This window comes from Mesoplodon bidens (genome assembly GCF_964165515.1).
Source record: "Mesoplodon bidens genome assembly, chromosome: 1".
Classification (NCBI taxonomy): Eukaryota; Metazoa; Chordata; class Mammalia; order Artiodactyla; family Ziphiidae; genus Mesoplodon; species Mesoplodon bidens.
This window is the reverse complement of record NC_138176.1, coordinates 171989746-172247485: the sequence shown is the minus strand read 5'-3', so window position 1 is coordinate 172247485 and position 257740 is coordinate 171989746. Positions and strand designations below refer to the sequence as shown.

The 257740-nt window shown below is 50.1% G+C and overlaps 2 protein-coding genes across 3 annotated transcripts; one reads left to right on the top strand and one right to left on the bottom strand.

Moving 5' to 3' along the window:
• Positions 1–34363: 34363 nt before the first annotated feature.
• Positions 34364–35011, bottom strand: NEUROG3 (neurogenin 3; the record flags this gene model as incomplete). Its single annotated transcript, XM_081242811.1, has 1 exon — positions 34364–35011. One exon carries the CDS (start codon positions 35009–35011, stop codon positions 34364–34366), a length of 648 nt encoding a protein of 215 aa, XP_081098937.1.
• A 37217-nt stretch (positions 35012–72228) lies between these two features.
• FAM241B (family with sequence similarity 241 member B) lies at positions 72229–233598 on the top strand. 2 transcript variants are annotated; one of them, XR_014016739.1, is made up of 5 exons: positions 72229–72301; positions 73448–73597; positions 74314–74605; positions 80104–80243; positions 233532–233598. XR_014016739.1 is itself a non-coding variant. In XM_081245001.1 (3 exons), exons 2-3 carry the CDS (start codon positions 73505–73507, stop codon positions 74581–74583), a joined length of 363 nt encoding a protein of 120 aa, XP_081101127.1. In that variant the 5' UTR covers positions 72229–72301; positions 73448–73504; the 3' UTR covers positions 74584–75082. The 2 variants fall into 2 exon arrangements, 1 of the variants encoding a protein (XP_081101127.1); XM_081245001.1 differs by lacking the exons at positions 80104–80243; positions 233532–233598 and having other exon boundaries at positions 74314–75082.
• Positions 233599–257740: the final 24142 nt, after the last annotated feature.

Below are 257740 nucleotides of genomic sequence, written 5' to 3'. Positions count from 1 at the left end.
GGATGATCTGTCCATTGGTGTAAGTGAGGTGTTAAAGTCCCCCACTATTATTGTGTTACTGGCGATTTCCTCTTTTATAGCTGTTAGCAGTTGCCTTATGTATTGAGGTGCTCTTATGTTGGCTGCATATATATTTATACTTGTTATATCTTCTTGGATTGATCCCTTGATCACTATGTAGTGTCCTTCCTTGTCTCTTGTAACATCCTTTATTTTAAAGTCTATTTTATCTGATATGAGTATTGCTACTCCAGCTTTCTTTTGATTTCCATTTGCATGGAATATCTTTTTCCATCCCCTCACTTTCCGTGTAATTGTCCCTAGGTCTGAAGTGGGTCTCTTGTAGACAGCATATAGATGGGTCTTGTTTTTGTATCCATTCAGCAAGCCTGTGTCTTTTGGTTGGAGCCTTTAATCCATTCACGTTTAAGGTAATTATCGATCAGGACAGGAACAATAGAGATGAAGTAAATTAGCTTGCTCAATAACCAAAATGCCTCCATCCGAAACCAGCCCTGGGTCCAAGGTACCAGAGCATTTGAAGGAGGCTGGCACATGCCCTGCAGAATCCACAGGCCTGGAGATACCCAGAATATGGCCCCCAGGAGAGAAAGTCTCAAATCTGGTGGATATGGTGGGCTGGGGTCAGTAAAGGAGCATACAACTGGAGAGGGGAGTTTGGGGCATCATGGTGGCCAATGAGGATGGGAGAGACCTTGAGACCAGCCTCCACCCCACTTCAGAAAAGGGTAAACCCCAGCTGCATGGTATGCAGCACCAAGGCATCAACCCACGAATCAAGCCTGTTCAAGAACTGCTTCCACCAGGGAGCCTTTCCTGATTCCAGATTTCCTCTCTCTGGCCTCCTGCCCCTACCCCAGAGAGCTGGGCATACGTGGGAGCCAGAAGGATTCTAGGACAATTGACAATGAACCAGCAATTGAGTGTTTACTGTGGTACAGTCCTAAGCATATTACTTGTTTAACTCTGCTTTAATTATTCTTTGCTGTATAACAGACCATCTGGAAATTTAGTAGCTTAATTACCTAATACACTTCCATAGGATGACTGAGTTGAGCTAGGCAGTTCTTCTGGTCTTCCTTGGAGTGTCTTGTGCAGTTGCAATCAAATAACAGGTGGACCTGGGGTCAATTGGTGGCTCGACTGGGACACTCATGTTGGGATGTCTGGTCCTTGTTCCCTCTCCATGTCATCTCAGGGCCTCTCTTCAAGTGACCTGTGCAGGTGGCCTCTCCTCCAGCAGGACAGCAGGACTTCTTCCATGGCAGCTCAGGGCCATGCCTTCCAAGAGGGGAAAGCAGAAGCTGCTGGTCCTCTTAAAGACTAGGATTGGGACCAGCACAGCAACCTCCTTCCACATCCTCTTAGTCCCAGGCCTGCCCAGGTTCAACACTGCGGGGGGGGGGGACTGTCCAGAACTGTGGATCGTTGGCAGCCGTCTTCGGATACCAGCTACCACCAATCCATTGGCTCCTCCAACAATGCCTTGGTGGTGATTGCGATTATTAGCCCACTTTACAGACAAGGAAACAGACATAGAGAAAAAGTAGAATACATGGAATAAAGGCATAGGCACACTGCAGTGGGGTCCAGAGAGGGAAGTCTTGGCAAGTTTCACAAAGGAGGGACACTAGACCAATGAGCAGGTGTCTTTCAGGAGAACAAGTGGCCACAGCAGTGGGGAGCTCTATAGCCTTGCAGACACTGATGTATGAAGAGCACCATAGCACATGCAGGATGTAGCTGGTGGCTGAGGCACAGCATGTGAGGAAGGGGCCAACAGTGGATGGTGCTGGAGCAGTAAGCCGGGCTAAATCATACTGCGGAATTTGGACTTGAGGGTGATGGGAACACCGATGAGTTTCCAAGCAGGAGGGTGACAATGTCGGGTCTATGTTGCTGCCTGTCCCTCTGGCAGCTGTGAGGAGATGGATTGTAAGAGCAAGGCGTGGGCAGGGGAACCAGTTAGGAAGTGTATTAGTTTGGCAGGGCTGCTGTAACAAAGTACCAAATATGGGTGGCTTAGAACATTAGAAGTTTATTGTCTCACTGTTATGGAGGCTAGAAGTCTGAGATCCAGGAGTCATGCTGCCTCTGAAGGCATTAGGAGAGGATCTATTCCAGGCCTCGCTCCCAGCTTCTAGTAGTTGCTGGCTTGTGGTAACATAATTCTAATCTTCACAATGCATTCTCCCTGTGTGCATGCCCTTTCGTAAGGATACCACTCATATTGGATGAGGGGCCCACTCTGCTCCAGTATAACCTCATCTTAATTGCATCTGCAACAACCCTATTTCCAAATAAAGTCACATTTTGAGGTACTGGGGGGTTAGGACTTCAACATATGATTTTTTTTTCTGTGTGTGGGGGGTGTGTTAACAATTCAACCCACTAGAGGAAACTCTGGCAGTAATCCTGGCATGATCTGATGAAGACCCAGAGTACGAAAGGGGTGTGTGGACCCTGGGAGTGGGGGAAGCAAATTGTCTTAGCTCAGGCTGCCATAACAACATCTCACACCTGGTGGCTTGAACAACAGACATTTATTTCTCACATTTCTGGAGGCTGGAACTCTGAGAGCAGGGTGTCAGTATGGTCCAGTTCTGGTGGGAACCCTCCTCCTGGCTTGCTACCACCCGTGCAAGCCATCTTTTCCCTGTGTCCTCACATGGCTGAGAGAGGAAGCACTGGCGTCCCTTTCTTTTCTTAAAAGGACATTAATCCCATCATGAGGGCTCACCCTCTTGACCGCATCTAAACCTGATTCCCTCCCAAAGGCCCCAGCTTCTAATACCATCCTATTGGGGGTTAGAACTTCAACATGAATTTCAGAGGGACATGAACATTCAGTCCATAACAAGAATGGATTTGAAAGGTACTGGGGTGGGGGTGGGGGCTTGACAGGGTTGGTGATGGCTGGATGTGGGCAGGAGGAGGAAGTGGGAGGTGAGGATGACTCCCAGGACCCCGGCTTTTCTGAGGGGGTGAATGGTGGCCTCTTTAATAGGCTCAGGGCTGACAGAGGAGCAGGAGGTCTGTTTTGAAGCCGTTGAGTGGTTTTGACCACAGGCTGTGCAGCCAGACTGCCTGGGTGTGAATCCTGACTCCCCCACTTACCAGCTGTGGTGACCTTGGGCAGGTCCCTTAACTTGTCTGTGCCTCCTGGGAAGTGACGATACCTCAGTCACAGGAGTGGAGATTCCATGGAGGGCAAGCGCCCACGCAGAGGGCCAGGACAGCCTGGACCACAGGAAGCACTCAGTCGTGTCAGTCATCATCATCATTACGATGATGCAGCAAGAGAGGCTCCATGGGCAGCTGGGAGGAAAGGAATTCTGCTTCTGGAGAGATTGGTCAGCCTGAGAGTTAAAGCCTCAGCAGTAGATGAACTCACCAGGAGGAGTGTGCAGTGGGAGGAAAAGAGAAATGAGTCACGGTGAGAAGATTGAGGCCGACTAGTCTGAGAAGGTAGAAGAACAAAGAAGAGAAGAGACTCCCAGAGAAGGGAGTGGGTAACGGCATCCAACATTGAAGAGACCTGGAGGAAAATGAGGACGGAAACCTGGTCCCCGAATTTAGCCAATAGAGGTTCTTGGTGACCTTGGTGAATTCAGCCTCCTGGAGGAGTTGTGAGCAAGAAATTCTTGTCACTGTGGATTGAAGAGGGCATGGCGGGGAGAGGATGCACGATGCTCTTTGAATCTAGGCTCTGAAAGGAAGGGAGCCAGAGGGCAAGTGGTAGAATGGGACATGGACTGGAGAGCTTGAAAGCCCCTGTAAGATGGATGAGACAAGGGCATCTGTTCCTAGAAGGAGCTGGGTGTAAGATACAGGAGAGAGAAGAAATGAGCAGCAGAAGAGGACCCTTGAGGAGGAAAATGTCCCAGAGCACACAGCTGTGAAGGAGGGGAAGGGCACAGCCACTACTGCAAGATCAAATAATAGAAAATCCAAAGCAACAGGGCTCAGCAAAACAGTCTCTCTCTCATGCTGAAGAAGTCCGGGGGAATCAATTTTGGGCTGGTTCAATGAGGTCAGGTACTCAGATTTCTTCTATCTACAGCATGACCTGACCTCCAGGCCCAAGTTTACCTCGTGACCAATATGGCTGCTTCTGTTCCAGCCATCATGTTCACATTCTGGCTAGTAAGAAAAAGGGGAAGGGATCAGAGGTCAAACGCCCAGGGAAGAGACCCAGAAACATATGGATTACTTTCACTTATCTCCCATTGGCCAGAACTTAGCATACAACCACACTTACTTGCATGGGAGGCTAGAAAATGCAGTCTTTATTCTGGTGGCCACATATATAGCTCACAATCCTCCTAAGATGGAAAAGGGGAGAATGGATTTGGGGGAGGATAGCTAGTCATCTTTGCCACTGGTTATAGGCATGGGAGCATAAAAGTGAGGAGATTTCAATCAGATGGCTTCTATTTCTTTCTCTCTCTCTGTGAATTATGAGGCAAGGTCCCCAGTTACGTAATGTGGTGGGAGAGTAGAACAAGGGACTTGAGGTTTTAAACTTTTCTAAGAGGAATGGGAAACAAGGCTGCTTTGAGACAGAGAGAGGCTTGCCAAGGGGCACTGGAGGCCTGGCTGAGACTGCGCTCTGTGCATCCACAGGGGTAGCACTCTGCCTGTGGAGAGTTTACCCCAACAGCGTTCACATGCTGGAGGGCATGGCTGGCTCAAGGTCAGGGCTGTCTGAGGTGGGCTGAGGACAAGTGTCTGGGGATCTGGGCATGTGGCAAAAGATGTTAAGTGATGGACCTTGGGATCCGGGATCTGCAGTTTCCCTGCTTTCTGCCCTGTGACTGGGAGGGAGGGAGGGAGTGGGGTGGGTCTTGGAGAAGACGAGAGGAGGTCAACGGGGCTGTGTCCCAACTTCAGGGGGAGCACTGGGAGGCCAGGAGCCAACAGCCAGCGGGTCGCCAACTTCATAGTCGGATGGCTCTGGAGATGCCAAGCTCCAGGGTGTGAGCAGCCAAAGCGATTCAAAGGTGACCATCCTGGGCTGAGGAACAGAGGTGCCAGGTGAAGATTCCAAGGGGTGCTGAAGTTCCCCAGAATAATGGCAGACCTTGAGTTGGGAGAGGAAGTGTGATCCAGATGCCGATGTCCTTGAAATTATGGGGTCATCAGAACATTCCATGATGGCCACGACGATGACCGTGTGCCTCAAAGGGAGATAAGGTTTCGTACAAAGGGGGAAGGGCAATGAGGGTTGGAAATCTCCTGAGGGCCCAGAGGAGCCAGTGCCCCCTTCCACCCAGCAGACTCCTCACTGGGGGCAGTTCAGGGTGGAGAGGCTATCCAGGAAGGCTTTGGAAGGAGGAGGGTAAATCGTGCAGGGAGATCATGGGAGAGGCCAAGTGGATGGAGAAGCTTGCAATTGTGTCTGGTGATGAGAGGACCAGGAGGGGGCATTAGCTGGCTCCAGAGTTCCAAATGGCACTTTGGACGAAAGTGGTTTTGAATCCCAGCTGGTGGTAGTCCAGCCTCCATTCACAACCCCTGCTCCCCACTAAAACCACCCGTTCCATCTTTTCTCAGAAAGTACTTCCTTGATCCAAGTCCTCACCTGTCTCCTGGTAACTTCTGTGCTATTCCTTGAGGCCCTGGGGGACTGGGCTCCAGCTGCCCAGTGTGGCCCCTCAGTGTCCCCAGATGGAGAGGAAGTGCCCTAGAGCCCTCCGTTCTGCAGACACGGGATTTGCATCCTTGCTGTTCAGCTGGGCTAATGCCGTTCTCAGTTGCGTTTGCTCTTTGAAGCAGTAAGCATAACAATCCAGACACACAAGAATCCCCTCTTGGTCACTTGTCAGCTGTGTCATTTTGAGCAAGTACTCACGCAGTCTTGAGTTCAGTGTCCACATCTGAATAGTGAGGGTAAGGATGGGGGGATTTATCTCTCTCCCTTTGGGGAAAGCCTTTCAAGGTTACAGATTCACGTGACTGCCTTTCCATCTCATTTCCCCCCATTTTTCACTTTGCTTGCATGGTGAGCATCTCATTTCCCCCCATTTTTCACTTTGCTCGCATGGTCCCAGGGAAGTATTCTGCTGGATATCCAAATGCATTGTGATCCATCCCCCCATCTCATCTTTCTAACTAGGAACCGTGAGGATGAGCAGTGTGCTTGTCTGTGGTTCCAGCTGAGGTTGGGTGGCTCTGAGACGCCACCATGGCTTCCGGTTTGGTTGGCTCCACCACATACACTGATCTCCTAGGGAAGGTCAAGGTATCCATCCTTCTGTCCCAGTATCTGCCCTTGGCAGTCTCTCTCAGTTTGCTTTTAAGGGCCCTAAAGCCTTAGAACTTACAGAACCTCCCCGCCAAGGTGAGGAGAATACTCTTAAAATCAAATTCCTGCAGTGCCTACTTGCTGGGGGTGGATGGTGGTGATCTTGGAGCCTCAGAATCCAGTCCCCCAGCCCTGGCCCTGTTGAGGCCGCTTCTGGCTGGGCACGCTGGTGGGGCAGAGGCGAAGGGGTGCATTGTCGGGGAACCGCAGCTGCCCGGCTGGAGGCTGGGAGGCCTGAATAGCTTCACAGCTCTGGGCTGGCTCGCTGAATGGAACTCGCCCCTCCCTGGCAGTGGCCCAGAATAGATGACATTTTCATTGCAAACTAACAAGGGGAGAAATCCAATTACCTTACAAAGGGGCTCCAAAGGGGCCTCATAGCTTAGAGAGAAGGGGAGGGGAAGAGGGGGAGAGGGAAGGGAAGGGAGAGGATGTGTGTGTGTGTGTGTGTGTGTGTGTGTGTGTGTGTGTGTGTAGGCTCCCACCCAAGCCAGGAGAAATAAAGCCCTAGGGGGCATGGGGGATAGGCCTGGAGGCAGGAGAGCTGGTACTGGGGGTTTTAATTCATTCCATTCTGCCAGAGGGTCTGCCAGAGGGTCTGCCAGGGAAGCTCCAGGTCCCTGGAGCCTCTGGGCAGCCAGACCTCCTTCTTTCAAGCCACGTGGGTGGTGCAGGAGAGAGCACCCCTCAGGCAAGCCCCAGCCTCTCTGAACCCCATTCTCTGCCTATCAGACCGGGTTTTGCCAGACTTGAATCATCAGGAATTCACTGCACACTTTGCCACATCCAGTTAAACTATTAATCCTTTTTCTTTAAATTTATTTAGAGTGTATTATTTTAAAGTTTAGATTTAAAAAGAAAAGTTTCTATCCTAAATGCAAATAGAAAAAGTAGAAGCTAACTCTAAAGTGAAATATGATTCAATAACTCAATGTTGTTAAACCTCAGCTAGGTATTGGGGTGGCCAAGGCCTTTGGAGCTGGAAGCTGAGAAAATCTAGGGGTGGGTGGGTGGGGTGGGAGTGGTAAGGCGGGGGTGGGGGTGGGGGGCGGGTGTTAGCAAGTGTTTGCAACAAACCCTGATTTCCCCTGGGCCTAATCCAGGAGGATTAAGAGGATTAAAAAAACCACCTCTCCTCTAGGCCCTCCCAGCCCTGGCCCTGGAGTGGTGGGTGTAGCGGCATCAGCCTGGCTGCCCTGAACCTTGGTTGCCCAACTGCTTAGTGGGGAATAGGGGCAAAGTGGGATCTACTGTATTATTGGACAGACCTGCTTTCTGTGCTTTGTGGGGTGGTCACTGAGGTCCCAGAAAGTGTGAGGGGCTTAAGGGAGGTGGAGGATGATGGTGGTCCCAGGACGGCAAGAAAGTCTAGTCTCCTGCTTTCCCCTTTGGACTTGGGAGGAAGAGCTGCAGACCCAGTTTGGGATGAAATTAGCGTTCGCTTCCTCCAGCTCAGCCAGAGCAAATCAGCCTTGAAAAGCTGGCCTGCCTTGAGGCCACACAGCGCGACCCTTTGTGGCTCATTCCCTGTCCCCTCTCTCTCTACACCGGCGAATTGAATTCTCCAGCCCAGAACACCTGAAAGGTAGCCTTCCGAGGCACAGGGACCTGGGAGCTTTGCGGGGGATTTGGGATTTTAGAGACACCCTTGCCAGTGACCTCTCCAAACTGGGGACATTGCCTGTTTCTTCTGTCAAATGGAGGCTTTTGGGGGGAGCTTTGGTCCCAGGGGAGTTTGTGCCCAAGGGTGGGACAACATTGGCTCCCACCTCTCACTCTCACTGCCACCCCAAACCCTGGGGAAATTAAAGCAAATTGGGAAAGTGGCAGTGCATGCTAGGGGACTGGCTCAGATTAAGCCCCACCCACTCACCACTGAACAGTCCCCACTTTGGGGACTTGATGCTCCCTCCTGCTCTCCCGGGCCATCCCTGCTTTCAGAATGCTGCAGGAGAGGAGATTAGGGAATGAAAGTCTGATCCAGAGACCCAGGGGCACCCCAAGTCTTCAGGGGGCTCTCCAGTCAGTCAGATGCTTGGGGAGGGAGGCAGAGGCAGGGAAGTCCAAGAGGGGGTTGGTCTGCACAGGCTGAAGCAGTCAAAGAAGCTTAGAGAAGGTGAAAAGAGAGTAATCAAAACTAATAAAGCTTTCCCTAAGCATTTACTCGGCATGGTGCCAGGCATTTCAATACTCTAGGAGGTATTGAGGCTGGGTGGCTGGCTTAAGAACATCAGGTAGTCAGTAGCAGAGTTCACCCTGTATATCCTTGCCATCTATCCATTTCTAGTCCCTAATTTTCACCTCCTATGGCATTTGACCCTTTTGAAAGCCCCTCCTTTTTATACTCAGGCTTTCCTGCTTTCAGGACTACACTCTCTCCCTGGCCTCTTCCTACTTCTCTGAGCATTCAATGTCCATCTTCCTATGAGTCCATCCTGGGCATCTGCTGCCAGGGTTGTGTGTGTGTGTGTGTGTATACATTTTAAAAATACATAGTCTCTAGCCTACTGCAGTACTGTAATTTGACAGGGCTGGTTCCATCCACTGAATGTACCTGGGGTTCATTTCTTCACTCCCAAATTTATTTCCATCGCTGACAAATCCCACAGCTTATAAGACACATCCACCTGGACATCTCAACTCAAAAACACAAGAGACCGTCAACTGAACTCGTGTTTCCTCCAAACTTTCTTCTCACCGTGAAATCTTCTGTCCCAGGCCCCCGAAGTGGAAACTCCTAGGTCCTCATTGATCTACCTCTGTCCTGACACCTCTCATCCCCCTTTGTGACCGAAACCTGCCCCAGGCCCCATTGTCATCCTACCCAGTGACCAAGGTAGTTCTGCCTCTTAAAACCTCTTGCGTCAGCACCTCCCTCACTCTCTACCGGCATCTCATACCGACTATTGAAGAAGACTCCTAACAAGCGGCCCTGCTCAGTCTTTCTCCTGCAAAGAGAACCCCTTTAGCATAGAAATCTCCCTGCTTAAGGATTCCTGTGCCCTTCCCTCACCAAAACGCATATTACTTGCTCTTCTGGATTCACTTGCCTGTGTACTCTACATTGCACTATAAGCACTTATCTATACACTCCTGTCTTTTCATCTTTATTCATTTGTTTATCCAACAAATCTTTGTTTATTTATTTTAGAAACTGTTTATTTTTCATCAATTTTAGTTTTATTTTCTGCTTAAGAGGATGGGGAAGAACAGCTTAAGGCCACTCAGTGGTTGTTCCTACCCATTCAGTGGCCTGAGCAGTGAGAGCTGCAGACCCATTTTGAGCAGCGGGCTGAGGGCTCTGTCTTCTGTCGGGAACTGAATAGGCACGGAGGGGCCCTGTGCCTTCAGACCAGCCTGCGACTTCAGAATGAGTAGCAGTTATTTTAGAAGCTGGAGCAGTCCATTCACTCTGAAATTCTGGTGGTCAGCCTAGCATCAGTAACCACTGGAAGTCACAGCTCCTGGAAGGCTGCCTGGATCTGAATAGTGAAGGTTCCAGGAGTGAAGCAGCCAGCAAAAGGAGTGGCCCCAGTGGCAGCAGCAAACTTCAGCACAGGCTGCTGGCCAGTATTCCTGGGGGATATGACACTGACATCAGCCAGGTTTCCAATGGCGACAATGGCATGAGCCACCAGTAGAAGCTTCTCTCAGGTTCTCTCCAGATTTATGATGTAGATGCCATCACTTTTCCCTTTGTAGATGTACTGTTTCATCTGGATGTCAAGGTTCATGCCACCTGGGGCTCCAGACATTGTGAAAGTTGTTCTTTAAAGTTATGACGGGAACCCAGAATGATGCTATAGGGACCCCTTTATAAGTAGCGCAGAAAAGCCAACAAACATTTATCTGATGTCAGCCATGAGTCAGGCCCTGGGCTCAGTGTTGGGGGAGAAAAGGACGAGGCAGATCCTGGCCCTGCCTTCATGGAGGCTGGAGTCTAGTCTTCATGCCATTGCACATACTATTCTGCCATGTAGATATATGCCTTTTCCATCTGGAAAATGCCCGCTCATAAATAGGAGATCTTATGTTTCCTTCCCACACACTGATGAATCATCTTGTGTCCCCTTGGAGTGTACACAGTGCACTGTAAAGACACCTGGATCAAGACGTAGAAATAGGACAGTTAGGCAGATTTTGTTCTTGTTGTTGCTGAAAGTGACAGAAAACCAACTCAAACCAGTAGAAAAGGGAATTTACTGCTTCATATAAATAGGAAGTGCAGAGGCGGAGCTGGCCTCTGGGACTGCAGGGATGTCACTCATGTTGCCAGGACTCCCTCTGCTCCTCTACTCGGGCCTCCTGCCCTGATCTTTTTTACTGCAGGAATGGGGAGAGGAGTGGGATGTAGCTGCAGAAAACTGTAGGCTTACCTCTATCCAGATTAGCGATGCCCCTAGAAAAAAGCTTTTCTCTCCTAGCATCCATGTAAAAATCTTAAGGAAGGGTTGTGATTGGCCCGACTTGGATCAGGTACTCATCCCTGAATGCATAACCAAGGCAGAGGGGTACAGAGCTCTGACTTGCTGCGTGTGGATCAGATACCCATCACTGTCACCTGGAGGGCAGGTAATGAATGTGATAGGCAGCCCAAGCAGAACTGTATGGAATTCTCCAAAAAAGATGGGTGCTGTGACCAGGAGGAGGAAAAGGATGTGGGGCAGACAAAAACTTTAAATTCTACTACAGACAGTGAGGGGGCAGAACGATATCCCTGTTCCATGATTCTCTCCATTGCACCACACGGCCTTGTAGCTAGATGATCAAATAGAACATCCCTGAGCACAGGTGTGACCCTAAAATGTTCCAGATCCTCATTCTTGCTCATCCTTGTACAGGAACTGTTAATGCTAGAAACATTTCCTCACTCCTAGTATTTCTTTCTAGATTTCTTCCAGCCATGAGGGAAAGGAAGACTTACCTAGAACACTGGACAAAACATAAGATACAACAGCTTTTAGACAATAAACAACAGCACAGGATTATCATCCGTGAGAGAAGGGAAACAAATGAGGTGAGCCCTGTCAGCACCCTGGCTTTTTGCCTAGAGGTGATTTCTGATCTGTGGTATAAAGATGAGGAAACTAAACAAAGCTTGGTGGTCTTGTGAGTTGATGAGACAGAGAACAGAGTTCAGGAAGTTGGTGTGGCTAAGATTTGCAGGGCAGACTAATGGAGAAGAGGGATCTTTGCAGAGAAAACCCCAGAAATGTGCATAGCATTCACTTGAGTCTTGGGCTGAATACAAATTTGTGCATGTGGAGAGTGAAATTCCACAAGGCTAGTCAAAAAACAACTTCCAGGGAAGCTGTAAGATAAAAAATTCTCAGAGCTCACACAGGATGGGGAATCATTTGATTTCCTACTAGGCAGGGTAGAAAGACATTGTTGAATATATGAGGCATCTATATATTTGATGACAGATGCCAGAAGGGTCATATTTCATAGTGGGACTAAACTACCTCTAGAAGAAAAGCTACTCTAGTCCTACCTTTTAAAAGCTTAAAAACAAGCCTGTAAAAGATCATCTTGTTCTTTTAATGACATGACAGAGCAGAGTCCAACCCTCTTTAATGGACTAAAACAAAATCCAGTACTCAAAAACAAACTTACATTGTGCAGCATTGAATCAAAAGTTAATAGAAATGCAAAGAAGCAGAAAAATGTTACTTGTAACTAGGAGAAAAATAAATTTTGCTCAGTGATTTAGAGGAAAACGTGAACATAATGAGGAAAGAAATAGTTGATAAAAAGACCCAAATGAATTCCTAGAAATGAAAAATATTTGAAATGAAAATTCACTGGGCAGGATAAACAATTATTTAGACATTGTAGAAGAGAAGATTGGTAAACTTGAAGACATAGCCTTAGAAACTGTCCAAATGAAGTGAAGAAAGAAAAAAAATTGAGAAAAAAATCAATAGAGTCTCAGTGACCTATGGGGCAACATCATGTAGTCTGACATACATGAAGCTGTAGTCCCAGAAGGAGAGAGTAGAGACAGAAAAAGCATTTGAAGTAATAATAGGAAAAATCTTTTCAAATTTGATGAAAACTATAAATCCACAGACCAAGGAAGCTCAATGAAACCCAAGCAGGATAAACACCAAAGAACACACCAAGGAACATTGCAATCAAATTGCTGAAAACCAGCAATAAAGACAAAATCTTGAAAACAGTCAGAGAAATAAAAAAAGACATTATGCACCCAGGAACAAAGATAACAACTACACAGACTTCTCATCAGAAACAGGTCAGAAGACAATTAAACAACATCTTTGAAGTGCTGAAAGGAAAAAAAAAAACCTGTTAATCTAGAATTCTCTTTCCAGGGAAAATATCTTTCAAAAATGAAGATGACTACCTCTTTATTCCTGCCCTGCAACTAGGTTCATCAGTACCATTTTTTTTTTTTTTTTTTTTTAGATTCCGCGTATATGTGTTAGCATACGGTATTTGGGGTGAAGTGAGAGGAGCATCGACATATATACACGACCGAATGTAAAATAGTTGGCTGGTGGGGAGCAGCAGTGTAGCACAGGGAGATCGGCTTGGTGCTTTGCGATGACCTGGAGGGGTGGGATAGGGAGCAGGGGAAGGAGGCTTAAGAGGGAGGGGATATGGGGACATATGTATGCATATGGCTGATTCGCTTTGTTGTGCAACAGAAACTAACACAGTATTGTGAAGCAATTATACTCCAATAAAGATCTATTAAAAAAATTTTTTTTAAATGAAGTTGAGGGCTTCCCGGGTGACGCAGCGGTTGAGAGTCCGCCTGCCGATGCAGGGGACACGGGTTCATGCCCCGGTCCGGGAAGATCCCACATGTCGCCGAGCGGCTGGGCCCGTGAGCCATGGCCGCTGAGCCTGCGTGTCCGGAGCCTGTGCTCCGCAACGGGAGAGGCCACAGCAGTGAGAGGCCCGTGTAACCGCAAAAAAAAAAAAAAAAAAAAAAGAAGTTGAAATGATTTTTTTCATGCACATGAAAGGTGATAGAATTTGTTGCCAAGCAGACCTATGTGAGAAATGTTATAGGAAATTCTCCAGGAGAAGGAAAATGATACCAGGTAGAAACTTGGATCTACATGAAGGAATGAAGAGAGCAAGAATGATAAACAGTTGGGTAAATAGAAAGTATTATTTAAAAAGATAACTGACTGTATAAAGCAAAAGTAATAATGCAATATTTGGAGGTTTATAATATTTGTAGAAAATGTTGAAATTGCTGTCTTGGGAATGTCTTCTGGGCTCTGCAACAAGTGTCAGTGTGGTAAACGGACCCAGGGGACCAGGTTCAGGCACTGGGAAGCCTCCTGGCTCCCATCTAAAAAAAAGAAAAAGAAAAAAGAAAATGTATGACCACAATGGCACAAAGGATGGAAGGGAGAATGGAAGTGTGCTGTTGGAAGGTTCTTACGTTATACATGATGGCAGACTGCGATATGTGATATGGAGTAAGCATATTGTAAACCATAGAGCAAGCACGAAGAGAATGACAAGTAGAGATACTAAGCCAAAAGCAGAGCTACAGTGGAATCTTGATGTTTTCTTCTGTGTGTAGGGAGCCCCATCAGCATAACGTACTTGGCGTCTCTGCTGTCTCTCCCTCATTCTGCTCCAGGAAATAGTGAGTGGCTTACTTGATCGGTGAGCTAGGCTTGGGTAGCCCAGCCCTTTTCTCTAGGTACAAGCTACCTGCAGGGAACACATGTTTCTGCTGTGCCCTAGTGGGTTGGAGAGGCTGGTGATGGTGCCCAGTTGCCTGTGACTTTGTCAGTAAGTCTAACTAGTTCTAGGTTTCCGCGAGGATGCCCACCTACCCACAGCCATGAGCCATGTTCTTCAGCATTTGCTTCATGTGTAGTAAATGTGCTACTTGGTCTCTATCTGCCTTGCTTCTTTGTCTGTTTTCTTAATTAGCTTAGAAATCAGTATTTATCAGTCAACTCCCTGAGGAAGCAAGGGTGCGCCATCCCTTCCCCACCCGCCTTGTGCAGTTGACCTGGAGCAGGCAGGGAGCAGTGGTGGAAAAGGTGATGAGGAACGCCCTGGTGCTGGACCCCTGGGCTCACAGAGGACTGGAGGGGCCTCAGGTGAGGCTGGCAGGGAGGAAAGGCCTCAGTTTTCCCATCCTCACTCCCTGCTCAGAGTCTCCAGTGTCTACCCAGGTCCCCCCAACTAGGCAATTTATGGCAGAAGCACAGACTGGGGGCAGAAGACCTGGATTCCTTGCCCAGGGGGCCACTAACTCACCATGCAACCTTAACTAAGTTATGCCTCTCTCCCCAGTCTGGCCTGAGTTTCCCCATCTGAAACAAAAAGGGTTATGCTAGACAGTATCTAATAGTGGCTCCTCTGGTCTTTTTAAAAATTAATTAATTAGTTAATTAATTAATTTGGCTGCCCTGGGTCTTAGTTGCAGCACGCGGGATCTTCATTGTGGCACGTGGGATCTTTTAGTTGCAGCATGCGGGATCTAGTTCCCTGACCAGGGATCAAACCTAGGCCCCCTGCATTGGGAGCACGGAGTCTTAATGACTGGACCACCAGGGAAGTCCCCCTCTGGCCTTTATGGTGTCTGTGTCCAGAGGACAGACTCCAGCCTAAGGCTACATTTAGATTTATTTCGTTTGGCCTATCATGTGTTTGATTTTTTTTTTTCTCCCTAGGTAGTTGCTAGCATTGGAGAGATTTCACATACAAATCTGAATTTCTAGCTTCTCTTGAAAAAGTCTGTCTTCATTGTTGCATAGAAATAATAAGCTGGACTTAAGCAGCAGTTGGCTCCTTTACAGGTACGTGGCCTCTCCAGGTGACTACAGTCCCCACTTGGCCACTACCATCATGATGCTGCCTGCTTGCCCTGAAGCACTTGTTCTGGGGCCTCTGCAGGGACAGTGGGGAAGCTGCGATGTGAACCCTGATCTCTGGATTCTTAAGCCAGGGTGATTTCTGCTATATTCTGTGGCCAGTTTGACTCTGCCCAGATGGGACAGGAGAGAGGAGTGACAGTATTTCAGAGCTGCCTGAGGTTACAGGGAATCTGGACTTAGGGTGGGGAAGGCACAGAACTTCACGGGCTCCATGGGTCCTGGTGTTCCACAGTAGACCCCAATGCAGGAAACACAGCGCAATCAGAAGTCCCTGGCCTCTCCCTAGGTCCTCTTCCTCCCACTCCCAACTAGTGGCTGAGCCAAGAGGCTGGAGTTAAAGCCCCTCCCCTACTGACAGCTTTATAGATCTCTCCCAACCCCCCACCAGTGTGGTTAAATCATTGTCAGAGGCACAAGGTCGGGTCACCAGGTGGCTGCCCCACGCCGAGGAGGCTAGTGGTGGTGTTGGGGCAGGAGCCTGTGGGAGTCCCTGCCTTCCATCTCCACAGCCCCGGATCCCACACTCCCCAGCCCTGCAAACCCTTGTTGTAATCCAAAGGGCTCCTGTCCCAAGTGATGCTGAGAAGTAATCCCAACTCTGGTGACAGCCTAGCCCAGGGAAGGCTCAAGAGCTATGGGAAGGTCAGACAGACCTGCAGTTGAATCCTTGCTGCCCACCAGCTGTGCCCACCGAGGTCAATTACTGAATGCTCTGAGCCTCAGTTTCTTCACCTGTCAACTGGGACAAATAATAACTCCTACTTCTCAGGGATGCTGTAAAGATGCAATGAATGACAGAAGGAGTGTGGACGTGGAGTGGCAGCACTTGGTAGGCTCTCAATAATTATTCATTTTCTCTCCCTTCTTTGAGTGCCATGGAACTGCTCCTGGGAGTTCTCTGCTAAGCTATTGGGGCTCTGTGTCCTATAGGCAGACAAGATAGCCTAGAAATGACAGCATGGAAATATGATATACTTTAGCTTTTAGGACAGAAAAGTAGAAAGCAGCTTCTACTAAAAAAAAAAAAATTAGGGCTTCCCTGGTGGCGCAGTGGTTGAGAGTCCGCCTGCCGATGCAGGGGACACGGATTCATGCCCCGGTCTTGGAAGATCCCACATGCCGCGGAGCGGCTGGGCCCGTGAGCCATGGCCGCTGAGCCTGCGCGTCCGGAGCCTGTGCTCTGCAACGGGAGAGGCCCGTGTACCGCTAAAAAAAAAAAAATTAATCTCTTAGACTAGTCACAATTTACAAAGGCCCACCCCCTGTCTCTCCCTCAGTCCCCATGGTCATTGTGAGAGTGATATAACTATCATCCCCGTTTGCAGATGGGAAAACTGAGAGGCAGAGTGGTTCTGTGAGTTGCTCAAGGTCACAAAGCTAAGTGTGGGAGGCAGCCCTTGTTGTCAGTTTAGGTCTGACCATGGGGCAAGGCTCTGCTCTCCCAAAGACTCAACTAACATGGTGGGGGACGGTTGCCACAGCTGAGGGCAGGCTCTGGCTGCCTCTATCTCCCACCTCCCCTAGAAAGGTGGGGCACTTCTTCCCCAACCCTTTGCCCCATGTGGAATACTGCTGCTGAGCAGCCACATCCTTCTCACCTTTCAAGGCCGGCAGAAGTGTCACCCCCTCTGACGTCATCTTCCCTGTAGATGTTCTCCTTCTCTACTCTGACTTCTATGGTGCTTCCAGTACTCACCTCCCAAACTCATGGGCTTCCTTACCTGCCTGCTCAAAAACTTCTCTTCCTGGGTGGAAGCCTGGATGACAACCCCCCTGGGGGGGTGGAGTCCATGCTAGATTGGCCTTATTTCCAACCTCTGTCCACAGGCCACCCTCCTCCTACCTCTGCCTCTCACCCCGGTGCCGGTTGGACAGTCCACAGGCTCCAATAAACACAGGTGTAACCCTTTAGCAGTATATATCAAAAGCCTTAAAAAGTACATATACTCTGACCTAAAGTTCCACTTCTAGGACATTTTCCTAAAGAAATAATTGAAATATATATGTGTAAAAATGTTCATCTAACTGTTATTTATAAAGGGCAAAAATTGGACAGAACTTAAATATCCAATAGGGGATTTGGTGTTAAATATATTTTGATACTATACCTGAATACTTAGAATATATGTAGCAATTAAAATGATGAGATAGATCTCTACTTCATTGGCATCATAATGTATTAAGTGTAAAAAAAAGATGGTAAGAAAAGTATACGATAGTGATCTCTTTCTCTTCACATATGTATGTGTGTGTTTGTGTGTGTGAGATGTCTGTGTGTGGATAGATAAAGATAGATATAATATCTACCAAATGTTAACAGAGTTATCTCTTGGTGGTGAGATTAATGGGTGATTTATAATATTTTGCTAATCTACACTTTTCTGCAGTGGGTTACTTGGGAGATTGAAGAAGCAGGAAAAACATTTATTTTAAAGCTGGGTGTCACGGGTTGGGCTCTAGGAGTCTCTGCAGGCTCCCCCCCATTAGAGACTGAATGAGGCCAGGTGAGGCCAGGTGGGATTGGGGACGGGGTGGGTAGCAGGGGCAGCAGAGCTGGCTCCAGCTCACCTCCAGTCAAGTACGAGCCCGGCCGAATGACATCAGGTTTGGTTCTTGGCCTGGGTGGGGCATTCAATCTCCAGGAGGCACCTTGTAGCCAGGTGATTGTCCCTCCCCAGCCTGCACCTGCTCCATTAATCTTCCCTGTCCCAACCTGGCCGACAGAGCCCACTCTGTCTGTTGACCTAAGCAGAGGGTGCCAAGGGCTCAGGGAGGGGCTCCTGTTCTATACCTGCCGTTGCTCAGCAGCTGAGTCTGGAGCCCTCACAGGGGGCCAGGTTTGTCAGCACTGATGGATGGGGAGCTGCAGGAAGGCCACTCTGTCCTGCCACCACTGCCCCACCTCCCCTGGCCCACGCTCTTCTTTGGAGTGTTAGTCCCCTAGACAGGATGGCTAATGAAATCCAACCAGCAGATGTCCATGACCCACACACAGACCCCTCCACAAGTACACTTCTGCAGTACCACAAGTTTTCTCATTTAAACCTCCCCTAAGCACGAGAACATAGCAAGTCAGATACTAGCTTTTCTATAGATGAGAAAATGGAAGCAATTAACATAGCAATTCAAATAACAAGGTAGATCTGTATTTCACTGAGATTGAAAGATATTTGTAATATATTAAGTGAAGTAAGCATAGTATGACAAAAGTAGAGTGTCATTTTTCCTGTGTAATATATATATGGAAGGATATCTACCAGTTGTTAAGAGTGACACAGCTGATGTTTGAACCAGGTGTGTAGGCTCACGTCCCATGCTCATTTCACTGTCTGCCATTGCCTCTTTGTCCTGAGGTTCTTCCCCCCTTCAAGCTCCACCTCCTCCAGGTGGCCTCATGGGACTCCTCCCCCAACCGGGGTTGGGTCACCTCAGCCTTCTAGAAACTCTCTCCTCTGACGAGCCCTTAGGCTGGACACTGCCAACCACAGCAAGTTTGTGTTCGGCCTGTTGTCTGTACTTCTGAGAGCCCCCAGCTGGTACCATGAGGTCTTTGCCCCCACCCCACTAGATGAGGCTGCCCTCCTTCCCATCTCCTCTGGCATCATCCTGATGGCACCAAGTCCAAGACTCAAAGCTCATGCACTCAAAAAGAAAAGTTCCTAACTTAGATCCCACTTATTCTTCTTTTGCACACAATCCCACTCAGCTTGGATAACTGGCCCCACAGGCCACAGGTTTCTAGATATTTTGTAGTAGTTTGCAAGTTGCCTTGCCTGCCGTCTTGCTTAGACTCCAGTTTTTCTCACTTAGCAATATATTGTAAACATTTCCCCTTTTAAGAAGCATTATTTTACAACACAATTTTCAATGGGGCATAGTAACCCCACTGAATATATATAAGAATCTAATATATATTAGAATATATAATAATCTAATCTGTCTTCTATGGTTGAACATTTCTTTTGTTTCTGATTTTTTAGACACATATCTAATAATCTAATATTTAAATGTAATGTGTAATTTAAAATATAATCTGCCTAATATATAGTAATATAATTTGTTCTCCATGATAGAATATTTCCTTTGCATCTTAATTTTTTGCCATTATAAAAGATGGTGTTATGAATGCCTTTGTTGACACATTTTCATGCAATTTCTTTTTAAAAATAAATAATTAATTAATTATTTTGGCTGTGTTGGGTCTTCATTGCTGCACGCGGGCTTTCTCTAGTTGCGGCGAGCGGGGGTTACTCTTTGTTGCAGTGCGCGGGCTTCTCACTGTGGTGGCTTCTCTTGTTGCGGAGCATGGGCTCTAGGTGCGCGGACTTCAGTAGTTGTGTCATGTAGGCTCAGTAGTTGTGGCTTGCGAGCTCTAGAGTGCAGGCTCAGTACCTGTGGCACGCAGGCTTAGTTGCTCCATGGCATGTGGGATCTTCCCAGACCAGGCCTCGAACCAGTGTCCCCTGCATTGGCAGGCGGATTCTTAACCACTGTGCCACCAGGGAAGTCCCTTATGCAATTTCTGATGATTTCTCTAGGAGGAATTACTGGGCCAAGAAGTTTGACCATTTTCAGGCATTTGATAATACTGTCAGCAAGAAACGATGGGTCAATTTTTAAAATAATTAAAGTAGTATATGGACATGATAAAAAAATTTTAATACAGAAGGACAATAATCATGACAGTAGCCATAGCTAACCTTCACTGATGGTCTCTTGCAGTCTCCTACTTTTGTGTGTTATTATATTGTATATAGTGTATATTTGTTGGATATTGTGTTATACTGTAGATACTATGAGAGAGGGACTGTCATTATTCCTATTTCACGAATGACATCGAGGCTTAAAGAGCTTGCCTGAGGTCACCAAGCTGTAGGTGGCAGATCTGTCATCCAAGTGCAGGCAGCCGACACCTAAGCCATGCTCTTGTCCACTACAACAGAGAGTTAAGCGGCTCTCTCGCCTCTGTGGAAAGCTCTGTGCAGAGGAACGACAGGAGCTGCAGTGGGAAGATAGGCTGTGGCATGCGGGCTGGACCAGAGGGAGAGGGGACAAGAAGTCTCCTGGCAGGGACCTCTGCCATAGTGTAGCCAAGAGTTGAAGGAGAGCCAGGGCGGCTCCGCGGACATTGCAGAGGCATAATCAACAGAGCCAGTGAGGCTGGCACCCAGGTTTCTAGCTTGGGAGGTGGGTGGCTCGTGGTGGTGCTGTTCGCAGGAGTGGAGCCTCAAGGAGGAGGTGTGGCCAGGTCACAGAGGGGAAGCCTCGCTCTGCTCTGCTGGGGCTATGCTTGTGAGTCTGACTGGCCCCTCCTGCTGAGGCCCATGTGGCTCTCTTTTCACACAACTCACACAGGGCCTGGCATGCACTGAGGACCAGTGGAGCCAGAGCCCCTGTAAACCTGCCTGCTTCTCTTTCCCCTCCTCCTTCTCTCTTACTCCCTCCTGTTTCATGTTGTCCCGGTGAGATGCCTGTTGCCACCTCCCCCCCCCCGCTTGAGGCTTGGAGGATTCCAACCTATTTGTCCTGCCCCTGGAGAAGGGTGGGAGCACCTCTCTCCTTTCCCCCAGTGTTGACTATTCCTAGAGGGGAAATGGCTAGAAGGGGTCTGACTGCTAAACATACACCTCTTTCTTATGTATCCTCCCTGTTCCCTGGGCCCAGGGAAGGGAACACCCTGGGCCTGGCAACAAAACCACAGCCCAGAAGGTGGCTGATAAGAGATCCAGAGAGTAGGGGGCAGCCTGGCCCCTGCTTTCATTCAGTTCAGTTTCATTAAAAACATTACCACTGAATGCCTACCACATGCTAAGCATTCAAGGGGCACTGTGATGAACTGGACACTGCGATGGCCCCTGCCTTCGAGCTATGACCCTCTCTCAGCCAGACAGCTGAGTCATAAAAGGAGAATAAACTCGGTGCCATAGGCATGGAGGGGTAGCCTCAATTCTGCGTAGCAAGTCTAGGCTGCGAAACTGGGACACTCAGCTCTGGACCCGGACCTGCCACTAACTCTGCATGTGACCTTGGGCCAGTCTCTTCCCCTTTCAGGGCTTCAGTTTCCACAGCTGTGAAGCCAAAGTTCAGGACTCAGGGGTCCATGAGGCCGTTGCCAGCCAGAGCAAGAGGCAGTTCTGTTCCTGGATCCCGAGTCCTTTTTCAGTTGCTGCTAGCTTTTGGCTCCCACTCTTTAAAAGCAATGAGAAGAGGCTGGGATGGGGGCAGGGGACATGGGGACTGTAAAGAAATTCCCAGACTGATCTGTTGCTTTTTTTGTGTGGATGGAGGAACTGGGAGTGCTGGGGGGGGGCGGAGGGGAAGGACAGGGATGGAGGGAGGAGGGGGAGAGGAGGGTGCACAGCGGAGACAGAAGAATGAAATAAAGGCGAATCCAACAAAAGGAAGTGAAAAGTGAGTGACAAGTTTGAGGCTGCAGGCCCGAGGCCGGCCAGGCCTTTAGGGCAAAGACTGGAGACAAACGAGCAGGATGTTCACGCTTGGTGGATAGTGAATGAAGAGCATCTTTTAAAACCCTATCAGGAACTCTTTGGATTGTCATTAGATCTGGAGAGGGGAAACAGACGGAGGGAGGAGACTGCTGAAGTTGGCCCCCTGGGTGTGAAACGATACTGATTCTCTGCTGGCGGCTGGGGGGGGCCTTGGGCCTTCTTCTTCCTGGAGCCAGGCACGCCTGGGCCCCTCAAAGCTTTCGGTAAATTATTTATTATTTCGAGGGCCCTTGAAATCCAGTGGCAGGCTCCCCTTCCTCTCAGTGGGTGACACCACACTGGAGCTAGGAGGGGGAGGGAGGGCTGGGGTGGACACAGGTTTCTGGCTCCGTGTAGGGTAACCAACCATCGGGGTTTGCTGGGGACAGGACTTGTAGTACTAAAACTGGGAAAGTCCTGGGCAAACCAGAAGGATTGGTCACCAAACTTTGGGGTGAGACTGGTGGGGCGGGGAGGAAACTGACTTGCCCAAGGCCAGTCTCACTAAGCCAGGGAGTCAAGGCTGGCCTGGTCTTGGTCTTGGCCTTGGTCTTGGCCTCCAGCTGGCCACCTGGCTCACCTGCTCAGCTGGGAGAGAGGAGATTCTAAGATGAAGGTTCTTTGCACATTTTACAAAAGATGGTTGGAAACATTTGAATATGACTAGCTATTAGATCATATTATAGAATTGTTAATTTTATTAAGTATAAAAAATGGCTTTTTTTTTAATGTTCTATCACTTAGAAATGGACACTGAAGTCTTTACAAGTGGGATGATCAATATCTGGGATGTGTTTTTAAAAATTCCACACAAATAAATATAGGAGTGTGTGTGCAGGATGGGGGCAGACGGGGTCGGGGTGAATAGATGAAACAAGGTTGACCATGACTTAATGGTTGCGGAAGCAGAGTGATGGTCCATGAGGACACGGGATTCTATTCTAGTTTATGCATGTTTGAAAATGTCCAAAACCAGAACTTAAAAAGAGGAGAAGTAGAGCATGGCAGTGGTACAGTGTGGCCATGGTTAGGTCTACTGCCTCCAGGGCAAAGGAGCCTGAGTTCAATCCACCTCCACCTCTCACTGGGTAACGTGTAACATGTTAAATGCTCTCAGCCTCAAGTTCATCATTTGTAAAATGGGAATAATAGTTCTGATCTCATAGATTAACAGAAAGCACTAGAACTCTGCTTAGACATAGTAAACACTCAATAAAAATTAGTTGCCATCCAGAAAAAGGGAAATTTGGGGGGCCCTTTCAGCCCAAGAGAACTCTTTGGAGCTGTGATCCTGGGGGTGTGGGTGATTTCCTGGAATAAACTTTTTTGGAGAGGTCAGCTATTAGGACCCGGGCCTCCTCTATACAACAAACCCCAGTAGGCTGGCTCCCTTCCCCCACGCTCGGCTTCCATGGAGCCCCCTCCCTGCCCCTCTCTTCTGTTCCCAATCTTATGTGTTTGGCAGACCTTAGTTTCTCCCTACTTCCTCCAGGAGGTCTCAGTACCATGCTTGTGCCGTCATGCCTTTGTTTGACCAGTTTGACTCTGGTCTCTGTCAGTCAAATGTGAACTGCAAGAGGGCAGGTTTTAGTCTCCATCTGGGGTCTCTCTCAAAGGCTGAGCACATGGAGGCATGAGAATATGCTAGTTCACACAGAGGGACAGCACACACTCAGACACACATGTACATGCACACACAGAAGCATGGGCACATGCATGCACACACATATACATGCAACCTTAAGGCAGGTATATTGACACCTGCTCACAAGTGGGACCATCAGGAAAGAGGTCAGAAGGCCTAAAGATGCAAGGAGAAGAGAAGGGGGTCCTGGTCTTGCTGATCTGGGGGTCCATAGTGCAGAGCTGAGCAGGGTTGTGAGTGGTAGAGGCTGGGGGCCGTCAGCACCTGACACCAAGCTCACTGCTGAGGTCTGTTCTCATAGTGCAGTGCCAGGCACAGAGTAGTAGTGACAAGCCACTTGCCTCTATGCCAGGAGATAGCACCAAGAGACCTGGATGTTAGAGGCCAAGAGCTGACTTCCTGCCAGACTACAGCCATTGCTGATGGTACAGCGGTAGCAAAAATGGAAACAATAAAAGCCTCCATTTACTCTGCCCCTGGCACAGATGCTGAGCACTTGTCTTGTAAAATTTCATTTAATTCTGACAGTTACCCTCTGAGGTATCATTGTATCCTTTTATAGTTGAGGAAACTGAGGCTCAGAGACATTAGGTTACTGGCTGAAGGTCACACCGCTGGGAAGGGGCAGATCTGGGATTTGAACCTAGAGTGTCTGTCTTCAGAGCAGCTCTCAGCTGCTACACTCTATTACGCAATTTTTGTTGAGCAAAAAACAAACAAACAAACAAACCCAAAAAACCCCTGAAACTGGGGAAGGATTTGTGGTTGAAATTGTATGATGTCTTGGATTTGCTTCAAAATAATCCACAGAGGTAGTGCTGGGGGAAGTGGGTAGGTATGTCGGTGAAAAACAATTGCCTCTGAGTTGATAATTGTTGAATTTGGGTGATGGATACATGAGAATTCATTATGCACCTCTATTTGTGATTTTTTTCAAAATAAATTTTACTGGTTCTGGGTTCCACCTTGGCTATACCATCACTAGGTGACCTTGAACATGTTGCTGAATCTCTGTATGCCTCCATTTTCCCACTGGGCCTTGCCCCATCTGTTTCCACCTCATTGCAGGACTGCAGCGCTGCTTAATTTGTGCCCATGGATTAAGGGGTGTGGAATCTGGATCTGCTGAGACACAAGCTCCCCTGTTTCTAAGGACAGCCATGGATCCCTTCTAACTGACCATCATTCTCTGCCTCTCACTTTCCAGAAAGAATTGTGGCAGAGCTGCCTGTGTGTTTGGTCTGTGTCCGGACTCCTAGAGTGGAAAATGTGTGTGTGTGTGTGTGTGTGTGTGTGTGGTGGGGAATGTGCAATGCCCTGCTCACTCCACCTGTGTGGGTCTTCTCTTCTCTTCCAAATCACCACATGTTCATTCCTCGTTCAAAAGGAGCATAGGGGCCCCAGGCAGAATGGTGGTGCTCAGACCCTGGGGGAGGCAAATGAGACTCTGGGCCTCCCAAACACTGGGGATGATAAATGGGGTCCAAGTCTTTCAGGCTTCATTATAGAGTCACCATGGGTTTGCCCAAACCATGGCAACCGATTCAAGCAATGATTAACCTAATAAAGCAGAGGCAAAGGGGAAAAAGATGCATTCAAGACCCCAAGTCAGGCTCTGGTTCTCTAGAGGCAGTAAATTTCCCTTCAGTGGGTACGGTGTCCAGGCTCCAGACGTCCTAAATCTCTGCCTCCGAGAGTGGGGGTGGGAAGGCCTGTGAAAGCAGTAAACGGATGTCAGAGATCAGCTGGGGTAGCTCCAGTGCTCACTTAATGGTGTCCCTCCTGGGCCCTTCTTGGAAACAGACCCAGCACAGGGGGACAGAGAGACATCTTTTTTTTTTTTTTTTTTGCTGTACGTGGGCCCCTCACTGTTGTGGCCTCTCCCGTTGCGGAGCACAGGCTCCGGACGCGCAGGCTCAGCGGCCATGGCTCACGGGCCCAGCCGCTCCGTGGCATGTGGGATCTTCCCGGACCGGGGCACGAACCCGTGTCCCCTGCATCGGCAGGCGGACTCTCAACCACTGCGCCACCAGGGAGGCCCGGCTTTCTTCTTTTGAACTTTGATATATTTGGTCCTAGGGAGGTATATGTGTGTGAGTGCACACATGTGCGTGCACTTGTGTGTTTGTCTGTCTGTCTCTAGGGTGTAGAAGGAAGGCAGCAAATATTCTGCTACTGCCGCTGTGATGGGCAGCCTCTAAGATGGACCCCAGTGATCCATGCCTCCTGGTATTCGTGCCCTTGTGCAATCTGCTCACCTTGGCTGTGGCCTGGATTTAGTCATTTCTAGTGAATAGAATGTGGCAGAGGGATGAGATGTCACTTGTGAGATTAGATTACAAAAAGACTGTGGCTTCCGTCTTGCGTGTCCCTCTACCTCTTGTTTGTTTGCGTTGAAGGAAGCCAATTTCCATGTTGTGAGCTGCCCTATGGAGAGGGCCACGTGGCAAGGAACTGAGGAAAGCTTCTGGCCTAAAGCCACTGAGGAACTGAGGCCCTCAGTCCAATGGCTCTCGAGGAATTGAGTCCTGCTAACAGCCACATGAGTGAGCTTGGAAGTGGATCTGGCCCCAGCGAATCCAACAGGTACGACTACCTTCTTGGCTGACACCCTGACTGCAGCCCCATGGGACACTTTGAGTCAGGGATGCCTACCTAAGCTATGCCTGGATTCCTCACCTACCGAAGACCGACAAAATAAATGTTTCTTGTTTTAAGTAATAGAGTTTGTTTGTAATTTGTTATGCAGCAATAGATAACTAGTAGGACAGAGGTACTATAGCTGGTGATGATGTTAGAATAGCAGGAGCATCAGTTTGTCTCCATAATTAACAGGCTTGGGCAAGTCATATAAACTCTCCCTGGTTAATGTGGGAAAGTCAGTCCTGGTCTCTGCCTTCTTAGCTAGCCTTCTGTAGGCTTAAGATGGAGTTGGGGTGGGAATTATAATGAGGTCTGCTTCAAATTGCAGGCAGGCACATGAAGTGTATGGACATATCTGTCATCTCATCTGAATCCTCATAAAACCCTATGAGGTAGGTGTGGTTTTCTTCATTTTGATATTTGGAGAAATTTTTATAGATGGAGGCTTGGAGAGGCTAAGTAACTTGCTCAAGTGATAGAATTAGGAAGTGCTGGAGTTGAGATAGGTGCCAAGATTCATGCTCTAATGGACTATCTTAGGGGGCATCACCCACACCTGACTATTGGAATTGTTACTGGTGATCTCAGAAACAATGATACTCTTCTGATAACCCAGTCTCACCAAATCAATTGGGGCATCTTCTAAAATAAACCCATTGGCAGCCAAAGACAGGTTATTTTGGTGCCAAGGAGGGTATGCTGCAGGAAGGGTAATGGGTCTCTGTATAATTTATTAATTTATTCATTCACTTATTCAACAGATATTCATTGACCTTTATATAGCAGCCAGTCGGGGGAAGGATAGAAATTTCTAACATATAATTGAAATACCTTTCATTCAGTCAGTCAATTCACTTACTCTAATTCATTCTAAAAACATGTGGCATATGGTTGAGAATGGGTACTCACTGAAGACAGGAAGGAACACTTCCTTTTGCCAGTGGAGGGCACACATAGCAAACAGATAATCACAAATGCTACCTGGAAAGTGCAAGGATATTCTTATGCATAGGATATTATGGAAGCAGGAGCAAGGAGGGAGGAATAGTTCAGAGAAAGATTCTGAGAAGAGGTGATATCCACGTTGGAGATTTGGGGAGGGGGAAATGAGGGTTTGGGCAGGGAGAGCAGTGTGGGAAAAAAGCATGGAAGTGGTACTGACTGTGTTTAAGGGTAAGACTTCAAGCAGGTCAGTATTTCTGAGGGTAAATGCCAAGGCAAGCAAGACATTATTAAAGAAGGGCTGTTGCAGCAGGACTCTGGTCATAAGCAGGAGTGATTCGCGATGATAAAAACAAATATTAGCTGGGCTTCCCTGGTGGCGCAGTGGTTGAGAGTCCGCCTGCCGATGCAGGGGACACGGGTTCATGCCCTGGTCTGGGAAGATCCCACATGCCGCAGAGCGGCTGGGCCCGTGAGCCATGGCCGCTGAGCCTGCGCTCCGCAACGGGAGAGGCCACAATAGTGAGGGGCCCGCGTACCGAAAACAAAAACAAAAACAAAAACAAATATTAGCACATATAATCCAGTGTAATCCTGACAACAGTCCTGTGGTGAAGACTACTCATTACCTGCCAGAACCCATTCTTCACTTCTTCCTAGGCACATAGCCCCTCTTCCAGTTAGGTTGAGGGGATATGATCATGTACTCCCAGTGGAGTGTGAGCAGAGGTGAAACATGCTACTTCTGAGTCTAAGCTTTAAGACTGTGGGTGAGGCTCCTCCATCATTTATTTCCCCTTCCCACTGGCTGGGACCCATGGCAATGAGCCTCAACCATGTGGATGGCAGGGACCTAGGAGCTGGGAGAGGAAGAAGATGGAAGGAATGTAGGTCCCTGAGTGATGCCACAGAGCAGAGCTATCCACTCACATGGAATGCTCACCTCAGAATGAATTATTGGTGAGTCTGTTATAGCAGCCTGGGCTTACTTTCATCTAAACTCCATAAAGTAATATTATTATCCCTGCTTTACAGATGAAGAGATTGAGAGAAAGGCTAAGGAACTTGTTCATGAGTCATACTGATAATTAGTGAACCAGATGGGAATCGAACCCAGATCCATATCACATCAAAGCTCACATTACAACATCCTTCTCTATTGGAACGTGAGCTTTTCCCCAGGGATGATTGGAACCACTGAAGATTTTAAACAGGAGAGTGACAATGTTATATTTGCATGTTTCTGTGGCTGCAGCATGGAGGGTATAGGGACAAGTATTGAGATTAAAGGTAGAGAAATCAGTTGGGCAGTCTCTCCATGTGAAAGTTGAGAGCCTGAACTAGAGACGTCATCACAAGGAGGTAAAGGAGAGGCCAGGTTCAAGAAATAGTGGGAAGGACAAATCAGCAGGACTTAAGGGTTAACTGGTTGTGGGTAGTAGGAGAGAAGAATCAAGATGAACCCTGGATTTCCAGTACGGATGACTGGATGATGCTAGTTAGTGAGATCAAGTACAAGAGGCAGCATTAGTTTGGAGTTAGGGGAGAGTAATTCCATTTTGAACATATCTCATTTGGGGTGTCCAACTGACATCTGGATGTATAATCCTGGAGCATGGGAAAGGTAGATCACAGCTGGGGAGGGTCACCGGGAAGGGGTGGGTGGCCCTTGGCCTTTGTGCCAGCTTGCACTGCACAGGAGATTCAAATTCATACAAAAGCAACCTCCTCCGCCCCCCAAAATCCTGGGAGAATGAGAAGAATTTGAGACAAATGAAGATGTTAATAATAATAATAATTACCATTTATGGCAGCTTAATGTGCACTAAAAGCAAGCACATTTAATCAGCCCAATTAAGTGGCTACTACTTATTGTCCCAACCCTACAGGTAAGGAAAAGGGGCCTTAGGGAGGCAAAGGGGTGTAATTGAAACCCACTAATTAGTGGCAGTACCAGGCTTTGAACTAATGTCTGTGTGATTCTGAAGTAACTGTTCTTAACCACTCTGCCATTTATGTATGTGTTTGGAGGACTTCCTTTTGTCTTTCTTCTTGGAATAACTAAAATTTCATTTTAACCCAAAGAATGAGACCCCCCTTTTAATATTTAAGAGATTTATTAAAGCATCTTGTCACAAAGATGGAAACACATACAAATTAGAAACATGCAACCATCATCGTCCACAGTCAAGTTAAAATGTTGTATATTTTTCCTGTTTTCATAGCTGAAAACTTCAGATCTTAGACCGAACTCACTTACCCTGAGTATTTAATTCATTCTTCCTGAAAGTATCCAGGGCAGCAAATAACCAAAATACAAACTATTATATAAGGAAGGTGCAAAGTTAAAAAAGAATATGTATGGAGAATGCCCCCTCCCCACCCCCCAATCAAAGGCAAACAATGGCACTTTGCTCTTGCTTAACCTAGATTGTCTTCAAAAATTATCGAGGGCAAGGTTCCAAACCAGTTTTCCAGTTAGGGCTGCTGCATCCTAAATTTCCAATATTGTTCCACTTCAGACCTTTCATATGCTGTCAGAAATTCCTCAGCTGGTAACTAACTCAATTCTAACTCTGTCATTTATAAGGGAATTTTTTTTGTCCTAGCTGAGAAAAGGGCCTTTCTGGGGTCGGTCATACAGTCAGTTATTAGCAACAGAGTCTGTGCTTTCACCACCACATCAAGGACACCGACAGCCTTCTGGGTCTACATATCCACAGGGGGCTCCCTAGGGACTCAGCACTGGAAAGGTGTGCAGAGGCGGTTGATAGGTGGTTTTCCTTACTGAGAACGCCAAGTTCCCAGGAGCGTCTCTCCTCTGAACCGACGCAGTCATTTCAGCACCATGGTCAGGGGCACGCCGCCGCTTTTCAGGACCTCGGTGCCCGACCGTGTTAGCCAGGCATACGCTCTCTCCCACCGCTTTGGTCCTCGGATCGCAGAAGCAGAGTGGGCACACAGCAGCCTGTGAATCTCACTAGGGTTCCGGAGAGCGGCCAAAGCGCAAGGGAGTCTCTTGGTCTTACAAGACCCAGAGGACACAGCTCAAGTCAGTACATAAACACCTAGAGACTGAGTTGGCACAGAGGGAGAGAGCTCTAAACTACCAGCCTAGAGCCAGGGTCATACTTTTAGCTTGCTCCAATAACTCACCGAGTGATTGAGTGCCTTGGGCAAGTCACCTACTTCCAAGACTTTGGGTCTCTATTTCCATGGGTGTCACCATCCTGCCCCTCTCACCGGCTGTAGGAGGGGACCTGAGATAAGAAGTCTCCCACAGTCTGTGCTCTTGGCCCTTTGAAGGTGGAGCAGGCAAGTAAGGTGAGTGAGTGTCCCTGCCGCCCCCCCTCCTTCTTTTTTTTTTTTTTTTTTTTTTTTTTTGCGGTATGCGGGCCTCTCACTGTTGTGGCCTCTCCCGTTGCGGAGCACAGGCTCCGGATGCGCAGGCCCAGCGGCCATGGCTCACGGGCCCAGCCGCTCCGCGGCATATGGGATCCTCCCAGACCGGGGCACGAACCCGTATCCCCTGCATCGGCAGGCGGACTCTCAACCACTGCGCCACCAGGGAGGCCCCCCCCTCCTTCTTGAGCACAGTCTGCAGAATTTAAAAGGGGAGGAGATGGAAAAGAAACATGGCAGAGAATCTTAATTACATATATATATATAATGTAATTATAATATACTCAGCATTTGTTCTGCACCACATTCTCAGCCGAATCTCCTCTCCCTCTCGCCCCCCCCCACACACCATACACACACTGTTCCCCTGGGTCTAAAGGCTCTTTCCCACTGTCTCTCTTCCGTGGTCGCCGGGGCCTATAATTCCGTCCATCATAAGCAAGGCCTTCTCTTAAAGCACCCAGAAATCCAGTGAAAGGGGTGTTAGGGACCCTCTCCAGCTTCTCATGTGAATTAGCTGAGGCTCAGAGACTTGTCCAAGGTCACACAGCCGGGCAGAGTGGCCCTTGGGTGAGAGGAGGGGCAGAGGGCGCCTGTGGGGTTGCATGCTCCCCCCGGGCCCCGCCTGCCTTTGTGCCAGCCCTGCGGCCAGGCTCCCAGACATTAGCATTCCAATAGCCCTGGGACGCTTTGTCCTCCGACTGCGGCCGGCTTCGGGATGGGGTGGGATGGGGGCAGGACACCATAAATCTACCTGCTTGTGTGTGCAGACGGGGTGGGATGGGGTGGCCGCAAGATTCATGTGCTGTTTTCCTGGAAGCCAGGGCTCAGACAAAGGCACAAGAGGGGGAAGAGTCCTTTGACCGGAGCATCCTTCCTGGACCCGCTTGGGACCCTGTCTAGGTTTTGGGGAGCTGGGGCGCAGGCGACGACCTCAGACCACGGGAGGCCCTGCAGCTGCTCTAGCCGAGGTGTAGTGGGTGGGCTTCCAGCTGAGACCCAGAGCAGCCTGACCAATTGTAAAAGCCGCCGAACGCAAAATGCCCGAGGACGGGTGGCACGGGGTGTGGTGGTGATGCCACTGGGCTAGTTGTAGGTGCCACCCAGAAATGTTTCCTCGCCCTTCTTGATGAGGGGCTCTTTGGAAAGAGGCGTGGATGAGGTTTCCCATCTCAGTAGGATTCCATGCGCCTTGATGGAACTCATCCTGGGCAAGGAGCCCTAAACCTTCCTCCACCTCCTCCTGACTTGGAGACTAGAGCTGACAGCTCTGGGGGATCAAATCCACCCCAACCCAAGGTGGCAGCCCAGCATTCGAGTTGGTTAAATAGTACTTTTTTTTTAAATTTGTGGGGTGAAGGACCAGTCTGCGTGTGTTGGGTGGCGAATAGCTCCTTAATGAGCACGCTCACAAGCAGGAGAGGGACTGGGCAGTGGGTGTCTCCACTTGGAACACACGGTCAACACTTTTTCTGCTTCTGGAAGTCGTTCACACCAAAGGAGTCCCCTGCCTATTTGAACGCTACTTCTCACAGCCTTTCACAGGAAGAATGATCTTCCTGCTTGAGGACTTCCTCTCCAAACCTTTAGTCCTGGCCCAGAATGCCACCTTCTCTGGCAAGCTTCCCAATCTGGCTGCAGATAACAGTCTCACTGTCCCTTCTGTGGCTCCTACCTCCACTCAGCACCAATGTTTTTTAGCCTTGAATGATTTTGTCTATATACTTGCTATTGTCCTAGGAGGACAGAGATGGACCTTCCTGATTTTTATGTCTGTCCACCCCTCCCCCCAATGCCCAGTAATTAGCAGACCCTGGCTTGGTCTGTGCAACTTGGAGCTGCCGACACCTGCCCCAGGGCGGTGCCCCAGGTGGAAAATTGGCTGCTGCAGAACTCACCAATAACCCATTAATCTTTTCCTTCCAGATTAAAGCCATGAAATAAAACAACAGCCTCATTCATTCGTTTGCAGCATCCCCCTTCCAGCCCCCCAAATCCAGCCCCTGATAACTAAGACTTATCTCCTCCGAGCTACCTTTAGGGACCTAGGAATAGAGGAGAAAGGAAAGGCTCAATTTGAAGCGGGGAGGGCATAAGAGGCAGACACAAGAGGCATTAACCCCTGCAAAGCCACCACCTTTGCACTCTAACACTGGAAAGCAACCTACCCTACCCAACCATTCCCAGTCCCTGACTGTGCCATGCATTCCCCACTGGGGTTGGCCCGCTTCTTCCCCTGGCACCCCGGGCCAATCCAAGGAGGCCTCTGGGGTTCAACTCGTAGGGTAGTGTGCCCACCCTCCATTTTCCTGTTCCTGAGAGTCAGGCCTGGGTTCTTAGAGCTCAAACCTGCTTCCCAGAGGTCCTGGGGGGGGGGTTTGGAAGCTAATGTAGGGCTGCTCCAGCAGTGCTCTGGGGACATGTCAGTGTCACTGTGCACCAGCCCTACTCTACCGTGGAAGTAATAGAGAACAGGGGGCTGGAAACCTTGAATAGTTCCTTGAAAAGAATAATAGTTTATTCAGTCAAGTTTGCTGGGTGTTGGGAGGTGTCAGAGACTGCAGCCGGACCCTCCACTTTCTCTACTCCCTGCTGCTTAGGTCCATGAGTCTAATGCCACAGCCTCAGCACCGGTGGCAGCGTAAAATGAGCTCGGAAGATGTGCTTGGGCTCTAAGCGCTTTGGGAAAATTCCTGGGATGCCCAGCCTACCAGCATTTCTGAGGGTTCTGACCCTGCTGCAGGGTTATTACTCCCTCCCGTCCCTAAATGCAACAGTCACTCTAAATCCAGGCTAGTGGCGTAGGGGAAAGGGCCAGCACCACCAGTGAGTAACCCTAGTTGGAGGCTTGTCTTTCTCCTAAACCACTGTTTGGAATAAGACAAGTCGCTGCCCCATAAATGAAACAAGGGGGCTGAGCCAATGATTTTTAAGAGCCTTCCAGCTCCTCCTTTCCAAGTGTGTATAGCTGACTTGCCCTGAGAATGCAGTCTGCCTGGCCTCCAGCCTAGCGCCATAGTTTCTCAGACCAGGCCTCAGGAGGGGCCCCAGATCCCCAGAAAAACTCTCAGCCCTCTCCTTGGACGGGGCCCTCCTCCCCCAACCCCAGCCGCAGAGGCTGGGCCCTCCCCTCTGCCCCGTCAAGTTACCTTGGTCAGGCTTCTCGAGAGTCCTTTTTTATTGGTTCAAAATCTCATTCACCAGTCCCTAAATCATCTTATGTACAAAATAAAAACTTTTCCCACTGTGAAATCTCATCAATAAATACAAACGTGTAAAACAGGGGAGGGGCCATATAATTTACCAGACAAAAATTCATTTCAAAAGATATCAGATAATTTACAAACTGATTTTTGTTTTTAAAGACAAGGGTGCTTCAGTTTGCAGGGTGGTGGTGGAGGCGCTCCCCCAGCCGAGCTGGCGCTTTCCCTGTTCATAGCCTCGTCTCCCGCCCCTGGGAGGGCAATGGCTCCGGGAAATTGCACAAGGAGAAGGCAGAGGATCGCCTTCGTGAATTAAGGCAGAGTAGAGAGGCCCAAACCCCGGGGCTTGATAGGGACTAGAGGAGGTCAGCGGCATCTTTGAAGAAGACACGCTGGGCAACAGGAGCAAGTGCTGAGAAACCAAATATTGGATTAAGCCGCATTGGGGGAGGAGTGGTAAGAGACAGACTGGCGGACAGACTTCAGTAGGGGTAGGGTGGCGGAGAGAGTGGGTGTCACCTGCTGTGTAGTGCTATCATTCTCATCTTTTCTGCACGAGATTTTGGGGTGGCCACAGGGAGAGGGCCTAAAACCCGCGGAGTCTGCAGTGCCCACTCGCGCGGGCAGCGGCAGAGGGTTGCAGTTGGCTCAGCGCAGAAGACCAAGGGATTGAACCCGGCCTGCCACCCTCTTGGGCGCCTGGGCCCGCCAGGGGTCAGCGAGCCAGAGGCAGCAGGAGCAAGTACGCCTGAGGGCCTCCACCGGGCGTCTCTGACGGCTTCCGCCCCTTCCCTTTCTACCATCACCCACTGCCCAGCAGCGGACAGGCCCCTTCATAGAAAGTCTGAAAAAGCCAGGGCGCCAGGGTGCAGGCAGGCAGGGGAAGCAGGCGCCTGCAGCCCGGGGCGCTCCTCCAGCGAGGCGGCGGGACTCAGGCTGCCCGCCTGGGAGACCGGGGAATAGAGCGAACCCCAGTCTCCCGGGGAGCCGCCGTCCGGGCTGGCCAGCTCCTCGCAGGGAGGCGCAAGCGACTCCAGCCCATAGAGGCTGTGGTCCGCTATGCGCAGCGTCTGCGTCAGCGCCCAGATGTAATTGTGAGCGAAACGGAGCGTCTCGATCTTGGTGAGCTTCGCATCGTCCGGGAAGGTGGGCAAGACGCCGCGCAGCGCGTCCAGAGCGGAGTTGAGGTTGTGCATCCGATTGCGCTCGCGGTCGTTGGCCTTCTTGCGCCGGCTCCGTCGCTGCTTGCTCAGAGCCAATTCACTCTTGGGGCGGCTGCGCCCTCCGCGTCGCGCACGGAGCTTCCTTGAGGACCCTCGGCAACCGCCCCCTTCGGTCTCGGCGCAGTTCCCCTGCAAGCGAGTGGGGCTGGGTGGAGCGGATGCGACGCAGGTTACTTCGTCGTCCGAGGCACCCGGGAAGGGCTGCTCCGTCTCGTGGGTCACTTGGACAGGTGGCGCACATGAGGGATGAGGCGTCATCCTGCGGCGGGGTAAGAGGTAAGGGTAAGAGTGGGTCAGTCACCCGGGCGCAGTTCCCAATCCTGGGGCCAGGTGGGAAAATTCGAGAGAAAGCCACCCCCCACCCCCGCCGGACCAGAGGACCCCCTTTCCCCTCTGCTCATCGCTCTGTGGCTCCAGGCGTTACCTTGTTGTAGGGCGCAAAGGGGTAGAGAGCCGTAGGCAGTGACAGCAGCGGTGAGCTGCGCTGGCTTTTTCGTCTGTAAGTTCAGCTGAGAAGCAGGCGCCGCCACTGGAAAGTTTCTTCGGCCCCAGAGAAGAAAAGTGTAAGGGGGGCCCAGGGCCTCTGTTGCTTTCTTTTGGCGCGGCTGCGAGGCTCTGCAGATTTTCTGAGCCGCCAGTCGTGTGCCCCTTGGCACGCTTTATCTGCTGCGCCCGGGCTAGGAGCGTGCCTGCCCCGCTGCTGCCCGCGCCGCCGTCCAATCAGCGCCCGGGCCAGGGGGCCGCGCCACGCGAGCCCGCTCCGCCCTTCGAGGGGCACAGCTGGATTCCGGACAAAGGGATGGATGGGGTCGGGGGAGGGGAATGCCGCTCTGTTTGCTTTCTCCCCGCGGGCTCTGTCCCAGCAACTCTCGGTTCCTCAAAGAGCCTCGCCCAGTGACAAGGGCCTTGTCTAGCTCGCGTCTGGCGGCCCCAAACCGCTTTGCTCCTATTCTGGCTTCCCTTGGCATCTGTCCAGACCCTTTCTTGGTACCCTGAAGGGGACTTTGAGAAGTCAGTAGGGTAGGTCAATCCCCGTGTGTTACACAAGGGGAAACTGAGGCTCAGAAAGGAGGCAGCTTGTTCCCAAACCACTCTGAAAGGACAAGGAGCCAGGTGTCCTATCAGCTTGGAGGAGCATCCACTAATTCCTAGTGCCATTCTGCTCTCCTCCTCTATGGGTCAGGTTAGGAAATACAGAGGGTGATGTTTCACTGACCCTTTCTATTTTGGGAGGAGGCACAGGGTGACCGCAGCCCATTTCTGGCCTATGTCCCTGCCACTTAGAGACCTTTGCCTGGGGATGAGGAGCCCCCCACCATGCCCTGAGATGATGCCCCACGCTCAGATGTAGGTGCCTAGAACCTCTCTCCTCATCCCACCACCCATCAGAAACCTAAGACATTTTTATCGTGCCTCAGAGTTGGAGGGTGGCTATGGTGGGACCTCCAAGGGCGTTCCACCACTACCAATTGTGGACAGTACCCTAGCAATCTGCCGGGGCCTGTGGGGGAAGAGCTCAGATGAGAAGGGGTCAGGAGAGGGCCAGGAGTTCACAGGGAGCCCCTGTGTATTTTAAATGCCCCTGGAGTGCTGGTGCTCCAAAAGAAGCACGTCAACTCTTTCTCCCCTTAGTCCTCCTGTCCAATCACAGGCCGGCAGGGGCTGCCTGCACTACATGGTGCAGCCCCCTAGGCAGGGGTCAGGCAGTGAGCACAAGGCGGGGTCTCTTCAAGACCCCCAATTAGCAATGTCTGGAAATAAAAGTGAGTCTGAACACACCATCTCTCCTTTCTTCCCCCGCCTGTCCCTTTGTCTCTGCTTTGGACACCCTGTGGTCTTCTGCTTCTGGTCAGTCAGGGTGAGTGTGCCCCCGGGGAGAAAGCCGAGTCTGGGAAGACCGGGGTCTGGATTAAGTCTCTGCAGGCCCTGAAGGCTTCACTTTCTAGCAGAACCAGATAACCTGAGCCTCTGGAAGCTGGTAGAGGGGGGCAGGACCCAGCAGGGAAACTGAGAGGATAGGGTGAGGGAATGAGGTAAGTAAGTCTGCATATCTGCCCTAGTGTCAGCCTCTTGACACTTGCCCAGTCTGCTTGGAGGGCGAAATTACCTTGAGGCAGAGAGAGGGTGGATATGCTTGGGAGCCAGGGAGCCAGGGCTCTAGGTCTGCGTGGAGGTGACGGTGCTGTCCTCAGGATCTCAGCTGGTGTGCTGTTGGCAGAGGCTCCTTCCCTTGTTGCTTGGGAACTGAAGCTAGGAGCTAGGCTCCAGACCAACAAAGGGACACTGCTGAGACTCCTGAGTTCCGTATTTTGCTGCTGCTCCTCCCTTAGGTCTCAACTTGCTCCAAACTTGTCCTCTAGTCATAAGAATGAGAACCTTAGGCCCATTTTTTTTTTTTTTTTTGGTATGCGGGCCTCTCACTGTTGTGGCCTCTCCCGTTGCGGAGCACAGGCTCCGGACGCGCAGGCTCAGCGGCCATGGCTCACGGGCCCAGCCACTCCGTGACATGTGGGATCTTCCCGGACTGGGGCACGAACCCGTGTCCCCTGCATCGGCAGGCGGACTCTCAACCACTGCGCCACCAGGGAAGCCTCTTAGGCCCATTTTACAGATGGAAAGTCAAGGCCCAGAAAGGGTAAGTGACTCAACGCAAGGTCACACAGCAAGTTCTAGCAGAATCACATAGAACTCAGGTCCTAAGACTCCTAGTCCTAGATTCTCCCTTGCAGCTGTTGTCTCTCTTTGATTGGGGGAATTTTTTTTTTCAAGGCAAAACCAGACATCCCCAAATGTAGAAGATAGAAGTCCTGGGTCTATGAGGAATGACAGGGTCAGAGGAGAAAAAGGATAGTGGCCCCATCTCCCAGTGCCAAGGGGAGCCAGTATCCACTCAGGCTCCATCTCTCTACTTTCTCACCCTATACACCTGCCTTGCTTGATTTCTATCCTGCAAATTAGGATCTGAGAGAGGAAACCCAAAGCGTGCTTCCCTAGGGCTGGGGGACCCAGCCTGGCTCTGAGGGGGGAGCCCTGGCCATAAGGGATCAAAGCACCCCTATGGGTCCCTGAAGGCTTGAAGAGCAGCCCACAACCAGGGCTCTCATCCTGCAGTGGCCCTCAGATGAGAACTGAAGGCGGGACTCGCCTTGGCTCAGTCTTGCCTCAGGTGGCCCGTGTGTACTGATGAGAGCCGCAGGGCAAGCTTTCTGCACCAGGGAAGAGTCTGGGGATATTTGGGAATCTTCTTGACTGGGAGAGAATTCTGGCACCTTCTGAGAATTCTTATCCAGCTTCCCCAGCGCCATTCCGGCTCAGGGCTCTCCAGGGCTTGCGGGCCGCCACCACTCCTGCTTTGCGTAAAACACAGGGCGAGGAGCGCGCAGCGGCCGGGGGCAGCGATCTCCTTGAGACACTCAAGAACTCTCTGCAGCCCTTCCTCTGGTCCGGAGGGCGGGGCCAGAGGTCGAGGAGTCCTGGGGGATTAGAGATCAAGGATCCACGTCTTCCCTTTCAGCTGTAGAGGATGCTCAGGCCCCTCTCCAAAGTTAATTCCTGTACTTTTGGCGGCGGAGGCGCAAGCTGTGACAACTCAGTGTGCGCTGGCGGTATTTGTGAAAGGGCTCTTCCAGCCGGGAGCAGAGCCTGTTCCTGAAGCCCCCGGCCGGCCACCGCCCCTAAGGCCTTTGGGAACCCTGCGCCCCTCGACTCTCTGAGACCTAGGCTTGCCTGGAGGCTGAGGGGGCCCAGGAGAGAGGCGACAGCCTGATGCCTGGAGACCGCGGGCAGATTGGAAAAGAAGGAAGGCAGCGGTCCGCCCTGCCGCCTTCCCGTCGGCGGGGGGAATCTTAGCAGTGCCTGGGGGCTCTTTGAGAAAATAGGGGAAGGGAGGGGGGCCACAGGAGGCTGAATTGCTAATGACTTGCCAGAGGAGGGGGCTTCTTTCTCTCGCCTTCGCCTCTGCGCTGAAAGAGGGCAAGACAAAAATCTGGCGAGCGAGCTGCCCAGGCCGAGACTAGCCACTTCAAACAGCCCTTCAAACAAAAGGAGACGACGAAAAGAAAGCCCCACCTGTCTCCAGTGTTTGCTAAAATAATAATAAATAGATTTCGTTTAATAAATAATTACAAGAGATTGTAAAGTGGAGTGCTTTGGAAAACATCTACTGCGGGAGTCCCGCAGCCAGCCGTCACCTGCTCCCAAGGCGGGCAACTTTATTGTTAAGCCACCCCCCAACTAGTTTGCCTCTGATAAACCCTCTCTCGTTTTCACAGTGACTGTTTACTCATAGTTAGCACAATATTACCTTTGCCGTGATAAACCCAGATGGGGGAGACCTGGCCCCTGGCCCCTGGGCACACCTGTCCCAGAAGCTGACACATGGATTTGGCACGGAGCAGGCCTTCCCCCGCCCCCCCCGGCCTTCCCCCGTGTACATTGGCCCAATTGCCACCCATTTATAACAGGTTGGCTGCAAGGCCTATCTCGGTCCTATTTGTCTTCTTTTATTGAAAGCATATGGTCTCCAGGGGCTCACCAGCCCCATATTTCATCTGCCGGGAGCTGGGGCGCTTCCGCAGGCTGGTGCTGCCCTGCCTGCGCTCAGCTCCCCACCCAACGGCTGCTGCGCCAGCTGAGAGGATGGCGGAGGTGGGGTGGGGAGAGATAAGGAGGGCTCCTCATTTGCTTTGGGAGAGAAGCTATTCCCCCCAGAGACTCCCCCTCCCCGACTCAGGGAGCTCGCGCGCTCCTGAATGGGTAGCCGGTTCTTTTTCTTGGGTAGGTGAGAGGGCGCCATATGCCACCCCCCAGGGCGCACGAGGGAGCTCCGGCCCGGGGAGCCCTCGAACAAAGGGAAGAGAGGGCCCCGGACCTCAGGAGCATCCGAGGTCTTTATTTGCAGATGCCCCTCCCTGCCTAGGGCCGCCTCCCCCCGGGCGTCCGTAGCTCGCACGCAGCGCCTGGAAACAAAGTGTCTACATTATCTCCGCCGCCGACGGAGACAGTGAATGCGTGAAAAGGTGCATTGCGCACCAAGACACCTGTTGAAGCGGCGCCTCTTCTCAGCGCCTCTCTCTGCTCTGCCTTCAGTTAGGAGGGAGTGGGGGGTGGGAGGAGGGAGAGATACTGTGATTTGTGGCGACATATGTTGAGCAGATCGGTGTGTATTCTTCACAGGGACACACGCACCCTCGCTCCCATACACACCCCGAGAGAAGGAGCAGCTGCTCTCCTCACCTTCTCCCGACATAATACCTGGGCCAGGCGCTTTGGTGTAGCCTTTTGAGACTCCAGCTCTCCCCACCCTCTCTGCCTTCCGCCCCCACCCGCTGACCCAGTCTTGGCAGCTTCGCTGTAGGACTTTATTGTCAAATTTAACAGATGCACGTTTGTTCCCAGCGCCCGGGCCTCAAACACACACACACACGCAGACATCCACAGAAAACGCGACAAATGACACAGATGCGGAGCGCGAAATGTCCATATGCCGGGCTCCGCGCCCGCGCGGACTGGGGAAACAAACAGGGCTGTGTGATTTTTCCCTCCCCAGAAAGGAAGAAACGGAAACCGCCGGGGGGCCGTGAGGCCCCTCCAGGCACCTCCAATTTCGCGCTTGCCCCTTGGCGCAGTGGCGCACTGCGAGGCGCGGCGCGGCGCGGCTCTGGGGGCCAGGAGAGCGCAAGGTGTGGACGCAGAGCGCAGAAGGAAATGCTGCAGGAAAGGGGCCCCTGGGAGAAGCGATGAGGGCTGGAAGCTCTGCAGGTGCGGGTTCGGCACTGCCTGACCTCTGGCCCTTGCTTGACCTCTGGGCTTCTAAACTCCTGAGTGGTGAAGACGCCTTGGTCCTTATGGGATTCCCTGGGTGGGCATCCACCTGAGGCGCACTAGGGCTGGAGGAGTCCGTTGGGCACGCTTCACCAGCCCACTTATCTCCTTGGCGGTTGCGCTAACAGAGCATGATGAGGAGAGCAGTGGACGGGGGAGAGGGGGCCTGGCTCTGCCAATATCCCTGTGCCACCTGAGCAAATTATTTTACACGGGCCTCGGTTTCCCCTCTGTTAAAGGAAAAAGTTGTGAAGGAAATACTTTGTAATTTTCTTTTCAAGTTTTGAAAAATTTGGAAGTCTTGGATAGCAATGGGCCTTAGGCTGTGAGTGGAGGAAACCCAGAGCCAGTGCAGCTATCCTCCGCTCCCCAACACCCATACTGGTTCCCAGATGTGAGCTTCTGGTTGGATGAGTCTTTCACCAACATTTGAGTGGCTGAAGGCGGTGTTGGTCATAGGGAAAGAGAGGCACTGAGGGGTTTAGGAAGCTATCTTCTGTCCCTCTGTCTTTCAACTCTCAGGGCACAGGCAACCTTTGGGCCACTGTGACATTCGGTGACAGTCAGGCATGCCTGATGATACCAGGCTTTCAGACCTTCATTTCTTCCAGTGCCAGGATGGAGCTGGGAAGCTGGGTGGTGGATGTATGGCTCTTAAGCCCTTTAGTCTCTCCAGGCCTGTTTTTGGAGAAGAACATGCCCCTCCCACCCTCATTGTGAGCTTGGATGAACTCTGCTCGTTCTGAAAGAGAGAGACAGCTTCCCTCAGCCTTTCACAAATTGTCTTATTTTCTGTGTGCATGTTTTTTTTTTTTTTTTTTTTTGACTGTAGGGGTTCTGACCTTTCTGAGGTCCACTGGCCCAGGGCAGTGGGCAGTCTCCTTTGGGAGAAATCTCCTTTGTAGAAGTCAGGGCTTGTGCTGGCAGGGGAGCCCTCTGCCTGGTGGTCTCTCTGTTCCCCTGTCCTGATGTCCCCTACCCAACCACCCCCAGCCCTGTGGGGATTCTGTATAGGCAACAGCACTCAGAACCAAAGGGTGTCAGAACTGCTGTGAGTTGGGGTGAAGGCACCTCACTTTTTGAGGTCACCATAGATGAGATACTCACCCCACCTCCAGTTATCAGATTGGGAAGGCAACCTAATAAAGGGACAGGGGTAGAGAAGGTGGGCAGGGTCAAGAGTTAATTCTGGAGTAACTCAGTGGAGAAGCCGCAGAATGTAATGCAGTGCAGCTTTCTACGAAGCACTTAATAGCATTCTATCCACATAGAACCTTGAAGGAGGCGGAGCACCCTCTCACACAACCTGTGCAGTCTCCAGGAAGGGATTTTTCTTGTTCCCGTTTTACTCCTGACCAGTCTGAAGCTCAAGGTCATAGAGCCGAGTCTGGAATTCCTCTTCCCTGTGTCCCCTCCAGCCAGCTGACAGGGAATCTTCATTTAGTCACCCTCCTGGCCCCCTACCCACTGCCCACACTCCAGGATCTTCATCCTGCCACCCCCTGGAGCCCTTTGGAGGTGGGCAGGTCTCAGCCAGGGCTTTGGGGGCACAGGAGTTGTGGGGTTTGGGAACAATAAACAAGGCAGACTTTTCCCTTCTCTCTTGTCTTTGTCTTCCTGTGGCTTCCAAGAGCCTCCCCTAGCTCCCCGGCAATGCTACGGAGGCAGGGCCAGGCTTGCAGGCCCTTGAGAGTGTGCACCTTCTTAATTTGTGTGCCCAAGGCACCTCACTTAACCTCACTGCAGCCCCAGCCCTGCTGTGAGGGCAATAAGCTTCCTGTCCCCCCTCGCTTAGACTTTAAAATAGGTGGGCCCAATTTTTTTTCATTATGTGGTACTATCAGAAAACTATTTTAGGCACACCCTTCAAAATATTTTAGCTACTTATAATTCTTCACATATTATGTACAATATAAAGCATATGCAAAATATGATTAATTGTAGATGATAGATGTCTTTATGTACCAGACAGGGCAAGTAGTGAAAAAGAGAATGTGATTTGAGCCAGACACCCTGGGTTCCATTTTTGGATTTCTGTGCCTAGCAGCTGTGTAACTTTGGCTAATTGACTCAACCTCTCTGAGCCACCTCCATTTTCTCACCTATAAAATGGGCATAATAAGAGCATACCTACCTCATGGGGCTTAAATGATCAGATCTGTTTAAAGTGATCACCATCAGCAGGTAGTGAGTGCTCAGCCTTTTTGAATACAATGTAATATGTACTTTATAAGACATACCTTCAAAGAAATTTGCACCCAGGAAATAAAAATAAATATAACTAGAAGTTCTCATACGTGACTCTCCTCATGCTCCCCCGTCCAGGCAATCCACTTTGAAGCCTGCTGTGTTACGCAGCCACCGTAGCAGTACCATCAACAGTTATGACACAGGTTTATATTTGATGGGCACTTTATCACCCATTATTATTTCTCAGCACACCAGTGAGGCCACATGGTCAGAGATCTTAATCCCATTTTACATATGAAGAAACTGAGGCTTTGCAGAGCTGATGTGACTCACCCAAGGGCAACCAATTTGTACTGTGGAGTGGGAATAAGAATCTAAGTCTTCTGACCCCACGTCTGTGCCTCGTCCACCCTGGCTCTATGTTACACTGTGCATCTCACTTATGAGCTGCTTGTAAACCCAACCCAGTTAGGCTCTTGCAGAACAACTACCAAGAAGGAGGGTGTGGGCTAATCAATGAGCTGGTGGTGTGTGCATATGGCTCATTCACTCTTGTCCAGCAGAAACCGTAGTGGGCTTGGAGGCCCCTGGCATGTGACCTTATTTGGTGGGTGGGGTACACTTTGCAGGTGTTAAGTGTAGAAGGGAGCACTTTTATGCAGAGCTTCAAGTCTGCACAGGAAACAGCAAATCAAATTCCTGTCAATGCAATTGCCCAGATACCAAGATGGCCTGGGTTAATTGGGCACACCTTACCTTTGTCCCATAAATGTTTATGAAGGGTCATCAGGAGACAGTGGTGGCCAGCTGTTCCCTACAGTCACAGAGATTAGACTCAGGGGAAATGGTTTGAGTTGAAAAGGCAGGGATTTAGGCTATTTATGACCATGTCTTCCCTAATAGATAAACATGGTGAGAGTCCTCTTCAGGTGAGGTGGAATCCTCTCTGTAAAGACCTCCCATTCCTGTCATAGAATGGTTATATAGTCTGCTTAGAGGCAGGGGGATGGACTGGATGACCCCAGGAGACCACATCCATCCCCCTGACTTTTCCACTGGGACTATTCAGTTTTATAGAACACACTTGGGGAGTCAAGTCACCTGCCACAGAAGTCCTTCAAGATCATGGGTGGAATTTATTACTATAGTTCTTAACCTGAGTGAATTGGAAGTAATACCAGTCCCCTTCTGAAGCATTACAGAACAATAGCACAAACCCATGATATGCTAGGTGTTGTGAGAAATATCAAGAACCAGAGGGTTGGGACTGAGAAATACCTTCACTAGTATGTGGTCCCCAACACTAAGTTGACACATGATTGGGAACAGAAAGGAAATTTGTCTTGTTCAGTGTCAAACTACAAGTGTGGCCAAGTCAGAACTCAGGTCTCTTTCCACTATTATTCCATGATCAAGTCCCAGAGCCCTTGCTCTGTGTTGTTCTCATTTGGTACCCATCCTTCTCTGCCTGGTGTGTGGAGGACCCTTGTCCTGTGTCTCCCTCAGTAGAGGATGAGCTCCCTGAGGACAGGGGCTGTGTCATGTTGAGAATTTAGCAAGGATGTTGTAAATGGTGGGTCTCCAATAGAGACTAGCTTGATGGGCCCAGGCAGGTGAAGGTTATGTGAGACCTGAGCATCTGGGCAGCCAGCCAGAGGTTGGCAGGATATGGAAGGAGTGGAAGGGGCTGATCAGACCCAGTCTGCTGTTGTAAACTCTGATGCAGGTGATGGAGCTGAGGCTGTGGGGATGATGGAAGCAGAAAAAGGGAGGCACATTCTTCCCTTTAAGGGCACAACCTGGAAGTGGTATACATTACTTCTGCTTATGTTCGGATCAACTAGTACTTAACCCCATGTTTCATTTAGCTGCACGGGAGGCTGGGAAATGTTGTCTGAAGTCTAGGTCACCATATGCCTAGTTATAAATTGGAAATCTATTAACAACAGTCTTTATCACACTTAGTTATTAGAAAAGATGAACTTTTCCTCCTTGGACTGCAGTAGAGATCCTTAATGTAGTGTCCATCCCCAAGCCTAGGGGCTCCCAAGGATTGTGAAACCCCAAAGTTAGTAGGCAATGTTCTGTGTATGCATGCATCTTTCTGAGAAGATTCGAGTTTCATTAGGTCATCAAGGGGTCCTTGGCTCTCTGCCCCAAACATTAAGACTTTACTATGGTCTGAAGGTTGCTGAGAAATTTTGTGCAAGTCATACAATGTCTCTGAATTTTTTTTTTTTTTTTTTTTTTTGCTGTACGCGGGCCTCTCAATGCTATGGCCTCTCCCGCTGTGGAGCACAGGCTCCGGACGTGCAGGCCCAGTGGCCATGGCTCACGAGTCCAGCCGCTCCGTGGTATGTGGGATCCTCCCGAACCGGGGCACGAACCCGCGTCCCCTGCGTCAGCAAGTGGACTCCCAACCACTGCGCCACCAGGGAAACCCCTGATTTTTGGTTTTTTGAGAATTCTTTTCTCTTCTATAGAGACATGCTGAGGCTCTGAGTGAATAAAGAGCTTTGAATAAAGTTCTGGCAAAAAAAATGAAGGTCTCTCAGTCATTTAGCATATATGTACTGAAATTTGAAGTGGGCCAAGCACTGTGGTCATCACTAGGAATAAATCCAGTCCCTGCCTCAAGAGCTCAGAGTCTAGTGGCGAGACAACAGGCACCTAGACTAGGAATTACAAAACTCTTCTGTGCCTACTATCACAGATCAGGCCCTCTGGTAGTCCAGAAGTCTGAAAGTTTAACAAGTACCCCAGGTGCTTTTGATATGAAGCCAGAGTTGGGGCCAGGCCACAGATGACTAGCTTATAAGCTTTTGAGGAGGTCACTGCAGGCAAAGATGCAGGAACCAAGGCTGGTAGGAAGAGTCCTGGGCTCTGGGTTCTAACTCCAGCTCTGTGGAACTGTAGACAGCTCCTCTGTAGACTGCTCACTCATTCATGAAGAGCAGTTACAGAGAGTGATCAAGAACAGACTGTGGACATTCACAGAAAGATAGACAAAATGAAAAGGCAGAGGACTTTGTACCAGATGAAGGAACAAGATAAAACCCCAGAAAAACAACTAAATGAAGTGGAGATAGGCAAACTTCCGGAAAAAGAATTCAGAATAATGATAGTGAAGATGATCCAGGACCTCGGAAAAAGAATGGAGGCAAAGATAGAGAAGGTGCAAGAAATGTTTAACAAAGACCTAGAAGAACTAAAGAAGAAACAAACAGAGATTAACAATACAATAACTGAAATGAAAACTACACTAGATGGAATCAATGGCAGAATAACTCAGGCAGAAGAATGGATAAGTGACCTGGAAGAGAGAATGGTGGAATTCACTGCAGTGGAACAGAATAAAGAAAAAAGAATGAAAAGAAATGAAGACAGCCTAAGAGACCTCTGGGACAACATTAAATGCAACAACATTCGCATTATAGGGGTCCCTGAAAGAGAAGAGAGAGAGAAAGGACCAGAGAAAATATTTGAAAAGATTGTAGTTGAAAACTTCGCCAACATGGGAAAGGATAGTCACCCAGTCCAGGAAGTGCAGCGAGTCCCATACAGGATAAACCCAACGAGAAACACACCAAGACACATAGTAATAAACTGGCAAAAATTAAAGACAAAGAAAAATTATTGAAAGCAGCAAGGGAAAAACGACAACATACAAGGGAACTCCCATAAGGTTAACAGATGATTTCTCAGCAGAAACTCTATAAGCAAGAAGGGAGTGGTACGATATATTTAAAGTGATGAAAGGGAAGAACCTACAACCAAGATTACTCTACCCGGCAAGGATCTCATTCAGATTCAATAGAGAAATCAAAAGCTTTACAGGCAAGCAAAAGCTAAGAGAATTCAGCACCACCAAACCAGCTCTACAACAAATGCTAAAGGAACTTCTCTAAGTGGGAAACACAAGAGAAGAAAAGGACCTACAAAAACAAACCCATAACAATTAAGAAAATGGTCATAGGAACATACATATCGATAATTACCTTAAACGTGAATGGATTAAATGCTCCAACCAAAAGACACAGGCTCCCTGAATGGATACAGGAACAAGACCCACATATATGCTGTCTACAAGAGACCCACTTCAGACCTAGGGACACATACCCACTGAAAGTGAGGGGATGGAAAAAGATATTCCATGCAAATGGAAATCAAAAGAAAGCTGGAGTAGCAATACTCATATCAGATAAAATAGACGTTAAAATAAAGAATGTTACAAGAGACAAGGAAGGACACTACATAGTGATCAAGGGATCAATCCGAGAAGAAGATATAACAATTATAAATATATATGCACCCAACATAAGAGCACCTCTATACATAAGGCAACTGTTAACAGCTATAAAAGAGGAAATCGCCAGTAACACAATAATAGTGGGGGACTTTAACACCTCACTTACACCAATGGACAGACCATCCAAACAGAAACTTAATAAGGAAACACAAGCTTTAAATGACACAATAGACCAGATAGATTTAATTGATATTTATAGGACATTCCATCCAAAACAGCAGATTACACTTTCTTCTCAAGTGCACATGGAACATTCTCCAGGATAGATCACGTCTTGGGTCACAAATCAAGCCTCAGCAAATTTAAGAAAATTGAAATCATATCAAGCATCTTTTCTGACCACAACGCTATGTGATTAGAAATCAATGACAGGGAAAAAACGTAAAAAACACAAACACATGGGGGCTAAACAATACGTTCCTAAATAACTAAGAGATCACTGAAGAAATGAAAGAGGAAATCAAAAAATACCTAGAGACAAATTATAACAAAAACATGACGATCCAAAACATATGGGATGCAGCAATAGCAGTTCTAAGAGGGAAGTTAATAGCATTACAAGCCTACCTCAAGAAACAAGAAAAATCTCAAATAAACAATCTAACCTTACACCTAAAGGAACTAGAGAAAGAAGAAAAAACAAAACCCAAAGTTAGTAAAAGGAGGGAAATCATAAAGATCAGAGCAGAAATAAATGAAATAGACACAAAGAAAACAGTAGCAAAGATCAATAAAACTAAAAGCTGGTTCTTTGAGAAGATAAACAAAATTGATAAATCTTTAGCCAGACTCATCAAGAAAGAGAGGGAGAGGATTCAAATCAATAAAATTAGAAATGAAAAAGGAGAAGTTACAATGGACCCACAGAAATACAAAGTATCATAAGAGACCACTACAAGCAACTCTATGCCAATAAACTGGACAACCTAGAAGAAATGGACAAGTTCTTAGAAAGGTATAACCTTCCAAGACTGAACCAGGAAGAAATAGAAAATAGGAAGAGATGAATCACAAGTAATGAAATTGAAACTGTGATTAAAAATTTTCCAACAGGGCTTCCCTGGTGGCGCAGTGGTTGAGAGTCCGCCTGCCGATGCAGGGGACACGGGTTCGTGCCCCGGTCTGGGAGGATCCCACGTGCCGCAGAGCGGCTGGGCCCGTGAGCCATGGCCGCTGAGCCTGCGTGTCTGGAGCCTGTGCTCCTCAGCAGGAGAGGCCATGGCAGTGAGAGGCCCACGTACCGCCAAAAAAAAAAAAAAATTTCCAACAAACAAAAGTCTAGGACCAGATGGCTTCACAGTTGAATTCTATCAAACATTTAGAGAAGAGCTAACACCCATCCTTCTCAAACTCTTCCAAAAAATTGCAGCGGAAGGAACACTTGCAAACTCGTTCTACGAGACCACCATCACCCTGACACCAAAACCAGACAGAGATACTGCAAAAAAGAAAATTACAGACCAATATCACTGATGAATATAGAGGCAAAAATCCTCAACAAAATACTAGCAAACAGAATCCAACAACACATTAAAAGGATCATACAGCATGATCAAATGGGATTTATCTCAGAAATGCAAGGATTCTTCAATATATGGAAATCAATCAATGTGATACACCATATTAACAAAATGAAGAATAAAAACCATATGATCATCTCAATAGATGCAGAAAAACTTTTGACAAAATTCAACACCCATTTATGATAAAAAAAAACTCTCCAGAAAGTGAGCATAGAGGGAAGCTACCTCAACATAATAAAGGCCATATATGACAAACCCACAGCAAACATCATTCTCAATGGTGAAAAACTGAAAGCATTTCCTCTAAGATCAGGAACGAGACAAGGATGTCCACTCTCACCACTATTATTCAGCATAGTTTTGGAAGCCATGTCAATCAGAGAAGAAAAAGAAATAAAATGAATATAGATTGGGAAAGAAGAAGTAAAACTGTCACTGTCTGCAGATGACATGATCTATAAATAGAGAATCCTAAAGATGCCACCAGAAAATGACTAGAGCTAATCAATGAATTTGGTAAAGTTGCAGGATACAAAATAAATGCACAGAAATCTCTTACGTTCCTATACACTAACAACGAAAGATCAGAAAGAGAAGTTAAGGAAACAATCCCATTCACCATTGCAACAAAAAGAATAAAGTACCTAGGAATAAACCTACCTAAGGAGGTAAAAGACCTGTACTCAGAAAACTATGACACTGATGAAAGAAATCAAAGATGACACAAACAGATGGAGAGATATACCATGGTCTTGGATTGGAAGAATCAATATTGTGAAAATGATTATGCTACCCAAAGCAATCTACAGATCCAATGCAGTCCCTGTCAAATTACCACTGGCATTTTTTACAGAACTAGAACAAAAAATCTTAAAATTTGTTTGGAGACACAAAAGACCCCGAATAGCCAAAGCAGTCTTGAGGGAAAAAAACGGAGCTGGAGGAATCAGACTCCCTGACTTCAGACTATACTGCAAAGCTACAGTAATCAAGACAATATGGTACTGGCACAAAAACAGAAATATAGCTCAATGGAACAGGATAGAAAGCCCAGAGATAAACCCACGCACCTATGGTCAACTAATCTATGAAAAAGGAGGCAAGGATATACAATGGAGAAAAGACAGTCTCTTCAGTAAGTGGTGCTGGGAAAACTGGGCAGCTACATGTCAAAGAATGAAATTAGAACACTCCGTAACATCAAACACAAAAATAAACTCAAAATGGATTCGAGACCTAAATGTAAGACCAGACACTATAAAAGTCTTAGAGGAAAACATAGGAAGAACACACTTTGACATAAATCACAGCAAGATCTTTTTTGATCCACCTCCTACAATAATGGAAATAAAAACAAAAATAAACAAATGGGACCTAATGAAACTTAAAAGCTTTTGCAAAGCAAAGGAAACTACAAACAAGACGAAAAGACAACCCTCATAATGGGAGAAAATATTTGCAAATGAATCAACAGACAAAGGATTAATCTCCAAAATATATAAACAGCTCATGCAGCTCAATATTAAAAAAACAAACAACCCAATCCAAAAATGGGCGGAAGACGTAAACAGAGATTTCTCCAAAGAAGACATAGAGATGGCCAAGAAGCACATGAAAAGCTGCTCAACATCACTAATTATTAGAGAAATGCAAATCAAAACTACAATGAGGTATCACCTCACACCAGTTAGAATGGGCATCATTAGAAACTCTACAAACAACAAATGCTGGAGAGAGTGTGGAGAAAAGGGAACCCTCTTGCACTGTTGGTGGGAATGTAAATTGATACAGCCACTATGGAGAATAGAATGGAGGTTCCTTAAAAAACTAAAAATAGAATTACCATATGACCCAGCAATCCCACTAATGGGCATATACCCAGAGAAAACCATAGGTCAAAAAGACACAGGCACCCCAATGTTCATTGCAGAACTATTTACAATAGCCAGGTCATGGAAACAACATAAATGCCTGTTGACAGACGAATGGATAAAGAAGATGTGGCACATATCTACAATGGAATATTACTCAGCCATAAAAAGGAATGAAATTGGGTCATTTGATGAGACATGGATGGATCTAGAGACTGTCATACAGAGTGAAGTAAGTCAGAAAGAGAAAAACAAATATTGTATATTAATGCATATATGTGGAACCTAGAGAAATGGTACAGATGAACTGGTTTGCAGAGCAGAAATAGAGAACCAGATGTAGAGAACAAATGTATGGACACCAAGGGGGGAAAGTGGCGAGGGGGGTGGTGATGGTGGGATGAACTGGGTGATTGGGATTGACATGTATACATTAATATGTATAAAATAGATAACTAATAAGAACCTGCTGTATAAAAAAATAAAATTCAGGGGCCTCCCTGGTGGCGCAGTGGTTGAGAGTCCGCCTGCCGATGCAGGGGATACGGGTTCGTGCCCCGGTCTGGGAGGATCCCATATGCCACGGAGCGGCTGGGCCCGTGAGCCATGGCCGCTGAGCCTGCGCGTCCGGAGCCTGTGCTCCGCAAGGGGAGAGGCCACAGCAGTGAGAGGCCCGCATACCGCAAAAAAAGAAAAAAATAAATAAAATTCAAAAATTCAAACAAAAAAAGTAAACTGTGGAGTCAGCTAGGTAGGTCTGAATACAGGCTATGGACGTGTCTTAATCTCTTTGTAATGTTGGACTAATTACTTAATTTCTCTGGCTTTGATTCTTTTATCTAAAAATGGATGCAACCATAGTGCTCACATCCAAGGTTGTTCTTGTTTTAAATGAGCTAATGGATGTCTAGCACTTAGAATAGTGCCCAGCTCATAGCAAGGGCAATGCTTTATTGAGGGTTGCTGGGCGCTGGCCACTGGGTCCATAATAGGGATGCACAGGAGAGCAAAACACACAGTCTCTTACAGGCTGACAGCCCGTCTACTTGGGGGAGGCAGATGTTAACAAAGCAGTCATACGAATAGATGATGACAAACTCTGGTGAAAGCTATGAGTGACAAGCTTTAGGGTGCAATGGAAGCTTGCAATCAGGGAAGGTGTTCTAGAGAGAGGACCAACATTTTTAAGGCCTGAAGCAGGAAAGAGCATGGGACATTTGATCTAGTGAAAGGGCCTTGTGGATGGGGCACAGAAAAGGAGGGAGAGTGGTTTGAGATGAAGCTGGAAGGCTGGCAGGGCTCCTTTTGGTAGGGCTGGGCCCTGCATAACTTCATGGGTATTTACCTTGAGAGCAGTAGGAGGCCACTGAGTGGTTTTGAAATGGGGACTGACATGTTCATCATGTACATTTATGGAGAGATCAGTGTGTATGTAAAGAGCAGATTCACAGATGGGAAGCCAAGGGGCCTGTCCGGGTGAGAGGACGGGGCTTGACTGGGGCCAGGGCATGGAGAGAAATGGCTGGATCTAGCTGAGAGAGGGAGAGTGGGCAGAGTCTGGCAATAGATCAAGTATGGGGCATTAGGGAAGGAATAATAGAAATAATGGGGCACTTGTCAGTGAGATGGAGATCACCAGAAGACATGTTGCATTTGGTGCCTTTGAGATGTCCAAGACGGGTCTTGGTGGAAGCGTGTGCTGGAGATGCACATTTGTTAAGCCATCTGGGTATAGCCAGTGTTTGGGTATAGATGAGACAGTTTAGGGAAAGAGCATGGAGTGAAAATAGGAGGGCCTGGGAGTCTAAGGAACTCCAGGCTTTAAAGGCATAAGAGAGGAGGAAGAGCTAAGGAGATTGAGGAGGAGTGGCCAGAAAGGAAGGAGGACCACCAGGAAGGTGTGTTATCCTGAAGGCAAGGGAAGGGTCTCTTAATTCTGCCTGGAGTAAGACACAAGGTATGAACCAGCTTGAGGGAGAGCTGAGTGTTCCATATGGATATAAGGAAGCATTGTCATTACAAATGTAGCGCTGTGAGTGAAAGTGTTCTACAAACAGCAGAGGGCTCTGCAAACGCATGAGACTAGCCACCTGAGGTGTGTGGTGAGAACTCAGATTACAGTGCAGGGAGACACTATGGAATTCATCCCTAATCTTGTTTCATTAGCCAGTCTTTGATGGTCCATATTTTACACCCCAGGAAATGCCATGAGGACATTAGAGAAAGTCTGGAGACAGAGGATGAGGGGAAAAGCCTAGGAGAAAGCAGGAGGTGATGGTTTTGAAATATTAAAATATGCAATTTTTTCAAACCCATGTCTTAGGGGAAAAAGTTGTTTCCACTTCTCCAGAGGCCTTTCCTGGCATTTCAGCTCCAACATAAATCTCCTGTCTTAGGATGCCCACATTGCATTGTGTATGATCAAGGGACTTATGTCTTAGAAAAGAAGGTGAGGGATTGGATACAGGATCATGGCATCCACTGGTTATTTCACGTATGGCATCTTTGAGAAGCTGCTGGCCTAACAGAGTGTTGGAATGGGCTGCTGAAGGCACCAATGAGTCAGAAAGGATAGGATACCATCCTCCAGAACATAACATACATTCTTTTGTTTGTTTGTTTATTGAAATGTAGTTGATTTACAATATTATGTTAGTTTCAGGTAACTACAGAGTGATTTGACATTTGCATATATTATGAAGTGATCACTATGATAAGTCTAGTAACCATCTGTTTCCATACAAAGTTATTACAGTATTACTGACCATATTCCTTATGCTGTATATGACATTACCATGGCTTATTTTATAACTGGAGGTTTTTACCTCTTAATCCCCTTCACCTATTTCAACCCTTCCCATCGCCCTCCCCTCTGGTAACCATCTATCTATTCTCTGTATCTATCAGTCTGTTTTTATTTTGTTTTGTTTTGTTTTTATAGGTTCTACATGTAAGTGAGATACTTGTCTTTCTGTCTGACTTATTTCACTTAGAATAATAGCCTCTACCCGGCCATGTTGTCACAAATTGCAAAATTTCATTTTTATGGCTGAGTAATATTCCATTGTGTATGTATGTGTGTGTATATATATATCTATATATATATATCTATATATATAGATATATATATCTTCTTGGTCCGTTCATCTATCAAAAAACACTTAGGTTACTTCCATATCTTGGCTATTATAAATAATGCTGCAGTGAACATTGGTGTGCATATGTCTTTTTGAATTAGTGTTTTGTCTTCTTTGGGTAAATATCCCAAAGTTAAATTGCTGGATCATATTGCAATTTGATTTTTAATTTTTTGAGGAACCTCCATACTGTTTTCATAGTGGCTGCACCAATTTACAATCCCCACCAATAGTGCATGGGGGTTTCCTTTTCTCCACATCCTTACCAACACTTGTTATTTGTTGTCTTTTTGATGATAGACATTCTGACAGGTCTGAGGTGATATTTCGTTGTGGTTTTGATTTGCATTTCCCTTATGATTAGTGTTGTGGAGCATCTTTCATGTGTCTGTTGGCCATCTGTATGTCTTCTTTGTCAGACATAGTGTACATTCTAAATCAACACTCTATATGGTGCTGTATGCTCAGTAGGGTAGAACACATGAGTCCCAGAACCAATAGAGTGGAGGCAGGAGTAGCCCCACTTTCTATCACACTCAATGACCCTTTTGGGGAATTTAGCTCCCTGCCTCCACCATTTTGGGTGTGCAGACCCTAGGAACCCAAAGGGAGAGTGCTCCAGCAGGAGATAGAACATGAGTGCATAGAACTACAAGTTTAGGTTGCAGCCTTGGCATATCAAGCTCCTTGAAGCAGGAAGATGAGTCATCATCTTGGCAGGAGTAGTTGATTTCAATCCCCAGAATGATGTAGGCAACTGATACAAAGTGGAGGCGGGGAGTAATATGTTCATTACCCAGATGATCTACTTGGATGAATCTTGGTGATAGATGAACAAGTGTAGCAGCCACAACCTGAGTAGGGCACGGTGATAGGGGCTCAGACCTCTCAGGGATGAGGGTCATGCCATCAGGTAAACCACTGAGTCCAGCAGAGATAATATCTATGGGGGAAGGAAATCTAGAATGGATTGAAAATGAGGGGGATTATGTGTGTCAGTTGTAGCCCGAGATCAGATACATAGCAGGTATTGTTTTCTTCTGGCTGATGCCTTCATTTTCTGAGTTATCCCCCAGTAAATAAAGCGTCCCATAATTCTAGAGAAGTTGCACCCTGAACTTATCTAAAGAAATTAATCTGAGCAGCACAAGGGGTGGATTGTAGTGGATGCTACAGTGATGCTCCATCCAGTTTGCTCTTTAGCAATAAAGGATTTACTCTTTTAGATGCTAGAAGTGCCTTTGGCTGTCAACCCTCCTCAGAGATTGCCTCAGGTTAATGTAGTTGCCATAGCCAAGGTCATGTTTCCTTCTTGCACAGCCTGCATCTGATGGCTGGTCAAAGTGGGGTATAGATATCCATCCCCATCACCCCAACTTGGGATAACCTTAAGGACCATCCCAGCTTCAGAGCTTTCTTGGGTAGAATGAGGCCTTTGTTGAGAACATATCTCAGCCCAACTTCACCCTCTTCCCAGTCAGGCTTTCTTCCTTTCCTGTCCCCTCCACAGGTTTGGTCCTAAGAGAACTCTCCCATAAACTCCCTGCACAGCAATCTCCACGTCAGAGTCTGTTGCCTGGGGAAGCTGACTTGAGACATCGCTTTGCAGAGTTAGTGTTTTGGAGATAATAACAGAACCACTGAACTTTTAGAGGTGGAAGGGATGTAAGGATAATCTAGTAATAGCTCAACCACTTCATCTTATAAATGAACACCCCAAAGTTCAAGAGTAGGCTTGCCCAGAGTTAGTTGCTGGATCTAGTCACTCCCAGGTTGTCTAAGGATTGGCTTCCTGACTTGACCTATTATGACTCCTTTGAAATCTTAGTTTGACACAAGGGCCAGCAAACTATAGCCAGCCACCTGTTTTTGTAAATAAAGTTTTGTTGAACACAGCTATGCTCATTGATTTAGGTGCTACAACAGCAGACTTCAATAGTCACAGCAGAGACTTTATGGCCCACAGTGCCTAAAACATTTACTAACTGGCCCTTTACAAGAAAGTTTGCTGACATGTTTTAACAGATGAATCACTCAAGGTCCAGTTAGAAAAAGAGAAAGTACTCTAGGTACTTCAGCTGAGGGAATTTAATATAGGAAATTGGTCAAGCAGGTGTTGGAAGCAAAAATTACCTGAAGGCGAAAAAGCAAAAAGTTTATGCCAAGGGAACACAGAGTAATAACTACAGGAAGCAGCTACTATCTCTAGGAATGGGGGTTAGAATCTACAAGTTCAGAGCAGGGTTTCCTTGAAGCCAGAGCTCAGAGCTCTAAGGCAGGGCGTTGGCTGGTGCTGATACTGCTAGCTAAGGAGGAGTGACGAGACTGGTGCTGAGATTGCCAAAGGAAGCTGGAAGTTTCTTGCTTAGAATCAGTTTCTACTGTCAGGGCCATTGTTGGGGCCATGCTGATAGGAAACTCTAGCAAATAGGAGAAGCAAGTCCCCTCTCACCTCTTCTTGTCTGCCAGTTTCCCTCTAGTGACCCCTGTGGTCAAACCTTACAGGAAGCTGGCAGGTAAAGTAGGTATGTGGTTTGCACAGTCAGTTCCAGCACAGCAGAGCAGAGTATAGAAGGAGCTGAGAAATAGAAACACAGTGACCTGCCCCATAGACCAGGATAATGTTAGAGCTGCTAGTTAGCTTCTGTCTCAAGCTCTCCCCAGGCCTGGCAGAAGGAGTAAGGTAGCAACAGAAATAGTCCTATGCCCCATAGACTTGCCCTGCTTGGGCCCTACAGGTCCTCTCCTATTTGTGGGCAAGTCACAGGGAAAATGGTCAGACTAATGGGTCTGAGTCAAAGATGTGCTCTAGGGACTGTTGGGATAAGCCTATGTCCCAATAAAGAAACATTCTTTTCCGTCCGAGGATAGGCCCTGCCAGATATATCTGCTTCCTTTGTAGCTCAAATTAGTATTATGAGTCTCATTAGCTCTGATTCATATCTGACTGGGGTTGTATGTCCATCTCTGACCCAGTTATTAGGACAAGAGAAATGAGATGCTCTGACTGGCTTAGCCTGGGCCACATGCTCCATCCCGGGAATACTGGGTATGAGGATGAGGAAGGGAAATGAGGGGTCCATTTCATCTGAATCAAATGGACTCAGAATGGGAAGGAAGAGTTCCCCCACAGTCAAGCCACTGTAGTGTTACCAGAGGGAATGGTCAGTGCCCTATTAGAGTGTGAACAGAGTGTGGTGAGAACACAGAGGGGCCAGAGATGATTTGTCTCCAGGCTGGGAAGACAGCTCAAATCATAAGTTCTATTGGCAACATGGGGGTTATTACAGGACTTGGCCAGAAAATCCAGATGAGCCTGGCTGACCCAGAGTTCAGGCAGACTCACATGGTAGCGTGGCTGATTGGGTGATCTCAGTGTCAGGCAAGAAGGAGGGGGCATGGGGTGGGGTGGGGCTAGGTTGCCAAGCGTATCAGACTTGGGGTCACTTGGTGACTCAATAGATGGCTCTGTGAAAAAGGGTTATAGGAGGAGGAAGAAGTCCATACTAGCAGCAGGAGGCCCTCCAGAGCCAAGATAGAAAGACGATATGGCTGGACTACCACGAGCTGCCCTAGCCGTGCAGGGCCAAGCCCTCCCTCTTCTGCCATGAGATACAGCGGGCGATTTCCCAGAAGGCGGCAGCATCTCTGGAATAGTCCCTGCTTTCCCTGAGATCCCCGCCTTGCCATTCCCTGGCTCTGCTCTAAGTTGCAAGGAGCTGACCTTGGGTTATGTTTCCTAGGCTCTCAGCAGAACTGGTTTCTGCCTGGGATCAGCCAGCAGGAGACACTGGTGGGAGATTAAAGGGTGGGAAGAAGAGAAACCAGGCTATTTCTCACCTTTCCTATCTATCTAAGGTGACATCTCCAGCAGCAAATTTACCAGTTAAGTTTTTTTTTTACTTCTCTTCCATGGCTCTGGTCTTTCACCACTATGTATGATGTTATTGGTAGGTTTTTCATAGATGGCCTTTATCAGGTTGAGGAAGTTCTTTTCTATTCCTAGCTCACTTAGACTTTAAATCATGAATGGCTGTTGAACTTTGTCAAATGCTTTTTGTGCATCTATCAAGGTGATTTTGTACTTTTTGTCTTTTATGCTTTAATGTGAATTTTATTGATTGATTTTTAAAAATGTTAAACCAGCCTTGCAGTGCTGAGATAAAATTTACTTGGTCATGATGTATTATCCTTTTTATACATTACTGTAATAGATTTGCTAATGTTTTGTTAAGGACTTTTACCTCTATGCTCAAGAAGGATATTGGTCTGTAATTTTCTTGTACAGTTTTTTCAGTTTTGTTATCAGAGTTTTTCTGGCCACATGAAAATGAATTGGCAGGCTGTGCCAGTTATCAGTCTATTGCCTATCAACTCCAAATCCATTCTTCTTTGCCTGCTCTGTGATCAAGGAGATGGTCATGTAAATATTTCACCTTGGTCAGCAGGCACCACGTTAAGCCTTGTCAGTAGAGGATGCTCGAGTGACACTGGAGGAGAGAAGGATTTTCTCTTCTTCCTGTAACATGAGCTCCCAGTGCTTAGGTAGATCAGCATGGTGGCTCCCCCACCTCCCTGTTCCTGCAGCACGTGGCAGCCAGCAGCCTTCCTGGGTACCTCCTCAGGTGGCAGTGGAGTGGTGCTGGTGAGGTACTTCCCCATAAATGGCCACCCCAGCAACTTTGTAGCAGGTTCCAAGGCACAGCACCTCACTGTGGATGACTTCCCTCTGCACCTCAGAGGACAGGTTTCCATCAAGTCACATGGTACCTCGGGCACCTTAGCCCTCTCCACTGTCCAATGTGTCGTGCCATGTCCTCTTCAGTGAAGTCTGGATCTCAGCCCAGGGAGGGGGATATTTATGATTGCCCTAGCTCAGCCCCTAGGAATAGCGGTTACTCATTATGTTTGCTATTCCAGTATTCTTTAGGGTTCTCTTTCACTCTTACTAGACAATTTCCCCCTTTTCCCCCCAATCTCCTGTTAATACTTCTTTATATTAAACTTCAGATTACCATTTGAATTACCATGTAGTTCCTGTCTCCTGATTGGACCCTGAATGATACAGAAGTGCTCCCTCCGCTTCTGTTTTCCAAAAGAGTGTTTAAGATTGATATTATTTCATTTTTAAAATTTGTTCACAATATTTTCTCATTATTCTTTTAAAGTCTGTAGGATCTGTAGTGATACCACCCATTTCATTCCCGATACTGGTATTTTGTACTCTCTCCTTCTTCTTGATAAGTCTAGCTAGGGGTTTATCAACTTTATTAATCTTTCCAAAGAACAGACTTTTGTCTTTACTTTCTCCTTTATTTATCTCTTTCCATTTCATTGAAGTCTGCCCTTAATTATTATTTTATCTTCTGTTTACTTAAGGTTGAATTTCTTCTATTTACTTCTTTTTCTAGCTTCTTAATGTGGAAACCTAGATAACTGATTATTTTATAATATAGATGGTATTTTATAATATAGATGGTAGAGATGGCATAAATGCATTTACCTCTAATGTAATTATTAATGTGGTTGGGTGTAAGTGTATCATCTTGCTACTTGTTTTTCATTTGTTCCTTCAACTTTTTGTTCCTCCATTTTTCCTTTTCTGCCTTCTTTTGGGTCGGTCAATCAAATGTTTTTTAGTGTTCTAACTCATTTGTTCTATTGGCCTCTTAATTCTATACCTTTGCACTACTTTTATTATTTCCTTCCAAAAGTATGATTCCATTTACCTGTCCTCTCCATCCTTTGTGCTATGTTTGTCATATATTTTCCTTCTACATATGTTATAAACCTATCTTACATGATCATCATTTTTGCTTTAAACAGTCTATTTTATTTTAAAGAAATCGCAAGAATAAAAAATAATATAGCCTTTTATATTTACCTACTTATTTACCATTTTTGGTGCTCTTCATTTCTTCCTGTAGATCTAGTTATCATTAGATATCATTTCCCTTCAGCTTGAAGAACCTCCATCAGCATTTCTCATAACCCAGGTCACTGGAGACAGATTATCTCTGATTTCATCTATCTGATAATGTCTTTATTTTACACTCAACTTGAAGGATGTTTTTGGTGGCTTTAGGATTTTTTGGTTGACATTTTATTTTTCTGTTTCAGCACTCTAATGATGTCATTTCATTGTCTTTTGGTGTCTGTTTTTTTTCTGATGAAAAGCCACATGACTTTTCATTCATATCATTGATTCTCTATACATAATGTGTCTTCTCTAATTGCTTTCAGGATTTTCACTTCACCTTTGGTTTTCACTTTATCTTTGGTTTGACTATGATGTGCCTAGGTGTGTTTTTCTTTGTATTTACCCTACTTGGAGTTTGCTGAGCTCCTTGGATCTGCAAGTCAATGTTCTTCATCAGATTTGGGAAATTTTTGGTTGTTATTTCCTCAAATTGTTTTTCTGTCTCTATTTTACTCTCTTCTTCTGGGACTTTAATTATATGCATGTTAAATGACTTGTTATTGTCTTGCAGGTCTCTGAGATTTTGTTTAAGTTTTTCCAGTATTTTTTCCCTCTGTTCTTTAGATTGACTTATTTCCCTGATATTTTCTGCTGCCGTCTCCATTCTTATCACATCATAGCAAAAGTACATGACATTAGCAGTATGGTTTATCACTGATAGTATTAATCATGATCATTTGGGTGAGATAGTGTTTGTCAGATTTCTCCACTGTAATTACTTTTTTCCTTTCCATACTATAATTTTTGGAAGCAAGTCACTAAGTGCTGTCCACACTTATGATATGGAGAATTAACCTCCCATTTCTGGAGGAGTAAATATTTACATAAATTATTTGGAGTTCTTCTGTGTGGGAAATTTGTCTTTTCTTACTATTCATTTATTTATTCAATCATTTATTTATATCAGTATGGACTCAGAGCTGGCAGGATAGGGTATACTGTCAGACCTGGTCTGGCCCACATGGTCACCTTTGGAGCTGGGAGTGAGATTAGCGCCAGCTGAACTAAATGGACCAACAGTGGAGAAGGGCCCATTCATTCAGGAGAAACTGGCCTGCTGATATCAGAAGAAGGGAGAACACATGCTGGGCAGGCTAAAGCAACAGGTGACCTTTCAAAGATCTTTTACAGGCAAAATAGCCAAAATGTCCAGGATACAATTGAAAATCACAACCCAGGGCTCTAAGAAAGCCCTAAACACAATTTATGTCAGACTCTGGAGAAGAACAGGACTATGGACTCATGGCATAAAGAGCTAGAAGCAAAGAATGTGTGTGTAGTAACTTTACACTGGTGATCTTAAGCTTTAAAGTACATCAATGTGATTATGACGGGTGACAAACACAGTAGCTTTCCCTGTGTGATCAATTGCCTAAAAGACAAAAAAATGGGCTCATAGAAACAGAACATTACATCATCCTCATATATTAACCTGAAACTGAAAATTCATCATTGCAATAAAGATATTGAGCTTCATCAAGTGTAATTTAGCAATTTTTAAGTTAAGCATCAGTCTTTTATAACAAAAACACCATAGATTGGATGGCTTAAAGAACAAACATTTATTTCTCACAGTTCTGGAGACTGGAAGTCTGAGATCAGGGTGCCAACATGGTTGGGTTTTACTTTCAGCAAAATCTAATTTCCAATCCTGTCTCCTTCTCCCATTATTGGAAACCATTTTTATTAGTTTTTGGTTTATCCTTCCAATGTTAAATATATAAGGAAATTTATGTATGTATGTATGTATGTATGATGTATTTAGTTGTTTGTGTTTGTATTTCCCTTTTCTTAGATAAAAGACACCACTCTATACATTGTTCTGTACCTTGCCTTTTTCACTTGGCAACTATCACTCCATAGTTGTGTATCTGTAATTGCATTTTGAATGAGCTAGACTTGCTAGGATGCAAATAGAAAGCAGCTATATATATCATTTCTCCCCAGCCCTTTTAAACTGGCTTACCCATCTTATTCTTCTTTGCCCCTTGGCGAGATCTCTGGCTGTTTTCAGGGCTTTCCCAATCACTAACAGGTAATGAATAGCATCTTTTTCCAAATCTTAGAATGTCCAGTCCAGTGTAGTATAAGAGCTCCAACTTTATTTAGGGCTTCTCGCCTCCCTCAGCCTAGACCTATAGCAGACTGGGAGCCCTGCAGGCAGACAAGTGAGCTTATGGGGGGTGTGATCAACTTCTCTCTTCCTTCTCCTGCCCACATCCCTAGCTGCTGGTTTCTACCCCAAAGTGGGAAGAATCAGGAAAGTTCTCGCCTGACTGCTATAGTTGTCACTGGTGCTGGTGCTCTGTGGCTGTGGTTCTTTCCAAATGCTGATCATCTCACTCTAGAAGTAGCTTCCTGGGTTCTTTGCAGACCATCCCTCTCACTAAGGATTTCTCACCTACAGCTCCCTTGGCACAGACATTGTCTCCATTTGCTGTTTCTGTATATGACCCCTCTCTGCCCCTTGGTTTCTGGGGGGTTACCTAGTCCCTTCACACTCTCAAGGTGACCCAGCCTGGCTTCCTTCTTCAGATTCCACATATGATCCAGAGGAACTCACGGATTCTTTGCCTGCCCACTTTCTGCTTTTCTCCCCTCAGCTATCCCAGGGCAGCCGCAACCCGGCTTTTTTCTTTAGACTTTTCAGATGTGAGTTGGACACCAGTTCCTGCATCCTTCAAACTCCAAGGAACACATGTCAAACTCTACATGGTTTTCCTGAGGTCCCTTAACTTGGCTTGACGTCCCAGAATGTAGAGGAAATGCTTAACATGCTTACAAGTCTCTTAAAAATTCTTCACAGCCCACTTCCATATCTTCAGAAATTTCTTTGTCTTCGTTTTTTACTGTCTGTTTCCTCCCTCTGCTCTGAGTGTCCTCCTGGGCTTGTGTCAGAGCTACAGGAGGGGAAGGTCACATGTGTGATGATGGGTTGTTGATAACAGTAAACATGCACAAGACACTATGTGCTAAGGACTTGACAAGGCTCATCCTCATTAATTCCCATTGCAAACATAGAGGATGGGAATTATCACCCCATTTTACAGATAAGAAAACAGGTTCAGAGAGCTTAAGTCACTCGCTCGAGGCGACCCAGTTGGCGAGCAGCAGAGTGAGCATTCAGATGGAAGCTTGACTCTGAGTTCAACCCTTCACCCTTGGGCTGTCTGGCTGCTGGGGCCAGGTCGGGGGAATGGGGATAGGTCGGGGGTGGGTGAGTGGGGTGGGTCCTGCTCATGGGCGTGGCAGGTACTGGTGACTGTCTGCTGTCCTAGACGGCCTCACCTGAATGGCACACTTTGGGAAACTGAGTCCCACAGAGGGTCACAGCCTGCTCGGGTGCCGTAGCTCCGTCCTACCCCATGGGCATTTCCCCACACTGGGGTGAGGGCTCTGCTACCCTTTCTGGTTGTTTTATTTCCTGCTCTGGAAATAGTGGAGGATGACTCTGGGAGACACTATCGGTTCTTGTAGGGCTTAGGGATGGTCCCCCTCAATTCCCCCCATCCTGGCTCCCCTCCCTGGCAGGCCATAGGGCCCAGCACCATTGAAATTTCAGCCCCAAACCTCAGCCAGGCCCTGAACATATGTTCTACCCTGAAAGGAACAATGGGCTTAATTAAGACCCCACGAAAAGCGCTTGGCTGGGCTGGCCTCATTCTCTGCTTTTGGTTCCTTTTCTGCTCACCCCACCCCCGCACTTCTGTTTCTGCTGCTCCCTCTGTGGAAGGGATGAAAGGCGTCCAGGACCCTCCCGGCTGCTCCACTCTCCCTGCTCGTCTTTTCTCACAGTCTGACCTCTCTCCACTCTTCTGAGCCCTGGAGTAGAAGAGGCCGCTGGTTCTGGTGCCAGACTGCCCGAAGCCCCCATGCCCAGCCCAGCTGCGGAAGCAGGAGGCCAGTGAGGGCCTGCCTGGCTTCCAGTCCCTGAAGGGGTGCCCCAAGCTGGGACCCTCTGGCTAACCCCTGGGCTCAGCCTGGCCTGGGCCAGCAATCTGGTCTGGATTTTAGTGGGAGGTGGCCTCATTGCCTCTAAGGTGGAGCTCCAGTTCTTGGGCCCAAGACCACGGGCCTGTGAAGGCTTATTGATGGCCCCAACACAGCACAGGTCCTCGAGGAATTTTTATGTTGAATGAATGTACAACTTTTTACTTATTTAACAAAGCTCATGCCCAGTTTACTGCATGCCTGAGAGCTATTAATCTTCACATTAGGTAGTATTATTATCCTTATTTTTACAGACGAGACAACTGAGGCACAGAGAGGTTAGGCAAATTGCACAAGGTCACACAGCAAGTAGGTAGCAGAGCCAGAGAATTCAAATCCAAGTCAACTGAACCCAGAGGCCATACACTTAATCCATACCTAGGCAGCCTCTAATGAAAGAATAGACCCATTTGACCACGACCTGGATAGACTGACTCCTTTCTCAGTTCTGTCCCCCACCCCTTCCCTGTGCAGTTTAACAAATTATTATAGAGTGAACGTTCATGAAACTACCAACCAGGTCAAGATGTTGAACACTGCCAGCCCCTGATAGCCTCCCCTGCCTACCATGTGCATACCCCTTGCCATGCACAATTCCTCTCTCTCCCCTAGAGCTAACCACTAAATTTTGGTCATGATTTATTTGCTTTTCTTTATACTTTTATCACCCAAGTATGCATCCCTAAATAGTATAATTCAATTTTACCTTCTTTTGATTTTTATATAAATGAAACCATGCACTAAGATTCATTTTGCTTCTGGCTTCTTTTGTTCAATATTGTATTTTTTTCTTTTAGCATGGTTTACTTAGTTTTAAAGATAGGGATACAGTGGTATAGTCAGATGACCTGGAAAGGCTCGTCAGCACTGTAGGAGGCTGTGGGGCAGTCGAGGCATTCTCCTCAGGCAGCCTGAGGAGTTTGTAAGTCAGGGTAGTCTGTCAAATCGGAGGAGCTGGAGAAGTATTATGGATCCCTTAGACCCAGGTGAGCAGCTCTTTTCTGGGTTGCACAGCCATTCTTTATCTTCCTTCTGGGTGTGTGATAAGTATCTTTTATGTACCTTTGCAAATTTTCTTGGTTTGATCCCTTTCTCCAGCTATTGCTTTAGTACCCATTCCATGCTGGCTTTGACCAGTTTTCTGCAGGTGAAACCTGAAGGTCTCTCCTCAGACTTGTGCTGCTGTGGGTCTTGATGTCAGCCCTTGATTTCACTCTTGATGGGTGCCTCTCTGACTCCCCAGCATGGATTGCCCATGCATATAACATGCTAAGCAAAAATATGGGTAAATAAAATAAGCTTTCCTTCTCCTCTTAAGTTTTCTAAATTATGTTTGACCCTTGAAACTAAAATGATAACACTGTCTGATGTGGTTCTAAATATATGTAGAATAAATGTTTAAGACAATTACATTATAATTGGGAGGGTAAATGGATATAAAAGAAAGTAGGTTCTTATATTTCACTCAAACTAGTAAAATGATGTCACCAGAAGACTGTGATGAGTTATGTATATGTAATACAATATTTAGAGTAACCACCAAATAAGATATATAAAGAGATATAATAAAAAGTACTATAGATAGGGACATCCTTGGCTGCCCATTGGTTAGGACGCCACCATTCCACTGCAGGGGGCACGGGTTCGATCCCTGGTTGGGGAACTAAGATCCTGCATGCTGTGTGGAGTGGCCCAAAAAAAAAAAAAAATACTATAGATAAATAAAAATGGAATTCTAAAAAAATGTTTAAATAGCCCACAGAAAGGCAGGAAAACAAAAACAGAAAAATGAAAAAACAGAACAGACAGAAAGTGAAAAATAAATCAGCAGACTTAAGGTCTAACATACCAATAATTACATTAAATTTAAATGGCCTAAATATACCAAATATAAGGCAGGTTGGCAAAGTGGATTAAAAAATATGCCATCGATAAGAAACTCACTTCAAATATAACAATATAGGCAAGTTGAAAGTAAAATTATGGAAGAGACGATGCCATGTTAATATTAATGAAAAGAAAACAGAGTAAAGTAGACCTCAGAAAGGAAAATTACCAGAGACAGACAAAGACATTATATATGATAAAATAGTCAATCTACCAAGAAGATAGAACAAACCTAGATTTGTATACACCAAATAACAGAGTTCCTAAATATGTGAAACAAAAACTGATAGAACTGAAAGGAGAAGTAGACAAATCCACAATTATATTTAGAGACTTCAACACCCCCTCTCAATAATTGATAGAGCAATTAGAGATGAAATTAGCAAGGATATAGAAGAACTCAACACCACCATCAACCAACAGTATATAATTGAGATTTGTAGACTATTCCACCTGAAAGCAGCAGAGTACATATTCATTTCAGTCACCTATGGAACATTCACCAAAATAGCTTCTCTGGCAGAGAAGTTGGGAGGCTGCATCATCATCTTCCTGGAGGGCAAGTCTTTGTGAGCCCCCTCCAGCCCCCAGCCTAGAGTATCTGGCAGCCCCAGACCTGCCCACGGGAGTTGCAGTCTGCCCTCTTCCTGCCAGACCAGAAGGACTGGAGGGATCCCAGCAGGGGGAGCCCAATCCCTTCACCCCAGTTGTCAAATAGCACCCCCCCAACCCCACCCCCTGGACCTGCCTCCTCTCTCCATCCCTCACAGTTCTGGCCTTCCCAAACCACTTTTGATCTGATTCCTCTTGGGTTGAAGCAGACCAAGTTCCCCCCAGGCACCCCAGTTTTGGGGGAATTGTATTCTTTAATGACACCGCAACTCCCCACTTGTTCCTCCCCTTTCCATTCCCTTCCCCTCCCCTTTCCCCTGATGCCAACTTCTAACTGCAGTGTTGAAAAAAAGAAAAGGTTTGTTTTGGACTACAAAATAAACCTCAAAAAAAGTTAAAGAACTGAACTCATACAGAGTATGTTCTCTGACCACAGTGGAATTAAACCTGAAATTAATAACAGAAAGATAATGGGAAAATCTCCAAATACCTGAAGGCTAAACAACATTCTTTCAAATAATCCATGGGTCAAAGGAGAAATAACAAAGGAATTAAAAAATTCATTGAACTAGAACTTCCCTGGCGGTCCAGTGGTTAAGACTCTGCACTTCCACTGCAGGGGGCACAGGTTTGATCCCTGGTTGGGGAACTAAGATCCCACATGCTGCGCAGCACAGCCAAAAATAAATACATAATAAAAATTTAAAAAAAATTCATTGAACTAAGTGAAAATGAAAACACAACGTATCAAAATTTGTGGTGCACAGATGAAAAGTGCTGACAGGGAAATTTATAGCAGTAAATGTTTACCATAGAAAATAGGAAAAGTCTCAAACAAATAATCTAAGCTTCTACCTCAAGAGCTTAGAAAAAGAAGAGCAAAATAAACCCAAAACAAGCAGAAGGAAAGAAATAATAAAGAGCAGAAATCAATGAGATGGAAAACAAAAAAAAAACAATAGAGAAAATCAATAAAACTAAAGCTGTTTCTTTGAACAGAACAATAAAATTGACAAATCTCTAGCAAGAATGAAAGAAAAAAAGAGAGATGACACAAATACCAGTATCAGGAAGGAAAAATGGGATATCACTGCAGACCCTGCAGACGCTAAAAAGATAATAAGGAAACACCACAAACAACTCTATAAACAAATTCGACAACTTCGACAAAATGGACCAGTTTCTCCAAAAGCACCTTACAGCTTCAGCCAACCTCAAGAGGAACTCTGGAGCTGAAATAGCTCATGGATACTTCCTACCTCCATCAGTCATTGAATGTGGGCAGCCTCTGGAGGGGCTTGACCTCGGGTGAAGTGTCTCTGGTGAAGCAATCTGTGAAGGGGCTGATGGCTGAAGGCTGCCCTGATGGTCTCCCAGAAATTAGGGCAACAAATCCTTCCTTGGAGGGGGTCTGGCCAGCAATCCTCATGTCTCCCACAGTCCACTCCTTGTACCACTCAGATCTCCTTTCTAAAGATTCTGGTGGGTCTTTCTGAGAAATACTAGTGGGACAAACTATAGTCCCCTCTGTTGTAGCTGCAAATGGTCCCTCCACTACCCCTCAGCTAGCACCACTTTTGGTTTTAGTGACTCACCTGGTGGCATGACCCAGACCCTTGTCCCTGAGGGCTCTGGGCTCCTGGTCACATGCCCTTCTCAGGACAGAGTTGCTGCACCTGCCCTTTACCATTACATTTGGGTAAAGAAGAACCCAGAGGCATCCAAGTGGATCACCTGGGTGCCAAACATGGTCTGCCTGTCCCCATTTTGTAAGAGCAGCCCTACCTCCCCTGGTGATCAGGACCAGTTTCTCCTGCCAAGACAGTGACTCCTCTTCAGGCCTGCGAGTCTCCAGAAATAGGAACTCAGAGTACTCAGGCTGCACTCTTAGCTTGACAGGACTCTTGCTGTGTTCTCTGGTACCAGTTACTGCTGCTTCCGCCCCTTGGTTCCTGAATCCATTTCTAATTAGAGACACAGCAGCTTGTAAAGGTCTTTGATTCAAGGTATTGAATGCATACTTGAGAATGACACCCCATCCTTGCAGAGTACTGCCTCTGAGCTGGCATTTGGCTGTGCCTTCAGTGGGCTGTTGTAGTGTTCTATCAGGCCAGTAGCCTCTTTTATTTAAATATTTTGTGTGTGTGTGTGTGTGTGGCCAATTTTAAAGTCTTTATTGAATTTGTTACAATATTGCTTCTGTTTTATGTTTTGGTTTTTTGGCCCCAAGGCATGTGGGATCTTAGCTCCCCGACCAGGGATCAAACCCTCACCCCCTGCATTGGAAGGCGAAGTCTTAAACACTGGACTGCCAGGGAAGTCCCTCAGGCCATTAGCTTCTCGCTGGTGACATATGTCATATAACCAGTGAATCCCATGGTCATGAGCATGATCCTGCACCTGTTTTGCTGTAAAATGGGACCCCTGGTCTAATGCAATGTTATATGGGATCCCATACTAGTAGATTAAACACTCTGTAAGATGTATGGTGCTAGTTGAGGCCCTCCAGGCAGGAAAGGCACACACACCTGGAGTGTGTGTCCATTCCTGCCAGAAGGAATCTCCGGCCCTGCCAGGCTGGGAGGGGCCCAGTGAAGGCAACTTGCCATCAAGTAGCCGGAGGGTCTCCTTAAGAATTGGTGCTATACTGGGGGCTCAGTGTTGGTCTTTATTGTTGGCATTTGGATATTCAAAGGAGGCAAGTGACTGTAATTATGATGATGTACCTTGGGCAATGTTCCCCGTTTGGGGCTTGGGCTATTATACAAGTTAATCTTTGTTAGCAAAGTGGAATTTGCTGCTTTGTATCCAAAGAGGCTTTAAGTTTGAGGGGCATCTACCACAGTGTTTTAAAAATGACTACACATCAGTGTTCACAACCTTGAGTGCCTATTCAGTCACCTGGAATGAAGATGCCTAGGCTTTACCTTCTAGAAGTTCTGATTCAATTGGTTCGGGCACCAATGGTTTATGAAAGTTCCCTTTGGTGATTCTAATGTGCAACCAGGGTTGAGAACCATTGTATTAGTGGATAGAGAAATCAAGTGAGGTCTCGACTGGCATTTTCTTTCCTTACAAAATAGAAAATGTCACCGTATAGCTAATAGAGAAAGGATAATATTGTTTTTGAAACTTCTTTTTCGTGTGTGTGTGGGGAGGGGCTACTAGGTTGTGATGTAAAATGTATTGCCATCCAAAGAGTTTGAAAAGCCACTGGTCCAAGGTAGTGCTTGTCAAACTTCAGTGTATGTAAGAGTAACCCTGCAAAGACCAGGAAAACCAAAAGCACATTTGTACCGGGCACCTTCTGGGAGTAAGACATGACCTGGGGCCAGTCCTGTGCCAATGGCATTGGATGGGAGAGCACAAAGTAAAGAGGCAGCAGAGATGGGACAACGCTGGGGGAGGCTGTTTGGTGGTGGCTAGATACAAAGAGCCTACAGTGCAGAGCTGGGGGGATCCTGGCTCTGCCACTGACCTCGGGATGGTCACCCAGAGTCCCTCTGGGTCTCAGTTTCTCTATTAGCAAAAGGGGAACAATAGCATACACCTTTCCTATTTCATAATCCAAAAAGGATGATGTGGTTTCTGGAAAAGCACGTTGGAAGTGGTAAGGACTCTGTACACTTAGAGGTTATCATTACTACATGGAACAATCAGAACTGAAGTTTATATTGTTGGCATTAAAATTTGGGGATGGGGTGGGATTTAGATTGGGTGGGGAGGGTCTTTGGGCAGAGAGCCAGGCCCAAGCAAAGCAGGACTTCGGGTGATGTACTTCAGGGAGAGTGAAGAGACCCTGGCGGGCAGAGCTGAGGGAGGGAGTTGGTAAGAGTGTACTGGGGCCAGATTTGGAGGGTTGTTGGAGCCTGCCAATGAGTGGGTCTTATTGGAGCAGACAACAGGGAACCATTGCAGGTTCCTGAGTAGGGGAGACATCTGAAGGAAGTGGAGAGGTAGGAAAAGTGATTCACAGCCTCCTGAAGTTGTTGGTTTTTTGTTTTTGGTTTTTTTTTTGCGGTACGCGGGCTTCTCACTGTTGTGGCCTCTCTCGTTGCGGAGCGCAGGCTCCGGACACGCAGGCACAGCGGCCATGGCTCACGGGCATGTGGGATCTTCCCGGACCGGGGCACGAACCCATGTCCCCTGCATCGGCAGGCGGACTCTCAACCACTGCGCCACCAGAGAAGCCCCTGAAGCTGTTTTAATTGGTAAAGATAGGACTTTTCTAAGTGCAGTCAAACACTACTGCCTCCTAAAGCTGTTCTTGACCCCCTCTGGAGAGACTTACTTCCTCCAATGGGCTCTCACGGCTATCTCTGGCTAGACTGTGTCTATTTGGCAGCTGTTGTACTGGCTCAAGCCTTCCTAGAAACATCTCATTTCCTCCCTGGTTTCCCCAGCCCACAGAGGTCTCTCCCTTCTTGGGGTTCCTGGGTTATGAGCCCCACGTATGGAGCTCAGTTCATGGAAGGTAGTGGTTCTCTGTCCTGGCTGTTCATTAGAATCACCTGGAATTTGTTTTTTAAAACCTCTTCATGCCCAGGTTGTATCCCACATCAATGGCACTGTCACCTCTGGGGTGGGACTCAGGCATTGGGATTGTTTTTAAACATCACAGGTAATTCCAATGTGCAGACAGTTTTGAGATCCACAGACCACCTCTGAAAATCGGGCATCCGGCCTTGGGATTACCCCTTCTATGTATGCACTATACCCACCTGCAGCAAGAGTGTAGGAAGAAAGTATTAGGATTTCAGTTTATATTTTTTTGAAATCCTATTCTTTTCTAATGTATATGCTTTACAATGTAGTACTTAATGTGGTGGAGCAGTAGCAATGACAGTGACTACTGAGAACATACTGTGGCCAGGCTTTCATCTAAACACTTTACACTAAGTACTTAGTGCTTCACAAAAACTTGATGAAGTGGGTACTGTTATTATCCGCATTTTACAGATGAAGGAACTGAGGCCAGAGAGGTTGAGTAACTGGCCCATCACACCACCAGAAGGCAGCTGTGCCAGATTCCAACCCAGGCTGGCTCTAGCATCCACCCTTTATCCACAATGCCAATCTGCTCTCATAGCACACATGTATAATTTATAAACAAACAAATAAATAATACACAAATAAGATACAGATATCAGGGGTCCTGCTCAACATTTTTTACTGATAAGTTTTCATAATCAAATAATTAAACCGTGGTGGCAGAAGATGAGCCCTTGAGGCAAGGTCTAAGTCTCAATCTTTCTGTTGCCCCACCCAGGGGCTAGTGAGCATCTAGGTCTATATATGCTTAATAAATATCTGCTCCTAGAAACATCTACTGCTTGATAATCATAACAAATGGTTATCAACACTTGCCATGTGCCAGAGACTCTTATTCTTAATCTTCACAGCAATCCTGAAGGAAACTGCTATGTGTGGCCCCATTTTGCAGATGAGGAGACTGAGCAGCTCTGAAACTTGCCAGAGTCTGACTCAAGTTGTGGGATTGCTGAGCTTATTCTCTTCCACTGGTGAACAGGCCCACAGGGAGAAGCTTATGAAGGTGGGCGGGGGTGGGGGGTGAAAACACGGGGAAAGAGGCAGAGGTTTATCGTTCACTCCTTTGCCAGGTGCCCTTCCTTATTTGCTGACAGGTAAACTCCTACCTACCCTTCTTGCCCCAGTTCAAAGGCCACCTCTCTAGGAAGCCTGCCTTCCTTCACGTTGCAGTTAGTTGCACTTGCCCTGTGGTTCATGTGTCGTCTTCCCCACTGGGAGGTTCCACACTGGAACAGGAGCTGGAGTTCCTTGAGGACAGGGCTGGGTCCTACTTAAGGGGCATCCGCTGAGCGGGCTCAGCAAACCCATACGGGTGGGCTGAGCCTGTGCCACCCAGGCCAGAGGGCCCCCCCACCCCCCCGTAGGTTTTTCCTCCTCCTCTTCTTCTCCCTTCTCTTTGCTTTCCTTCTTCCTCCGCACTAGTCTCCTCCCAACCTGCCCTGTGGTCCACCCGGTCCTATCTTCGTTCTTCTCCCACCCTCTTTCTCTCTCCCGCTCCCTGCGCCGCCCAGGGTCCGGCAGCTGCAATTCCCCCAGAGGCCTACAGAGGGAGCTGCTGAGCCACCTGCGGGGCCGTATGGCTGCTGCGCGCGCTTCCTCTGAGGTCAGGTGGGAGGAAGCGGCCTGGGAGCCGCGGGGACTGGACGCCGTCTAGGTCCGGGAGCCACGCCCGTAGGTGAGTGTCCGGGCCCTGGGCGCGGGAGAACGAGGGCGCATCCCTCCCCTACCCCGGGCCTGGTCTCGGAGTCGGGCTCCGCGGCCCGGGCAGCGGCCTCTCCTACCCCGGCAGCAAGCCCCGCCATCCCCATTCCCCACCCCCATCCCCACTTAGTGTCAGGTGCAGGGAGGGCCTGCCGCACCCTCAGCCCACCCAGCGGGGCGGGATAACAAAGCACAAAAGGACTGCGGAGGACCCTTTGGACCCGCTTGGCCTTCTGCAAGGGCCAGCAGGCTTCAAAATGGGGACCCGCCAGCTCAGGCCACCGGCGAGAGAACAAGGGCTCTTAACCTCTTTTGGCGTGTGTGTCACGAGTGCTCTTGAGAATTTAGACGAAAACTGGCTCATCTTCTGAGAAAAATGATGGCCTTTACCCAGATTCGGGAGAGGCGTGGAAAGGCCCCCATTTCCAGCCCATGGACCCCCTTGTGGTCTGTGAGTGGGACCTCAGCAGCATCCCTCATCCCATATTTCGGGAAAGCTGGCCGTGCCCGCCTGGTGTTACCTGAGAGGTGAGGGACAAGTGAGAGTGTGCCCTCTGCAGGAAAGTAGCTCTGAAGTGGGCCCTATCTCCTGCGGGGAGAAGGCCTGAGTCCTTAGCATCTCCCTGGACCATTTTTTAACGGAAGGGAAATGGAGACACTGGGGATCCTGGTGTCCTGGACTCCCTACTAGGGCCAGAGTTCCTGGCTTCATGCTCTTTCTCTGCTGCCCATGGATGAATGGTCCTGGGTGAGTGAGGTAAGCCCCTCTGGGTCCCTAGCTGTATCTGCCCTGGAGGAGTGTTGGGAGGTGTAAGTGAGCTGAGCCTGGGTGGACTTTCCACAGGGCCTGGGCCCCAGCAAGGGTTGTTACCCCTATTGTTGCTGGAGGTGGTGGTTAATAATAAAACTTCCTTCTCCAAGAATCTTTTTGATAGTTTTCCTAGTGGACTCAAAGTCTGAAAGATTTTTGCTTGGCAAACAACTTGTATTTATTTCTCTCCTTTTTATTAGTTAGACACACTGCCTACTCAGCATGGGTCACCAATGTGAGCACCCAGAATTGCAGTTTCTCCCACTGAAAGCAAGCATCTCTTTAACTTTGGTAAATTTTTTCCTTCAGGTGTTTTGAGATCTGGGGAAAGGTGCAGCCCAGCAGGAACCCATAGCTCCTGGAAGGATGGTTCGGATCTTGGCCAATGGGGAAATTGTGCAGGACGATGACCCCCGTGTGAGGAACACTACCCAGCCACGCAGCAGCACCCCTCGACAGGTAGTCGCCCGGCCCCTGTGGAGGGGAGCAGCTGGCCTCCCGTCCTCTGTACCAGTTACTCCTTAGCTCCCAGAAGCTGCCTTACTGGTGATTAACCTTCTCTAGCCCAAAGTCCTCTTTGCAGAGAGCCAGGCTGAGCAGCATGGGGGTTTAAGACTTGGGGAAAGCCCCAGTAGATTGGTTGCCCAGCTCCCTGCCTCCCCAGCTCTCCTTCCTCCAGGCAGCCTTCCCAGACTTCAAACCCAAGAGCTGTCTCTCCCTTAACCTGGGCAGCAACCCCCACTGGAGCCAGCATCTTTTAGAGTCTGTTGGATGAGAGGGAAGCTGGAGAGTAAGTGGAGAAGAGGAACGCACGGCCACACAATGATGGGTTTAAAGGAAGGAGTGAGGAGTGTTAAAAATGCCTGCCCAGATGCTGTGCCCTGGGTGTAGTCCCACCCTCCTTGCCCCCTTCCTCTTCTCTGTCCCGGGCATCTTCTCCCTGACGTGACATAGGGAACACGGACTGGCATTTTCTGTGCTCTGAGAGCTTGCGACTCAGTGGTTGGGCTCCCCATGGGTGGCATGTGAGGATTGCTGAGAAAGGAGGGCATGGCCCTGGGTGGCCGTAGGGGAGAGCAGGGCCCCACCCAGAGGGTGCCCTCCTGCCTCTGGTGCCTCCACTCCAGGGAAGCTCTCTCTGGATTCATTCGTCTCTCTCTGTCTTCACCTTCCAGAGCTTTCTCAATAGGGGCCATGGCGCCCCACTGGGGGGTCCTGGCCCTCGCCAGCAGCAGGCAGGCGCCAGGCTGGGTGCCGCTCAGTCCCCCTTCAGTGACCTCAACCGGCAGCTGATGAACATGGGCTTCCCCCAGTGGCATCTGGGCAACCACGCCGTGGAGCCAGTGACCTCCATCCTGCTCGTCTTCCTGCTCCTAATGCTCGGTGTGCGTGGACTCCTGCTGGTGGGCATCGTCTACCTGGTGTCCCACCTGAGCCAGCGGTGACCTCCGGGGGCTGCTGGAGCAGGTGTGTGGGAGAGGGAGCTGCTGGGCCTCGGTGTGAGAGCAGGCACCTGGGGAGGAGCTTCACTGGTGCCTTGAACGTGTGCTCAGAGAGCATGTTTCCATGTTGTGTTAAGCATGAGGCAGAGGGAGCCTCTAGTCCAACATTCCCAAAGGATCAGGTGATACGCTCATTCCCTGGAGATGCATTTTGGTAGTATCGGGCATTAAGCACAAAGTCAGAGCAAGAAAGGGATTCCCTCTCCAATTCTCACCCAACCCAAGAAGAAAGTCTCTGCTGTGTGCCAGTACATTCTCATGCGTCTGGAACGCAGGCTGACTTCCCCATTACTAGGAAGCAGGCCTTGAGCTTAGGGCAGGTGGGAAAGGTTTCCAGACTTTTATAGCTCTGTTTTGTCTTAATGGTATATTTTTATTGGCTACCTTTTATTTATGACAAGTGGTACTGGTATTCTACTTATTGTGGTGGCGTTTTCAATAAAGAAATTTAAGTCAAAGTGAGTCCATGTAAAGACATTCGTAAATAATTGTACAACTGCATGTAGATCTGGAAGACGTGGAGAAAGTGGTTTGAGAGGAATTGGGATTGGGGACCAGGTAGAGGGGGGCATTTGACCTTGGAGGGTGGTTTCTCACCTTTTCCTGATGGGCTCTGAGAGCAGGGGCAGGGGGCCAGGTGAAGCCTGGACTTGGGCCCCTTGACCGATGCCTGGATAACTCTGGCTTACCCTGAGATGTTGGCCTTGTCCGGGGTGGTGTGACACAGACCCAACAGAGCTGCGCTGGTTGCAGTGGCCCGGGGCGGGGGCCCAGGGGCCCACCTCTCGACCCTCCTTTCCTCAGCCAACCTTCCCTGTGCCCCTCGGGCTCTGGGCGGTTTGCTAACGAACACTCTGCCTCACTTCTCAAGGTTCAGGGTCCGAAAGTCTGCGTCGGCGGAAGCAGCGTGCTGAGGGAAGGCGCCCCCTGGGGTTGTGCAGCCCGTGGAGCTGCTATAAGCCGTCTGGGGGCCGCGTCTCCACCTCCTGTGTGAATGCCCTTCAGTGGGCTCTCGCCTGCCTGCAGTCAGAAATCATGGTGCAGGCATGTTCTGAGCAGGTAGAGGCTTGTTGCCTGGCTGGGTGGCCAGATGCAGAGCCCGATGGGCCCCTGAGAGAGGCCAAGGGCCACCTTGGCCTAGTGCGCATCCTAGCCGGAGGCTTGCTGAGGAGGGTGGGCCCTGCCTCCTCTGCCCCCACCACCGCCGCCCTGCGTGCTGCGTGACGGTATCCCCCAGACTGGGCCACCTTGGGGGCAGATTTCAAGGGAGGTTTCTGCTAATCTCTAGGGCTAATCCTTGGAGCCCTGTGTCTCTGTGTCAGGTTGGATTTGCGGCCTGGCTGCCTCGTGAGCCACAGCGGGGTTCACACCATGCCTCCGCTGCCTCCATGGGGCTGGAAATAACTCCCACCCCCCGTGGGGTTGCTTGACTCCCTGGTTGGGGCCACCTGGTGAGGAGCTGCTGGGGTCCCACTGTCTGTTGCTACTCCCATCTCCCAGGACGAGCGGCCTCCTGGGCCCTTCCTTCCACAAGTTCCAAGCCCTTTGCTCTGCACGCTGTACCCCTCCCCGCCCTCCAGCTAGCCTGCCGGTGGGGACCACAGTTCCATATTGCCAGAAGAGACACTGCGCCTGAGAGAGAGCTACGTGATTTGCTGCCTCCAGGGCTCTTCCTGGGCCTTTTGCCAGAGGCAGGGACTTGGGCTCCCTGACTGGGGACTCTGGCTCTGTGAGTTGAGGAAAAACCCTGGTGTGGTGGTCAAGAGCTTCTGCCCAAGGACACCTGACCTTGAGGGCAGAGAAGGCTCCCCAACCCTGGCCGGCTGGACCCTGGAGGAAGCTTGTAGGCCCTGCTCTGCTTTGTGGGTCCATGACCTTGGACAGCTCACTTAGTCTCTTGGGCCTTGTTCCTCATCTCTAAGGAGGGGTGATGGTCCCTCTGGGTCCCTCCTGCCACCTGGAGCCTCAGGGATCACCCTCAGTGCAGTGGGTGAGGGAGATGGGCAGAGGGCATGGGGAGGACTTCTCCAGCTCCAGCACCTCCTCCTCGGATGCTCCGCCTTGGACCACAGCTCCTGTGCTGTGGGCTCAGTCAGAGCAGCCACCATGTCCCAAGCTCCGAGGACCCCCAGCTGGGGTAGAGCTGGTCTTCTAAGACCAGTGTCACCATCCACCCACCTTCTCCTGTTGGAGAAGAAGTGCAGCTGCTTCTCTCGCTCCTGGAAGCTGAGGGGCTTGTTGCAGGTCTCGAGTGTCAGGACAGGAGGAATTTGCCAAGTGTGCTGTGTGCCTGACACTGTGCTAAGCACTCGGTGTCATTTAATTGTCACTAGAACTTTATGATCGAGGTACAATCACTGTCATCCTCATTTCACTGCTGAGCACACTGTAGAGCATTTATAACTCGCCCCCAGGACTCCCGCACCCCTCCCACCCCCAGGTGAGCAGGGGGTGGAGCTAGGATGCAGACTGAGGCCAAGCCCACACGCTCGACCACTCCTCTGTTCACCTTTGGTATATGTCAGCATCACCTCCAGACTTGTTTCAGGTGCAGATTCCCAGGCATCACCATAGACTTTCTCAGAAGCACTGAGGGATGTGGTCCAGAGCCTGCCTCTTACAAAGCCCTCCAGGTGATTCTGATGGAGGGTTGTGAGTGAGAGGTGGTTCATCTCCTGACTGTGCAGAGGGTGCCTGTGGCCCGGAGAGAGGAGAGAGGCAGGGCGGGAACAGGCCTCACTACCTGCGGGGACCCACTGTGACCACTAGATCAGCTCTGTGAGGGTGGAGGGCACAGGGTAGGTGTGAGGATGCTGGCTGCAGCTGCCCAGCTGGGTGGCCTCCGTAGCTTCCCAGCTGTGGGCCACAGCCATTCAATAGGGTGCAGCTCTCTTCCCTGCTTTCCTGAATGCATGACGTTTCACAGCAAAATGGCAAGGGGAGAAATCCAGTTACCTCATGTAGGGTCCCTGAAGGATGGTACAGGTGAGGGTGAGGGAGGCAGAGGGCTTTACCCCCAAAACCAGATGGAGAGAGAAGCCTGCAACCTGTCTAGCAGGGCACGACGGTGGGAGAAGCAGAGCTTAGCCCTCCTTGTGCTGCTGCCTGGGACCCCAAAGAGTGAGACAGTTCAGGAAGCAGATGGAGTGCTTCAGTGGAATTGCAGGTGTGTGTGTGTGTGTGTGTGTGTGTGTGTGTGTGTGTGTGTAATCCTTTGGTTAGGGGGTGGAGGCAGAGCTGAAACCATTTGGCTTTAGGGACCCAGAGCTTGGGAGGAGGAAGATAAAGCTGTTCAAATGAGGCTGAGCCTTTAGGGCAACTACCTAAAGTGCAGGCTGACAACGGCTGGAGCGGGGAGGGCTGGTCTGCATTCACTGGGCCACCAGCTTTTAGTCCCTCTGGTGTCGGGCCCTACAGGAGGCTGGATTCCTGGGTTCAAATTCCAGCTCCACCTCCAGTCAGCCAGTGACCTTAGGCAAGGTCCACATTCTCCCTGCCTCTCTGTGTCCTCATCTGCACCTCCCAGGGATGGGAGGATCAGTATATTAATTCATGGGAAGCACTTAGCAGTTTCTGGTGCAAGGTTAGCACTTGATAATACCATATTCACTGAGCAATGGCATTAGGGTTTATGTAATAGTTTTCTTTAGAGCAACATACAATTTGCTTAAAATATTTCAAAAAGGAAGACTCATATTGCTGTTGCAAATTGAAGACCAATGTTACTTGCCATTCCTAGTAGGTATTAGTACAAGTAAATTCAGTGTAGAGAAAATAACATGATTCCATTTTCACCCTTTAGGTAGCTGCCGCTGTCAACCAAGGCTCTAAGCCTGATGCCTTTTTTCTTTGTTAAAAAGGCAGTTTACCAGGATTTAGAAAGGTATTAAAGACCTACAAGCATCTCACTGAGACATTCCCCCTGACGGATTCAGAAGACTGAAGAGAAATGAAAAGGGAATGGCTTTCTCACTGAATGATTCAGTGCTGTGTTTGTGAATTGCTTACAGTCACCTTGTGCACCCCAGATCATTTCATGTAAAAGCATCCTACCTACAACTGTGGGAAACACTGTATGATCTTGGGCAAACTATTTTTAAAATGTAGTCTTTGGAACAGAATTCATTTGCATGGTTCAAAGATCAAGCGGGGCTTCCCTGGTGGCGCAGTGGTTGAGAGTCCGCCTGCTGATGCAGGGGACACGGGTTCGTGCCCCCGTCCGGGAAGATCCCACATGCCGCGGAGCGGCTGAGCCCGTGAGCCACGGCCGCTGAGCCTGCGCGTCCGGAGCCTGTGCTCCGCAATGGGAGAGGCCGCAACGGTGAGAGGCCCGTGTAATGCAAAAAAAAAAAAAAAACAAACAAACAAAGATCAAGCGATGTACAAATGCATACGGACAAAGTCTCCCTCCCTCCCCTGTCCCATCCATCCATCCATGCATCCCCCCCTCCAACCCTATAACTACTGTTCTTAGCATCTTTTAAATCCTTCCAGAACTTATTTATGCAATTATGTGCAAACATAAATATACTAATTTTGTCTTCTTTTTTAATATAAATAATGGAAAATTAGACACATTTTCTGCCCTCTCTTTTTTACGTAACAGTATCCTGGACACATTTCATATTAGTGCATAGAAAGCTGCCTCATTCTATAGAGTTTTGGTATTGAGGTGAGTTGTTGACCCTCTTTTGCTCTCAACGGAATCATCTGTACCACAGGGGGTTGACCCAGTTGACCCCCAAGGGCCTTGCAGCACTGACCTTGAACCACTCCATGGGGCTGTTTCTCTGAAATGAGGGGGTCCTGACAGAAATGTCCCCCTTCTTCAGGGCTGGAGGAGGAAGCTCCCTGGATGGTTTAAACTTGGTCCTAGGTCTGCAGTCTGTTCAGCAGACATTCAGGAAGAGTGTCCTGTGTCCCAGGACAGGGTGAGGCAGGAATAGCCTAGGAAGTCACACCCAGTTCATTTTCTCTGTTCCCTTTGCAGTCGGATGGGATGCCTTTCCTGTCTTCCCCTGGCTTTGTCTGGCTCAGCTCAGCAAGGAGGAGGGGAGGAGGTATGGTGGCCTCACCTGAAACCTGTCCTCCTGAGTCAGGCTGCACCCTAAGGTGAGCCTGGCGGGCCTCTCCACCACCTCTAACAGACAGGCGTGACCCTCCCCTGGCCTCCTTCCATTCTGGAAAAACAAAGGGGCAAGGGTGGATTTCCTTGAAGGCCCCTCTCAGCTCTAAAACTCGACAGTACCTACCAGAGGGCCTTGCCCATAGTAAGTGCTTGATGGACTTTGCTGCTGACATGGCCTGGCATTGCCACTGTCACTGTTCCTGTGCCCCCACCCCCTTCCCACGACACTTTTGATGAAGATCTAGATGAAGGAGATGGAGGGATGCTGTGAAGAATGACACAGCCTCAGGCTTGCTTTAGCTCTGACTGAATGAAGCCCTGTTCTCCTTGTACAGGAAGACCCTGGAGACCCCAGCGATCCTGGTGTGGCGGCCTGAAGGGCTGTGAATGTTGTACCATGGCGCCACCTGGTGGAATGTCTCTGCAGGAGCATGACCTCCATCTCTCCATCAAATCATCCTTCCTCCTGCCCCAGGTGAATGCTCCGCTCAGCCAGCCCAGGCTTACGATTGCCTTGCATTTCCGTGATAGCAGAACTCGGGTTTCTCGTGGAGAGTACATGCGATTCCACTGGAATTAATTTACTATGGTCTCATCCTGGGGTAAGACCCTTGTCTCGTTTCATCTTCCCACAAAGAAAAATAGATGTTTTTCCCTTTTTCACAGATGGTGACTCTGAGGCTTGGAGAGGTTAAAGCAACTCACACGTGGTTGCACAGAGGTGGCAGATCTGGGCTGGGACCCCTAGGGGAGGGGAGAGGAAGGGAGGGGAGGGGGGAAGGTGCAGGGTGGCTGAGGCCCCCAGGAAGAGACTCTGTCACCAAGGGCCTTGGGCCTGTTTTGAAGAAGAGCCCCTGGTACTTGAGCCTCCAGGGCAGGAGTTGGAATGAGAAGTCTCACACTGGGTGATTTTCGAGTCCAGGCTTGCTGTCATCACGGAGGTGGCCCCAGCGGGAGAGACTCGTTTGTTCTCTAAGGCTGGGCTCTCTCTAGATTGGGTCTGGGGGGAGCTGTGTGTAGGGCAGCCCGCCCACTGCAGTGCCCACCAGCACTTCCACACTCACCTGTCTTCACTCAGCCCAGTTTGCTTTGATAAATGTGATTTTGTGATCTGGTGTCATTCAGGACACAGTGTCCCTTGTCTAGTGCTTGTCTTTTTCATAGGAGGCAAGGAGTAAGGGAGTCAGATCTCCCACTTGCTAGTTGTGTGCCTCAGCTTCCTCATCTGTGAAATGGGGAGGTGTCATTGAGAGCTGTTGTGAGGTCCAGATGGTAGACGTATATAGTACCTGGTGTGTAGCAGCATGCCGTGGTGATGGTTTGTATTGGATCCCTTCTTGCAGTGCTCATTGGTGAAAACTGGCTGTACTTAGCCAACAGTGTTCAAAATGTAATTTGCTTTTGAAATTTCGGGAGAAAAAAAACTGAGAACATTTCCAATATGGCACTTACCAGTATACTGCAGCTACGAAGTTTGCCTCTGAGGCACTGGCCTGGGCTAGAGCCTGCTGCAGCCTAGGGGAGGTGTTTCTTTTGCAACTTTGAGCTCACCTAATCCTGAGAAACCATCTTCTTCTGATGAAGGGACTAAAATCCAGATGCTTTCAGCAAGGGAAGGGACAAGGCAACCACAGATGCCTGAGACAGAGTGTTCCCTTCCCTGACAGTGATTCTCAACCCCTGCCGCACAATAGATTCACCTGGGTGGGCAGCTTTAAAACTTGCAGTGTGGGATCCAGCCCTAGAAGCCGGGCTGGGCTGGCCAGACTTCCTCCTGGCAGAAGCCTCTCTCGCCGTGGGGAATGGGGTCTGTGGTGCCTGTCCTTTCACACACTACTTGGTTCTTTTTTGTGCTCCCAGCCCCTGATGAAGGCTGGGCCCTAATCAGAGCTTAGGGATCATTGAGTGAATTGCATGAGAAGGCACAAGCGACCAGCCAAAGTGAAAGGAGAAGGGCGACCCAAGGGCAGAGCTCACCCTTCCTGCCTTGGCTGGGTGGATCCTGTGACTTCCAGTGGATCGGGAAAAATAATATCACCTGGGCACTTGGCCTTAATTCTCAAGTTATAAATACAGACAGTCCCCCCTTGTCCACCCCCAGCACAAGTGGTTGAAAGAGAGGGAGGGAGGAAATAGGGAAGGAGGACAGGAGGGAGGGAAGAAGGAAGGAAGGAAGGAAAGAACCTATGTCAACAGTGTAAGTGCAGCCCTGAGTCAGGGCTCCTGGGGCTTGCTGTGCTGGCTGCCTGTGTCTCTGTGTTTCTCTAAATGAAGCAGTAACCCTTCCATGGAGACCACCAGATGAGGACTCCCCTAGTCCCGTGGCCCCTTCGCTGCCCCTGCCTCAGGAGCTGGAGGGTCCCCTCTAAGGCTGTAGTCTCCATGCATCCCTATCCTTCTGCTGCACTGCTCCCTGGGGTGGGGGTCCTTAAACCAGGCCCAGCCCTGGGGTGTGGAGGGTGCAGCGACCCTGACGTCACCATACACAGATGTCATGAAAATGATGCATTGTGGCCTCACAGCTCAGGAAGGGAATTGCCCTGGGGATGCTTGCTACCTTGTTTTCTCTGCTCCATTCCCCGGGTAGTTCGGCTCTTGCCCTTTGCTCCCAAACCCTTGAGGAAACAGGACCTACTCTATGTGGCCTCTAACTCCCAGTGCCCTAGTTATATGGGGTTGGAGACTCAAATGCCTTCAGGAGCCTGGCAGGTGGCTGAGAGAACCATGTGAAACAGCTGGGGACCAGGCCATAGGGAGGGGTGGGGTCTGTGGAGAACTGGGCAGAGAGCATTTGCCTAAAGGCCTTCACGTGGCTGCACAGCACTGTGCATGGTGAAGCTAATGTTGCTGCCGGCAGGCCAGTCACAGGGCTCTTCACTGTGTAGTCTCTAGAGCCTGTGTCACAGCTCCCTCTTCCCCAGTTGCCATGTGGCCTTGGGAAGTCAAGCCCCTTTCCTCAGCCTTAGTTTCCTCTCTATAAGTAGGGGTAATAATACCCCCTATTAGAGTTGATGTGCTGATGAAAGTGAAGTGATATATTCCTTAAATACTGCATAAAATACTCTTGATATAGCACCTGTATTCCCCTTCTCTGCATGTGACAAATTACCAAACACTTAGCACTTAAGCAACATGTTTATCACTTCAGTTTCTGGGTGTGGCTTAGCCAGGTCTTCTGCAAGGCTGCAAACAGGAACCCCAGGACTGGGCTCTCACCTAGAGGCTCGACTGGGAACAGTACGCTTTCAAGCTCTTCAGGGTATTTATTGGCAGACTGCACTTTCTTGCTGCTGTAGGACTCGTGGCAGCTCTTTCTTCAAAGCCAGCAATGGAGAGAGACTCTTGAGCAAGTCCACCAGCAAGACCGAGTCTTACATAACTTAATACAATCATGGGAGAGACATCCGGTCACCTTTGCCACACTCTGTTGGTTAGAAGCAAGTCCCAGGGCCCGCCTACACTTGAGGGGAAGGGATCCCAGGAAAACCTGAACATCAGGAGGCCAGATCATGTGGCCACCTGAAAGTCCATCCACCACAGCACCTGAAAGATTGTTGGACATTATTATGATTGATTGGGTGCCACAACATGCCAGGTAGTGACATGGGGGTCGGGGCAGGGGGAGTTCATACATATCATTCCATCTATTTTTACTGTTTTATGAGTAAACGGAAACTCAGAGAGGCCGAGCAAGTTATCTAAACTCATCCAGCTAGTAAGCGACACAGCAGGATTTAAACCCAGGTCTCTGCTGTCTTCCCTAGACATTACATTCAAGGTCAGGGTCAACTTCAAGCCATCCCTGAGGAGCCCTCTAACACCCCAAAAGTATTTTGTTCTGGAGGTCAGTTCTTTCCCTGGGTTCAAGTCCTTCGGCTCTTGTTCTGCTAGGTCCTGTCCTTGGCTGCTGAATTTCTCTGTACCACCTTCCTTTTGCTCTGTCCTCGGACACTGCTTGAAATGGTTTGGGTTTCTTGCCCCACATTTACATCCAACTTCAATTTATCTGTCCATGATTTTTGTCTCTTGTTAACTCCTTCCCACTCAACAAAACTCTACAAACACTCTCCTATGAGGAAAGTCCTGGGCTGGAGACTCCCTCTGCCCCCAACATTCTTACAGTTGAATGAAGAGGCAGCATGTTCATTACTAATCCCGGTCCAGTGGTTCAGAGCTTTTCGAGGATAAGGATAATTAAAAACTAAAACAATACTGTTCTTAAAGAAGATTAAAATCATTTTCTATCAAGAAACTGAATAAAAACATCAGAATTAGACAATACAGAGAGGGTTTGGACACCTTCACAAAGTCATCAGGCATGTAGGTCCCTCTTATCCAGCAGCCCTGCCTCATAGTCCAAGATGGTTGCTAAACTCCAGCCATCATGTCCTCATTCCAGTCAGCATGAAGGAGGGAGAGGCAAAGATTAATCATCCCTAACCACCCAGATCTGGTCATCTCTCCAGTTATATGCTCCCTTGGCACTTTTGCTTCCCTTTCAGAATGGAGAGTAATTTATTCTTTGTGTCATTATTTGTTTGATGACCATCTACCACTCTCCCTTGCCTCTCACCAGACTAGAAACTCCATGAAGTCTGGCATCATATCTGTCTTCTCTGTTGCTCTAGCCCTGTTGTCCAGCACTGTGCCTGGCACATAGTAGGTGCTCCACGAATAGTTATTAATAGGAGGAACACTTTATACATGTTGTTAATATTATGATGAGTCAGAGTTGGCCTGGTCCAAATCCAGAGTTTCTGAATTGAGTCTGTAATGGTGAGTGCTGCTATGGGCCAGGCCCTGTGCTAAGGGCTTCACATGCATTATCTCATTTTAATCCTCATCAGAACTCTGGGAGGTAGATACTGCTGTTATCTACAATTGGCAAATGGGAAAATGGCACCAGGTCATGGAACTACTAAATGTGAAAGCTGTGATTTGGACTTGGCTCTCCTGACGCAAGTCCTGTATTCACTCACGTCCTGCCTTTCTGGGCTAGCAGTGTGCCCACCACTGCCTCCAGACCTCCCCCACTGCAGCCCTGGCTCTCTTGGTTGCAGCAGACAGCTCAGCAGGCATTGATGCAATCACAGGGGCTCAGGAAGCCTTATGCATTTGGCACCATGTCCCAAAGTGGCATCTCTCCTGCAGATGTGGTAGGCACCAACATTGATTGGGAGAATGCTGGTTCCCCAGCTTTCCTTACCCTCTAACAGTTTTTTAGGAGCCTTTGTGGACCCGGGAGCTTTCTCAGACTACAGAGGAGGGGTAGGTGGGATTGCAGGGCCTGGGACATGTCTTGTAGTGGGTGCTGTGTGTTACGGTGCTTAAGCTTTTGCTTCCCTCTCAGCGGGGCCCACTTGGTGAAGGGAGGGTGACGGGGAAACTCTGGTGCCTTCCAGGCTGCCCTTGAACCACGTGGGGCTTACAGAGCCCCCAGTCCAAGGAACAGTACATTGGGGGAGGGGTTCTGGACTCAAAGAAATATTCCAGATAGGAGCTAAATTCTGGCTTGAGTCAAGGAATCAGACTATCCAAGCCATAAAGAGCCCTTCTAGACCTTCATTGCGCACAGATGGGACATGGGAGCCCAGAGAGGGAATTGACTTGCCAAGATCAGACACCAAATGCGACTGTGGCTCATTTGACTGAAGAGTTCATCTGGCCCACAGGCCGTCCGAGGGGGCGTGGAGGAGGGTACCAGTTTGACCCCCGGCTTGAAGAGGTTGCCGAGGCTCAGTGGTGGGGGCCACACTGGGCCCGGCCAATTCTAGTCACTGCTGTCTTGCTCCCAGTGGTCACCAGCAGGTGGCGCTAGGCACACAGTGGACACTTAACTCCCAGAAAAAGGGAACCACAGACCCGTGTCTGGGAGTAATTAGGGAAGAGGCTGGCTTTGGGGCCCACTTCCAATCACCTTCCCTCTGGAACCCCTGTGCTTGGGCGCCCTGGGGGAGGAGGGACCGGAGGCCCCAAGTGGGGTTCCTCTGGTTCCAGACCCTTTGGGGGGTTGTTCTGTGGTCAGTGAGCAGGCACCCCAGGGTGTGCTTCATTTACTCATTTTGAACAATGATGGAGTAAAAGCAATGAGGACAAGTGGGTGCCTCGGCTCCAACTGACGTGAGGTTCAGCCTGGGCTTCAGCTCAGTCCCCTTCCCCTCAACTCACTTGTACATGCCCATACTGAGTGCACAGGGCACTTCCTCCTCTTCTGGGCAAAGCCCAGAGAACTCAGGATCCCCCTGAGAGGCTCTCTGGTTCCTAGAACCTTCCTCTCCTCCCTCCTTCCTTCTATCACCCTCTCTCTCCTTCTCTCCATCTTCTCTCCCCTCTTGCCTCTCTTTCCTACCCCTCGTCTCTCTCCCCTCTTTTCTCCCTCTCTCCTCCATCCTGTTCCTCTGAGGGACCCTGCAGGTCTAGCCCCTGCCCCCAGCACCTTATCTGCAAATGCAAACAGGGACCAATACCAGTGGGTTTCTAGGATGTGGTTTCCATGGCAACAGTGCATCTCCTGCCTCTGTGGTTCTCAGCCCTGGGCAGGTTGCTGTGGAGACTCACCTCATTGAAGAGTGATTTGTGGAACTGTTTTTCTTAGCTTCATCTCCTTCCTCCTCTCCAGAAATTCTGCCAACCCAAATGGCCTTTTTCCCACTGATGGCAGACCTGGAAGACTTCTCCAGTGGGCTTCCCCGCCCAGGGCCACAAAGGCCTGGAAAGCATTCTGTTTACTCAGGGTTCCCCTGGTAACCTTCTCCCGTTCTAATGGGGAGAGTAAGACACGGCTAGAGGCTGGGCTGAGGGGTCTCCACAGAGAAACAGGGCAAAGCAGACCCGGTTCCCACCTTTCCTGCCCACAGTGCCCTTCAGGACCCTGGCCCCATTGCTTGCAGCAAACGATGTCAGCCCAAGAGCTTCCGCTCATCAGCCGTGCTCCCCAAGAGTCCTCAGCTTTGGCAAGAAGGCGAGAGGCAGCAAGAGGGGTGTGGTGGGGAAAAGAGGGATGTGACCACGGGAAAAAGAGGTGGATTAAGAGAGGGAAGAAGAGTATTAGGATAGGGGGAAAAGTGAGGCGAGGAGGCAGGGATCTTAAGGGGAGAGGAAGAGGGTGAGAGTGAGAGTTCAAGTCACCACAGAAAGCCAACCCATGAATCTGTAGCAGGAGAATGTCTCTGGTGTTAATGTTCCTTGTAAATCACTCCACATCCCCAAACCCCAAGCAGGCCTCTTTCTCTGCCAAGGAGAGAATGTGTTTGTCGACATAAAAACATATTAGGCGCGTTGTGACCCCTCCCTCCCCCAAGTTGAAAGCCATTACAATAATTAATGAAGGCAGGAGATTAATTAAAGTGTTGTTTTCCCCCATTCTCCCCAAATAGATCAGTTGGGGGGTGGGGAATATGTGCTACACTGCAGACAGGAGAAGCGGGGGCTAGAGGAGGGGGCGTGCAGAGAGGTGTTTACAGACACAGCTGTAGACAAAGGACCTGCTGGAGTGGGCAGAGGGGCTGGGGGCGGGGAGGAGGAGAGCTTGCTCTGCTTCCAGGAACCTGGGATCTGCTTCCCCTCCTGGTTTACAAGGCATGAGGGCTTCTGTCACCATGGAAACAGGTCTGGGGGACACGAAGGAATATCAGTCCTCCACTCCTGGAGGCCCCTGGATTGTCCTCTGAATGTGTGATGGCCAGACCTCCCTTAGTCCAGGTGAGTGCAGGCAGGAGCCCTTTCTGGGGTGTGGGGTGAGGGCTGGTGGCCAGCTCTGGTCCCCCTCCCTAAAAGCAACTCACTGCACGGCACATGTCCTGGTAGTGCAGCCTGAAGGTTCTGTAATCAGGTGTACTTCACTGCAGATGTGACAAGCCGGTTTTAGCTCAGGCTGAGAATCGTCACAGTCTTTTAGGTAACTTGTCTCATTTTGCCTAATTTTGAGGTCTTAATGATTCCTTCCTTCCTTCCCTCTTTTCCTCCATCCTTCCTCCTTCCTTCCTTTCCTCCCTCTCTCCATCCCTCAGTCTTTCTTCCTCTCATTTCTTTGGCCAGTCTATTTTCTAGCCTAATTTCATATTTCTAGGAAATATTCATATACAGATGGTCCCCAACTTACAATGGTTCAACTTAACAATTTTTCAACTTCACAGTGGTGCAAAAGCGATAACACATTTAGTCGAAACTGAACTTTGAATCTTGCATTTTGATCTTTTCCTGGGTTAGCGATATGTGACGCTGGGCAGCAGCGCTGCAGCTCCATCAGCCATATGCCGTCACGGGGGTAAGCAGCCGACACTCTTACAGCCATTCTGTACCCACGCAGCCATTCTGCTTTTCACTTTTAGCAGAGTATTCAATAAATTACACGAGAGATTCAACACGTTAAAATAGGCTTGGTATTAGATGATTCTGCCCAGCTGTAGGCTACTGTCAGTGTTCTGAGCATGTGTAAGGTGGGCTAGCTAAGCTATTGTATGATGTGCAGCAGGTGAGGTGTATTCAATGCATTTTCCACTTACAATGGGTTTATCTGGACGTAACTTCATTGTGTAAATCGAGGAGGATCTGTAATGTAATGTGTTTCGTGTGTGACAAAAAAGGTTTAACCCATTCCATCTTGTGTGTCTGTCTTGCTTCCTTTTGAGCCTTCCAGGATTTTCTGATTTTTTTCAAAACAAAACACACACAAGGGACACATAGTTTTCGACAGCAGGAGCCCGCTATGTCCCTCTTTGCCTGGCAAAGCAGTAAAGCTATCCTTCTCGAAAACAAAACAAAACAAAACAAAAAATCTCCCCAAAAAACGAAACAAAAAACCAACCCCCCCCACAAAAAACACAGTTTTTGTGTTTTCATATTTTGTGTGATATTTTTCATATCCTTAATAAACAGTATAAAAGGTGTGATACTCCGTGGATGATTCCCCATAACCTCCCCTGGTAACGTTTCCTCCTTTCTCTTGTTTTATTTTAGGCTTTGTGTACCTCTGAGCATTGCTTGGACTTAGCAGGTAGTTAGCCGTTGGGAAGGGGTAACTCAGCGGGCAGAGAGCAGAGGAAGGAGCTCATTAGCACCTTGGCGCTTGGCATTCTGACGCTACACAGTGTACCACGTGGCAGCACGCTGTTTACTCTCCTTGTCATTGTGGATAGTGGCCTAGTGGGTACTAGACTTTGGGGACACACAGTAGACAGGACAGATGTGGTCCCTGCCCTCTGGGACATGACATCTGCTGGGAGAGACAGACACCAATCAATAGACACACAAAAATATAGCTACAAATTATGAAAAATACTCAACAGGGAAAATACAGGGTTCTGTGAGAGAGAATAGCAAGGCCCTATTGTAGGTTGGGGTTCAGGAGGAAGTGACATTTATACTGTGACAAAGTCCACCAGACAAAGTGAAGGGTGAAGGTCTCTAGCAGAGGTGGTGCCACCAGAAGCTGATGAGGCTTCAAACCCAGGGTGCCCCAGTGCACCAGAGCCTTCCCAGGCCCAGCAGGGGCCCTTGCAATGTGTCCCCATGGTCACAGGTATTTGTAATAATTGCATAAATAAAATAATTTAACTGCAATCTGTTAAGACCACTGAGTTCTCCCTTCACTTTGCCTGACACTTGCAGGGGCCTGTCAGGGCATCACTGGGGTCTGGCTCAAGGGACACGGAGTTGGGGGGAGTCTGTTTGGCTTTAAGGAGACGTGTCACCATGGCTGTGGCATTTGTGGCTGGCCGTCCTGGGGTGGGAATGGCTCCTATGCATTCTTGCCGCCCCCTGTTCCTGGCACAGAGGTGCCTCCTGGGGTGATGTGAAGGGCCCCAGAGCAGGTGGAGGGGAGGGAAATGAGCTTTGAACTGTGCAAAGGCAGAAGCTGGTCTGGAATAGCGTTTTGGATTTTGTGATGTTTGTGGAATTTGTCAGCTTTTTAAAACTTGTAATTTGTTTTGATTTTCTCATTCTAAATAAGTTTTCACTTTTGTACCTATTTGTTGTTTTTGGATTTCTGCATTCTTTTCTTTAAGGAACCTCTGCCCTCCAGCTGTAGATCTGGGATCTGCCCTCATCTGTCTCCTCCTCTGAGGCCAGAGGAGCTTAATGGGTGCTCGAGGGGATGTCCCCCAGGCCAGAGCCGCTGGGTGCATCCTGTGCTGTGTGTTCAATGCTTAAAGCTCTGTGGACTTGCCTTTCCAGGCTTCTCGTGTCTCCCTCCACCCCTACCCTCAGACCACGATGCATGGCTTTCTGCACTTGTTCTCTTTTAAAGTAGCTGTGCTATCAAACAATGTTTATACATTGTTTATATGTCAAACAATGCTTATACTGTATGTGATGTATTAGGTAGACAGGGCAGAATAAAAATACATATATAATGTTTATACATAATGCATAAAATGATGGAATGTCTAAAAGGAATGTGTATACACTAGGAAGGAGGGAAGGGAACCCACAGAGGTTTAAAAAAGGCTTGTGTGTGTGTTTCATGATTATGTTTTATGAGAGTGTGTGTTTGTGTGTTGGGTGTTGGCAACCCATGAGGATAAACGCAAAGTGAACCAAGGAATTTTCCAAAGAAAAATGCAAGGCCCGACAGGCCCTGGCTGTGTGGGTTTCTGAAGGTGGTAGGGATGGGGTGTGCTTGGGCTGGGGGTGCTGAGCTGGAAGCCTGACCCCACTAGCCCCCGCTCCAGCTGCTGGCCTCCCGCAGACTCAGCACTTGCTTGCTTCCCCCCATCTTGGTGTTCACACCATGGTGCCCCTCCCTGTCTATACTTTCCAAGCAACAAAATGAAGATGTGTTGACTATTAGGTGGAGCCTTCAGCTTCCTTGAGGAAGAGCAGGAGTGTTGTTCGGGGCTGCACGCTGCTTGGTTCCTAACAGTTTCTTGTGCTCTGACCCAGTTTCCACCAAGCAGCCCCAGAGGGGCAGGTTTACACAGCTGGTTTACAGGAGGGAGGTCTGGGAAGTGGCTCTTCACAAGCTCCAGGTCCCCTTGGACACGTGACCAAGTGTCCTCGCTTGTATTTTGAGGCCTTGCTTGGTGGGCTGGCAGAGGCTGGGAGCTGGACCCTGGTCCTTTCTGCCCTCCTGGGCCTTGGGACAGGCCTGGCAAGGCTGGTGGGATGGGGGCGAAGATGCCACTCTCCCGTCACAACTGGAACCCCAGGGGTTAGACAAAGAACGTAACTAAGGAGACAGGGCAGTTTGGCCATCCAGCCTGCCTCCCATCTGGAGATCTGGAATCCTCCTGGGAGCAGCATGGGATGAGCTCATGTGCTGGGGGGTTTCCTCCAAAGCAGGAAGAACTCTTTGATCCACCATGGCTGGTCTTCCTGAGGCCGTTTTTAGCCCCCAGTCCAGGCCTGTGATGTGCAGAGCTCTGAGCTGTCCGGTTTCCTGTGACCGTCCCAGCGCCTCTGGTGCATGGATGTGGTGACTGGACCAGTGAGTGGGCACATTTATGTCCACCCGCCACCCCAAGGAGGGAACAGGCACCTGGAGGACCCGTGTACCACCCCCTCCCGTCTCTGCCTGAGCAGGAAGCACAGGCGGCATGGCACATACAAACCTGCTTCCTGGAATTACGGGCGCCATTCTTCTGGATGCAAGAGATCACATTAAGAAATCATGCAAGGAAAAGACTACACACACTTATTTTAAAACAAACAGGAAGTTGTTATGGCCTCTTTGGACAGAGGGACATCCGTTTCATGAGAGTTTTACTCTGGGCAGCTTTTTCACTGAACAAATGTAAACTGAGTACCTGTTGAGTATGCAGCCCTGAGTGAGGGCCTGAAACAGGCCACAGGGGTGGATATGATGTGGTGCCTGCTTTCAGCAAGTTCATGGTCTCATGTGGCAGACAAATGGGTAAACATGTACTTTACAGTCTAGTGTGATAAGTGTATAGATAAAGCAGGAAACAGGGTTCTTGGGAGCTCAGCATCAGGGTGAGCAGAGTTAGGGAAGGTGTAGTGGGATTTCGATGGTTGCCTCTACCTGCCCTTCTGCTTTCCTGACAGGACCCTGTCTTCAACTGGGCATCCACCACTCCTGCTCAGAGAATCTTTATGAGGTTCTCTGGACACAGTGGACTCCATTGTAGCTTCGGGAAGAAAGAGACCCTGTTGGGAGTAAGCCAGTCAGCATGTTCCATCCCCTGCCACATGATTTGTTGGTGGGTGGACATGTGGTCCATCCGAGTGAGTCTCAGGATTTTGCTTGGATTGCTGAGGCAGAGTGGCTTGCTTACTCCCTCTCTCTCTGGATATGAGAGAGAAGTCTGTGGTCTGGGGGAGATTCTGGGAGCTACCTTGAGACCACAAAGGAAGTCGGCCTTAGGGTAAAGATAGCATCATGAATGGCAGAGAGGCAAAAGAAAGAAACTAGGTCCTTGGAGACATTTTTGAGCCACTGGGTCAAACCAGTCCTGAGATCCACTCTATTTCTGAACTTGCCACCTTATGTGAACGATGCATTCTCTTTTTGTTTAATCCGTTTGAGAAAGCTTTCATTGTTGTTACTTTCCAACACAAAGTCCTAAATGATGGAGGCTCTTGCTCCTTGAAGAAGGTGACACTGGAGATGGATCTTGAAACATGTGCTCTAGGACACACTCCATAGCATTATTTTCTGGAGCCCTCTGACTTGAGTCCTCATCCAGCAAATATGTGCTGAGCAGCGACTGTGCCAGATCCTCGGCCGTGTGCTGGGACAGTCAGATGAATGAGGTGTGGTCCCCCGGAGAAGCTCTTGCCTTAGAGAGGATGCAGGTGGGCACATCTGCCGTGCTGCGATAGAGGGGTGCGTGGAGGGCTCTGTGCCCCCAGAGAGGAGGGGTGGCCCCTTTTGGGTGGTCAGTGAGGCTGTGTGGTGCAAATGTTGGTTGTCATGATGGCCTGAGCAGCTTTGACTCCCCTCCCCCTGACTTCTCTCTGAGAGCTATGCCTCCCGAACTGCCGGCTCACTCCTGGCCATTCAGGTGGAACCAGCCTGGTCAACCAGAGCATTCCTTCCCTCTGCCCATGGCGCTCACTCAAGAGTTGGCTTCTGACCCCAAGCAAGATGAATGAAGGTGTCATACGGGCCTTTGCTGGAGTCTTGGGGATGCTGAGATGATAGGATGTTAGTTGAGGCTGGGGATCATGTCAGAGTTGCTTCCCAATCAGAAGAATTCTGGTCTTAGTGGGCTGGCTTTAAAATATGTCCAGGGAAGTCCCTGGCGATCTAGTGGTTAGGACTCCACGCTTCCACTGCAGGGGACATGGGTTCAATCCCTGGTTGGGGAACTAAGAACCTGCATGCTGCGTGGCCAAAAAAAGAAAAAGAAGAAAGTCCATCTTCTTGAGTCCTCAAACTGTTGACTCTCAGAGCAAGGAGGGACCTCAAAGAAAGCCCCTCAGGTCCAATCTTCTAATGTGACTGACTAGAGAACAGAGGCCTGGAGGGTTGCCTGGCTTCCTCCCGTCCCCCTGCTATGCAGTGACAGAGCTGGATGGAACGCTGGTGTCCTGCCTGCCCCTGCCCTCTATCCACTGTACCCAGGGTCTCCTCTTGTCCCTGTCCAGCTTCTCAGCTTCAGCAGGAATGAAACTGGCCCAGGGTCTAACATTCAGGCATTAAAGCACAAGGAATCCTGCTCTCTGAGGGGAGAGGGCTCTGCCTGCTGGAACTGTGGAAACTGCAGCCTGGAATCCAGCCTCCCGGGGCCCTGGACCCTGGGGATCACTTCCCACAAGAGGGTGGGTGTTGGGAAAGAAAACACCTAGAAGGGGACCGAGCTTAGCCCACCACCTGGTTCTGAGCGTGTGGGGTTCTTGGGCTGAGCTCAGTGTTACAGCCGAGCAGCCTGCCCCAGGCTCAGGAGAGCTGTAGATACACATCCATCACCAGGAGGTGGAATGGAACAGAATAGCTCCAGAAGCCTCCCTTCCCAGCTGCCCTGGGGACCGGGGCCAGGTCACCTCGGCCCAGGCTGCTCCCTGCTCCAGCTTCTCTCTCCAGGGCTGGTCAGAGGTATGGAGTGTTTGGGGTCTCTCATGTTGGCACTGTTCAGGGAAAGACACAAACTGAGAGCTCACGTGGCCCCCAGCATATACCCAGAAGGAGCTAGAGAAAGTCCAAGCAAAGACCAGTGAACAAGAAGTGGAGAGGCAGAGCTCAGCGGCCAGCTTTCCCTTCAGAGAATGACCTCTGGGGGCATGGTTTCTGTTCCAAGGACCGGCTACATGATTTGCAGAGCCCAGTGCAAAATACAAATGCTGAGCCCTTTTTTCAAAGACTCAGAATTTCAAGATGGCAGCTGCAGAGCATTAAACCCAGCGTGGGCTGGGCCTGGTGTGACTGCGGTTGCACATCCCTGAGCATCTCAGTGTTGGAAAGAGCTTGGTCTGTTAGACTGTCCCTGAGCAGGCCCGGGGAGGTGCCCAGGAGCAGTCTTTGGAGCCAGCAGGGCTGGGGTCCTGGGATCTTGGCAAGTCATTTAACCCCTCCAGACTTTGGTTCCCTCATCTGTAAAATGGGGATAATAAAGGGCCATTGTGGAGATTAAACAAGCTAATGCACAAATTGCTTAGAACAGGTTACACAAGGGTTTGCTGTTGTTGTTTACACGCATGCTCTTCTAGAGTGAAAATTTGTCTCCAGCTTCCCAGCTCACATCAGGGCCTCCCCAGCTGCCCCGTCCAGGCTCTGGCTGCTCAGTGACACAAAGAGGACTGTTTGGAAGCCGGGAGGGGTTCCCAGGACCCACTCCGCCCAGCCTCCTCTCACCTCTTCCCCAGGAGCAGGCCAGGGTGAGCCAGCGCTGATGGAGCTGGGACCCACTGTGGTCAGGAGCACATAGCTGTGGTTGCTGGGAACTCAGCCTCATAAATCTGCTGGTCTGACCACTGAGCCATTTTCCCTGGAGTGCCAAGCTGGGGAAGGCTGCCAAGGTTGTCAGAGGGAGGGTCAGAGGGTAAACATGTAGGCCGATATCACCCCAGCTGAGGGAGGAGTGGGTGCTGGGAGTGGAGGGAAAAAACGGAGGGCGCTTCCCCTGCTCCCGTGGTAGGAAGGGGCAGTGCCACGGAGAGCTGTGGGGAAGGGAAGGAGGGGAGAATGGTGACTCACTAGGTGGTCTCCACAGCCTCCTCCGGGCCAACCCGCTTGGTGGGGAGGTGGAGTGCTCAAACCACTTGGGACACCCAAGCCCTGGATTTTTGGCCTGGTCCTGCCCCTGGCTGACCCCAAGCTGGTCTCTCAGGGATCCCTCGGGGCTCCTTTACCATCTGTCAAGTGGGATTAAGACTCATTAGTTCAACAGAGATTCTCTGAGGATTGAGAATATGAGAGTGAGAGCAAGAGAGAGAGAGGGAGAGAGAAAGAATGAGAGAGACAGAGATAGAAACAGACAGAGGGAGAGCAAGAGAGTTAGAGAGACAGAAGCAGAGAGAGTCAGGGGAGCAGAGAGAGAGAGAGACAGGGAGAGAACACAGAAGCGCGAGGACCCAGTGCACCCTTGGAGGGGCTTTGATGCCCCCTTGCTGCCCACTTGCTCCAGGAGAGGAGAACTCTGGGTCTTGAGCCCCGAAGTAGAGGTGCATCCCCCTTCCACCTCCAGGCCTGGTCACCCAGGCCAGCAAGCCTTGTTCTTGGCAGGTTGGGTCCCTAGAAGTGAGGCAGTGAGTAGGTCTCCCAGCATTAGGGCTCTGAGTCGGACTCATCTGCCAGTTTGCCCTTTGAGCCTCCCGTGGTGCCTACGAGCTGTCGGTCCAGGACGAGCTGCTTCTTAAGGACTTGAGTGTCCCACTGGGTGTATTTCTCAGCCATCTTCCAGGCGATGGCCCCCTGCTGACCCTTCCTTCTGGACCCCCAGACTCAGGCACCTTGAGGACGAATAGCAAACCAGCCGGATTCCAGGAGGCACAGGTCCAGTGTATGACCTTGGAGTGTTTGCTTTTTTAAACTTAGAAAATATACAATTTAAATTTTCATCACGAAAACAATTGTGTTCTTAGAACTTCCAGGCGGCCCCTGACTTGGCCAGTCCTCATTTAGGCTGCCTCTCAAGAGGGAAAACTGCAAAATACAATAACTGAGAAAACAATGGGCCGGGGTTATATTTAACGTGGGGCCAGGCTCAGGGGCCCGCGTGCCACAGCGCTGAGCGCTCACCTTCCTGTCCCCTGTCTGGGCTTCTCGTTCTCCCAGCCACCCCCACCTCGCTGTCTCCAGCTGTCTGCACCCTGAAGCCATTACTGATGGAAAGTCAGCCAGGCCTGTCCCAAGATGGGAACAAGCCCCTTCCTCCCCGCCACCCTCCGCAGACCCTCCGTGTGATCCCACGAACCTTGACTGAGGTCACAGTCCTGAGTCAGAGATATCCCTGAGTGGGACTGGCGCCTCTGAGGGTGGAGTTGTCTGAAAGAAAATCGTCCTGGCCTTTATCTGCTGCCTTCAGACCTCAGAAACACTTCATCCCCGATGCCCCCAGCCCACAGAGGACCGTCACTGCCCTTGTCCTGCTTAAACCTCGTAATCATCTAAGGCAGGGCCATTTTACAGATGAAAAAACTGAGGCATGCAGAAGTTAAGTGGGTTCATCACAGAGTTCCCATGATGCTAGGAGAGTCTGCATCACAGGCAGTGGGCTGCTAAGGCCTCTTCCAGTTGTGACATCTGACGAGCATGATGTCCAGGTGCTGGAGGGGGCCTTCAATTGTGGGCATCTCAAGAGCAGATGGTACCTGTAGGAGGGCCATGGAGCAGGGCATTCAGAAAAGGGCCAGGGCCGTGGGGACAGGAGAGGGGAGGCCTCAGGCAGGAAGCTCCGTCACTTCCTCAGAGAAGCCTTTCCAGACACCCAGTGAGGTCAGACCCCCTTCTCCCTGTCTCCTGCAGCACCCCAACCTTTCCTTCATTCAACTTTATACTTATTCCTGCCGTTATTATTTTTTTACTCTGTCTCTTCCGAGATATTACAAGCTCCTTGAGGAAAGGGCGCATCCTCGTGGGCACACCATGAATAATTCCACCCCTCTTCCTCTTGGAGGACAAAGGGCTGCTCGAAATCCAGGCACACTGTGAATGGGTATTCATTGATCCATCAGGCGGGCTTTTACCAACCTTCAGGCTGTGGGGGACGTGGAATAGGAGACATGGAATTCAGTCCTTTCACGGACAGGGCTGGCTGCCTGCTTGCACCCTTTGCAGATCTTGTTTGGACTCTAAATTTCTCAGGATCTTCTGCAATCTCTGGTTTCATTTGCTCCTCCGTGGAGTTTTCCTGACAAAGGTCTCTTTTTGACTTCATCAGCATCTTGACTATTCCTTGAGGGTGGGAGGTGGGAGGTGGTGGTGGGTGAGGTGAGGGTCGGTGGTGGAGGCAGTGATGGGGAGTTAAACAGGGGTGTGGCTGCATCTGTGGTGGTCAGCTGAGGAGGGACTCATCGGGAGATCTGCCAGGTCACACTAAGCTCTACCAGTGGATCTCAGTCAGCTGGCAGGACCTCCTAGTGTGCGCTTCTACCTGAAGACGAGGTGGGTTGAACGCCCAGCTTATGTCCTGCTCCCATGTGCTGTGTACCCCATAGTGGGGAACGAAACCAGCAAGAATAAAAAGCCATGCTGATGTTCAAAGGCTGGTAAGGAAAGAGAGGATTGATGAGGATTGTAGATCCCCTTACGTCCCAGGGAGATGTCATCGAAGGAGAGAATGGGAAGAGGAGTGTGCTTGAGAGCATTCAGCCAGAGACCCACGACTGCCCAGTGTTGGGGTCAGGTTCCAGCTTGTGGGGCCTTTTAGCCTCGGTCCAGCACATCACAGTCCCGTCTCAGAAGGGGTCTCAGAGAACAGTCTGAAAACAAGTGAGAACCTGGAGAACCCCCCAAACCCTTAAATTCATGTGGGCCGAAAAACGAATTTTAAAGTGTCTCAGCTGAACGTTCCCTGGGCTTACTCCAGCTGCAAATACTAGACAGATAGTCCGAAGCACTCAACATGCTCGAATCTCGGCCAACTCTGCCCTCCCTGGTTACTAGTAAGTCCGAGGAACCGGCAGCAGCCGTCAGTTTTGACTAATGGCATCTGGGCCACAAGAAACCCTATTCAGTTCAGCTGGCGCAGACTCCCCGGAGCCCCTGTCCTTTGCCCGCCTCCTCACAGCTTCCCTAACCTGGATCTAATAGAAATGCCTTGTATTTATAGCACACTTACCTCAGGGTGCTTTACAGACATAATCTAATTGAGGGGAGCAAAGGGGTGGGGTTGCAGGGAGAAGGGACCATCTTTTTAACTGGGAGAGATGCTGGGCAGGGGAGTTAGAGACCCCGGAAAGCCCATGCCAGATGGCCTGCTGAGAACCATGCAACCACAGCATCCGGTGACAATCTTTACTGGGCACCTCCTGGGTGCCCAGCCTGCCTTAGAGCTTAGAGGAGTTCAGAGGCATGGGGCATGGCCTCTGCTCCCAAGTTGCCCTTGACCTGGTATAGAAGATAAGGGTGCACCCATGGACCATAGGGTGAACAGGGTTTGGCTAAAGATCCGGGCGTGGGGTCCTGCCTGCTCTCTCCAAGGATCCATCCTGTACAGGCCTTGACTGACCTTCCTCAATGCTGCCTGCTTCCCTCTGGCTTGGGCTAAAAAGCCAGCTCTTTACTGGCATTGAAGCCACTTGATTCCCACCTACCTTTCCAGCCTCTAAAATGGGGTGTGTTCCTGTCTCTCATCATCAGCCACTGTCTTTAGGCCCCTGGCCTATGTCGGCTGCCCTGACATGTGTGGTCATGGGACTCCTTGGTGTAGGTGAGGGGCTGCCACTTGCTTAAGGCCAGCTGGGAGGTGAGAGAGCTGGATTCAAACCCAGCTCTCTTCATAACAACCTAAAAGAAAGCCAGCCATCCCATAAGCATGGGCAGAGGCGGGCTCTAGGAGGAGTTCTTACACCTTTGGAGGTGTCTAGGCTGGAAAGCATATCCTGGGCAGGAGGAAGAGCATGTGCAAAGACTCCACACTAGGCCAGAGCTGTTCCTTTACCAGACAGAAGGGAGGCCAGGGTGGCAAGGGCAGGGAGTGCCAGGGCCGGGAGAATGAACTGGGGCCTAGAGAAGGGATGGCCCCGGGGTGGATAGGGCAGGCCGTGTAGAGAAAGCTGGGTCGTGTCCCAGTCCACCCAGTGCCCTTGTGTTCCGAGGTGGCATGGGGGCCTGGGTCCTTATTACCTGCTTTCCAGTCCTTCTGTGAACCTGTTCTGGCTGTGCCAAGCCCCCCGTGTCACCGCTGTCCCGTGCCTAGCAAAACTCCCTGCACAGACGGGTCAACTGTAAGTGAATTTTGAATGACTGGAACTCTGAGGATACTGTGACACAGAGCTTTGGAAGCCTGGCCAGGCACTCGATGAGTGAGAGTTTGCTGATTTTAACCAAAGGATCGCTAAATGCACAGCAAAAACCTAACACTCCCTGCCTGTCCGTGTTGCTTTGTTTTATATGCCCAAGAACCAGGATGACAAAAGTCACTACTATTTATTAATCATTTTCTATGTACTAAACACTATGCTAGAAACTTTACAAACCACTACTTTAATTTTTTTTACTTCCATTTTCTTTTATTTTTAAACTTTTTTATTAGTTTTTATTGGAGTATAGTTGCTTTACAATGTTGTGTTAGTTTCAGCTGTACAGCAAAGTGATTCAGCTAGATGTATACCTATATCCCCTCTTTTTTGGATTTCCTTCCCATAACCACTACTTTAATTTGATGGGGTGGGATGTGAGGTAAAATTGGTGGTGAGGGATGGCAGTGCTGCTGAGTTTGGGCTTGGGGAGACTGGGACGCCATTGTAGGTTCTGGAGTGAGGGAAGATGAAACTGGTGTTGGAGGTTGGTTTTTAAGGCTGTGGGACCAGGGGGAGAGGGGAGGGACTAGAGGAAGAGAAGCCAAGAGAAGGTTAAGGCAGAGAAGGAAAAATAAACCAGACAGAGAAAAGAGAAGGAGGGGGAAGAGGCCCAGGGAGAGGAGGACAAACTGGTAAGTGGTAATTGCTACCATTTGTTCACTGTATTTCACCAAGCCTTTGCACACACATCATCTCTTTGGACTTAATCCTCAAAACAGGCCTATGACGTAATAATGATAACTCCTGCTTACTGAGCCCTGCTCTGTGCCAGGTACTTTATGTACATGTCCTCTAGCACTGTCAACAGCCACAGAGGGTGAGTGCTGTTATCCTTTCCCCTCTACAGATGATATATCTGTGGTTCGGATAGGTTAAGGAACTCACGCAAGATCGTGGCTCAAAACTGGGGTTTGAATCCAGGCCTGTCCGGCTGTACTGCCTAAGTCTACCCCACTGCTCCAGACTTCATCCCATTTAAAGATAAGGAAGCCAAGGCTCAGAGAGGGCTCAAGGTGTTGCAGGCCCAGTGAGCACCTCGGCTGCAGCTCTTCCATCTGGCTGTAGGCCAGCCATACTTGGCCTTAGGGCTTTGGGTACCAAGTGACCCCTCCCCTGATGAAGGCCCCTGAGTCTCTTCCTGTTGGTTCCTGTGATTCCTCAGATAGGTGTGCCCCTGCTAACCACCCCAGGAGGCAGCTCTTTCAGATGCCTAAAGTCTGGTCTGGAGGCCCGTAATAAAGCCTTGGGGAGTGGAGGCTGGTCCTCAGGAGCAGACAAACTCCAGATCGCCTCTTGCCTTTGCTAAATCAGCATCAGAGCTTGGCGCTGCAAGGGATGGGGGGCTCTTTAGTGTGTTTTAGGCCCAAATGGAAAGAAAGCTCCCGGGACATAAAGATGTGAGAGGGGCCAAGGCAGGGGGTGGGTGTGGGCCAGACCAGCCAAAAACGGCTGGTCAAGGGAGGAGGTGGCAGCCCTAGCCTCATCAGGGGCTGGGCCGGGGATCGAGTGGTGCCCGGCACCCGGATGGCCGCTCCCAGATGTCAGCCGCACAGCTATCAGGTTCTCATGAACCACTTGACCAGCCCTCCCAGCTGCCTCTCTTGGCTGGAGGGTTGGGATTCTGGAGCTTTCTGGGGCTGCAGAAGGGGGAGGCCTGCAGGCTCCAAAACTACATGTGTCTTCTCAGCAGGTGACTGGCAGGAAGTCTCTGCAAAGTAGGCTCCGGGCTAGGGGTGAGTAGGTCAACAAACCTCTCCCTGGTTGGCCATTTGGACAGGCTCCCGAAATCTTTGTTGAGTGACTAACAGAAAGGAAGGTCAGTCTGATTTAGAGAATGTCCTGTAGAAAAGAAAATACACTGAATGACATATTCAAGCAAGACACTCAGAGTCTCTGAAGGATGTGAGTCAGAAATAGAGAATGGCTGCCATTCTCATCTTAAAAATATCATCAGAAGGTAATTGAAGAAGACGTACATACATACAATGGAATATTACTCAACCATAGAAAGGAACAAAATTGGGTCATTTGTAGAGACGTGGATGGACCTAGAGACCGTTATACAGAGTGAAGTAAGTCAGAGAAAAACAAATATCGTACATTAATGCATATATGTGGAATCTAGAAAAATGGTACAGATGAACTGGTTTGCAAGGCAGAAATAGAGACACAGCTGTAGAGAACAAATGTATGGACACCAAGGGGGGAAGGGGGTGGGTGGGATGAAGTGGCATATTGGGATTGACATATATATACTAATATGTATAAAATAGATAACTAATGAGACCCTGCTGTATAGTACAGGGAACTCCACTTTGCTGTACAGTAGAAACGAACACAACATTGTAAAACAACTGTACCCCAATTAAAAAAAACAAGAAGGTGATTGAGCCTTTTTTTATTGGGTCAAAGTGCTTAAAATCTGTTTGTTCTCCATAGTATCTGTAAGTATCTTCCCTCTGAGGATCTTGTTTGTAAGGATCTGGACTCTGAGCAGAAAGTGTTTGCTTATCAGAGGCCAACTTTAGTCCTGCTTTCGCTGAAAAAGCTCTGTTTCCCAGTCTGCAGGTTTTCGGTTTATATAAGGAACTGCAGGACCCTGCCATGTGTTCACGTCACACCCAAGCTGCCAGGCTGCCTGGATATAGACAAGCATCCTTTGTGCCAGGACCCCAGTCCGCCTGCAAGGGGCTCTCCTGGGGCCTTAGATAGGCTGGGCCGGTGGTTAGTGCTTGACCCTTCTGACTGCTGTCCAGCCAGAGTGCGGTGTGGGGGTGATGACAGCCAGCTTGGGGACCCGTAGTGGCGGGGCTGGCCACCCAGCTTACGCTGGATGCACAGAATTCTATGTGTCAAGGGTGGGCTGGGCTGGATTCTAACCCCCACTTCTGCAATGTGGCTCCTTCTATGGCTCCCCAGCCTATGGGGATGCCTCTCCGGTACCTGACCAGGTCAGGGACTGATGTCCTGGCGGCCCTATGTGTCAGTGGGGAGACGGGTAGACCCAGAACCCCCAGCCATGGGTTCTCATCCCACCCTGGACTCTGTGGATGGACAAGGATGGTGGCAGGATCTGTTGCCCCCTAGCTGGTTCCCCTGGCAGGTGGGAAAGCAGCATGCCTTCCTTTTCTGCCAAGGGAAGCCATTGCTTCACAAGGGGTAAAGCACAGGGGTGTGTGGGGTGCATGGGAGAGGGATGGAGGAAGGCTAGGTCCCACTCCCAGAGTCCACTGAGCTTTCTGGAAGAGAAGTGGCTCAGGCCCCTTTGAGGGACAAAAGGCCCCTGCTAGTGCTTGGGTCAAGCTATGGGTTCAGGGGTATTGAGGGTCCCCCCCAGGTTCTCCACTGGTAAGTAGCCTGTGGCACAAAATTTATTTTTAATAGGCCCACCTGGTAATATTTTTGTTCATTTTGTTTTCATTTTGAGTTATCAGTTGGCACTTACATTGGAGAATCTTTTACAAACAAATCTAGATTTCTAGCTTCTCTTGAAAAATCAGAAGACCCGGCAACGGAGGGCTGGAGCGGAGTCACAGATGCCACTGGGGAGCTCCTCTGGCCGGCAGAGCTCCCTTCCAGCCCACTGCCTGGCCCTATGGCCTGTGAGGAACTGATCTGGGACTGGTGCTTTGCAGGGAGGGCTGGGAGCAGCCTGCATCGCGGTGCTGGGTAGGGCTGTCCTCTGTTCTCTGGGGAAGGCTGGCCTGGGCATGATGGGCAACGGGGGTGGGGGAGATGAGTGGCGGGAGGCGGGAGGGGTTGCAGCTGGGACAGGGACCTCAGCTCTGAAAGGCCTTAGGAGATCTCCCTCCCAGTTGAGCAGCAGTGTGGGTTGGGAGGGCCAAAGCCTTCTATGGGAGAGTTTGGTAGAAAAGGAGAGCGATTAGGGGATGGGAGAGGTTTCAGTTCCTCTTTATCTTCCTTCCCCCAGGCCTGGGAGGGCTTTGCCAAAGTACCAGCTCCTAAAGTCTGGCCTGATGAGAGGCTGGAGGCAGGGTCTTCTCACAGCTGTGGCCAGGGGCAGCTCCAGACTCCAGGTTCTCCGAGCACCCACGGTGGCCAGGAAGCCCTGTCAGGAGCACATGGGAGGCCAGCTGGGATGTCTGAGAGGGGTTGGTGGCAGTGCCCCTCTCCACCTCCCCAACCCCCAAGCCCCATTGCTGCCAAGTCTCCCCTGGTAGAGCCTGCCGCCTGATTATTCTGTAGTCACAGGTGGGTTGGGAGGGGGAGGAATGAGCCTCAGGTCAGTCTGCAAAGTGCCTAGGGCTCCGGACAGCTTGGGCGGGAGGATCCTCCCTTAGGCCTGAAGGGGACTCTCCCTGACACAGGGGACCAACAGTCCCATTTCCAAGGGTCTGTCCTTGCTGGAAGGCCACGGAAAGCAAAGGCTTCCAAAGAGGGAATCCCCTGCTGGGGGGTGTGGGATGTGGGGAGATGACCCTCCCTTACCCAGGGCTATTGAGGGGGGCAGCTTGGTGGCCTTATCACGGGGAAGGATGACCCCGAGTGGCTCCATCTTTGGGTGCTGCTTGGGGTGGTAGACACAGCTCCGCCAGGGAGCTAGGGGTTAGCGCAGCCATCCTGCCTGTGACCTGGGCGAGTAAGTTAACCTCTGTCAACAGAATGTCGGAATAGCTTTCTCACTAGGTTGTTGCGAGGCTCAAAGGAGATTACAAACAATGGTAGCCAATATTTGTCTTATTGATTACTGGCTGTGAACCAGGCAGGAAGTCCCAGTCAGATCAAACATCTGCTCCTTAAGAAAAATGATGTGTTAGTGCCTGTGGGCTGGGCTCTGAACCTCCCCCTCGGGACCTGCCAGACTCAGCAGGAGACCCAGACATCCTGCAGACCCTGCTCTTGCCGCCCGCACACCCCTGGGAAGCCTCAGGGAGGCAGGAGAGCAGGCGGCAGGCAGGAAGTATGGCCTTGGGGTTAGGGGCACCGGCCAGGCAAAGCATCAGGGTTTAGATGACCTTGGGCACATCCCCTACTTTTCTAAGCCTTGGTTTCCTCATCTGTTAAGTGGGCATAATGGTAGTCTTGATATCTACATCACAACGTTGTTGCGGTTTAATGACCTACCAGCCGCCACACAGCACTTTGAAAAATGGACTGGCACTTTTTCCCCACTGTATTCCCTCCCTTCCCCACCCCTCTCCCATTCCTGCAGCCAGGCTCTTCCGTGCTCATTGCCTCAGGGAAAGAATGTGACAGAAGGAGGCAAAGGGAAACAGAAAGAGTCTCTTCCCGACATTTGTGTGCAAACCCTTGGCTGTAGGGGAAACTGAAAAGATTTAGGAAAAAACGTCCTGAGTGAGTAAGAGCAACCCCACGGCACCAACTAGAAAACCACTCCCTGAGGGGGAGGAAAAGGAGCATGGCTGGGCGGGGTTGAGGAGATGGAGCTGTGAGTCGAGGCTGGGTCCTGGGGAAGAGCCACGGCTCCACTTGAGGTCTGGGATCTGGGAGCAGAGGGGACCTAGGCTCCCCTCCTGGGGAGAGCCCGGGGAGGCAACGAGGGCCACAGAGAAAGGAAGGGACTGTGCAGCGTGACAAGGTCACGGCCTTAAACAGCCCCGTGGTGAGTTCTTCTGCCCCATCAGGGTGTGGAAGCAGCACATGGGTCCCAGGTGTAACCGTGGCCCAGCAGAAGTGGAGAGACACCCCCCCCGCCAACCCTGCATCCCCTCCCAGATTGGAGGGATCATGCAGACAGGATCACAGGGCACCTCCGTGGTGACCAGCTGGACTCATGACATCGTGGTCTCACTTGATGTCTTCTTGTCTCTAACGACGACCCCACTCTCACCCATCGGAACTGGGACATCCTCTGGGCAAAATGGCATGAAATTTGAGTTGTCTGAGATCAAGAGTTGGCTGCCACTGGCGTGGGGATTCGAAATGAAAGTAAGGCTGAGTCAGAAAATAATGAAAGTATTTCTTACCCACTTGAATTATGGACTGTGTGAGATTGGTGCCTGCTACAAATTCACGCAAGGGGATTCGCAAGGTCCCTGGCATGTAGCAGGTCCTGGCCGCCAAGCCCAATGTGGATACACTGTGATCAGTGTGTTAGGTCCAGAGCCAGGTGGGATGCCGAGCCCAGCCCTGGCTGTCAGGCTCTTAGTCACCTTCCTTCCCTGCTGAGGGCACTCAGGTGGGCAGCTGTGACTCCGGGGAGTATGTGCCCACTCAGCTCGTGGTGCTCCCCAATCTCCCTGGGATCTGAATGTGACGTTGCTCCCCCACGTACTGTGAACATTTCTCTTGCTTTCCCCAAGCCCTTGCGGTTCTCTGCTGAACCCCTGGAGCCCTTGACCTGATGGCTGGCACCGCCTAGACTCGGTGAGCGTAGAGCATTCTCTGGGAAGATGGATCTCAGTGTGTCCTGCCCAACCCGGGACAACACAGAGATCTCCTAGGATGCCTCAGACAGCTCGCCAGAGCCATGGGGAGGACCAAGCCCGAGTGACTGACAGATCTACCTCTGGAAGAGGTACACCTCTCTTACTCTGGAGTCCAGGGAGGCAACAATGGCTGGGAGTGGTCCGTGTTGTCTGGGCAGGGGCAGCTTGATCAGGGTCAACAGAAGAATTTTGCAGAGCAGGACCCTGGTCAAAGCCTTTCAAAGGCAGCTTAAGGTTGAATGTGGGGTTTTCTACACACACCTGGACCTGAGGGTCCTCACCAGAGAGAGGGTCCAGGCTTTATTCTCATTCGTGGAGCTGATTTGCCTGAAATGTCCTTGTATCAGTCAGGATTCACCAGAGAAACAGAACCAGTTGGTTCACTCTATCCTTCATCATAGGGTTTCAGCAAAGCCCCAAGAGGGTCAATGTCTTCCTTTGTCACATGGCTAGAAGGTGGCAGAGAGCCCTGGCTCTCACTTCTGTGCTCCTTTGAAAGAAATCAGCAGGTATCTCTTTAGGCAAAGGACAATCAAGACAGATTTTAGAAGCAATGTCAACCCCACTCCTATTACTTTTCTGCTTCCCACTCATGAGTTCTTTGTAGCTCTTTGTTTTCACAGGACCCAGAGTTGCTGGGCTGAGCCTGATTTAGCATTATGAGTGGCAGATGATCACTGTTGTTATATGGGTTCAGGGCAACTAAAAAAGACAAACCACCCTGTCCTCATTAACAGTGATAGGCAGGTGAGGTGCTCAGCACAGAGGGTGCACTCAGCAAACGTCAGCTGTCATCGTCATCATCATCACTGTTGTCATCATAGTCGATCTTGCTCTAAGCTTGTCTCTGCCACTGATTCATGTTGTGACCACGAGCATTCTCATGTCAGTTCCTCACCTGCATCCTCTTGGGATTATTTTGAGGAGCAGATAAAATAATGGATATAAAAGTTCTTTGAAAAAAATAAAAGTAAGCCAGTAGTATTATTACTTGGCAAGTAGTTGAACTTACTTGTACTTACACATCAAGCCAAGCACGATTCACCTCTGAGGATTATGACTGTGACCATTCTTTTTTTTTTTTTTATTAAATCAGTTATACATATACATATGTTCCCATATCCCCTCCCTTTTGCGTCTCCCTCCCACCCTCCCTATCCCACCCCTCCAGGCGGTCACAAAGCACCGAGCTGATCTCCCTGTGCTATGCGGCTGTGTGACCATTCTTGATGGAAACTTGTATGTGAATTTAACAGCTCATACTTCAACCCAAGGAAGAACATTTAATTTACTTTCACAAGCTAACCCCTGCAATCAAGGCAGAAAACTGAATTTAAAGAAAATAAAGCTTAGGTTTGGAAATTGGAACATAAATAGAAGACTGTACCAACTTGTGATTGTTATGCAAAAGCTCACCAGAGTTAGGTAACATATAACTGAAATATAGGACTCTGTGGGTTTTAATACCAATTTTGTTCTTTGAAGACAATCTGATGGTAAATCATTGAAAAAAAAACAATGTGGTTTAAAACATGGACGATAGATATAAATGTAAAGTACAAAATTATAAAACTCCTAGAAGATAACAGCAGTGAAACTCTAGATGACCTTGGGTATGGCAATGACTTTTTAGGTAACCCTACAGGCCAGATCTGTGAAAGAAATAATGGGTAAGTTGAACTTCATTAAAATTATAAACTCCTTCTCTGTGAAAGACTGACAAGAGAGTTGGAAGACAATTCACAGACTAGAAGAAAATATTTGCAAAAGACCTATCTGATAAAGGACTGTTATCCAAAATATACAAAGAACTTTTAAAATTCAACAATAAGAAAATGAATAGTCCAATTAAAAAATGGGCAAAAGACTTGAACAGACACCTTGCCAAAGAAGATATATGGACAGCCAATAAGCATATGAAAAGATGCTCAATATCACAGAGAACTGCATTAGAGAATCACAAATTAAAACAACGAGGTAGGGCTTCCCTGGTGGCGCAGTGGTTGAGAGTCCGCCTGCCGATGCAGGGGACATGGGTTCGTGCCCGGGTCTGGGAAGATCCCACATGCCGTGGAGCGGCTGGGCCCGTGAGCCATGGCCGCTGAGCCTGCGTGTCCGGAGCACAACGGGAGAGGCCACAACAGTGAGAGGCCCGCGTCACGCAAAAAAACAAAAAACAAACAAAAAAAAAAAAACAACAACTGGGTACCACTGTACACCCATTAGAATGGCCAAAATCAAAAGCACTGACAACACTATGTGCTGATGAGGATGTGAGGCAACAGGAGCTCTCATTCATTGCTGGTGGGAATGCAAAACGGTGCAGCCACTTTAGAAGACAGTTTAGCAATTTCATACAAAACTAAACATACTCTTGACATATGACCAGCAATCACATTCCTCAGTATTTACCAAAATGAATTGAAAACTTATGTCCGCATGAAAACCTGCACACGGATGTTTATAGTTTATAGCAGCTTTATTTACAATTGCCAAAACTTGGAACAACCAAGATGCCCTTCTGTAGGTAGACAGATAAACTGTTGGTACATCCACACAGTGGAATATCATTTAGCAATAAAAAGAAATGTGCTATCAAGCCATGAACGACATGGAGGAAACGGAAATGCATGTTACTAAGTGAAAGAGGCCAAGCTGAAAATACTACTTTACTGTATGATTCCAACTGTATGACATTCTGGAAAAGGCAAAACTATGGAGACAGTAAAAGGGTCAGTGTTTTCTAGAGGTTGTGGGAGAGAGAAGGATGGATGGTGGGACACAGAGGATTTTTAAGGACTCTTCTGTTTGATACTTAATGGTGGCTACGTATCATTATACATTTGTCTAAACCCATAGGATGTACAACACCCAGAGTGAACCCTAATGTAAACCATGGACCCTGGGTGATAAGGATGTGTCCATGTAGGTTCAGTGGTTGTAGCAAATGTACCTCTGTGGTGCGGGAAATTGACAGTGGGTGGGGGAGGCTTGCATATTTAGGGGAATTTGGGAACTCTCTGTACGTTCTGCTCAATTTTGCTGTGAACGTAAAACTGCTCCAGGAAGTAAAGTCTATTTTTAAAAAGTCAACATGAGACAAATATTGTCTTCCAATACCATTCTGTCCTCCTCTTCAAAACTTCCTTTTGTTTTAAACTTTAGATTGTGGTTGAAGTCAACTGTCTCCTTGAGACTCAGCTTCTTTGGTGAAAACTGAAGGGATTTGAGCTCTAATTCTGTTTAAGCCACTAAGTGTCCTATCTTGCAAATCACGTCTTCAGGGCCCTCGTTCTTTCTTTCTATGCAGTGCGGGTGTTAGGAATGCTGGAGGTGATATGGTAGGGCTGAACATGGCGGTGGTGCTGGAGATGATGGTAGCTGTGGTCGACGGGGTGATGAAGGTGGTGGTGCTGGTGTTAGTTTGGGCGTAATGGTTGTGGAGGTGGTGTAGGGAGTGGTGGAGGTGTTGGTGGCGGGCAGGGTTTTGATGGTTGTGATGGTAGAGGTGGTGATGGCGGACAGGGAGGTGGTGGGGACAGTAGAGGTGGTGAGGGTGGAGATGGAAGGAGAGGTGGTGGTGAGGGAGGGGTTGGTCCAGATGGTCTCAAGTTTCCTTTCAGGGCTCCTCTTGTATGTTCTTTGATTTCTGTTGCCACTTATGTGGGCAGGGGTTGGCCCCTGAGGCTACCAGTGGAACAAAGGGGAAAGGAAGAAAAGATTCAAAATCAGCATGGCCGAGCGCTTTCACTCACTTGAATTCTCTTTGCAGGTTCTACTTTTGCATTTTGGGGTCCTCTTCTGTTCTGTAGTATTTGTGGAGTAGAAAAAAGGTTGAATTAGGGAGGTTATTCTTGGTCAAGAGTCCATCAGACACCTACATTGTCCACCAGACTGCTGGAATTGAGATGAAAAGGAGAGCACTGTATTGGAACTGCTGCAAGAAATTGAAATTTGGGAATTATGTCAGAGTCTCAAAAAGGAACAGATGGCACACAAATTAGGAGAATTCGAGGAGGTTTAATTTACAAAGAGATATTTACAGAGGTGTGGCCAAGGTGAAGGGGAACCACCATGGATGGTGTAGGAACCTGGGTTACCATCCCTAGGCTTGCTGATAAGAGGACGTGGTTGCCAGCGCCCAGGAGAGATCATGGTTTGTGTAATAGAGGAACTTCTGTGGAGGGCCCCAGCCAGCAGAGGGGATTCTGTAGCGATGTAGCCAAGTGCATGGATCTCATTGTCCTCCCTCCCTCCAGTCTCCTACCTGGGCTCCCCACTGGCCCAGAGGGCAGGGGAGCCCACTGAGGTGGTTCATGCCCATAAATCTCCTGGGCAGAGAGCAAGGTGGACACAGGGAGAGAGTGGACCTGGAAGGGCAAACAGATGTCACTGGCCAGGACATGATTCAATTACCATTAATTCCTCCATTCAGTACATATTTTTTGAGCATCTGTGATGTGCCAGCTAATGACCAGGCATGGCAGGCAAAGTCCTTGCCCTCATGAAACTAACATTCAATGGGTCATGGTATTAGGGGTGACATCAGGGCTGTTGGGCCCAAAGTTGGAAGGGCCATTTAGTTTGGAATGTCTGCCCCTCCTGACCTCCTCCTTCCCCCAGTGCACATTCTCATCAGTAGTCAAGTGGGCCAGGTCAAAGGTTGCCACCCTTCCGCCCCTTTCCTGACCCTGACCATGACGCATCCTGCCCCCCTGCACTGCAAGGCTTTACTTAACATAGAGGTCACTGTCCTGCAGTTTCCCGGGTGTGGTCGTGACCCCACTAGGGAGCTCTGTGTCCCCATGCCTCGAAGGCTACCTGGCGCTTACTAAGTACTCATAGCAGTAGATGCTCGATAGGCATTTGAGGCATGATGATCAATGGTTTTATGCTCTCACAAAACATTGTGCTCTTTCTTCCCACTTTTGGCCATGCTCCGCTTTTATCCTTTTCCCAGGTCTTGTTGTCCTCATGGGCTCCAGCCCACAGCAGCCCAGCCCTTCTGTACTGATGACAGTCCGTTCCAGCCCATGACCAAATTGTTTCCCCATTGTCCCCAGTGTGCCACAGGGCTCTCCTTCTCAGCCAGCCATGAGCTGGGCTTCAACCCAGGACGGTGAATTTCAGAGCCAAGTCTTCTACTTCTTTTGTGTTTGCAACCCGCCACTGCCCAGCCCCATTGTAGATTATATGAGAATAAAGATAATAATTACTGATTATAATAATGATCAGTCTCTGGGCCACCGACACAGGGAGCCCTTTGACTTGAATTATCTCATTTAATTCTCACGACAGCCCCATGAGGCCATAGCTTGGCATCCCCACGTAATGCATGTGTAAACGGGTTTGGAGAGGTTTTCAGTGACTCGTCAAACATCCCACAGCTGGTCAGCAGTGGAGGCTGGCCTTGAACCCAGGTTGTCCAGTTCCAGATCCTGCTCTCATAACCACACCTCTACTCTCTGGTATTCTCCTCCCTATGCTCTACCCTTTCCCTCTCCAACTCAGCATCGAGAACAGACCTGGGTATATAGAAAGTGCTTAATAAATGTATGTCGACTGATTGTTGGATGAGGTACCCCGTGACTGATCAATACGCAGGAGACGCTGGCATTTCTTGTGACACTGCAGCTACGGGAAAGCACTTGCAGCCAAGCCTCATCTCCAGGAGTCAGCATGTCTCCCTGCAATAGCCCGACAGTCCTTTGTCTCCCCAGACTGAGGCGCTGGCTGGGTTTCCAGCCATCCCAGGCATTGCACCTGACAAGTGGCCTTTGCTTCCAGAGCAGAAACAGGAGGCAGAAAACCCAGGTCCCTCTCTCAAGCCCTCTGAATCAGAGCGATGGGAGCCCATAAAAAATTCAGTTATGAAGTGCCACAGTGTCTGAAACAACTGCTTCTTTATTGCATAAGCACTCACCAGAAATTGGCTCATTTCTGGGCAGGGGCTAATGGAAAAAGAGAACAACTTTCTGTGTATTTATTATGTGAAACATGACACACAGGGGATATGCATGGCGATATGTAATTAGACATAAAACGAGCCAGACTTGAGGAATTGCCAAAAATATGCGGCAGCATAATGAAGCTGCTTTACAGGGTTTGAGTGGTATCTTTCCTTCCCAGTCCGTCATTGCACTCTGCTACCCTGCTTACCTGTTGAACAACAGGTTCTGTGACAACGCCACAGAAACCCAGAGCCGGGAGTTCATTCTCGGGATGCCTGGCTGGGCACCATCTTTGGTTAATTCCCATGTCTTTTCCAAGGCAAGGATCTTGATGCCCTGGATGCAAAGGAGCTGCGTAAAGAGAGGGTGGGTGTGGAGGGGACGAAGCCCATCGCAGGCAGAGGGTGATAGAAGTGCCCTGATTTCCCCAGTCCTCGTTGGACTGGGCTGACTCTTATCTTCTATGACACACCAGCTGGACAGGTGGTGGGGACCGATGCGGGGGTGGAGACTGTGGCAGCTTCTAATTTCAGCCCTGTGGCAGTCTTGCTTTGTGATCTTCTCCAAACCACTGGAATTTCCGGGGCCTCAGTTCCCTCCTCTGCAGAATGGGGATGGTAATTCACCCAAGAAGCCAAGGCACAGGGATATGTGCCAGGTGATTGTGACCACACGTGGAGGAGAGCCTGCTGTCCTGGCCCCTCCGTGATAACCATCACCATGGGTTGATTTCAAGTGTTTCATCAGCAACATGCCAGAACAGATCATTGTGTGTTTTTTCCCCCATTCATATAGAAGGTCGGCAGCATGTACACCTGGCATGTAGCAGGTGCCTAAGCTCTTCTTTGCCTTGCAGATAATTGCTCGCCAAATCCTGCCGGTCTTACTTCCTTCAACTCCCCTACATCTGTCCCCAACACTGCGTTTTTCTCTGTAACTGCCCTGGTTCAGTCTCTCAGTGTCTCTTTCCCAAACCATGACAACAGCTTCTAAATCTGATCTGGGCTGGTGAGTCTCCTCTCTTTGTCTCCCCCCACACCCCAATCTTCTCTCCATCCTTCTCTGTCCTGCTCCGTGTCCCCAGAAACCGACCCCTGCAGTCTCCTTCATGGGGACTGTCTTGCCAGCGGCTTTGGCTTCTGCCCATGGAGAGCCCCAGGAGGAGATCTGAGGATGGGTTCTTCTTGCTCCAGTCCTTCCTGGGGCCAAGTTTCTGGCCATGATTGCATTCCTAAGGTCTGCACCTCCGGCTCTTACCAGGGCCACTGATGCAGTTTCTTGCCCTCGCCTGGCAGACCTAGCTTAACGGTGGTAAAGGCTTCCCGCTGCTGCCCAACTCTGGGGGCCTTTTCATCCCTCATCGCTCCCACCCACCCCTCCCTGAGCAGTGGGCTCATTCACCCATGGATTGAGCCCCCTGAACTGCACTGTCTCCTGCCAGAGCCCTGAGTGTACATGCTGTTCCTGCTTCCAGGCTCTCCCCCTCCCGGCTTCTGTTGCCTGTACACCATTCCCAAAGCTCAGTCCTGACCAGGTCTCTCCCATCCCAAACACCTTTGCCTCTCATTGTCTTCATTCAGTGCAAGAGGGGCGTTTACAACCCACCGCAACCTGGCTGATGTTCTCTTCTCTGATCTGCGGCTTTCCTTGCTGTCTGTTGCTCCCCGGCAGAGCAGCTCTTCCTAAGCTCAAACCCTACTGCTCCCTCTCCCCAAATCTCCACGGTTCTAAATCCTACCTGTCCTTTAAGGCTCGACTAAAATGTCACCTCCTTCATAAAACCTCCCTCTCCTTCCAGCTGGAAGCAATGTTCCCCTTCTCTGAACTCCCAAGGGACATTTTCTGTTTCCCTCTGGTCACTTATCACTTCCCCAACTTGCATTAGAAAAATTTATGGACAAGCCCTATCTTCCCTTTGGGCTGGGCCTCTTTCATCTCGCTGTGACCATGTGGCACGGTCATTAAACATGAGTGCTCTGGAGACAGCCGCCCAGCTTCAAAGCCTGGCCTGCTGCTTTTTACCCACACGAACTTGGCACGTTGTGTTGCTTCTCTGAGCCTCATGTTCTTCATCTTTAAAATGGAGGGGGCATAACCATAACACCTGTCTTATAAGCTAGATGGAGGATTATGTGCGTTAGTACATAGAGAACACATTTAGAAGGGGGTCTGGCACATAGTAAGTGCTCCATAAATGGCAGATCTCTTCTTCATCTGATTGTTCCTCTAAGTAGCACATGGATAATTAATTCCATGTGTTATCAGAGATAATGTGAGGGTAGATGGAATTATAGAATAGTGCCTTGAAAACAAAAACTTTCTCATCAGAAGGATTTTCCTAGATTGGTCATGTTGAAGAATGTGACCATTTCCAAAGCTAGAATTATATTCAGAGTCCAAGTCCTGCCCTCTCATTAAAACAGTGGATAAACAGGTGCCCAGAGCCCATTTGATTAGTGGCTGTTTGTTTGGTAAAGCCCTATGTGACCCGTGAAGTAATCAAAATAATTATGGGCACAAATTGGGGGACAAAAACAAACTTGCCCAAAACCACACTATGAGTGGCCAGAGTTGGGGCTTGAACTCAAGTCTTACTGCAACTGTTTTTCTTCTGTACTTGTCAAGTTTCTGAATAGTTAGCGTTTTCAAACTTCCAGGCCCCAAGAGAAGGTGACCTCTATGGGACTAGGCTGGACGATGGGACCCCCCAGTGGACAAGGGGCAAGGGCCCATGGACTTGGGGGTTCCCTGGGACTCACCTGACCCTCTTATGATTTGGGGGTGGAATTCAGGGATCTGGAAGCCCTGCCTTGTGTTTGCCTCCTGGAACTTTGCACCCTGCTCTAGGGGGCAGTTTACCCCCTGAGCAGGTCTCAAAACACGGGGAGAGTCCTTAGCTCTGAGTGAGAGACACGAGCATTTTAGTGGGAACAGATGGATGAGAAGTAGGCCAGTTGGTGGCCAGTCTGAAAACTGAAAATAGATCTGATCTGATGATATTTGGGCAACTATTGACCTTGTCATGGAGCCCAAAGCCCTTGGCTGGGTGGGTGGGGATTAGGTAAGAACTTTCAGAAAGAGTTTCTGTGCCTCAGGCCCCAGGAAGGCTGGTCATTCCCACCCTGGAGGAGGGAGCCTGTGGGGAGAGGAGCCCACAGGGCCAGCACTTGGCGGGTGGCTGCTCTGGAGCCCATCTGGCCACCAATGCTGATGGCTCATGGGCCAGTCGTGGTGGGTGACATCCTCATTCCTGGGAGCCTGTCTCCTACCTGTCAAGGCATCCTGCACAGCAGGGTCTGGGAGGGAGACTGGGTGCAGGGCAAAGCCAGGCAGAGTGGACACTAGACGTGGGCTTGGACGTGAGGGCAGTGTTGGGATAAGTGTTCTCTTGCGGGCAGTGGGGACGTTGAAGCCAGGTTGGCGCTCCGGCCCAGCCTTCTGGGAGATCTCTGGAAAGTCCTGTAAGCCCACCAAGGGTCAGTTTTCTCATCTTTAAGATGGGACATTGATACCTGCTTCAGGTTGTCCAGTGTTACTGGGGGAAGGTGAAAAGGCTAGAGATGGGGGAGTGTGGAAGTGGGGGGGGCTCTGGGTCACCTGAGACAGGTGAATTCAAACCCTGGTTCTACTGTTTAGCACTGTATGTCCTTGAGAAATGGATAAACTGAGTCTCCTTGTCTTCATCTTTACAGAGGGGTCAGTGTGAGGACCAAACAGTGATACATGTGAAAGCCTTTAGCACAGCACCCATTCATGTTATTATTAGCAAAGCGCAATTCCGGGCACAAGGTAAAATCTCAACAAATATTAATCAGATGGACAATGTATGGAAGGTTCCTTGGAAATTACAAAGGCCCACATAGATGCGAGGACTGTTACCATCAGACCCAGGCAATGGGGTACTTTGGGCAGCCTGTGGGGTTTCTGTACCTGGGGGACCTTCTCCCTGCCTTCTGAGCCTGTCAGGTTGGGGCCCAGCTTGGACTAGACAGTTCATACAACTGACCTCTCCCCAGGTGGGGAAGGGCTCAGCTGGGATATGAGTTTCTACATGGGAGTTAACCTATGATCCAGCCTTAAGTCTCTGTTCAGAATGTTCAATGGTCAGGACACTAAGGCCCCTTGGGACCCTCCCACCAAGCTTCAGTTTTGGGTTGGAGCAGTGGAGACCTTTTCTGGGCACAGAGCGGTAGGAAGTCAAGTCCCTCCAGCTAAGGTGGGCCAGTTGTCTCTCTGTGTGCTCCCTGAGGCCTGGCTGCTGGCTGAGGAGGTTGGTGCATCCGTGTCTCCCAGTCCTAGCCCCCTCATCCTCCCCTGGGAATCAATCTTTCAACTTGTAAACACCAGGGGGGTGTTTACACCTCTTTCTTGTCCACATGGAGAGGAGGGGGTCATGGGGAGTAGCTGCGAGATCTTAATGAAGCAGATATGTTCAAGAATGAGACCCAAGGACTCCCCCCACCCCTGTGACTACCTTGCCCCGCTCTCAGATGTGTGGTCACATACACACATGCATACACTTGTGGATACAATACATGTAGATACACAGATTTACTCTGAACAAACATTTATTAAACTTCTGTAGGGCGCTGGCAATGCAAAAGCAAATCCAGTTCTGTCCTCAGGGAGTTTGTGGTCCAGGGCAGGGTGGGGAGAATTGGCATAAACAACGTGATGGTCACTGCTTTCTCTTTTATGTGCAAAGCCAAGGGAGTTTTGGAGAGAGAGACATTTATTCTGCTTGTGGGGATTTGGGAGCCCTTCAGACAAGAGGTGCTACTTGAGCAGCGTGTTGAAGGATGAGTAGGCAAGACAGAGTCTAGTTACACGCTCCCTCCCGCAGGAGGGAGGTCTTTCCTGATTCTCTCCCCTGTCCTGCCCCCATTGGCCTGCCCCGTTCAGGCCTGTGATCCCTTGATACTTTGCTTGTCTCTGCCACCGTGAGCCACTGAAGACTGGGCTTGTGTCTTTGTGCCTCTAGCTTCTGAATCATGTTGAACATATAGAAGATGGTCAATGAATGCTGAATGAGTGTATAAGGGAGGAGGAGGACACATGAGGAAGAGAGCAGCCCGTGCAAAGGCAAGGAAGAGTGGGAATGAAGGGGAGTAGAGGCATCTGTCTGGATGGAACACAAATAGAGGCACACAGGGACACAAGCCAGAAACTACTGAACAGGGCAGCCCACAGCACCTCTCACCCACTCTCCCCGTGAAAGAAGAACTTCCCTTAGAGTGAGGAATGAATATTATTGTCTGCGCATCTCCCCAAGCGCCTGCCTCCTCTCCCGCCCTGGAGAGACAAGAAAACCAGTGCTGCCACTGGCATCTCTCATGGTCACGAACAGGGCCCAGTTTCTCTACTGTCACTGTCCACACCTCACAGCCCACAGCCTGGCAATTACCGACACACCCTATGGACTGGGGGACGCTTTGCAAATCTAGTTCCCATTAAAGTGTCAGTAAAGAAACCCAGGAAGTTCTTATGGTAAAATCAGACCAGATGTGAGTAGATAGACAAAGGCCCCAAAAAGCAGAACTAGCCCTGTGGTTCTGACATGCCTGGAGGGTTTGAAAACGTCCACGGCTTGCTTGGTATTGGGCTGGGGGTTGGGGGCAGCTGGGAGGGCCTTGGCTATTCAGTGCTCCCCAAAGAATATAGAGCCACACCATAACAAATGACTGGCCAATTCCTTTGGGAGCTGAAGAAACCAAACTCCAGAAAAGGTTATGAACATGTCCCAGGATGGTACCACTAGAACCGGCAGAGCTGAGCCCTGAGCCCGGGCAGGCTGACCCGGAGCCCTTGGTTTTGAGCTCTGTTTTATATGACTTCTTAGTAGGACATGGGAGCTCAGATCAGACTGACTCCAGAGCATCATTTCCTAGAACTGCTGATGCCCAGTTCCAAGAGCTGGGGCAATGTCGGAAACAAGGAGAAGAAGGCAGAGAACAGTTGATGGAAGCATCAGTAAAGAAACAGGCGCTAGATTGTTAGAAGTTTCCAGAGGGGGGATAATGGACCAAGGGCACCTCTTGTCACGTCCCCTCTTCAGACGAGATGGGCTGGCTCCGGGTGCGACGTGGGTGTGAGGCGGGATGGGCTGCAGAAGGCTCAGCCAGCTCTCTGCACGATTTCCTGTTATTTAGTCTGGTTCTGAGAGTACCCCCATCATCTTGCCAGTTCAGGGTAAGAGAATCCCGAGAGCTCATTCAAATGCCGGAGAAGTTCAGCTTTTCAAATAACCGTCAGTAAAGTCGGTTAAAACTTTTCAGTCAAACCAGTCAGAAATCCAGTCAGGTGGGTTGAAAATTCAGGAAACTCAGAAATCCAGTCAGGTGCGTTGAAAACTTGGGAAGCTCAGGCCATGCTGCTTTAGGTCGGGTTTTGTCTCGACTTCTGCAAAATCAATCGGAAGCTTGATCGGTTCATCCTGAAGTCCTGGGAGTCTAGACAGAAGTTCAGGCAGGCTTCACGAGTACTGAGGTGGTGAGCTGGAAATCTGGTGAGGTCGGTCCCAAATCCAGCAAGGTCAGTCCCAAATCTGGATCAGCCCCGAGATCAGTGTGGTGAGGCTGAGGTCCAAGCAGTGTAGTCAAATACATATAATGTCCTCCCAGCCACTTGGCATCGCGTGGGCCCAACATCCGGTCGTGGGACTGGGTTTTCGCCGGGTAGACCAAGAGACAGAGGATTGGCTGTGGGCGCAGGCAGCAGAGCCAAAGTGGAGACGAAATGGTGCCGTCGGGGGTTTCCGGAAGCATCTCTACAAGGAGCTGGGCGGAGGAAATGGCAGGCTGAGCGGGGGTGACGTTCCCAGACGTGCCCCTGTGCCTGCCTCGAGGAGACCCGAAATGCCACTCTGCTGATCCCTGTGAACCTAGCATGTGGTCGAGCTTTCAGGCCTTCAAAAGCCAGCCCCCCCCATCCAGCCATGGGCAGCCAGCCAGGGTGTCATCACCTCCAGGGCACAGCCCTGGGAACACACGTAGCACGCCTGTCCCCTCATGGCCGGCCTGTCTGTTCTCCCACACTCCTTCCCCTCTCTGGCTGGAGCTGGGCAGGCAAAGCCAAGAGCTGGCCTGGTGCCCCAGAGCATGGAGGTGTAGCTGGGCTCTGACCCAGCTCCTCAAACAGGTTCCATATGGCCCTCTGGCCGCCCCTCATTCCTCTTCCCCACCTTGACTGTTTCTGAGATTAAAACCCTTTCCTGGTTGTCAGCACACAGCCATAGGGAGGGGCTGCCTTGCTGCTTTTGGGGGCTGAGCTGGTGTGGAATACTCATCAGAAGGCTGGCTGGAGGGGCCCGGAGCTCACGGGCTGATGGGTAAGGGGGTGTGGGGGGCAGGTGGCCCGAGTGTGGGAGACGCCTCTGTCTGCCCCTCAGCCCAGCTGCAGCCTCTGGAGCAGTTCCTGAGTGTCTGGCCTGGGCATTGGGACCCCAGGTCTCAAGGCGGGAACGCGCAGCTATCTGAGCCCTCTCTCCTAAACCCAGAGTTCCTACTGCAGCTAAGAGGGATGTGATGAAAGCAAAGAAGGGGACAGCTGAGATGAGAGGGGAGCCGGGGTGGGAGCGGGGAGGCTAATCCACATACGTGATCACCAGTGACAAACGGGCCGATCGGTCGGTGTGCCAGACGTGGCACTGGAGTGGGTTCCTGGCGTCCGTCCCTGCTGAGTCCGGTGCTCACCCTTTGGCTGAAGGCCTATGGGAAGTCTTTAGTCCCAGCACTGGAGTATTAGGTTGGGGTGGGAGTGGGGGACGCTCCAGGGGCTTGGGGCTGTGCCTATTTACCCTGGTATTAAAGTATTTTAATGATTTAGCAGCCAGTCTGGCGGTCCTGGAGGCCCCAGCTGAACCTTCACCTTGGGTTGGAGCCTGTCTCAACTCTGCCTCTGCCTTTCCTGGAAAGGCTTCTGTTGACTGTGAAACCTGAAGACACACATACACAGATGTGTGTGTGCGTGCGTGCGCATGTGTGTGTACGTGCCCTCCCTGGACACCCAGCACTTCTAGGTGCCCGCGAAATCCACAAGCACGTGCCGCCCAGGCTCTTTGCACTACTTGCACTCCCGCCCAGCCCCTCCCCCGCCACCTCCAGCCCAGAGGCTTGTCTGGTCTCAGAGGCACAGCTGATCCACTTCTGAGCCCTTGACTGAACCATGTCCTGGGGATTCTTAGCTTTTACCCCTCCTCCATCCTGTCACAGATCCGTGCCCAGGAGCTGGCGTGAACGTCTGGGGTGCCAGGCACCTGGAATGCTCCCATGTGCACGGTCTCCCCGCCAGCTTGTCTTCCTGGCTCCACCAAGCCACACCCTTGGCGTAGCTCTGAGAGCCTGTTCTGCCCCGCCTTGGAAGATCAAAGCAGGCTCCCTGTCTGCTTTCAGTGATGACATCTGGCTGCAGCAGGTGGTGATTTAGAATCTTGGTCCTGGAAGGGCTGTGGATCTCCATCCTGGCCATCTCATTTTCTACAGGGAGACTCAGAGAGGGGAAGGGCCACTGACCTGGTGGCTGAGCTGGGACTGGAACCCAGGGTTCCACAGCCCCTGGAACCTCTCCAAGAGCACCTTTGTGGGCAAAGGGAGTGAGTGGGTGACGATACTCAGCCAAGCCAGAGCTTCCCTTCTCCTCCAGAGCAAGTGTGGTCAGAGGGAAGGAAGGTCCTCCTTGGAGCTGGAAGTCTAATAGCCTTGTGATCTTGCCCTTTGCCCACACCTTCTGTCAATTCTCTGAATTCACCTGGGGTGCTGGGACAGCATGCTAGCGTGGGAGACCCACAAGATGTTGCAGGGCAATTTGAAGGGTGTAATGGGAGCACGAGCTGTAAAACATTTTGGAACAGTGGTGAGGGGGAGGGGTCCTGGATAGAGGAGCCCGATTGACCTCAATTCCATTTTCTTGTCCTTCTACTCCCTTCTTTTCGCCCTCTCTTCAGCCATCAAAGCAACTGCTGTGCACAGGGAGGGAATATGAACTTATTTTATTTCTCCTTTAGGGGTGCTGCTTGGAAGTCTGGGGCTGAAGAAAGACCAGTTGTGGCCCCAGGCAGCCCCAGAGGTCTGAGCACTTTGAGGCATGTGTATGTGTGTGTTTGGGGGGGCGGTGCTGTGCACCTAGTCGGGATTCCCTCTGCCTGCTCCTGTCCAGCCCCATCTCCCTCACAAAGCACCAGAAGCTCTTTCCAACAGTCCATACCCAGATATTCCAGGCACATTCACAGTGGGCAACTTTGAATCCCCCCAGCTCTCCTTCCATTTCCAGCATCTGGTCCCTGCTCACCAGTTTCTTCTTTAAGATGTTTTTCCGGAGACAGACAACCCATCCTTCCAGCCCTGCTCAAACTCTGCTGGGGCCACGTCCCCACAGCGTCACATTCCTCTGCGAGGGAATGGTCATGGTCTCAGCAAATGAGGCGGGATGCGCTTGTTTGAGACATCATTTTTTTCTCCCAGGAGTTCACTCTGTGCTCTGCATTCAAGACACTGGGCCTGTGTGGTTAGGATAAGGGATGGGACAGGTGGTGGGTGGAAACAAGGAGCTTGCCTGGCTTGGACCGCCCCCCACCCCCGCCACAACCCTGGACCTTAGAAGAAACGAGAGGATGCAGGGGCTTAGTGGAAATGGAGCAAGGTCTGGAGTGAGAGCAGGCATGGCCACTGAAGAGGGAGATTCCCTAGAGAGCTCCAGGAGACAGCAAGACCTGGGAGGGAAGAGCTGGTGGCAAGTCCAGGCTCTGCCTGGCTTCCATGCCCAGGTGAGGCCCAGACCTGAGAAATGGCCCCTGGGCCCTGGCACCTTGCAGGCAAGGGCAGGAAAAGGCAGGAATGAGGGTTGTCTTGGAGATGCTTCGTGGATTGATACCTATTCTGCGAGGGCTCCACTGAGAGATGTCCCAGAGGACCCCATGGGTCAAATGCTTCATAGACACACTAACTCCCCCAGTACCTGGGGTTATATGAGCTCCCATAACTCGAACTCATCCTGGGGGACACTAGCGGGTTGCCCCAATCTCACTGAGATTGCGTCCATCCCCACATCTGAGTCGGGGAGCTCAAGCCAAAGATTAAATCACTATGGAAAGGTGAATTATTTTGCCTTGCACAGCCTAGCTGCAGCCCAAGTGTGGTTCCTGCTGTGCTGACACTCACAGACAGGTCCCGGGTAATGTTTCCTTTGATCCTCATGATTAGCACCATGGGGCACACTCTGTGATTCCTCCCATTTTACATACGAGGAAATGGAGCCACAGAGGCACGGGGCCACTTGCCCAAGGTCACAGAGTTGGTACGTCTCAGGGGTCCAGTTGCAAACTGGCATCTGACTCCCAAGCCCACACTCTGCATGCCCTCCCTTCTTGGCAAGTTCCCTTCCCTTCCCTGGACTGCCCCACCTTGGGGGGACACAGGTGTATTTAACCATCTTAGCTTCAGTGTTGGTGTTTAGCCAGGGTCTACACATGCTTTTGTCAAAACCTTCTGTTCCAGCCTGTGTGTTCTCCATAATCTCAATGTTTGGATTCTTCATAAACCCAGCCCCAGCACATGCCTCCCCAGCTACCTTTTTGTTTTGCCCTTACCACAAGCTCAGGAGCAGCCCCAGCCCACAGCTGTGGCTTGGAAGGGACACATCATTGTTGATGTTGTGACAGTCCCTTACCTTGTAGAGCACGGTGCTGATTTTGTTGCACCTCATCGCAGCTCTAGGAAAGAGGCAGGGCAGGAATTGTGCCCATTTTACAGGCAAAGAACTGAGTCCCAAGGCTTGCCTTAGGCCCACTGAAGATGAGGAGGATCTGGAACCCAAAGGCAAGTCTCTCTTTTTTTTCCTCCAAATTTGTCCAAAGATGAGAATCACTTGATGTGTTTATTAAATGCTCATTTCTGAGTTCTAATTCAGACCTTTAAATAAGAGTTTCAGAGAAGAGAGGATAATTCTCCTGCCTCTTCAGACAAAGCTCACTTGCCAGTGATTTGCAAATCTGTTCAGAGCCTTGGAATCTTTTATTTTAAAAAATCTTTATGCTAGAGAGAAAACCAATGAAACAGATCCTCTGATCTGAGGGAACGGGTTGGAGGTAACCATCCTGCTGCCCTGAACGGGTTCCACAGAGCCCCAGAGGTGCCTCTGGGCCCGGGTTACAAACCATGAACTGCACTCTCATTCAAATCTCAGGTCTGCCACTTACCAACTATGACCCCAGGAACTTCTCTGTGCCTCAGTTTCCTCATCTATACAAAGGGGACAATAATGTTATCTGCCTGACAGAACTGTGAGGATCAAACGGGCGAAGGTCTATTAAGCACAGAGAACAATGTCTGGCATGTAAGAAGTGCTAAATAAATCAATGTCATTCGCTAGGCCACCCCGTCTTGGCTGATGATTTGTTGAGGACTGCACCATGCATTAGCTGATTTAAATGGTTGCCTTGGTTAAAGGAATGATTAAATGGCATCATCCTAATGAGTCAGAAAGAAACACAGTCAAAGCAATTGGTAGATCTAATTGAACTGTTTGGAATGTTTTTAAAAATACTAATCGGATTGTGGTGTACGCTGTCGTTTTTGCATGGGGTGGCCAGCCACCTCTGTGCACACGGGGAGGCGGGAGTGTGAGCAGATTTGTTTCAGCACCAACCCCCCATCCCCAACCAGGGCTTCCGGGAGAAGTTCCCACGGAGGTGAGAGACATCAGACGGAGGACTCGCCGCCAGTGTTTCCTTGATGGCTCAGGTGCCCTCAGAGTTGCCATGGGGTCAGATCCTGGAAACCCTGAGTGGTTTCCCAGATGGGACCTTTGAGCTCTGCTAATTCGTTCCGCCTTGTTTCCTCTGGGGGAGCTTGGCAAAGGGATTATTCACTCCCCCGCCAAGGCTTTTTTTAGAGGGAGCAGCTCTGTCTGCTCTGGACAGGAAGGGGTGTTGGGAGGAGGACAAGGACAGCCACTTCTTTCCAGGGCCTTGGGTAGCTCCAGGAGGGAGGCTGCTGGCTGCCACAGAGACCCTGGGGTTGTCTGGGGTAGGACCTCTCTGGAGAGGCTCAGAGGGAACTTAGGACAAACCACTTACATCCAGGTGACATTGGTTAGTCTAATCATCAAAGGGCAGCCTGAGGGGAGGGAAACGATCCCAGAGAGGAAATGAGAGATCTGATCATATTACCTCCCTGGTCAGTGGCTTCCATTGAGATAAGGTCCCGCATCCTCCCTGCACCCCTGCCCTGTTTGACCCAGGCTGCATGCCAGCCTCGATTTGTGATGGTCCCTCATGCCCCAACCTCAGCTAAAGGCTGTTCCTTCTGCCTCGGGACCTTTGCACATGCTGTCCGTTATTGCTTTCCCCAGCTCTACCTGTGCAACTCTTTAAGCTAAAGGCCTCAGTCTGAATGTCAGTCTTCCAAGAAAGTCTTCCTCGAAGCTGTGCACAACCTCCCACCCCCACGTTTCCAGATTAAGTTATTTGCTCTTCTCCCTTATTACACACACTCAACCTCTTTAGATTTCTCCTTCAAGGCACTTGGCACAGTTGTAACTTTTTTTTTTTTTTTTTTTTTTTTTTTTTTGCGGTACGCGGGCCCCTCACTATTGAGGCCTCTCTTGTTGTGGAGCACAGGCTCCAGACGCGCAGGCTCAGTAATTGTGGCTCACAGGCTTAGTTGCTCCGCGGCATGTGGGATCTTCCCAGACCAGGGCTCGAACCCGTGTCCCCTGCATTGGCAGGCAGATTCCCAACCACTGCGCCACCAGGGAAGCCCCAGTTGTAACTTTTTGTTTAGTGTCCATCTGCTGGGATTCTTAGCCACAAATGGCTCCCAGCTGCATCCCTCACTGTGCCCTGCCTGGTCTGCAGGGAGCTGCTCACTCCAGGTCACACGTCCTTCCAGGGGTGACCCGTAGACAGTGACTGGCTAATGCTGGGATACAAAGACACAGCCTGCTTGCCTCGACTTGAGACAACTCTGAAGGGCCACCTCAGCTCTAGAGTGCTCCATAGGTTGGCTGAGGCCTCAATTATAAACATCCTGCAGGCTGACTTCTCCCTTGCCCAGTCCTGCCTTCCTCAGTTCCTTGTATCTCCTGCAAACACTCCCTTAAATACTTTCTGCACACAGCTCTCTGAATCAGTCTTTCCAGGGAACCCCATCTGAGACACCCACCTTACCCACTTCTCTCAGAAACGTCTTTTTTCTTATCAAAACTTCTCTCAGGACAGGTTCTGAAAATCTCATTCACATGGAGGTACCAATGGTTGATAATAGCTCAGTGGCTTTCCTTTCCCAGAGTCACCTGCTATTTATGAGAATCTTATGTCAAAGCATAGATGAATTTTTAGGCATCAGCAAAGTGGGTAATGAGGTAAGGTTGGGGCACTTTGGATTTATCAGCAAATCAGGGACCACTCCATGCCAGCAGCCTAAGGCCCTGCCAGTGTTCACTGGTGAGGCTGGCACTTGTCAGAACCATAGAGGGCCACCATCTTGGGGGTCTCAGAGAGGCAAGCAGCAGGGTGTGACAAAGAGGGGCCTGGTTAGCTGTGTGACTGCTTCCCCTTTGGAGCTCAGCTTCTTCAACTATAAAATGATGGATTGTAGTACCCATTATACAACTGCGTATACATATGAGCTCAGTTATGAAGACAATATACACATTTGTTTATATACACCAAAATGCCAGAAGTAGATGCCCTAGAACAGCGGTTCCCAAACTTTCTCTGTTCATAGCACCCTTAGAGTCAATAATTTTCTATGGTGCACTTAGGCCAAAAGAAATACCAAAGAGATCCTTTGATTAAGTAGTTATGTCTATATAAGTCAAAGGCTATTTTGCAGTCATCTAAGAAAAGTACACATAAATTGAAAGAAAAAATTTATATTTCATTCTTAAATAACCACAGTTATTTACTAATGGATGTGCATGGGGCTCTGCACAACTTCTCAAACCTTGGAACCATGTTGGACACCATCACTCATGTCCTGCGCCACGATGATTTTCACATGGTATTTGCTTTTTATCACAGCAACCACCAAAAAACGAACTTCACAAAGATATGACATTGTTGGAAGGAATGCCTCATAATCTAATGTGGAAACTGGACTGCTAGAGCCAGCAGTTTGCTGAGCACCCGACAGATGGCACTGTGCTTCCCTCAAAACTTAAAATATCCCTGCAGTGTCTTAGTGGATCTGTTATTGTGCCCTGATGCCTCATTGCACTGTTTGGGAGCTGTCACCTTAGTATTATTCATAGTTATCCCCAGGGAGTGGAATTTTCTGTAATTTTTACTTCTTCCTTTATATTGATACTTTCCCCCCCATCTCTTTAATAATGAGCACATAATGCTTTTTTTTTTTTGCATTACATGGGCCTCTCACTGCTGCGGCCTCTCCCGCTGTGGAGCACAGGCTCCGGACGCACAGGCTCAACAGCCATGGCTCACAGGCCCAGCCGCTCCGCGGCACGCGGGATCCTCCCAGACCGGGGCACGAACCCGCGTCCCCTGCATCGGCAGGCGGACTCCCAACCACCGCGCCACCAGGGAAGCCCACATAATGCTTTAAAAGAGATCAGAACCAGGTAGAGGTGATGGACACGCAACCTCATGAATGTATTAAATGTTACTAATGGCAAATGTTATGTCCTGTGCATTTCACCGCACACACACACACACACACACACACACACACAATTTCCTAAAAAGAATTAGAGGTCAGAGAAAAAAAATAAGATTTGTATTTTTAAAAATCTCAAACCCCTCAGAAAAGGTGGATGAGATGACAGAAGGGAAGACTCTAAGCTGGGAAGCTGCAAGGCATCCATCACCCCCAACCTACTGCCAGCTTCCCAGGGAAGCATCCTCACAGAGTTTCCACCACGCTCACAGTCCACCTTTCCCTGGAAGGAAGACCATTCACTATTCCACTGACTGGCCTCCTTGCTGGCAGAGAGTAGGATAACAGGCTCCCAGGAAAACAGGGAATCTCCCCAGAAGATAACGCTGTCAGGAAGACTTCCCTGGGGGTAAGTGGCCAGCAGAGGCAGCGGCAGAACTGCGGTTGGTTTTAAATTTCCTACTTGACAGTGCTTGCAGTGACTCTCAAACATACCGTCTCTCCTATTGATGCTGTACCTGTCCTTTCAGCCACATGGCTTGGATCACCTGCTGCTCCAGCTGCCCAAGTAAATGCAGAGAAAGAAAGATGGGGGCAGTTTCCTGGCAGTCCAGTGGTTAAGACTCCGTGCTTCCACTGCAGGGGGCGCGGGGGCGTGGGTTTGATCCCTGGTTGGGGAACTAAGATCCTGCATGCTGCATGGCATGGCCAAAAAACAGAAACCAGAAAGATGGGGGGGCTGTGCTTCTGCCTGTGGTCGTGTGTGTGCACACCCGCCCCTCTGAGAACATCAGGCGACTGAGCCACGCACGACTTCCTTTGTTGGACTTCCAAGGGTAGCATCTTATGCTAACCTGTTTTATGCATGAGGAAATGGAGGCTCAGAGGGCCTCTGGGAGCGCTCAGAGGTGGTCATGGACTGAGCTGCTATTGCTGGAGGTTCAGATGGAGGCACAGTAAAGGAGAATGCCAAGAAAGAGATTATAACAGCACCAGGCCACCTCTTCTTGCATCTGCCTCCTTTCCAGTCTGGGACAGTCCCCTCCATCTTTCATGTCTCTCTCTTCCTTTTCTTATAAAGGCCACCTATCCTATCGGATTAGGGCCCCATCCGTATGACCTTAACCATTTAACCTTAATTACCCTCTAAAAGCCCCATCTCCAACTACAGTCACATTAGGGGTTAGGACTTCAGCATGAATTTGGGGGGACACAATTCAATCCATATAACAATGAAAATTAAAGTGATACTTTTAATACATGACACATGCAAGATTACATATCCCTTCTTGGTATGTAAGTATGGACCTAGAGCTACGATTAAAAATAATTAGATAAATAGGAGAAGGTACTAAAACTAAAACATAATCTCTAGGCATTGTGGAGTTTAAATCTATTTGGGAAAACAATATAAAACTCTGTAAGTTTGAAGAACAAAAGACTAAAGGACAATTTCAGATATAGATTTCCCCCACTATCTGAAAGTAGAGCTTTCCTGTGAAACCTTTTGTAAGCGGAAAGGGTGTAAAGCAAAGAAGCAACTCCCTTAAAATACATCTTGCCTAAGATGTACAAAACAAATCTAGATAAAGCACAGATGCTCAAAGGCAGTTCAAATCTCTGGCGACTTGATGCTGAGATGCTGAGTGTGGTTGCCGGGTAAGGAGCTTGGCAGTGCCACTCTCGCTGCTCTGGGTGCACACTGCCTCTGTCACGGCTCACTGCAAACCAAATGCTAAGCACTTTTTCACTTTTCGCTTTTTTTGTTTTTTTTTTATAAAAGCGAAAATCCTCTGCAGATTTCTTTCAGATAGTGAAACCAGGTACTAATGTAGGTCTTTCATAAAAGTGAAGTGATGTTGGGCTTCCCTGGTGGCGCAGTGGTTGAGAGTCCGCCTGCCGTTGCAGGGGACATGGGTTCGTGCCCTGGTCCGGGGGGATCCCACATGCCGCGGAGCGGCTGGGCCCGTGAGCCATGGCCGCTGAGCCTGCGCGTCCGGAGCCTGTGCTCCACAACGGGAGAGGCCACAATTGTGAGAGGCCCACATACCGCAAAAAAAAAAAAAAAAAAAAAAGTGAAGTGGTGTAAAGCCAAGTTTTGAAAAGTGGGGGATACTTGTATATGTAGAATAAATGCCACAGTGTACTCTAGCTTAAGGGTGAAGTAACAGTAGCTTTCACAGTATGATAAAGTATAAGCTATTGTATATCTCCCCATCTAGTCACTCTCCCCTATTACATTGGGAGCTGATAGAGAATGCTAGGAATCTATGTGATCATCTGCTTTTGCCTGAATACAGACTACCTGTATTCAGGTAGTGATTAATCTCACGCTGATGCCTCATTTATATATGTATTTAAAGAGTTACACATAATTTATAATGACTTTTTATCTTGAAATAATTTTTAGATTTAAGAGGAGTTGCAAAGATAGTACAGAGAATTTCCTGTACCCTTTCTCCAGCTTCCCCTAATGTTAATAGCTTACATAGCCATGGTACAGTTATTAAGACATTAACATCAGTACAATACTATTCACTAAACCATAGACATTATTTGGTTTTCTCAGTGTCCCACTGATGTCTTTTTTCTATTTCAAGATTCAATCAATGATACCACATGGTATTTAATTACCATGTCTCCTTAGACTCTAATCTGTGACAGTTCTACAGTCTTTCCTTGTCCTTTATGGTGTTGATACGTTTGAGGAATACTAGTCAGGCATATTGTAAAGTGTCCCTTATTTATATCACTATGGCTTCATGGGGATTTGTTTTGTTGCTCAAACTGTTGTAGCTTTGGCCATTGGAAGTTCTTTCAGTTTGACTCCTCTGACTTTTGACTTTTTTAAAAGCACTTTCTTACTTCCTGGCACCACAAGATGCTTTAGGTTCATTTTGCATTTTTCCTGCCCCAGGCGTAGAGTCAGGCATTTCATCAAGGAGCCTGGTTCCTTTTATTGGAGAATTGTATTTAGAAACCAAGATCTAGGCATGAAGTGTGCTTATTACTACTGAGTGTCAGTGCTTCTAGATTCTCTTAGTGGACAGAGCTAGGAAGTGTATGCATGTATACTAATCCATTGTATTCACACATCTATCTACATCTATATATCTTTGCATCCATCCATCTATATTATAATAAATGTGCATTTATACCAATATCTCAGATTCCAGCCCAGCAAAACAGGGTCCATACCCTGAGTTTTGAATTTGGACAATTATACATACTTTTTTTGTTTCCAAAATTTCAATCTGTTCATTTGCAGATCTGTCACCAATTTTAAGGGTGCCAGTTTTGAGTTTTTATACATGTATATACACCCATGTAACTACCTCCACAATCAAGATAGAGAACATTTCCATTGCCCCAGAAGGTTCCGTTATGGCTTTTTCCCATAAACCCCCATCCCAGCCCCAGACAACCGCTGATCTGTCTTCTATCACTATAGATTAGATTTGTCTTTTCTAGAGTTTCATAAAAATTGGAATTGTACAGTATGTGTTCTTTTGTATCTGGCTTCTTTGGCTCACTGTATTAGTTTCCTAGGGCTGCCATCACAAAGCACTACAAACTGGGTTGCTTCAAACAACAGAAGTTTATTCTCTCACAGTTCAGGAGGACAGAAGTCTGAAATTACGGTGCTGGCAGGGTTAGTTCCTTCTGGAGGCTCTGAGGGAGAATCTGTTTCATGCCTCTTGTCTGGTTACTGGTGGTTGCCGGCAGTCCTTGGGATTCCTTGGTTTGTGGCAGCATGACTCTAATTGCTTCCTCCTTCTTCACGTAGCATTCTTCCTTGTGTCTCCGTGTTTTTCTGTGTCTCTTTTCTTCTTATAAGGACACCAGTCATGTTGATTTAGGGCCCACCCTAATCCACTATGATCTCATCTTAACTTGATTACATCTGCAAAGACCCTATTTCCAAATAAGGTCACGTTTACAGGTACAAGGGGTTAGGACTTCTATGTATTCTATTGGAGGAACAATCCAACCCACTACTCTCAGCATGACAATAGGAAATTCATCCATGCTGCAGTGTGTATAAGCATTTGCTTCTTTTTTTTTTTTTTTTTGGCCATGTCGCACAGCATGTGGGATCTTAGTTCCCCAACCAGGGATGGAACCTGCACCCCCTGCAGTGGAAGCACAAAATCTTAACCACTGGGCCACCAGGGAAGTCCCTGTTTGCTACTTTTAATTGATGAATAGTATCCCATAGTATGGATATACCACAATTTGCTTATCCATTCTCTTGCTGTGGACACATGAGTTGTTTCCAGTTTGAGGCTGTTATGAAATAAAGCCTTCCGTAACATTCATGTGCAGATCACGAGAGCTCCTGCCACTTCGCATCCTCATCAGTGCTTGGTATTGTCAAGCGTTTAATTCTAACCATTTGAGCAAATCTGTAGTGGTAACTCAACTTGTGGTTTTCATTTTCATTTCTCTGATGACAAATGAAGTTAAACAGCTTTTCATGTACATGTTGACCATTGCATATTTTCTTTGGTGAAATGTTCGCTTGACTTTTTTACACATATTTTATTGGGTTGCTTATCTTATGAGTTTAGATAGTTCTTTATATATTCTGGATGTGAATCCTTTGTCAGGTATAATATATATTGTAACTATTTTCTCCCAGCCTATGGCTTGACTTTTCATTTTCTTAATGGGGTCCTTCCAAGAGTAGAATTTTTCAATTTATGAATTTTTTAATTTTATGGTTCATGATTTTTGTGTCCTACCTCAAAGTCACAATTCTTCTAGAAGTTTTAGTTTTTATGTTTAGGTCTTTGCCCATTTTGAGTATTTTTGTATATGGAATTTGAGAGGTTTTTTTGTTTTTTTGTTTGTTTGTTTGTTTGTTTCCATATAGCTATCCAATTGTTCTAGAACCATTTGTTGAAAAGACTAGTCTTTCTGCATTAAAATACCTTGTATCTTTGTCAAATCAAAGATACATACTTACTACCATATATGTGTCGATTTACTTCTGGAATTTCTAACATGTCTATCCTTATGCCAATATTACATGTTTTGATTACTATAGTTTAATAATAAGTCTTGAAATCAGGTAGTATAAGTTTCTAACTTTGCTCTTCCTTTCAATATAGTTTTGTCTATTCTAGGTTCTTTGCATTTCCATATGAATTTTAGAATCAGCTTGTTAATTTCTACCCCTAAGAAAAGCCTTTTGGGCTTTTTATTAGATTTGCATTAAATCTGTAGATCATTAATTGGGGGGTAATTGACATATGTTCAGTATCGACCTATGAGCATGATATAGTCAACATTTGTTTGGCAGTTTTCAGTGTACAGATCTTACACATACTTCACTAAATTTATTTCCAAGTATTTTGGGGTACTATTGTAAATGGTATTTTCCACTTCAATTTCTAGCTATTCATTGTTAGTATATGGAAATATAATTGATTTTAATATATTAACTTTGTATCCTGCAACTTTGCTCACTTCACTTATCATTCTGGTAACTTCTTTGTAGGTAACTTAAGATTTTCTATGTACACAATAGTACACAATAATGTACACAATGCCTAAAGATAAAGAGAGTTGTACTTTTTTTCCAGCCTGGATGGTTTTATGCCTTCTTAACTTATTGCAGTGGCTAGGACCTCCAGTAAAATCTTGAATAGAGATAATGATAGGAGACATCCTTTTCAATAAAAGATGCTAAAACAATTGGGTAGCTGTGTGAAAAACAAACAAACAACTCTAGTGATTCCTGTGCAGGCTCTGGGAATTTTTCATCATACAGCTCCCTGGTAATTGTTCTGTTCCCAGATGTTGTTCTTTTCTCAGCCTTGGGTATTTCCTCTGTGCTGCACAGGTTGAAATCCAGCCAGAGATTTAAGGGGACCATGCAGATTTTAGAAGCCCTTTCTCTTCATAACTCTCTTTTCTCTGGTATTCTGTCCTGCAAATTCTAGGCACCTTGGCCTCTCCAAACTCCAAATTCTATCTCTTCACCTCATTGAGGCTACTGAACTCTGCTTGGGTTCACCCACCCTGCTCTGCATCCCAGAAATTCCCTCCAGGCAGAAGATTGGAGTTTGATTTGATCTCATTTGTTTCTCGCCTCTCAGTCTTTTTTTTTTTTAATTTAATTTAATTTATTTTTTTATACAGCAGGTTCTTATTAGTTATCTATTTTATACATATTGGTGTATACATGTCAATCCCAATCTCCCAATTCGTCCCACCACCACCACCCACCCCGCCACTTTCCCCCCTCCCAGTCTTGAGTTGCATATTGTCCAGTGTCTGAAAACAGTTGTTTAATTGTCTATATTTGAGGATTCCAACATTTGTAGTCCTTAGGAATGTAAATCTGTGATGACTCATATCCTTGTGTGTTTGGTAATTTTTGATTGTGAGTTCACATTTTGTTAATCTTTGGGCATCAGTCCCAAAGGCCTCTGTTGGGAACACCTTTCTCCCGTGAGGATTTGTACTTGTCTGGAATCCAGACCCTTTCAAGGTCTGGTACCGACCTGGTAGACCCTTTCTAGAATGCCAGACTTAATTTAGGAGTACCAGTTTCAGCTCCCCCCAGCCTGCAGGTGGCTCCCTTTGGTGTTACCGATAAAGGCATTTACCCTCAGGTCTATATCACCTTTGGGTTTCAGCTTCTTGTGACTGTTTTTTCCTCCTTTGAATATTTCCTGATCATTCTGCAAGCTCAGAAATGTGTTCAAAAACACAAAAACACTGAATCCAGGATTCAGTTCTTTAGCAAGAAGGCCTTTCCAAGTATCTAGTTTGCCATAGTGTTGGAATCAGAAGTCCTGGTCATTCATTCTCCATTCGTCTTTTCATCTATCCACCCACTGATCTTTTCTGTATTCCGTACTCATTCTCTATTGACCACCATGCTGTTCCCAGCCCCCTGCAAGATGCTTCAGAGAGAACAAGAGAAGGTCCTTCCCTTTCAGGAGTGACGTAGTTGAGAAAACATCTCTAACTCACTGACCCTCTTTAAAAATGTCTCTTCTTCACCTGCCAGCCCTTCCTTCTGGCATGGCCGTGCTTGACCCCGGCTTCACAGAACCCAGTTTTGAGTGGCTCCCAGTGAGGGGAAGGCTCCTTTTTGGCTTTGCCCACGACCTGGACTTCAGTGGGCCCAGGGCCACTCTGGACCTTGGGCCTCTGTCTCTCCCTTTAGCCCACCCCTGCTCCCCTACATGGTCATGGATCTACCTGCAGCCTCAGCTCCAGTCCAGGCTTCCTTTCCTGAAACTCCAGAAGCTCGTGAGTTTGTGGGGAAAGGAGACAGAGGCAGGGGTGGGTAGAATTGGGGTGGGGACACATTGGGGGTGTTTAGGTCTTGAGAACAGAATCAGCAGGTGCAGCCCTGATCAGAACAGGCCTGGCAACATATGCTCACAGTCCCTGGAACAAGCCTCGCTTGTTAAAAGAGAAAAACAAAACAGCCCATCTTTTTCTGTGTAGACTTAATACATCTTTGAGGCTTGTGGCTCCTCAAGGGCCCAGGCGGCTGCTGCTGTTCGTGTATTTGGTCAGGCTGGCTGCCAGCCCTTGACCTGTCTCCCGGCGCCCCCCATCCGTGCATCCCAGTGTCTGAAGCAGTAAATCACCCACACACTCTCTCTGAGGGGGACGAGATCTCAGGACCTCCCCGGGCTGAGCAGAAAAAGGGCACTCCACACAAATATGCCCCTTCCCACCACAGACGAACCGCCTCTGTAGCTGAAAAGGATTTGGGGGGGGGAGGTGGGGCAGTCGGGGTGTTTCTGGGAGTGGTAAAGGGGTGAGAGAATGTGAAGTCTGCTCTGCTCAGCGGTCTCAGGAATAAGGCGAGAGCAAAGGCCTGTATTTCCTGTAAGTCCGAGCTTGCCCAACTTGAATGTGTCTGCGAATGACCTGGAGGTCTTGCTCAGGGCAGATTCTGATCAGGAGGGCTACGGTGGTGACTGAGGGCTGCAAGTCTAATATGCTTCCAGGGTTTGCCCACACTGCTGGTCCACGGGTCACGGGTGGGGAGGCTAAGGGCTTTGCTGGCCTTAAAGGGCCACTGTGTTGGAGGCTGGGTGGAGCTGCTCCCTGGAATCACCTGGAGAGCTTCAAAAGACACTTGGCCCTACCCTGTCATTGAATCAGCATCTCTGTGCAGTGGCTGGGTCCCTCACGCGCTTTCTTCTTTACTGCTCCCCCAGGAGGTTTGAATGTGCAGTCAGGATTGAGAACCACTGGGCTGGATTATGGAAAATGGTCCCCCACCTTCAAATGCTGGGCCATGACCAAATGACTTGCACTCAGGGAGGAATGGCTGGAAAACGGTTTAACATCATACTCTTCCCAGGAGTGTCTGCCTTTTCACCAGGGGTCTGTTTGGCCACAGAGGAATGGCAATGGCAGAACTCCGGGGAAGAATAAATGACCGGGTCATACCTTGTCCAAATAGCGATGCCTGTGATCTTGTTCCAGTGATTTCATGCCTTGGGCCTCATGTCTTGGCCCTGAGCAACAGAACTCCTGTTTTGGTCTGTCTGTTCAGCCCAGAATTCCCAGAGGTCCTGCAGCTTTCCACGGTTCAGGGGCGTTCTCTTCCCCCCATCTCATCTGAGTGAAAGAGGCACCTGGGGGTCCCCTCCACACAGAAGACCGTGCTCCCCTCTGGTGACCCCATGACATGGCCGAGGACAGTGGGAATGAGGTGCTAACGCCCCCGGTCTTGAGTAGATCCCCCCAAGGCCCACACATCTGGTTTCCATTTCCCTCTGCTGCAGGCCCAGCTGAGCAGAGCCTTTCTCTTTGCGTCTCTTGGAAGATCAGCTCCAAAGGCCAGGTTCAGGCCACCCCCTATCCTCAATCCCCTGGGGATCCTTCCTCAGAGAGAGAGACCCTCTGCCCTCTCTTCCCCACCACCTCCTGGGAGCATGTAGGCCCGTGCTAGAGGGGAGGGCAAAACAGTGGATTTGGCATGTGTTTTGTTTCCTTGGAGAATTAGGGAAGTGAGAAAGTTTGGGGCCATTTAAAAAGAAAGGGGAGGGCACATGAGCATCAGGGGACGTGAGAGTGTCTGCTCTACCTGAGTTGTGAGGACCACCCACGAGGTCATCCAGGGCAAGCGTTCAAAATGCCCAAGCCCCATCCTCATCCTCACTGTCAGACTGGTGAGAGGGGAGCTCAGCCACACCTCCAGGGTCCTCTTACTCTCACCCAGGCCCTTGGGCACAGAGAGAGAGCAAGGACCCTATGGAGTGGGGATGGGGCTCTTGGGATCAGGTTCTACTTTAAAGGATGTCAGGGTCATAAGGACAACAAACTTGTAGTGCTTGGTGACCAGAGGATCACCACTACACGCGTATATAATGTCCCCACGTCATGGGGGCAGCGCACGGTGGTGGCCAGGAGTCTGGCCCTGCATTCACCTTAGGTGGGTCGTGGAACCCCTTTGAGCTGGTTTCTTCTTCTGCAAAGTAGGGGCAATGAAGTAAAAATTGGATTGGGCAAACACAAGCAAAGCAACCAGCCTAGTATATAGCAAGCAGTTAATAAATGGTGGCAAACACCTGTTATCCATCCATCCATCCTTCCATCCATGCATACATATATATATCTATTCATGCATTTATCTATCTATCTATCTATCTATCTATCTAATCTATATGATGGAAGGGTCCAGTGGGTCTCAGACCTGGGGAGCTTATTAGCTGTGTTGATCCTGGACCCTCTAGAGAGACCCTAATTCATAGGTCTGTGGTGGGGCCCAGGAAACTGCATGTTAAGCAAGCTTTCTGGGTGATACTGATGTAGGTGGTCCTTAGACCCCTCTCAGGAAACACTGGCCTAGGACCTCACCCCATTTTACCGAGGAGGAAACAGAGGCAGAGAGGGGGACCGCCGATTGTGTGAGTTGGTGATCCAGGCAGGACTCGCCCTCCCCCACTGCCTCTGTGAGTGTTGTGTATGTGGGAGGGGTGAGTGTGACCAGAGGCCCCAGGGGGCAGCTGGCAGCCCACCATGCTGCCCTCTCTCCTGCACCCCTCCCCTGACCACCAGCACTGCCCCAACTCCCACACTGAGCCTGTCGAGGAGCAGGGATTTATTCCTTTGGGCCAGCTTTCCACCCTTTATTTCCTGTGTTATTTATGTCCCTTGCCTTTTATCTCCTGCCTGGCCAGCCCGCAGGGCCCATTATGTTGCTTTGGATGCAGCCACATCAATCTCCAGCCCCGGGGGTTCGAGCCCCCCAGCCCATCCTCATCATTTATTTCCCGGGTCTCCTTGAGGCCCAGCCAGCAGCTGTCCCGGTGCGCGGATGGCCCCGCTGGCGTTGTCCTCAGAGAGGACCATTGTGAAGGGGCTTTGGGCCTGTTGGGTCAGAGGAGCCACAGGAGGGTTGTCTGGGGCTGGGGAGTGAGGTGGTCTTTCAGGAATTAACACCGTAGTGGGGTGCGGCGGGCTGGCCGTCAGGACTTTCTGTCCTAGCCTAGAGATGGCCCCCCTTAGGTGAGGAGCAACCCCTCTCCAGGCTTCGCTGACTCCATCTGTACCACTGGGCTCGGCGCTGGCCAGGACGATCCAGATACCGGCTTCCAGGCCTCCCGGATACGTGACAGCACTTTCCAGACTGTGTATATTATAAATCAGCAAATGTTCATGAAAAACATGGAGTTGAGGTGGTGGCGGGGAGCAGTTCCGTAATCGGTTTGGGAAGTTCTGGCTTGGACAGAGGTGTAGAGAGTGGAATGGTGACCTCAAAAAGGTACGTCCACATCATAATCCCCAGAAACTTGAACGTGACCTTATTTGGAGAAAAGGTCTTTTCAGATGTCATTAAGCTAAGGATCTCGAGATGAGGTCATCTTGGTTTTAGTGAAGGCCCTAAGTCCAGTGACATGTGAAAGGCAGAGGGAGATTTGAGACTCAGGCACACACGTCCTGAAGCAGGGTGCCATCCTTGAGCAGAGGGGTCTGCTCAGCTGGCGCAAAGGGGATGGGGTGGGACTGGACCTGGAGCCTCTCCCACGGCCAGCTGGGGAGGCGGGCAGTGCACACAAGTCTGAACGGGGGTGCAGATTATACACCTAGTCTCCGGCCTCGAGCGTCCCCCCACACCTGGGTCTCCGTGCCAAGTGACAGTAGCTCCATTTATTGACCCTACTACGTGCCAGACATTCTGCTAAGCACTCCCCATAAACAGTCTCATCCAATCTTCACTAAAGCTCCATGCAGTGCGGTCACTGTCACTCCATCTAACACAAGAGAAACAGAGGCTCTAGGTGGCTGTGCCGCGTGACTGCGCTGTGGATTGCACCCTATCTGTCTGACAAAAGCCTGGATGTAACCAGCGATGACATCAGCGTGTTTGACAACCGGGGCTTTGGGGACTCTGCCCCTTCAGTTAAGACGCCACCCAGGAGCCTGCCCAGTGCAAACCAGCTGAACGTCCACTTTACTTGTAACCAAAGCAAGTGTATACTGGAATCATGCTGGGAAGACAGTAGGCACCAACAGATTTCAGCTATTCCTTTCCTCGTTCTTATTTTCATTATTAATCACTCCTCCTGGGACTATGGGGAGAGCAAGGCATTCTGTTCCACTTCATACTGCATGCTTTTCCAGGTTTTCTAAGCTGTTATTTACAGGTTATTTTGCTGCTCAAGAATCTGCAAGGGTTCCCATTTGCCTACAGGAAATACTCCACCTCCTCTGCTGGTCACAGTTCTCTAGGACTGGCTCCAAGCTACCTCTCCAGGTGGATTTTCCTCCTCATCTCCAAGGAGGCCCTCCTCCACCAGGCTGCTTCCTCACTGTGCCCGGGACAAGCCACGCGCCTCCCCCGTGGGCCTTTGCTGAGCCATTCACCCACCTCAAATGCCTCCCCTTCCTCCCCCTCCTCTCCACCAAACTGTCCTTCAAGGCTGCTGAAAGCCCACCTCCACCGAGAAGCCTTCAGAACACTCCGGCGCTCAGGGGGCACTTCACTTTTGAACATCCTACAACTATCCCTGTTCCGTTGGCCCTTTTTCACATGCCACGTGGCATCTGTTTTTGGCCTGCCTCCCAGCAGCCCAGTCACAAAATCAACCTCTCAATGTCAGGAAGCCATAGTTTTGCTTCTAAATCAGCACTCCCCAAACTTTAATGCATCTATGATTCACCTGGGGATCTTGTGAAACTGGGATCTGGATTCGTTGAGATGGGGTGGGGCCTGACCAGCCCCCCGGGTGATGCTGATGTCCTGGCCCTTGGACCACACTTGGAGCAGCGAGGACCAAGGCATCTGTCAGAGCCTCTAGCCCCTAGGCTCTCAACCCTGAGAGCTTACAACAAAATACTATGCCTGGGCCCCACCCTCAGAGTCTCTTTTTTATTGGCCGTGGGGGGCCAGGCACTGGTATTTTTATTTTTATTTATTTATTTTTTAAATTAATTTTTATTGGAGTATAGTTGATTTACAATGTTGTATTAGTTTCAGGTGTACAGCAAAGTGAATCAGTTATACATATACATATAGCTACTCTTTTAGATTCTATTCCCATATAAGCCATTACAGAGTATTGAGTAGAGTTCCCTGTGCTATACAGTAGGTTCATACTAGTTATCTATCTGATACAGAGTAGTGTGTATATGTCAATCCCAATCTCCCAATTTATGCCACCCGCCCCCCTTTCCCCGTTGGTAACCATGGATTTGTTTTCTACATCTGTGATTCTATTTCTGTATTGTAAATAGGTTCATTTGTACCTTTTTTTTTTAGATTCCACATATAAGCGATATCATATGCAAGCACTGGTATTTTAAAAAAGCTCTTCAGGTGATTCTGATGGACAGCCAGGGCTGAGAGTCACTGGGCCAGCACCATGTTCGAGGATGCTTAGACAAGAGCCTCAAGGGAGAGCACCCATGCCTGACAGCCCAGCCCAAAGGCATCTCTGAACCTGAAGGACTGGCTGCTGGGAGGGGATCCCAAGGAGCTGTTTGTCAGGAGCTCCCTCCTCCTGCCGGGCAGACCAGCTGCATCAGTTCGTGCCCAAGGGCTCCCGCCCTGGCACCCAGGAAACAGGCTACGGTGTGGAGTTAGAAGGCATGTGGTGCCCTCTGCTGGGAGGTTTGAGCTATTTCTCCCCGGGGGACTCCCAGGGTGAAGAGGAGACCCAAGATGGGAGGGTGCAGTGGGAAGGGGTGCTGAGACCCGCTTCCTCTAACCCCTCGAAACGGGGGAAGATCAAGGCAGGCCAGGCTGCTCTGTGCCTCTTCTCTGTCTCCCGATTCCAGGGTGGGAAATACTTGCTCACACAGAGAAATCATGCCAAGGCTCTTCCACCTTTTCATTCTTATCATCATAATCACCATCATCATCATCAGGTGACATGCAGTGGCTCATATTTAGAGGAAAGAGGACTGAAAACGTTGATTTTTGCTAGGTGTCCCCAAGAGGGGCTCGGCTCTGAGCACCCACAGCTCCTTGTCTGGACTCCTCTGTGGTTTATAACACACAGAGGTCAGTGTGGGGTCAGCGTCAGGATCAGCAGTGGTGGGAGTTAGAATTCAGTATGGAGCCAGGGGTCAGCCTATGGCTGGGGTCCAGGGTCATCCTGGCAGAGTAGGGGTCAGCCTGTGTCCAGGGCTGAGGCTTAGTAACCAGGGAGGCACCAGTGGCCGGGTCCATCTCATTATAGGCTATGGCCACACATCTGCCTGTGGTGAAGGAGCCCTGTGTCTGGATCCAGGCAGGAGAGGAAGACAGTGAAAGTGGAGCTGCCCAGTTTCCCCCAGCTCTCCCAGGATGGCTGCTCCAGCTCTTTGCCATACTTAGGGACTGAGGGTCCAGGCGTCAGTGCACAGTGCATCAGAGGCCAGCCCCCTGGGCGTGATCCATGGAGGGCCCCACCCCTTGGCTCCATCTCAGGGCCCAGTGCCTCCTTGTAATCTCTACTGGCTTTGTCACAAACACATGCTCGAGACCAGGCAAGGGTGGGCAATACTGAGGGAAAGGGGTCCATCCAGCATTATTTTGGGGTTGAGAATCAGCATGTGGACACATGTGGTAATCGATGCTGCTGTAGACTGGGGATATGAAAGCTGGGGTCTGAGGGTGGGCTTCACAGGTCTCTGGAGATCCACAAACCCACCCGGAATCACGTCCATTTTCTGCATGTGGGACTTCCTATGGATTTCATTGGATTCTCAGAGGGCTATAATCCAAAAAGTAGTTAAGAATCCTTGCCTAGGCCTGTCCTTAGCACTTTTTTTCCCCCAAAAAACCTATGTTAATTATAGCTTTATTGAGATATAACTGACAGACAATAAACTATACATTATGTATTTATAGTGTCCACTTTGATAAATTTCAACATGTGTATATACTGTGAAATGATCACCACAATCAAGATAATGAACATTTCCATCACCCTCAAAATAGATCTGCTATCTGTCACTATATATAGCATTCTAGAATTTTATATTAAGGGAATCATACAGTATGTACTTTTTGGGGGGGTCCAATTTCTTTCACTCAACCTAATTATTTTGATATTCATCCATGTTATTGTGTGTATCAGTAGTTCATTACTTTTTATTGCTGAGTAGTATTCCATTGTGTGGATGTACCACAGTTTGTATATCCATGCATCTGCTGATAGACGTTTGAGTTGTTTCTAGTTTTTGGCTATAACAAATGAAGCTGCTATGAACATTCATAACTACGTATTTGTGTGGAAATATGCTTCCATTTCTCTTGGATAAATACCTAGGAATGGAAAGAAACTGTCAAACTGTTTTTCAAAATGTTTGTACCATTTGCATTCCCACCGGCTGGGTATGAGTGTTACAGTTGCTCTACATCCTGGACAACACTTGGTATGATTAGTCTTTTTAGGTAATTTTTAGCCGTTCCAGTGGATGAGGTAGTAGTATCTCCTTATGCTTTTAATTTGCATTTCCCTAATGACCAGTGATGTTGAGCATTTTTTCACGTGCTTATCTGTCTTCCAGATCTTTGGTGAAGTCTGTTCAAATTTTTGCCCATTTAAAGAATTTTAGTTGTTTGTTGTCTTCTTACTGAGTTGTAAGAATTCTTTATACAGTTCTTACTGAGTTGTAGAATTCTTTATATAGTATATAGTTTAGATACAAAGCCTTTGTTGGACAACTGTTGCAAATAGTTTTCCCAGTATGTGACTTACCTTTTCATTTTCATAACCATATCTGTTGAAGAGAAAACATTTAAGATTTCGTTGACGCCCAATGTATTTATTTTTTTCTTTTATAGTTTGTACTTTTACATTCTATTTGTGAAATCTTTGACAGAACCAAAGTCACTAAGATTTCTTCTATGTTTTCTTCTAGAAGCTCAGTAAGTTTATTTCTTACTTTTAGGTTTATGATCCTTTGAGTTAATTTTTGTGTATAGTGCAAGTTAGGAATCCAAGTTTGTTTTTTAATATGGGTATCTAATTGCTCCAGCATTGTGTGGTGAAGAGATTATACTTTACTCACTGCCTGGCACCTCTGTCAAAATTCATTTGACCATATTTGGACTATTATTTTCGTTGATCTTTTACACCACTATATACTGCATTGATTATGATAGCTTTATAATACGTCATAAAACCAGAGTAAGTCTTTCAATTTTGTTCTTTTTCAAAGTTATTTGACTGTTCTCGATCATTTGTATTTCCGTAAAATTTTAGAATCAGTTTGTCAATTTCTCCAAAAAGCTTGCTGGGATTTTAATTGGGATTCCACTGAATTTATAAATCAGTTTAGCAGAAAATCAACGTCCTTACACTATTGAATTTTCCAATCCATAGCATACTTTTCTATTTATTTAGTTCTTTTGGTTAATTTTTCTTAGCAATGCTTTGTAGTTTTCAGTGCACAGGCCCTACACATCTTTTGTCAGATTTATCTCTAAGCATTTCATACTTTTTCATGCTCTTGTAAATGGCAATGTTTTAAATTTCAATTTCTTTCTTTTTTTTTAAGATTTTTTTGATGTGGACCATTTTTAAATTCTTCAGTGAATTTGTTACAGTATTGCTTCTGTTTTATGTTTTGGTTTTTTGGTCACGAGACATGTGGAATCTTAGCTCCCCAACCAGGGATCAAACTCACATGCCCTGCATTGGAAGGTGAAGTCTTAACCACTGGACCAACAGGGAAGTCCCTAAATTTCAATTTCTGATTACTCATTGCTAGTATATAGAAATACACTTGATTTTTGTATATTGATTGTGTTTATTTATTTTTTAATTGAAGCATAGTTGATTTATAGTGTTGTGTTAGTTGTAGGTGTATAGCAAAATGATTCAGTTATATGTATACATATACATATATGTGTATATATATATATTCTTTTTCAGATTCTTTTCCCTTATAGGTTATTACAAAATATTGAGTATAGTTCCCTGTGTGTATTTGATCTTGAATTCTATAACCTTCTGATTCACTTTTAATTCTAGTAGCTTCTTTGTAGGTTCTATAGGATTTTCTGTGTAAGTGATCATGTTATCTGCAAATAAAGACAGTTTTGCTTCTTCCTTTCCAATCTAGATGCTGTTTATTTATTTTTCTTGCTCGATTGCACTGGCTTCAACTCCAGTACCATGTTAAATAGGAATGGTAAGAGCGGGCTTCCTTGCCTTCTTTCCAATCATAGCAGGGAGGTATTCAGTCTTTCACTTATCCTTGGCTTTTATTTGCCCTGGGAGGTTTTGGATAAGCTCAAAGGACTGTTTGGAGGACCCTGGAATTAGCCTTGGGTGGTGTGCTTTTCTTTCCCCTGTTTTGGTCCATGCTTCATGGAGACTGCAAGTGCCTTGAGGGCAGAGATGGTATATTTGATTCTGGTTCCTCCTACTGTTCCTAGCATGGCTGGTCAGCTTGACAAATTCAGCTGCCAATCAAGTCAATGAATCTTGCAGAATCTTGCAGAAAGGGTCTGTATGTGTCCCTCTCTGTTCCATCCCCTTTGTTTTCCTCCTAACCCAAAGGCAGTCATACTTCCCTCCTTCCCTTCTCTTCCCCTCCAGAAACGTGGATGGAAGGAGACATGAAAGCAAAGGGCTCAGGTTTTGCCAGCATCAAGTTACTTTCACACAGCGTCCTCATTCAAAAATAAACCAGTGGAGAGGAGGGCAGGAGGGTGACAGAGACAGGAGGGAGCTGTTAGCATAGCTCTGCTTCCAGGCAGTATTTTTAGGGCTGGCATTTAGGCTTGGCCTGGGGACAAGCGGCTGGAAAATGCAAGGCATTTCCTCTTCCTGTCAGCTGAGACACTGTGTGTGTGTGAGTGTGTGTATAAGGCCCCTGCCACCTTCCCACTTAGCACCTCCAAATAACAAACAAAATACACTTCCTCCACCAGCCTGTTCCCTGCTCCGTTCTTGGTCCCGCTGACCACCAGCCTTTTCAGTCCTGTCTCATCTTGGGACACTCTTGAATTTCCTCTCCAGACCATAGCCCATGCTGATTCCTGCAGGGAGAGGAGCACCTTGCTCCCTTGGGGGTGGGCTTTGCACTCCCTGAGGTCCTGGGTGGGATGTTTTAGGAGGACTCAGTGGTGACATAACAGATTCATTTGTTCACTTATTTATTCATTACTAGCTGTGTACCATGTGTGAGTTACTTAACTGCTCTGTGCCTCAGTTTCCCCATTTGTAAATTGAGGGTAATAACAGAACCTGGTTAATAAGGGTGTTGAGAGGATTCAATGCATTGATATTTATAAAGTGCCTAAAGCAGCTCCCGGCAGGTAGTAAGGGCTTGGTAAAGGGTAGCTGTTATTATTTGAATGTCTGTTGCATTTCAGCCTTGAGCTTGGGAGGGGGCAGGGGCTGCAGTGGTGTACTAGGCAGATATGGGATCTGACCTTTTGTAGCTTATTCAGTTGGAGATTTGGTTGCTGCCCTAGAGAGTTTTAAATTCTCAGCCTCAGCTTTAGACCAGGGCCCTGCTTTCTCTCCATGGAGTTGAAAGGTCTCCTTTATCCACCACAAGGTGATGAAATATATAACCAGAGATGTGATGGTATTGATGTTATTGGCATTTTGTGGAACTCTGGGTGGCTTTGTTCCTTCTTTGCTTTGTAAAGTTATTTCACTTTTCATGGGCTCATTTCTCTTATTTTTAAAATGAAAGGGAGAACAGTTAAAGTGGATGATCACCCAGGTCTGTTGCAACGCTTTTTTCCATAAACTGAATCATCTCTTTGTCTCTCCCTTGCTATCATCTTCCTCTCTCCCATTCAGCTATCAGGGCTGCCCCCTCAGGTGCACAGGTTGCGTACTGCACAACCCCTGGGAATACTATTTCCCAAGACTTCACCGTGGATGGCATTCCCTGGAGTTGTGCAGTGCACAAGCTGTTCAGCTGTATAACCTAGCCTGCTTATGATCCACCTAAGCTCCATCTCCTGAGTTTATGCAAAGCAGGAAAAAAAAAAGTATAACATCAACCAGCTCAAACAAGAATGAAAAAGCAAAATAACACTTATCTCATTTTCCCCCTTTTGTCATTTCCTAAGTTTGGAAGGTTGTTCTACTGTTGGTTTCTTTTGCCTGAGACTTAATTCAACAAGGGCTTGTTGACATTCCCAGTCATTCATTTAACAAATATTTATTAAACGCTCACAATGGGCTAGGCACCATGGGACGTGCGGGGATACCGCTGAGCCGAGGTCCTTGCCCTCACGGAGTGTGCGTTAGAGTTCGAGGAGACAGATAAGAAAACAGGCAGAGAGAGAGGCAAGACCGTGTCCAAGAGGGTTAGGGTAGACAATTGCAGAGAGCCCTGGGCATGGGGAGGTAAGGGGGCCGCTGTAGACTGTGGTGAGGGAAGGCGTCTCTAGGGAGGTGACATTTGAGTTGAATGACATGGGTGTCCTCACACTGGGCGGGCCAGGAAGGGGTGAGCCACCTCCCACTCTTGGCCTCCCTTCATCACTCCTTGCCCTTTCCCTAGTCCATCACTCTACTTCCCTTCACCTGAGAGAAAAATCCCCAGAGGCCTTCTATCTGGAGAACGGAGGTGGAGGCTCAGAAGTCTCCATTCAGACTGAAGTGGTAGACCCAAGCAGAGGAAGGAGTCCTTCAGGTCTTTCTGTGAGTGGCTATCTGGAGTGGGTCTCCCCTCCAAGTCAGCTGTTACATGGATATGCGAGGGTCACCTTTAAGAGACGTTGCAAGTGCCTGCTCGGCTTACTCGAAGGCTGCCCTGGCTGGGATGATGGGAAAACCAGCATCACTAGGTTGGGCTGGTGAGGAAGAACAGAATCATCTCTACTCCCTAGAAGAACAGCGTGTAGGAGCACAGCTGCTGGAGCAATACAGCCATGGGTTCAAATCCCGTCTCAGCCTCTTGCTGGCTGGGTGACTTGGGGAAGGTACTTGACCTCTCTGTGTCTCAGTTACCTCGTTTCTTATAAGGGGCAAGAAGTAATTGTATCTACCCCCGAGGGTGCTGCAAGGATCCAGTGAGTTTGTACGCAGAGCTCTTAGAGCAGTGTTTGGAATGCAAGAGCACGTGTATTCAGCCTGATCTCATTTTTCAAGAGCATTATCTATGCACTGGTGAGTTTTTCTGTGTGTCAGAGACCTCTGTTCCAAATCTACAAATGCAGTCTTGGTTCACTCCTAAGAGGCTTGCTCTGGAGGAGACAGAACTATACACAGGTCAGGGGGGAATGTCTGAGTGTATGTTTTTAATATATGGAAGGAGAATGGGAACGGAGTGTGTAGGGCGATGTTTCCCTGGTTGTGTGCATCAGTGTTTTTAGCTTGAATATGTGGGTATCTACATTTGCATCTCTAAGAGGAAGTTCCTTATTGTGCTCTATTAGTGAAGATTTTTATCCATCCCTCTATCCGTCCATCCACCCCCTTATCCATCCATCTACCCACCCACCCACCCACCCACCCATCCATCCATCCATCCCTCCATCCCTCCACCCCTCCGTCCATCCAACATTCTATAGCACATATTTTTGCTAGGTGTTGTACTGGTTTTTATCAAGGTAAACACCTTAGCCTGGGTTCCCCAGAAAACAGAGCCGGCAGCAAAGCTTGTGTGCTAATGCTTGATTGTGGGGTGCAATCCCAGGAAGCAAGAGTGAGGGGAGGGAAGTAAGGCAGAGAGGAAGGAAAGCAAAACCAAGGTGATGTTTTACCGACCTGGCCTCAGCTTCTCAGAAAACACAGCGGGTTGCTCAGTCGTGCGGACTGTCCCTGGCGAGGTCCTATGGAACCACTGTGTCTCCGAACAAGCTTCTGCGGGGGGAGAAAGAACAGATGGTGTTTTGCTGGTCCTTCCCCATCCGCCATGTAATTGACTGCTGTGTAATTCTGGACTGTATTGCCTTGCCCCTCCTGGCAGCTGCTGGGGAAGCCAGAGCTTGGTGAGTCCTATGGGGTTGAACCTGGGCGCGGTGGCTGCCATAGTTTCGTTTGTGGCCGGCTTGATGCTGGCTATTCACCTACCATCAGCCTCCCTCTGGGAGGCTGAGCTGATGAGAGCTAAGAAGGAAACAAACTGGGGAGAGCCAGAGTGTCACTGGGAAAGACCACTTTAGATAGGGCATCTGAGAAGACCTCTGGGACAATATTATTTGAGCTGAGGCCTGAAGGATTAGATGGAGCCCTAAGGAAAGCTGGAGGAAGGGCATTCACAGCGGTGGAATCAGCAATGCAGAGAGAGGCCCTCAGGTGCTCACGTGTTGGGGCGGCTGGAGCAGGTGCTGGGGGTGAGGCTGGAGAGCCCCAGGGGCCAGCGCCTGAGGATCTTCTGGGTGGGATGGAGTTTGAATTTTATTCTAAGAGCCATTTGAGGGTTCGAAGCAGGAGTGACCTTAGTCGAGGTGCAGTTTTCAAGGTCAGAATGGTCACCGCGTGAATAGATTGCGGTAGTTGAGTGCCGCCTTTGAAAGGCTATCTCAGTGTCCAGGCCTGGCTCTGCCACCAACAGGTGTGGGACCCCAGGCTCGTCCCTCGAACCCCCTGCCTCCACCTAGGCAAGAGGCCCTGTGGGAGGGGTGCAAGAGGCAGGACTCCCAATCTCGGGTGGGGAAAATGGCAGTGCTGGAAGCTTCTGTTCTATGTCTGTGGAGAGGGAAGGAGGGAAGGTGTTCAACAGGAACAACAACAAACTCCACTGGCCCTAAAATGCAGAACAGAGAGGCTTTTAGCCTTTCTTTCCGTTGGTCTGCAGCGGGGGACCCAGCCGCTCACTTGACGTGGTTTGGAGGCTCTGGCCAGGAGTCTGCCCCAGTGACGTCCTCACTCGACTGCTGAAAGGAGTTTTGAGTTAATTATCTTTGAGTTAAGAATTGTCCTCTGTGGAACTTTCTTCTTTTTTTTAAACATTTTTTTAAAATGGTGATAAAACAATTTACCACTTTAACGATTTTTAGGTGTGTGGTTCAGTGGCATTAGTTACATTCACGTTGTTGTGCAAGCTTCACCGCCATCCATCTGCAGGAATTTTTCCTCCCCCCAAACTGAAACCTTGTACTCATTAAACCGTAACCCCTTCTCCCCACTTCCTTCAGCCCTGGCAACCAGCATTCCAGTTTCTGTCTCTACGAATCAGACTAGTCTGGGCACTTCCTAGAGGAGGCACTTATAAGTAGAACCACGCAGTACTTGTCCTTTCTGTGACTGGCTTACTTCACTCAGCATCATGTCCTCACGGCTCATCATGCTGTAGCATGGGTCAGAATTTTATTTCTTTTTAAGGCTGAATAATATTCCCTGTGTGTATATCCCACATTTTGTTTATGTGTCCCTCCATCCACAAACACTTGAATTGCTTCCACCTTTTGGCCATTGTGATTAATGCTGCTGTGAACATAGGTGTAAAAATATCTGAGTTCCTGCTTTCAATTCTTCGGGTGTGTACCCAGAAGTGGGATTTGTTGGATCATACAGTAATTCTATTTTTAATTTTTTCGGGAACTGCCATACTACTTTCCACAGCAGTTGTACCATATTACATTCTGTGGGTCTTTCTTTAGTAGGAGGTTGTGGTGTGAATGTCAGAGGGCCTCCAGATGAAAGGCCTACCACATGCACCTAGTTTCCTTCCTTCCTCTCTATGGTGGCTTAGGGTTGTCACGGTGCTCTGGTTTCCCACTGCCACACTGACTGTGAGGTGGGATCATAATTCCTCTTCTATAGAAGAGGAAGCTGAGCCTCTGATCCTATGGCAGGCAGCTGCTGCTCTTGCCTGCCCAGCCTCCATTCACCTCCTTCTGGTTTTTCCATTAAGAAGCCATCCTTACCTTACTCTCAGCGTGTGCTGATTCAGTGGGGGCCAACCCTGCCCCTTGGCTGCAGGGGCAAACAAGGATTCTGCTTCCTCTGGACATGGTGATTAACTCAGCAGGAGTTTCATGACCCAGACCTGGCCAACCAGAGCCTGTGAGCATCTTTTGGAAATGTGCTGTGTTTGGAGAAGTAGAGTTTGCTTTCAGCTGGGGTTGATAAGCAGATAGGATGGAGCCTCCAGCTTCTCTGGTGTCCATTTCTACCATCTCTTAGGGTGATTGCAATGGAGCACGAAGTCAACCCAGAAACACAGGGCCAAGAGGTAGAAAGAGACAGGCTTCAGAAAATGTTATTCAAGCACCTGGATCTAACTATACCTGAAGCTCTCATGTCTGCTCCTGGACTTTTCAATTACAGGAGCCAATGAATCTTCTTAGCTTAAGCAGTTGAGTCGAAATTCTCTCCTTTGCACCTGAAGGGAATCCCATTTAATTCAGAGAGTAAGAAACTTGCCCAACATCACTCAGCCAGGAAATGGTGGTGCTGAAAACTCAAATCCTTAAAGGAATTCCTGGCTTAGATCTGGATACCAGCTCAGGATCAGGAGTAACCATTTTCCAGCTCTCATTCAGAACTCTCGATCAGCTCGATGTCAGGATGCAGCGTCCCGGGACAGGAGCTCCAACCTGGCTGAAGAATTGCAGGAACCAACAGAGCCAACAGGGCCACAGAGCACAGCCCTTGTGAACTAAACCCAAATGGGAGTTGGCACATTACAGCCTGTGGGCCGAATCCAGCCCAACCCCTTTTTTTTTAAGGCCCACAAGCGAAGAATTCTTTTTACATTTTTAAATGGTTGGAAAAAAATAAGACTATTTTGTGATACGTGAAAATTACATATATTCAGATTTCATCATCCATAAATACTGTTTTATTGGCTCACAGTCACACTCGCTTACATGGTGTCTGTGGTTGCTTTGCACTGCAATGCCAGAGTTGAGTAGTTGCAACAGAGACCATATAAAATATTTACTGTCTAGCTCTTTGCAGAAAAAGTTTGCTGACTGCCGCCATATCCCGAGCTTCCCTCCTTAGCTCTCCACAGCCCTCTGCCCACGCTTTTCTTCGTGTCTTGCCTGCTTCCTCTTCCTCGAGCTCTGCTCCTTAAAGAAGCAGGACCCCCACAAAATCAGTGAATGCATGGAAAGTGCTCAGCACAGGCCTGGCACATTGTTATTGCTCAGGAATGAAAAAGGCGCTGTTAAGTAACCCGATTAAGCAGTGAAGGACTTACGTGGTGGCTCTGTATTCTATATCCATTGCTTACTTCCTGTGTGACCTTGGGCAAGTTGCTTCACCTCTCTGGCCTCAGTGGCTTCCTGCAAAATAGGAATAATAATAGTATTTACCTCTTACAGTCCTTGTGACATCAACTTAGCCATTACATGTAAAGTGCTTGGCACATAGGAAACGCTCAGTGAGATCCTAATTGTTATTCCTATTTGCTTAATCTCCATGGAGGCCGCTGGGATCTGCCTGCAACTGAACCTAGCCCTGCTCTGGCCCAGAATCCCCCAGCAATGCCAAGCCTGTGCTTGGGAGCAGACACCTGATCTCCTGACTCAGAGCAGTCGTGCCTTGTCAGGCTGGGGCTCCGTGATACCCCAGCAGGAGACAGCAGAAGGCTTACCAGCCAGGGGCTGAGAGGGGGGTCTGAAAACAGGAGATCCTGGGATTCCCCACCTGCAGAGGTATGTGTGTGTGTGTGTGTAGCTGGGTGAGACCGACTCATCTCAGGGAAAAGAAAGAGCAAATGGGTCCCGTACAGGATGAAGAAGAGGGCAAGATAGCAACAGCAACCTGGATATTGGAGGGGGTGTCCCTCAGTTCAGACCATTAGTAAGTTGAATGAAAACAGGTAGAATTGAAGGGTCCACGGGACTTCTGCCCAGGCTTAAGGCCACTCCGAAGTTCTGGAAGTCTTGTGGAGGGGGATCTCTGTGGATCTGCTGCCTCCCCAAGTCTCCAGCTTTGTCAAGGCCTTGGTGCAGGGTGAGCTGAATAGCTGGGCTTGGCTGTCCAGACTGCTTCTCGCCTGACCCAGCCCCTGCCCCCTCCTAGCCACTGACCGCAGTGCGTTCCAGGCCAGTGCCCAGCTCTGCAACTCCCCATGGGGACAGGCATCCACTCTCTCACCCAGAGGGCAGGTAAGGGGCAAGAGGACCTTCCTGGGCCATTTCGGCACCTGTCCGTCCCCAGAAACACAGAGGTGACAGGAGAGCAGTTCGCTATGCAGAACCCAGCCTTGGGTGCTGAGTGGACACACACACACACACACACACACACACTCTGATGACATGCACACGCAGCACACACTTCTAGACAGACACACTCTCACTCCCCACTCACACAGCCCTTTTCCACCACACACCCACATCCGTGTGCCTCATCTAGCACACACCCCCTGCTGACACTGCCCAGCCCGACCACAGGCTCTGCTTCTGTGCTTGTCTGAGGCCAGGGCAGGCTGACGTCAGCCTTCCAGAGTGACTGTGAGAACCAGGTCCAGGGGACATCACGCAGAGGCCACCAGAAGGTCAGTAGGTTCTTACACACTGTCTGGGCCAGTGGCTCCCATACCTGGAGGCACTTAGGGGCCTTTGTTAAAAATTCCCAGGAGTTCTTACCTGAGACCTGGTAAACCGGAATCTCGGTGGTGGGGGTGGTGACTGGGTGGGAGGGCTGGGATCTCACAGGCCTTCTGGGGGTTCCAATGCCAGCCAGACTTAGTAACCTGCTCTAGCCCAGGCCCCTGACTGTTCAGTGCAGGAACCAAGGCCGAGAGAGGGAGAGTGACTTGCCCAAGGTCACACAGCAATCATATAGGATAGCCAGGAGTAGAACCCAGGTCTCCTCACTCCTGGTCCCCAGGCTTCAGGTCTGCAGAGACCCTGTGCCCTTTCCTGCCCCCTGCCAGCCCTAAGCGCCCCTCCTGGCCTGCCTCCCAGCCTCCCAGCAAGGGGGCCATCTGGTTCTCACACTGGGCAGAGGGGTGGCCCACAGCAGGCAGACTGACCCCATCCCCACTTCCCATGTGAGGGCCTCGGTCGGTCGGGAGGCCCGGCTTAGGGCAGGGGAGGGCTGGGCTCCCTGCGGTCACAGATGTCCGCCACTACATGCTGAGCCCCCCACTCCACTCCTCGGGGAGGCCGGAAAGGGGAGTTCACATGCTGCCCAAACATCTGGACTTTGCAGAAAGAGCCAAAACACACCATCCAGATGTTTTCAAAGCTCAGTGCTGGGTGTCAACTGAGAGCAGACATGTGGGTGGAGGTTATGTTGATGTTGGAGGGGAGAGGGTGTATTTTCTTTGGAGATTCAGGGTAGTGTTCGCACAGCGCTGGGCATGGTAGTGTATATATGTCAATGCTACTCTCACTTTGCCCCAGTGGGAAGCAGCAGCATAGTACAGGGAGATCAGCTCGGTGCTTTGCGATGACCTGGAGCGGTGGGATAGGGAGGGTGAGAGAGAGACTCAAGAGAGAGGGGATATGGGGACGTATGTATGCATATGGCTGATTCACTTTGGTGTACAGCAGAAACTAACACAGTATTGTGAAGCAATTATACTCCAATAAAGATCTATTTAAAAAAAAAAGCTGGGCATGGGGGTGAGCCTGGGGTCTTCAGCCTCCCACCCCAGGGTGTGAAGTGGGCCAAACCTGGCTTCTTTGGGAAGGATTCAGATCCCAAGGGCAGCAGCCAGGTGGCATTAACAATCATAAAATAACAATAATAGCTACCATTTGTGGAGCACTCACTATGTACCAGCTGTGCTCTACACATATTATCTCATTTAACCCTGGCAACAACCTTGTGGGACAGGTACTATTACTGTCCCCATTCTCTAGGCAGCCTAGATGCAGGGAGGTCATGTCACTGGGCCAGGCTCACCCAATGAGCCAGCGGCAGTTCTGGGCTCACACGGAAGCCGGTGCAGGTCACCACTGCACCCCTATGCCATCTCATGTGCACTCCCAGTGATTTCTAGGGGCCAGTCCCAGTGTGCCCTTCTTTTCCCCAACATCATTTGTATATGTGGGATTTTTCATAGAGAGGATGGGAATCTGGGAAGTGCCCTTTTCCTTGTGGTTGGAACCTAGGGAGGGGGAGTAGTAGGAAGCCAAGCCAGGCCCTCCTCCCAGGCTGGTGGGTGGCTGGGGAGGGGGTGGGTGCCAAGTGTCCCAGAGCTTCCAAGGCAGAGACTGCTTCCCGAAGGAAAAGTGAGCTCCCTGGGGCCAAGGCCAGCTGTGGCCAGCAGGGCTATTTATTTTTCTGCCCCTAAGCCTTTAAGTCATCTGTTTACACAGGGAGGAAAGGAGCTGGGCTCCGTGTCCCTGCCCAGCACCCTCCCTCCCCCACAAGCTGGGCCTTGCAGGCTGAGCCAGGGACCCCCTAGAACCAGTGGAGGAGGCTCTGGAGCCAGAATCACAGGGCCACTGGGGGACACTGCACTCAAGGCTCTGGCCAGGATGCTGACCAGCCCTGGACAACACCCTCCACCCTCCCTCCCCAGCCCCCGGTTGAGTCCTCAGGCTTATAGGACCTGACAGGTTCTCAAGAGCAGCTGGATATCGGCCATTTACACCCTAGTGAGAATTTGCCTTCCTTCTCCCTGTGGCACAAAAGGTTGTGTTCCCTCCTTTTTTTTTTTTTAATAAATTTATTTATTTATTTATTTTTGGCTACGTTGGGTCTTCGTTGCTGTGAGCAGGCTTTCTCTAGCTGGGGCGAGTGGGGGCTATTCTTCATTGCGGTGCGTGGGCTTCTCATTGAGGTGGCTTTTCTTGTTGCGGAGCACGGGCTGTGGGCGCGAGGGCTTCAGCAGTTGTGGCTCACGGGCTCTAGAGCGCAGGCTTAGTGGTTATAGCACACGGGCTTCGTTGCTCCGCGGCATGTGGGATCCTCCTGGGCCAGGGCTTGAACCGCGTCTCCTGCATTTGACAGGCAGACTCTTAACCACTGCGGCACCAGGGAAGCCCTGTGTTCCCTCTTAAGACATCATCCAGGGAAGGGGGTGACAGGCCAGGAATGAAGTGGGGAGGCTTTCCTGGGCTCTGTAGTCCTGGGAGAGGCAGGCTCTGCTTCTAAAGGCTGCTCTGGGTTTTCCATTCCATAAACATGTCTCAAGATCTAGGACAGCGGCACTCTGGGGCAGGGCATGCACGAGAAGAAGAGGAGATTTCTGGCCTCAAGGAGCAGGGGAGCTGGAAGCACAGGCAGCAATCCATGGATGTCTTCACACAGCCGCCTGCCTCACATGCGGGAGGAAGGACTGGAGGCGTCTGAGGGCGGCCTTGCAGGAGAGGTCACACTTGAAGTGGCTGTAGAGAGAGAGTGGTTTCCCCAGCGGGAGAGCGGGAACTCTGGTGTGTGCAAGAATCCGGAGCCCGAAACTCAGGGCCCATATGAGGAAGAGCAGACAGAGCATCGGGGCACCAACTGGGAGGGCGAGGCCAGAAAGGTGGGCTGGAGCTAGGGCAGGGGCGGCCTTGGGTGTCCCCACAGAGTTACAGGCAGTAGGGAGTCATTGAGGGTTTGCAGCGAAGGAGCAACAGCATCAGAGTGCTGATTGAGAGAGAAATCCAGAGGGGTGAGACGAAAGGCAGGAAGACCCTGTGTGGCCCACGAGTGACACACGGTGAGCCGGACCCAGGGCGGGCAGAGGTGTGGGGAGGCGGGCAGACTGGACAGATATTCACGGGCCACATTTATCTCATTCCAGAAGGGACTTAGGGAGAGAGTGCGGAAGGAGCCTGGGAGATAGAGCTTCAGGGTCCTCCTTTCTCTGGATCCTGCAGGGGAGAGAGACAGAGGACCTGGAAGGAGGATATTGGCTCAGAGGAGGGAAAGGTCCCACTGCGTGGGCGTACAGGACAGCCTTGTAGCCAGGGAGGGGAGGCACTCAGGTTCGGCTCTCAGTTATGGGCCGGATTTGCAAGTAGACATAGGGTGGGGAGGGCATTCCAGGGAGAAACTGGCTGAGCAAAGGCTCAGAGGTGAGTGGCACAGCGAGTCCACATCCTTGTTTCTTCTCGAGACCCTTCACCAGCATCATCTTGTGGTCTGGGGTGACGGGCAAGGAGGACAGGATGTTGGACTTTAAACCAGGGCATCTGGCTGGAGCCCACCCTGCCGCTGACTGCTGTTTGACCCATGACTCTCTTTCCCCGGCTCCTGGGACTGCCCTCTCCAGTTCTCGCCCTTCTTGCTCTCCTTTGCTGCCTCCCCGTCCTTCCCATCTGATGTTGGAGCCCAGGGCTTGTCCTGAGCCTGTCTTCCCACTACACTCATCCATCAGGGACACCTGGGAGAAGAGGGCATAGTGCTGCAGGCAGAGGGACAGCACGGACAAAGGCTCTGCGGTGGCAGAAGCTTGGCCAGGCTAAGCAAAGACAGCATGGCTGGGGTGTAGCAGGGAGGGAGAGATCTCCAGGGCTCTGCAATGAATCATTTCCAGAACATACAGCCTCTCAGCCAGGGGAATGTCAAGAAAAATTGGCTCTATTTCCAGAGAGAGAAACTGAGGCACGGAAGGGCCTTGAGAGAAAGTGAACCCTAGAACTCTCTGAGTTCTGTCTCTCCTCGTGCCTGGGGCTCCTCCCTCCTTCTGGATGCTGTTTCTTGGGGGAAGGGATAGATAGCAGAAGGGACTGAGGATCAGGAGGCCTGGTTCCACCTAGACTCTCCTACTAACCATCTTTGGAACCCTAGAATGCCCCCCCCCACCTCAGCTTCCTATGGTTAAGAAGGTTCTGGGTTGTCCTGAGATGAATGAGGCCAGCACTGAGCCCCTTCCCCAGTGTGGGTTGACAGCTCCACATCAATGCAGGCGCCAGCAATTTTCCTGCCTCTGGAAGGGCCTCCTGTGAGGCTGTCCACATGGCTGTCTGGGCCAAGGCTGCAGCCTCTGCTCACCCACCCTGGTCCCCTGGCCAGTAGTATGGAGCAGCCAAGGGATGAAAGAGCTGGGACCTGTTCGACTTTGAAATTGCCCTCCTCTGCCTGGCAGTGCTGGAAACCTCCCTCCCTCTTTGGGACTCCTTCATCTTGGAGGAGTCAGCTGGCCTTGGCTGCTCCAGCCACGGAAGATGGCAGACGGCTGTGCACATCACCTCTCAGGCTGGTGTCCTGGACCCAGGAACGGCCCAGACCTACAGGCTCTATCCTCCAAAGCATACTGGGCAGCGGGGGTCTCATCTGTTATGGAAAGAAGAGGAGCACATCTCCTGGGTGCTCTGCCCTGGGGACTGTGGCTGGGCTGCCAGCGATATCAGCTGTCCCCTCCAGTGACCAGGTCACCCTCAGACCCTAGCTGGGTGCTGCAGTAGAAAGAGCACTGGTGTGGGAGCTGGGAAGCCGGGCTCTCCCATAATCCACTGGGTGATCTGGGGAAGGCCTCTCCCCCTCTCTGGACCCCATGTCCTTCTCTGTACGGTGAACAGTTTGCACGAGACCACCTGAAGGGGTCCCCTTGTTCTGTAGCTTGTGAACCAGTGACTGTAGGGTCTGGCCAGCCTGGGAGACACACCTGGGCCTTGAAGGAAGGTAGATGTTTCAGTTCGGGCCAGCGGTGACTAGAGGGGTCCACTGTCCCACAGTTTCCATCCACAGAACTCAGCCTGCCTGCTGCAGCCACAGTGTAGCCGGGACCAGCTGTCACTGCCTCCTGCATCCCTCCTTGCTGTCAGATGGGGATGAGCCCTCACATGCCCCCTCTGGGGGTTGGGGGCTGTCCTGCCCCTCACCTCGCCCCTTCATTTGCCCTGCTCTGGAAGTCAAGGCAAGACTCCTTGAGTGAGAAACTGATCATAAGCTCCATGAGGGAAGGGACTGGGTGGGTCTAGTTCATGGCTTTATTTCTGGCCTGCTCAGGAAGGCCAGGGCCTCGAGTGTTCCTGATCCGTGAAGTCCCACAGGGAAGGCCCATCGAGCAGGACATGGAGCCCACTGGCCAATGCCCTTCCTCCTGGGGCCCCTGAGGAGCAGACAGGAGGACACCCCTTGAGATGCCCCAGAAGTAGGAAGAGACACAAGGAGGCGGGCCAACAGCAGCCTTTGACCCTACCTCCTGTTGGGAACTGTCCAGTAAGGGATTCAGATTGACTTCCAGGCCTGGATTTAGTTCTCATTCACTGGGTTACCTTGGATAAGTCACTTAACTTCTCTGGGCCCGAGTTTCTTCTTGGGAAAATTGCAAGAAAATTCTTGGGTTGTTTTTTTTTTCCTCTTCACTCTCCCACTTCTAAGGGGAGGAGAAATGATGGGAGTTACAGTCAACTGTGTTGCAGATTTCAGGTGCTACAAGTGTACAGGATAGACAGATCAATCCAAAGCCCTATAATGTGGCTTTGAGACCCAGCACACACACCAAAGCACACACACGCACACACACCAAAGCACACACGCACACACACACACACACACACACCAGTCTGTATTCCCTTTAACTCCTCCAGTTTTGCCAATTTAGCTAGATTTTTCCATACCTGATACCCAAGAAGACACCCCAGGTTACTGGAGGAGTTGGGCGGACCTGTGCTGAGGCAGTGGTATGCTTGTGTTGGCCGTGGAGGTGGCTATGTGTGTGATAATAATAGAGGGAATGGAAGTTGTGGTTTTGTGGCTCCATAATCAGCTCATTTTTAAGCCCTGATTTCAGTTTTTGGAGACATTACTAGTATCTCCTCCTAGCCCACCATCCCAATGAAAGAAGTTCACCCATAACTTTAGAGCTTAGGGCAAGATGGCATGGAGAGGTGAATTCACTTGTCCAGGGTTCTGCATTGGTCTTCAAGAGGGGACAGTGCATCCCGCTGCCCTGCCCTCACTCAGCTTCCTTTGCCCCACACACGCCCCTGTTCCCCAAGCGTTTGAGAAGACTTGAGAGTCAGGTCATTAGGACCCAGGGTCTGTCCTTTGTCTGAGACCCAGCCAGGGACAGAAAAAGGGCCAAGACCAGAAGCAGGAAGTGGCTGGACGCAGAGCAAGACCCCAGAGTGAGCAGCTGGCTCCTAGCTGGGGTGACTGTGTACTTGCCAGTTCCCGGGGTGGGGATGAGCCAGTGGAGCAGCTGTGGCCTGAGAGCCGCCTTGGCCCCTGACCTGGAGCCTGGGGAGCCTGGCACGCTCTGGGCTTCCTCTCTGGCGGCCAGCCCCTTCCACTGAAGCCACTTCTGGCAGGACAGCTGATGCCCGGGCCTTTGCAGGGTGAGAGGGCCTGGCAATAAGGCCATCCACTGCCCTCACGCGCGCCCCTGCAGTCAATCCACAGCGGCGTGTGGTCTCCACACCTGTCCCCTGGCATGCCTGGGGACAGGGGCCTGGCAGGAGCCTGCTCTCTTCCTTAGTCTCCCCCAAACCAGGAAGTTCCTCCTCCATTAAGCACCATTCATTCTCATTCTGTCCCCCTCTGCCAATGCTCCTTGATTTGGGGTGGATACTGGGAATGAAGGGATCATTCCTGATGCCGAGGAGGACTCGATGACATATGCTCTGCCTGAAATACCTAAATTAGTAAATGCACTTTCATTACTCTCTAAAGTTCTTCAGCGGCTGACTCCATACTAACAAAGCTGCCAGGGCTGTCCCTGGGCCTCCCCTTGGAAAGATGAGCGTGGAGACAAGCCCAGGGAGCAGCTGGGTAATGAGAAGTGGTTGGCAAGTCTGTCTTCATAATACTAACAATAAAATAACAACAATAATAGCTAATTCATATACCACGTACCATTTGCCTGCCACTCTTTTTAGCACCTCTCACATGCTAACTCATTTAATCTTCAAAACCCTATGAGGTAGGTGTTATCATATTATCCCCATTTCATGGATGATGAAAGTGAGGATCAGAGAAGTTCAGTGCCTTGCCCGAGTCACACAGCCAGGAGGTAGCAGAGGTGGGGTTTGCGTATCTGCAGGTTAGCTGCATAGCCCCTGCTCTTGAGTGATTATGCAGACTGCCTCTGCATTCTTGGGTGGCTCAGTGGTCCCTCTGTCATCCTGTTAGTCCTAATTTAGCTCCACATACTCTTTCATCCTGGATGATACAAAAGCCCATGTGGGCCCAGATTCACATCTGAACTCTTTTGTAATGGATCTGCATGAGAGGATCTTTTTAGGCCCTTGTTGGCTTCCCCTGTAGCTGCCCCCTGCTCCTCACCCCTCCCTGGCATGCCCCCCAGGCCCCCAGCCCTGCCACTCCTTCGCGGGGATCATGGCACCCGTGGCCAGCCCGGCTCTGTGGGACTCATGATTACACCCTCCCTACGGAAAGCCGCCCCCTGCGTCCTCCCCCCACTCTGCATCCTCCCCAAACGGCTGAGCCTGTGCAATGTGAGAGGGGCGGCTACTTGCCAGAGGTTTCCAGAAAGCATCCAGAGGTCACTCTGGGCTGGCTCAAGTAGGGTGGGCCCTGACCACTGCTCTGAATAGCCACCGTCCCGCCCGGGTCCACTAATTGGTGGGTGGGGAGGTGTGGAGGGCTGGAAGCTGGTTTGCAGTTGAAGGAGCCACAGGGGAGCCAGGCATTTGGCTCAAATAGCAAATGCCAAGAGAAGATGGAGTGGAGCCTACAGATCTTCAGCCTAAAACTGCCTTCCCAAGCCCCATCCCCATCTGTATACCCAACCTCTTCCTAACCACTGGCTTACCCACCCACCCACCTAATGAGCCAACCCCTTACCTCCCATGCCACTACTGAGCCACCCAGCTAGTACCCAGCCCACCTAACATTCAGAATACACACTCCTGACCCCCATCTGGACCTACAATGCTGACCCTACTCGCTGCAGCCCAGACCCATGCCTCCCAGCTGGCCTGCCCTGAGTCCACACCCTACCTGGGTCATCTCTGGCCTGTATCTACTCACCTTTCACCAGGCCTGTTGATTTCTGACACCCAGCCTGCCAACCCAACTGCTGGGCAACCTGCTCTGCACCGTTACCTCCCCCAGACAATTTCACCTGCCCACATAGCCCCTCGCTGCCCATCCACGTTAACCGACCACCTGCCCACTTACCTAACGCCCAGCCCACACTTCATAAATCACAGCCACTACTTCTGGATCCAACTCCCTGCAAGCGCTAATAAATGTGATTCACCAGCTCTTCTGGGACTGTCCAAGAATTGTATTAGAGGCCTCATCTTGGACAGAGATATTTTCTACTCAGGTCTCAAAGGAGCACGGCAGGTAGGGCTGGGGCACTTGAAGAAACTGCTTCTTTCCCCCTTATAGTGCAAGTACTGCCCTACTGGGAGAGCATGAGATGGTTTCCATACCTCTTAACCCCTTCTACTGAAAAATCTCATTGGAAAGACAGTTTCAAAAACTAGGAGGCAGCTGAAGGTGTCACCAGCAAATGAAATTCAGGATAGATGGACAGAACTCTTTATCTCTCTAAGTTCCAAAGAAAGGAAAGCAGAGTGGAGTAATGAAAGGGCCATAGGCGAGGATCTGGGGCCTGGACCATGAGAGTCAGGGGTTCTGGGTTTAGACCCAACTATGTCACTCACCACGTGGTCTCGGGCAAGTCACCTGGCCCCTCTGGGCCTCTTCAGTAAAGTGAGAGTTGAAGGCGATGACATCTAACCTCCCCAGCCTCTGGCCCCACTGCTGTCTTGGGCTGGAGAGTCCCTGTCAGGAGCTTGGCCAGGCTCCTTGTCCACTCTATCCTTGGCACTCTGTTCCAACAGCAGGGATCCTGCTTCATCCACTGACCAAGCCCCACCAGGTGCATGGTTCCTGTATGATCCTCTGTGCTGAGCAGGGAAAAAGTAGGCAGGGAGACCTCTCCAAGGACTCCCTGAGAGGATGATATGTCAGCAACGTCCCCACGGCCTGATTCTGTAGCCCAGGGAGGGCAACTAGGCATCATTTCACAGGTCAGCACCTACTGACTGTTCGTGGCTGCCTGGAGCACGGTTCAGAGAAGGATCCTGTGCTCAGGGAGGAAGTGCCAAGATCAGCTAGTGATGTCTGCATAGGGAACAGGGAAAGGGGACATGAATGCCAGGAGCTGGGCCTCTGGGTTTATTTTCCTACTGTTATCCTCAAGCCTTTAGTAAAGTCTCATTTAAAAGAGCCTTCTCTCATTGCACTACAGGAAATTAAAAGGGAATAGTGAGTCCACCCCCTGGGTCAGATGCCAAGTGGGAGACAGCGCTCCCCCCTGCCCCCACCCCAGGTTAGTATGATGGTGGCAGGGGTGATTACCTGGAGATCTTCCCAAAAGGGTGACTCTCAGGATGCTGTGGAGTGTGGCCTTTTGTGGACCCTTTTTCCTTATGTACATTTTCCAAAAATTATCAGATTTCCCCGTGAAAATGCAAACTCTATGAGGACAGAGTCTAGTCTTGTGTCTGCTATTTCCAGTTGAATGAATTGTAAGCCCTGGAGGACCTGAATATGTTACTTATTCATTTACTCCTCTCTTCCTTCCTTCCCCCATTCATTCACTCCACTTATTCACCCATCCATCCATCCATTCATTCATTCCTCCATCCATCCATCCATTCACTCATTCATTCATTCATTCCTTCCTTCCCTGCACATTCACTCACTTCATCCATCCATCCATCTATTCATCCATTCACTCCTTTATCCATTCATCTCTTCTTTCATTCATTCATTCATTCATTCATTCACTCCTTCATTCAACAAACATTCACAGGGGCCCTGACTCACCCTCACTGCCAGGGAATCTGTTAATCCTTCTCAACTAGGCCAGGGAGGATCCCAAGCTAGAAAGTCTTAAAATATGGTTAAAGGAAGCATCCGGGTGGGCAGGGGCCTACCACAGACTCACTGTGGGGCCTCAGATAAGTTGCTCTTCCAGTGTGACCTCTGTTCTCTCAACTGCACGTGGCCAGTGGGCAGTGACACCAGAATGAGAAGGGACGATCTGTCAAAGTGGAGGGCAAGTGAGCAGCTTCCTGGGCCAGCATCTACGAGCTGCCTGTGGGAGAGCTGGTCCCACAGGTCTGCGTTCTTCAGGTCGATGGGTAAAGAATGTGTCCTAGGATGTGGTCTGGTCGGGCAGCCCCTGCCCTGCTGCAGTGGGGCTGATCTCTGTGTGAGTGAGCATGTGTGGGTGCTTACGAGCGGGTTGTGTGTGTGCTCACGTGCGTGCGTGTGGGTTTGCATGAATGTGTATACACACTGTGCAATATTCCCAGGACATGGATGGGGGTGGGTTTCCACCCTGTGGGCCCTTCTTTAGAAGGAAACTGCAACCCTGCTCTTGCCACACGTCTCCCCATATCCCCCACCTCCCTCCCCCTCCCTGTAGCCCGTTTTCATTTTAGGAGGCCCCCTTAGCATAGTGGCAAGCATTTAAACTCTAGATGGCCTAGGTTTGAATTCCAGAGATCTACCCGTTACTTGCCAGTCATGTGATCTTGGGCAAGTGAGTTTCTCCAGTGGCAAAATGGGGGTGTTGGGTGATTCTGGGGACACTGGGACCCAGTGTGTAGAGCACAGCCCTCCCTGCACGCCCTTTCTCCCTGCCCTTGGGCTATGCTAAACATCAGGGCCTCAGCTCTAGATGGAGGCAGAGGTAGAGGAAAGACCCATTTCCCAAAAATACTGATTTCATCCCTGAACCCAAGCAGCTGGTTGGAGCTGGTGGCCTCTTTCTGGGATTGTTTATGTAGCTTTCCTTATAAACACAAAGGTTGGAAAAACAAAACCAAAAAAAATGTTTAAAAATAAGTGAATGAATGAGAAATTTTTTGTGGGTAGCACGGACAGGGCCTGGGGCAGATGGGGTGGCCACAGGGCATTACCCTGGGGATTAAACGCTTGTGTGGGGTTGGGGCCTGACCCCAAGGCTCTCTCCAGCCGCCCTCCTTCTAGGCACATTTCCCAGTCCTTCCCACCTTCCCAGAGAGGCCTGACTCCTCAGCACTGTCACCTGGTCACAGCCATGAAAAACGCCTGGGAGCCCCTGCCAGGAATCGGCCCAGCTCTACCCACCTCTGTGTGACCTTGGGCAAGTCACTTTCCCTCACCGGGTCTCAGCTTCTGAGGATCCCTAAGGATCCTTTCAGTATTAACATCCTGTTATTCTCTTCTATCTAAGAGAGTGGTTATGAGAGCACTTTGAGAAGAATAAAGAACCCCATCAAGAGATGCCCGTTAACACAATGTTGGGGGATAAGGATCCACCCCTTAGCGGCTGAGAAGGATTCTTTAAAAAATTCTTGAATTCTAAAAATTCAGTTTTAGGATTATTTTGGCCAGATCTGGGCCTGGATACCCCCTGAAATACTTGTTGGTGATCTGTGCAAAGAAGAGAAGGTCTGCCCCCTTCCTGCTCAGGGGCAGATGGTGTCCTGGGATGGATTCCCCCCAACACACACCCAGGAGGATGGCCTACCCTTTCTCCAGGTTTCCTGGATGCAGAGCCCAGCACCGGGGCTGACCAGTCTGTGGTTTCTGGTCTCTCTCTGGCCCAGAGCTGACCCAATGTTTAATCCTGGTACCCTACCCTGAAAACATAGGACATAGTGACCCTCTCTTCTAGCCAGGTTCTACCCCAGCCTGGGCTACCTGCAGCTCTGGCTTTCAAAGACACGTGTTGAATGGGGTATGGAGGCTTTGAATCCTTGCCCTCAGATGGAAGTACAGATACATACCTTGGGAATGGGGAGAGCGTGGGGTTTGACAAGATAGCAGAGGATGGGTAATCAGGAGACCCAGACTCACTTTGTGTCCTTGGACAAGTCCCACCCCTCACTCTGGATCTCAGCATTTTCACTGTTCTTCGTTCTCTTACATACAATGCATAGTTATTAAGCATCTACCTTGTACCAGGCACCGTACCAGGTACTGTGGGACCATTAGTGAACAAGACTTGACCTATGCCCTTGAGGAAGGTACACTTTGGTACAGGGATGACCACTCCATTACACCAGTACTATTCCTCTCCTTTCCTGCACTCACTGCAGACATTGCTAATCAATCACAGCGCTCTATAACACTGAGCCCAAATGTAACCTCAGGATCTCTTTGAACACAGCACTCCAGTTTCCAATCAATGGGTACCAGGTGGGGATTATCCCCTGCCCTGCTTTTCTCACAGGGTCACTCAGGGAATAAAGCAAGATTGTAGCTGGGTGAAGGGAACATGCTCTAAAATCAAATCCAAGTACAGAGTCTGTTTTTACACTGTGCAAGCATGCAGAGCTGCTGATAGGTCAGGAGGGGGCTCCCTTCCTAAATATTCTTGAGAATTAAACCAAGGAGCCAGAGCAGTTTGTGTGCAGAGACCATGCCTGTCCCACAGCGCCCAACACATGGCCTGTTCCAGAAACGTCCGTTGCATAAGTGAACCATCCTCCCATCTCTGCCCAGCCCCCTCCACTTATCCAGGAAGGAGGCCATGCTTCCTTACTCCTCCTTTCTGAAATAAGTTAGCCCAGGCCTGAGGGCTCCAAGGAGGCTGGCTTTGGGACAGACAGCTCCTCAGAAGGCAGACCCAAGGCCCCTGGTGTGGAGAACTGCAGTCAAATGCCGCTCCCAGACCTTGTCCAAGTGTCTTCCTTCTGTTTTGGGCCGGAGCCTCGTGGGGTAAAGTTGTCCTTAGCAAGGTGGGGTGTGTCTGTTCAGCGCTGTCTCCCTCCCCACTCAGCAGCTAGCTAACCCAGCGTTTAGGCCGACTGTGGAAACCTCTGGGGTGTCTGGGGCCTGAGGCTGCTCCCAGAATGTGACAACACTTGTGCATTAACGGAGGGAGAGGAGGCTGGGGAGGGAGGCTGCTCGCCAGCCCCCGCTGGCTGGGCTTCACCACCTGCTTCTTTCCAAAGCAGGCAGGTGAGGAGTGGGGAGGTGGAGTCCCCCGAGGGGAAACAGAGTCTGGGCTTGGCGCCTCTGCTCTGTGTGTCCAGACTCTTCAAGGCCCTGTCTCATCCAGCATCTGATGTGAACCCAGTAAGGCTCTGGGAAAAAGGCCATGCAAGGTTGTTATTGCTGCTCTGCCTGTGGGGAAGCTGGACCAGAGAGTTTAAGTGGCTCACCCCAGGACACACAACCTTACAAGACTGGCTCCATATCATGCCTTCTGACACCGTCAGAGAAGCCTGGAGATGCCAGGGCTCCGGAGTCTACAAAAGGCTGCCCGTAGGAGCAATGGAGCACTCTGGGCAAGTGCTTAGGTCCTGGAGTCAAGCTGTCTGGACCCAAACCTTGCTGCCACCACTCTCAAGCTGTGGGGCCTTGGGCACATGACTTAACCCTCCTCAGACTCACTTCCTCATTTGGAAACTCGGGGAAATTTTACCCACTTCATGAGGATTTTAAAGAATTATATGTTTCTCTCTCTCTTTCTCTCTCTCCAACATGTATTGAGATTTATTCTGTTCCATACTCTTGAATGCACTGAGGTACAGAGATGGAAAAGTTGCCGTCTCTGGCCTTCAGCTTAACCTAGGCATATAGGTCAACAAATAATAAAATACAGTGTGATTAGGGCCAGGATTCTACACAGATGCTGAGGAAGGAAAGATTAACTGTTGGGGCTGGGGATATTGGGAATCAAAGTACTGACAGATGAGTAGGAGTTTACCAGGTAGACACGATGAGTTGGAAGGGTATTTGGGGAGAGGAAACAGTCTTGGAAAGACTTGAGGGTGTGAAAGAACATGGCGGGTCTGAACAACAGGACCGTTGGTGTGACTGGTGCCTGTGCTTCACCACACAGGTGAGCCTGAGGGGCGGTTGTGCCAGAGGGTCAGGAGCTTTGCAGCCCGGTAGGCCCCTCAGCAGATGGGGAACCATGGGAGGATTTCCTGCAGGGCAGGGGTGTGAGGCCTCTGACCTCAGCTGCTGCTTCTGGGACTGAGACCCAGGCCAGGGGCTGCTGCAGAGATGCCAGGGAGATCAACCAGGCCACCCAAGGGCACACAGCAGATCTGGGGCCAAGGAGAGACTGCATGGAAGGTTTCCAGAGCTAGGAATTCTGGAGCTTTTTTTGACCCTAATCTTGTGGGGGAGGACCGAGAGTAGGGCAGAGGAGGAAAAGCTATATAGGGGCCTAATGGGCAGAGCTGGCTGGAAGCCCATTTGGAAGCTTTTGTTTGCAAAGCGCGGGCTCTTAGAGGGTCCTTGTGCTGATTGCCCTGTGTGGGGAGAACACAGAGGATACCCTAGGGGAAGGTGGGAGCACTTATTGAGATAGAGGTTTAGAGAGACCCCTAGGCTGGGAAGAGAAGGATGTCTATGACACCTGAGGCTATGGAGACCAGAGCCCACTCCCATGCAGGGCCCCTGAGAGACCCCTAAGGATTGTTGATGGGGAGGCCCAGGGAGGCAGGAGGAGTGAACCTCAGGAACCGTGGTCCTGGGAGCTGCAGCCAAAGACCCCGGGAGCAAATGGAGCAGCCGACTTCACTGGACCATGGGGGGTGGGCAATGAGGCTACCCCCCAGATCCTTGTGACCCTAGAGAGAAAGGGGCTCCCCCATCCCCCCACATTAGGCCTTCACATGCTTTTTCCTCCTCTCCTGGGAAACTCAAGGTCATCTCTGGAAATGGTGCCTCTCCTTTGATGCCTAAGCCAGAGCAGTGACCCAAATGGTGGAACCTTCAGACAACGGAGAAGGAGAGGGGAGCACCCAGGGAGGTCGGAGAGGAGGAGAAGCAGCTCATTATTACAGAGCGCCAGGGGCAGAGGCAGCAGGACTGAGGGAAAGGGAATGAGCCTCTTCATGTTAGGTAACCTGGCCTCAGGTCCTTGCTCTACCACTGCGTGCTCTGTGCCCGTGGACGGGTGGCAGGTGTACTGCCCCAGGGCTGGGGTTAAGACAAGTAACTCACTGGGAGAAAAGACTTGAAACAGACACAACCCAGAAAGCATCAGCATCCATAACATATCAGGAATGGTTACAAATCAGTAATGTTTCATTTATACACAAATGTTTCTTATAACATGTTACAAACAGAATGCTTACAAATGACACAATGGAAAAGTGAGCAATTGTGAACAGACAATTTGCAAAAGAAACACAAGTGTCCAATACAGTCAAGCATGCTCACCCTCATTAGTAATCAGGGAAATTAAAACACAATCATAATTTTATCATAATATTGGCAAACCCTCAACCTGATTAATGATCAAACAAAGGTAGACAAGGATGTGAAGTAGGGACTCATCCACACCAGGGAAGAAGTGTAAATTGGTACAACCACTTCCTACAGCAATTCAGCTGTAATAATATATTAAACCTGAAAATGTGCATCATGTATGATCCAGCAATTTTACTTCTAGGAACCTATTGAAGAAATACTAGCACATGTATAGGATGTTCATTCCAGTATTAATGGTGAAATAAAAATGTGAAGCAGGGCTTCCCTGGTGGCGCACTAGTTAAGAGTCCACCTGCCGATGCAGGGGACACAGGTTCGTGCCCCAGTCCGGGAGGCTCCCACATGCTGCAGAGTGGCTGGGCCTGTGGGCCGTGGCCGCTGGGCCTGCACGTCTGGAGCCTGTGCTCCACAGCGGGAGAGGCCACGGCAGTGAGAGGCCCGTGTACTGCAAAAAAAAAAAAAAAAAAAAAAAAAAAAAAATGTGCAGCAGACTAAATTTCCAATCAGTAAAAGCTCACTGAAGTATGATTTATTCCACAACAGAACACAGTTTACTAGTTAAAAGATGATCCCTATATACTTATGCAGCTAGATCTCAGAATCATTGTTGAGTGGGGAAAAAGCAAGTCATAGATTGACATATGAGTCAGGATTCCTTTTTGCCCTAAGTAACCAAGCACCCAACCTTCTCTAGCTTAAAGGAAGAGGAGTTTATTTTTTCTCCAATAACAAGGAGTCTAAAAGTAGCAATTGCTGGAGTTGGATCAGCTGCTCAGTAATACATCTCAGGGATTCTCTTGGCCTTTCCTTTTTGCTCATTGCCTCATGTCATGAAATGGCTACTGTAGTTCCAGACATCACATTTGTATTCAAGGCAAGAAGAAGGAAGAAGTGAAAGGGTTTTCTCTTCATAAAATTGTGGCTTTTTCTTTGGTAGGGGAAGCCCTCCCCAGTAGAATTCCCCTGATATCTCATTATGAAGAACGGGGTCATCCACTAACCTTTAGACCTTTCTGCTTAAAGGGATGAGATTGTCAAAAATCGTTTAGAGCAGATTTTTTGATAATGGCCATTTTGACTGTTGTGAGGTGATAACTCATTGTAGTTTTGATTTGCATTTCTCTAATAATTCGCAATGTTGAGCATCTTTTCACGTGCCTCTTGGGCATCAGTATGTCTTCTTTGGAGAAATGTCTATTTACATCTTCTGTCCATTTTTTGATCGCGTTGTTTGTTTGTTTGTTTGATATTGAGTTGCATGAGCTGTTTGTAAATTTTGGAGGCTAATCCCTTGTCGGTCGCATCATTGGCAAATATTTTCTCCCATTCAGTGGGTTGTCTTTTTATTTCGTCTATGGTTTCCTTTGCTGTGCAAAAGCTTTTGAGTTTAATTAGGTCCCATTTGTTTATTTTCATTTTTATTTCCATTACTCTAGGAGATGGCTCAAAAAAGATAGTGCTGCGATTTATGTCAGGGTGTTCTGCCTCTGTTTTCCTCTAAGAGTTTTGTAGTATCCGGTCTTACATTTAGGTCTTTAATCCAGTTCAAGTTTATTTTTGTTTATGGTGTTAAAGAAAGTTCTAATCTCATTTCTTTTACATGTCACTGTCTAGTTTTCCCAGCACCATATATTGAAGAGACTCTCTTTCCTCCATGGTATAGTCTTGCCTCCTTTGTCATTGATTAATTGACCATAGGTGCATAGGTTTGTTTCTGGGCTTTTTGTCTTGTTCCATTGATCTATATGTCTGTTTCTGTGCCAGGACCATACTGCTTTGATGACTATAGTAGCTTTGTAGTGTCGTGTGAAGTCAGGGAGCCTATCATGATTCATTCTTATCTATTCTCCCTGATATCAGGAGATTTTTGCTGACCACTTGAGTACATCCAGGTTTCATTAGCAGGGAGGAAATGGGTGCCGTCACCTGCTGGGTGGGTGGTGGACAGTGTTGGCTGCAGGTAAAATTTATATGGAAAAGAAAACCCACCCATGTTTCTGTTTTTGTACCAAACACACACAGGGGTTATGGGGCAGGGGTGTGGGAGTAAGGAATGGATTTGGGTGTGACACTCAAAGGGGCCTTGGGCTTTACCTGCAATTTTTTAATTTTTCAAAGGAAGGCTGAAAAAAAGAGACTGTATTCATGTACCACTTTTGTAATAAAAGTTAGTTTTTAAAAGTCCTATCAGAGGCCAGCTTCAGCACACCTAAATTTGGCCCAATCCCAACCCAGCCCAACACTGCAGAAGCAAAGGCAGTCACCTGGCCTGTTACTCCAAAAAGTTCAACTCGGGGGCCCCTGGGAGAAGAGGGAGGAAATTGCCTGAGTGACTCTTGGCTCCAAGAAAAAAGCTGGGAGCTGATCACTTAAGGCTTTGCAGCCCTTTCAGCAGGGCTGTCTTTGACAGACAGAAAGTCAACCCGTCGGTATTTCCTTGCAAATTCGCTGGGCCTCCCTCTGGAGTCCTCCCTCATTCTTCAAACAGAAACTGCAGTCTGATTAAACCGCCTGTCAAATATCGGCAGTGCAGCTGCTGTCCTTAAAACCACTTACGAGACGCTCAGGGGCACATGAGGCAGGATGGACAGGAGCAACGAGGGAGCCAGGAGGCGAGCCAGAGGAGCTCAGAGTCGCTGTGATGACCAGAATGTCATCATTCACAGTGCAGAGCCGCCTGTGCTCCTGGCCACGATCCGGCCTTATACTTTCTACTAGCCCATTTTACAGGTCAAGAAATGGAGCTCCAAGGAAGGGAACTGTCCAGGTTCAAAGCGTCTTAGACTCGCCTCTGATTCACAGCCTCCCTGGAAAGCTGGAAGAGCAAAGAGAGAACTGGAGGGGGCATGGGGGGGGATGGTTCTTAAGCATCAGCTCCTCCAACGCCCACCTCTGTCTCCTCCCTGTGCCCTGCAGTGCCTAACAGATATTGCAGCACCAAAAGCCCTGCCAAAAAGACTTGGCCTCTAAGAAGGTCCTTGGAGATCATCTAGTCCAGTGTCGTTTTCCAAGAGTGGGCAGATAAAATCCAGCTTTAAAAAAAAAATGTAGTACATGAACTAGAAAATATCAGAGCATACTGCTTGTAGTAAGGATCAATATTGTTTTGTGAAATTTGTCTGTGGGTGTTTTTGAATCAGTGGCAAAGGTGTTTCTTACTTTGGATTGCAGCGAAAGGAAAGAAAGAAGGAAAGGGGGAGACAGAGAGAGAGGGAAAAGAAGGCAGGAAGGAAGGGAGGGAGGCATTGATTTGGTCTGTATGCTTCATTTTACAGATGAGAAGACTGAGGCCCAGGAGAGGGGGTGATTTGTCAGGGTCGTACAATGGATGGGGGTGGGACAGATCCTCAGGTCTCCCTGGCCTGTTGGTGCAGCTCAGGCCGCTTCCCTGGTGATGGGGCTCCAGGTCTTGTGGGTCCTCCCAGGGCTGCAAGAGTTACAGGAAGCTCTTCCTAGCTGTTCCCACATTTGAGCTGCTTATTTACCCAGCCCTGCTCCTTGGGTCCCCAGCTAGGGGGGCCCGTTCCTTTGCTGTTCCTGGTAAACATTCCTGCTATTGTAAATACCCAGCGGTAGTCACCCCATTTCTCTCTGAGGCCTCTAACTTGCTCTCCTGACCCCTTTCCACACGCACATGGCTTGTGCTGAGAAGTTCTCGTTCCTTTACCTGGAACTTGGAAGCGGTCTTCTCACAGTGGCTGGGTGTGGTCTGGCACTAGTGGGTGAAGCCCTTGGAGGGTAGGGACCAGGCCTCACGTTTCCACTGGGAGGGCATCTGGCTAGGTTGGCTACGTTGGTGTGGCCATGTCAGGACCCAGGAACCTGAGTTTGAATCTTGTTATGCCTCCGCCTTGCTGTATGATATTGGACAAGTCACAGTCTCTGAGCCTCAGTTTCATTCTCTGTAAAATAAGCTAATAATTCCCACCCAGCACCCTCACTGCAAGGATCAGGTGAAATCAGCATTGATATATAAGCTCACTGGCTTGGACGTTGGTGATTTTTACCTGAGTAGCATCCCTTCCTTACTGATCACCCTTTCTGCTAAGTGCATCCAATTTCCCTTTGAGGGACCACGTCTCTCACAGTCAGCCCCAGAGATGAGCGTGGCTGACCTCCCCAGCCCGCCCCCAGGCCCTCACCCTTGACCCAAGCCTGGCAAATCAGTGTGTCCTCTCCTCTTGGCCTAACGATGGTTCAGGAATGAGTGCGTGATGCAAGCCAGACCAAGGGACTGAGCCCAGGGGCTGTTGTCCGCACACTGCTGGGGCTTCTGAGCTGATAGAAGAGCCCAGAGCCATAGGGAATCAGCATCTGATGAGCCAACACACTGAAAAAGAGATCCAGGAGACAAGAGAGTGAGAGACAGCCTGCTGACACTGCTTGGGCTTCTCAATCCAGATCGACGTAAGGCAGACTCTCCTTCCAGCCTCTTCAAGCCAATGAATTCTCCTTGTGGTTTAAGCCAGCTTGGCTTGAGTTTCTTTCACTGGCAGCTGAGAATGCTAATTCAGTAGCCAAAACATATAAAGTGTTAAAAAAAAGACACAACCCCCCCCGCCCACATTTTCTCTCTTTGGGGCCTCAGAGGGCCCCTCCTCCTTCTGCCTTTACTGCTCCACCAGCAGCGTCCCTGCCTTTCCTGGCAGCGCCCTGCACATGCAGTGCCTCCTGAGACCCTCTGTACTCACTGGCTGGCGAAGGGCCAACCTCACCTCTCCTGAGAACCCATCCTGGACAGACTGGCAGGAAAGAGGACTAGTAACTGACCATATTTGGTTCGGACATTTATCTCCAAGGAGTAGGGCTCCAGCCCACCCAGCTCTGTGCCAGCAGACCCCACTCCTCCTCTGGGAAGCCTGCAAGGCCTGCGGCCCACTTGGACCTTTTCAACTGTAGAGCATCTGCCTGGGAAATCCCGGCCACTCACCAAGCTGCCCAAGTCTGGGCTCTGCTCTGGTTCTGCCCCCTCCTCTCCACCGCTCCTCCCACCTCTCTGCACCCTTTCCCTCTTCCCTATTTGGGATCTGGCCCTCGGCTACTGCTTCCCGCCTAGCCCCTTCTTGGCAGCCTCTGCTCTGGCTTTCCCAGGCCTGTCAGTGCACCCTGTGGGGCATCTCGTCACCAGTGCAGGTGAGAAGGGCCATGCCTCATGTCCGATTCTGGCTGCCAGGACCTGCCCAGCTGATGGGGGCACCCTCACTCATCCCTCCTGACAGGTGATAGCCATCAGTCACCAGGGAGCATGGCCTTTCACACTGAATTCAACCCACTGACCCCAATGTGGACTGTCGTCCAGCCTAGGGGGTGGTATCCGAAGCAGCTTCTCTCCTGTGGGACAGGGCAGGGCCTTTCATGTTGCAGTGGGAAGTCAGTGCTTCAAGGCCAGTCCCTAGCTGGGCATGAGTTACGCACTTACAGGCTGGGGTCAGCCTGAGATATGGTCATGCCAAGGGTTGCCAGATAAAACGCAGGACACCCAGTTGCACTTGAATTTCAAGTAAACAACAAATTATTATCAGCATAGTATATCCCAAATAATGCATGAGAAATACTTACATTAAAATTTTTCTGTTGATTATCTGAAATTAAAATGTATCTGGATGTTCTTTATTTTGTTTTTGTTTTGTCTAAATCTGGCAACCCTAGCCATGTGGCTAAAGCTGGAGAGATTGCAGTGGGTTGTAGAAGAAGGATTCTCTGCCACAAACCCTGCAACAGGTGCCTGTGGAGTTGGTACTTCTTGAGAACTTCAGAAAGACAAAGAGAGATGGTCGCTCTGAAAAACAGATCATCGTCTACTTGGAGGTGGATGAGCTTCCAGTATTGGCCCAGCTCTGAGCTGACAACTGCAGACCCTCGTGAGTCTGTGTTTTGGGGGCTGCATTTAAAGTACCGTGAACTCTGATCTCTTCCCCAGACCATTTTTCTCTCAGGGGTTTAACTCAGGATTTCATGGTTGTATGTTAGAGCTACAGAAATCCACAGCAGGTGGCCCTAAATGCCAGAGGGCCTGGAGAATAAAAGGGGAGGAGGGATGATTGCAACAGACATTAGCAAGGAGGGAAATCAACTTCAAAATTAGTTTCTGCATATTGTACCCCAGTTTTTCCTTGACTTTAGTTGTTAAATTGGAGATGGATTCCTCTGGAGGGAAAATTTTGATTCCAAGATGTAAAGAAATGACTTTTTTTTTTTTGAAAAAAACTAAATTGTATATTTAAAGGGAAAATACTTTCCAGTGTAATAATGGTAATATTGAAAGTAAGTTGCCAAGCATAAATACAAAGTGATTACAAGTGTGTGTTTGCATTTGGCCCAGAGTTTCAAAACACCCAGTGACAGCTTAATTGAGCAGAACACAAGGCTCATAAACCTCTTTCCTCAATTTCCTACAGCAGCAGACAGCACTGTGTTTCTTGGCTGCTTGGGTTGCATTTCAGGGCACACTGGGAGCTATGATCCATGTTCCTCTAAACAAAGGCAGGTGGAGGAGTTGATGTAAAGTTGAGCAGTCGTTCCGAAGATGGCACGGGTGAACAGGTGGGGGAGGGGCAAATTGAAAAGTAATTGATGGAATGAGTGGTTGCAGGGAGGAATCAGGGAGAAGGGCCCCATGGAATAATCTAGAAGGTATGGCTCTAGGTTTTGTATTTAGAATTAGTCTCTGGATTAGTAATAAGACAAAAGCACATTTCTGTGCATTGTGTGTCTACATCTTGGGGTCCGTCTATAAACAGGAAGCCTAGAACAGGAAGGCTTGGCCCATCGGAGATGCCCTGGAAAATAGCTTTGGAGCATCTAGCAGATGCATATGGAGTGACCCAGCTCCTAGCGAAGAAGGGAACTCCTCCAGGACTTATTATAATGTGGGGGAATCTGCATCATGGAGCCAGTCTAGTACAGGAGTGGGAGTGGGAGGTGGAGGGAGTGAAGACAGGCAGCTATGGCCCAGTGTTCTGATATCTGCAAGTTGGGCTCCCATTGTGTTTCTCTGTTTCTCTCTGGCTCCACCCTACCGCCAATTTCCCCATTTTCTCCACTTCGCCTCCCTCCGTTTCCACCAGGCCAAGGCAGGAGCGTATCCTGGGCCAGGCCATGCCCTGGGCTCTGGCCTCTGTGTGCCGCGGGTGGTGGGTGCACCGGGGGTGGTTTGTGGCTCACAGGATGGAAATTGTTTCTCCCAGTTTGGAACACTGGCCTTGTGTGTGGGCCGCTCAGATTTTTCCAGACACAGTGCACCGCAAAGAACTCTGGGGTCTCCGTTCTGCAAGAACAGGGTTCGGGTGGGGATGGGGGGAAGGTTTTTAGGCTTTCTCCTCCCTTGAAGGAAAGGTCAGTGAGCAGATGGCATCCCCACAAAGGGAAACAAAAGGATCTGGCTTTTGGCTAAACCCACAGCTGAGCATATAGGTAACTACTAAGTGGGTGAATTCAGAGGAACTCTGGGGGGAGGGAGAGGAGACTGTGGGAGAGCTGGAAAGCTTCTGAAGAAGGGAGCTGAGAAAGATGAGGGGGGAGAGGCCCATTTCAGAGGGCAGGGGAGAGAAAGAGTGGTTCCAGGAGAGAGAGTTCAGGGGAGCATGGACACTCCGATCTGGGGAGAAAGGAGGCTTTGGGGAGGGCGGTGCCATGGAAGTCACAGGGGGGAAAGCCAGAGGTGGCTCATGTTTAAAGGAAGAAAGAAACCTCCTCTCAGATCCAGGATGGATAGTGCTGAGGCCAGGTGAGGTCAACTTAGCATCCCCATGCCTGTGGCTTAACCCCAGTTATTCATTCTTTTTTTCACTCATCAGAAACTTATTAAACACCTACTGTGCGCCAGGCTTTATGCTTCCTACCCTCTGGAAGTTCCAGGCTGATGGTGTGTGAAAACATCCCATAATACAGAGTAGTAAAGCCTAGATGAACCAATCACAATTCAGGTGCTGGTAAGAGAAGCTGGGCAGGCCTGTCCATCAGGCGGCTTTGTGTGAAGTCTTTGGAGGGTGAGAGGGCTCCTAGTCAGTCTGTGGGCCCCTCCCAAGCTCAGGTGAGCTGGCCTCGACTCTCCCCCACTCTGGCCCACCCAAACATTCAAGGTGGGGCTTCTGCCCCACTCCAGGTCCTCCGCCCCATCGCAGGCACCAGGACCCACTTGCCCCCGACTCTCCAGGACTTTCCACCCCAGTCTAGTTTTTGTTCACTGGGGTCTCCTCCCTATAGATCCTCCCTCACTCTGTGTAACCCCTGGTGTTCCTTCAGATCACTAGACTAAGCTAATCTGAAATAGTCATTCCCCCCGTGTGCTGAGAATGGAGGAAACCTTCACGTCTGGCCACTCTGAATCATCTTTGTCATCTTTGTCGTTGTCATCATATGTTTTGATTTTTACAATTTCTTAATGACTTTAGTTTCCAGCAACCCAAATGAAATAGACAAGCAGAGATTCTTCCTCACGTCTACAGGTGGTGGGAAACGCTGAGGCTCAGAGAGGTTCAAAGACTTGCCAACAGTCACACAGCTAGGGTGAGAAAGTCAGGGTTTGAACTTGCATCTTTTTTTTTTTTTTTTTGCGGTACGCGGGCCTCCCACTGTTGTGGCCTCTCCCATTGCAGAGCACAGGCTCCGGATGCGCAGGCTCAGCGGCCATGGCTCACGGGCCCAGCCGCTCCGTGGCATGTGGGATCCTCCCAGACGGGGGCACGAACCCGTGTCCCCTGCATCGGCAGGCGGACTCTCAACCACTGCGCCACCAGGGAAGCCCTGAACTTGCATCTTTTGACTCACATCCAGACCCTTTCTGACATATGATACAGGTAGCATGGCAGAACAGTGGGGAAAGTATGGTGTTTTCCCTAAAGGTGCAGAATAATTGGGCATAGATGGGTGGGGAAGGACCTTGGACTCACTTGTCCTTTCTTAGCTAAGTAGAATCATTTCTAAGGGAATGGAAGTCCTTGGTTAAATCAGCACAGAATGGGCCATCTCAGGCAGAAGTGAGATTCCAGCCAAAGGAGGTGTTCAGTCATGGGCTGAGTGACATCAATGGCTTCTTGGGGTTGTACTAGCTGCTGCCTGCTTCAGATTCCTTCCTCTGAGCTTGGGTCCTAGGAATACAATTACATGTTTCTTTGAGACATGTCTTTCTGACACTGAAATGATTCAGTTTTCAGCCCCCCAAAACCTACCCACATATGCATACTCCATCCCACCCTGAGAGATAAGACAGGAGCCAAGCCACATGTTGAGCTTGGAAGTCAAAAGCAGAATGGTAAGGAAGAGTGACCCCCTCACCAGCCCCTCCAAGTCTCGCGATGCCTTCTAAAACCTGTTCTGGGAACACGTGACACCTGTGCCCAGAAGTAGCCAGGTTCCACAGTGTTTCTGGTTAAGTCAGCCCTGTAAATACACCCAACAGGCTGGCAGCCAGAGACCAGGCTGCTTGGCACCCAGGAGAGTAAAGATGGGTTTTCTTCCCCCTGATGGGAAAGGCTAGGCAAAAGGCATCACTGTCCTCTCCTGGACACATCCCTGACAGGTCGTGTCCCTCTTCCCTGCCTCTCTAGTCCTAGTTATTCTGAATGCGGGCCTGTCTGAAGCCAAAGCCCACTCCCTAGCTTGCAGCCCTTGGGCCATGGTGGTGACTTGGGCATTCTCTGACCAACAACCTGAAGGCTTTCTAAAGGTTTGCATTCTATCTATCTATCTATCTATCTATCTATCTATCTATCTATCTATCCATCCACCCATCTATCCATCCACCCATCTACCCATTCATCCATCTATCCATCCAACCATCCATCCATCCATCCATCCATCCATCCATCCACTTTACAAAGTTGGCACAATCATGGGGAAAGTTTCACCATGACAAAAGAATAAACATGAGTATTCACTCCATGTTGAACTGGGTATTTCTATCTAGATTTTTTCACTAAGTATGTGCAGATATATAATATCATACATCTATTTTTTCAAAGATGGTACCACTTTTTCAGAGAAAGAGACTTCCTTGTGTGTTTGTTTTCATTTAATGGCAGATAACCACTGCTTTGTGGGAAAATGAAACACACACAGTCTTACCAGGAGGCATGGAGACAGACTCAACCCAAGGGGTGAGAAAGATGGAGCACACACAGGCTTGGGTGGAAAGTCTGGACCTTGTCCCTGATCACTAACAAGGTCTCCTTCCTCTGTCTGGGTCTCAGTGAGACACATCTGCAGGGTGAGGGGAATGAATGTCCAGTAGATGTCCAGAAATTCTTTCAGCTTTTGTTTCTCTGTAATAGCTTCTATTTATAGAGAACTTACTGTAAATGAGCTCATTTAACTCCTACAAGCCTGTGAATGGGTGCTATTTCCCCTCTCATTTTATAGATCAGGAAACTCGGGTACAGAGAATTTAGGTAACTTCAAGGTCACACAGCAGTGCATGACACAATCAGGACTTGAACTCAGGTCTGTATAACTTCAGAGCTTGTGTATTTGGCCACTACGCTACACCATCTGCCACTGACTGCCAGAGTGAATGTCAGTGGACCTGGGAGAGCACACACCAGGATGTGGAGGGCATATTGTACTTGGGCTAGTAAAGACCTTGGCTCAGGGTCACCAGCTCATAGTTTAGAGTAAAGCAAGACAGGTGAACCCCCCCCCCCCCAGACGAGCTGGGCTTAACCCCCAGAGCCTGTGGGGTCACAGGGCAGCCAAGTCTGTTGCCACTTCCAGTGCTGGGACAGGGCAGGCACAGGGCACAGGTTCAGCTGCCCTTGGGGCAAGACCAGTGCTTTTAGTCCAAACTAGGTGTCTGAGCCTCCTGGAGCTTCCAGGGAGAGTGTAGGTCTGGCTGAGCTGAGCTGCCCAGCTCCCAGAGAGAGACCCAAACACTGTCCTGAGGCTCAGAGGTCACAAGGAGGATTCATCCCTGGGAACTCCATCTACCCAAGAGACTCTAGGTCAGGATCCAGCTGCCTCAACTGAACAATCACCCCTCCCCGTGAGACAAACATCCCTCACGAATCAGCACGGCCACTGAATGTGACAGGTCTCTGTGTACTCTATTTCCCCCACTCCCTGCCACCCCGGTTACCCACATCATCTGGCTGGTCTTGGCGGTAGAGAGCGGACAAGGAGAGGGCATGCCGCAGCTCCCATAGCTCCCGGCGCATCCACCGTGGGAACGGGATGCCTCAGCCTTGCTTTCCCTCTGCCCCTCCTCCTCTACCACCACCAGCGCCCCAGTCCACCTGCAGCTGAACCCAAATGCCAGAAAATATCTTGGTTGTACGGCTGAAGTGAAAACATGGGTGTGATGGAAACTCTTCAGTTACATTTTCATTAATATCTTCCCCGGAAACTCGCGGATGGAGGGGGGAGACCTCTGAGGCCAGCGTCTGGCACTCGGTGTGCCAGAGGATGGCACAGACCAGCCAGGAGCAGCACACTCGTGCCCTATTGTCTTGGAGAGGAACTCACGCGGGCTGCCTAGGGGCTTGAGGGGGAGCAGGGGAAGGGACAGAAGGCCCTCCACCCCACCCACCTCTGAGCCCTGTTTCTCTCTGCCGTCCCCAGACTCTCAAGATCCCAGATCCTAGTTCTGACTTTGACACTCACTGGCTGTGTGATGTTGGGCAAGTCACATCACCTCTCTGAGCCTCAGTTTTCTCATCTGTAAAGTGATGATAAAAATGCCTTTTTCTCGGAGTTGTCGCAGTGCAGCTTTTGGGAGTGGACAATGGACTTATAAAGCAGGTCCACCAGCCCTCATCCACAGTTCCAACCTCCAGAAGCTCTGAGAACCAAAGCTTTTTGTAACCCATTTGGCAGCAAGACTTGAGCTAAACTGATACGAGACTATTTATTGAATTTATGTATCCTCTTTGGTGTGAATATCCACATATTTTGCCACAAAAATATTATGATGTTTGATCATGAGGTGCTGCCCTAGACCCTGTTAGGGGTTTCATGTGTTTAAATAGACATCTCAAACCCCAAAAGTTCTGAATGCTGGAACACATCCAGCTACAAGGGTTTTAGGTAGGAGTTTGTCAACCTGTTTTTGGAAATGAAGGGGAAATTCATTTGTGGTTTTAGGAGATTTTTTTTTTTAAAAAGGTCTGGAGTTGTGCTGGATTTGAGGTCTTTTTTATTTTATTTATTTATTTATTTATTTTTAAAGAAGATGTTGGGGATAGGGGTTTATTAATTTATTTTTGCTGTGTTGCGTCTTCGTTTCTGTGCGAGGGCTTTCTCTAGTTGTGGCAAGCGGGGGTCACTCTTCATCGTGGTGTGTGGGCCTCTCACTATGGCGGCCTCTCTTGTTGCGGAGCACAGGCTCCAGATGCGCAGGCTCAGTAGTTGTGGTCACGGGCCCAGTTGCTCCGCACCATGTAGAATCCACCCAGACCAGGGCTCGAACCCGTGTCCCCTGCATTAGCAGGCAGATTCTCAACCACTGCGCCACCAGGGAAGCCAGGGAAGCCCTTGAGGTCTTTTTTAAAAGCCCCTCTTCACTGCCCAGGTGTTAGCTGTGACCCAGGAATAATTAAATCAACACATTTATCAAGCTCTTATTATGCATGAGGCACTGTAATGATGCTTTATAAATATTATCTATCGTAACCTCCCAACAGGCCTGTGAGACATTTCTATGATTTTCTCATTTTACAGATGGGGAGTTGGGGGCTCAGAAGGTAGGTGAAGGCTATAAGAGGCAGATTCAAACTGGGTCTGATCAACTCCAGAGTCGGTGCTCCAGGCAGGGCACCAGGAAATCGTGGTGCAAGGAAGGGGCTCTCTTGGGAGGGGTGATATGCAGGGACAAGGTCCTGGAGAGGATGAGGGATACTCAGCTCCACTCTCCAGCTAAGGGACACTCTTCCCATGTGCATCTGCCCCTTTCCCCTTTCCCTCATCCAGCAGGGACCGCCACCCGCAATGTCCCTGAGACTGCTCCTTTTCCCCTGCTATGGGAGTATATGCTCCCAGATCCACCTGGTCCGGTCCTGTCAGCCGTGATTCTGAGTCCTCTCATCCACCAAATGAGCCTCATAAGTTTCAGACAGCTCATCTTGCAGTGGTTGCACAGGCCAAATAAAGTCAAAAGTCAATTGGCTGGTTAGGCGTAAGGCGCTGCAGACCACTGCAGGGGTGACAGGGAGCTGCCCTGGGGAGCATCAGGCCAAGGTTTCCCTAGGGACACTGCAGGGAACTCCCACAGGCTCAGTCCAGCCTCTGGACCGTCTGCTCAGCTGCCCCCAGCTGCCCTCAGTGGCGGGAGAAATCCACCCTCACTGTCTGCTTTCTCTGTAGATCCAGCCCCACTGGGAGCAGCCCAGGCCTGGGGTTTGGCTTTGTTTTTTCATTACACAAGTGGATCATGAACGTGTTCTCATTAGAAAAAAAAAATGCACAGAGTAAACAATAACAATTCTACTTTACCTCTGCCCTCTCAAACCTGTTCTCTCCCTTGGGGTAACTAGTGTTTACAGTTCAGTATGTATCATTGCTGTCCATTTTCTTGGCATTTATTTGCACATATATATCATTTGGACTTGTTTGGGGCATTTTATATACACACCTCACGTAGTGTTCTGCACTTTGCCTTTTTTCTGCTTACCATATGTCTTAAAGATCCTCCCACATCCGTTCATATAAGTCGGTCTCATTCAGTTTAACTGTTGCCTCATAGCTACCCTATGGATGTCCAAGGGCTTACATAACCACTCCTCCATTGATGAAGACATAGGTCTTCTGCAATGAACATCATGTATTGGTATCGTTGTACCCCTGGGTGATGACTTTCTAGAAGAGGAGTTGGTGTGTGGAAGAGTGTGGCAGTTTTTATTTTTGCTAGCTTCTGCCAAACTGCCCTCTAAAAGGCTGAATCAATTTAACATCTCACTAATCCCATATCATAGTCTGAGGGAGCAGTTCTCCTACCTGACCGGGTCCAGGGCTCCCTGGCAGGTTGCTCTGAGATGGCTGGGACCCATTTCCCCTCTGGAGAAGTCATCTGGCAGCAGTGTGGAAAGGTGGACTCTAGTTGTGCCTGGTAATCAATATAATGCAGTGATTACAAGCAGGGGATTTGGAGCCATTAAGACTTGGGTTTGGGTCCTGGCTCCACCATCCATGAGCTCTGTGATCTCCAGCAAATATAATTTCTCTGAACCTTTTCATCTGAAAAATAAGAGTAACAATAACTAATCTTATTGACAGGTGGTGTAAAGCTTAAGCAAGATGATACATGTAAAGCACTTAGTACAGTCTCTACATAGTATAAAAGGCAATAAACTGATACTTTATATTACGAGAATACGATCGTTAATATCTGGACCCTGTTTCCAGAAACACAGCCCTCTTTCCTCTGGGGTGTCCTCACATCTCTACCCGTGTCAGCCACCGAGCCCTGCCCAAGCCCAAGCACCGTGTCAGCTGGCTGCTGGCCACCTCACAGTGTCTGCTGCATGCAGAGGTCCGAGCCCACAGGGAGTGGGTGATGGCACCCAGCAGGCAGGACAAGCAGTTCTGGCTTCCAGGCTAGGAGGGTAGACAGGATACAACCAGATAAACACCAGTAAACAGAGGTGGGGAGTCTTACAAACAGAGACCCTTGCCAATGCAGCTTCTCCGAGGTAAACACATCGGAGCCAAGTCACCAGGTGAGATGGGAGGGAGTGGGGCAGTTGCAGAGTGTGTGTGGGTTGCAGGTGGGGACAGGAGGCCGTGGGAGAGAGCGAAGCCAGACAGATGGCATAGCCTGGGAAGGCAAAGTGGAGGATGGAAGTGGGGTGCAGGGGGGTTGCCTAGAAGGTGGCTGTGCTCCTGGTAGCCACTGTGGAAAGGAAGGTGCCCTGGACTAGCTGGCCACCAGAGTCCTCAGTTCAATTCCCGGCCCCACCTCTTGACAGCTGTCTGGACTTGGGTAAATCTTTCCTTTCTCTGGACCTTGGTTTGAGCATCTTAAAATGGGGCATGAGGGGCATGCTGAACTAGATTATCTAGAATCATTTCCAGCTCGAAACTTCTAGGAATTTCTGCCCCATAATAAAATCTCTGCTATGACCAGTCTCATCTTGAATTTGAATCACTGTGGCTGTCACTCTAATCTCTCCAAAGTATTGGCACTTAACAGTTTATAAACTATGTTCACATCTGTTTCTTCATCTAGTTTTGCCAGCTTTGGATGCAGGTGGAGCTGAAATTCAAATTTCATTTTGCACAAGATTACATGAGGGACGTGGGGCTCACTAAGGTGAAACCACTTACAGAGGAGGCTGGAATTGAGTAGAGCTGACATCTTGCCTGTCCAGATGCCACCCCAGCAACTCCTGAGCTGTCCAAAGTGCAGACAGTGGGTCAGACTGAGCCACTCAGTGTCCCCACATGCGCTACCACCAGGAACCATCTGGCCCTGGTCACACTCTCCGTGTCAGGTTCTTGGTTGGCCCACATCACCTTGTCTCATCCTCATAGCCACCCCCTGAGGTAGCACAGTCATGATGCCCACTGTACAGATGAGGAGTGGGAGCTCAGAGAGGTTGAGTTAGTGCCCAAGGTCAGCTATCTGGTGAGCAGCAGAGCTGGGCTTCCCAAGACCCCACAAGCAGACCTCGCCTCTCCTTTGCTCCTTCCTGTAGAGGGAGCTCACACCCTCATTGACATCTGAAAGCTTCACTCACCATCTATTTCACTCCAAACCATTCTCAAGGCCCAGTTCCCTTGCTGTCTCCTCCAGGAAGCCCTCCCGGATCTTTCATCCCACTCCCAGGCATTTGTCCTTTTCTCTTTCCCCTGAACACACTTATAACCTTCCTGTCTGGGTCTTCCTGGTGTTCTTTATCATGCTCCATTGGGGAGGAAGGGGATTTTCCTTCTCTGTGGCTGGAGCTTGTCTTTATAAAGTGGGGTTTACTATTTTCTAAATAAATATATTTTAATGTGATGGTAAAAGAAATACATGTTTTTATAACAATGAAAACTGTAGAGAACGATTAGGCTAGTGGTTTACCCTTTCTAACCCTACAGTGTAAGGTAGAACCAATCGTTTCACAAACGTGAAGCACTGTCTTAGTTTGGGCTCCCCTAGGAGCCGACTCTGAGTTAAGGATGTGATTTATTTGTGAGGTTTATTTGGGAATGGTTTATTAGTAGTCGAGTGGGGAAGTGAGATGGGGAGTGGAAGACAGCCAGGAGAGGGTATGTTTCCAGCAGGTCATCACTATGGGCAGCTGGGGCTCCATCTTGTTGGAGAGCTCTGGGAGCCTGTGTAGGACCCATGACACAGAGTTATCTCCCCACAAGGGTGAGGGACCTGGGGTGTTTATCCACAGCTCTGTCAGTCACTGGTTGAGAGCTACTTCTGGGCAGAGCTGGCTCCAGTGGCCAGAGAGAAGCCTCAGGCAAAGAGACACAAGTGCTGGAAGGCACAGGAGCTATTGATAGGGCACTGATATATTCTGCTACAAGTACCTGCAGGTACCAGGCCCCCTGCAACACAGCAGTGAAGGAGGTAGACTAGGTCGCCACAGGCAAGGAACTCATAACCTTCTGGGGAAACAGGTATTAGTGAAAAACTACAGAACAGATATAAGTATAAATGAGCCAGAGAAAAAGTTCATGGGTCTGAAGTCAGATGGCCAGGATGGGAATCCCAAGTCTGCCACTAGTTGAGCCAGTTATTTAGTCTCTCTGGGGCTCAGTTTCCTCATCTATAAGATAGAAATTATAAAAGTAGCAACATCTTGGGGTGACTTTGAGTTCGTTTAAATTAATACATACAAAACACTCAGTGCAGGGCTCGTCATAGAGTGCATTCAGTGAGCGCTAGCTGTTACCATCATCAGTCACATCATTAGACATCATTAATGTCATTATCATCATCATTAATGTCGTTACAGCATAAAGGCGGGCTTGGCCGAGCCTCGGGTTCCACTCCCACAGAGAAAAGAGAGACCGCCGAGACAGCGCAGGGGACCATTTCTGCCAAGGCCCCCTGATGGCCTTGCACTTATCACATAGACCACCCAGCAAAGGCCTGACCCACAGTTACCTAAGTCTCGGTGGAACATGTAAGCACTTAGCTGCTGATGGGAGGGAAGACAGGAGCCTGTGGCTCAGCGTGGGTCCTGAGGGCTAGTGAGACAGGAGAGGTGCCGTGAGTGCCCTCTGACCCTAGGCTGGGCCTATCCTGTCAGCTTTCAGGAAGGGAGGAGGAGCCCGACCCCTTCTGGCCACACAGTGCTGCCCCTCCTGCCCCTCGCTAACCAGGTTGACTCTGGAGATCTGTATGTCGAGGGAAGAGGGAGCTGCCCTCCCCTGGCCCCACCTGCTGGTGACCCCATCGCTGTGGCCGCTGGTGGTCCCTGGTGGCCGGGCTTGCAGCCAGCAAGTGCTTCACACAGCTGCCACGCACAGCAGCCAGACTCTGAGGCGGCTCCTCGGGCCAGGGGAACATTCCAGGACAGCTTGGAGTCATTAGGCGCTCTCTGCTCCCTGTTCCTGGCGAAAGCCTGCATTCAGACCCGGACCTATCCTGCTGCCCGCCTTCCTCTCACTTCCCTAAATAGCCAGAAAGCCTCCTGGGGGGAGGGGACAGGATGTTGCTCAGCCCCCCAACATTGCTTCCTTTCTCTAGATGTGTTTCACTCTTCTGCCCGTGATTCCTTCTCCCAGTTCTCAGTGTGAAATGAGCCATTACGGCCCTTGCAAGGCAATGAAAGAAAAGCTGGGTTGTGGTGTCGAGTCTGCTGTGTGAATCTGAGCAGGTCACATAACCTCTCTGGGCAGCTGTCTGTTTTGGTTGTCAGCAAGAACTCCTGGTCCCTGCCTTCCCCCCCTACTCTGTGGAGATGAGGAAAGCGTGTCTGGAAAACATTGACCTGGGAAAACAGATGCTTACAGTGGTTGGAACACATGTTATCTCCGGGGGTCAGACCTTGCTCAGCTCAGGGTACACTGAAGCATAGAACTAAACATCAGAAGCATCCAATGAACCAGCCTCGCTTTAAAAGTAGGGAAACTGAGGCCCAGCCAGTGACAAAGAAAGCTGGGGTCAGAAGCTGGCCTTCTTTTCACTGTATCACCTTGTCATTTGGTGATGATGATAGGGGCACATGACTTTTGAGTATTTGTGGGCCAGACCCTAGTCTTAATCGCTTTCCATGGGGCTTGTCCATTCATCCTTTTGAGGTAGTGTTAGTGGAGTCCAGCAGGGGTGAGACTGGAATGGTGGGTGGAGCTGTGCCAGAATCTGTTTGCTTAAACAGCATTTTTTTTTCTGGGGCCAGAAACTTCTGAGGATATCTATGTTTTGCAGACATAAAAGGAAAGATTATCTTTCAGGACCTTGGGGTGTACTGAATGAGAGACAGGGTTAGAGATGTTTGCTGGGCTCCAAGGGGCTCGTCCACCTTCTGGGCCCAGTGTGGTTGGAATGGGGGCAGGAAGGGGTGGACACTTCTCCCACTCCCTTCTCAGCTTGTGCTGGGGGAGGGGCCTCACAGAGCAGGATGTGAAATCTCCCACGGGGTGGGGGGCACTTATGTAGGGGGAGGCCGGTGGACCAAGGGGCGTCACCAACTCAGGTCTGACTTCGGACTCCACCCTTCACTAGCTTTGTAACCCTGGACACATGACAACATCTCTAAGCCTCAGTGTCCTTATCTGTAAAACAACCTGTGTCTAACATTCACATTGAGAGGATGTGGAATAACCCGCCGATGCAGTGGACACTCAGCAAGCCGGGATCTACCGTGGAACCACTGAACAAAGGACAGTAGCGGGTGTGGTGGCCTCAGCCTGGGGAGGGAAACTTGATCCTGCAGAGGACGGCTGGCTAGGGGGCAGGTAGCAGGGGGCGGGACCTCTCCAGTCCCTCTAGCGCCCTCGTGGTAGAAGCTGGCAACTGCCCGGACAACTCTTGGCCAGGGGCTCCTGGGTCCCCAAACCCAGTCTAACTTGGGCCAGACGGGCTCTGGCAGAGACCCCGCTTTCTCCTCAGAACAATGTCATTCTCCCAGCCAAGGGCAGCAAGAGGCGGGCTGACAGCGCCAGGGAGACTACTTGACTCCCCGTGCCCTGCCCTCCAGGTTTGGGTGTATCCCTCGGTCTCACCGCCAAAGGTTTTGCCAGCTGGGAATCAGTGATACAGTTACATATCCTCCAGCGTCCTGGGCCTCTGGGAAGAGGGGCACAGCAGCTCAGGTGGCTCTACACCTTTGTCCTTGAGCTAAGGAACCCCCCCCACCTCCGCAGGGGACAGAACTGAGTCACCGTCCTCTTCTTCAGCCAAGGCCCCCAGCGCAGGGCTCTGGCCTCAGGGTCGTTCCCAAGGTGCTAAGAAACCCTCTGTTCTCCTCCACCCCCCAACTCAGAAGTTCTGAAGAAGAGAGACCCTCCCATTATGGGCATGTGTGCGTGTGCATGTGTGTGCATGGGTGTGTGCTTGTGCGTGTGTGCATGGGTGGGGAGGACTCTGGAACCGAGGATCCCAGGTGAGCTGCCTCTCTCCCCCTCTCCTTCCATTTACGTGGGGTCCCAGAGCCAGGCGCTGTTCTGGGCACTGCAGTGACAGTGTGAGTGAGGAAGACCTCACCTCTTCCCTCAGGGAACTCAACGTTCTGTGACAGCAACAGCACATACACCAACAAGGTGCTCTCAGGGGACAGGCCGTGGTGGGAGGAAATCAAGGACACTAGGGGGCTCTGGTGGGGACGGGATGCACACTGCCCTTCCCCATCCCCCCTCTGTGATTTTTAAGGGAGCAACAGGGAATGCAAGTGCGGTGTGGGATCAAGGAGGTTCCGAGAATGCTCAGGGGTGGTGAGCGAGGGCTGTGTAAGTCCTCCTGGGCCCGCTCAGTGCAGTGGGACACACTGTCCACTGCATGGGGGCAGGTGGGAGAGGCCTTGGTCCTGGCATCCCCGTGCCCCGTTCCCCTGGGCATGGCTGGCATCCCTGTCTCTTCTGACAGCCAGAGGGGTCCCTACCCTTTCAGCTCAGAGTCTGGTAGTTTACTGCTGGGGAAAAAAAAAAGGAAGAAGAGAGAAAGAGGGAAAATTCCATTTTAAACTCTTTTGATCAAAGCACAAGCTTTTTTCCTTCCTTCTTTCCACCCTCCCCTCCCTCCTTCCTTCCTTCTTTCCTTCCTTCCTTCCTTTCGTTTCTTTCTTTCTCTTTTTTCTTAAGGGTAGAAAAGCCCTGGAGAATGTAAACAAAGAATTCCCTAGCATGAATCAGGCCATCTTGTTCCCAAACCCCAGGAAGAACATGTTTTCCTGGAAGCTTGGATCTGAGTAAAGGGGTGAGAGGGCTGCACGGCCGGCTGGGGCCAGTGGCTCAGGTAGGGACATGAGCAGGGCTTGGAGTCAGGGTTGGTCTGTGGGGTTCCTGGGGAGCCTCTGAAATAGCTGCCTCTTAGGTCCATATATGCTACCAGAAGGAGGGTCCAAGAGAGGCCAGAGGGGTGGGCTGAGGTCACCTGGAGCCAGGGTGCCCTGTGAGCTGATTTGCTCAAAGACAAGTCTCGAAGAGCAGAATCCTAGCCCTCCTCTGGGGAGGTCTCTCCAACCTGCAAATGACTCCATCATTTGTACATTGTTGCCCAAAGGACCCTCTTAACACTGTGCCCACTGATGGCTTTGTTTCCTTCTGAAATGCAACCCCTAACAAGAGGCAAAGCCCCAGCCACACCAGTCATTTACACTTTAATGTAAATGGCTCATCTGACCTTCTTCCAAGGGCAGGGTTTGGATACGAAGAAGGGAAAGAACATGAGAATGCTGGGTTTCCAAGAAAAAGGATGTCACTTTTACAGGGGCTAGGGGTCACCTGAGGGGGAATGAGCCAGAAAAGGCAGGGGAGGAGCAGGAGAGAGCATTCTCAGACTTCATACTTTAGGATGGGGCCAACACTTCCTTGAATAAAATCAACCTTCCTTTGCAAGGTCATGCTAAACCAGAGATCAGAAAGTCTACTTTCTCATGCACGGTGAATTTTGAGAAAGGCAGAGGTAACAAGCCCCGTGTACTAGGTGCAGGCCAAGTGCTGCGCCTGCGGCATTTCATATAATCCTCATAGTGCCTTTGCAAGGCCAGGATTACTCACCCCACGTGGCCAAAGAGGGAGTGGAGACAACCCCTCTAAAGGCTCTTCCAGGTCTGATATTTTTATATTCTTTCATGATGCCAGCCAGCAAGGCTCAATGGAGAACAAAATACTAAGTACTCATCCTGTGCTGTGCAACCACTAAGTGCTCAGTGCTTTACTCTGGCCTTCTAGAAGGATGGTATATCAGCTAGCTATTGCCACAATAATGCTGCATAACAAAAGAGCCCAAAACTCAGTGGGTTACCACAATAACCATTTACTCCTGGGGTGGTTGACAGAGGTTCAGCTGATCTCAGCTGGGCTTGCCTTACCCTACTTCTCACTGCAGGTTTGTGGGTCAGCTGGGGAGGGTCTGTTCCTTGTGTCTCTTATCCTTCTGGGACAAGGGGGTGGGCAGTGCATTGTTCCTCTTGTGACAGCAATAGAGGTGTAAGAGGGAAGCAGAGAAACATGAAGCTCCCTAAGGAGCCAGTGCCTTTTCACTTCTGCCTGAAGCCATTGGCCAAAGTAAGTCACACGACCTCACCCAGAGTAAAGAGACAGAGAGAAGCTCTCCCCTGGGGTGAGGTTATGCCAAGGCTTGGCTGCCAAGGAACCTATCAGCCAATTTAGCATGAAAAGAATGATTCAGCTCCCTTTAACAGGGAAGTTAAACTGTTTCCCCCACTTTCTCTATTGCACTAGAACGGACTGAATGCAAATATCTCCCCTCCCTTCCTCATTTAAGGATTAAAGATTTGAGATTAAGGCCTCCCTATCTTCAAGCAAAAGAAGCCAGTTTCTCAGTCACTGGGAAGTTGAGGGTTATTAGGTGAAAGGATGGAAGAGAATAGATCTCAGACCAGAAGGGGGATTAGAGAGGGACTCCCCGAGAGTCTCAGGTGAAGCTGTGGGAAAAGTATAAATGGGGAAAGTTTGGGACCTGAGCGGGGGCAGATGGCCCACGAAGAGTCAAGTGAGCTGATCTGGCAAGAGACTTCTTGGAAGAGCCATGTTTGAGGGCCCAGGAGCCACACGGGCTCTGAGTTGCCACCTGCCAACCCAAGAGCGAGAAATTCCCATCACAGGTGCACAGGCCAACACTAGTTGGCACGTGACTTCACTTCATCCCTATGAACCAATCATCAGGCCAGAGAGGAGCCACCGCCCTGGCCACTGGACCTTGTTAAGCACCTATCTGATGACTCTGTGAGAAAATTCCCATCACCCACCCCTGGGTACCCATGAACGGTTGCCCCATCATCTTGGGGGTCTAGAATAAGAGTACAAATAGTGTCCCACATACCATACACTAGAAGTTTTATCCTCACCATCTGATCCAAGCTGGGAAACTTCTGTCCACAAGGTGTCTCCCCCTGACCCAGCCCCAATCTCCACCCACAGGGCAAACCCAGAAAGGCAAAGGCACACCCCTTGCCTACCTGGAGCCACCCAGGTGAGGAAACTAGCCTGTATTCAGGAAGAATTTTTTTTTTTAAGCCACTTCAAAAAGAACATCCCATTAGAGCAACAAAAGACCTTCCACAAGACCTTCCATCAATCACCAGCATACCAGTGAACCAGCATTAATAGAGCATCCAGAATATATGAAGACGGGAAAATGACTATGCATTGAGTGAGTTCAGGCCCGTTTACCCTTCACCTACTCAACATCTACCATGTGCCAGGCTCTGTGACAGGCACCCAGGAGACAATGTTGAATGAGGCATGGTTTCTGCTCTTGAGGATCTCCCAACCTTAAAAGAAAGATCTGGGGAGGATTGGTGGGAGAGAAGGGACTTCATATACATTTTAAAGAATAGGAAAAACTAGGGTAGCCTGAGGAGGAGGTGGATGATTTTCAGGCAGAAGAAAGCAATCCCTGGAAGGAGAGAGGGTCTTCCTTCCACAGGAAATTTGGCTTGTAAGGGTTCCACAGGAGAGGCTGAGGATAGTCAAAAGGAGTGACTGTCTAATGGTGGAATTTTGATAAGCATAGCACCTGGGGGAGAAGGGACTATCAGACATCCACATCTGTAGTCACCCCCTTCATGGATGTTCAAGGCCCATTCTGATTATAATGGCCTAGAAAAGTTTTCCAGCAGTTTCTCATACCCATGCCATGCTTTTTTCACATTTTCTCTTACTAAGCCATGATTCTTTGCTTCTGGAAACATGTAAATACCCCTTCTGAGAGAAGTACTATGGAAACCTCACCACAAATACACTCCTGTCCCTGATTGTACTAATTGAAGGAAAGCGCTGGTGGAAAAATGATTTTAAGGAAGCATAGTTTTATTTTATTTTATTATTTTAAAATTAATACACTTGGGCTTCCCTGGTGGCGCAGTGGTTGAGAGTCCGCCTGCCGATGCAGGGGACACGGGTTTGTGCCCCGGTCCGGGAAGATCCCACATGCCGCGGAGCGGCTGGGCCCGTGAGCCATGGCCGCTGAGCCTGCGCATCCGGAGCCTGTGCTCCGCAACGGGAGAGGCCACAGCAGTGAGAGGCCCGCGTACAAAAAAAAAAAAAAAAAAAAAATTAATACACTTACTTGAGTGAGCTAACCACTATGCATTCCACAGAGATGGTCTGTAGGGGACCTGCTATAAGGGATTTATTGGGTGATCCATTCAATCATTAAACATTTATTGCACAGCCACCATGGGCCAGAGGCTGGGGATTCAAGGCTAAGTAAGTCTCAGTGTCTGCCCTCCAGGAGCTCAGTCTGGAGCGGGGACAGACACATAACCATAAAGCAGAGAGTGGTAGGTGTGGCGAGAGTGATGTGTACAAAGATTACTGGAGCACAGAAAAGAGCAACCATACAAGAGTGGAGGTTGGGGTCACCAGGGAAGACTTCTAGAGGGAAGAAAAGGGGACCTCCTACTTGGGTAGCATGAATAGATGCCTGCAGGGGAAAAGCTGGGGGATGAGATAGAGCCATCAGGGGGCATCTCAGGTAGGGTACAGTATGCACAAAGGCTCACAGGGGAGGAAAGCAGGATGACTAGAGTAATCGACCATAAATTGGTGTTGCTAGGATGTAAAATGGAGATGGGGGGTAGCAAGAGTTGCATCTGGAGTCATCAGCAGAGGCCAGACCTTGGAGGCCTAAAAGCCTTGGTAAGGGTTTGGACTTCATCATATAAACAAGGGTGGGGGGGGACATAAAAAAGTTCTGAGTAGGGAAATGATACAAATAAATCTGTGTTTCTGGGCTTCTCTGGTGGCGCAGTGGTTGAGAGTCCGCCTGCCGATGCAGGGGACACGGGTTCGTGCCCCGGTCCGGGAAAATCCCACATGCCGTGGAGCGGCTGGGCCCGTGAGCCATGGCCACTGAGCCTGCGCATCCGGAGCCTGTGCTCTGTAATGGGAGAGGCCCGCGAACCGCAAAAACAAACAAACAAACAAATAAATAAATAAATAAAGATTAAACAACTATTATAAATAGATTCAAGTATTTAAAGGAAAACATTAATATAAGGAGGAAAGAAATGGAACATTTTTTTTGAAAAGCACCAAATGGAGCTTTAGAACTGAAAAATACAGCATGAAGGTTAACTTTATGTGTCAACTTGACTCGTCCACGTGATGATCACAAATCTGGTTAAACATTATTTCTGGATATGTCTGTGAGGGTGTCTCCAGAAGAGATTAGTATTTGATTTGGTGAAATGAGTAAAACAGATCACCCTCCCCAGTGTGGGTGGGAATCATCCAGCCCATTGAGAGCCCAAATACATAGAACAAAGAGACAAAAAAGGTTGAATTCTCTCTTTCCGCTAGACTGCCGAGCTAAGACAGCAGTCTTTGCCTGCCTGGGAACTTATAGCATCAGTGCTGCTGGTTCTCATGCCACTGGTTTTCCCCAGCTTGCAGATGGCAGATCATGAGGCTTCTCAGCCTCCGTAATTGTGTGAGCCAATTCCTTAAAATAAATCTTATGATAGATCGATAGATACATAGATGCCTAGATAGATACATAGATACCTAGATAGATATATAGATAGATAGGGATATATCCTATTCGTTCTGTTTCTGTGGTGAATCCTGACTAATACATGTAGCATAGGAAATAAAATTTTCACTGGATAGGCTAAATAGCAAATTAGACATGACAGAAAAAAAAAAGAGCAGTGAACTTGAAGACAGGATAAACTGAAGCACAAAGAGAGAAAAAAGCATTAACAGAACTTCAGTGACTTGTTGGACAAATGGTCTTACCTACCTGTAATTAGAGTCCCAGGAGAAGAGTAGAGAAGGTGTGGGTATTTGAAAAAAAATAATGACCAAACATTTTCCAAATTTGATGAAAAATATAAATCCATATATCCAAGAAACTCCATGAATTTCAATCAGGATAAACACAAAGAAAACCACACCAAGGCACATCACAACCAAATTGCTGAAAACCAATGTGAAGCAAAAGAAAAAAAAAAAACCCTTAAATTCAGGCCCAGAAAAATCTTAGCCTGTGGTAAGGATCAAATTGATGACATGGCTGTCATACCCATTGTTGAAAACTCTGAATGAACTAAGAGGTGAATCTTTTCAAATGGACAAACTGACTCAGGGAAAAGAGACTTGAAGGGATGCTCTCCTAAGCCTGAGAGAACCAACTTAACTGTGATTAATTACCCTAAAACTTAGTGTCTTAAAGGAAGTGGAGGCCAATGGGAATAAGAGAGAAAAGAAATTCAGCAAATTTAAAATGTATGTATATCTAAAATGAAAACTATAAATGAATGTGGCTATTGGTATATAGATTTGTCTGGAATCAAATAGATAAGAAGACTGCTATGTCTTTGAGTTGTACTGTCAAAATCATCACAATTCTGGACTGAAAAGCCTTGTGACTGTTCAAGTTTTAATTCTTGGGAGTGCAAAATTCTACAGGCAGGAAACAGGCTGAGAAAACTGCTTATCCCCCAAGGAGGGCATATTCTCCAGCGCTCACTGTAGATGTGGCTGAGGAGGATAATGGGGTGGGAGGTGGAATGCACTTCTCAGAACAGCAGATGTTATTGCCCCAAGAATCACGCTTCACACAAGACATTTAAAAGCTGGAAGGCAAAAGGAGAGTTTCTCACTAACCTCCTTCTCTTTATCAGGGAGAGAAACCTTTCACAGAACACCCAACAGACTACTCCTCAGGTCCCATGGGCCAGGATTGGATCTTGTGCCCAAATTCTAGCTGCAAGGGAGGCTGGTGTCTGGTATTTTGAGCCTCAATTATGGGAGATGTATTCTACCAGCAGGGGAGAAATAGGGCTTGTGGGAAGACTGTTGGATAGGCAACCCATAGTGTTTGCCCCACCCCAGGAGCACCAAGAGTGAGAAACAAGGTCATAACAGTGGGGTCCTGGGGACAACTAACATTTCATGGAGCTCCATATACGTGGTCAAGGAAAGAGAGTCTTAGTTTCTGAGTAACAAGTTGCCCCAAAACTTAGTAGCTTAAAGCAACAAACATTTGTGTTCTCACAATTTCTGAGGGGCAGAAACCTGAGACCAGCTTATCTGGGTAGTTCTGGCTTAAGATCTCTCAGGAGGTTGCAACCAAGCTGTTGGCCGAGGCTGTGTTACCTAAAGCCTTGATTTGGGCTGGAGGATGCACTTCCACAAAGGCTTACTCATAGGGCTATTGGTTGAAGTCCTCAGTTCCTCACTGGCTATCATCTGGAAACCTCAGTTCCTTACCCAGTGGGCCTCTCCTTGGACAGCCTGAGGGTCCTCAATATATGGCAGCTGGCTTCTCCCAAAGTAAGTGGTCCAAGAGAGAGAATGAGAGGAAGACCAACATGGAAGCCACGCTGTCTGATAACCTAATCTCAGAAGTGATATGCCATCACTTCGGCTATATTCTGTTGGCCACACTGTCCAACCCTGGTACAATGTGGGAAGTGATTATGTAACGTGAACTCCAGGAGGTGAGACTCTTTGGGGGCCATCTTGGAGACCGGCCACCACAGAGCCCTTGAAGGAGACAGAGAAGAAGACATCAAAAGAGATGGGTTGATATCACAGGGACCAACAGAGAGAGTTCCAGAAGAGAAGTGTTTAATAGTTTTCAAGATGACAGTGAGAACCAGTAGCTAAGGACTGAGAAATGTCCATTGGATTTGTCAATCAGGGTCAGTAAGAACATTAGAGCAATTAAGAGCAGCTTCAGTTGACCAGTTTGCAGTGGACTGAGGTTTAAGTGGGTGGTGAACAATTGGAAAACAGCAAGTGTGGACGGCTTTTTTGAGAAGGTTGGATGAGAAGGAAGGGAGATTTGGACAGAAGCTAGAGGAGGACATGGAGGATTTCATTTTGGGGAATATAAGGGGCCTGAGTAGATTTTCAGGCAGAGGAGAAGCAGCCAGTGGACTGGAAGAGGTGACGATCCAGGAGAGGACAGTATGACAGATGGGGTAGTCTCTTGGAGGAGGCAGGAGAATTAGAGGTCAAAGACACAGGTGGGATGCTTGCCTTTAAACAGAGAGACACCGCATCCTCTGAGGCTTCAGTGAGGGAGGCAGGGCGTCTGACTAGTGCAAGACCTGAGGGTGAGGATGCCTGGGAATTGAGAACTCACAGCTGATGGCCTCAGGTACGAGGCCAGAAAGAGTAGGAGGCAAGGTCACGGAGAGCAGAGAGTGAACAATGATGTCAGTTACTGTGGTGATTGCTTACAGATGCAGAAAAGTTCAGAAACAGTCTGTCCTCACAGACAGGGCAAGCCCTTCACTTGTAAGCTAATTTCACTTTCTATCTCTCAGCCAACTCATTTTTCATAGTTGGTGATGTCTTCAGATAGCACCTGTCTGAGTTACCACAAGGTATGGATTAGTGGGGTTGAAATGTATGAGGGTGGGAGATACCATAACTCAGTGGGTGTGGAGAATCATGACATCTAGGCAGGGCAGGAACCTCCAAGGTCTCACTGAACGTTCCATGCAAAGGTCTGTCTTACCGTCAAGGGTTTGTCCATCCTCTGCTTGATCGTCCATCCTCTGCCTGATCACTCACTACCTCTAGGGAGAGTCTTTCCATTTTCAATCCAATCCTTAGGTCTTTTCCTTCAGCAGAGCCGAAGTCTGACTCCCTGTGTCCCTCGGGTCCTACAGGAAGTCACAGATCAAGTCCTTCTCCCACCTGACAGCCTTCAGAGAAGTTTCTCCTCTAGAATAAATCTTCCCTCTTTCTTCACCCTCCCTTATATAGCAGGGTTTTCTGACCCCTCCTCAGAGCCACCTTCTCCAGATTTCCTTTAAGAAAACAATGGTCCTCAAGATTCAGCTGTGACCTGGCCCCGTGGCTTTCTTCTGAGCGCCCAAAGTGCTTAGATGAATGCCAGCAACTCACAACCACCTAATGCTTATGGGTGATTGCTGGAAACTTCTCCGGTTCTTTCTCTCCCAGGATGGTTCAGTCAGACTGGTGGTCTTTTAAGTTTTCTCACCATCCCTAAGCATGATCGAACCCTGCATTTTGGCCTGGAGAAGGACATTCCAGATTCTCATTTTGGATCTGTGACTAGTGTGGCATTATCTTTATGGGTCACGTAAACCTCTCTGAATTTCAGGGGAGCCTTGACAACACCTCAGGTTAGTGTTCTGAAATATTAACTGCCGTTTTCCGTCTCTGGTATCTCCCCCTTCCATACTTTGCCCCTTTCCTCTCACCCGCACCCACATTCTGTCCTGTACTGTTGTCTCGGGAGGACTGTGGTCTCGGAAGGCAGGGAAAGGAGTCTCCTGGTTCTGAGTTGAAAATTCTTGGGCCATAAGGCAGCATAAAGGGCTCACACCAGCAAAATTCCGAAGAAAACGTCCACTCCTCAGATTTGCAGAAAGTTCCCCCACACCAGGATGGCCCCAAAGAACAGGAATGACCCAAGAGTGGCAAGGCACCAGATGAGAGAGAGACCGGCAAGGGTCTTGCAAGGGGACAAAGGCCATCTCCACAGCAACTTGCGGGACCAATGAACAAGGACAGGCATAGTGATGGACATCACAAATGACAGTGAAGACCAGATGCCTGGATACCACTTAAGCTTCCGGGAAATTAAAAAGGAGAGGACTCCACATTGGCTGGGGTTATACCACTACTACTGTGGCAGAATAAGGCCTTGAAATAGAAACAGAGCAGCAAAGACTGGGGACAGTTCTGTTTCTGTCATTCCTGAGGTGGTGGGCTGGAATTCCACTCCCCCCACACCCCTGAGCAAAGGAGCGAGTCACCCACTCTAAGAGGTTCCAATGTTTTTATCTTTCCTAAATGAAGCACAGAGGGGTTGAATGGTGGTTCCAAACCACAGAGCAGTAAATATTCAGTGTCTATGCTGCCAGAGAGAGCTCCTGTATCTGCTCCCCCCACTTCCCCACCTCTCTCCTTCCTGGCCCATATCTTCATTTAGCCCATGCTCCCATCCTCCACCGTCATCACCTCTTTTGGAAACTGACTCATTCGTCTGCTCTTCTCAAATCCTTTGCACTCAAAAACCAAACCCTTACAATGTGGAAATGGCAACAACCAGTGGCTCATGATCTAATGCAGCCAATTCGCGACAGGTAAAGTTTGCAGCTACAGTTTGTGCCAATGGGTTCTCACGTAGGAGGTGATTTAGAAACCACCATGATGCCGTAAGATGTAATTCTTGGCTTTGCTTTGAGCTTGTCAGATTGGCTCAAAGAAAGGAAAGTCCTGGCCAAAAAAGCAAGAAGTTAATTAAGGGTGAAGGCCGTAATGTGACCATGAAGCCTCAGTTCCTACAGTTAACCCATTGGATACGATGTTTTCATAAACCCCAATGAGCTTTAGATGTGGAGACATGGCCTAAGGAAGGCAGCAGCAAAGATGAACATGTGGCCTTGTATCATTCTAAGTCTCTGTTCCACTCTTTCCTGGGCCCAGAAAGCCTCCCTTCTCTCTCTGGAGTTGGGTTCCCCCACTGCTGAAGGGTAAGCGCCAAGGCAGGCCCAGTGAGTCCTGTCATGCCTGTCTCCCCACTGCCTTCTCCTGCACATTCTCCTGCACAACTCTCACTTGCCCTTATTTCTTTCAGCCTGTATAATAGCCTGTCTTTTCACATCCTACCTCCCCCAACTGAGTTCTTTGAGGAGCAAGGGCTGCATCTAATTCACCTCAGTGCTTACTGAAGGCCCAGCCGAACCCAGGCCTTGCAGGAGAAGACGCCCGGTGGTATCTACTGAATTGGACAAAATCAATCTACACAGTGGGAGAGTTGACACATGGTCCCACGAGTTATGGGATTCTGTTGACTTGAATTCCACAAGAAGAACGTCTCAGTCGGGTTAAACTTAGCTGCCTGGGACAGGCGGGCAGAGTATGGATGTGGAATGAAAAATACGTGGCAAAGCTCTTCAGATTATTTAGCCATTTGAGGAAGAGCATGAGTAGGAGTTTGCAGCAAAGCCATGCACGATCTCTTGGGAAACATTCCCACCAGCCAGGCTTCATTTCCCTGGGGAGTGACCTGTAGGCCTCCTGCAATGCCTCTGTAAGGGTGCCTTTCTCTTCTCCCTTTGGAGCACCTCTTTCTCCAACATTTCACAGTAATGATCACAGTAATGATGGCCTGACACTGTGACTTGGACCCACTATAGACAAATGTTTTTTCTTCTTAACAGGCCCCATGTTTCGACACCCCAGAGCAGAAGCATTTGACAGGGAAATAGTGTCCTCGTTGAAAGCCTGGGCTCTGCTCAAGATGAAGTAGGAGCTTTTAGTCCACGGTGAGTGGGGTTGGGGCTAAGTCAAACACATACTCTGTTAGGACACATCGGGGTGCCAGTGACAGAAAACCCATTTCACTGAGCTTGAACAAAAAGAGAATTATTAGGGCATATTCCTGAAAAATCCAACATAGCTCTGGCTTCATGTGCAGCATGTTCCAGGGTTTCAAATTGTCACTAGGAAGCAGTCTCGGTCCATTTCTCAGTCCTATTCTTTTCTGGTTGTCTTCATAATCAGGCTCCAACTTGTGGTTAGATGGCCATCATCAGCTCCAGGCTACACTCTCCCAGACTCAAACTCAGCAGAAAAGAGGAGCTTTTCCTCCCCTAATTATGGAAAACAATGTTTTGACCTGGCCATCATTGGCACAGATTGGGTCATGTGTCTATCCCTGAACCAATCACTGAAGCCAAGAGGGTGTAACTGCACTGATTGGCTAATCCTGGATCACATGGTCAACCGACGTTGCATGGTCCCATTCAAAATCACATGGACACAGAGTGAAAAGGACAAATTGTTCCCCCAAGGAAATCTGGGGTGCTGGTTCCATGAGGAGGGTAAGGAGATCATAAGATGTAACAGAAACAAGTATCCAGCACACAACTAAAGAGAAAACCACATCATCAGCAGCCCATAATCCATGCTACATGGGTGCGCAGTTAGGGTCCTAGAAACACCTACATCTACATGAGGAATCACAAAACTTTTTGTGCTATTAAAATATTTAAATGTGTTTTTACTGATAAAGAGGTTATGGGGTCCATAGCACCATGAACCATGTGGACATTTATTGGTTGCCTCCCAGGACCTGGTTGCTCCTCCCCATAACCCTTTTTTGTTTGCTTGTTTGTTTGTTTTTTGCGGTACGCGGGCCTCTCACTGCTGAGGCCTCTCCCGTTGCGGAGCACAGGCTCCGGACGCGCAGGCTCAGCGGACATGGCTCACGGGCCCAGCCGCTCCGCGGCATGTGGGATCCTCCCGGAGCGGGGCATGAACCCATGTGCCCTTCATCGGCAGGCGGGCTCTCAACCACTGCGCCACCAGGGAAGCCCCATAACCCTGTTTTTTGTGTGAGGATAATGATTCAGGAGGGTGGACCCTACACTCACTCCACACCAGGGGTGAAACTAGTTAGCACATTCCCTCCTCCTGCCCACTGGGATTGGTCCAGAGTGAGCACATGACCCGAGCCATTCCAATTAGAATGAACCTCATTACCAGGACTTTTGCTGGCAATGCTAGGGTAAGATGCTCTTTCTCCTTGACAGGATATGAACGAGAAAGGATGTAGCACTGGGAGCTGTGGGCAGCCATCTTGGGACCACAAAGGAAATGAGGCTGAGGGTGTCATAGCAGAAGAAGCAGGGGTGGGGGACGGAAGGAGGGAGGGAGAGAGAGAGGAATAGAAAGTAAAAGAAAGAGAGAGAGATGAAGGAGGGAGGGAGGGAGGGAGGGAGGGAAGGAAAAAAGAAACTGAGTCTTTAGTGATGCTGAAACTCTATATCAAAGGTCACCTGAAGCCAGACCTGCCTGTGGACTTTTCACTCATGTGAGTCAGTACCTTCACTTTATTATTCCAGCCAGTTTAAATCAGACTTTCTATTACTTGCAACCCAGAACATTCTAAACATTTTTGAGCTTCTTCCAAGTCTGGGCAGCCTGTGGAAGTGGCTGTAAACAGGCTGTCTACCCCGAGTGTCATGACAGATAAAAGGTAGAGGGTGGCTCCCCTCAGAGTGCCTGGCAGACCTTCCTTTAGAGATCCAGTGTTCCTGGGTATCTGGGAGTATGCTCGACCTACAGAGCTCTTTTAAGGTTCTGTGGCCTGGCAAGAGGGTTAGAATTCTGTCGCTGGGCAGCTATGTGCCTGCACCTCCAGGCACCCTGTGGATGGAGTTCTGGACTCAGATGGGGGTGGAGGAGAAGGGAGGAGCTTAGATGCAACCACTGAAATGCCTGATTCTTTTTCTTTAAGATTTTTTTTTTTTTTTGATGAGGACCATCTTCAAAGTCTTTACTGAATTTGTCACAGTATTGTTTCTGGTTTTGGCCTTTTGGCCGCAAGGCATGTGGGATCCCAGCTCCGTGACCAGGGATCGAACCCACACCCCCGACATTGGAAGGCAAAGTCCTAACCACTGGACTGCCAGGGAAGTTCCATGAAGTGCCTGATTCTTGAATTTCCCTGTCTTGGTGGCCACGTAGGTGATGGCAAGGAGTCAGGTGTGTGCTTAGTTGACAGTTCAGAGAAGGACTGGGGTCTTTTCGTCAAGAGTCTGCCTTCTGCAGGGTTAGCTTTTAACCTTGGTGTAGTGGATGCTGGGATGCAGCACCCAGATCCCCTCCAGGACAGAGGCACTGGTTCCCCAGCCACAGGGGCGTTGCTGCTGATGGCTCACACTTGGCTAAAGGGAACAGCGTCACCCAAGATCACACTCCCTCCCTGGGGGGTAGCCCGTATCCCAGGACTGGAGGGAGAATGGAGGTACAGAGACCAATCCTCCTTCAATTCAGGGCAACTCTGCCGGGCATCCCCACTCCCGGCTTTCCATGGGGTTGACAGAGACCCCTCACTACTGCCGTGCAATTAAACTTCTTCCTCTGCCCTGTCCCACTGCCCTGGTTCCCCAGTATACCCCCTGCATGCAAATCTCTTTCTCAAAGTCTGTCTCTTTGGGGACCCCACCCAACAAATGACACTTGGTCAGGTAGGTGGTTGTCTACGTGGCATGATATTAGAGGCCTGCTCCCAATTACTTCTTCTTTTCCTGGGTGTAATAGTTCCTGGTAATAGTGGTGGAAAGGAAATGGAGTTGAAAAGCACAGACAACTGGTTTGTGTTTTATTTAAACGCAGAATATTTTTCTTGTTAGAGAAGGAATATATGCTCATTGTAGGAAAATTTAGAATAACCAAGTTAATTAATACCCATAAATCTTTCCATAAGAAGCAATGATGGTTTCTTGTGATTTGAGTTTGAAAATATGTTTTGAGTCCTTTCTATGCACTAGGTGGTTCATGCCCCACCCCACGAAACCCCATGTGGTAGCCTCCGTACTCCTTTCTGCAGAACAGACAAGGGAGACTCGGAGCTGTGTAGTGACTTATTGGGTTACTCAGAAGGCAAACAGCAGGCAGATAAAGCTCATGGCTTCTGACTCCAGACTCACAGCTTTTCTCACCACATCCCAGACCAACAGATTCATGTCAAAGTTTCTGGAGCATGTGCTTTTGACGGGGCAGAGTGGCTGGTATGGAAGAAAAGTTCCCTGGCCAGGAGTCTGAAGCCTTCCCTCTGGTCCTGGCTCTGCCATTTACTTGCTGGGTGACCTTGGACACGTCTTTTTACCTGGCGCATCCTCAGCGTGGGGTTACCAACATGCAACGTGCTATAGATAATGGTTTGTGGGCCCCGTGGTACGGGCTGCCTGCAGGGGGCACCACCAAGAAGAAACAACACCAAGAGGAGGGAGTGGGACTCCCCTCCCAAAGACCACATTCCCTCTGTTAACCACCCCCCTCCCCCCTTGGCCTCCCAGGGGCACTGGGATGGGTGCTCCTGAAGCCTTGGAAGCCTCCAACAAAACCAGAACCACGTCAGCGTGGAGCCCAGAGCTGGAACCTCCCACGTCTGTGTAAAAGGCTTCATTTATCTTTCTTAGTTCTCTCTGGCCAAGGGAGATGACAAGGGAATGTTTTACTTACTTTCCTTCTTTTTTCTTAAGGAAAATTTTCCATTGTGGAAATGGCATGTGTTTATTTTTAGAAACCCAGCCACAGGGATCTATAACTTCTGGGGGAGGGAGGCGGCTCAGGAGACCAGTGCTGACCCTCCTGTATTGGAGGCAGATCTGGGTTTCTTTAGCCCTGGGTTCCTCCCTCCTAGGCCTCTCTCCTTTCCTTGTAGCAGAGCAGGGATCCTGCTCATGGACGAGAAGGAGAATGACAAAGAGGACTGAAGTCCAGGGATTACAGTAGTGAGAATGTTATAACCACTGGCTGACATTCATTGAGCGCTTACTGGGTGCCAGGCACTGGGCTGTGTGCTTTATACACTGAATGCTCCCGATAACCCTGGGAAGTAGGAATTCTCATCTGCCCTTTACAAGGGAGGAAATCAAGTCTCAGAGAAGTAGTTACCAGCCCAAGGGGTGGTGAAGTAAGAATTACACACAGGTTTGTCTGACCCCAGCGCCACACTGACACTCTTATGCCTGAATCAGAAACAGAGAGCTGTGTGCTCGCCACTGCAGGCAGGAGCCCTCTGTTGGGGAAAAGGAACTGAACCCCAAGGAAGAGGCAGGCGCTTCCCAATAACCCAGCTCTCCTCAGTCAGCTTTCCCCAGCGGGGGCAGCAGGACCAGGCAGCTCCCTAAAGCAGGTGGCTCCTTCCATGGGACCCACAGCAGTTCACTTCCTCCCCTTTTGGCCCCAGGCCCTGCCTCTGGAAAATGCTTTCTTGGGTAGAAGGGGGTGAAAGAGGAGGCATCCAGGGAGGGCAGTGGATCGGAAGCATTGCTGGAGATGGGGTTCCACCCTGAGCACATTTCCCAGTGGGTTGTAACGAGTTAGGGGATGGGCCCCGGTGACCTGGCTGCCTGGCTTCCTACCCTGCCTTTCTGATGGTGAGACTTTGGGTGATTCATATAACCTCTTCTCCCTGAGTTTTCTCTTTTGTTTAATGGGGAATAGAAATACCTATGGCTGTGGTGATTTCATCATGTGAGATGAGGTATATAGAACACTTAGAACAGCCCCTGGCACACAGTCAATGCTTAACAAAAATTAGCTGCTATTATTCTCCAGAAGTAACTCATTTTCACCAAGTAGATCACGATGAATAAATAGTCACAGATATAAACAAAGTATAAATGGACAGACAGGAGACGCAAAGCTTTTTTACGTTTGCTGTCCCACCTCAAGTTCTTCTTGCCTGAACCCCGGAGGTACTTGCAATGACCAAAAGAACCTGATGGGGTTGGGGACCCTGGGTCTTTCTGTTCCAGAGGGTTCCAATACGGTTCTGAAGTTCTATGGGGTACAAACTGGGACCCTCATCTCCAGGTTCAGCTAGGATTTATTTAGCTAAGAAAAAGGACAGCATCTGACATTCTGAAAGAGTTTGTTCTTCCTCGCACCCTTTTTTATAATCCTTTCTTGCGTCTTTTGGACCTATGCTTCTAAGATATGTACCCAGATTAGGTTGGTAATGCCTCAGCATCTTCAGCAGCAGCATCATGATCGATCTACATGATTACTGCCATCATCACCAATATCATTTCCATCAATGTCACCATCAAATCTGAACCGTCATCACCACCACCTCCATTTTTGGCAGCACCATTGCATCACCATAACCACCTCCATCACTGATGTTGTCTTTGCCATCTTCATTTTCATTTATCACCGTTAGGCTCCCTCTCACATGATTGTCTTTCTACTTCCATGATCACCTTCTGCTCAGGATCAGTCAGAACCCTTCGGTAGCAAGTGACAGAAACCCAAGTCAACTAGCTTAACTGGAAAGGTCAAGACCTTCCTAGGGATGACTGTTCCCAAGGGACTCAAACACCAAAAGGATGCTCCATCTCTTATCTCCGCTTCTCTCTGCTGTTCATTTAATTTTCTTCTGTAGACAGACACCTGTCCGTGTGAGCCAGGGATTTACATCCTGGCTGCCCAGTGACCCAAAAGCAAAATAATTTTCATCTCCGAAGCTCAGATTGAAAAATCCCAGGGAAGTTTCCTGGTTGGTTCAGCTTGGTTACCTTCTGGGCCAATCACAATGGCTAGAAATGTGTGCTCTTGTGATTAGCCCAGATTGGTCATGTGCCAAGCACAGACATGGCAACTGGGAGAAACGTGGTGAGCAGGTGCATAACCTAGTTTGTATCCACATTGACCTATTCCACCTAACACGACCACCCCTGTCATCTCTACCACCACCTCCACCACCACCATCACTACCATTCCTACCATCATCACTCTTGTCCTGAGGATTATAGTGCACCAAGCCCTGCACTTCACATTTGGAACCTCAACAAATTTGAATCTGATGAAGTCTCCAGCCCTTCAGGAATTTTCCATCTCTGGAAAACAAGAAAGTTGACATGTTCAAGGAGCTGGACTGCTAGTCCTTGGCCATGGGATGGAGCAAAGAAGGGAGCTGTGGGGACAGAGTCCAGCACCTCTGCAGCACTGACCCTAATCCCTGGGCAGGCCCAGCGTAGCAGCAGCCTGTGCCTAGCCCAGAGAGGGCGCCATTCCTTCAAATGTGCAAAATTCCCGCAGCAGCCCATGGCCTGCGCCTGTAGGAGCCCTCAGCACGCCTGCCCCCCTTCTCTGGGGGGTGGGGCTTGCTTTTGGATCCAGGCCTCCTGCCCCTGCTCCATCTCCAAGCAAACATCTGTTTCCAGATGTTGTCCCAGAGCCATATAAAGCCAAAGGAAGACTCAAATTAATGTATCTACAGCAGACCCAACTGTCACTGGCGAGCTAGCGTCAGGAACGGATCACTCAGGGAAAGCAAGAGCCCTCATTTCCTGATGGGACATATAGGAAAGACAAACAGGGCATTTCCCTCCCAACTTTAGAAATGACCTTAACAAAGCAACAGGCTTTAGGAAAAGGAGAAAGAAAAAGAAGGCCTTTGTAATGAAGTTTACAGGAACAAATGTTCCAGGTGGTTCTGCTTTCACAACTACTGCTGGTGAAGGAACAAGAGGGAGCAAAGCTCTGTGGGGAGGGCAAAGCCTCCTCTGGATTTACTGGCCATTGGCTGCAGTCCAGACACTGGGCCAACCTTGAACCTGGGGGCTGTGCCGTACCTGGTAGGGAAGAGACCTGGCCCAGATCCAGCGCTGCCACTAGTATGCTGTGTGACCTTGGACCACATTCTGACCTCTCTGTGCTCAGTTTCTGCAGGAGTCATATACCAGTGGAGGCTTGGGGGATTTATAAAGGTTCTTCTGAGCAAGAGGTATACTCTCCACTTCAATCCAGTAGAGCCGCTCCTAAGTTGAGGCTTAGAGACAGAGCTCCGTGGTCAAGACAAAGAGTTCCACAGCGATGGGGGGGGGCAGAAGGCTGGGGACAGGAGAGCACGCAGAGATACAACACCATAACTTGCAGTTCCCAGATGCTGGTAAACAAGGATCTGCTTCAGTAAACTAATTGTGCTCTTCATTACCCATCTGTCAGCAACCAAAAGCATCTGTCTCTTAACCCCCAGTTGCCTGCCTTTCTGACAGCTCTTGCCCCCTGTCAGGGAGAGCTTGAGTCCTAGGCCTCTTCTCCAAGCACATGCTTGGGGCGCCCTTCCACCATCCCTAGGCTGAGGCCCAGATTCCAAGCCCTGTTTCCACGGGCTGACGGCTCAGAGGGGCTACGTCTCACTCTTACTCCTGAAATGATTGTTCTTCCTCCAAAAAGCTGCAAATGGGGCCTTAATGGATGCATTTGCTCGAGCCTTCTGATGTCTGGCTGCAGCGTGACCATCACCATCATCTCTTTTGGATTTTGTGCTTTATTAGAGTCTTGCACACATGGTCTCATTTGAGTCTCTCAGCACTCCCCTGAGTAGGAATTAATATTCTCTTGCCCCAGGCAGGAGGCTGAGATCCAGAGAGGTGAAGACACTAACTGAAAGGAACACAGTTTGCAGATGGAGAGGCCAGGATTCAGCGTTTCTGGATTTCAAAGATGGTGCTTTGTTTTGGCTCAGCCTAAGTCAGCAAAATGGTTTCACCCCAAGCACTAACCTCAATAGATTGATAATAGCTTCCTGCTTTGAGAAGCCTAAGCAGAGTGTTTGTGTGTGTGTGTGTGTGAGTATGTATGTGTGTGTGTGTGTGTTAGGAGTGGTGTTCTGTAGTTGATTAGTGATGTCTGCTGATGATGTGGGCATGGGAGTGTTGGTATGTATGCCAAACATGACCAGACCATGCCACCTGAGAAGAGAGGAATGGAAGGGACAGATGGTTAGGGCTGTTGGGGGTCAGGTGGTCACATGATACATCCCTGGCAAGGATGTACCACAAAAGTTTGGAACTTGTGCTCTATTATCCCAGTCTTCTCCTGTGTCTGGATCTTGCCACGCTCAAGGGCCCTGCTCAGTACTCACTTCTCTACCAGGAAGCCATCCTGCACCTTCACCCAACTCTAAGTCTCCACCTTTCTCTCCTTCTCCAAGTCCCGAGTCACTACTCATCTGCCTGTTTGTTTGGCCCTCAGTTCATTCTGCCTGGAACTGCTGTTCTCTTTCCTGTGCATGTAGGTTCCTACAAAGGCCCCATGCTCTGTGAGCACCTGACACTGGGTCTTGTTCCCACCAGGAGCTCAATAGTAGGTGTGGACTGACTGATGGATCAGTGACCTGCACCATCCTTCCTCTCAGTTGCAGGAACACAGAGTTTGGGAGGAGATGTGAACTCTTGTTTGGTCTTTGCTGTATGTCCCCAGTCTCTGCAGCTATTATCATGGCAATGATGGGCTGTGTTGAGTACCGACATGGCACTCAACATGCACCATTGCATCCAATACTCACAGTGGCCCTAGGAGATAGGAATTGTTCTCCCCATAGTTCAGATTTTAAAAGCAGGTGCAGAAGTGGTTAAGAATCCACCTGCCAATGCAGGGGACATGGGTTTGATCCCTGGTCCAGGAAGATCCCACATGCTGCGGAGCAACTAAGCCCATGCGCCACAACTACTGAGCCTGCACTCTAGAGCCCACAAGCTACAGCTACTGAGCCCGCCTGCCACAACTACTGAAGCCCGAGTGCCTAGAGCCCGTGCTCTGCAAAGAGAAGCCACCACAATGAGATGCCCGCGCACTACAACGAAGAGTAGCCCCCGCTTGCCATAACTAGAGAAAGCCCGCGCACAGCAACAAAGACCCAACACAGCCAAAAATAAATAAATAAAGTAAAATAAAAAAAGCAGGTGCAGAGAGGCTACACAATTTTTCCAAGATCACACAGCTAGTAAACAGTGGAGCCAGCACCTGAAACCACTTAGAACAGCCTCCAAGTGGGCAGGAAATGGGTTCCAGAGCTATCCATGAAATGAGGCCAGGTAGGAGATTTGTGCCGAATTATTCTTGAACCACCTGAGACCAGAGGGATGTGGGCTGTTTGGAGCCTCCAGCTGTTCCTGCAAGAGGTCATCAGGAGAAAGCTGGGAAGGGTCTGGGCAGTAGAGTAGACAGTTGGGCATGACCTTTGATAACCACAGTATTCCCCAAATCCAACTTTTTAGGGTCAAGTGATTCTATGGACAGGTCCACTAGCCCACCCTACCAGGCATTCTTCTCAGGCTGGGGTAGACAGCTACATCTGTGGATTCCATCTGGAACCAGGTTCATAGGTAGTTCCCTCCCCGACAAGAATCTGGGCTTGGCCAGGTGACTTGTTTCGGCTAATGAGACATTAGCAAGTGTCACACAAGCAGAGGCGTCTTAAACACTTGCCACTGGCACTTGAAATCTCCCTTTGAAAGCCAGCCACCATGCTATAAAGAAGCGCAGGATAGACTGTGGGATGATGAGAGGCCACCTAGAGTGGCCCCATGGGGATGAGAGGCCATCTGGAATGTTCCAACCCCAGCCAAGCTCCCAGCCAAGCTCCCACAACACAGCCTCATGTGTGACCTCAGCTATGTTACTTGGAACAGAAGAACCACTCCACCGAGCACTATCAACTCACAGAATTGTGGGAAATAAGAAATCATTCTGTTTAAGGAACTAAGGTTTGGGGCCATCTGTGATGCTGCTATAGATGCCTGAAATACTGTCCTGGTTACTAGACACTGTTGGGGTCCTGACCATTGAGAAGCATGCACATGTTCTCATATACACATCTCGACCAAAGCAGATTGTACATGGGTAGGTCAGCACACACCCGTTCTGGGCACATGTACATACGGGTGCACATCCTCATCCACGCACACACTGGGGGTGGCTTGGAGACAGCCCAGTTGTACTGTGGGGCAGCTCTGGTCACCCACAGCGTTTGCACTCCCCTGCATGTACCTCCTTGTACGTCTGTGCAGAAATGTGCATGATCTCGTACCAAAGCACAGGAGCAGAAAAAGGCAAGTACACACAGTGAGACCCTAGGTTGAGGGAGCTGGTCGTTGGGGGGGGGGTCCTCACACCCCAACACACGTGCACACAATCATTCATGGCCTGAAACCATAAGTATCCAAACTCCTCCAAGTGAACAGGGTCCCCAGCGTTTTCATCAGCGTAGCCTCTGCACTTGGCTCTGCTCTCTACTTAATGAGAGAGTTTGTTTTGGCCCCAGTTAACAAGGCTCCCAGGGCCTCCTGGGCAGGCTGGCCCTCCCCCGCACATCTGCAGCCCCTGCCCCTCGACACCCATCCTCAGCTCTGCAGAGTCACAGCCCGTGAGCTGATTGGCGTTGGCTGTGTGGGAAGGAAGTGGGGACTCAGGAAAAGGCATTTCCAAATGTCCTATCTGCAACTCCAAGCAGGGGCCTCGGGCTGGCCCCCAAAACCCCAATGCACTCTCCTCAGAGACACTGCATGCTACTGTTCTCTAACCTGGGGCAAACTAATCTCAGAGCCTGTACAAGGGCAAGATTGAGAGCTTGAGCCCAAGAGAATGCCTGCCTTGCTCACCTTATTTCTACTCCAGGCCTGGCCTTGGTTCATTCTCTTTGGGATCCCCATCTGGTGCAGGTCAGTACCTCCCGACGCCCAGCACAGGGGCAAAACCCCTCCAATGGCTCCCCTTTGCCCTCAGGACAAAGTCCAAATCCTCTGTCCTCAGCCCCTGTCCACCTCTTCAGCAGAAGCCCCCACCCTGTCCCTTTGCACTCCACATTTCAGCCTCAGTGAACCACTGACAATTTCCCCCAAACACCACACTCGTTCCCCCTCCAGGCTTTTGTACAGGTGGGTTCCCCTGTTTGGTGTGCCCTCCTTGCACCCCTTTATCTGATTAACTCTGCTCATCCTTCAGGTCTCATCCCCCGAGCACCCTCTCTGTCCTGCATTGTAGCTCTTATCCCTGTCGGCCTCCACCATTAGTCTGCCCTGTTCACCACTGTGTCCCCAGCACCAGCACAGGGCTTGGCAAGTGCTCCATAAATATTGGCTGAACGGATGAATGTTTGAGTTAGGAAGACCCTTATACATCCCAGTTCTCCTTGCCTTTCCTTGCCCATCAGTTCCTAAATCTTACATAAAAGGAAGTAGATGCCCAGGTTAATGTAGCTGAGAGAGAACCAGAACTAGAATCCATCCATTCATTCATTTGCTCATTCGCTCATTCATTTGCTCATTCACTCATTCAAACCACCATTTCTTGGGCATCTACACTGTGCTGAGTACTGAGCATACAGAGACAAAAATAGTCATCCTGATCTCTAGAAACTCATAGCCTAGGGGAGGGAAAAGACACAGGTCATAGTTAGGACATGATTTAGCCTACACAAGACAGACTAGGATAACAGTGGCTCAGATGAAGTAAGTTACTTCACTCGTGTGAAAGTCTAGGCTTGTCTGTCACCTCAACTCTACAAAGTCACCAGGGGCCCAGGCTCCTTCTATCTTGTTGCTCACTACATGCAGGAGTCAGAAGCAGAGCTGAGAAGCAGGGCTGTGATGCCCATGATCATAAAGCCTGGGAGAGGAATAAGGAACAGGGAGTCTGCAGTGTATGGGAGAGATTATGGTAGGTCCCCAGGCCACGCCTCCTTTGGGTGAGGTTTCCCAGTTGGGGCTACTGTGTGGGAGAGTTGGACCTGTTTAGAGGACTGGGCATGGGGCAGGCAGCGGAGCAGAGAAATCCAAAAGGAAGGACAGATCTGAAAGAAACTAAGCAAGTGGAATCTATGGAACTTGATTCCAATTGGATGAAGGGGGTAAGGGTGAGGGAGGAGGTGAACATCCAGCCTGAGCCTCAGGATGATGCCTATGCCACAGACCAAGGGAATGAAAGCCAGGCAGTGCCGGGGGAAGCTGACTGTGAGGTGAGGTGGTGGGGGAGGAGGGCACCAAACAGAGCTGCCAGAAGCAGCTGGAGACACGGGTGAGAAGTGCTGGGAGATGTGGGCTGTGGGTTTGCATGGGAAAGTCATCCTCAGAGATGGAAACGAGCTCAGGAGGGACAAGTTCCCCCACTGTCCTGTGTGCAGTGCAGTGACCTTCTGACCTTGGATGTACATCCCAATCCCTTGAGGAGCTTCCATAAGCAGGATGGGAACCTGGGCTTCCCTGTGCCCCTACTCCCACCACAGAGATTCTGACTCAGTAAGATGGAGTGAGGCCCTCTCTGTGGCTCTGGCTTCTTTTACTTGCGGGAGAAGAAACCCAACTCACACTGGCTTGAGCAAAACTGAGTCCTGTAATTGCAGAGTGCAGGCGTGGATGAGCTTCGGCACAGTTTGATCCAAGGGTTTAAATACTGTCTTCATGACTCAGTCTCTCCGCCTCTGCTTGCCTCCTGTGTTGGTTTCACTCTCAGGCAGGATCTTTAAGAACACAGGCAAGTTGCCCACTGCGGTAGTTGTTAACTCTTTCGGAAAGCCCTTTGCAAAGAAATAGCATTCCCTTCCCAATCATTCCAGCCTGATTCTCCTTAGCCTGAACTGGGCCACATACCCATCTTGGGCCCAATCACTGTAGCCAGGGGAGATGGAGTTGCTAATTGGTTAGATTAGTTCACATACCCTAGAGCTCTAGTCCCACTAGAGCCACAGGGACTCAGCTTGGAGCCATTGGCGGGATTTTAAGGTACAGAGAACAGGTGAGTGAAGGATGGACTTCACTGGCAGAGGGACCAGCATGAGCAAATATGTGGAAGCAGAAAAACACAGAAAATACTTCAGGAACAGTACAGCTTGTGTGTACAGGGACATTTTTTCTTAGCTTTCCATTCTGGCACCCAAGAGTATCCGTTTTTATCTAGAAGTGGAATCATGACCACAGATTAAAGTCAAACTCTGTGGGTTAGCACTGAAAGTCTATCTTCTTGCTACAAACAAGGAATTCTGTTTTCTAGAGATGTTAACTCCAACATTGACAGAACATTGATCCAACATTGACAGAGAATTCCTGAGTTTCTGTGACCCCAGAGCCCCCTGGATGCCTCAGGGTTTAGGCATGTCATTTCTTTCTTTTTTTTTAAATAAATTTATTTTAATTATTTATCTTTGGCTGCGTTGGGTCTTTGTTGCTGCATGCGGGCTTTCTCTAGTTGCAGCGAGCAGGGACTACTCTTCTTGTGGTGCGTGGGCTTCTCATTGCGGTGGCTTCTCTTGTTGCAGAGCACGGGCTCTAGGCACGTGGGCTTCAGTAGTTGTGGCACGCAGGCTCAGTAGTTGTGGCTCGCGGGCTCTAGAGCGCAGGCTCGGGAGTTGTGGCGCACAGGCTTAGTTGCTCCGCAGCACGTGGGATCTTCCCGGGCCAGGGCTCGAACCCGTGTCCCCTGCATTGGCAGGCGGATTCTTAACCACTGCGCCACCAGGGAAGCCACCAGACATGTCACTTCTGATGCAAGGGTCAGACTAGTACTGCTGCACCCTCCCCCTTCAGCTCCCAATTACAGAGGATGCTGTAGCCCCAAACCTTTTAGGTTTCACTGCCATAGCATTCCTGAGGGTCCCAAGGTCTTAAAAGGGAAAAGATCAGCTTGTGGAATAAGGAAGGAATGAAACTACCCTCCTAGTTTAATTCCTCCATTCCCACTACCCTTGCCGGGGGGTGGGGGGTGGGGGTGGGGGGGTGGGGATGTGAAGGTGGAGCCAAATCAAAGTCCCTGGATACCCGGGCTTGTACCTCTCAGTGCAGAAATTCTCTGGCGTCCCCTGGTGGTCATCAACACCACTGTGTTCTCTCAAGGATTACTCTCTACAGCTCAGCTGAGATATCCTTCACAGGGTAAGGAAACAGGCACACTTACCCAATGTCCCACATCAAGGAAATGCTAGAGCTGGAACTGACCGAGAGCTCCTGGCCACCAGTCCTTTCCGCAGCATCACTTTCTATCCCTGTAGTCCTCCCTAGTGACTAACTGACCTGGCAGGCAATGTTATAACATTTATTATTTATGATATAAGTACTATGTTGCTATGTTACTCTATTAAATATGCCACACTCTGAGGTGTGCTGTGATACTGGATTATATATTAAGCCTGATCAGGTCAATATATAAAATGTGAAATTGGCAACGCTGTTATTATAAAATGGAATCACCGAAACACTCCTGTCACCCTCCCCACCTCAGTTGTACATTTCAGGGACCAGCCTTTTATGCCCTACCACCCCCCACACTGTTCCTGGGAAGTAGGCTTTCTCCATAAACTCTGCCCCATCACCTCATTCTCAGGAATGTCAAGAGGTGCAAGGAGATAAAGTCTCGTGGGATACAAATGTTCCTTAAAATGGGAGAGGTGACAAGAGAAGAGAGGAAACTACAAAATGCCCTTCAGGCAGCGTTCTCAACTGGAAATAGGAAATGACAGCAAGAGGGAGCACAGGAGAGAATTGCTCACCTTTAATGGTTGTGATGTTTGGGGCAGGCTGGTCTGACAGCGGAGGGCTGGAACAGGTCTCACTCAGATCGATGGCAGACAAGAAGAGGAGGGATGAGGACCGGCAGGACTGACTGGCCCATTGGATACCCTGGAATAAGCCTCTGCTCAGTTTTTATTCACCTGTACCTTATGTCTTGGTCCTAAAAGAGAGACAAGGGCACCAGTTCTGCTACCCCCCTGGAGGGCTGACTTTTCACACTGGAGTAAAAATGCGGTTGGAGAAATGAGCCCCACCCAAGGCGCTGGGGCAGCCGCAGGACGTGGGAGGTACGGAGACCAAGGTGGAGCTGGTTTGGGTAGGAAGAGAGAGGATGAGACAGGACAGGGGTGCCCAATGGCAGCTGAAGGGATTCAGACAGTCCTGCTCGGGAGATAAAGATCCATCTACACGCCTGACAGTAACTCAGCCGGGCTCCTTGGAGGATCCCAAAGGCTGGCTTTGCCAACTTGTTAGAAAGCAGAGTGATGCCTGGACCCATGACTTATGAGGAAAGCAAAGAGGGCCCTCAGTGTGAATTCGGAGAAAGGGAGAGAAGTGAAGCCCCAGCTCCACTCCACACCCCCTTCCTGTCTATAAATAACCCCAAGTGTCGCTTCAAAGGGGACAGGGAGCGCGGGAGAGGGGCTCCCAGGGCCGGTGGGTGGGGGCAGCGGGCGCTGCAGACCACGCCCCCCACCCCGGGCGAGTTTGCATAAATAAACAAATCCAAGCCTTCGGCCCTGCAGGAGGTGGAGGAGGAGCGGGGAGGAGGAGAAGGGAGCGGGGCGGGAGAGATTAGTTTGGGAAGTAGCACGGATTGCTCATCCGATCCGTGCTGCCGCAGCCAGTGTGTCAAGTTACAGAGGCGCCGGAATCAGCCCCAGCGCTCCTCGGCAGCGGCCACGACCCAACTCTGCCCGTGGGGCCCTCCACGTGCACCCCTTCGCCCCGGGACTGAAACTGGCTCGCCCGGGAGACGGGAGACACCAAGAAGGACAGACGGCGCAGAACCAACTCCAGGACTCTGCAGATACTTGAAGGGAAAGACGGGGCGGAAAGGAGAGCCGGCCAGATTCCCCTAACTTTCCTGGACTTGGAACGTTCTTCGAAGTAACTTTTTTTTTCTTACCTGGGTGTACCCCAGTTACTGCTGGTTGTGTTTTTTCGGCTTTCCCCCTCCAGCTGCTATTTTTTTCCATCCTCTTTGCCGGGAGCCAAGGATAGGGACATTTTCCAGCGACACAAGCCCTTTCCCCCTGCCCCGCAGCTTGGCTCGCGCCTTTGGACAGCGGCTCTCGCCTTTATTTATTCTATTTATTTATTTATTGGTTCTCAATACGCGAGGGGATGGTAGCAGAGCGCTCCCGCAAAGCGACAGCCGCCGGTGCCCGCGGCCCTGGGGAGCTGGACGCGCCCGGGACGGTGGCGCTGGCGGTGGCGCCGGCGGAGCGCTGCGCGCGGCTGCCGAGCCCGGGGTCGTGCGGGCTACTGGCGCTGGCCCTCTGCTCGCTGGCGCTCAGCCTGCTCGCCCACTTTCGGACAGCCGAGCTGCAGGCCCGGGTGCAGCGCCTGGAAGCAGACCGTGGGGAGCAGCAAATGGAGCCGGCTATTTTGGGACGAGTCAACCAACTGCTGGATGAGGTCTGTGCTCTTTGTTGCTGCCTTTTATCCCTCCCCGCGGCGCCCCCTCGCTCAGCCTCCAAACTCTGAACCAGCCAGTGCCCGTGGGCTCTTGCTCTTTCCGCCGCGCCGTGCGCCCCGGCCTCGCACCAGTTGTCTGCGGGAGGGGTGGGGGCAGGGACAGACGCCGTCCTGCAGGGTGCCAGGAAGACCCGGGCGGCTAGCGCGGGACCCCTCAGCTCCAGCCTCTGGCAGGCGTCTCCCGCGTTCCGCGCCGGAATCGCCCTGAGCGCGCGGGGCAGGTGGAGGAAGGCAAGGCGCGGAGGCGCGCAAAGGCGGCCAGGCGCCACTTCTCCCTCCCGGCACCCCGCCAGGGTGTTGTGAGAGCCGCCCAGCGCCCACGCGGTGGGACTTGAGCCCAATGGCCGGGGCCGAGGCTTGCTGGGCCCCCGCGGCCCTCCCCATCTATCCCTCGACGATCACTGCTGCCTTTTATTGCCATGCTCCTTTGGGAAGAGAGAGGGAGTGAGTTATCCAAGCGGCTGAGGGGGACAGGGGGGCAGTCCTTGCAAGGGGTGGTGTCCTGGTCCCTGCCCAGAACGCTAGGGCCCAGGTGTTGGTCGTTCTGGTTCTGCTGTCCTTGGGCATGAATAAGCCCTTACCCTTTGGTTCTGAAGCTGGGTTTCTTGTCCCTGGTTCCCTGGAATGGTACCCAACATTTTGTGTCTGTGTATCTTTCTGGGAAAAGGATGCTGAGCTTTCTCCCATTTCCAAAATGTCCTTGAATCCAAGTGTATTAGAAGCCACTAGTGTCTCTTAGGCAGGGCAATCTCGGGACTTCATGAAAAGACCACAGGAAGTAGGGACATACAGTCTCATTAGTGCCACCAGAGTAAAGGCTGGGCCAGGAGACCGTGAGGCCTGGTGACTTCTGAGAATCTGGACAGCACAGGGATCCAGGGCCCGGATGAAGGGGAGGACCCACAGGTAAAGGCCACAGCAGTCTGGGAAGAACTCTTGGAACAGGCTGGCCGTGGAAGGTTTCCCAGGGGAAGAGCTGTGAACTCTTACTTAGTAGGAGGTGGTATGGAACAGTGAAGAGCAGGAGGTGGAGCCCAGCAGGCCTGGTTTTTATCCCCACTCTGCTACTTAAGCTGTGCAACTTGGGGTAAATACCCTAACCCCTCTGAGTTCCACTCTACCATCAAAACGGTGGTGATGACAGCAAGTGTCAGAGCCCAGCAGTGGGTGCAGTGAGTGCCGATGGTGCACCAGTTCCCCACAGCCAGGCTCTTCTTGGGTGCCTCTACCAGGCAAAGCCTGCTCCTTGCCAAAATAGCTCTCCAGGGTGATCACGGAGAGTGAGGTCAGAGGGCCAGAGCAGACAGGGTGGTCACAGGACAAGTTTACTGATGCCAGAGGTGCACCCATGACCGCTACCTTCAGCTCATTCCCGTGCCCCACTGGGCCTCAGGGAAGCTGGAGGGCTCTGTCAGGCCACCCAAGGTCCCCTGGGACTCCGAGGGAAGCCTCTGGACTCAGCAGTGCCGGCAGGCGGCCTTTGCCGGCTGGCTGACAGTGCACGTGGGACTGCTGGGTGGTGGGGAGGGTGTCAGGACGGTGAGGGCTGCCCCAGGGATCCCTGGGGCCCTGGCTGCTGAGGGACAAACATCTGACCCTGGATGTTCTGCTCAGTTCCTCTCTGCATCCTCTCCCCTTCCTGGCCCCTCCTGCTGGCCAGGGCATGCCCCAGCCTTTTCCCAGATCTTGGCTTCCTCTGCTTAAGACTTAGCCAGGCCAAGCATCATACTCTCAGGGCCTTGGGGCTGACAGTGTTATTATCTGCCAGGCTGAGTCCTCCCCTCCAAATTCCTACTGACTTCTAGACCCCCGTTTTACAGATGGGGAAACTAAGGCCCAGAGAGGGGCAGTAGGTTACCCAGAGTCATATGGCAAGATCCAGGACTGGAACCTAAGCTTCCAGTGACCCCGCCTCCAGTGCCCTCCCCACTCTGCCTGCCACCTTCCTTTGTTCCTCCTCATCCACTCATTCGGCAGTTGAACCTGAGAGCCAGCTGTGGGTCAGGCATTGTGGGGGCACACTTCTGCCCTTTGGAACTTACAGGCAAATAGGACACAGAGAAGAGAATGGGCAGTGACCATGTCGTGTGAAAAAAGCTACGATAATGGAAGCAGAGGAGATCTGGGGAATGGATTACCATGCAGCTACCCGATGGCAGGGGCTTCCTGGGAAAGTGATTTTCAAGTGAAGACTTAAAGGGTGAATAGGAGTTTTCCAGGCAAATGGGGATGAGTACGGGGCAAAGGGAACAACTTCTGGAAGCCGAAAGCCAGAGGGAGGGGTTTGCCTTGGGGGAGACAGGCAGCCTAGGTCAAGAGGGGCCTTAGAGACAGTTCATTCTTTGTAAGAGCACCGGAGAGCCGTGGAAGGGTCTTGAAGAAGGCAGCGATGTGCGTAGAATGAGTGGAAGAGCAGGGCAGAGCAGGGAGGCCAAACAAGAGGCTAGTGCAGCCAGAGGGGACTGTGACCTGGGCAGGGGCACTAGTGGAGACAGGGGAATGAATGGAAATGGCAGGCGCAGTGATGGGACCTGAGATCAGTAGCAGAGGGCGTTGGGACCAGAGGGAGGGAGCGGTCCTGTGGGTAGAGGGGGCAGGTGGTCTAGTCTGTATGGCGATAACCCCAGGAGGCCTCCCCTGGACGGGGCCTGCAGTCCAGTGGCTCCAGAGAGACACTCTAAGGTCTGCCCTGTCCAATACGGTAACCATTAGTCACATGTCACTCATTATATTTAAATTAAATAAAATCTAAAATGTAGTTCCTTGGTCACATTAGCCATCTTTCAGAGAAGTGCTCAATAGGTACCTGTAGCTAGTGGCCACCAGATAGACAGCGCAGCCATGGAACATGCATGTCACCGCAGAAAGGTCCACGGGATGACGCCGTGCCAGGAGCGGGCAGCTTCTGGGCCATCGCAGGTGTTCAGGAGCAAGTGGAGGCCCTTCCTCCACCCTTTGCTTTCCTAGGTCTGTTCTCCCAGGTCAGAGCAAAGGGCAAAGGTGAGGAAGGGTGAGGAGAGAAGTGAGAACTGGGACCAGTGGAAACCCCCGGGTGGGAAGACCTGGCAGAGGAGAGAGGGCAAATGGTTTTGTTGCAGAATGATTCTGTGAAATGGACATGCAGAGGGTTCGTGCCTGCGAGGGGCACAAAGTCACCCCATGTGCCAGGATTCCAGCTGGGCTTTGCCAGCCTTGTGGCCTTAGGTACTCTATGCCCTGCACCTGTACCTCAGATTCCTTCTCTGTAAAGGTCTGGAGAGCTCCCGGGGACCCGGGGCAGGCAGTGCATCCTGGAGCAGGTGAGCCCGGGGCCACTCCCTGAAGGATGGAGGCAGGGCATCGGGCAGAGCGATCCTGGGGAGGCACACAGCCTGGGCAACGGCCTGGAGGCAGGAATCCAGGGGCACATGCACACCACTCATCCCAGTGGGGAAAGCAGCATGCTGGGGGCAGAGGCTGTGACTGTGAGACAGGAGGAAGAGGGAGCTGGCAGGCCAGGCTGAGGGTACCCAGTGGGGAGAAGAGGCTGGAATGAGGTGAGCTGGGGCTGATGTGAACAGAGGCCCAGATCTGAGTGGCTGAGCCACTGGGAGGGGTGGGTCAGGGCCAGGAGAGGAGCATGGGGGCAGGAAGCCAGCTCAGGGGAGCTGGGAGTGTGGCTTCCAGGCCTCAGCTCCAGTTCTTCCCCCATCAGCGCCTCTCTCCTGGTCTGGGACCCTTAATGAGTGCTCCAGCTGCCTGTTACGTGATTTGCTTGCTGTAAAAAAAGAAACTGGAATGGCCCAAATGGAGGAAATCAGATGTCACCTAGGGCTGGGCAGACGGTGTGCGGTGATAGAGAAGAGGGTGGAATTTAAACTTGCCAAATCCATTTTGCAGGCCAAGGGGGAGCAAGGGGTGTCAGCAGCCTCCTTCAGGGTGAACGTTGAGGGATGCCAGGCAGACTCCCCATCCCCAACAGCAAGAGTAACAGCAGCTCTAATAGGAGTGTCCCGCATTTATAGGGTATGTACAATGGCCCATTGCCATGTGTATTATCTCTTTCACTCCTCATGACTTCCCTAAGGATTGATACTCTCATTGCCCCATTTTATAGCTGAGAAAACTGATGTCACTGTACCTCCATCTCACTATCTGTGATCCAGTCCTTTGGGTGTTGAGGGCATTTTCCACCCCAAGAAACCCCTGGGCGAGGAAGTGGTGGAAACTTCCAAGCTAAAATGTTGAGGGAACCCCAGGCAGATGCCCTCATCCCTAAAAATAATAATAGCAACCATTGTAACGGGAATGTTTTACATTTATAGAGTGTGTACAGGAGCCCCTTGTTGTGCTCTTTCCAGGAGCATTTGGAGGAGAGATCAGAGCAGTGGCTGAGAGATTGGGGCTCTGGATGGGGTCCTCTAGGATTGAGGACAGGAGCAGGCTCTTAAAGGGAGAGTGTGTGAATGGTGGGGTGTGGGCCTGTGTAGAGTGTCCTGTGTACATCACAGCTGCTTGGACCTCAGTTAATGGACAGACCTTAGTTCCAGGTGCCCTCAGTTGCAGCCAGCACTCCACTGAGTCAGTCCTAATACTACTCCTCTTTCCACGCTGTGAGTAAATGACTAGTCTTATGGGGAATTAATAGAGGGAAGATCCTCAGAGACCCTTGAGTCCAGTCCCCTCACTCTACTGATGAGAAAACAGGTCCAAAGCTGCCCACCAGGTATCAGAGGAGCTGGAGGTAGGACCCCTGTCTCCATCAGTCACCTCTCCTCCACACCACACCTTCTCCTTTCGGGACAGTAGTAATTGTCTGGACAAGTGGTGGCCAAGACAAGGCAAGTGTACACTCCACTCTCCATTTCTTGGCCCTCAGCAGACATTATTAATCGATTGCCGCACCCTTTCACATTGAGTTTACATACAGCTTTGGAATCCTTTTCAACACTGTTCCAGGAAACTGCTACCCAACTAGCAAGAGTTGAGGTTCAAGATAAAGAGCTATTTCCTGACTCTAATTAATTTTTTAAAATACTGAGCAATATTTACTATAGATAAAACTAGGGAGAGCTGTTAAAGTTTTATTGCTTCTCCAAAGGCCTTAAAACTAGCAAGTAGCTCCAAACCAGACTGAGGACCTCATTAAGTAGCCAGCCCGCGTAAGAAGATGGTGGGAAAAAGTCAAAGCATCTGAAACAGTATGCCATCTGCCTTATGCACAGTTTCACAATTTGACACCCTCAGAAAGATGCCTTTTCCCCTTATTCCTAATCATTCCAGACTTGCCCCAGTGCCCTCTGGAAAGTCTTCCTAAACCACCCCGACCCAAAATGGGCCCTCTCCCTGCTCCGACTTCCTGCAGAACTGCCTGGCCATGCCAAGCATCTAGCTCAGAGAAGGAAAATAGACAGGGCATGTGCTGACTTTTCTTACCCGAGAACCACGGCAGGCATTACTAATCACTCAACACATGCCCCGTGGGTCTACCTAGGCCTCAGAGTCTTTCTCCACACAGCTCTCCAGGCTGCCACTCCCAGTCTATTAGAGTCAATGCATGAGATAAAATCTATCTGCCAGCCATGGCTCAGTTTCAAACACATTGTGCAGTGTGCCCTCCTCTCCATTGCCTTTAAACGTCTTGTCTCTCCATTTGACCCCATACAACCCAGAGGCAGGGATAGGAGGTCACTGGTCTCTGAGTCCTTGACTGAGTCTTGCCTGGGGCTTTGCACAAAGTAGGCAGCCCTCAGCAATTAGTTGCTGATTTAAGGTCCTACTGCTGGAGGCCAGTGAAGCCGTCTCAGTCAGCTGTCCTCCGCCCACTGCCCACAACCCAGACCCAGCTGTCTGCTCAGCATTTGCTCAGGGGGTGTGCCCTGGAGCTGGGTGTTTCGCAGCAATCAGTAGAGGATGAAATGATTAACTCCTTTTCAGTCAGAGCTGCAACCCCTGGTCCTGGCTGAGAGTGGGGATAGCTGAGTGTGATGTGTCCCCACCTGTACAGAGCAGCTAGAAGCATCCATCCCCTCCCATCCCCTACTCCCAAGGGTCAGGAGCTTTGTCTTCACCTGCCCAGGCTGCCTGGCATGTTTTTGGTTGGGGTAAAACAGTACAGTGGGCAAGCCCACAGCACCTCTGCTGCTAAATAGTTGTGTGACCTGAGTCTCGGTGTCCTGATCTGAAAAATGGGGATAACATCCTCCTCACAGAGTAGGTGCAAGATTCAGTTAATAGCAACTGTAACCATTGCCACGTCCCTCATCATTGGTGGAGATAAAATGAGGCTGTATCGTGTCTACAACTTTTATTAATAGCTAATATTTATTAAGCGCTATCCAAAGAGCTTTACATCTGTTAGTTCAGTTAATTCTCACAATAATCCTATGAAGTGGTTATATTTTTACTCTTCCCTTCTTACAGAAGAGAACGCAGAGGCCCAGAGAAGTTGCATAACTTTCCCAAGGTCACACAGCTAGTAAGTAGCAGAGCCAGGTCTTGAACCCAGGCAGTCTGGCCCCAGAGCTGGCATTCAGAACCACATGTGTATATGATCTGTATAAAGTACCATATTTCACTGTCAGCTGAGGTAGGTTACATAGGCCAGGGCTAGGGACCTGTTCAGTTCAGTCTGATTCAGCTCCCACAGAGGTGGCATTTACCGAACTGACTTGGCATCAGCTCACATTACCATCTTTGTTGCAAGAATGGAGCTGAGAGGGGGCTTCCCAGGGGGCTTCCCTGGTGGCGCAGTGGTTGAGAGTCCGCCTGCCGATGCAGGGGACACGGGTTCGTGCCCCGGTCTGGGAAGATCCCACATGCCGTGGAGCGGCTGGCCCCATGAGCCATGGCCGCTGCGCCTGCGCGTCCGGAGCCTGTGCTCCACAACAGGAGAGGCCACAACAGTGAGAGGCCCGCGTACCGAAAAAAAAAAAAAAGAATGGAGCTGAGAATGCCTCTTGATACAGCAGGCCTTGGTGATGAGGACCCTTAGAAAGCCTCTGTCCAGCCTTGGCTTCCAGAACGTTTGGGCTTCCAGGAGGGGTGAGTTAGGTCTTGTCTCTTGGACATTGAACTGTCCTCTAGGAAGCTTAGCCCCAAATCTGGCATTCACCCCTCGGCAGAGCAGAGTCGTCTGGGCAGAAGGTTTTGCATAAGCTCCAGCTTCAGGTCTGTTTTATCACCCTGCCCTTTCTTTTCTTTCTCCCTCTTCTGTCCTGCTGCTTTGCTATATAATGTGTGTCTATCTGTCTGCCTCTGTAGCCTCCTGAGTGTCCCCTTTTGGAGCAAAATAGGGATAAAAGTTCTATGGTAACTAAACTTTTTTAAGTGACTCTCCCCTCCTTCTCTCATGTCTGCACACCCTCAAAGGCCTGTCCCTGGACTGGTGATGGTCAGGCTACATAGTGGCACCGGCGGAAATTTGTAACACACCAAAGCTGACCTCCTTCCCCAAACCCTGATGTGAATCCCCGTGGGTAGGGTCTGGCAGTAGGCTGTTCAACAAACTCCACAGCTGACAGTACTTGAGACAGAGAGTCTATCTGTTCCCCTGAGCCAGGAGCATCCTGTGCAATTTGCCCCAGGCCCCTTGCCTGAGTCCTGAGCAGTGCTTCAGGGGCGGATGGTGGCAGTAATGAGGGTCATGATGAGATGTCAATAAAAATCCTACCGTACACTGCACAGTTTGAAAGTATGGGAAGGTTAAAGAAGCGGAAGCAGTGGGATTTATTTTTTTGGAGCGGGGTTGTTGGGTTTGGGTTTTGGTCTTGGTTTTTCAAAAAATAAAATCAACTTTGCCCTCCAGAAGAAAGGAGGTTTCAGCAGAAGCCTTAGGAATCCTTCTCCCACCTCTTTTGGTTGGATTCTGTCCCTCCCAGACCAGTCTTTTTTTTTTTTTTATTCAAACAGGAAGTCACAAAAATTATAATCATCCTCATCAGTTCACTCAGTCCCATGTAATTAAATTTTTTTTCATCTTGATCTTTTGTTAGCACTTTTATGAACTCGTCAGTTTTCCATTAGAGTTCTGAAAATGCTTATTCATTCAGTTCAGCAGTATAGTCAGTTACCAGAAACCTGTACTTGTCAGAGTCTTTTCCATGAATTCCTTGAAGATGAAACCCTTTTATAGAAATATTTTTGCAAAAGCATCAGAGTACACCCAGAACTGCCTGTAAAAGACAAAAGACTTAAAAATGACCACGGGGGCTTCCCTGGTGGCGCAGTGGTTGAGAGTCCGCCTGCCGATGCAGGGGACATGGGTTCGTGCCCTGGTCCGGGAGGATCCCACATGCCGCGGAGCAGCTGGGCCCGTGAGCCGTGGCCGCTGAGCCTGCGCATCCGGAGCCTGTGCTCCGCAACGGGAGAGGCCACAACAGTGAGAGGCCCACGTACCGCAAAAAAAAAAAAAAAAAAAAAAAGACCACGGTTAAAGATTTGATGAAAGTTCATAATAATGCATTTGACAAGGAAATTTAGTTATTTCTGAGATATACATTTTAAAATAATAACTAGAATTATGACTTATAACATTATACCAGAACATATAAGATTTTTAGGAATTTCATGTAATGTCTGAAACATTTATATTCAGAAGCAGTCTTGTTGAGTCCTCCGTAAGGAAAGGAAGTCAGCAGTTTCCTCCAGGGGAAACTGAGGCCCGGGTGTGGGAGGGGCTGGGAGGGCTGGGGCAGGCTGGGGTCCCAGCTGCGTGGCGGGCAGGCCCCAGCAGCAGAGGCACGCGGACACTCCCCGCTCCTCTGCAGCCTCCTGCCCTGGGTGTGGGCCTCCCTGCAGAAAACTCTCTGTGGCCCAAAGGGCGGGAATGGGTCTGCTGGCAGTGGGGACTCCTCTGAGCCTTCAAAGAGTGAGGGCAAGCCGAACACAAAGAGGCGGAACTGCCTGCCTGAGAGGCCGGGCACAGCCTTTCCAGGGGACACTGGGCCCCTGTCTCCCCTCCTGGAGGCTATTGTGGGTTTTCCCGAAATCCCATATGGCTGGAGTCCACACGGGCTGGGCCTCCTCAGCCCCCTTTCCTCTCCTCTCACCCGTCCCCAGCCTCCCAGGCCTCCTCCATGCCTGCAGTCCAAAGCAAAGTCTCCGTCTTTCCTTGGCTCGGGCATTTCCTGCTGTGGGCAGCTCTCCCGGTCTACCTGCCCCCACGCCCGCCCCCCGTCAGGAGGCTCATTCCTACCTGTTCTTTTCACGTGGCATGCAGGATCCCAGTTCCCCAACCAGGGGTGGAACCCGTGCCCCTTGCAAGGGGAGCACAGAGTCTTAACCACTGGGCCGCCAGAGGAGTCCCCTACCTGTTCTTTAAGTTCAGCAGGGGAGGGCCTGCTGCCCCCAGAGGACACATCTTCCCCCAAAGGCTGTCACAGGGCCTGGGATTCTGCCATCCAAGGGACTTTACACCTGCAGTCACCTCTTATGCTGCAGATGCCCTGTGAAGGTGCCTCTTAAGCCATCACTTGGAGGTTTTCTACATCAGGTCATGCTCTGACAAGGTGGCCTGTAAGGCAGGACAGGAAGGGTGACCTCTGGGGACAGGGATGCAGAACGGGGCATGAGCTGGGGCTTTTCCAGGAACAGCCTTAGTGACTCCCCTGTGAGCTGGCACTGAGGTTTCCCAGGGGTGGGGGAGACTCGGTGACATGGGAGGGGAGGGTGGTCCTGCCTCCTCTAGCGTCTCCCCACTCCACGAACTCAGAATGTTAGAAAGAAAGGAGTTACGTGCTCAAAGGAATCCCCGACCACACCCCTGATTCTCAGGCTTACACTCCCTCAGTGACGGGGAGATCATGGCTGTTCCGTGATTAGACAGCTCTGGCTGCAATGTTGTGTGTGGTCTTCATCTCGTCAGAGCTCCAGACCCATTCTACACCTGTCATCCCGCTCCTCCAGCATGTCTCGGCAGCACCTCATGTTCAGTGTCTCTAAGCTGAGTAGGAAGTCCGGCCCTCCCCAGAACCTCTGCATGCCCAGCGCTGGCGTCCAACTGCACCGATTCCGTGCCCTACCGACTGCACCTTCTCGGCCTCCCGCAAACCTGTCTTCTTCTTTGTCTCACTGCCTGCGCCTCCCTACCTGAGCTACCCTTGGCTCCCCCAGGCCACGGCAGGATCCTCCTAACTCATTTGCCCCCATTCACCCTGCCCTGCCCTCTTCATCATCCACATGGCAGCCAGGGTAATCTTTCAAAAACTCTAAACACGATCACCACATTTCCCTGATTACAGAGACTTCCTATTGCTTCTTAATATGGTCCATGAGGCCTGCAGGACGGGGCCCTTGCCACCCTCTCTAGCCTCATGGCTCTCCTCTGCTCACTTTTTTTTTTTTTTTAACATCTTTATTGGAGTATAATTGCTTTACAATGGTGTGTTAGTTTCTGCTTTATAACAAAGTGAATCAGTTATACATATACATATGTTCCCATATCTCTCCCCTCTTGCGTCTCCCTCCCTCCCTCCCATCCTCCCTATCCCACCCCTCTAGGTGGTCACAAAGCACCGAGCTGATCTCCCTGTGCTATGTGGCTGCTTCCCACTAGCTATTTATTTTACGTTTGGTACTGTATATATGTCCATGCCTCTCTCTCGCTTTGTCACAGCTTACCCTTCCCCCTCCCCATATCCTCAAGTCCATTCTCTAGTAGGTCTGTGTCTTTATTCCTGTCTTACCCCTAGGTTCTTCATGACATTTTTTTTCTTAAATTCCATATATATGTGTTCACATACGGTATTTGTCTTTCTCTTTCTGACTTACTTCACTCTGTATGACAGACTCTAGATCCATCCACCTCATTCCAAATAACTCAATTTCATTCCTTTTTATGGCTGATTAACATTCCATTGTATATATGTGCCACATCTTCTTTATCCATTCATCTGTCGATGGACACTTAGGTTGCTTCCATGTCCTGGCTATTGTAAATAGAGCTGCAGTGAACATTGTGGTACATGACTCTTTTTGAATTATGGTTTTCTCAGGGTATATGCTCAGTAGTGGGATTGCTGGGTCGTATGGTAGTTCTATTTTTAGTTTTTTAAGGACCCTCCATACTGTTCTCCATAGTGGCTGTACCAATTCACATTCCCACCAACAGTGCAAGAGGGTTCCCTTTTCTCCACACCTTCTCCAGCATTTATTGTTTCTAGATTTTTTGATGATGACCATTCTGACCGGTGTGAGATGATACCTCATTGTAGTTTTGATTTGCTTTTCTCTAATGAGTAAAGATGTTGTCCTCTGCTCACTTTTGAAGTCTAGCCAAATGACTGTACACGGTCATGGCTCAGAGCACAGACTGCGGAGCCAGATTTCCGGGTTCAAGTCCAGCTCCGCTAATTACTGGCTGTGTGACACTGGGCAAGTTGTTTAACCCCTTTTGCTTTGGGCTGTATCTCTGTCAAATGGGGTGATGATGGTAAGAGTATCTCCATCTTATGAGTGTTGTTTTTAGGATTAAAAAAAGTTAAAACACGTGCTTTGAGCAGTGCCCGTCTCTCCAGTAATAGATGTTGCAATCTCCCGAAAAGAGCCCGTCTCCCCTCACCCCCACTCGCACAGGCACAGGCATACAGAGAAGGTCATGGGCTCAGAGCCAGGCTCAAATCCTGCCTCTGCCCTTCTTGGCTGTGTGCAAGTTAATTCACCTGTCTCTGTCTCCGTTTCCACGTTCATGAATGGGCTGCTGTGAGTGCTGAGTGAGTAAATATGTGCAAGACTCCTGCCTGGTTCACAAGAAGCACGGTATTACATCAGGTCTCAGCCTGTTTCCCCTGTACCTGGGCCCCTCCCCTGGTCAGTTGCTGCTCAGCCTCAGATGTCAGATCAGTTGTCACTTCCCCACGAAGAACCAACCTAGTCGGTACCCCAGGACTGGCTCTCAGCACCTGGCCCTCGCTGGCCAGAGCTCTGATGACAGTGGCTGCTTCACATGGATGTGTGTGGTTTGGAGACTCTTATGTGACCCTTCCTAGAGAGTAAGCTCCATGAGGACAGCCTCCACGTCTGCTCCGCTCACATGTGGGTCCCCGGCACTTTGGGTGGCTCTGCTGACATAGATGCTTGATACCCATTTGTGGAAGGGAAGGAAGTGGGGGAGAGTCTCTGACTTCCGTCTGAGCAATCTTGCCCCCAGCCCCTCCCCACTCCACTCGGGGGGACCCTGCTTCACCCTGCCCTGGGTCCATGGATGACCTCCAAGGCCCTGAAACCGGAGGTCCTAGGCCCCATGCTAACCCGGCTCCCACCCACATCTGCACAGTCCAGGGCCCAGCTCCTTTCTCCCTGGCAGCAGCAGAGACTTAGTTTAGCTGGAAGAACTTTCTCATATGAAGGCTGGAAAATTCACACAGGGACAGGCGCCTCCTTCCCCGATTTTCTGATCTGTAGAGCCTGGAGCAATATCTGTCCGTGGTTCTGGTGAAGCAGGGTGGCAGAGGCAGCTCGTGGCATCTGGAGGATCCTCCAGCCCCTGCTTCATGGCGCTGGGAGCCTATGATCAGATGCCAAGTCCGTTGCACAAAGAGAACGGGGGAGGGAGGGAGAAGATAGTTCCTCAGGCCCCCCATGGCACCCCGTCCGGCCCCCAGCACACAGGCTCCCAGAGCAGACGGGGCAAGTCCAGTTTTGGTGGGGGTGGGTTGAGTGTCTCCATTTCCTCCGCTTCGATTTCACTCGGCTGCCTGCACTCCAGGGCATGCAGCCACACGCAGGCCTGTCCCCTTAACAAAACCCATCTGTCCCTCTCCTGCAGTCCCTGGGATTTGGCCCACAGAGCCAGCACTGTGCAGCCCTGGCCCTGCCTCCGTGCCTTTGCTTTTCTCCCTGGATTGCCCTCCCCCACCCTCATCTCCATCGATCTGAATTCTTCCCAAGCCCAGGCCAAAGCCCACCTGGGCCCACAGGGATTGATCCTAGCGGGGGACAGGCCTAAAAGTAAGTAATTTGGTTCAAGTGTGGCTCAGAGACACCAGACCAGGCCCTGCCCTCAAAGGGCCAGCTCAGTCTCCAATGGGGCACCAGCCCAATAGCAGCTATGGCACAGGGTAATGAGAAAGCTCCAGCATCTGGGATGGAGCACCCACTCTGTGCCAGCATTGTGATCAGATGCTGGCACAGGGGCCAGAGCTTTGCCCAGCGTGGTCGTTTCAATGGGCAACTCCTTCCTTCAACTTCTAGTTCTTGTGGTCAAAAGGCAGGGCTGCAGACAGGACCCTCCATCACCCTCTCCTTTGTGGGAAGAGGGGGTCTGAGTTTCCCAGGAGGGGGAGGGGCGTGACCACATGTCAGCAGCAGTGCATGAGGCCAGGCCAGCCTCACTGTGGCAGGTGGAAGGAGGCAGGCCTGGCACCAGCTCAAAAGAGAAGTGGCCTTCATCTGGCTGCTCAGAAAAACAGGCTGGCACAGCAGGTGCTCACCCTTCTTCACATCTGGACCCCTCTTTTTGTTTTCTGATCTCATCTCATTTTATCCCTCCAGCTGTCCAGTATGGTCCAGTGGATAACTAATAGTATTCCTATTTTGTGGATGAGGAAACCAAGGCCCAGAGTGGTTACATCTCTCTCTTAATACACAGTTAGTGGGAATGCTGAGACTAGACCCCAAGGTCCTGGCACTCCCAAAGATAGCTCAAGCGCATATCCATACTGCCGAGCTCCCCATGGAGTGATGCTTCATCGGGATTTGGGGGCCAGCTGTGCTAATCCAAAAGAGAGTCCCACCACAGCCTCCAAGGGCAGGTGGGTTCTAATAGGAGTCATACACTAATATCAAAAATTAACTATTAAATGCTAAAGCACTTAGACCCGTGCCTGGTATATACTGCTCTATATGTGTAGCTACTGAATATTATTTTTAATATTAACTCCTATCTAATAATTCCACCTGGTAAGTGCTTCATGGTTTCCAAGGCATTTTCCACGGCAACACTTAAGAGGTTGGCAGGTGGGTAATATCCCCATTTTGCAGATTCTCCGAGAGGGCAGGTGCCAGGCTCAAGGTCATGGCTGTGGAGTGAGGAGCTCACCTGGCCTCTGCTATGGGCTCCCTCCTCACACCACAACTTGGACCCACCCACATACTACAGGGGCCCAGGTTGAGCCTGAGCCCTTTAAGAGGCCTGTGGCTGAGTGTGGGGAGGGAGTGGGCCCTCAACCCCAGGCCAGGCTGGAGCTGCATTCTCTGGGGAGAGTAAGTGGCCACTTGGCATTTTCCCTTTGATACTGATACAGGCATTTTAATAGCTGCAATGATCAGGCTGGTGGTATTTCAGCTCTGGCCGTGTGGGGCATTCCAGGAGGCCCTGGCTTGCAGCAGGGGTGAAGCAGGAAGGCTTTTCTGTCCAGGGCCGCTGAAGGTCCACCCCAGGGCCCCAGAAAGTTTTACACCTGGCCCTGAGCCTCAGCCTGGGGATTTCAAACCAAGGGTCTCAAACTCTGATGCCTAAGGGGGCCAGGCTGGTGACCTAAGTCGGTGAGACTGGCCGGGGGTGGGGTGGTACTCTGGGTAGCTGGACAGCACATGCCCACCTAAAAGGGGCAGGCGTCACTCAGCACCACCCGATTGTTACCACAGCCCAGTGTCGCCGGATCTTCCCATTTACAAGAGAGATCAGAAATCTAGACCTACGTGACATCTCCTAAGCAACAAATATTTATTGTGCACCTACCATGTGCCAGGCCATGTTGTAGGCGCTGAGGATATAGCAATGAATGAAACAGATCAAAATATTCATGTCCTTGTGGAACTTGCTTTCTAGGGATGGAGACAATAAGCAAGATAAATAAGCCAACAACAACAACAGAATCTGAAGGAGAAAATAAAACAAGGAGGAAGGCTAGCAAGTATATCGCAGAAGGGCGCTGGGGACCAGGGTGGGGGTGGGGGCCTCATGGAGAGCGAGCCAGGTGGAGGGAGGGTAAGGGCCTGGTGGGAGTGGCCCAGGGGAGAGCAGGCGAGACACCCTCCTTCAGGGAGTTTTTCTAGGAAAAGAGCTAAACAGGGTCCATGAGGATTTTTCATTTATTTTTTTATGGTGGGAGGAAGAGCAGCATGTTTGCATAAAGGTTGCATCAGGGGTGGGCAAGCGACCACTAAATCCCACTGGAAGGCTGTTTTTCTAAGTACGTTTCTTTATGGGAACACAGCCGTGCTTATTCTGCTTTTCGCCTACGACAGTAGAGCTGAATGGTTGTGACAGAGATCATATGGCTCACACAGCCTAAAATATTTACTAGCTGGCCCTTCACAGAAAACCTTTGCTGACCCCTGGTGTAAGTGACCCAGGATAAGGGCTGGAGGGGGGACTTGCCTGCCTGCTGGTGGAGGGTTGGCCTAACCTGGGAGCACAGATGCAGATGGGCGGGTGTGCCTCGGGGCGGGAGCCTCTGGAAGGGCTCTTCTGTTGCTTCTGTTTTCGCAAGGTCATCAGGTGACAGTGACATTGGGGTTGGGGAGAGAGAAGGTGTGAGAACTACTAGGACAGTGAGATGGGGGGACTGAGGTATGCTTGCTGGGCTTTCCTCTGAGATAATGATCATGAATGAAGTGAGGCCGGTCAGCAAGGCTGGGCGCTTTCCCCAGCTTCATCTGCTGCTTGGGTGCTGGAGTGGGGTAGGTGGAAACATTGCATCTGCCAGGTTTGTGGCGTGGCCGAGAGCACGTGCTGAAGGGGAAGGGCATCAAGGCAGCCAAGGGTGGAGCCTGGGGAGTGATTATAGTCACTGACCACGGAATTAGAGCTGAGAAGGAGGGAAGTGAAGCATGGCAGGCGAGGAACAGTGGAAAGGTGAAAGGACCCATGGATTGAAGGACCGGGGGCTGGAAGGATCCCTGGGGTTGAGTATTAGAAGGAATGAGCTGCAGACGAGGGTCAGTGGATGGGGCTGAGGCCCAGACTCTCAAAGGGCTGCGATGATGTTCCGATTGAATGCTTTTCAAAGATAACCACTGGGCGGGCCAAGAGAACACACCCACACCCTGAACGTAGCCAGTTTCACACCTTTGTGTCCCTGGTGGCTTTGTCTCCTGCCCCTCCTGATGGGTGCTCCTGATTCCCGGATCTGCCTTTCTCACCCAGGCCTCTCTCCTGAGTGCTGGAGCCACATGTGTCCCTCCCACCTGGACCCTTGCACTAACTCAGCTTGTCCTCAACCAAAGTCATCACCTTCCACAAGCCTGGCCTCGCCCCTGTCCTTTCTCCACGGGGGCATCTCGGCCACCCACGGCAGAGCCCGGAGCCTACCCCCTCACCAAGTCCACCCCATGCTCTGTCCATTCTTCCTCCTGCATACCCCTTCCCATCGCCCGCCGCTCTCCGTCATGCTGCCAGGCCGTAGCCTGGACCACCAGCATCTCTTGGTTGGATGGGGGACTGACAGCCTTCAGAGAGGAGCCTCAGCCTCCAACCTTCTCACTGTCCTCGTCTATTCTCAGCATGCTGCTGGAGGGCCCTTATACCAGCCCGATTTGACCACGTGCCTCCTCTGCTTCAAACCCTTGGTTGGCCCCTTCGGTCTGGACCCTTACCTGGGCACATAGGCCCCCATCACCCACTCAGCATTCAAAGTCTGCAGTCAGCTGGACACTTCTCAATGTGCTTCTCCCACGTGAGGCGCAAGCCCCTTTGCCGATGGGGATGGTGTCTTGTTCTCCATTTTGCAGTCTCTCAATTAGTAGGAGCTCCATGTATATGAGATGAATTGAACAAAAATACTGAACTTGAAGGTGGGAGACCTGGAATTTAAGCTCTCTGTGGCTTACCTGTTCAAGGCAATTCCCCTTCGCTCTCTGAGTCTCAGTTTCCTTTATTGTAAACTGGGGCTGATTTGTGGCCTGCCTATTGCACAGGGTGACGGTGAGGGTCAAGTGAAGGCTCAGGGAAAGTGAAAGTCACTCCAGGTTTGCCTGAAGCGGAGGTTTGTGAGCAAGAGGCTTATCGGATCAACATTGGAGAGAGTGAGGGAGGCAGGGTGGGTAGAGGGTTGAGCCGTGATGTGGTCACGACAGAGGCCTCAGCTGGTCCCGTGGGGCTCTGCAGCTCATCCTGAATTGAGGCCTAGGGACCAGACGGTATCTATGAGTAATTGGATGCGGTTGTCGGGGGAGTGGACATGACCCTGGTCAAGGCAACTGCTTAAGGTGAGAGTGGTTCCTAGAGAGGAGCTCAGCCATCAGCAGCCAACATAACCTGGCGCTTAGGGTGAGTCCTGACCCTCTCCTGACTGGGAGACCCGGATGGCTCACCGCAGCATCCGTACTAGCTCTAGATTTTTATGGCTGTCAATAAGCCATGGACATGTCAGGAGTCTGTGTGCTGCTAAATTCAAAGTCTCTGCCAGCGCCCAAAAGATCTGGCCTCCCACCACGTTCCCATCCTTCCTTCCTCACCCGAGTCCCTCCTGCCACACTGTCCCCTATCCTCCTCCTCAAACACTTGGCACACAGTCCCATCACTGAACCTTCACTTCTGCTGTTCCTTCTGCCTGGAACACGCTTCCTTCACATCTCTCTACGACTCATTTCCTTACCTCTGCCAGCTCTCTGCTCAAACGTCCCCTGCACAGAGAGAACTTACCTGACCCCCGAGTTTAAAATACCACCTTCCGTCACTCTCCATTCCCTTACCCTGCTTTATTTTTCTCTATAGTGCTTATTGCTGCCTGGGTTATATATTCATTTGTTTCTCTATTCATTGTCTGTCTCCTCCACTGGCAAATAAGCCCCTTGAAGAGCCCACAGGTTGTTGGTGGGAAGGGATGTGGAAGCAGGTATGTACAGTCCCTTCCTTGGAAAGTGATACTAGTGAGCTAGGCTCAGGGCTGGGCATCACAGGGCCTTCCACCAGACCTTGTCCTGGGATGTCCTTGGTTTGCCCGGTGGCCACTCTGTGCCCACCTCAATAGTCATCCAACTAGTATTTGTGTGCCAGCTTCCCTTTCTGAGTGAGGGTCTCCCCTTTGGGACATTCCTCGCTTTCTCCTCCTCCTGTGTGTTTTGACCTCCAGCCCCCTTCTGCCCTCCCCTCAACACTGTCGATCTGCCCCTCCCCCAACACACGCACACACACGCACACACGCACACACAGGCACACACACACAATGGCTGAGCTCCCTCTTCCAGGAGAGTTTGTACACACCCTTCTCCAGCAGGATGGAGTAGACTTTATATCAAAAGACCTGAGTTCTCATCCCACATCCACCACATACTGATTGTGTGACCTTGGGCAAGTCACTCAGCCTCTCTGAGCCTCACTTTCCTTCAGCAAGAAATGAGGTCACTATTTAACCTACCTTAGAGTTTGATTATGAAAAATAGATGTGATTCCCTGTAAAGGCACCCAGCTTAGCGCCAGTACACAGTGGGCGCTCTGCAGACATTAGTTTGATGTGAATCCTCAGGAAGCTTTCCTGACCTTCCCTCTCCACCGCCAAACCAGAGGTGACACCAAGTCCTATGACACCTTCCACGTGACTTCCTTTACCTCTCACCCTGAGTGGCAGAACTACACAGTAGTGGGAAGCCATGTGCTGGGGAAATGCTTGCGGGGAGCCAGCCGGCCTTCTAACCGGTCCACAGGTCAGGGTGGGGACCACAGTGCACAGGACAGCCAGTCACAGCCAGCCACACCGTACAGGCCCCATGGGCCCAGATCTTCCAGTTTTTCAAGAGAAGTTAGAAACACAGACTTTCATGTGAAATCAGCCTCTTCAAAACACTGGGGACAAATTCAATGAAAAACAAATCACTGGGGGAACCAAATAAAAATACGTCTAGGGTTTCCCTGGTGGCGCGGTGGTTGAGAGTCCGCCTGCCGATGCCGGGGACACGGGTTCGTGCCCCGGTCCGGGAAGATCCCACATGCCGCGGAGCGGCTGGGCCCGTGAGCCATGGCCGCTGAGCCTGCGCATCCGGAGCCTGTGCTCCGCAACGGGAGAGGCCCCAACAGTGAGAGGCCCGCGTACCGCCAAAAAAAAAAAAAACCAAAAACATCTAAAGGCCAATTTGGCTCTGGGACTACCAGCTTCTAACTGCAGCACTAGCTTCAGAGAGAGGGGGTCCAAATCTCAGCCTTCCTCCCCTGTGACCTCGGCCAGGTTAGTCTCTTCTCTGTGCCCAGGTCCCTGACCTATAAAATGAGTGTAATAATAGCTAACATTTATTGATGCCTCCTGGGCACCTTTCTTTCTATGCACCAACTTCTTTGATCCTCTCAGTAACCAGTAAGGTCAGGACTGTTATCGGCTCAGGGGCCAAGAACTGCTAGGATCCCAGGCGGTCTGACCCCAGAGGCACACCTGTTAACCTCTGTCTTCCCCCCCACCCCCCGCAATCCCCTCCCTCGGTGGTGGTGAGGACCGAGGCGCTCAGCGCCCAGCGCCCTGCCCTTTCCAGGTGTCAGGGCTGGCAGGTGTGTACCTGTCATCGGTTCATCTCCACGGAAGTGGCAGCTCCTTGAGGGCAGGCGTCTCAGTCTTCTTGTTGCCGCATCTTTGGGGCCTTCCAGATTGGCCCAAGGATAGGCAAGCTGGTGAGAAAGGGTTCTGATGGAGGGACAGAGGGCCTGCCTGTACCTGGCTCTGTGAGCAACACCGGAAGAAAAGAGGTCACTGTCCCTGCCCCCGGAATCCATAGGCGCCCAGAGCTAGACAGGAAACAATTAGCAGAGAGCCAAGAAGAGCAGGTCGCTGTGCCTGTGAGCTGCAGGAAGGCCACACTGCTTTATAGGGTCCCGTGCTTGAGTTAATTTCCTTCAGAGCTCTCCGAAGACATCAGACCCCGAGGTTACCAAGATGGGACCTCTCCATCTGCTTCTTATTATCCAGATGCCTGGTGGCCAGTCTTTGATCCAGGACCAGTCCCCCTGCCAGCCCCCAGGCGGCCCCTCTCCCCCGCCCCCTCTCCCTCCCACCCCCCAGCCCCCAGCCGCTTTCCAGAACTTGGCGCTTACAACTCCCAGTGACTGTTCTTCTCTGTCTCCTTGTGCAGAAATGGAAGCTCCACTCACGGAGGCGCCGGGAGACCCCGAAGACGTCTCCAGGGTGTCACTGCCCGCCAGGTAAGGAACCCTGCGAAGGGGTGACAAGGACGGGGACACACACCAGAGGCCCTCTCGGTGGCCGTGCCACACCCTGTTCAGAGCGTCACTTTTCATTTGGAAGATGGAAATGACGGTGTCGTTGATGTTCACCCTCCATGTACCAGTTGATGGGCCCCATCCCCCATCCATCATTCATTTGCTTATTCAAGCTTTCATTTATTCATCACCTCTTCTATGGGCCAGGTACTGTGCACACCAGGCTGTGAAATCAGGCAAGATAATGGGTGTGGCAACTTGTGAGGTGTTTCGTGGAGTTGAAGAGAAGAGAGGCCCCCCACTGTGCCTCTTGCTCCTGGCACCTAGTGGGTTCAGAAGCGCTTGTTACCCAAATGAATGAATTACCCTGTAATTGCAAAACCTTGCCTGCCCCAGCTAGGTGGCTTAGGGGCCTGTGTGTTCACTGTCTGGTATCTAGGCCACACACACACACAAACAAGCTTAAGGTTGCTGGGTGATGTGGTGTGATCAAGCTGACCAGTCCAGTGTGGATTCCGAGTCTGCCTTTGCCGTTTCCTACCCTGTATGGGCAGCTCCCTACCGAGGACGTGTTCCAGTGCTCTTCCCCTGTGCTGTGTGGCCCCCTCCTTACCACATCTGCTCATTCAGTCCCAGCTGTGGCCTGGGTCCCAAGCACAGAGGTTTAACCGCATTGTCTGCAGTTAGTAGTATTGACAAGTCATGGTTTTCTAAGTTACCCACCATCGTTATTAAGCTACAAGAATGACAGATGGGCAAGTTGGGCAAGTTTCGCCGTTGCCGTGAGTCATGGGAATGGGTTGCACCCCTTTGGGGCTGAGGGAGGAAGCTGAAACAGGGTGTGGGGCAAGGTACCACTCTCAAGGAACCGCCGAGGGTTTGCCCTGCTGCAGGCCGCTGCCAGCTCAGAGTGTGGCCCTGGATGCCCACTGAGGCAGGACACTCCACTGGACACAGGGGCCGAGGAGCCCTAGGAGCCCCCACTCAGGGTCCCCAAGCCAGGGACGAGAGGCCGACAGATGCTGAACACGTGGGAAATGGAGGGACCACATTCACTGGAGAGTGAGTGGGCTGAGTCACAGTTGGGAGTCACAGTTCAGGTGCCACGGGAGCTGGTGAGACCGCGACGGGATTCAGCTGGCCTCAGGCAGAAGAGGGTCATCTGGGTTAATTAAAAGGGTGTCCAGAAGCCCTGGGAAGCTCCCTCCCTCCCTTGGGGTCCCAGAAATTGAGCCCTGGGATCTGGGATAGCTTTTGGGGAAAGAATGCCAGGATTAATGAGATGAGATGAAGGTGAGGGTGTGTTGACGGGGCCTGGGCAGAGCAACCGTGTGCATCGGGGTTTGTGGGGCAGCCGCGTTTCAAACCACCGTGTCTGTCATCCTCGTAGCTCTTGGTCCGTTGCAGTTGTTCTTGCTTGAAGTATAGAATGCTGGTGAAGGGCAGGAGACTTGGAACCATGGAAGATACAGGTTTGAATTCCAGCTCTGACATTTACCAGCTGTGTGACCTTCAGAGAGTTATTTCACCTCTCTCTGCCCCAGTGGCCTGGTCTGAGAAATGAGGATAATACCCGCCTTGCAGGTATATGGCAGAGGTTCAGTGAGGTCCTCATAGAGAGTCCTTAGTACTTCCCTGATTCCTAGTGAGCACTACTGTTATTTTTTGGTTTTCTCCTCGATTCCTCTTGCACCTTAAAGATGCACTGAAATCCTTGTCAAACACTGTGTCCTGGTGTCGGGGGCACATTTACGGGCACACAGGCTTGTCCTTCTCCCTTCCCCGCCTGACTGGGTTTCTCATGTCCTGCCTCCATTAAAGTGGGGGCCTACCAATAGGTCTCCATTTTGTGCTTGGGAGAGTCTGAGTCGGATGGTCCTGGGAGGCTGAGAGCTAGGAAGGGATGTGGCAGGAGGGAGGGAGGACTGGAAAAGTGCTCCAGCCCTTGGATGGTGAGGAGGGAGCTGTGGAGCAGCCTGAGCAGCTCAGAGGTGGTGGAGAGGAAGGATGCTTGGAGGTGCTGGGGGGGAAGAAGGGCTTGACACTGGTCCTCTGTGGGAAAGGCCACCAGCAGGGACTGAGTGGGCCAGGAGATGGGAGGAGAGTGAGCAGGGGAACGTGCGAGGGGTGTCCCGAGTGTTGGAGAATTCCCCAGAGGGCAGTTTGGCCCGAAGTGTAGAGCTCAGAGCCAGGTGAGCAACACCAGGAGAATATAAAGGCCCCAAACTGAGGCAAAATCAGAAGGAGAGTAAGATGCTCTCCCAGCTTTTTGCAGAGTCAGCAGGGAAGGACTGGAGGGCTGCACAGAGACATCTCAGACAGCAGAACTACAGAGTAAAATGCATCTCCTAGGATGGGCTGAGTCCTGCTGGGTCCCCGAACCTGCCCCCTCTGCCCAACCTGAGGCTTCGCACCCCGTGGTAAAAGTACCTCCTCCACACTAAGGCCTGGGCCATGTGGCTGCCAACCTGTGCTGAGTAACAGCGGTTACTGCCCCTGCCCCTCATGGGCACCCACCCTGTGCCAGGCACAGTACTGAGCACTTGACATTGATGGATGACCTTCCCTGGAATGCTGGAAACAGGCACAGTGGAGTTCTGGCATTCTGAAATGTCCGTGGTCCCCAAAATCAGTAAAACACCACTCTCATCCTTGTACGTGAATCATGCATCTCCGATTATTTCCTTAGGGTCAGAGTTTATAAACCACTTTATGAACCATTTTAAGGCTCCTGATGCTTGCAGAAGGACTTAGACAATTGTAAAGTGCCGCAAAGCATTATTCACTTTTTTTCTGGCCAGCACCTAATATTGTGCTCCACACACAGTAGATGCTCAATGAATGTTCAATAAATTATCATCAATAATCATTCCTGGGTGATTGGAAGCTTTCCAGTGTTCTCCATCTGACCTCTGGTTGGCTTCTGACGCCGCTCCCCCTCCGAGACGGCTCTGACTCTTGCCTGATGCTGAAATCACTTGCTGTTAGGACACAACAAATAAACACACACTCTTCCATCCCACTGTGGCCACTGGATTTGGAACCTAGAGCCCCAGACCTGTGCCTGCCCCCAGTTTTCCTCTGCAGCCAGCCGGGCCAAGGCTGGAGCCCTGTGGTGGGTGTGTTCTTCCTTGTGGCAGCCTTGGGCCCCTGGGCAGCATCCAGAAGGCTTGGGACACATAATCGTGGGCAGAAAACCCACCTCTTTCCTTTCCTACTCTGACCTCGCCAGTATCCTCCCAGGATCCTCCCTGTCCCAAAATAGCCACCTACTAGCTGAGATCTGGCTGCATCCTGCTTCTGGGCTGCATGCACTGTTTGCCAAGGGAGGGTTGGGCCTGCAGCCCTGGGATGGGATGCCAAAGGTCAGGCCTTGTTAGAAGGGTCACAGTGGCCAGAAGTTCAGAGGAATAGGTGTGGGCCATTTGCAAAGCGTATGGCCTGGTGGGACAGGAGAAGGGCCTTGGGAAGACATATACAGGCTATGGGACTTTCTAGGCCACTTGAGAAGAATACACAGATCAGGGAAACTCCCCATCCTCTGTCCCTGTTCTCAGTAACAACCGAGGAGCAGGACAATATAGGCTCCAGTCGGCAAGGAAGCAGCTACTTCAGGCCCGCCACGCTGGGGCTGGGCGGGGCGGGCAACAGTCAGGACGGTCCGTGGTTGCACACACACAGGGAGCTGTGACCAGCTGAGCCGCTGGAGCAGATCCCTTCACAAGCTGGGCCTCATCTCTAAGGCGAAGAATAGGCCAGAGTCACGTGCTGACCACCAAGCCAGAGGTCTGGACTGCAAGAGCGAAGGCAAGGGGGTGATACGGTCAGGTTTGAGCATGAGTGCCATCGCCAGCACTGGTCCACGGGATGGATGGAGGGGAGAGAAGATGCCTTCAGCCAGGCTAGTGGGAGGGGCAGTAGGCATCCTGTGGTTTAGGACTGCCAACGTGAGGTGTGCACGAAGTGCGGGGGATCCCAGAGGAGCCTGGGACTCTGGGAAGGCTTCACTGAGGTGGTGGCACTGGAGGGTGGCTGTAAGGAACAAGGAAGCAGGTGGGAAGGCGTATAGTTATAGACTCAGCTGCCCCCAAAACCAGAGACACCCCACCCCACCCACCACCCCCGCCAAACACAGCGATTCCAACAAGGTAGAGGGGGAGGTCTCTTCCTTAGCAGGCCAGAGGACAGTGGTCCAGGCTGGGAGACTGGCCCTGCCATCTTCGTCATGTGGCTTCCATCTCTGGGCCCCTGACAGCTGCTCTCTTCTCACCGTCAAATGGCCACTGTAAAAGGGAAGGGGCCCAGGGGAGTATATGCCCAAACCCTTAAGAGCAAAACTTGGAAAAAAAAATAAAACATGCATCACTTCTGCTTATAGCCCATTGACCAGCACTTAGCACATGGTTACACCCCAGGTCCAAGGGAGGCCAGGCAGTGTTTTTTGCTGGGCGGCTGTATGCCCAGATACAACTTTATTGTTATGGGAGGTGGGAGAACAGATACCGAGGAACTCTGCATAGAGGGCATTCCAGGCTGAATCACGACACGGACAGAGGCTCAGAGAGTGAGAAAAAGGCAGGTCTGTTTAGGAATGGCAAGCAGTTGAAGAAAGTTGGAGCATAGAAGTAGTGATGGAAAATATGGGTGGAAAAAGACAGCAAAGGGGACAGGCTGAGGAGACCTGGCTTTCTCTGTTCGGTGGGGGGCAAGCGGTTGTCATCCTGAGGGTGGTAGTTTTTTGGCAATGGCTGCCTGCAAGGCTTTGCTGAGTTAGATTCTGTGGCTGCAGCCAGGCTCATCAGAAAATGTGGCAATTGCTTAATGATGTCTGATATGATAGGAGTTATGTGCTGCTATGCCTGTGCCCTGGCTTTGTTACCCCACAGGAGATGACGTGGTGTCAGTGAGGTTTGGGGAAGCAGCAGTGTGACCTGGTCCAATTCATATTCTAGAGCAATAACTAGCAATGATGTGAAGGATGGCTTAGAGGGCAGAGAAACCCCTTCCAGCAGCAAAGTCTGTGAACAGAGCTTTATTTTCTCATGCGCTACTATTTGTGTTGAGGTTGGAACTGCCTCTCGGGCTTGGTTATTTTCCATAGGTGGTGAGAGCTGGTGTCCACATGTCCTGAAGTCCTTCCTTTGTCTAGCCTGGCCCTGTTTGTCCTGCCACCAGATTTCACCCCCAACAGTCTCATGGTGTTTACAAGGGCAGAGCCTATGGCCAGAGCTTCCATCCCAAACTGGGCTGCAGTAGAGCAGATCCATAGCCCCGCTTTCTTTGTGGTTCTCCTTATTTCACACTTGCCTAACACAGAAAAGGGAGAATTCAGACCAAAGTATCCTTTGGTGCCATTGGTGAAGAAAAGCATTGCAGGGCTGGTGGTTATTTTAGGGAGGACGTTTAAACTAAAGAAATACTGTTTTCAGGTACCTCAGAAACACTGCTTTACGTGTAAATAAGTGCTGGGTTAATTCTGAGTCATTCTTGGCTATTCCTTAAAACACATCCCTGAGGACCAGTCTGGGAAGAGACCCTCCTATTCAATTCAGACTCTCCCTTGTTCTGCTTTCACATGCTGTGTCAGCTTTGTTCCGCCCTCCCCTGTCCCACCTCCTTCTCCTGACTTTGCAGTCCTTTGCAGACCCATCTGACCTCCCAGACGCTCAGGCTCCAACCCAATGTGGCAGTATCAGGGTCCCCTTCTCCCGCACCTCCTATGCTCCATCAGTTCCACTCCTCTGCTCAGAAAGCATCCATGGCTCCCTAGTGCTTATATACACCCCCTACCCCAATGATAAGCCCACCTTATCTCTCTAGCTTAGTCTCTGACCAATATTCCACCGTGCTGTACTCCTTTTCCTTCAGTCAAATTGGGCTGCTCACCCGCCCTGCCTGTACACTAGTGTCTTACCTGTTCGCACCCACTCATGCTGTTCTGGTATCTTTGTTCTCTGTTTCTACCTGATGAACTCTTCACCCCTCCAGGCCTGCTACAGCATCCCCGCGCAGTTCCTTCTGTCCTGCTCTCCCAACGTAGTTCTGCTGTTTGGTTACTGTGTTAACATAATGCCTGGTGTGTGCTCAGTGTATAATCCAGGCAAAACCACGGACTGGGACAAGTAATTTGTCTTCAAATGAGAAGTGAAAACAGACCTAGATGTATATACCTGCGAAGCTTTCTCCTTGGCCATCATCATTGATGATTTGATGTAGGTTCTACATGTGCTTGACAGCAAACCTCAGAGTGAGGCACTTACGTAGTGAAAGGAGCCTTTGTGGGTTTCCAGCCAGGGAGAACCTTCCCTGCCTGCAAACCCTACCAGGCAGCCTTCTTGACGTCTCCCCCTGGGTGGGTTACAGGCCACCCATCCTCAAAAGGCACGTGGCTGAAGTCAGTGTCTTTCCCCCACACCTGGCCCTTTCCCAATATTCCCAGTCCTGGGGAATGGTGCCATCAGCCCACCTGGGCTGGAACCTGGGCATCAGCCTGGACACCACCATTTCCCTCCCATCCCCTTCACCACTGAGTCTCAGGATCCCACTCCACCGATTCCCTCCATCTCCACGACCATCACCCTTGTCAGGCTGCCACCATCTCTCACCTTACTCGCTGCAATAGCCCCTAACTGGCCTCCTCCAATACCCCTTCACCCCGAAGCCAAAATGGTCTTTTTTTTTTTTTTTTTTTTTTTTTTTTTTTGCGGTACGCGGGCCTCTCACTGTTGTGGCCTCTCCTGCTGCGGAGCACAGGCTCCGGACGCACAGGCCCAGCGGCCATGGCTCACGGGCCCAGCCGCTCCGTGGCACGCGGGACCCTCCCGGACCGGGGCACGAACCCGTGTCCCCTGCATCGGCAGGCGGACTCCCAACCACTGCGCCACCAGGGAAGCCCCAGAATGGCCTTTTTAAACTTAATGCATAACCCTAGTTAAAGCACTTCAGTGCTTTCTATCACCCTCAGTATAAAGGCCCAAATCCCTAATGTCATCTGCCCACCCCCCAAGTCTCCCTCCTGCCATTCTCCCTTCTGCATGCCCAGCAGGCTCCCTGGTGACACCCACGCTGCTGGTCATCTGATGGCATTTGGATGGAGAGGCTGTAGGTGAAGGGAGCCACAGTCAAACCAGAGCGGGGACCTTGTGGTTTAGAAATCAGACAACTAGTCAATAAAGTTTGCACCCTGGGCTCCAAATGAAGGCACGTCCTGGAGCCTTTATGGCCCATTTCAGCCCCAGCTTGCCCCAGAAGAGGAGCTGGCTGTTGCCTTTGGAGAGGGCACCTGACTGTAAGGAAGCCCCCAGCCCTCATGGAAAAGGGAGGGTCAGGGAACAGGCATGGGAAGGGCCATAGAGCTGGGGGCTAGGTGCTGCCCCCAAAGAAAACACTGCCCCCATCTGCCCCTGGAAGCGCCTCTCCTCTCAAGGACGTCAGCTTGGAGTTTTAGAGCCGCCTGGGGAATTCCCTAAAGTTAATTTCTTCCCCATTTCCTCTGGAAAGCACTTCCAGATCCCCAGCCCTCCTGGACAGCGCTGATAATGTGTTTCTCCTAGATCGGCTCTGATAACACCCACCCGGGTGGTCGCAGAGATTTGTAGAGAAAATAAAAATAAGGAAATGGAGGGTTCCGGACAGGCAGTGTGCTGCGCCCGGAAGGGCCCTGGACTGGGAAACGGTCCCAGACCCTGAGGACTCTGAGCAGGTCACCACTGCCCTCTCCCTGGGCCTCAGTTTCCTCGCTGGCAAAGAGAGCTCAACACCTTTGAAGAGCAATTTGGCAGAATCTGGTCAAGTGTGGAAAGCTGCCCTCCTCCCAGCCACATCCTAGAGAAACACTCCCACGTGCTTAAGAGAGGGAAGGGTGTCCACACACTGTGTGTGCTACTGACAAAAGGAAAAGAAAACCTAAATGTTTGTCAGTAGCAGAGTGGAGACACAAATTGCAGTACTTTCATCAGTGAAATACCTTACACAGTGAGCACGGATGAACTTGACCTCCAGACCAAGCAACGCCATAGATGAATCTCATCCTATTGAGGGAAAAAGCAAATGAGAATATTTACAATATAATCCATTTATGTAAAATTAGAGACATATAAAACAACACCATACATTGCTCAGGGAGTATATGCATAAGTAATAAGTATGTAAAGAAATGCATGGGAGAGGAGTGATGAACATCAAACTCAGTGGGGGGTGGGGAGAAGGTAGAGATTGGGGTCCCGGGGGGTTGGCTGTATTGGTAACTATTAAGCTGGATGGTGGGTATGCCAGGTTCATTATATTTTTTTGTAAACCTTTTTAAAGATATAATTCACATATACAATTCATCTATATAAAGTATACAGTTCAGTGGTTTCTAGTATATTCAGAGATGTGCAACCCTCACCAGAGTCAATTTTAGAACATTTTTATCACCTCAGAAAGAAACCCCATACCCTTTAGCAGTCATCCTCCATGACCCCAACCTTCCCAGCCCCAGGGAGCCACTAATCGCTTTTCTTTTCTTTGGATCTAGTGTAATGTTTTCAAGGTTCATCCATGTTGTAGCGTGTGCCAGTATGTCATTCCTTTTTATTACTCAATAACACATCATGTTAAACCTTTTTGAATATCTACAACATTTCAAGATAAAACATTTTTAATCATAAGGTTGATTAGAAGATACTGTTGCATTAGAAGATGTTGAAGGAAGCTTTGGGCCTGACTCTGTAATACCTAATTGGCATTCTCCACCAACGAGGATGTGCCACTGCTTGGAGCTTAAGTCCCATGTGTGGGGCCTTTGCCACCTCTGGCAGCAATAGTGCCAGCCCTACCAGGACCCATGTCTAGGGGGCCAAGCCTTATTCAGCTGGACTCTAGCACCCAATCCCCCCTGGTTGCTGTGCTGCCCCCTTTCCCTTCCTCAGTGTCACCACCTCTGAGACGTCTCCCGTGACTCTCCCAGGCACAGCTGGTGGCCCTGGGAGCATCCAGGCATTGAGGGCTGACAGCCCTGCAAGGTCCTTATCTTTTCTGAGCATTGGTCTCCACCACTATAAATTGAAGGCACTAGGGCCCACCTGATAGAGATGAATATTCAATGAAATGTTATGTATCTATTATCCAGAGTCTTTGTCAGGATTTGCCTTTTTTTTTTAATAAGAGGCATATTTTAAAATTTATTTATTTTATTTATTTTTGGCTGCGTTGGGTCTTCGTTGCTGTGTGCGGACTTCTCATTGAGGTGGCTTCTTTTGTTGCAGAGCATGGGCTCTTTAGCACACAAGTTTCAGTAGTTGTGGCACACGGGCTCAGTAGTTGTGGCTTGCGGGCTCTAGAGTGCAGGCTCAGTAGTTGTGGCACATGGGCTTTGTTGCTCCGTGACATGTGGGATCTTCCCAGACCAGGGCTCGAACCCGTGTCCCCTGCATTGGCAGGTGGATTCTTAACGACTGTGCCACCAGGGAAGTCCCAGGATCTGTTTTCGTATCTCTGTCTTCCCCGTTACAGGAGGATGACCCTGGGCAGGGCTGTGCTGTCTGTAGGGAGAAGCAATTGCCCGGCTTCAGTAGCCGTGGTTCCCAGTTGACCTGCCCTCGAGAATCAGGCTAACCTGGCGCCTAGAGGTGTGGGCTCTGAATTCCAGCATCCCCAGGGTCAAGTCCCAGAAATCCCATTCTACCCCTATTAGTCGTGGGACTGAGGATGAGTTACTCTCTTGACCTCAGATAAAATGGGAATAATGATAGTCCCCACCTTATTGGACTCAACATGGGGCCTGACACATACTTGGCCCTTAATGATTGTCAGTTGCCGTGATGATGATGATGATGATGATGATGATGATGATGATGAGTGGAAAAGGCTTTTGCCCAGTTGCATCCGGCCACGTGAGGTCCTGGAAGAGAATGCACATCGCGCACTGAAAGCAGCACGAGAATGTGGTTGAAGCCGCAGAAGGTGCTCGCTCCCTCCCGCTTCCCTCTCTGCCCTGCTGGTGGCTAAGTCATTCCAACACTGACTTAAATTCTGGGTACCTTTGTACAGGACACGGGGCTCTGCGCTGCAGGATGCGAAGCGGGTGAGCTGCATGCCTGCCCCCAAAGAGGTGATGGCAGCAGCGGTGGGGTGGGAGCCCTCAGGGGGAACCCCAGCTCTCTATGCCTTGCTTTTGAGCATCGGAAAGGCCACTTAACTGTCCCAAGAGAAGTTTCTACCACAGTGATGCTGAAGGAATGCCGGGTGCTGCTTTGCAGGAAAGGGGCAGTAAACGGGAAGGGCCATGGCCCTTACGAGAGGCTAGAAGGTAGGGCACGCTGGACATGTGGACACGTCCCTCAGTTCTTCCTGGAGCCACCCGGCCGCGCACGCCCTTGCTGGAGCCCCACTCCTTGTCACAGCCCAGCCAGCCTCTCAACTACTCCCCGGCAGATTGCTGTCCACCATCAAGGCGGCTTGGATGGTCTCTGACAGCAGCTAGTCTGACTGCCCACTTCGTACCTTGTACACCTCACTTCTTCCTCCCAGCCTCTCTCTGAGGTTAAGATTCACATGACCGTGTTTTCTAGATGAGGACTCTGAAGCTCAGAGCACTCCGCTCAAGGATACAGGGTTAGGAAGTGGCAGGGTTGGGTCCTGAAACAAGCCCTGAAACGTCAGAAGTTACTTGCTTCTAGTGTACATCCTCCAGCCACCAGAGTGCTCCCTGAGAGCAAACTGAGGACTTGGCAATGGCCATAATGCTTGTCCAGGGAGGTGGTGTCAGATAAGGCTGGAGGACATTAACTAATAATGACAACAACATGTAGCGAGGGCTTACTCTGTGCCAGGCTCTGTTATAAGCGCTTCATCACATTATCTCATTTAATCCTCATAATTACTTTATGTGGCAGTTACTATTATTATCTCCTTTTTACAAATGAGAAGACCGAGGCCCAGAGAGGTTATGTAATGTGGCCAAGCTCACAGAACTAGCGTGTGCTGGAGCCGGAATTATTTTAACCCAAGAAGTCTGACCCGGAGCAAACCAGAGCAGTGTCAGAATGCAGACTCGCTCTCCCTCCCTCTGTCTCTGTCACTTTCACTCACTCACTCCCTCAACAAACACTGGCTCTGTGCCATGCCCTGTCCTCAGGAGACTCAGAGGGGCTCACAGTCCAGGTGAAGGGATGCACAGGTAAAGCAGCAGCTGCTGCAGAGACCAAGGGCTCCGGTGGGGGCAGCCTTGCAGTGGGGGGCAGGTGGGTGCTCTGCGTGAGGCAGTCCAGCTGCAGTCTTGGGGTCACCTCTGTGAGGTGGGCCACAAGCAGGGCGGGGACCGATGCTGTTGACGGTGGCCTGCACAGCTGGCATTTGTACCTAAGGCCCTAGCCCAGGGGGGTCAGAAGAGACCCAGTAGCTCAGCTGCACCGGGCTCCTCGGTGAGAAGCAGGAGAGCCCCCCCCAGCTCTGCACGAGGGGGTGTGACAGAGGTCGGTGGGAGTAGGGGAGGGAGAGAGGAGAGGATTCCAAAAGCGTCTGGCTCTGCAGTGGCTGAGTGGCAGAAGGGCTGGCCCTGGGCCTGCCTGCTTGTTCTTTCCAGCTCGCTTTGCGAACTCCTCTGCAGCCTGGCGCTCCTTCCCGGCCCCTCTGGCCTTTGCCGTCGGCGAGTATGTGGCAGGTATGGCAGGCCAGGCAAGTGGGAATGTCTCCAGTGGGCGGGGGGTGCAGCGAGAGGAACCGGGGGCGGCTGGTCTGGTGCCCCTGGCACCGCATCCCTTGGCAGGAGAACGCCTCCGCCTGGTGGAGACCCTGGGGAGGCCCGTGGGGGCTGGAATGAGGGTCGAGCGGGCAGAGGGCTCCAGCAGTGCGGCCTGCCGCTTCAGCCAGCCCGAGTGGGGAGGAAATGCATGACCGCCTGGCGTGGAGCCGTGGGAGCGGGCCCAGCAGGCGTGGGTGTCTGAGTGGACGCCAGCTCTCCACACAGCTCTGCGCACAGCCACGGGGCCGCCTGGCGCACGGTGAGGAGGCCGGGGCAGCTCCCAGACCTCGGGGGGCAGCATGGACAGAGCAGGGGGCCGTGGGCTCCCAGCATGTTGGCGTGGGGGGCTGTCCCAGCCGTGCCTCCAGGCTCCCTCCGAGACACCTAGGGCCCGAGGGCTTCAGCGGCCGGAATGTCCTCTTCGTGGTCCTTGAGGCTTAGAAGCTGGTGCCTGTCCTCCTTGAATGAGCCTTTCCTCTCCCTCAGGCACTCGTGAGTCTGGACACTGTGGCCGCAGGGCCATTGCCATGGCCTCACCCAGTCATGGCGCCGGCACCGGCTCCGATCGGCGGGTCTCCATGTCGCTATAGTTCCCAGCACTTCACAACATCACCCCGGCTGCTTCGCTCTTTGCTGATTGGTGCCCAGAGGTGTTGACCGGAACGTGATGCTCTGCTTTCACGTCGGGGAGTGGGGATGAGGGAGGGCGATGACTCACTGGACTGAATGGACGCTGACTCTGAGAAACAACGCTGGAAGTTCACGGAGTTTTGTTTTTTTGTTTTTTTTTTTTAATCTCTATCATGTTATTCTTTTGAAATCATGTGCCCTTGACTCTGGAAAGTCTCTTTAACTCTAGAAGAATCTGGCTCCCAACTCTTACAAGTATAATCCTGGCATCTGCCAAGTACTCCCCAACTTAGCTGAGGAAGGAACAGGAGGGCCAGCTGGGCATTGAGCGAGGGGAGTGAAGAGCCTGTAAGGTATGGGGTGAGATCGGCCTAATTCTGGATCCTGACCAGGTACGGAAGAGGGGGTTCCTGCAGGGACGGAGGGGGGCACATCTCCTCCTTACAGCCGCCAAATCCAGACCTCGACACCAAAGGGACATCGTCAGAGGCCACCTCGGGCAGGGTGGCAGCGGCAAACCCCTTCTCTGAAGGAACCTTCCCTGCAATCCCAACTTCACCTGTCATGTAAAGACAGGAACAGAGCCCCACAGGTGGGATCGGTGTGCCCCGCTGGTGACCCTTCCAGGTAGCTCTATGCTCTAGGAAGGAGCAGGACTCAAAATCCACCGGTGTCGTCCAACCTGTTCACTTTGTAGTTGGGGAAAATGCGGCTCTAGGAGGAAGAAAGGAACTTGCCCCAATCTACGCAGCCAGATGGGGAGTGGCCGCGCTCTCCCCGCCATGTCTTGTCCTCCAAACGGGTCCCCAGAGGCACACCTGGGGCCACAGGGAGAGAGCACTTTTATGGAAACTGAGGCAAGGCGAAGGACTGTAAAATAGCCCGGTGGCCAGTGTCGGCCAACACCATAATGTGTCCTGAGGCCAGGAGCTCCCGCCAAGCTGGGTATCTGGTTCCGGATTCACCTGGCCATTAGACAGCCTGTCCTTCCTGCCAGAACAAAAGACACTGTCAGGTCCCTAAAGCTGATTGGCCCCTGAAGCCACCACCCACCACACGACTATTTCCAGGGATGAAGTCAGATCCAGTCTTCTCGACTCCTCCCCCGGGGCATGTGTCACTCACCCTTCTTGCCTCTGTGGAGGGCAGTAGGTTCCTTGAGAATCAGAAATCAGCTTTGATTTCACTCTCACTTCTTCTCCATCCTCTCTGCCCATCTCCTTGTAGGGTGGACACCTAAGGCAGTAGGATCATCTTTCTATAGAACAACAACTCAAAGATTCTGCTTTAAAAAAAAGGAAACAAAGAAAGAAAGACACATACAGAGGAGGGACAATGAGATGTTATTATCCAAAGGAAGCTCAGGCTGGGGACCCATTTCGGATGTTCATTTTAGCAGCTGTGTGGTAGGGCTGGATGTACTCACAGCATTTGCCCACCTTGACAACCCCTGTGGATATGATGAGTCACTCTCTTGGTCTTGGGAAGCTCCAAGATCCCCCAGCCCTTCTCCATTCCTGTATGACCCAGTCCTTGTCATCCAGCCAGCAAAGGAGACCAGGGCCCTGTGGACTGGTTGCCCCTGGGCACTCCATCCACCAAGTCCTGGGCAGGGCAAGGTCTGCCCCTGCTCCGGGGCATCCAGGCAGCCCTTTCCTCATGTTGCAAGGGGCCACACATCCTGCTCTCATCTCTCCCAGACTCGTGTCAGAGCTGGACAGGCCTAGACAGGATCTAGTTTGAAGTCGGGCTTTATAGACAGAGTCTAAGACTCAGAGAAGGCAGGAGGTTCCTTCAGCCATGTGTGGAAGCATCTGGACTAATGAGTGGTGGGATTGTCTGCTGGCTGAGTTCCAGGATTTGACTGTGTTACAGTTACTGGGCAAGTGACTTAACCTCTCTGAGCCTCAGCTTTCTCATCTGTAAAATGGGGATAATGACACCATCTATCTCATTGCACTGCTGTGGGCACTGAGATGTAGGTAAAGCCCTCGGCATAGTGCCGGGCACAGGGGAGGTGCCTACTAAATGGTACTGAGCTGCTGTTACTCACCTCTCCTGAACACCCACCCAGTACTCTTTTTTTTTTTTTTTTTTTTGCGGTACGCGGGCCTCTCACTGCTGTGGCCTCTCCCGTTGCGGAGCACAGGCTCCAGACGCACACGCTCAGTGGCCATGGCTCACGGGCCCAGCTGCTCCGCGTCATGTGGGATCCTCCCGGACCGGGGCACGAACCCGCGTCCCCTGCATCGGCAGGTGGACTCTCAACCACTGTGCCACCAGGGAAGCCCCCACCCAGTACTCTTTTGACTGCCCACATTGCCTCTCCTCCTGAGCCTCCGAAACACCATTGCCCTGGGACCAGCCCTTCCAGAGGAATCTGTTTGAACAGCTGCCTGCCTGTTGGCTGCAGCAAATGCAGACATCTCCACTGAGCCCCTGCTGTATACAGAGCACTGGGCACTCAGGTGGATACAACATTTGTAAAGGCTTCAGATCTGCACTGAGTCCTGGCTCTTGTGAACTCAGTGTAGCCCTGACTCTCTGGGCCTCGGCTCCCGCATCTATGAAATGGAGCTATGACAGTCTCACTGAGTGAGTCTCTCAGTGAGTGCATGTGTGTGCAGCTCCTTTGAAAGCTCTAAAGTGAATTGCCATTTGCTGCAAACGTACCAGTTGCTATTTTCATAATTTACACAAAGACAAGCAAGATCTTGTCTCCGCCTTCTAGAAGCTCATCTCCTGATTGGGCCCTAAGCAGTGTCCACAAGAATCATTTCAACACTTACATCCTGCAATGTGTACGTGCCAGCTGTGGCGTTTAGAGAGTGTGATGGTCTTAGAAGCCTCTCTGGGGCAGGTGACCCCTTCATTCATTCATTCTCAGGGGCAGGCACTGTGCTAGGCTCTAGGGATATAAGGGTCAAGTTGACTGACAGGCCTTGTCCTCCTGGGGCTTCCAGTCTAAAAGAGAGAGCTAATATAAAGAAATAAATAAGAAAAGATCCATTGATTATTATGATGAAAATGAATCAAAAACCTATTTTCCGTGGAGCCTGGTGGGGAGGGGGCAATGGTATCTGTTTGAAGGTGGGTCAGGGAAGGCCTCCATGAGAAGATGACATTTGAACTGACAAGAGGGACCCTGCCTTGTGAAGAGTGAACAAATTATTCAGAACTTGAAAAGTGCTTAGACTAAGCCTGGCATAGAACAAAGCACTATAAAAGTGTCTATTAAATTAACTAATTAATTAATTGACTGATTAATTCAGAGGATGGGGTGTGAGCATTCCAGTCGGCAGGAACAGCATGTGCAAAGGCCCTGAGGTAGAAATGAGCTTGGTGTGACTGAAGAAGAGAAAGAAGGTCAGAGTGGCCTGATGGAGTGAGTGAAAGGGAGAGAGGTCGTGCCGGCAGCCCTGAGGTGCCTTGCATGACTCTGGCCTGTGGGGTTTGTAAATTTCATCATTAGTGAACCAGGAAGCCACTGGAGGGTTTTAAAAGGGGAGCCACACACTCAGAGTACAAGTTACCTTCTTCTTGGCGTTGATAGAGAATGGACTATAGAGGCAGGGTGCTGAGGTAGGGAGAGAAGATCCTGCTGTGGGTGTCCAGGCAGTGGTGACAGAGGAGATGGGAAAAGTGGAGAGGCTTGGGCTATGTTTTGGAGGTGACATTGGCAGGCCTTGCTGCTGGGCTGCCTGCGGCGGGGAGAGAAAGAGAGAAGCCAGGCGAGACTGAGAGCTTTTTGGCTGGAGCCATTGCCTGGCTGGGCTGTGCAGGGCATGGGGCTGGCGCATGGCTGCAGCTCAAGGTGCCAGGTTCCTGGAGGCATGGCATCAGGCCTGGAAGAAGAAGCTGAAGGGACGGTCAGCGGCACTGAAGGCGCCGGTTACTTAGGGGCCCTATTATTTACATGCCCCCCAGCTGTGGCATCTGTTGGCTAGAGTGAGAAGTCGGTTGAATGGCCTAGTTTCACTTCCAGTTCATAAGTTCATGCCCGGTTTGTTAGGTGCAGAGAGGGGCCTGGGTTTGGGGAGAGGGAGAGACGGGCCTGTCTGCATGGTTGTGGGCATACAGCTTGTTGGCTGATGTGATGCAAAAGGCCCCCAGGGTAAAGATGTCCTGAGTTCCCCCTCCCACCGCACAGCTCATGGTGTATTTCCTTCAGCATTGACTCCGGACAGGCTAGGATGATAGGCCCCCTTTGAAACATGAGCGAGGTAAGTTTAGGACAAATTAAGGAAGTCCTACTTCTCACAGTGACTCAGGAGCTCAGGGGACTGCTTACCCCTTGAGGTGGTCCAGGCTGGGAATGTCACGGGATCCCAAAGGGATCTGGGGAAAAGGACAAAATGCAGAACCCTAAATGGCTCTGGAGAGGAAACCGGGGATCTGTGTGACCTTTAAGCTGACGTCAGGGAGGAAACCAGTCCCTTGAGGCTTGTGCTGGCAATGGAGTCAGGAACCTTCCTAATCGAGCTTCGTACCCGCCCGGGCGCCAGAGCTGGAGGGGCCCCAGACTCTGCCCCACTCAGTCCTCTCCTTTTACCCAGGAGGACACTCCTCTGTCGTCCATCTGCCAGAAAGCCCGCAGTGGCGCCAGCGCCTTCACGACAAAGTCCAGCTCGGTCCCCATCTGGCCCCATCTCTCCCCACTGCCCCCCACCCACCTTGCAGCCTCGCTAGGGCTCTCTCCCCCTTGCTCTGCCCTCTGCCAGGAACACTCTTGTTCCATCTTTGCCTGTTAACTCTCTCTTACCCTTCGGATTGGGCCTTAGTTGTAATCCCCATCCCCGACTTCCAGCCCCTTTCCCCCCGAATGCTTCTGCTAAAAGCTTCCTCACAGCCTGCTGGTCCTCCAAGCAGACCCTTATCCCACTGCATCATCATGGCCTGTTTAAATGTCTGTCTCCCTCTGCACAGGCAGCTCTGTGCCCTCCCCAGCACCTGGCATGGAGTAAATACTCTACAAACCATCATTTAAGGCATCAGGCCCAGAGAACAGAATTGCCTCGCACACAATCACAATAGCATCCTTTTGCACATTCATCCGTGCGTGCATTCAACTCGTGTTACCTAGCACCTGCTCCATGCCAGGACTTTCCTAGGTGCAGGGGACCCGAGGGTGTGCAAAGTAAGTCCCAGAACTTACCGTCTAGTGAGCGAGGCAACTTCATTGATCGCACTAGCAAATGTACAATTGCAGCGGTCACCAGTCCTACCAAAGGAAGTACAGGCTTTCATGACAAGCTAGAAAGAGTCCTCAGGGTCAGGGAGGTCCAGGAAGGTTCCCCGGGGAAGTGACACTTGAGGAGCAGAAATTGACCAGGCAGAGAGGGGAGGGAGAGGGTTCATTCCAGGCAAAGGGACCAGCATGTGCAAGGACACTGAGGTGGGCAAATGGCTGGCAAGAGTGAGGAACAGGAGGCGCTGCATGGCCAGAGCAGGGAGCTCGGGGGCAGAGTGGCATAAGGCAAGATTTGGAAGGTCGGCAGGAGCTGGAACATGGCTTGTGGACTATGTTAAGGTTTTTGCCTTTATCTTGAGAGCAATGGGGAGCCACCGAAGGGTACTGAGCAGAGCCATGACCTAATCCTATTGGTGCATTGAAAAGCTAAGACTGACTTCTGTACAGAGCAGAGACCAGAACGTGGGTGTCCTCACACCCAGTCCCTATGTGACATCCATATTCTGTACCCCCACCCCACTGAGGTCAACACGTCTCTAAGGATTCTCTTCCCCTCTCCCCTCCCACCTCCTGAGCATTCATCTGCCCGTGCTTCTTTGGGCACTAACATTATCCCCACCCCGAATGCTGGCTTTCCACTGCACGGGGGTCTCTACCCTCTTGTCTCCAGCAGTCCCAGCAGGCTGTGGGTGCCCAGATGCTAACCCCAGTGTGCTGCCAGGGGACCAGTGTCCCCAGCAGCAGCCAGGGGCCAAGGACTGCATCACTCATGGTTTGCTCCTTCCAGGCCCTACTGTGCGGGGGTTTCAGACAGGGGCCACAGTGATTGGCCGGCGCCATTTACACCGGAGCAGTGGCTCTCACAGGCCTCAGGTCTGCAAATATTGGAAGTCGGTGCCAGGACTAAATCTCCCCCATTGCCTGGGCTGCAGAAATGCAGTGAGAGTAAACTGTTTATATTCTCCAGCTGCGGAGCCTGTGACCAAAGGCCTCTTGCAAAGAAATCTTGGTTTGTGGGATGTGAGTGCTGGGGGATGTGGGATCATCTCCTCTATCACTCACTGTCACAGCAGGAGTGGAGGGCCCCGGGGAGGCCCAGAGTCTCACACAGAGCAATCACACTGCACAAACCGTCAGAGGATTCCACTGGTGGTCACAGAGGCCACCAGCCTGCACTGGAGCTGGTGTGGTGATGCTAAGCTCCTCCCAACCGCACCCACAATCTGGGGCTGAGAAAAGGAGATGGAGTTAAAGCCTGGTGGCTCAAAGCATGGGTTTGGGGCCAGACAACCCTGGGTGCAAATCCTGCCTTTATCACTTGCCGGCTGTGGGGTCTTGGGCAAGTTACACAGCCCCTTCAGTCTGTTTTCATTTACACTGAAATGTCCATTATGACGGCCACTAGCCGCATGTGACTATGTTTAAACTAATTAAAATTAAAGTTTAGAATTCGGCTCCTGGGTCACACCAGCCTTATTTCAAGGGCTCATGTGGCTCGTGGCAGTTGTGTTGCACAGCACAGACATAGAACATTTCCATCGTGGCAAAACATCCTGCTGGACAGCTTTGATCTATAAAATGAGGGTGATGAGGAGACTTATCCTATGGATTTTGATAAGGATTAAATGAGATAATGAATGTGAAGCAAACTGACACAGTACCCCGAGTATGGTAATTGTCCACCGATGTTTACTGTGATGGTGAAAGTGGTGACAGGGTTGGTGACAGTCTGTTCATTTCCACGTACATTCTCAACGGCCGGCTGCATCCACCAGGGAGGTGTTGCCATCCAATAAAAAGGTGCTGGAGCTAGGCATCAATACACCTGGGTTTATCTATCAATAAAAAGGTGCTTATCTTTTGCTCTTGGCCAGGCTCTGTGATTGATAGGTTTTCGATAAGTCACAAACTGGAACAAGAAATGTCCTCATCTTCCAGGAGAGATGCCCACAAATAAAGTATAGAATGTAAAAAGCACCCAAGGAGAGTCAGAAGCAAAAAGGAAGGAATAGCAAGCCCTGAGGGCTTCCCAGAGGAGGCATCATTGGATCTAGGTCTTGAAGGAGCAGTGGGGCTTGATTTTTAGAGGGCAGGAGGGCAGCCCAGACCAGGGAGCAGCAAGTGCTAACACATGGGGCAGAAAAGCTGTCTGTGCAATGGAAATGATGGACAAGTCAGCATGGCTGGTGCAGAGGGCATGGGGCACGGGCCCGGTACTCAAATGCCAGACACTCAGGATTTATGGAATCAGTGATCCGAGGGAAGCTCATCACTGTGTCCGGCCCCCCGTGGGCCTCACATCTGCTCCGATTACACCTCCTTCTCTACCTGGATTTTACTGGGTCCGAAATGAAATTCCCCATTTTCCTCTTGAACCAGCTCATTTCTCTTGTATCCTCAGCCTCAGGGAAAAGCAGGCCGCACCACCCACTACCAAGACTAGAAACTTGACGCTGCTTCCACCCTCTCCCTCACCCCCCAACCCCCCATCCACCAGGCACCATGACCTACGGACTCAGCTTCCTTGATATTCCCCATTGTCTGCCCACCCCCCCTCCCCGCCCCCTAGCTCCTGCCACCGTCTTACTCCCACCCTCAGCCCTCCTGCAGATCCTTGCCACAGCGTGCTATCAATTGCCCCCTCCTCCATTCTGGTCCCTTCCCCCTACCCTCCACTTTGCAGGTAGAACAGTTTCTCAAAACTGCCAACCCAATCAAGACCTCCCTTGCTGAGGACATTAAATGCCCCGGGATGCTCCCGAGATATCTCTTCTTGCTCAGCCTGGTCTTTTTCTACGTTCCAGCCACACCAACCTAGGCATTCCCTAACCCGCAAGCCTCCTTCAACCCTTCCTCTCTCTCAGCCTGCCCACCCTCCCCAGCAGAAATCAGCTTCGGGCCACCAAGCCTGGAAAGCTTTCTCTGCTTCCTGCGCCCCGTCCCTCCACCCTTCCTCAGCACTACCCCTTCTCCCTCCATTTCAGCCTTCCTCCCCATCGACTCTGACGTCCACCTGCATGAGAATCAAACACTCTGTTTAAACATGCAGGTAGATGCCCAGGGCCCACACCAGACCTTCAGCATCAGAATCTCCGAGGGTTGGCCTAGAGCCCTGCATTTAGATAGGCATTTCCAGGTCACCCTTCTGCCCACTGAGGTCTGAACACCGCTGCTGTCTCTACGGTTCATTTTAGTGCACTGTTTTGTTCTCACCTCTCTTTTCCCCGCTGGACGGCACATTCCTGGGGACAGGAGCTAGGGCAGGGACAGGAACGGTGCCTTGCTATCTGTTTCCCCAGTGCCCGGCACAGGGCCTGGCCCAGAGCCCGTACCCAGGCAGTTCTGAATGAACCATTCCTGGACGTGGCGCGGATCCTGTGCCCCCCTCCCTCCAGCCTGTGCCGGAAATAACCTTTTATGAAGGCTTTTGTGAGTGGTTTGTGATCTCTCTGGGAGACCATGCAGGTTTCCCTTGGTTACAGGGGAACCTAGCTGAAGGGTGGTACAGCCCTTGGAGACGAGAGGCCGGGGGTCCCCCCAGAACAGGGAGCCTGGATGAGGCAGGGGTCTATCATGTTAGAGGGGGGTTAGGGGAGAGTGTCCCGGTTCCTAATCAACAGGAAGGGCCTTCTTCCTCCAGGATCACTTTTCAGCCCAGCTGCTTGGACATAACCTGAGCTGGGGTTGGGACCGTGGGGGAGGGGTAATGACAGACAGGCTGATAGGGAGGCCAGCAGCTGGACAGGCAGCACGTGGCCCTGCAAGCCTGCCCAACTCCCGCACACCCCCAGTTCCCAGGGAAAGGCCAGTCCAGGGAGAAGGCTCCGCTGGTAAGCACATAACACCCTCCTGCCCCCCTCCCCCAGCCCTTTCCTTCCCTCCTTCTGCTCTCTCCAACCTCAGGGACATTCAATCCTCCCTTTGATGGACAGCCAAGAAGAGACTTCTTCCACATCCTAAATTTGTTAGCACCAGCTAATCATCTTAACCTTCCTCCCTCCTGCGCTCCCAACAGGTGCCTCCTTAAAGACGCAGGGTGCTTTTTTGAATCTCAGCAGGGAGCCCCAGGAGTTGACCAAATCCCCCACCCCCACCCCGAGACGTCCCTCCTCTGTGCAGTGGCTCCTGGTGAAAGCTGGTGTGCAGGCATTTGGGGTGGGGGCAGTGGCTGCAGCTCTGCTGCTTGGAACCCTCTGGTTCCCCCTCCATCATTCTTAGCCGGGGCTTCCCAGTGGGAGCTGCGGTTCTCCTTAGGGGCTCACCCGCAGGGTGCTGCTGGAAAACTGAAGCCAGGCAAATCCCAGGCAAGCGGGCGACTTCTGTTGCCCAGACACTCCTCCTTGCCTCTCTCCTATTTTCTCCTCTTCTCTCACGCCCCTCTCTCCTAGCCCCTTCCTCCTCCTCCTCATGACAGCCACCATCTGTCTACTGCAGCTGTACAGCGTGCCAGGACCCATGCTTGAGGCTCGGCTCCAGCTCCTCTAGAACTCCAGGAAGTAGACATTCTTATCCCCATTTTACAGATGAGAAAACTAAGGCGCAGAGAGGTGAAGGAATGTGTGTATATGAAGTCATCCCTTAAGCGTCAGGGCTGGAGATTGGACCCAGGCCTGACTCAAGAGCTGTACTGTTGACCACTGTACCATCCTGTCTCCAAACACACACATCCACACTGCTCACACGTGCACGTGCCTCAGGTAAAAGTGACCTACTGTGATCTGTTCAGTGAAGTTGCCCCTGTAAATACCTCGTACAGGACCAGGCACATAGTAGGTCCTCAACACGTGAGTGCCCCTTCCTCCATCCTGTCCCCGCACCTCTCTCTCTCCCCTTTCTCCTTCTCTCCCTGCTTACAACCCAGGTGAGAAGAGCCAGGACAGAAGAGAATGTGGCCCTGACCTCATCCTGGCCCTAAGCCTCCCAATAAATAATGGGACTGTGTATAAGCCTCTGGCTCTGCAGCATCTCAGCTCAGGAGGACAGGCGTTTACAGGGGTTAGGAGCCCTGGGAGGGAGGGACGCGGGCTCCTGCCTAGGCGGGGGAGGGGCCCTGAATCACTCTCCCTTTACCCTCCCCATCTGTGGCCCATAAAAGCAACCAGGCAGGCCCCGCAAAACCAGCCAAGAACTTAAAGAAAGTTCAACAGGTTCTTCCCCTCAAGGTCCTCAGTGGGGTGGGACTGGCCCACGGGGAGGGGGCTGGGGAGGAGGCCCTCTGCCTGCAGAGGGCTGCATTCTGACCCACAGGCATGAGAGCACCTTCTGAGAGCCAGTGTGCTTGGAACTCAGGCAGGAAACACAGCCCTTCTTGCCCCCTGGCTCCAACCACCTTCCCCTTCCTAGCCTGTCTGGGTTCTAAGAGTGGGGTTGTCTAGGCCTGATGGATTCTAGGATCATTTGCTCAGGTTCTCTAAGTCGGAAGGTGAGGGAGCCCCTGGGAGCAGCTGAGACAGGGGGCTCTGGGGGAGGGGGCAGGACAAACGCAGAGGTTGCCCAGAAGGTGGATAGATGGCCAAAGAGTATCACGAAGCCGTACAGCTGAGGTTGCTGACAAAGTGTGAGTGAACTGTGGCCTGAACTGAATTAAAATCAACCCATAGCAAACATCCTGACCCATATGGTGGGCGAGTAACAAGAAGTAAAGCTGCCATTTACCGAATACTTATTCAGTGCAAGACCCTTGCATCCATATGTCCTGCCCTCATGACAATCTTACAAGCTGCTACTACTAGTTCCATTTATAAATAAGGAGACTGAGGCCCCGAAAAATTAAAAGAAACTTGTGGGGGGCTCCATAGCTACTGAGAGTCACTGGGATTTCAACCTAGTTTGGCTGGGTTTGGCTCTGTTTGGCTCCAAGGCTCCAAAGCTCATGGCTCCCAGTGTTATAAGAAATGCTGAGAGTGTAAACAAAATCCCCCTCAGTGAAAGAGGGAAGAGCCCGACAGGTGTGGACTGATTTTCTGTCTCACGTGGTTGGCATCTGATTCACCTGTCTTCCCCACCCCAGACTTCCGTTGTGTCTTTCTGGGGATGGATGGACAAGGATGTTTCATTGAACAAGAAGGGGATCCCCCTCCTCTTATAAAACCCGAACGAAGCATCCCCCACAGAAGAAACAACCAGCACCAGTGGGGAGCTTAAGGGCAAGAAGATCTACACCACCACCCCCGACACCCCCCATCCAACAGCTCTCCTTATCCCTACGTACCACGGGCAGTGCGGACATCTGCACAGCTAAGGGCTGCCACATCCAGCCGGCATTTGCCCCTGCAACACCATCCCCACGGGGTATCCTGCTGTTGCCATGGTCCCCAGCTGCCCAGGGTACCATGCCCCACTTCTCTGCCTGAGTCACACAGGCAGTTCATCTCCATATTCCCCTGGGGCTCAGATGGACTGAAATTGCCTTAACAATTTTACCGAAAACAAAGAGAGGGAATTCCCTGGCAGTCCAGGGGTGAGGACTCTGTGCTCTCACTGCTGTGGCCCGGTTCAGTCCCTGGCTGGGGAACTAAGATCCCGCAAGCCACTTGGCGTGGCCAAAAAAACCCCCCAAAAAACAAAGAGAAATA

What these genes read in the sequence shown, in the direction of transcription:
- FAM241B (XM_081245001.1), top strand. Translation starts at nt 73,505, where the DNA reads ATGGTTCGGATCTTGGCCAATGGGGAAATTGTGCAGGACGATGACCCC. An exon ending in GCAGCAGCACCCCTCGACAG is followed by an intron (nt 73,598 to 74,313) that starts GTAGTCGCCCGG and finishes TTCACCTTCCAG; the next exon opens with AGCTTTCTCAATAGGGGCCA.